The following is a 274,410-nucleotide window of genomic DNA, read 5'->3' on the forward strand; positions in this document are numbered from 1 at the left end:
TGAGTCACTCAGTCGTGTCTGACTCTTTGAGACCCCATCTAGGCCAGAATACTTGGAGTGGGGTAGCCTTTCCCTTCTCCAGGGGATCTTTTCAACCCCAGGATGCAACCCAGGTCTCCCGCATTGCAGGTGGATATTAACCAGCTGAGCCACAAGGGAAGCCCTCACTAGCTAAAACTTTTTCCATACTCTTAAATATTTTTCTATACCAGCATTATTGGATCTTAAGTCCCAAATCACCTCTTCCGGGCCGAGCGCTTATTTCTTTGTGTTTCCACTGCCCCCTCTTCCCACTCACCCCAAACCATCTCATCCAACCATGACAGGTTTCGTGCAAGCCTTGGCATGCACCCTCTTGCCCCACCAGAGCTGCAAGAAGGTGAAGGCTACAATTCGTTGTTCAGTTATTTCCCTGCCCCTCTGAGAGTGTGGCATACGGTAGGCTCAAATGAAAGAATGCCTTCGGTAGGCCTCGTAAACCCAAGGTTCTTGTCTGGAACAATGTCAGGCAACTTTGCTGCTTCTACTGAATGTGGTGATACTGAGAAAATGCGGGTGTTGCGGGAGGCTTATAGCAATGTACTTTGTGTGTTTGCGGACAGCAGGTCAAGGGCCCGGGATGGTCGCGCAAACAGGCATCCGGAACCTAGGCCTTCCCTGGCCCCAGCATCCGCAAAGGCCTATTAATCCTTAATATTCAAATTCCGCCCACTAAACCATCCCCTCGGCGCCCAAGCCGCCTCTTTTCCCCAAATGACGGCCGTTGGCAGCCAATCGGCAGCTAGACGGGGCGTCCGCCCCCTTTTCCCTCGCCGGAACGGACACCGAGTCCCGCCAATTGGGGGCGTCGCCACCGAGGCCCCGCCCCACCCCGGCCAACACATCCAATGGCGCGCCAGCTCGCTGAAGCATCGGGGGCGGGGCGCAGGCGCGCAGGTGCAGCTGTGCGCAAGCCGGCCGGGAGGGCGGGGCGCGACGTCGGCCGTGCGGGGTCTCGGCGTCGGCGGCGCGCGCGCTCCCTCCTCTCAGAGAGAGGGCTGTGGTAAAAGCCGTCCGGAAAATGGCCGCCGCCGCCGCTGCCGCGCCGAGCGGAGGAGGAGGAGGAGGCGAGGAGGAGAGACTGTGAGTGGGACCGCCGCGGCCGCGGGCGGGGACCCTTGCTGGGGGGCGGGGGGTAGGGGCGGGACGTGGCGCGGGAGGGGCCCGCGGGGTCGGGCGACACGGCTGGCGGATGGCGTCCCTCCTCTCTACCCTCCCCCTCCCGCTGGTGACGGCACCCCCCCCCCCCCCGCGGCGACCCGTTACCCGCACTTGCGGGTGACCGTCTTCGGCGCGGCCTCCTCAGGCTGCCTTTGCCTGCTTCCCCCCACCCTCCCGCCTTCGGCGCGCATCCCGGCCCCCCGGCCCCGCGGGCACCCCTGTCGCCGGGGCTTCGCCTGTCGGGGCTGCGCTCGCGTCGTGCCCTTCGCGGGGCTTCGGGCCCGCGGCGCCGTCGCGCGCCCGCGCCCCCGGCCTCTCCCTGGCTCGCGCTTTCCCGTCTCCCTCCCTCGCGCGCCCCTCTCCCGTTACTCGGCCCCCCCCACTGGCGCGCGTGCGCAGTTCTCCTCCCGTCGGGAGAGTGCGCCACAAGGGCTCCTGGGCAGTCGCCCCCATCTCCAGGCTTTGCCTCCCCCTCCTTCTCGCCCATTCCATGACTTTCTGCCCCCCCCACCGTCCCCGCCGCGAGCGAGTTCCTTTCGCATCTAGCAAGAACAAGTAGGTGGGAATTATTGTCCACCCACAAAAGGCACTAGACATTGTGTTCTTGGCCCCAGAGCTCATCAGAAAGAGGCGGTGATAGTTGCCATCAGGAGCCGTGGGGAGGGGACGGGGTGTCCGGCAGCACCCGTAGCGCTTCGATGGGAGCACGCTCCCAGGGCGTTTGCGGGGAGGGGGGGCATGGCCTCAGAATACGAGCGCCCTCCCATCCTTCCCCCCCGCCCGCCCCGCTTCGCCGGCGATCTTCCAGTTACATAAGTGGAGTGGGACTCAGTCTGTGACGGGCTTCCATAGTCCCGGAGCGCGCCCGGCTCAAGATCACCAGTACCAGATGGGGCAAGTTCACCGCATCGCCGGGGTGCCCATCGCTTGGTCCCTGAAAGTTTATTTTCTTTCTAGTTTACTTCTGAGTCACCCATACTGAAACTCAGGTGACTGATTAGTGGTGTGGCAATGTTTTTTGTGGTTTTGCACTGAAGACTTAAGGTCATGGTGAAGAGTTTAAAAGATTGCTTTCACAGAGGAGACCGTTCATGGCCTTGCTAAGTGTGGATTCCAAGGGCGGGGAAGGCTGGCTGTGGAATACACCTCTGTGGCCGTCGCTTCTACTGTGAGTGTGTTCGGTGTGGATTGGTCACAGCCGAAATGGGCTCCACCACAAAATTGATATTCCTGACTCATGGTCAGGCAGATGTGTGCTTCTCGTTTTTCAGGAACAGGAACGGGCTGCAAAGCCATTCAGAGTTGTGTCTCTGTTGTGCCGATCAGTGCCCCAAATTGTGAGATGGTAGCATAGAATTCTGTGGGTGGTTGGTGATCACAGAACCGAACCTACTGGCCTGTGAGGCTGAGTGGCTTAAGACTTGAGGACTCTGGCAAATTTTAGGCATTTTGTTACATTACAAAAATGAAGCATATATCGGCCTTGGTAGCAAAAATCATTATTAACAGGCAGTTGCTATCCAGGAGAAATTTGGGTTCCACCGTCAGAATTTTCATCTGCATCTGAACGATTTCAACTAAGAATGCCATTAACCTCTTGGGTCCTTTGAAATATGCTGAATCTTTATGTTTTTTTAAAATCTGGTTTTTAGTTTTAGGTCTTTTGGGAATTTCCACTAGAGATTTAGGGAAATAGATTTATTTATGGGCTTTGAAGGACTTCTAAATCCTAGTCCTGGAACCTAGGAAAAAATTTGCTTTCATTTTTTACCCGGACGTATCAGAACCTTAAAGGGCACAATCAGTCTCAGAGGTGTAGAGTTGATTGAATAAGTTGCCACAGAACACCCATTCGTGGCATGTCAGCGAGGGGGCTGATCACTAAGGTGCATTCCTGTCTGCACACACAGATACACAAGCCTCACTTAACGAAGATTCCAAGGTTTGTACATCTGAGTCTCAGATGTGACCGGCAAGGGCTCTATTTCGTTTCCCATCATTGTCAGTGCGTTAGCCACCTCGGGTGCCCTTCCAGTGAGCTATTCCATCATATCCCTATCCCACAGCCTCCAGAATATAGTTTGTCTGCAAAGTACCTGGTGGCATCTGAAGTCATGGTGTCCTAACAGCTTGAGGAAACTCTCTATGGCTTTCTTGCCAGTACACACCATACTCATTTTTGTTGTTACAAATTTGCCTGGAATGCTTGCAACCTAGAATCCCAGGTCTTTGTTTCACCTGACAGAGCATGATGCAGTCCAACCATACTCCAACTTTTGTGCTGCTTATGTTGCAAGAGGGTTCGAGTACTGTTTTGCATTTTATTTGCGATTTCCAGCCACAGCCCTTGTTTGCTGGCTGGCCCTGCCTCTTTGTGGCTGAATCTAGTGGGATGGGGAGGCACGCTGTGAAATTTGACAGAAGAATTGGCTAGAGGAGTCCAATATGATGATATCCTCCTCCTGAATACCCCTTCCCCCATGTGGAGACGGAATGAGAACCTTGCTTCTTGAACCTAGAATAAAGAAGAGCCGATGGAAAAGTGTTAGTTCCTTCCTGGAGGGCGGTTTCCACTGTTAATATACCTGCCCGGGATTATTTACATGATAAATGATGTCTCCTGGAACCCGTGATCTTTTGTAAAGGTGAATATCAGTGAAAATCTTTTAACTGGCTAAGAGCAGTTTGTGGCCAGCTTGCCCGAGTTATCTATGAGAAGAATATTATAGAAAGGGTTTGACTTTTGCAGTAACTAGTGTTTCAAGCACAGAGGGGGTAAAACATAGTCCTAGACTGGTGGTTCCAGGGAGCGTGGCAGACACCTGTTTGTTTTCCCCACCCTTTGTTGGTGATGCGCACGCAGACCAGCCTTGTGTGGCTGGCAGACAACCTTTTTTTCTTGGGTAGAGCATTATTACTGCTCCAGTTGGAGGACCTTGTTCTCAGTGCTTCTGTACCAGTGCCTTCCAGTCAAACTGTCATTGTCACCAATGTGCCTTTACCTCAGTTTGGGTAGGATGGATGTAAAGTCTCTTTTCCTTGGACTCACTGACACAAAAGTTGTGCTCTTCTGCATTTACCTGGTCTCTTCTGCCTTTCTTTGGCATGGAGCCCCTTCCTGTTGAAAGCTTGCTTTGTACGCCTTTGCTTAAAATATTTGGTTCTACCTCTTTGATGGTAGGCATGGTGTCGAGGCGGGGGGGGGGGGGGGCAGAGTGAGAGCAGGGCATGGCCACTCCCATATTTAAGAGGCGTTGTGACCATTCTGTTAGAGTAAAGCCTTGGCCTTTTTCACTTCTTCAAGGCACAGTTAACGTTGGTTCTGCTGGTGTGTGAATGTCTTGAGCATAGCTGTTTTGTTATACTGCAGAAGTCTGGACTCTCGGGATCAAGCCTTAGAAAGGCTTTGGTGCGTAAGAGCTGGGGGCACTCTATATACATATATATAGACCTGCAATTCACTGCTGTATTGGGTCTTCACCTAAGTGCTCTCATTTGCTGGCTCTTTTTTTTTCTCCACGAAATCTTGAGTTATCAGAGATCTTAAATTCAGAGCTCGAAGGAACCTTAGTTTAGGTCCCTCAGTTTACAAATAAAAATGCAATTTACCAAGGAAAAAAAAAAGGCAACTGTGAAAAGTTGTGGCTCTTCTAGGGCCTCCCAGCCAGGATGCCGGTTTGATTTTTATTATATAGCTAACTGAGTAATAGCTCAGCTGGTAAAGAATCCACCTGCAGTGCGGGAGACCCTGGTTCGATCCCTGGGTCAGGAAGATCCCCTGGAGAAGGGATAGGCTACCCACTCCAGTATTGACGGGCTTCCCTGGTGGCTCAGATGGTAAAGAATCAGCCTGCAATGTGGGACACCTGGGTTTGATCCCTGAGTTGGGAAGATCCCCTGAAGGAGGGCGTGGCAACCCACTCCAGTGTTCTTTACTGGAGAATCTTCATGGACAGAAGAGCCCAGGAGGCTACAGTCCATGGGGTTGCAAACAGTCGGACACGACAGAGCAACTAAGCCCAGCAAACCTGAGTAATACTGTGACTTTGACTTCTGAGATTTTAGAGCGTTCTATGACTCGACTGTTTAAGGGAATTCTGAGGCCTCACTGCACCTCAATAGATAATTCCAGATACCATCCTGGTAGTTCCAGACCAGCAGTAAAAGACTTGGTTGGTGCTGCACTTCTGAGTTTGATTACATGAGTAATTGTGTGAATAGTCTCTTGTGTGAATAGTCTCTTAAGTTGTACATGCTAGGCTTTTTTTAGTCTAAAGATAAAAGTGCAACTCTTGGGCCGGCAAGATATCAGCAATTAGCTAATATGAGGCGGTTGAGGTTTTAACAAGGAAGTGATGGTTGTCTTGATGAAAAGTATAGTGGCGGAAGACCTTCTTTGAACATGTGTTCAAAGGCAAAAGAGAAAGTATCACACTGTTAACTCAGTTTATTGAACATTTTACTGATCAGAGGCCTAAAAGTGAATGCTCAAAAACAGTCTTGTGTATGTCTGAGGATGGCTTAGGATCTCCCGGGGTACTTGGTTTCTGTTGGTTCCGCCTGTTTTTTTTCTCTCCTGGCTAAAGCCTTTTTATATGATGTCACAGCAGCTTGTTGCAACTTCAGCTGCTTGCAAATGACAGGATACTTTGCCTCTGCATTTCATGTGTTCTTGGGATGACATTTTGATGTTGCGTGTTCTCTGGAATATATCTTCTGTCTCTGGATATTTCTGTATGAGATGTTGCCTGAAATACTTACTGGAGATCGCTTCCTAACTGTACGTTTTAGTGACAGAATGTCCCTCAGAGGTGACAAGACCTGTGATAGTGTCAGTTCTAACACTCATGAATCTTTCCTTTAGCACTGTGTGTTATCTGGCAGTAAATTTCAGTGTATCCTTTGTTTCTAGCTAGGTAAGCTGGGAAATAGCATGGTACTTTGTCTGTATCTTCAAAATGTCCCAAATAGCCCTGGGAAAAAGGTCGTGCAGCACAATGGGGGCTTTCAACTTACGATTTTCTTTGTTTTAGGCTCCATAAAAATACAGACTCACCAGTTCCTGCTTTGATGTGACATGTGACTCCCCAGAATACATCTTGCTTCTGTAGACCAGCTCCAACAAGATTCCATGGTAGCTGGAATGTTAGGGCTCAGGTAAGTAACCTTCCTTTTTTTTTTTTTAGTATATGTCCTGGTTTGGCCATCTGTTTTTAAAAAAAAAAAAAGGAATCAAACAAGATCTACTACTCTTGAACCATTATCAAAGTACCCCAAAGACTAAAGACATACGGTGCCAAACTGTGCCATATAATAAAAAAAAGTCACTTCCCTGAGCCCTGAAAGGTCAGTTGGGTTAAGGCTCCTTGGTAGCCACGGTATGATCCGGGGGCGGGTGTCAGATTAGAGCTGGAACTGGTGACCTGCCCCTTCAGTTCACCTTCAAGCAGGTCAGCTAAGTGGAGCTCTTCACCGGCTGCTCTGGCTCTCACCTAGCAGCCTTCAGCGTAGTGCTCTGTTTGTTCTGGTCTTGGGTAAATGACTTCCTGGTCAACATTAGCGAGTGGTGGTGGTGCATTTGCAGATATGGGAACCCACGTGTGGTCCCCTAGAAGGACGACCTTCTGCAAGCTGTGGCCAGATAGCAGAAAGAAAGAAAAGAAAGTGAAGTCAATCGGTTGTGTCCAACTTTTTGTGACCCCATGGACTGTAGCCCACCAGGCTTCTCCATCCATGGAATTTTCTAGGCAAGAGGACTGGAGTGGGTGGCCATTGCCTTCTCCAGGGGATCTTCCCGGCCCAGGGATCGAACCCAGGTCTCCTGCATTGCAGGCAGACACTTTACTGTCTGAGCCACCAGGGAATTGAGCGTGTGCATGCCACACACCTCCCACAGGGGCAGCAGAGAGCACCCTGAGGCCCTTTGGGCTCTTGAGACTCTAGAGCAGGAGGAAGGCCTTTTGAGAAGCTGGGGAGCTAGCCCCTCTGAGTCTGCCATGCAGGGGTCCTGTCACCCACACATCGGGTGCTTGGGCACCACCACCTGGCCTTTGAATTTGGTCAGATCGAATGGTTCCTTCATTTCTAAACTGGCAGGCTCAATATCTTAAGCTTTTTTGGAGGCCACATCCACATTTGATGTTTTGACATCCGGATTGCAAACATCCCGTGTGGTAAGACTGAACACTCTAATTTGATTTCTCCATTTCTCTTCCAAAGAAAAACACGTGACTTTACACATATGCGGTCCTCAGGATTCCAGCTGACCCCCTCAAATTGTGCACTTAGTTGTATCTCTCTAGCGGCTTCTGATGCTTCAGTTTGAAGCTGTGTGGACATCCATCTTGGCCCATTTCGGGGCTGAGTGAGGGGCAGAGAGTTTGGGTGGAGGAGCAGAAAAGGTGTAGACGGAAGTGAAGAGCATCATGCTGCCTCCAAGTCACAAATTTGGTTCCGCTTCTGATCCTATGACTTAAATTGTCATTCCCATTTACCACTGCGGGGTGTGCTCTGGGCCCTGCTGACAGGACGTTCTTTGTACGCCACGTATTTATGCTGGTGGGAGTCGTGTGGCTGCTGCTTTGTGCGTTGTCTCAGAAACCATGTGGATGAAATGTAATATAGGCAGTGAATGGGTTTCTTCTGATAGATATTAGGCCTGAAGGGGTGATTGATGTTTTTAATAGTCTTTTTCTCTGATTGCACATGGATTTCATAAAACAGACGGTGGCAACTCTGTACAGTTTCTTCTAAACAATGTAGAAAGGAAGAGATGTTTTTAAAAATATCTCTTATTACTTGTGAATTGGAGAGACACAGCCATTTGAGCTTCAAGGGACTTTGAAGTGAGTGTGAGTGTGAAAGGCGCTCAGTTGTGTCTGACTCTTTGTGACCCCATAGAGCATACAGTCCATGGAATTCTCCAGGCCAGAATTCTGGAGTGGGTAGCCTATCCCTTCTGCAGATCTTCCCAACCCAGGAATCGAACCAGGTCTCCTGCATTGCAGGGAGATTCTTCACCAACTGAGCTATCAGGGAGCTTTGAAGGGAATTCTCAAAGGACAGAATGTCTTTAATAGATAAGTACTTGGTCTCTTACTACTTTTCTTTTCCTTTTTAATAAATTATAAAAAACAATACATGCTTTTTTTTTTAAAGAAAAGTCAAACTATTTTAAAGTATATCAGTAAAAAAGCAAATGCTCCCAGTACTCTCCACACCCACTACCCAAAGTAACTGCCGTTAATAGCGTACTGTAGATCCTTCTGATTCTTCTTCTCAGGCTCTGCAAATATGTTCCATTTGTGTTTTTGACAAAATAAGGATTGCATGGTACGTATTTGACATCTACCCATGTGATACGTTTCTCTGCCTCGTTTCTGTTAAATAGAAGAGTGGTTTGGTGCTAATGTACTGTCATGCAGTGTTCCCCTTTTGATTTTCTTGATGGTTCACTATTAAAGATGCTATTGAATTGAATGTCCTCAGGTGCCAGTCCTTTTGAAGAATGGCTGCCTAGACTTGAAGTTGCCGGTGGGTACTTACCACGTCGCCTTCCAAAATGTCTATCCCATTTCCCATGACAATCTTAGCAAGTGCTACTTCCCGTATTTCCCATATCCTCCCAGAATTGGATGTCCTTTTTAAATGTGTGTTTCTTGGGTTATTACTAGGGCTGAACGTCAGTGGTCACTGGCCATTTGTATTTGGTTTTTGTGAATTGCCTGTTGGTGTCTTGCGTTTATTCTTCCATCAGGGTATTTCAAGTCAGTTTATAAGAACTCTTAATATATTAAGGATATTAATTCTCTGTCATCATGCAGAGACTTTTCTTTATTACGTGATATGACGATACTCATCTAGATTTTCTTTCTTCCTAAAAAACTTCATGATGTGCTATATTCATACATACATATTTGATACATGCAAAAGATTCATATAGTTTCATTGTCTTATGTTTTCTGTACAGTATTTGGAATACTTGTTTTTGTATTTAACTTTGGGATGGGATAAGGTCTCGAGTCCAGCTAGCCAGTATGTCATAGCTTTCTGGTCTTCACCTTTATCTTATGCCGACTTCAAGTGAACAGAGCATCTTTTACTTCTTTCTTTCTGAAGTTTTGTCTTTGTGAGGCTCTTGAGGGCAAGCCCATTAGCAGATAATGGTTTATGCATTCATCCAACAAATATTTTTGCTCCTGCTTTGAGCCAGGGGTGGTGCTGGGCCCTGCACGTGCTGCTTTCTTCACTGGCCGTGGGGTACTGGGGAAGGCGACAGAGGTCATGATACCAGCTGCATGACTCCAGTGCCCATTCCAGAAGACTCAAGAAAATAGCGGATCTTCACAAAAGTAGGTTTTAGATAAACTAGGAGGACTCCAGAGGGTGTATATGTGCATGTGTGTGTTTCAAATTCTGACACGGAAGTCGGAGCCATAGGGTAGACTGCAACATAAGCATAGTTTGTTTTCTAACTTGGATAATTGCGGGCTGATTTGTGTCTTGATTTATGATGAGGGCTTTTTGCTGTTAAAATAGTTTTATATTCAACTGCCTTGGTTGTGATGGAATAAAAGTTGGGCACTGATAAAAATGGTAATTTTCTTCTATGATGATTTTGAAGCTTTCTGTAATAGCTGATAAAAATAAAGACAGGGTTTTGGTGAATGTGATCTTTGGGGAACAAGTGTAATTTTTTGTGGCTGGCATCATTTAAATCTAATAAGTACCCTCAAAACTGAAGTGGAATCCTAATTTCTTTTTGACTTAAAGAAATGACATAAGTGACATGTGATTAAGGAAAAGGCTTCTTGTGTAAGGCTGAGGTTTTTTAATGATTACTGTAAATACATATATAACAGTACAGCATTAAAAAGGTGGTATAAAAGGTTACATGGTATAAGATCTCCTTGCCACCCTGTCCTCAGACAACCATTTCTCCCTGAAGGCAACCGTCATTATCAGTTTCTTATAAATCTGTGAGTGTGCGTGTGTAATTTTGAAATTGTGAAATGTTCATAACAGAAAATTTTCTGTTTTAACTATTCAATGTGCAGTTTAGTGACACTGAGTACATTCTCTTTGCTGTGCAGCCATCACCACCGTGTGTGTATCTCCAGAGCCCTTTTATCTTGCAAAACTAAAATGATAACCATTAAATGAGAACTCCCCGCTCTTTCCCCTCCCTCAGCCCCTGGCAATTGCTCATCTACTTTGTCTCCTATGAAATGGACTATTCTAGATACCTCATATTATTATATATTTTTATGTGTTTATATAAACACATATATATTTTATATGTGTTTACGTATATGTCTTATGTGTGTAGTTTTTTACCAAATAGTAAAACACTGTGCGCATTTGCACCGTTTGCTCTTTTTAGTTAATATATTTCGATGCTTGTGTGGTATCAATTTCTGTACAGACATGTCACTCATTTTAAGGGTTGAGGTAGTAGTCCATTATGGATACACCATAGTTTCTTAACTGATTTTCTCTTGATGGATATTTATGTTTCCAGTGTTTTCTATTTCATTGTTGTAGTGAATAGTCTTTTATATTATACCATTTCTCACAGCTAAGTTTATCTGTAGGAGAAATTCGTAAAGCTGGAACTTGCTGGGTCAAAGGATATATGCATTTTAAACTTTGATAGATATTGCTAAATCAAGGATGGCCTTCCAATTGCGTGGTTTTAGAGGGGAAAAAAACTACATTTGAGTAGATAAGCAGAAATTTGTAGAGATTACAGAGCTGTTTATTCGGGTAGGAAGAAATCATTTTCAGCAGTTAGCATGAGAAAGCAAAACTTCAGAAGCTTCCATTTAACGACCTAATGTGAACAGAGGAGCTGAGACGGGACCCTTTATTTGGCAAGAACATCATCCTGTTCTCATTTGTGGATCTTGAAGAAAATGGAGTGTTTTTATTTTGGTACCGTTCTAACTTGCAGCGGCTCCTTGGGACTCAGGGTTGAAGAGCGCCCACAGCTGCTGAACGTTCTCTCTCGTTTGTGTTGTGACATCATAAGGAATACCCTGAAAGTATTCAGGACCATATTGCTGTCGCCTTGTTTCTCAGTGACTGTGGTACTCTTTCTATTGCAGTCCTTTTTTCACTTAGCCTGGACTAATTGAGCATCTGTTATTTGTCAGTTCCTGCCCTAGATGCTAGGACTGTTCATACACTCAGTGATTTTCTGGTTTAAAAGACAACAGGCCAATACACCTTTATTTTACAAGGGGCTAAAGGTGACAATGGCCACTTAGAGTGCACGGAAACATTAGACAGATCCCACCTGGACTCCTGGGTAGCGTCAGGGGAGAGACTTCTTTGAAAAGCGACCCCCACTACCCAGGACCTGAATGATAAGGCACCGTTAGATTCCAGGAGGAGGCACATGCAGAGGAGAGGGTCACGTGTCTGGAGGCTCGGACGGGAGAGAACTCGGAGAGTTCAGGGTGGGAGGATGGGGCGGCGGGGGTCTCAGAGAAGTTGCGCTGGCAGGGATGCTGGTGGCAGAGCAGACCCAGCTGGCCCAGCTGTGCCAAATAGGTTCGGTCTTCCTTCCAGCGGCCTCACTCTGAGAGGGTCCCGAGCCCCAGGAGGTGGTGGCAGGCGCTCCGGCCACCTGGCCTGTCCCCCCAACCCCCGGGTTCTGGAGGCCATCAGACCCCAGGGGCTCCTGTTCCATGTCTCCTCCTCAAACCTTCCTTTCCTCCCTGATCTTGGAGACCGAGAGGTTGTCCATCCCCTGAAGGTGATGAGGCTACTCCCCAGCCAGGCTCTGTGCCGTGTTCCACAGGCCAGTTTATAACCTTCGAAAGTACTTTGCGAATTCCCAGGACGATGCCCTACCGCAGGTGACATTCTGCAGCTAGTGCTTTTTACGCGCCCCTTGGCTTTTGAGCCTGGGCCGTGTTGCTGTGTGCAGCCCTTCATTCATTTAGCTTGTCTCCTTGTGCTGTGGAAACATCTTTACAACTGAAGTCCCACCAGAGCCCTGAGGGAGAATGGAATTGTCGAGAAACAAGGATTGACATCTGGTTTATGTTTACATTCCTCGGCTCTATTAACTGAGAAGATATTTTTATTTCGCTGTTTGTGAAAACTTTCCACAAAAAAAAAGGCATCCATTTTCTAGACTTATTAATAGAGCAGTCCGAAGGTTTTATTTTTAGTTTTGAAAGAAATCAAAGCAGGCTTCTGAGATAGGCACATTTTCCCTCATTTCCATCTCCTTTTCATGTTTTGCTGCTAAGACACCAACTTGAGCACTTTTCAGCATCAGCTGGCTGTCTCCATGTAGATTATTTGTGAAAAATGTAAGCACTTGGGTTTTTCTGGGGTTTCTACTGGTACTTAAGTTTTGACATTTCTTTTAAATCTGTATATATATATTTTAGTAATTTGTTTTTAAAATACAAATTTCTGTGTTTCTAGGGTTTCTGTTTTTATAAACAGCAGAAGGTATTAGTCCATATTAAGTACTAATTTGCTCTAATATTTTCAGCTGTTTTTGGAATTACACTTGGCAAAAAAAAGAGACAAATGTCTGCAGTTGTGACAGTTTGTCTTTTTGTTCTTTTAACTCCAGAATAAATAATTCTAGTGAATTTTTTTCTAGGCTTGTAAGAACACAGGAATAATTCGAGTCATTGTAATAAGTAGTTAGGCAAAATTGAAAGTTTTTTTTTTTCAGTGGTGTGACCCTGTAAGAAACTGTTAATACAGCCTGTGAGCAACTGTGTAAAATCTCTTAACCACTCTTCCAGATTGTTTAAGACAAAAGAAAATGAACAACCAAACAAAAATACTGTTCATTATGCTCTTTATTTTTTAATTTCATAAGTAAAGCATCATTCTAGGAAATTTAGAAAATGCATGTGGAAATTACTCTGGAAATTCCAGCATGCAGAGAAAACTGCTGTTATGGTTTGGTGTGTATCTTTCTAGACTGAGGGTTCTGGCTCAAGTTTGAGAAGTCAGGGGTTCTGTAACCTTGGATGTACACTTGGCCTTTAGTTTTACTAACCTCTCAGTAAAAATTTAATAACAGATATAGGCAGCAGACCATGGTAGTGTTAGGAGTACCTGTGCTTTTGTCACCAATAGAGAGCAAAGATGCTTTCATATCGTATTCCATGCAGTTACAGAGATTTTGAAATATTGCTCGTGTTTATCACAACTCAAACTTAGTTGTCAGACTCACTTCCAGATCTGGCTATTTATGTAGTGGCTTACTAAAGAGGCACATATTACTCTTAATACCAATTCTCAAAGTAAGTTGTTAATCAGTTTCTATGTATTTTATTTTATGCATTTGAAAACATCCTTCTGAGGAGTGGTTCAGAGGGCCAAAGTCCATTATGCCATGCGACTCCAGATATAAGAACAGCCAACATTTGAGTGGTCGCTGTGCCAGGGTAAGAGATCAGGAAAGCCCTAAAACACAGGTGCATTAAAGAGAGAGAGAATGACATGAAAAGTGAGTTTAAATTACTGTATCAAATATTTTTTTATGAACACATTAATATTTTCCAGATCCTGTGCAGAGTGTACTGCAACTACAACTGGCAAATAATAACCTAAAGGTTACCTTTGCTATTGGCATTTTAAATATCCTTCTAGAGTCTTTACACACCTGTGTATATGTGTCTGTGTTTTACTTATTGAATATTTATTTGTGTTTTGGCTGCACTGGGTTTCAGTTGGGGCACATGGGATGTTCAGTCCTCGTAGTAGCATGCAGGATCTTTTAGTTGTAGCATACAGTATCTAGTACCCTGACCAAGGATCGAACCCGGGCCCCTTGCATTGGGAGCATGAGTCTTAGCCACTGGACCACCAGAGAAATTCCTACATGTTGATTGAGATAAATGGGATCATATAATATGTACTGTTGTAACTTGCCTTCTTTCCACACTGATAATGTCGTAGATATCTTTCCATGTCGGTAAAAATACGTATCATCACTTTTCTCTAAAATGAAAATAACTTGTGTTTTCTAATTATAAAAGTAATAACTGTTTTGTGGGGAAAAAATGTTTTTTAGAAAATATGGGAAGAGGAAACGGAAGGATTGTCCATAAAACTGCCATCTACACATAGATAATGTTTTTATGCCATCATTTTTAATGATCACCTGGCATTTTATTGATGCCTCTACCTTGATTTAATTAGGGCTGTTTCCATTATTTCTGTGCGCTGTGTGCTGACCATTCTCCTCTGTGCCTGTGTCTCTAGCTTGCATCTCTAACCTCTCTTTTTTTGTTTTTTGGTTTTTTTTGCTTTTCTTTTCTTAATTAATTGCTTTATTTTAATTGGGAGATAATTACTTTACAATATTGTGATGGTTTTGGGCATCTCTAACCTCTTGAGCCCCACATTGGATGGCCTCTTCAGTCTTTCCCCTGGAGTTGCTCCTAGCCGTCTCAAACTTAACAAGTCCCAAACAGAACTCATGCTCTTTTCCCTCCTTCAATTCTGCTTTGGACATGACTGAGCGACTGAACACCAACAACAATGGATCTGCTTCTCTTCCTAGTTTCTGTTTCATTAAATATCATCAGCATCCACCCAGTTACCAGTCTAAAATTCTAGGAGATGTCCTAAGTTTTCACCTTCCTCTAATCCACCAGCAAGTACTATGGCCCTCCACATTCAAAATGTACCTCACAACCAACCACTTCTCACCACCTCCACTAAGACCTCAGTCCCCACCACAAGTCACTTCTCAGACAGATGCTGTAAGACTTCAGGTCACATATTGAACAGCTTTCTCACCTACACTTGGAAACAGCTACATCCTTCATAGGCCTATTTTTTTTTTTTTACAGTGGTACTTAATTCTAACTGATTAAATTTTTCCGCATACAAGTACTGGGTTCCTTGCTGCTCTGTGTTGAAGGATCTGCAGTTCATCAGGCTGTCATCCAGTCATTCATCCCATGATGGAGTTAGGTATCTATGGTACCTGGGGCAGTGTGGTAGGCAGGCTGTAGGGTGACCGACACAGAGTGGCATCTAGTTTGCATGGAGCTCAAGTGTGACTGGAGAGACAGACTTTAAATAATTTCCAAGTGATTATGTAATTACAGTGGGTTCAGTGTTCTAAAGGAGTTGGAAGAGGGTTCACTGTGATCATGTGTAATGGAGGAATAGCCCAGCCTTGGGAGGGATACGGAGGCCCACCCTAAGGAGGCAGTGCTGAAGTGAGGGACCAAGGGGGCAAAGCCCAGAGTGGAGGAGGGCTTTCCAGGTGGAGAAGAGTACCTATGAAAGCCCCGAGTCTGGCCAGAGCTTCATCAACTGAGATACTTAAGCAGGCTGCGGCAGAGCAGGAGTTGGGGGCTGAGATGCAGGCTGAGAGGCTGACAAGGTGGGTGCAGGATTTTTGATGTTAATGTCATAATAGTAGGAAGCTATTGAAGGGTTAGGCTGTTTGGATTTTGATTTTATAATCAAAGTAGTATAGCCACTAGATAACAGCGTAACCTCGAGGTTATGGTGAAAACAACAGTCTAGCCCTCTCCTCTCCTGTTCCATCACCCAGAAATGCGATGCCAGCTTTACATGGTGTCTCCTTTGAGTTTCTTTGGTTACTGTCAAAACTAAATTGTATATTTATGCATCTTTCTTGATTTGACAATGTTGGGGAGTTATGAAAGAAGACAGCTTATATCACCTCCCTTGTTGGCATTCATATTCACAACAGTGGTTCCTGTTCCATCACCATTAGTCCATAAAACACTTCCCCTTTATGGAAGGGGATATAATAACCCTGGATCAGTATAAATGCTGAATGTTTGCCTTTGATAACTAAATTCCAGAGTAAGGAGATGGTGTAATGATCATCTGAAATGGTGGCAAAATATTTGCTGTTGTATTTTCTATTCTCTTTGATGTCAATACAGACTCATGGAATTTTACTTATTAAATGTTTTACTATGCAGCCAAAGTCACTATTCTTTCTTGATCAAATTATTCCAAATGTGGCCAATGAGATTCCCTTTATGCTGGCACCTGTGTTGTCTTGGCATACCCTTATTAATTAGTCTTTGAGTAATTCTTTGCTTTCTGGGATAAGACATTCCATCCCAATGTGTGCTTTCCTAACCCAGAGCTGGTTCCAAGAGTTCTGGATCCTTTTAGTGGGAAATGGTATTTAGAATCCAAGATTTTGGTGTTAGATGTGCACACTCTTACCGGGGTGCCATTGTATCTATTATCTTTCAGTGGACAAAGCTAGAAAACATACTGAAAAGCTTTCTTACCTCACAAATACATAACGATGTCTACAATGGAAATTAACATTAGCGGGTTTGTCTTCAACTTTATTTTACCCTTATATATCTTTTTCTTACACAAAAAAAGTTCATTCCTAATTAACATTAAAGGTTACTTACTTTATCTTGTAATACACATAAAATAATTAGCAAATTATAATATCATTAGTACTACGAAAATAATAATTATGAATGATGTTTCAGATTTCTTCTTGTCCTTAGGATATATCTCACCAGGATCGTAAAATCAAGATTATTGTGTTCAAAAACCACCTGGAGAATTTGCTTCTAGTAGTAGTGAGGTAGCTCATTTTGGACTACCTCCCACCTCCTTGCAGATAACAGCTAACAACTCAAGACAAAAATAAAAAAACCACTTGTTTTAAGACACTAGAGAGAGACTGAAAACAGGCAGAAACTAGAGGGAAGTCGATACTTGGAAGAAGGAAACTGCATTAGATGAAAAACAGCTATTTACCCATGGGCAGTCCTCCTCAGTGCTTCTGCAGGGAAACAGAGACTTTGATAGAGACCTAGACTCGAGGGTTAAGGAATAAGAGGAATGAAGGCAGAAATTCTGGAAATCAGATTAGCCACAGGCAGTGGGGAAGGTAGGCAAATTCTTAATAGAAACTCTATACTAAACTCCAGCTAAGGCAGAAGGAATGAATAGAGAGTTCAACTGCTGCTCACCACAAGGAAGACTGAAGATCTCTTCAAGCAAATTAGAGCTACCAAGGGAACATTTCATGCAAAGATGGGCACAATAAAAGAAACGGTATGGACTGAGCAGAAGCAGAAGATATTAAGAAGAGGTGGCAAGAATACACAGAAGAACTACACAAAAAAGATCTTCATGACCCAGATAACCACAATGGTGTGATCACTCACCTAGAGCCAGACATCCTGGAGTCTTAAGTCAAGTGGGCCTTAGGAAGCATCAATAAGAACAAAGCTGGTGGAAGTGATGGAATTCCAGCTGAAGTATTTCAAATCCTAAAAGATGATGCTGTGAAAGTGCTGCACTCAATATGCCAGCAAATTTGGAACACTCAGTAGTAGCCTCGGGGCTGAGAAAGGTCAGTTTTCATTCCAATCCCAAAGGCAGTGCCAAAGAATGTTCAAACTACTGCACAGTTGAACTCATCTCACACGCTAGCAAAGTAATGCTGAAAATTCTCCAAGCTAGGCTTCAACAGTATGTGAACTGAGAACTTCCAGATGTTCAAGCTGGATTTAGAAAAGGCAGAGGAACCAAAGATCAAATTGTGAACATCCATTGGATCATAGAAAAAGCAAGAGAATTCGAGAAGAACATCTACTTCTGCTTCATTGATTGCACTAAAGCTTTTCACTGTATAGATCACAACAGACTGTGGAAAATTCTTAAAGTGATGGGAATACCAGACCGCCTGACCTGCCTCCTGAGAAATCTGTATGCAGGTCAAGAAGCAACAGTTAGAACTGGACATGAAACAATGGACTGGTTCCAAATTGGGAAAAGAGGCTGTATATTGTCACCCTGCTTATTTAACTTATATGCAGAGTATATCATGAGAAATGCCAGGCTTGGATGAAACACAAACTGGAATCAAGATTGCCAGGAGAAATATCAATAACTTCAGATATGCAAATGACACCACCCTTATGACAGAAAGTGAAGAGGAACTAAAGAGCCTCTTGATGAAAGTGAAAGAGGAGAGTGAAAAAGCTGACTTAAAACTGAACATTAAACAAACGAAGATCATGGCATCCGGTCCCATCATTTCATGGCAAATAGATGGGGAAACAATGGAAACAGTGACGGATTTTATTTTTGGGGGCTCCAAAATCACTGCAGATGGTGGCTGCAGCCATGAAGTTAAAAGATGCTTTCACCTTGGAGGAAAAGCTATGGTCAACCTAGATAGCATATTAAAAAGCAGAGATATTACTTTGCCAACAGAGGCCCATCTAGTCAAAGCTATGGTTTTCCCAGTATGACTCTGGGAATGATCATGACTCTCACATCCCAGTCATGTATAGATGTGAGAGTTGGACCATAAAGAAAGCTGAGCACCGAAGAATTGATGCTTTTGAACTGTGGTGTTGGAGAAGACTGTTGAGTCCCTTGGACTGCAGGGAGGTCAAACCAGTCAATCCTAATGGAAGTCAGTCCTGAATATTCATTGGAAGCACTGACGCTGTAGCTGAAGTTCCAATACTTTGGCTACCTGATGCGAAGAACTGAGTCATTGGAAAAGACCCTGATGCTGGGAAAGATTGAAGGCAGGAGAAGGGGACAACAGAGGATGAGATGGTTGGGTGGCATCACCAACTCAATGGACATGAGTTTTAGCAAGCTTCGGGAGTTTGTGATGGACAGGGAAGCCTGGCATGCTACAGTCCATGGGGTTGCAAGAGTTGGACACAACTTAGCAACTGAGCTGAACATGCCATACATGAAATTTAATTCAAGATTAATTATGGATCTAAATACAAAGCTTTTATTCTTAGCATACAGAAAGCGGTAATTATTAAAGGGGAAAATGGATACATTGGACTTCATTAAAACTTAAAACTTTTTCTTTTCCAAAGGTAAGATTAAGAAAATGAAAAGACAGAAGTGATTGAGAAATAGTTGACACAAGTTGTAAATAGGAAAGTCGTATATCAGACAAATGACTTATATCCAGAATAAAACTCTTACAATCCAATAATAAAAAAGACAGTCTATTTTTGAAACAGGAAAAGATTTTAGTAAGTACTTCATAAAGGAAGGCATTTGAGTGATGACCAGTTTTCATGTGAAAAAGTACTAACATTAGTCATCAGAGAAATGCAAATTAAAGCCATAATAAAATACCACTACACATCCACTGGAAGGGCCAAAACTGAAAACTGACAACACCTAATGTTGCTGAGGATAGGGGGTGGGGCTGACTGGAAACTGGTGCCAGGGAAACTTTCTGTGACAATGGTAACATCTTTTATCTTGATAGGGTTTGGCTTATACAGGTCCATACACTTGACAGAACTCATCAGATGGTGCACTTAAAATTTGTCATTTCACTGCATGTAAATTTTTCCAAAGAATGAGTTTTCATCTCTAGTTAACGGTATACATGCTAACTTGTTTGGAGATGAAGCATACTGATGAACTTTGAAATGCATCAAAAATAAGATGAATTGATGTGTGGATGAATCATGTCAATAATGGTAGAATCTGGGTGATAGATATATGAGTGTTCTTTGTACAGTTTGTTCAATTTTTCTGTATGTTTCAAATTTTTCTTCATAATGTGTTGGGGAAAAGTCACTTGGAATAATTCTTTTCTGCGTGGTTATGTTACTGATTTGATGTAGTTAGCTTTATTTGTTTTCAGTGTTGTGGTTTGCTTTTTTCTCTTTATTTGTAGAATATAGTCAAACCTAATTTAATTGGGGAATTGCTCCTTTAGCAAATTTCTTCAGTTATGATTGTGGAATAACAGAGTTATGAGTGTCATAATGATTCTTTATGTGTGTGCTAAGTTGCTTCAGTCGTGTCCAACTCGCCAGGCTCCTCTGTCCATGAGATCCTCCAGGCAAGAATACTGGAGTGGGTCACCATTTCCTTCTCCAGGGGATCTTCCCAACCCAGGGATACAACCAACATCTCCTGCGTTGCCAGGTGTGTTCTTTACCACTAGCGCCACCTGGGAAGCCCAAAGTCGCTCAGTTGTGTCTGACTCTCTGTGACCCCATGGACTATCCAGTCCATGGAATTCTCCAGGCCAGAATACTGGAGGGGGTAGCTGTTCCCTTCTCCAGCAGATCTTCCTGAACCAGGGATTGAACTCAAGCCTCCCACATTGCAGGCGGATTCTTTACCGTCCGAGCCACCAGAGAAGCCCAAGAATACTGGAGTAGTTAGACTATCCCTTCTACAGGGGATCTTCCCAACCCAGGAATTGAACTGGGGTCTCCTGCATTGCAGGTGGATTCTTTACCGTCTGAGCCACCAGAGAAGCCCAAGAATACTGGAGTGGATAGCCTATCCCTTCTCTAGCAGATCTTCCCGATCCCTGGAATCGAACCAGGGTCTCCTGCATTGCAGGTGGTTTCTTGACCAACTGAGCTACCAGGGAACGGTATGTGGTGTCCCTGGGTCCTGAGAGGTCCTGGCTAAGTGTGCGCCGGGTCTCCCTGCGTGCTGTTGGGGGCCTGGGGCTCAGACGTCTCTCCACCCTCACCCCCGCTACGAGTCACTGGCTGTCTCCTCCACATCTCCAGGCTCACTGTGGCCCCTGAACCCCAGACTTGTGCATCCAGCACTGACTTGCCATCTCTGGTCGGCTTCCAGCAGGCTTCTCCAGCTGAACCTGTTCAAGCCTGAGCTCCTGAGCTCCTGGTCCCTCAGGCTTGGCCTTTGCCTGGCCTCCACTTCCTAGTAAATAGCAACTCTGTCTTCTTGGTGGTCAGCTCAGAAAGCAAGCACTAGAGCCCTGAGCTGCTCACTCCCCAGCTCTGCTCCTGCCATCCTCCGGCCTCCCATCCACTGCAGCCCCCCGGCCCCTCCAGGTCCCACCCTGCTTGAGGGTCTCAGCCTGGCTCCTCCCTCTGTCAGGAACATTCTTCCCCCAGGAATTCCACGGCTCCCTTTCCGGTCTCCTTCAGGTGGGCTCAGTGGGCTCCTTCCCAGTGCTGCCCTCCCTGAAGCTGGATGCCTGCTTCCACCCAGCCACTTTCCCCTGCCTCACCCTTCCCTTCTCACCATCTCCTATATGCTGTTTGACTCGGTTTCTCCCTGCCTCTCCCCTGGGGTATCTCCAAGGCCTGGAATCAAGCACACATACTGGGTGGATGGGTGGATGAAGTCTGTAGTGGGACCTTGCCCTAAGATTTTGTCTTATACTCAGAGGGGCAGCCTAGAATACAACCTGCTCTGCTGCTGACTCAGTAGCTTTCTCTGTGTCCAAGTGCACCAATATTCTTTATGGTTGAATCAAATCTGCAATCTGGAGCAGAAAGTGCACACAAAGGGCAGATATGTGGAGTTGAAGTTTTTTGGGGGGAGGTTGTTCTTTTTTTAAACTGATTTGGCTACCTTGGGTCTTAGTTGCAGCATCCAGGATCTCTCGCTGCAGCACATGGACTTTCTAGTTGGGGCGTGCGAGCTCAGTACTTGTAGCGTGTGGGCTTAGTTGCTCCAAGGCCTGTGGGATCTTAGGTCAGTGACCAGGGATCAAACTTGCATCATTCCCTGCCTTCCAAGGAGGATTCTTAGCCACTGGCCCACCAGAGAAGTCCTTGGAGTTAGAGTTTAAGACACTTTTGGAGGATTTGCAATTAGCCCAAAACACAGTATACACTGGTGAAAATCTAAATGGCACCCACACTAGTCCCCCACTTTTTTTGTTGTTTGTTTGTTATTTGGGCCATGGCACGTGACTTCCAGGATCTCAGTTCACCGACCTCAGAGTGAACCCGGGCCTATGGCAGTGAAGGTGTGGAGTCCAGATTGCCAGGGAATTCCCAAGTCCTCCATTTTTTGAACAGAAAGGCATGACTTGTTTCATTGTGCTTTACTTTATTAATAGTGTTTCACAGTTTATACGTTTTTTACAAACTGAAAACTTGCGCAACCGTTCTTTTCCCGGCAGCATTTGCTGACTTTGTGTCTCTGTGTTATATTATGATAATTCTCACAGCATTTCAGGCTTTTTCATTATTACTGTATCTGTTATGCTGACTTCTGATCAGTCATCTTTGATGTTACTATTACACGGCTCAGATGACGATTAACATTTTTTAGTAATAAAGTTTTTAAGTAAAATCTGCACATTTTTTGGACATAATGCTCTTGTACAGTTTGATAGACTGCAGTCTAGTGTAAACATAACTTTTATATGCACTGGGAAATGACAAAAACTTGTGTGATTCACTTGATTGTAATACTTGTTTTTTTGTGGTGGTTTGGAACTAAACTCGTAGTTTCCCTGAGGTATGTCTGTACATCCTTTACGAGTGTATAATTTAACAGCACGATTTCCCAGGGCAGCTTTGCAAAACAGGAGAAAGGAATTTTAAAGGCTGTCAGGTGCCTTTGCCATCTGTGGCTTCATATTTGGGTAACAATATTTGTGTTTTGCCAACAGATGTGCAGCTTAAAGTACTCAGGAGGATGGCCTTTGAAGAGGCAGATCCTGCTCCTCCCAGCTGCTGGGCCTGGGGGCCTGACTGCCCCTCACTTGGGCCCCAAGCGACCCCTACAGACATCTGGTGCAGGCCCTGTAGCCAGAAGGGACAACTGTGTCTGGCATGCTGCTTTTCCCAGCAGGTCATGAACTTCTGGAGCAGGGAGCCCACGTGACTCCTCGGGGCTTTCCCCTGCAGAGTCCAACGCCCAGCATGAGTGACCAATGGCACCCTCCCTGGGTCTCCTCAGAGCCGTAAGGGACAGGCTTTCTGGCTCACCGGGCAGCTTTGGGGCACACGTGTGTGTGTGTCCGCTCCCTGGACCTGGTGTCCCAGCTCACTCTGCGGGCTTGGGCTGTTCCTTTACCTGCCCAGTGGCTCTGCTTTGGGAGGGCAGGATGCTCTGGCTAATCGATCTTTCTGAGTTTCAGCAATTCAAACTTTTGTTTTGTTTTTGTTTCGGATTGATTACGACACCCACTACTACGAAGAAAAGAAAAGGAATCTGGTATTGTAGGAGGTGGTATGTGGTATCATTAATTGTTTGATTTTTAAGCTTTTTTTTTTTTTGCAGTGAGTTCTTTGAATAAATAATTCCGAGAGCTTATCACATAGAAGGCATATGTGTTATCCTTGGTACATTCTGAATTATCTGGATTTTTTTTTTGTCTCTTGAATTCACTTACACACAATTCAAAGGCTGCCTTTTTAGCCTACAAAAATAGGAAGAAATAAGCTCAGAATTAATTGGCGTTTTTCAGTGGTTTGAGTTATATTGATTGTGATAACTTGGTGAAAAAGCTGTGTAGCAAGTAAACTTCACATATGATTTATCGTGAATACTTTTTGTTTGTTTGTTTACTTCTAAGTACTCGATACCTTTTTTGTTGTAAAAGAATCTCTTTGAATCTTGGGTTTGAAGCAGGTGAATCCTAGCTTCTACTTAAAAAAGCCTAAAGGTTGAGTTGGAGGCTTGTGGTGTCCTCTTGTGTGCCCTGAGGGAGGCTGTCCATGGCTAATGTTGTGGCTCCATAAGTATCTGGGATCCAGGGCCCCTCAGTCTTTTTCCTCCATCACCCTGTGCAGGTGACTTCCACCCTCAAGTTTGCCTGTGGTCACAAGATGGCAGTTGCAGCTCTAGCCACTGCATCTTGCTTTCCAGGGAAGGAGGAGGAAGGCATGGGGGAAAGGGAAAGGGAACTTGCTGGCACACCCTCCAGCCCCATTCAGTAGTTTCCATTTCCATCTCTGTCCCTCTTTTTTTCCTGAGGAAGAATCAGTAGCAGTTGTTTCTTTCTCACTCATGGGTTTGGATGGGATTCAGATCTGTTCTCAAGCCTATTGTTCCACAGCCCAAGAGGGAGAAGCAACTGCCAGGGATGATCTCTTCTTAAGCCAATGTCAGGAGCCCAGGAGGAGTGAATTGACACCCAAAGGCCTTTTAAAGTCTCTTCCTAATCAAAATGACTATACTACCCAAAGCAGTCTACAAATTTAATGCAATCCCAGCAAACTACCAATGGTATTTTTCACAGAGCTACAATAAAAAGAAAAATCACAATTCATATGAAACACAAAATACCCCAAATAGCCAAAGCAATCTTGAGAAAGAATGGAGCTGGAGGAATCAACCTTCCTAACTTCATACTATACTACAAGGCTACAGTCATGGAGACAGTATGGTACTGGCACAAAAAGAGAAATATAGACCCAGTGGAACAAGATAGAAAGCCCAGAGATACACCCACACACCTATGAACAGCTTATCTTTGACAAAGGAGGTAAGAATATACAGTGGAGAAAAGACAGCCTCTTCAGTAAGTGGTGCTGGGAAAATTGGACATGTAAAAGAATGAAACTGGAACCAACTTCCTAATCAGTTCAGTTCAGTTCAGTCGTTCAGTCGTATCAGACTCTTTGCGACCCCATGAATTGCATCACGCCAGGCCTCTCTGTCCATCACCAACTCCCAGAGTTCATTCAAACTCACGTCCATCCAGTCAGTGATGCCATCCAGCTATCTCATCCTCTGTCGTCCCCTTCTCCTCCTGCCCCCAATCCCTCCCAGCATCAGAGTCTTTTCCAATGAGTCAACTCTTCACATGAGGTGGCCAAAGTACTGGAGTTTCAGCTTTAGCATCAGTCCTTCCAGTGAAAACCCAGGGCTGATCTCCTTTAGAATGGACTGGTTGGATCTCCTTGCAGTCCAAGGGACTTTCAAGAGTCTTCTCCAACACTACAGTTGAAAAGCATCAGTTCTTCGGTGCTCAGCTTTCTTCACAGTCCAACTCTCACATCCACACATGACCACTGGAAAAACCATAGCCTTGACTAAATGGACCTTTGTTGCCGAAGTAATATCTCTGCTTTAAAGTTTCACAAAAATAAACTCAAGATGGATTAAAAACTTAACTGTAAGGGCAGAAACTATAAAGCTCTTAGAGGAAAACATAGGCAGTACACTCATTGACAGAGATACCGCAAGATCCTCTTTGACGCACCTCCTAGAGAATGGAAATAAAAACAAAAATAAACAAATGGGACCTAATTAAACTTAAAACCTCTTGCACAACAAAACTGTAAGCAGGGTAAAAAGACAACCCTCAGAATGTGAGAAAATAATAGCAAATGAAACAGCTGACAAAGGATTAATGTCCAAAATATATAATCAGTTAATACAGCTCAAAATCAGAAAAACAAGCCAATCAAAATATGGGCAGAAGGAGGACTTCCCTTGTGGCCCAGTGGCTAAGACTCCATGCTCCAATGCAGGGGCTCTGGGTTCAATACCTGGTTAGGAAAAAGTGTGAAAGTGTTAGTCACTCAGTTGTGTTTGACTCCTTGTGACCCCATGGACTAGAACCCACCAGACTGCTCTGTCTGTGGGATTCTCCAGGCAAGAATTATGGAGTGGGTTGCCATTTCCTTCTCCAGGGGCTCTTCCCAACCCAGGAATTGAACCCAGGTCTCCTGCATTGTAGGCAAATTCAGCGAAATAGAACCCATATGCCACAACTAAGACCCAGTGCAGACAAATAAATTTTGTTTAAATGGTTAGAAGACCTAAACAGACATTTATCCAAAGAAGACATACAGATGGCCAGTAAACACATGAAAAGATGGTCAACATCACTAATAGAGAAATGCAGATTGAAACTACAATGAGATATCACCTCACACCAGTCAGAATGGCCATCATCCAGAAATGTGTATGAACAATAAATGCTGGAGAGGAAGTGGAGAAATGGGAACCCTCTTGCTCTTTTGGTGGGGATGTAAATCGATAGAGCCACTATGGAGAACAGTACGGAGAGTCCTTGAAAAAAAAAAAACTAGGAATAAATCTACCATATGACCCAGCAATCCAACCACTGGGCATATACCCCAAGAAAACCATAATTGAAAAAGACACATGTACCCCAGTGTTCGTCACAGCACTATTTACAATAGCCAGGACATGGAAGCAACCTAGATGTCCATCAACAGATGAGTGGATAAAGAAGCTGTGGTACATATATACAGTGGAATATTACTCAGCCATGAAAAATTAATGCATTTGCATCAGTTCCGTCCAATAAAGTCGATGAACCTAGAGCCTGAAGTATGTCAGAAAGAGAAAGACAGAGTTTGTATATTAACACATACATATGGAGTCTAGGAAAATGGTGCTAATGAAGTAACTGCAGGGGAGGAATGGAGACGCAGACGTAGAGAACAGACTTGTGAACACAGTAGAAGGAGAGAGTGGGACAAATGGTAAAAGCATCACCATATATGCACTACCATGTGTAAAATAGATAGCTGGTGAGAAGCTACTGTATGACACAGGGCACCCCACCTGACGCTCTGAGATGACCTTGAGGGATAGGTGGGACAGGTGGAGAGGAAGGAGGCTCAAGAGGAGAGTGGGATGTGTAGTATCACAGCTGGTTGTCATATGGCGGAAACCAACACAACCTTGTGATTTGCCTCCAAGTAACAAACATCTGTTTCTGCTTTATTGACTATGTCAAAGCCTTTGACTGTGTGGATCACAATAAACTGTGGAAAATTCTGAAAGAGATGGGAATACCAGACCACCTGACCTGCCTCTTGAGAAACCTATATGCAGGTCAGGAAGCAACAGTTAGAACTGGACATGGAACAATGGACTGGTTCCAGATAGGAAAAGGAGTATGCCAAGGCTGTATATTGTCACCTTACTTATTTAACTTATATGCAGAGTACCTCATGAGAAACGCTGGGCTGGAAGAAGCACAAGCTGGAGTCAAGATTGCCAGGAGAAATATCAATAACCTCAGATATGCAGATGACACCACCCTTATGGCAGAAAGTGAAGAGGAACTAAAAAGCCTCTTGATGAAAGTGAAAGAGGAGAGTGAAAAAGTTGGCTTAAAGCTCAACATTCAGAAAACAAAGATCATGGCATCTGGTCCCATCACTTCATGGGAAATAGATGGGGAAACATTGGAAACAGTGTCAGACTTTATTTGTTGGGGCTCCAAAATCACTGCAGATGGTGATTGCATCCTTGAAATTAAAAGACGCTTACTCCTTGGAAGGAAAGTTATGACCAACTTAGATAGCATATTAAAAAGCAGAGACATTACTTTGCCAACAAAGGTCCATCTAGTCAAGGCTATGGTTTTTCCAGTGGTCATGTATGGATGTGAGAGTTGGACTGTGAAGAAAGCTGAGTGCCGAAGAATTGATGCTTTTCAACTGTGGTGTTGGAGAAGACTTGAGAGTCCCTTGGACTGCAAGGAGATCCAACCAGTCCATTCTGAAGGAGATCAGCCCTGGGATTTCTTTGGAAGGAATGATGCTAAAGCTGAAACTCCAGTACTTTGGCCACCTCATGTGAAGAGTTGATTCATTGGAAAAGACTCTGATGCTGGGAGGGATTGGGGGCAGGAGGAGAAGGGGACGACAGAGGATGAGATAGCTGGATGGCATCACTGACTGGATGGACGTGAGTTTGAATGAACTCTGGGAGTTGGTGATGAACAGGGAGGCCTGGCGTGATACGATTTATGGGGTCGCAAAGAGTCTGACACGACTGAGCGACTGAACTGAACTGAACAAAGAAAAATGAAGTCTCTGCCTCCTGAGTCCCGTCAGTGAAGCCAGGTGTGTGTGAGCACATGCAGAGCCTGTTGGCAGGGAGGCATGCTCTGCTCACAGTCCACTGCGCGAGAGCAGGAGATTCAAACAGACAGCATGTTCTGCTATGTTCTCTTCTCTACCAGGACGCCGTCCCAGCTCTACAAGAAGCGGGGAGATAGCTTTCCTAAGCAGAGCACATGGAGAAGGCAGTAGCAACCCACTCCAGTACTCTTGCCTGGAAAATCCCATGGACTGAGGAGCCTGGTGGGCTGCAGTCCATGGGGTCGCTAAGAGTCGGGCACGACTGAGCAACTTCACTTTCACTTTTCACTTTCCTGCATTGGAGAAGGAAATGGCAACCCACTCCAGTGTTCTTGCCTGGAGAATCCCAGGGACGGCAGAGCCTGGTGGGCTGCCATCTATGGGGTCACACAGAGTCGGACACGACTGAAGTGACTTAGCAGCAGCAGCAGCAGCAGCAGCAGCAGAGTGCAGGTTCCTGTGAGGAGGGCAGACAGAGGACCTGGGTATTGGGGGCCAGCTGGCAGTACCTGCCGCGGGGGACAGATAATTCCTTTCCCTTGGTCTACCGAAGCTCGGGGGTGGCCCTGAGACCCAGCCTTGGCCAAACCCATTCTGCCCTCCAGGACTCTGACTTTTGAATCTTAGTTCCCTGACCAGGGATTGAACCTGGGCATTCAGCAGTGAAAGCCTGGAGTCCTACGCCGTGGACCACCAAGGACCTCAACGTGGCCTCTTGTCTTCGAAGAGATTTGGACTCTCGAAAGACAGTGCGAAAGAAGTCATGGTAACGGCCTGTGCAGCAGGAAGTCAGTGAGTGGTGTCTGATGATGGAGTTGTGGTGCTGCCCAGGGTGGAGGTCCAGACCAGGTGGTCCCCGCAATAACACCTGGGCTGTGTTTTCAGTCAGGCAGCTGCTGCGGGTGGCTGAGTTTTCTAGTCTTCTCTGCATTTCCAGCTTCTGCTGCAGAACTCATTTGAGACTGGAGCTAGCTAGAGGTGGTTTCTGTTGCTTGCAACTGGGACCTTGATGCTTTCACAGTTTTATCTTGAGTAGGCTGGATAAACAGGGGCTTTTGGAGCCATGTCACTTTAGATCCCGGCTCATTCACCTACTAGCTTTCAGGTCCCATTTTCTTCCTCGAGCCTCAGCATTACCTTTATTTAAATGCTGCTTTTGTGACAACAGCTGAGCCTTCAGTGATATTGGATGTAAAGCAGTGACTGGGAAAGTATCCTGGCCTGAGCTTTTTGATGGACTACGTATCATTTGGGCACTGGGTTAACAACCCAGGAGTACTATGAATAGCTCTGTGAATTGTACTATGAACAGGCCCCTCTGGGCAGGGAGTAAGAAAGGTCTGGAAGCCCTGTGGAGGCCCACTGTTAGCAGGGCTCTTGGCAGATCCTGACCTCTGGCAAAGCACAGTGGTACTTGACAACCAGAGGCTGTTTTCTGAACGGAGGGATGAGTGCAATTTCTTGGGATCCTGGTGAGTCGAAAGTCTTTGAAGAAAACAGTTAAGCCACGGCTCACCCTCCAGTGAATCATCCTAGGGTTAATGCCTCCCACTGGCCAGTGGGAGCAGTGATCATCGTGAGTGCCCCGGGACCAACTCTTAAATTTCCTTCTCATTCTAGACTTGAGTGCGACGGCTCTTATTGCTAACTTAGTACCAGTCCACTCATGAGCAAAAACTATGAACAGGAAACTTTTACAGAAGAGAGACAGGTGGCCAATGAAGATAGGAAAAGAGTTCTGCCTTGGTAATAATCAGAGACATGCATGGAAACAAGCACGCTGCCATTTTTACTTACCAGATTTGTAAAGATTCAAAGGCTGGGTAGAAAGAAAAGACCTAGTGCCAGCGAATGTTAGGCTCGGCCCCGCTCTGTTGCTGCACGCCTTGCCTCTGGACATATTTGGATGCACTCTCGAGCAGGCAGCCTATGCACATGGTTCACAACTCAGGAAGTGGGAGCTCTCTGATGGTGCTTGGTCTCTCAGTGTCCGTGCCACCACCTGGGCCCCTCTGCAGGGATTGGCTGTCTCCAGGGGCTTCTTTGTGTCCTTTGAGGTGTTCTGTACACAGACACGTACTTTTAAACCTACGTTGATTTCCGTGCACCTGCTCGGGTCATCGTAGCTAAGGTGTAGTTTTGCCCATTTTGTCTGCATTCCTCAGTTCACTAGCAAGAAGCTGTACTTAGCTTTTCACCAACCTCTGCAACATCCATATTTGTCTCCTTTTTCCTTCTACTGTTGTTTTGTTTCTTCTCTTTTTCCTTAGTAACCTTCTGAGGTTTTTACTGGTCTTTGAAGAAGTGAACTCATGGGCTTTGTTGTCCTGTTGGACTTGTATATCTGCTTTCCAGTCCGTTGAGTGGTGTAAAACTTTATTACTTCTACTTTCTTGCAGTACAGTCTCTGGTTTTCTTTCTCTCACTTCTTAAGTCTAAACTTGGCTCATTGGTTTTCAACTTTTCGAACATAAGCATTTAAAACTGATCCTCAAACAATTTCAGCTGCATTGAGCCAGTTTCAGTGTACCGCATCTCCACTGAAAGTCAGCTTGAAGGGTTTTTTCAAAAATTTCCTTTTAGGATTTCTCTTTGACCCAAAAATCATTTAGAAATGTTTTTTTTTTTTTTTTTTAATTTACAAGTACATGGTTTTGTGGATTTTTTCCTAGTTGCTATTTTTAAAAATTCAGTTCCAGCTAAGTGGCACTATGCTCCAAGACTCTGATCTCTGGGGTGTCCACCTCATGGCTTGTAGAGAAGTGCAGGACCAGATGAGCATGGACTGTTGGTCGGGAACAGAAACCAGAGGAAGCTCGTCTCCTTCATCTCGTCCATTATGAAAGTGTCCTCTCTTCTTACTGTTGTTCTGCTTCCATTCACTACTGGGGAGTGTGTGTCAGTCCAGTTTGCTTATTTTACCTTTATTATTTAAGACCAAATTTTCAGCTTTAGAAACTGTTTTGACTTCCTGGTAAATCGAGCTCTTTGGTGTTACGAAGTGAACCTCTTGGTAATTAGTAGTGCTTTTGCCATGACCATTGCTTCATCTGATAATAATGGTGCTGTGCCACCTGTGTTTTTGGTCAGCACAGCCACTTTAAATTTTCCTCCTTTCTGTGTCTTTATGGATTAGATGTAGCTCATGAAAGTGGAAAATAGCTGGATTTAAAAAATTCATTCTGTTACATCCATTAACATCTGTTTAATTACTGATGCATTTAGATTTGTCTATACCATTTTATTTTGTGCATTCTGTTTTTCCCACATTTCCTGTTTTTTTTTCCTCCTTTTTTGCCTTCCACTGGATTAAGTTGTTTTTTTAAATCATCTTAAAATACACATAACATAAAATTTACCATCTTACCCATTTTTAAACCACTGTACCACCATCTCTTGGAATGAGTTTTAATTGGTGTCATGCAGTGTACACAGTGCCATACTCTGCTTTTTCATTTACCATTTAACAATAAAACATAAGCATCTCCATTGTTATGAACTAAAGTGTATGTGTCCCCCCAAATTTGTATATTGATGCCCTAACCCTTAATGGGAGGATGTTTGGAGTGGGCCTTTGGGAGGTGACTAGGATTAGATGAGATTGTGAGGCTGGGACCCACTGGGATCAGTGCCTTTATAAGACAAGACACCACAGAGCCCACTCTCTGCCGTTTGCCATGAGGTGGACACAGTGAGAAAGCAGCCATCTGCAAGCCAGGAAAAGGGCCCTCAGCAAGGAATCTCCCAGAACCTCGATCTTGGACTTCTGCATCCAGAACTGTGAGCAATAAATTTCTGTTGTTCAAGCCACTCAGTCTATGGTATTTCAAATGGCAGCCTGAGCTGAGATACTCTTGTTAAAAAAAAACAGGGAACATCCCTTGCAAGCTCACTTAGATTCCATCACAAATGTAGCGAATCTTCTTTCTTGGCTCCCTGCCCCTTACCTCTGGACGCTTTGCTGCTTCTCTGTGTGAAGCTTTCCACAAGAGTAGTTTCTGTTTGTAAGCTTCTCATCCCCCTTGGTCAGCTCCTGGGATCACATCTGCACTCAGTCCTTTCACTCCCCACACACACACACACAGAAACTGGGGGTGGGGGGTGGGGTGGTTCCAGACCAGTTACTGTCCGCCTGCCTGACCAGGATCCACTCCTGGAATCTGCAGCAGCCCACGCTGGGCTGGTCCTTAACCTGTGCTCTGCAGGTGAGAACGTACCAGGCTCAGCATGTATCTTAGTAGCTTCTCCATGGCCTGTGAAAATTTGAATTTCCTTCTGGCAGCTCTTCGCTGGCAGAAAGGGGGGTTCAACCAGGTCGTGCCCTTTGGCTCTTATCTCTTCATCCCCTCCTGCTTCCCTGGGCTGTGCAGCCTTTTCTGCCAGTATCCTAGGTGATGATTCAGTTGTCTGTTGCTGTGCGTGTCTCCTATCAGGTGAAGCCACTGAGGGCAAGCTCACCAAGCACAGCCTCCCCTGGTATCCTTGGAGTGGTACGCGTTCCTCTTGTCTGTGCGTGACCTTCGTAGGTCATCAGAGCTCTGAGAAGAAGGCAGTTAGCAGCAAGGGATATAGCTCTTTGTTTTACCCCTCGAGCTGAGACATTTCAATAGAAGATTTTTCTGCATTCCCATATGTACACAGTCAGTCTACCTCAGCCTTCAGGTGCACGTGAAACACTGGAACCGGAAACAGCTTGGGTAGGCTCAAGTGCCCCGGAGTTCTTGTTCCACCAAAGACCCATTTCAGCGGTGTGTTTCTCTCAGCTGCACTAACTTGGTCGTGGGGAGCTGTGTATTCGAGCAGAATAGTCTCTGTGAGTGTAGCCAAGTCTGAGCGCATCTCTGGGAAAGGATCTGAAGTGGAATTGGGTGTTATCAGCACACACCTGTCTCTTAGCTCCAGGAAGCTCTCATCTTCCAGAAGGGGGTCCCACGAACCCTAGAGGCATTTTCAGATATCTGAAGTTAGCTGAGCAAGTTCTCTGGCACCTGAGTGCTGTTCCATCTGTTCCTCCTCAGTGGCAGTCATCTTAGGAGCCTCAGGTCACCTGCAGCTCAGTCCGCAGGTGACCCTTGGGGTTTCAGCTAACATCCCGTTAGGTGGCGAGAGAGAGCACTGAAAATGAGTATGAACGGAATTGAACTTGTTTTTCCTTGTGTGAGAGAAAGGTTCACAGGGTGGGGGGGGTGTGTGTGAGAGAGAGAAAGGCTCACTGTGTGTGAGAGAGAGAGAAAGGCTCACAGGGTGTGTGTATGTGAGAGAGGGAGAGAAAGGCTCACAGGGTGTGTGTGAGAGAGGGAGAGAGAAAGGCTCACGGGGGGGGGGGGTCCATCAAATTTTACCATATGTGTGTAAGAGAGAGAGGCTCATAGTATATGTGTGTGTGAGAAAGGCTTACAGGGTGTGTGTGTGTGTAAGGCTCACAGGGTGTGTGTGTGTGTGTAAGGCTGACAGTGTGTGTGTGTGTGTGTGTGTGTAAGGCTGACGGTGTGTGTGTGTGTAAGGCTAACGGTGCGTGTGTGTGTGTAAGGCTAATGGTGTGTGTGTGTGCAAGGCTGACGGTGGGTGTGTGGGTGTGGGTGTGTGGGTGTGTGTAAGCCTCACAGGGTATGTGTGTGTGTGTATAAGGCTCACGGGGTGTGTGTGTGTGTATAAGGCTCACAGGGTGTGTGTGTGTGTGTAAGCCTCACAGGGTGTGTGTGTGTAAGCCTCACAGGGTATGTGTGTGTGTGTATAAGGCTCACGGGGTGTGTATGTGTGTATAAGGCTCACAGGGGGGGTGTGTGTGTGTGTGTGTATAAGGCTCACAGGGAGTCTGTGGGTGTGTGTAAGGCTCACAGGGTATGTGTGTGTGTGTATAAGGCCCACAGTGGGTGTGTGTGTGTGTGTAAGGCTCACGGTACGTGTGTGTGTATAGGGCTCACGGGGGGTGTGTGTGTGTGTTTAAGGCTCACAGGGAGTCTGTGCGTGTGTGTGTAAGGCTCACAGGGTGTGTGTGTGTGTATATAAGGCTCACGGGGGGGTGTGTGTGTGTGTATAAGGCTCACAGGGAGTCTGTGTGTGTATAAGGCTCACAGGGGTGTGTGTGTGTGTATATAAGGCTCACAGGGGGTGTGTGTATGTGTATAAGGCTCACGGGGGGGTGTGTGTGTGTAAGGCTCACAGCGAGGGTGTGTGTGCATTCAGCAGATTTGACCACGCAAGGCCCTTAGGGCCCTGGCCCTTTTTTTCTCCCTTCCCTTCTCCTCAGCGCACTGCCCGCCCTCCCACCCCCCACCCCAGAAAGAAGGTGGATCAACGGAAGGGGGACAGGTGAGACCCGGGTCATCTGGTCTCTGTTGTGGTGAAAGGCAGCCCCAGTCTGCCGTCTGGGAACAGGCCTCCCTCGCCAGCTCTGCTCCACCCTTTCTCTTTCCCGCCTCTCTGCCCTTGCCTCCCAGCCACCCCGGCCTGGTTCAAGCCTTCCAGCTCTCCCTCGCGTCTCTCCCGGCCCCATGGGCTCCAGTGTCAGACCTCACTCCACTGCTGGAGCATTTTCAGTGACTCCAGTCAGAGTCATCAAATTCCAAAGACGAGGTGGCTCAGATGTGAAGTAAGAAAACCAAACGAAGCCAGTGACTGCACCAGGAGACGGTGCCGGTGGGACCCCTTACAAACACACACACACACACCCTGTGAGCCTTACACACACACACACACACTTTACACACACACTCTGTGAGCCTTACACACTGAATATGTGTCACTGAAAATGCTCTGCTCCACCCAGAGCAGGGTGCCGTCCTCCACGGGTGTCACGGCCCCTCAGCTGACTCCTGCCCCTCCCAGCCGTGAAGAGCTCCCGTGCTGCCCTCCTCCTTTGCCTGCCCCCTTGGGGTCAGATCTCTCCTCTCGAGCTGCAGCTTCCTGCAGCTCCCTCCCCACCAGAGGACAGTGTTGACTGTCCCACCCCACACACCCTTGGCGGGAGGAGGAGCAGAAGTGTGTCCCCTACGGTCATGAGCCAGTCTATGAGGAACATGGGCTGTGATGCTCAAACTCCTCAAGTCCCCATGGCGAGCCTGCTCACCTGCCAGACACCTCCCTCTATTGAGAACTTGGTGCCAGGCTCACGGGCTTTGTCTGGCTGTTCCCGACCATCTCATCCCACAGGTAACTTAAGCAGGCACATAGTGGGCTTCCCTGATGGCTCAGACAGGAAAGAAGCTGCCTGCAGTGCAGGAGAACTGGGTTCAATCCCTGGGTCGGGAAGATCCCCTAGAGGAGGGCATGGCAACCCACTTCAGTATTCTAGCCTGGAGAATTCCATGGACAGAGGAGCCTGGGAGGCTATAGTCCACAGGGCCGCAAAGAGTTGGACATGACTGACTGACAGTAACAGAGGGCCCTCCTGGTGCTTGGCTCTCAACTTTTGATCATCTCTCCTCCAGTGACCTTAGCTACCCACTACCAAGGTCACAGCCTGTACTTTGCCCTGTCCCTGGAGACTGCCCCACCCTTGGAGCACTAGCACACAGCTCCCCTGGTGACAAAGACTTCCTGGAATCTGTCAGTTTTCCCTCCTTTTATGAAACCTGCCCATCATTGTACAAACGTGTTTTCCAGTTTCCCAGCTTCACCGAGCACTCCCACCTTAGCTCCTGCCCAGTTCTCTGTTCCCTCTTTGCCTAAGCTTTTCCCCTTTCCCACCTCCCAGTTTTCTTCTGCCCCTAGTGGATGTTTGCCTACCTGGGCCAGTGGAGATTTCTCCCAACAGGCTTGTTCTCTCCTGGAATCCCCTTCCTGCATCTCTTCAGGGGTCCCACCGGCACCCTCTCCTGGTGCAGAGTCACTGGCTTCGTTTGGTTTTCTTACTTCACATCTGAGCCACCTCATCTTAGGAACTTGATGAGAGACTCTGACTGGAGTCACTGAAAATGCTCTAATGCTTCTTTTTCATAGTTGCCTTTTCAGCTTGAACTGCGGTGGGTACACTACATCTGAAGGTCAAATCTGGCCCACTGCCTTTTTTTGTAAAGAAAATTTTCTTGCAACCCTGCCCTCCTCCTTCCTGTATGCATTGTCTGAGGCTACTCTCCCACTTCACTGGCAAGTTGAGTGCCTCCTGTAAAGCAGAAAATGCTTCCTATGTGGCTCTTGGCAGACAAAAATGCCCTAAGCCCTGCACAGAGGTATGGCCATGTGTTGCTGGCTGGCTCATCAGACCCCCCCTCCCCAAGGGAGCAGGGCCAGCTCCCTGGCCACAGTGGCAGACACAGTGCTAGCCGCCCTGAGCCACCTTGGCAGCAGAATTTGGAATATTGTTCCCAGCTAACTAGATTCAAACCTGTTTCTCCAGCCCTCTGGCCCACCTAATAGGCTTTCATTCCCCCCAGTTTTTGTTACTGGGGTAAAATACACTTGGAAAAAAATTACCGTTGAAGTGTAAAGAAAGAAAGAGAAGTTGCTCAGTCATGCCCAACTCTTTGCGACCCCGTGGTCTATAGCCCACCAGGCTCCTCTGTCCATGGAGTTTTTCAGGCAAGAGTACTGAAGTGGCTGACCATTTCCTTCTCCAGGGGATCTTCCTGACCCAGGGATCAAAGCCGGGTCTCCTGCATTGCAGGCAGATGCTTTACCATCTGAGCCACCATGGAAGCCCCCATTTAAGTGTACAATTCCATGGTATTAGGTATATTCATACTGTACAAACATTACCACCTTCCATCTTCCAGGAGCTGTTTAATCCAGTCCTGTTCTGCATGAATCAGCTAGACTTGGTCTCTGTTGCTTACTACTATTAATCTGGACAGATCCACCTGATTGTCTTTCTTCTCCTGCCTTGCTCCTCTTTGTCTCCTCTGCTGACTCTCTCTCCTCATCATAGGGCCAGATAATGGGAGGGAAATTGTCCATACTCATATCTAAGGGACCCTCACTTGCTCGCTGGCCTCTTCAGACATCCGTGCTGAGAAGACTACCAGATCTCTGTCTGTAGCCTTGAACCCTCAAAGGCGAAATGCCTCAACATGGAAAAAAATACAGAAGCCAGAATCCTGAATCTCCAGTGGTCCACCAGCACACACATGCCCTCCCCTGATGGCACCTAGGCCAACCACAGTGTCCCCTGCTTAGACTCTGCACTACGCCCACAGCAGTCAAGGGGATGACCATGCAGATCCGCAGGAGTGCAGTCTGCAGGCTACCCCCAGCTGCCGGCCCCTTTGGGCTTGGCCTTGGCCCTGGTCTCAGCTGTGAGAGCTTCCTCACCTGGTCAGGCTGATCCCAGGGCCGTGGGTGGGTGAAGGAGGGAGTGGGTACCAAACCCCTGCCCTACCATCACTGCCCAAGGCTCCAGAAAGCTCTGGAGCCTGCATTGCACTTCAACTTCTTCCCCTGCCCCGATCTGCTTGCTCTTCCTTCCGTGCATGGGTGTCAGTCCCTAAGAAACGTGAGTGCACACTGTGTGCACCCCACACTGTGAGTGCACCTGCAGCACCTCGTGTCTCCCTGCCTGCTCATCCTGCCTCACACTCTGTCTTCCATGAACGATGACCCTCTTCAGACTGTTCATCTGATCATGTTTGCTCCTTTGAGAAAAACCCTCTGAGGGCTTCTCATCCCTCACAGAATAAAATGTCATCTATTCCTAGATATGCAGCCTATATCATACCCAGGGCTTAGAAGAGCCATATGCTTGGTTTAATGCTCCACTGCAACCAGCTCCAAAGTCTCCATTTTTGAAGAAGTCCTGCATTCTCATTTGATAACACGTCTTACAAACGAGGTAGCCAGGCCTGCCTCATGTTGAGCTCCTTTTCTCAGCCTTGCTCACTTGCCTCCAGCCCATCATTCTTGCATGTCCTGGAACCTGCCAGATTGTTCCTGGAGTTGGGGCCTTGGCTCTTCCTAGTCCTTAAGCCTGGACGCCTCTTTACATGATCCCTTAAGGCACCTGAAGAATTCTTTACCCTTTATGTTCAGGACATTGACCACCATCCCTCTCACTGATGAGGTGTGTTTTTTTTTAATCACTTTTTTTCGGAAGCATGGTGTGTTCTTTCAGCCTGCAAATGCAGCTCACCTTTGTCTCAAATTAGTTCTCTTATATATCTGTGATGGCGTCTATGTGCCATTTGGGGTTCCCTACTGCAGGGACACGAATTATCCTTATGTTGGATTATCTTTGTCTCTCTTCCAATGCTGTTAGTGTCACTCTAATTGCTTTTGCTTTTATCTCTTTCATCTGCATACAGTGTTTGTCTGATTGGATTTTCAGCTATGCATGTTCTGTTTCTGGCTGTCTTTAAATGTACTTATTAGTTCCTTAATGGCACATCTTGGTCTGCAGTTTGTTTCCCTAGGTTGGGAATTTGCCCTTTCATCTTACTGTGTTTTATCTTCTCATCTTTGAACTCTTATTGCGAACATGTTCTTATAAAATTGTAAGGAATTTCCTTCTCTTCCTTTTGTGTATTCACTCCTTGGTGAAAGTTTGACTTTCCTGAGCCATATCTCCCTCCCTGTCTCTCTTCTCCCCTTTTTTTTTTTTTTTTTTTAGCTTTTGGCCATAAAATGTTTCTAGAAGTACCATGTGTTTTTTTGTCAACTTGGCTCAGGCTTCGACGGCTCCGTCCAGTTCTGTTTGTTGGCTTTGCTGCAGAGGGGAGTTTTGGCTGTCTCCTCCTGGTCCGCTGGCCTGTCTTGGTGCTTTCCCCTCTAGGCTGTCGTGAGCTTGGCTCTTGTGGTCAGAATCAAGTTGCACAACCAGGGGAACTGCAGGCAGGGGGACTCTTCGGCCACATCTGGAGTCACTAGCTTAGGAACAGTGTTCAGTGTTTTATGTCACGGCTCGCTCTAGCCCCTTGAAGAACATACATGCCATTCCTGGAAAGGGGCACCCCAGGCTCCTGCTGGTTCCCTGAGCTGGGTGGCCCCAAGCACAGGCACCTCCTGCAGTGCTGGCCTCTAGACCTGGGACATACGTGTGCTTGTGCCTGGTTCAAACTGTCACCCTGCAGAGACCAGCACGCCCCTATAAAGCAATTCTATTCCAATTCAAAAGGAGTTTTCAAGAGTGAGAGATGCCTCCCCAGTTCCTCCGTTCCAGCTTATTGGAGAGGTCTCGGGGCTCTCATGAGCTTCCTGACATGGCTTCCAGGGGTGGAGCAGCCCTGCGGCTGCTTTGTTCTCTGGAGCCCTTTCCTCAGCTGCCAGGTTGTGGCATGTGCTGCATGCAGTGTTACATCCCTTGCCTTCGCGGAATGAAATCTGCCCTTCCCACTCCTTGCTGTCTGTGTGTTTCCCCATCTTCTCTGGGATCGGGAGAGAGCAGGTACGTGGGAGGTTGGAAGCTGCCGTTTGGACCAGATGCTCTCATCTGCGGTGACTTGATCGTGTCGTGTGGCTGCTGACGCAGGTCCCCGGAAGCACATCCCAGCCCCGCCACCCTCTGTTGTCTTCAGCTCTTCCCAGGTGCGGATTCCAGGCGACTTTCCACTGGCAGGCTGGAAGTCAGTCTTCCATTGTATTTTCTACCCCATTAGTGCTTGTACACAGGGCCACCGCTGACTTACTGATGTGTGTCTTCTCACTTTTTCTCCGGTCCCCAGAGTTGTTTCAGGGAGCAAGATTCAGTCCCTGCCAGTGACCCACAGAAACCCCGCAGCCTGCTGGGGCCCTTGCCCTGCAGGCTTCTCGGCCCTTCTGTCTGCCACGGGCAGACCGTGCTTTTCAGCCAGCCTGGCTCCAGGTCCCCCTGTTGTGACCTTGAAGATTTCCTTGGGCTCTGCTAGTGGGGGTGGGGGTGTCCTGTCCCAGACTGCCCCTCCAGCGGGTCACTCATGGTGCCTCAGCTTTGGATGTCACCCCTTCTTTTTGTCTTTTGTTGCTCCTTTTCTTCAGTGGCTCCTGTGTTGTCATCAGGAAGCAAGGCTGTCAGACCTGCAGCTGCGGGGTGACCTCCACTAGTGAGAGGAAAACAAACGGTATTAAGAGAAAAACTGCAGCAGGCAAGAGCTGTGGGAGCCTATTGCTGGGAACCAGAGAGGCAGGCGCGACCAGAGTGTCTGTGCACACAGGCCATGGGGACCTGAAGCTGGATATATGGCGAGGGGCCCCCAGAGGCCAGCTTTCCCCTGATGAGCATCCGTCTGTTTGTGCGAGGGCTTGACATGAGTAGTCTGTAGCACAGATGTGCACAGGGGCCCAGAAACATGGTGGGAGAGAAGTAGCTAGATATGGAGGCTGGGAAGAGACGAAGTGACGAAAATGTCAGTCATAAGACTTGAGTTCTGGGTTTCCTCTCATTCTTAGCACATTTATCCAGCCCCCTTCAATGACCTACATGGGACCCAATCCTTCCCACCCCAAGCAAGTCACACCACCTTCCAGAGCTCTCCCCTGGCTCCTGGTATCTCCTCTCTGACAACACTCAGCAAAAGCGCTGTGATTTCGTTATTGACTCTTTGCTTTATAAGATTGTTTGTACTGGAAGAAAGAGAAGAAACAGATGCAGGTAGAAAGCATACCTTGTTGCCAGAGCATCCACTACGGAGTGAATGAGGGGGTGACGTGAAACACTTCTCCCCACTCCCAGCGTCTTGGTTGTGACAACTGTGTTCAAAGTTTGCCCCTCCCTGCTGGGCATTCCAGAGTAGAAGCCATTTCTGCCACCCCACTTTATTCCTATGGAGTTCTAGAACATTTTCATCACCCCTAAAGGAAGCCATGTGGAAGACAGCCTGACGTTTCCTCAAAAGGTTACACGTGGAATGCCCGTGTGACCCAGAAATTCCACTCTAGGTATAGACCCAAGAGAATCGAAAATATACACCTGTGTAAAAACTTGTACACAAATATCCACAGCAGCTAAAAGGTAGAAGCAACCCAGATGTCTATCAACAGATGAATGGATGAACACAGCGTGGTGTGTCTATACAGTGGAATGTTATTCAGCATAAAAAGGGAAGAAGTTCTAATACATGCTACAACATGGAAGAACCTTGAACACATGCTGAGTGAAAGAAGCCTGTCACAGAAAGCCATATATTGTATGATTCCATTTATATGAAAAGTCCAAGCAGATCCATAGAGACATAAAGGAGATTAGTGTTTGCCAGGGGCTTGGGAGTAAGGGGCTCTGGGGAAGTACCTGCTTAGTGGGTGTGAGGTTTCCTCCGGGGGGGTGACAGAATGTTCCGAAACTAAATAGTGGTGATGCTTGCACAACATTGTGAATGTACTAAGTGCTGCTAATGGTAAATTTTGTATCATGGGTTTTACCACAATTAAAAAAAAAGATTGATCAAACGCTTTCAGAATATTTAGCCAACAACCTTCAACTTGGCTACATGCCTAGTCATTAAACTTCTAGGACTAAATTCCTTTCTGACTGTCATGGTTACCATGTTCTGGGCTTTGGAGATTTCATTTGGGTCAGCGTGGTCCAGTCCACCATGTGTCCCCATAGGTCCCCACGCTCACCTCTTTCTCTTAAATGGGACAGCAGAGCTACTTGGCAGAGCATTGGAAAACCTGCCATAATGATTTAGGGTAATTGGTGAAGCTGGCTATCATTTTAGTGGGTTCTCACAAAATATAAGGTCAAATTCACATATCATGACATTCACCCATTTAAAGGGTTCAGTGGCATTTAGTACATTTGCAATGTGCATTCTAATGGGAAAGATTGAAGGCAGAAGGAAAAGGGGGTAGCAGAGGATGAGATGGTTAGACAGCATCACCTACTCAATGAACATGAGTTTGAGCAAACTCCAGGAGATAGTGGAGGACAGAGGAGCCTGGCGTGCTATAGTCCATGGGGTCACAAAGAGTCAGGCACGACTTAGGGACTGAACAACAGTAACAAATGTACAACCATTGCTTCTATCTAGTTCCAAAATATTTGTATCACCCCCCCCCCCAAAAAAAAAATCCCTGTGTCCATTAGGAGTCATTCTATATTACTTACTACCTCTGGCCCCTGGCAGTGAATATCCTACTTGTAGTCTCTGGATTTTCCTATTTCTGGATATTTCATATACATGAAATCTCATAATATTTGTCCTTTTGTGTCTGGCTTACTTCACTTAGCATTAACATCTTCAGTTCATGGTGCATCCATGCTGTACCAGGTGTCAGAGTTTCCTTTTTTTTTTTTTTTCCTTTTGGCCACCATGGGGCTTGTGGAATCTTTGTTTCCTGACCAGGGATTGAACTCTGGCTCTTGGCAGTCAGAGCGCCAAGTCCTTCTTGGGACCTTCTGTGATGTGTGCTGTTAGGAACATCGTCATCCATGGGCTCTTGTTTGAGTCTCTGTTTTCAACTCTCCAGGGTTCATACCTTGGAGTGGAATCTCTGGGTCACATGGGAACTCTACGTTTACCTTTTTGAGGAACTAACTGCCTGACTGTTCTCCACAGTGGCAGTGTGTTTTCAAACTTGCTTATCTTTCCCACATGTGGTGGTTTCATGCTGTGACGAGGAGACTTACCGTATGGCACTGACTGCCTTCATTTGGGGAGGGTTCTATCTTTGGGCGGCATGAACTGTGTTTTGTACAGCTTTTCAAAGCATAGTTTCTTGCATCTTCTAAAAACTGGGCTATTAAAGAATACACTGAGTTCAGAACAGGGCCACTGAACTTTAGGTTCCACTGTTGAAGCCTTCAAGCAGAACCCCGTCCCTCTTCCTCCTCTGCAGAGACCTCTGAGACCATCTTGCAGTGCCAGTTTGATTGCTCTCAGATCTTTAAAGGGGCCAAAGCTGGAGACTCACAGTGCTGCTGCCTTGATGATTCGTGCAGAGAAACCTCCTGGATTCTGAGATGCTGTAGCTCGTACTTGACTCTTCGGGACAGAAGCAGCCTCTGCTGAGAGGCCTGTTCTCGCCTCGGGTCCCAGACTATTGACATGGAGAAGTAGCCACCCCCTCATCCTTCCAGTTTGTGGCTTCGTAGTGATGCTTGGGCTCCTGACCGGACTCCACGAGGTGGCTGAAAGGTGGAAATGAAAGGTGCTGACACACGCATCTCCCAACATGGGCCTGATGCAAGCATGACTGAAATTAGGAAACGTCAGGATATCGCTGGGGCTCTGGAAGTGTCCTAGAGCTCACTCTGGGGGAGCCTGATTCCACTTCAAGGGAAGAATACCTTTTCAGCTACAGCCTTCACCTGGTTTTGTGGTCTGTCTGTCTTTAATATGAAATCCTTGGGGGTTGAGTAATCCCACCTGAGTGTCCATGGTCTGATCAGTGCAAGTGCCAAATGTCAGCGATCACACCCGTGGAATTCACAGGAGCCTTGGATCCAAAGAGTGCCTGGTACTGCATACCAAGGCTGCCTCCCGCTTGATTACTGGAGGTTCCTTTCATTAGGAAAATACAGTCAGTTCTTGCCATCAGACCCCTTGGGATACAGTGATTTGGACTGAAGTCAAGATTCCTGCAACTCTTTTTCCTTTGCTAGGTCAAAGCAAGGATTTGATGTAATGTTTTTTGTTTCACGAGCATAATTAGTAAATGATTTTATTTACATAAGAGCCTTCTCTCAGTCTTTATAGATGTTTAAGATTTGTGTAGCTCTTCTGCTTCAATGTGATATGTCATTTCCTCCCCAAATCGTGTGTTTCGGTAATCACACATTGGAAAACAGAAGTTGTTATGGGAAAAACTGGATCAGAGTAGACCATGAGAAATGTGTGTGATTTGGTAATCAGAGCTCACAAAACCAGTAACCATTGTGGTTAAAGAAGCACCAGGGCTCACTGGAGGCTCTAGTGGCATTTGCAAGTGGCATCAATATCAGCTGACTGGTTTTTGCCATGACCCCAGATTGGTGCTTCCTTCCCTGCATTGTACAGGTTAGTTTTTCTGTTGATATTAAAAGCTGGGTCCTGGGCAGGGCTGCCTTTGGCAGTGATTTTTTTTTTTAAACACAGGGAAACATGTCAACACTTTCTTTCACACTCATAACTGTACTATCTAGAGCATAATGCTATTGAAAACGTTGCAGTGCTTTGAGCCACTAAAAGAAGGCACTTCTGCAAGGTTTCCAGCCTTTTCTCTTAATATATCCACGTGAAGTGAAGGCATCCTCTTTAATTGTGAGACAGCTTGGGTGAAACAGCTTTGAAATCTTGGTGTCGGGCAGCACAGTTTCCAGTCATGTTGCTGTCACCTCTGCCTCTGCAGACATGCTGCCCCTGTGCCCCAAGCAGGCACGCCATCACCCTCCTGAGGCCTGAAGGCTGACTCTGCTCCGAGCATCCATTTGGGGCAGTTGGAGCCCTCAAGGACTTCAGCATCACCTCCCCGGCTGCCTTCAGTGAGCCAGTCCAGTGGCCCATGTCTTCAGTCACCAGCCCTTTTTCTGCGCAAGCTGCAACCCATTCTGAAGAGTCCATGCCTGCCACTACGTGGGATGCCCCTCTATTTCCAGGCCTTTCCTCATGGCCTCAGGAGGTGCTGCTATCACCGCTTATCCCTGTCCCCGCTTTTCCCTGTCCCTGGCTCTTCTACTGGTCGGCCATGGAGCGCCTGCTGGAGTCCTCGCCAAACAGGACTCCCTCCCTCCCTTCCTGGCCTCTTTAGCTTGCATATTCCTTAGTCTCTGGCCAGTTTGTGAGTATTGGTCAACCTTTGTAAGCACTGTCTTCTATAGCATCTTCTGGAAGTCGTTCAGTCCGGCAATTTTGGTAGTTTCAGCCAGAGGAGTCTCTGCAGGTCTCTCTGCCTCACTGCAGGGAGCCGATCCGTGGACATGCACCCCCAGCATGACCGTCCTCTGTGGCCACACACTCTCCATCGCTGTAGGCGTCACTCTCGACTTTCCTGGGCCCTCAGTGGCCACTCCAGCACCCTCTCCTGCCAACCCCAAGGTCCAGGCACCCATAGTCGGCATGTCCTGGCTGCCTCCTTGAAGCTGATGGGCAGAGGGTGCCATCTTCCCTTGGCACACGGTTCCTGAGCGAGGGGATGACAGGAAAGAGGACGTGTGTGCTCTCTGGGGCACTGTGGGGAGCAGGAAAGGCCTCTCAGAAGTCGAGAGCCAGGGTGACACACGGGGCTTACCCTGACTCATTGATTCCTCCAGGGAGGGGCTTCCCAGTGGTGGCAGGATAGAGCTGTTGCTGGGGTCACCCAGGCCCACCGGTCTGCCGTGCCCAGAGCACTCATCATCAGCCCTGAAGACCCGCTGTGTCTGGCCTTCCTCTGTGCCTGGGACAGAGGACAGGGTCACCCTTGGCTGCCTCCCCTCATCCGCTCCCCCAAATGGGGAGCACTTGAAGCCTAGAGAGTGAGTCTGGTTCTACCCTGGTGTCCCCATCCAGAACTGAGGCTGGCTTTGGGCAAGGGCCGTCGACGAGCACATGTCATCTCAGATATGACCTCAGACAGGTGACCTTGTCTGCTTATCTCTGCTCTTCTTTTGACCTGTAACATTGAAGAGTTGATCAGGTGGATACCCACAAGTCTCAAATGGATGAACTTAAGAACTAGGTACTCGGTTCTCACGGTCCTCTCTGGGGCAGTGTGTGTGCACACGCATGCACACAGATACAGTCTGATGAAAGGGGGGATGAAGAGAGGGCTGTTTGGTTTCTTTGAAACTGTGTTTTAACAAACCCCGTAACCCTTCTGCTGGGGGGCCTCGAGTATTTGCCTGGCCTCCCTCCTTCAGGTTACCCTGCCACCGAGCAGGCAACTGAGCCAGGGGTAACTCACTTGGATTACCTGTTTGGCACCCTTTTTGCCTCCACTTCACACTCAGCAGAATGGCTTCCAGGCTTCTTTGTGGGCTTTTATTTGTTTTCAGTAGCAGTCAGAAAAAGTACCAAACCACCTCTGTGCCCGTCAGTCCACAGAATTGAAAATCACCATATTTTCATAGCGGCTTCAAGTAATTTCAATTTGAAAGAGCCAGGACGTCATAGATAGTTAAAGGCTGTCTTATTCCCATCATTGGTGCTATTAAAAACTCATTTATCGATTATTTAGGTGAAAGGGCAGGTTTTACGTTATGTCTATGTGATTGTAATAAAAATCTCTCAAAGCCCATGCAATTCATTTAGGCCAAGTTGCAGTCTGGGCACAGGGGTCTCCCTACTTGGTAGCCAAAGAATTCTCTCCTCCCCTCCTTGAGCTTCTTTTTAGTTGTTCCTTTGTGTTGAGGTGGAGACTGCTTATAATGCGGTGTTAGCTGCTCCTGCAGTGCCTCCTCGCAGGGCTGGCTGTCGCTCCACCCTGCTGCTGGCCCAGGTTTCCCTATCCTCAGTTGGTGACACTTTTCCCCACACCGGCCAGCTGTGTTGCTTCACCTCCTGGTCACGTCCCGAGTCCCCACTACCTACACCTGGGACTGTGCCTCAAGAGCCCCTGGAGCAGTCTGCCCTGCCCTGGGCATCGCCCCATGAGGAATTGCCATCCCCTGCCCAGATCATCAAGGTGATGCTGCTGCAGGGCTGCTGTGGCATGGAGTCCAGCAGGCCTCAGAGTCCCCCAGGCCACCTGCTGCCCTCTGGGGTCTCCTGCAGGCCACTCTCCACACAGCAGCTGAAGGAATCCCATCACACCCAGAATCAAACCCGACACAGCTCCATGACCCCTCCTTGAGGCCTCCCTGCTGCCCAAAACCTTCCTCATAAGACCCTTGAGACCCTCCCTCACTTTCTGTCTTTCCCTCCTTTTCCCCCCAACATCGCCAAGCGGGTTTTCTTCTTCTCTGAAATCTAAACAGTTCATGCTTTTGGACCTTCACTTTCCCCAGCACAGGCTGCCCTAGGACCTGAGCCAGCCTGTTTCCCCTCCATGGATGCTAGGCGTGTTCTAGTCTCTTCCCTTCTGTCTTGATTTTCTTTTTGGTTATGTCAACTTTTACATGATTCGGAAAATGAAATTCTGGTCCACACACCTGGCAAGTTCTGGCCCTGTGCCATTCCTCACCTCAGTCCCGCCTACCCCATGTTGGACTAGTTCTGTGCATTTCTGCCCTCTGCTTCCTAAAGTCTCTGTTTCTCCCCTGGAGAATGGCCTACCGTGGACCCCTTCCTGGGGGTCCCACCCTGAGTTTCCCACCCTGGGGTTCAGGTTACCTGACTCTCCGTGGTGCGCACATGTCAGTGTTGGCCCAATAGGTCTCGGGCGGTGGCTGTCTGGCTTGGCTGCAGTCTTGGGCCAGTAAAAAGAATGCTATCACCAATAGCATTGTGCTCAAATGCAGAATGTTGTTTTCTGTTTCTGTGGGTATGTGTTCTTGATAGATTTCTAGAAGGGCTGGCCCTAGACTGCATTGACACCCTTGTTGGTACCTAAGGGGCATTCCTGGGGCACATGCTTCATGCCGAAGCTCACTGTAGTTACAGTATCCACAGATGCACATGAGGGCTCTGAAGAAGCCAGACTTGGCCATCAGGGCCCTGTTTTCCTGTGGCCTGGGACTGTCTGGGTTCCCGACACAGAGCTAAGCCTGGGCTTACCCTCGAGCTCTGCCGGAGACAGCCAGGATAGGTAGGAGGGCGAGGTGTGCCCTTTCCATTCCGCCTTCTCCCTGGGCCCGACCTGTGAGTTCTGGTGCAAACTCACTTTTAGGGACTGAGTCATGTCATTCGAGTCTTGTGGCCAAGGCAGGCCTTGGTGCCTTGGTGGTGGTCTCCAGGGTATGGCCAGCAAGGGAAGTCACTTGGGGTGGGTTGTTGTGAGCCTCACGGGCCCCAGGAGGCTCTGGGGCTGAGATCTGGAACACAGATGAGTCTGGCTCTTTTCCAGGGTGAGTTTCTAAGAGAGGGCTTTGCAGGTGACTGGCTCTGAGCCCACAGTTCTGGTTTCCAGGCCTCCCTGGCCCAGGTGATGCTCTCACCCTGTTGGCCCAGCCACGAGAGCAGCATGGCCAGACTCTAATCCCAGAGTCTGGAGCCTCACAGTAACCACTGTCCAAGGAGATAGGAGGGGGTCCTACCGGGTGGGACCCATGCATACCGGAGGAACTGGTCTGTCAGCATGGAGGAATGGGGAGGCACCCGCCCTGGAATCAGGCACATCCCAGTGCCAAAGCCCCGCGTGGTCAGAGTCTGGTGAGAAAGACTCACCCAGCAGGGAATTGCTCCTCTTCTCACGTGAGAACCCTGGGCAGTAGTGTCTGGTTGCCCCATCCCACTGTTTAGACAATGCCTTTGTGACTCTTCTCTGTCTAGGGTGTTGGTACCCATTGTCAAGATAGGAGGAGACTGAGGCACAGGATGTTGAAGTCACTTGTGCAGATCCATGTTTGGAAATGGCAAAAAAAAAAAAAAAAATCACGATTTGGGCTCAGTGTGGCGTACTCCAAATCTGCAGGTTTTTCCTCAGCACTGCACTCGGCACCACCTCCCCAGGGGCAGTGTTGGGCTCTTCCCATCACCAAGGTGTATTGTACGGTTTTCATTGAACACCCATTTGAGAAAACCCCAAACACAAAAGCTTAAAGTAACACTTATGCTTAAAAACACAAAAACTTAAAGTAACACTCCCTGGGGAAGAGGAGCCCCCTCAATTTTGGTGAGTAGGTCCCTCTCCAGCGGGTGAGAGAGCCTCTCGTCATCCGTCCAACCCAGAGGCCCTAGCTCGTAACGCTGAGAAGCCATCTTGGCAAGCCTGCTAGAGATGGGCCTCAGGGTGACCACAGTGTCGGTAGGGTGCTGTGGGCCATCACTGTCAGCAGCCCCAGGCTCTCAAGTCATCTGTGAAGGGGAAGGGCATTTCAATCTGGGGGACGCTAGTAGGACAGCCCCTCTCCTGGGGCCCTGCCCATGTCAGGGCACCCCAGACCTGCTGGCGCCCACTTTTTTCTGCACACCAGTTTGTTCCCTGTGATACTGACATCCTTGTTTAACACTCAGGGAAGAAAAGTCCGAAGAGCAGGATCTCCAGGGCCTGAAGGACAAACCTTTGAAGTTCAAAAAGGTGAAGAAGGATAAGAAAGAAGACAAAGAGGGCAAGCATGAGCCCCTGCAGCCAGCAGCCCACCACTCTGCCGAGCCAGCAGAGGCCGGCAAAGCAGAGACCTCAGAAGGGTCAGGCTCGGCCCCAGCCGTGCCAGAAGCTTCTGCGTCCCCCAAGCAGCGGCGCTCCATCATTCGTGATCGGGGCCCCATGTACGATGACCCCACTCTGCCGGAAGGTTGGACCCGAAAGCTTAAGCAAAGGAAATCTGGCCGCTCCGCTGGGAAGTATGATGTGTACTTGATCAAGTAAGTGAGGGTGATTCCTGTCTCTCCAGAGCAGGGAAGGCTAGTGGTGGTGGTTGGGGGAGAGTCAGGGATCACCACTAAGAAACTTTTGGGGACCCCTTGGAGTGTTAGCTCCTTGCGGCTCATGGATCAAGAAAGTGTGTGTGCGTAACCCACTTCCGGTCGGGTCTTCAGTAATGACCACTGCTGGTGGGTCCGATCAGGTATGCTTGGAATGACCACCTGGGGAGGTCACTGCTCTGAGGGAGATGTCCATCAGGGCCTTGTCTGGAGGAAGAATAGCACTGGGGACACAGAGTTCTGCCATGCATACTCTGCTGATGATTTCCCAGCAGAGGGGCTGTCCTCAGGACCTGGGAACCTCTTCTTTGTGGGAGAGTCCTTCTGTGCCAATACTTCATGAGCCCTGAGAAATACAAATTCATAGGGTTCAGTCTGTTGCGTGAGGCATGCTGGGAAAGGGGGGCTGTCTGATACAGCCTAGAGAGAGCCCCAGATGGGCTCGGAGTACCTTTCCCACTGTCCCTCTGGCCTTTGTCCAGCTGTGGGCTGGTGGTTGGGTGTTACCTGTTGAAACAGAGTCACTTCCTAGCCAGATATTTAGAGGACAAGTGTGACTACGTTCATTTCACTTGTCCCCCTTAAATGACTCCAGACAGGTTAGCCATTTTGGAATTCACTCGTACAGTCTCATTTAATTCCAGTAACTCAGATAAAGCATCATCCTACTGGCGAATGAGGAAACTGATTCCTGGAGAGTTCAGTCTGGCAGGTAGACAGGGTCCCCGGGCCAGACCCCTTTGGGGGGCTGAGGAGTGCAACTCCCGGGGGCATCCACGTAGCAGCAGGCCACGTGGGCACCTATGGCCATCAGGCGACCCGATTGCTTCCTGTATAAATGGGACCATAGCTCCCTAGTTTTAGCTCATCTCAGCTTCTCTTAAATGTCCCTCTTGGTGAGCTGTATCATCGGGCATGTCAGTTGCAGAACATCTCCTGTCAGAGGGCTCACCATCCACCTTCTCCTGTGCCCCACCTCCAGCATTGCTCTGGAAGCTTCTAACCTTTCTTTGTGTGTCTCCGCTTGTTCCCACAGTCCCCAGGGAAAAGCCTTTCGCTCTAAAGTGGAGTTGATTGCGTACTTCGAAAAGGTAGGCGACACCTCCCTGGACCCTAATGATTTTGACTTCACGGTAACCGGGAGAGGGAGCCCCTCCCGGCGAGAACAGAAACCACCTAAGAAGCCCAAATCTCCCAAAGCTCCAGGAACTGGCAGAGGTCGGGGACGCCCTAAAGGGAGTGGCACCACGAGACCCAAGGCAGCCGCGTCAGAGGGTGTGCAGGTGAAAAGGGTTCTGGAGAAAAGTCCTGGAAAGCTGCTCGTCAAGATGCCTTTCCAAGCTGCGCCGGGCAGCAAGGCAGAAGGGGGTGGGGCCACCACCTCGGCCCAGGTTATGGTCATCAAGCGCCCCGGCCGGAAGCGAAAAGCGGAGGCCGACCCCCAGGCCATTCCCAAGAAACGAGGCCGAAAGCCAGGCAGTGTGGTTGCTGCAGCTGCCGCCGAGGCCAAAAAGAAAGCCGTGAAGGAGTCGTCTATCCGGTCCGTGCAGGAGACCGTGCTCCCCATCAAGAAGCGCAAGACCCGGGAGACGGTGAGCATTGAGGTGAAGGAGGTGGTGAAGCCCCTGCTGGTGTCCACGCTTGGCGAGAAGAGCGGGAAGGGACTGAAGACCTGCAAGAGCCCAGGGCGGAAAAGCAAGGAGAGCAGCCCCAAGGGGCGCAGCGGCAGCGCCTCCTCGCCACCCAAAAAGGAGCACCACCACCACCACCATCACGTGGAGCCCCCAAAGGCCCCCGCGCCTCTGCTCCTGCCCCCGCCCCCACCCCCGCCTGAGCCCCAGAGCTCCGAGGACCCTGCCAGCCCCCCTGAGCCCCAGGACTTGAGCAGCAGCGTCTGCAAAGAGGAGAAGATGCCGAGAGCAGGCTCGCTGGAGAGCGATGGCTGCCCCAAGGAGCCTGCTAAGACTCAGCCCGCGCTCGCCACCGCGGCCCCGGCCACAGAAAAGTACAAACACCGAGGGGAGGGAGAGCGCAAAGACATTGTCTCATCCTCCATGCCAAGGCCAAACAGAGAGGAGCCTGTGGACAGCCGGACGCCCGTGACCGAGAGAGTTAGCTGACTTTACGCAGAGCGGATTGCAAAGCAAACCAACAAGAATAAAGGCAGCTGTTGTCTCTTCTCCTTATGGGTAGGGCTCTGACAAAGCTTCCCGATTAACTGAAATAAAAAATATTTTTTTTTCTTTCAGTAAACTTAGAGTTTCGTGGCTTCAGGGTGGGAGTAGTTGGAGCATTGGGGATGTTTTTTTCTTATCGACAAGCACAGTCAGGTTGAAGACCTAACCAGGGCCAGAAGTAGCTTTGCACTTTTCTAAACTAGGCTCCTTCAACAAGGCTTGCTGCAGATACTACTGACCAGACAAGCTGTTGCCCAGGCTTCTTAGGGTGTGCCTGCACCTCCCTCCCACCCAGTCCCCCTACGTGGTCACTAGGGACAGAGAGCACTTGAGAAGACACTCCTGGTTTGGGGGCCATCGCTACCCCAGTCTCAGCTCTCCTCTCCCCCCACACCCTGCCCAGCCTCGAGCTCCACCACCCCACCCTCCAGCCCCCCTTATGCCCACCCCACGTCGGGACCAGGAGGTCCAGGGCAAAAGAGACAGTTGGATCCTTTCGAGACGGTGGAGACGGCCAGTGGCTCCAGCCCGTGTGATCCCACCCATGGGGGTACACAGACGGCTCCCCACCAGCCCCAATCCCAAATCGACCAGGACATTTCACAGGATGGGGACATAGCACCTGTCGGCCCCGGTTCTGGCCCAGCTAGGAGGGAGGCATCCTTTGAGCCCCCCTGGGTGTCGACTGGCCTGCGCCAGAGGCGACATTGGCCCAGGGCTGGCCTCCAGCGGGTAGCGCTAGACAGAGGCCACCAAGGCCACGTGCTGAGGCCCCAGCAGGCTGGCCCAGACTACAGCTGGCGGAGTGCCACAGGCCAGGTAGAAGGCATCCCTAGCTGCTCAGAGCAGTTGTGGCCGCTAGTTCGAGCCTTAGTAGACAGGGCCAGGGGCCAGGGGGAAGGCAGGGGAAATGTTCTTCCAAAACTTTTCCAATTCTCAACTCCTTTAGGGACAGCTTAGAACTATTTGCACTATTGAGTCTTCATGTTCCCACTTCAAAACAAACCTGCTTTGCGAGCAAGCTAGCGGGCTTGACTTGGTGACCCTTTGTCCCTCAGGCCACTAGACGTGACAGTGTTGACAACTACCTGGATCTGTATATACCTGCGCTTGTTTTCAAGTGGGCTCAGCACATAGGGTTCCCACGAAGCTCCGAAACTCTAAGTGTTTGCTGCAATTTATAAGGACTTCCTGATTGGTTTCTCTCCTCTCCTTTGGTTTCTGTCTCCTTTCATTTCAGCCTTTTTATTTCTCCCCTTCCTCCCTCGTCCTCACTGCTCCCTTCTGTTCCAGGCAGCCTCAGTGCCCAACCGTACTTTGAGCCGACGCTGGTCAGCTCAGGCTCCCAGAACTACCCCCACCCTTGGCCTTCCCGCCGTCCACCCCAGCCTCCCCTGCCACCCATTTCTGAGCCCTGAGGAAGCCCCAGACTCCGCTGAATCCACCCAGCCCTAGTACCCCAGCCTCTCTGAGGGGCATGGGAGAGGCAGGATCTTGCTCTCCCAGGAGTCCCCTCCTTCAGTCAGACCCTGGATCCCAGGTCTCCTCAGCCTTCCCACTCAACGGCAGTGGGTAGGAGAAGTGGACCCAGATTGGGATTGCAGAGCCAAGGGCAGCACAGAGACCCACTGTGGCCTGCCAGCATCACGGAGTGGCCAAGCCCTGACCTTGGCCTGTGCAGGACCCAGCTAGGGTGGGGTAGTCGGGCCAGGCAGCAGGCAAAATGAGTGCAGATACCCCCTGCCACTCCTCTGAGCAGGAGTTCTTCTCTGCTGGGCCCCGTGCGGCCTTTGCTTGCTGGAGGCTGGTAAGGGTGGCTGGTACTTCAGGCTTTTCCCCATCAGCACCAGGGCTGTGGTGTTGGGGCGTCGAGGCTTGGGCTTGTTGCGGGGTGTTCATTTGTCAGTTTCAATTTGAGACCCCGTGCTCTTACCCTCTGTTCAGGAAGTCCTTATCTAGCTGCATATCTTCATCATATTGGTATATCCTTTTCTGTGTTTACAGATATGTCTCTTATATCTAAATCTGTCCAACTGAGAAGTACCTTATCAAAGTAGCAAACGAGACAGCAGTCTTATGCTTCCAGAAACACCCACAAGCACGTCCCACGTTAGCTGCTGCCATGAACTGTCAAGTGCGTGTTGTCTCGTGTATTTCAGTTACTATCCCCCAGCTTTCCTCACTGCAGTGTAACCATGAAGGAGTGAAACATCTTAGAAACCATCTAGCACTTCCTTGCCAGTCCTTTAGTGATCAGGACCCCTAGTTGACAGTTCCAATCAGTAGCTTCAGAAAAAAAAACGAAACTGTGTCTCTCTCTCCCAGAATGGTTAGAAGCAAGGGAATTTGCCCTGTTCTGTTTGTGGAGTTGTAGCTGCCCTTTCTAGCATTTTTGTATCCATTTCTTGATGCTGCAAAAGCAAGTCCCCCAACCAAACCCACTCTGCTGTCCACCTGCTGGGCTTCACTTCTGAGTCCTCCCCCAGGAAGGGATGGGAGTTGGAAGAGGGGGCGTGTTCATTGGGGTCCCTCTTCCTCCAAGGACAAAAGGCTCCTGGCACTCTCAGAGGACCCCTGTCCACATGAGCCCGCTCTCCAGCCCATTTGTCAGGGAGGTGCCATCTGGTTTGCTGGGTCAGGTTTTGAGGCATTAATTACACCAAATCCATAAAATGTGGCTCCTGGGACCGGTCTCCAAAGCTGACCTCCCCAGCAGCTTGGCACCATCTGGTCCTGGGCCAAGGAGAGCTGGGCCTGCCATGCTCACCTCTGACCTGTAACAGTTGATTTTGGAGCTGACCGATGGTGGTGGTCGAGAACACTGTATCTCAAGTGGCGTTTCCTTTCTGCCCAGCCTGACCTGCAGGCCCCTTGCTCCCCAGCTCCTGCCCCTAGAGTTTCAAGGCTGCAGGTGGCACCTTAGGGTTTTCTCCCCCTTTTATCCACATCCCCTCTCCCCCAGATACAGGCATTACGAGCGAGTCACCTTTGGGCAGGGGTGCTGAAGGTCCTGTACCACTTCTGTCCTGGAGACAGGTGGACAGAAGGTTGGAGGGCAGGCCTAGCCTTGGAATTCTCACCAGCTGTGTCCGGCCCAGTTGGGGAGTGTGATGTTGATTCTGTGTGTACTTGAACATTGCGAAGATTCAGGGGGCATCCCTTAGGGACTGTGTCCAGAAGGCAGGAATTGATAAGACAGCTTTCAGATACCCGGGGGGCTAGGTCCGTCACATTGGGTCTCCCCGCCCCGTGCCTGTCACTTGGCTGTCCTAACCTGTGTCGTTGCTGGCGTTGACACCACAGTGAGGCGGGGCCCCTGGGCCACAGCAAGGTCCAGTACACGTCCCTTCTGCACCGTAGTCCTTATCAAAAGGCACAGGAGACCCCCAGAAATGCCCTGCCTCCCCACACTCCCCTCAGCTCCCTGGACGGTGGAAGCCACAGCGGTGTCCTGGGCATGCTGGTCAGTCAGCACCTGGCCTCTCCTGAGCCCCCATGCCGGTGCTAGCAGCAGTCTGCTCAGTGGTGGCATGCCAGCCTAGAGGCCATGAGCAGTGGCAGTGGGACATGGAACAGCACCAGGTTGTCACCTGCCTCCCTGCTTGTCATTGCTGTGACAGCCATCATGAAGGAGGATACTTAAATAGCCACAAGCACGCTGCCATCTTTGGTGGGAGAGCAGTTTCCTTAGCTGACAGGACCTCTGGATTTGAAGTAACTTCTAACAAGCAGCGTGAGCCCAGGAGGGGACAGAGGGTGTAAAGGGAAGCCACCAGGTATGGTAGCCTGGATCTCGTGGAGCCTGGCAGTTGAGCTCTGTGCCCCCTCTCCAGAGTGTTCCTACCAGGCCTGACAAGGCCAGGGGAGGTCACAGGCATCAGCCCTAGCTCAGCACAGCCATCTCTAGCAGGGTCATGGCCTCAAATTGTTTTTCTGATGTGAGTTGCCCGCGTGGGTGGCCCAGACCATCCAGACCTTGGGGAAGTGAGTTCTCTCTAGAGCCCTGTGGGCATCAGCCTACTGACCCCCTGAGTACTGGCCAGTGCCTGGGGAGGGCTAGGGGCACAGGCGTGTTGCCAGGCTCGTAGTGGATTCCCCAATCTCGAGCCGACAGCCCCGCCACGTTGTGTTCCGGGCTCTCAGTTGCTCCCTGCAAGGGCCCCATCTCAGCGCTCTGCTCTACTGGAGGGGTTTGTTGAGTCTGTTTTTGCTTCTTTCTCTTTTTGAAACTGTATCAGTCTTTAGAAAACATAGCTGAATTGTTAGAGCTCGCTAGGATACTGCCTCACCCAGGGTCTAAAGTTCCATGTTCAAGGGGAAAAAGGGAACACTGAAGCCCCTTGTCAACATTGCAGAAGAAAGACCTAGGAAACCTTGAGCAAGAAACTATATCCTGATGTTTCTGGGTGAATAAGAGCAAGCTTTTGCCAAAAAAGGCTGATCTAAGAGGACTTGCAACCTGGCCTGCTGTGTGGCCAGCGTTGCAGGTGAAGGGGAATCCAGCCTGAAACTGCTGGGTCTGCGCCTTGGGGCCCTTGGGTCACTGGAGAGTCTATCTCTCTGTCTCTTCCTCTGTCTCTCCGGTAGCGGTCCCTGCAGGGAGACCTGCCTGTTACGAAGCTACAGGAGCCCAGCTCCGGGTGGGAAAGGTGGGCGCTCAGCAGGAAATTGTAAAGGCACGCAACCTCCTCGCTACCTGACTTCACCTGTTCCTTCTCCTCTGTCATCTCCAGTGAGCCTGCCCCAATTGCCGAGGTGTCAGGAAGAATTAGTTCGAATTAGGGCCCAGGCCACTAAGCAGGAGACGGTGATGTCTCCTCCACAGCATCTGCCTGTGGTGTGGCCTGCCCCCGAGGACAGTCCCTGGCTCTGCGCTCCTTGGGGCCTGGGGCTGAGGGAGGGCAGGGGAGAGGACCCTCATGGAAGGGGCTTCAGCTGGAGGTTTCCAAACATTGGGGAAACTTGCCTTGGCTCTGCCGGCCGCCCCCTCGGTCACCTGTCTCCTCAAGTCCTGCTCAGCGGTGAGAGGAAAAGGCCACGAGGTTTGGCTCCTGCCCACTGGTAGTCCCTCTCCCCACAGTGTCTCTGTGTCAAGTGACAAAGCTATTCTTCCTGGTGACCCTGATTATATCCAGTATCTTCTAGACTATACGAATAGACCTGCTTGGTCTTTTCTCTCCTGGGCTTTTGTTTTGTTCTTTAGTTTTGCTTTTCCCTCTCCTGTCCCTTTTATTTAAATACACTGACTAGACACACAAAGCAGTTGAATTTTTATATATATATATATCTCTGTATATTGCACAGTTATAAACTCATTTTGCTTGTGGCTACACACACACACACACACACACAAAGACCTGTTAAAATTATACCTGTTGCTTAATTACAATATTTCTGATAACCATAGCATAGGACAAGGGAAAATTTTTAAAAACCAAAAAAAAAAAGAAAAAAAAACAAACGGAGAAAACAAAAAACAACAACAACAAAAACGAAAAATCAGTCTGCTGGTCACTCGTGTCCAAGCAGAGCCGTGGTCTTTCCTCGCTTCTTTCAAGGGCTTCCCAGTGCCGAGCGAAGGAGGCAGCTCCTGGATTTCGCACTGTTTTTCCCAAGCTTGTGAGTGGGGCCCCAGGGCACTGGTGTAGACAGGACAGTTCGTTTCAGTGGGTGGATGCAAGCGTGTTCCCTGGCTCTGGCGAAGCCTAGAATGTAGTTGGCACTGCCTGGTCCCCTTTGATCTCTGGGTGGGGCAGCTGGCGTTCATGGGGGTGACCTGCCCCCTGCCGACACCCTCCAGTGACCCAGTCAGAGTGATGGTGTGCAGACAGGCAGCAAGCCTCTCTACTGGTAGGGCTTGTCTCTGCCAAGTCCGGGGGCTGAATGGGAGACAGAAAGCTGTGTCTCAGTTCAGAAAGTGTGAGCTGTACCAGGTAGAACATCAGGGACCCCAGAACCACACATGTGGTCCAGCGGGCCCCCTCCAGGAGGTAGCGAAGACTCCAGAAACGTTCCTTCCTCCCCACCCCCCCCCACCATCCTATGAGTAATTGCATTTGCTTTTGTAATTCTTACCGAGCAATATCTGCTAGAGTTTAGCCGTAAGTTCTTTTTGATCATTTTTTAAGTAAGTAAAAACACCAAAAAAAAAAAAAAGAATAATATCCAGAAACTTGTTCTTCCAAAGCAGAGAGCATTATAATCACCAGGGCCAAAAGCTTCCCTCCCCGCATCATTACTTCTGAGGCCTATGTCCAAAAGAAACCCTTAGAGGCCCTTCAGGTGGCCAGGCACCCCTCAGGCCTCTGGGAGGACCTGGGCCTGGGGGCTGGGCCCCGCCTTCTGTTCAGTATTAGTGGTGGGTCCCTGCCGCTTCTACCCAGCCTGGGCCAGGGGGGCAGAGGAAGCTGCTGCGACCACTGCTGTCCAGCTTCTTGCAGATGGGTGTTGGCGTGTGTCCAGTTCTGCCCGAGATCTGAAGACAGCACCGAGTTAGCCTCAGCCGGTGACCTCTCACCTGGCCTGCCCCAGGCAGCAGGGCCCACCCAGTGTACTGTTCCTGGGTTGCCGGAAGGTAGCATGGCAAAGGCTTGCAGAACTCAAAACCTGCTCCTTCCCTTGCTCCCAAGCCCTCCTTTTCCCTTTGAGTTGTCACTGCTTCAATCAATAACAGCCGCTCCAGAGTCAGTAGTTGATGAATATATGACCAAATATCACCAGGACTGTTACTCGGTGTGCCGAGCCCTCTCCTCGTGCAGGGCTCCTGTACCCGGACACTGTACCGTGTGCTGTGTTTGCGCTCCTCCCCTCCTCCGCCCTCCCCTCGTCTCTCTGGGGTTGTTTCTGTTTGGGTTTGGTTTGGTTTTGAGTTCTCCTTTTGTGTTCCAAACATGAGCTTCTCTCTACTGGTCCTCTTAACTGTGGTGTTGAGGCTTCTATTTGTGTAATTTTCGGTGGGTGAAGGGAATTTTGCAAAGTAAATCTCTTCTGTGTTTGAACTGAAGTCTGTATTGTAACCATGTTTAAAGTAATTGTTCCAGAGACAAATGCTTCTAGACACCTTTTCTTTACCAACAAAAGAATTCAGAGGGAGGGGATGGTAACCAGAAGGAGAGGGGCTGTCCTCTTGCCCCAGGAGGGGGAGAGCCAAAAACAGGACCCCCTGCCCAGATCAGCCAGAAGCCACCCAAAGAAGTGACACCTAGAGCTGACAAAGTGAATAGCTGACGTGCTGCCATTTGTGAAGTCAGAGCAAAACCAGGTTTTGGTCCACTCCCAGATTAATAGCATCAGGATTATCTTTTTAAGGACAGACAAGGTTGACGTTCCTATAAGGGGAGCCAGGAGGGGTGTGAGCGGAACCAACCACACCTCGGTGGGAGAAGGTCAGGGTGGGCCTGCGGGGCAAGGCTCGGCCTGAAGGTGGGCGTCTCCCAGGAGACCTCCACTGTGGCCACAGGTCAGGCGTGTGTGGACATGGCATTATGATTCGGGGGGGACATTACTGTTCGGGGTACCATCATCAAATCCACCCCGCCCCACAGTGCAGGACACTAATGTAACCTCTGGATTCCCCACTTTCCTGGACGAAGAGATGATGATGGGGTGGGGGGGTGCACACCCTTGGCTGTCATCTGATCCCCAGCAAAATTTGGATACAAGAAACCCCCCTTCTCGTTTCATGGCAAAACCCGATCCTCTTGAGTAGCCGTTACCTCCCAGACACTATTGAGGACTGACGAAACAGGGTGGCCACGTGCTCCCTTAGCGCCCGGGGTCCCCCCCCCCTTCGAGGACAGTGCTGACCATTCGGGCATGGGGCTTAGGAATGAGAAGAACCAAGCAGGATCACCGCCCCCTCCTGAGTCGCAGGGACCCTGGTCACCCTGTGCAGAGGGAGCAGGCTCCAGCCCAGGAGGAAAAGGGCTGGAAAAGTGTGTATGGGGTGAGGGGAGTCACCCAGGACAGACTTGGCTGGAGATGATCTCCAAAAGCCCTCTATCGCATTCACCTTCAGTTTTTGTGTTTTGGGACAATTACTTTAGAAAACTTAAGTAGATCGTTTTAAAAACAAAAAAAATATTGATTGCTTTTTTGTAGTGTTCAAAAAAAGGTTCTTTGTGTATAGCCAAATGACTGAAAGCACTGATATATTTAAAAACAAAAGGCAATTTATTAAGGAAATTTGTACCATTTCAGTAAACCTGTCTGAATGTACCTGTATACGTTTCAAAACACCCCCCACTGAATCCCTGTAACCTATTTATTATATAAAGAGTTTGCCTTATAAATTTACATAAAAATGTCCGTTTGTGTCTTTTGTTGTAAAACCAAGTGATTTTTTCATAAGGTTCTTTTACTATTTGAAAAGATGGGCAGCACGCAGTTTTATTTTATTTTTGTAAGTTTTTTAATACGTGTGAAAGCCAAGAATACTCAGCATGCCTTTCTAAGTGACGCGTTCGCACCTTTTGTTGGGAAGTACTGTATCCTGTGCTGTTAGCATTCTCGATAAATCTCTCTGTGAAAGTGACTCCAGGTCTGGGCTTTCATTATCAAGACAGCTCCCAGGACAGCAAGGTGGGGCACTTCCTGGGAACACACAGAAGCCAGCTGCTTTCTGGGCACCCTGGGGAGGACAGGGCACTGGCCGGCACCCCGCACTGGCCTGCCTCAGGGTCCACCTGCCCAGAGGGGAGCTCTGAGCCGGCAGGTGGGAAGGGCCTTCTGCAGGGCAGCATCCTGGCTGTCCCCGATGGGCTGTGGGGCTTTTGGAAACCTCCCAGCTCTGACTCCTCCGGTGCCTCCTACCTGAGACCCTCCTCTGGTGCCTCCTGCCTGAGACCATTCCAAGGTCTCTGCTGACTTGCTCCTGGCTCGGAGGACGCGCTGCCTCCCCCCACCGGCTTCTGATGAGGTGGATTGCTCTCAGGAGCTCGTGGTTTCCCTACAGCTGTCCTTTATCAGGCTGCCGATGGCTTGGAGATGAAAAGAACTGCTTAGAGTTCAGCACCACAGGTACATGTATGTGAACACAGCTACTTGGAGGTGCACTCGAGCGTCCTGGCCTTAAATGGTAAAACAGAGGGTTAACATTCATGGCGTGTGTGTATCCTGAGCATCTCTGAGGTGCCAGGGCTGTCCCGGGAGCTGCAGTCCAGCAGAATTGGAAGTGGGACCAAGTCCCAGTTCACTTAGTGTGTGTGTGCCCACTAGTTCCCTCCACAGCTTGGGAGTCTCGGTAAGAGCTGTCCCTATGGGAAGCCACTGGGGCTCAGGGCATGGCTGGCCTCTTGTGGAGTGGCTGCAGCTTCTGGGAAGAGGCTGCCATGGAGGTGCGTCTCAGGCTGACCTGGTTTCTGCAAACCACTCTTGAAGTCTCTGGATGGACAGCCTGCGGGCGGGGAGGGTGGCAGCCCTCAGGGGTCAGGATCAAGTGGACAAGGGGGTGGCTAGCAAAGACCTGCCTTTCAAGCTGGCGTCCAGCTGGAAAAAACAGAAGAGGAAGGTGCCCTGGCTGCTTGGCGGGAGGCGGGGAGGGGTGTCGGGGAAGCAGATGAGTGCTGAGGCTGAAGGACGTGCCAGGGGACTCCAGGCCAGCTTCCAGCTACCTGAGTATCTGCTGGATGGAGCTGCAAGTGCAAACCCATGAGGGTGGGAGCCCTGGCACATTCTCGGAACCCCAAGGAGTTGTGGCTGGGTTAAGGCTGCTGCCAAGTGCCAAGAGTGAGACAGGTAGGCAGGAAAGCGCCACACGGTGACAACGTCAGAAGCCGTGCTGAAAAGCTGCAATCCCTCAGAGGGCTTCAGGAACCCCGGAAAGGTCTTAAGCAGAAAAATTGGTGTGAAGTGCTTTGTGTCTAAGGAAGACCCCTGAGCTGAGAGGAGGCAGGGAAGCATGTTCGTTTAGGTTCATCTAGGTCAGAGCCCCGTGGGGAAGAGAGGAACTCCAGAGAAGTTCAGAGAGGTAACAGTTTCCTGGTGGCTGCTACTGTGGCTGCTACTGCTACTGCGAATGATGGAGGCATGCCGGAGGCCTGTGGGGAGACGCCAGATAGGCCAAGTATGGCGCTCAGTGAGCTTCAGAGAAAAGGGTGGGAGCTGCCAGAGCCCGCCATCCTCAAGCGTGACAAGAGGGAGGAGGGCAGCCGGAGTGAAGGTCTGTCTCTAAGAGAGTAGTAAACACGTTTTCTGTGCTAGCGGAAGGAGCCAGCGAAGAAGAAAAGAGGGCAGCTGCTGCAAAGACCTAACCACCGCTGGAGCAGGTTCCGGGAGGGCCAAGAAAAGATGGGATCCAGGGCCCAGGGGGTGGGTGGAGATGCTGCGAGCTTCCAGATCGTTCTTCCTGCCCCCAGCCTCACAAGCCAGCTGCAGAGAGTCAGCCGGGAGCCCTGGTGTGACCCACATCTGACCCTGGATGTCTTGACCCCTCTCCACCACTTTCCCCACGAAACAGAAACCTAAAGAGGACCAGCCAGCGGCTCTCCGAAGCCCCGCTTCTAGCCCTTTCTGGAAGGCCTTCGCTGTGTCCATCGTCCCTGGGGCCGAGAAGCGCTCTCCTGCAGCCCTCGGAGCCCTCCTCCTCCGGGAAGCTCACCCGTCCGCCTCGCCGGGCCCCGGGGCGAGGCCTCCGGGAGGCGTGACCGCGCGCGGCGCCCCCGTGTGGCCGGGGCTGGCGGCGGTGGCGGCGGCCCCGGGTGCCGCCCCTTCCGGCCCGCCGGGCGTCGCACGAGGCCGCCTTAAAGGGGAAGTGAGTCAGTGTTCGCGGACCCGGCCGGCCGAGGCCCGCGCCCGCCGCGGCCCGGAGAGGCCCCGGCCCGGCGGCGGCGGCGGCGGCGGCGGCGGCGGCGGCGGCGGCGGCGGCGGCGGCGGCGGCGGCCATGGCCGGGGGGCCGGGCCCAGGAGACCCCGCGGTCCCCGGCGCCCAGCACTTCTTGTACGAGGTGCCGCCCTGGGTCATGTGCCGCTTCTACAAAGTGATGGACGCCCTGGAGCCCGCCGACTGGTGCCAGTTCGGTGGGTGGCCGCAGGCCGGCAGGGGCGGGCCGGGGCGGGCCGGGGAGCCGCGCGGGGCCCGGACGCCGCGGCCTGACGCCCCCCTGCCCCGCAGCCGCCCTGATCGTCCGCGACCAGACCGAGCTGCGGCTGTGCGAGCGCTCCGGGCAGCGCACAGCCAGCGTCCTGTGGCCGTGGATCAACCGCAACGCCCGCGTGGCTGATCTCGTGCGCATCCTCACGCACCTGCAGCTGCTGCGGGCGCGGGACATCATCACTGCTTGTGAGCGCGGCCCCGGAAAACCCCGGAACCCCCAGGACCCTGGGACAGGGGCCGCCCAGGGCTTGCCTCGGAGCTCCTCCCTCCAGCCTGGGCCTAACGTCCTTCCCTCCCCGGCCTCCCAGGGCACCCTCCCGCCCCGCTTCTGCCCGCCAGCACCACCTCCCCGACACCCAGCAGCATCTCCACACCCTCCGAGGCTGCGGTTCCCGGCCACCGGAAGTTGCCGTCTCTGGCCTCCACCTTCCTCTCCCCAGGTAAGAAAACCCGGGTTGGCCTGATGAACCTCAGGAAAGGACCCCCTTGCTCCTGGCCACCCCAATAGATCCTGCCACTGGCCTCTGCCTGCCTTTCACTGGTGTCTTTGCGAAGCTTTTCCAGGCTCCCAGACTCACTCTGACCCCGAGCTCTGCCCTGGACCAAACCCAGCTGCCCACCAGCCACCATTGCCATCTCCAGCCCCCTCATCTACCAAGGTAGGTGGGTCCTGCCCCCCACCCAGAGGTTTGATGCCAGCAAGCAGTGACAGCTGCCTTTGGTCCCCTGGGCCACCCCAGGCAGCCCAGCAAGGGTGGGCTGAGGCAGAGGGGAGGATATGGGACCTCACCTGATACAGGGTCTCTTCCCACAGCCCAGCCCGGAGAGCCCCATGCCCCTCCTGCCGGCGGCCCCCTCCTCTTCGTTCTGCTGGCCCCTCCATGAGATTTGCCAGGGCACCCACGACTTCTCAGAGGAGCTCAAGATCGGGGAGGGCGGCTTTGGCTGTGTGTACCGGGCAGTGATGAGGAACACCGTCTATGCTGTGAAGAGGCTCAAGGAGGTGTGTGGAGCATCCTCGCCAGGGCCCTCAAGGGCTGTTCCCAGACTCGGGCTTTTGTGGTCCTCCCCCACCCCCTTCGCAACCCCACAGGGTTCCTTCAGCCCTCTGATTTCACAGTCCAGGGCCCCCAGGCCCGTGCTCCTTCTGGGCCCAGAACAGGTGGCGGGGGGTGGGGGGCATGAAGTCCGGGCCACAGGAGTCTCACACTGCCAGTCCCCCCTGCCTCATTCTCCCCGAGGGCTGCAGGAGGCTGACCTGGAGTGGACCACAGTGAAGCAGAGCTTCCAGACCGAAGTGCAGCAGCTGTCGCGGTGAGCCTGCAGGCAGGGGCAGGGCCCCACCAGGACCACATGTCCGGGGACCTGGCTCCCCATTGGTCTGCAGCCTGCCAGGCCCAGGCGAGCTGGGAAACCTGGTTAGGGACCATCAGCACCCTACACCACCCCCCAACAATGGCCAGATGGAAGGCGTGCTGGATGCTGGGAGCAGAGCACTGAGACTCCACTGTTTCAAATAGGTTTCGTCACCCCAACATTGTGGACTTTGCCGGCTACTGTGCTCAGAGTGGCTTCTACTGCCTTGTCTATGGCTTCCTGCCCAATGGCTCCCTGGAAGACCGCCTCCACGTCCAGGTAAGCCTTGCCTGGCCTGGCCTGGCACACTGTGTCACTCTTGGCACCTGGTCCAAGCGGGACATGGGGCTGGGGTCCTTGGCCTCAGTGATCGGGACCTCTTCATGCTTGGAAGCCAAGCTCATGGGGCCTCTGAAAGGGGCCCCATCTGCTCCCCTGGGCAAACAGAGTAGCGGAAGGATCTTGGCGGCATTGCCCAGAGGGCAAGAGGCAATGGACAGCCCCTGGGCCCCATCTAGAGAGGCGCCCGCAGGACACAAGGGCTGACCAAGCCCAAGACAGGAGCATCTCTGACCTGACACTTTAGCGGTCAGGGGAAGCATGGATGGGCATCAAAAACGGTGGCTCCACGGTCTCCCCTTTCTTCCTTGTGCCCCTCCAGACACAGGCCTGGCCCCCTCTCTCCTGGCCTCAGCGACTGGACATCCTTCTGGGCACAGCCCGGGCAATTCAGTTCTTACATCAAGATAGCCCCAGCCTCATCCATGGAGATGTCAAGAGGTGAGGCGGGGACACGGCCAGTCCCTGGGGGCCTTTGAGGGTGGCAAGAGCCCTATGGCAAGGGGTGATGCTCCCACACCTCCCGCCAGCAGGGACTGGGGGTGCCTGCTGCCTGGTCCCTAGGAGCCTGGCCCTGAGTGATCCCCCTGAGAACAGGGGACGTCAGGGCTGGGGTCTGAGGGTCACTGAGCACCCAGTGTGGGCCAGGGGTGGACATGGAGGCCAAGGATGGGTTCCACTGGTGAACAGGGCCTCAACTGCAGGATGGGGCTCTGGGGGCCACTTGCTCGGAGCCCCAAGTGGCCAGAACACCATGAGCACGGGCCACAATCCGCCACTGAGGTGCACGTCAGTGGCTCCGGTCTGATTGTCTCAGGACCAGGCAGGGGGCAGTAGGTGCAGGGGTGATGAGTCGCAGAGAGGGCTAAGGCCAGGCTGATGCCACCGCCTTCCGTCCCCAAGTTCCAATGTCCTTCTGGATGAGAGACTGATGCCCAAACTGGGGGACTTCGGCCTGGCCCGTCTCAGCCGGTTTACAGGGGCCAACCCCGGCCAGAGCAGTAGTGTGGCCCGGACTCGGACGGTGCGTGGCACCCTGGCCTACCTGCCTGAGGAGTACGTGAAGACCGGGAGGCTGGCTGTGGACACCGACACCTTCAGCTTTGGCGTGGTGAGCTGCGGGGCCCTCGACTGGCCTGGGGGTGGGGGGCTGCAGCCCTCGGAGAATCCTCCAGCAGGGCTGACCAGCTTCAGATCCCGGGACCCGTCTTCCCCAGCTCGGGCGCCCTGCGCAGCTCCACACCTTCATGTCTGTCGTTTTCCATTCCTCTCCTCCACGTGGGCCCTCCAGACCCCCTGAGCTTGAGTCCCACGTGCAGTTTCTCAGCGGCCCCAGTCTGCAGCCTGCTCTCTCTGCAGGTGCTGCTGGAGACCTTGGCCGGCCAGAGGGCCGTGAGGATGCATGGCGCCCAGCCCAAGTATCTGGTGAGCCTCCTCCCGAGGCAGGTGGGGAGAGAGAGAGGGAGGGAGGAACAATCCGGAACGTGGGGCTGCCAGCCCGGCCTCTGCTGACTCATTGTTGAGAGTAGGCAGGGCCCCAGACAGTTGCATCTGCCTGGCTGGGGACAAACCTCTCTGTCCCCGGCAAGTACCACAGGCCCTTCCAGACCCCACCTAGGTTTGGCGAGGTTGGGGGGGTGGTCAGGGTGGGGGGTTGCAGCCCGATCACAGTGGAAAACAGAATCAGGGGACCTGGGAGAAGCAATGGTTGGGAATCGGACCACGTCCCCCCTCACCCCAGATGCCTTCTCTGGGTTTTGCGGGGCAGGTCTATTCCTCCGCAGACTGACCCAGAGCCCAAAATCCAGCTCCTCTCTGCTTAGTCAGCAGGATCCTTCACACTGTATAAGCCGGTGTGTTGCCCGGGCTCGGGGCTGTTTCCATCCATTCCCGGGTCTCGAAGGGATCTCTGCCAGAGCCGGGCACCAAATAGATCTGCACTCGGGCCCATCGTCGACACCGCAGTGGCGCAGCATGCCAGACCCCACAGGGTGCCTGCCACGGCTTCTCTGGGCAACCACCAAAAAGCTCTTTTAGAACTGTGAGGAGGTGGTGGAACCCCTTTACCCTCGCCATGCTTGGGATGAAGGCCCAGATCCTTGACGTGGTTGCCAGCTTGCTGTCTGTCCTCCAGACCTGGCGGCTCCCTGTTCCTCTGCCTGAGAGGCCACGCCCCGCCCCCCCCCCCCGCCCCCCGACCCCAGGGTCTGCTCCTGGTCCTTCCTGTCTGGTCCTGTCCCTCCCCATCTCCATGGGGCTCTCCCCTCTGAGCCCTGCCCTCTCTGGCTAGTTGCTGTCTTTTGATCAGAGCCCGAGTGTTACTTGCTTGGGCCCCCCCCATCGAAACCCCTGGGGAGGCCTCCCTGCTGTGGTTTCCCCTGGTTTTCGAAGCATATCGACGTCTCTCCCCTCTCAGGAAGTCAGCTCTGTGAAAGCCAGCCCAGGTGCTGGGCGTGTGGCTGGATCCCGGGGGCCCAAGTCAGCGCTGAGCATATGCAGATGAGGGCCGGGGATGGCAGCGCAAGGCACGGCCCACGGGGGCCAGACTCACGTTGCATGTCCCACAGAAAGACTTGGTTGAAGAGGAGGCAGAGGAGGCCGGGGTGACCCTGAAGGGCACCCAGACCGCAGTCCAAGGTGGGCCAGCCGCAGACACGTGGGCCGCCCCAGTTGCCGCCCAGATCTACAAGAAGCACCTGGACCCCAGGCCAGGGCCATGCCCACCAGAACTGGGCCTGGCCCTGGGCCAGCTGGCTTGCTGCTGCCTGCACCGCCGGGCCAAGAGGAGACCCCCGATGACCCAGGTAGTCCTGTGAGCTGGGGGTATGGGAAGTGCTTGAGATGCCAGTCTCCACATGTTGCTCAACTGCCCTTTGGTTTGGCTTGAACCCCCACTGAACCCAGCCAGGTACAGAGAGGGAGGCGATCGGCTTTTTACTGCGCCCCCTTCTGGGTGCCTTGCGCCACTGCATCTGCCTTTTTTGTGTCCCTTCCACCTCTTTGTCTCTCTTTTATTTATTTATTTTAATTGGAGGCTAATTACTTTACAATATTGTGGTGGTTTTTGCCATACATTCAACATGAATCAGCTGTGGGTGTACTTGTGTTCCCCATCCTGAACAACTCCCCCCACCACGTCCCTCCCCATCCTATCCCTCATTTGTCTCTCTTGAGAAAAGAAAGAAGCATCATTGAGGGCATCAAGGCAACAAGGTTTGCTTTCTCAAAGACAAAGAGAAGCTGTTCTCAGTCCTTAGCTTTAGTGACAACGATTCTCTTCTCTGGCCCTGACCTGGAGCTGCCCTGCAGTTCCACCACCCTCTGTGAGGACCTGGACAGGGCCACTCACCCTGAGAGCCCCGGTCCCTCCCTGCAGGTGTACCAGACACTGGAGGAGCTGCAGGTGGTGGTGGCAGGGCCATGCCTGGAGCCAGAGGCTGCCAGCCACAGCCCCCCTTCCCCGCAAGAGAACTCCTACGTGTCCACCAGCGGGAGCGCCCTGAGCCGTGCCAGCCCCTGGCAGCCCCTGGCGGTGCCCTCGGGGGCCCAGGCCCAGGCTACAGACTGGCCGCACAAAGGTGCCAACCAGCCCGTGGAGAGTGACGAGAGCATGTCTGACCTCTCTGCTGCCCTGCACTCCTGGCATCTGAGCCCCAGCTGCCCTGCGGGCCCAGGGGCCCCCAGCTGGGTGCCAGCACCCCTCGGGCAGGCTGCCTGCACCCAGGGGGGTGCCGCCCGAGAGTCGAGCTGCGGGAGCGGCCCGGGTCTCCAGCCTACAGCTGTGGAAGGTACCAGCAGGGGAACCAAAGGCCTCCTTTCCGGGCAAACCCCATCCTCCTGACCCCAGCCTTCTGGGAGGAGAGACCCAGGACCCGCCATGAAGCTCCATCTGTCCTTAGCAAGTTGCAGGCTGCCATCTTGGGTTGGGCTGCTCGCCTGACCCCAGGAAGGTCCAAAGAAGGACCATCCCGGGCCATCTCGTCTCACTGGGCCATGCCCCCAGCTGGCTGAGGATAGGCCAGGAGTAAGGCAGGCCCAGTCCATGACTAGGCTCCAGGCCTTGCCCACAGACAGAGCGCTCAGGACCTCTGTCCTTTGAGAGGGCAGGGAGGGAACTAGGCTGGGGATGGGGAAGGCTCACGAGGCCAGCAATGAGTGTCAGCAGGGAGTTCCCAGAGGCTCAGGGGGTCCTCTCTCCACCCCAGGACCCCTCCTGGGCAGCTCCACATCCTCGCAGCCCCCGCAGATCGTGATCAATCCGGCGCGACGGAAGATGCTGCAGAAGCTGGCATTGTATGAGGACGGGGTCCTAGACAGCCTGCAGCTCCTCTCGTCCAGCTCTCTCCCAGGTACCCTCCAAGAACAGTGGCCTTTGAGAAGTCATGTGCCCTGGGCACAGCCCGGTCCTGTCCTGTCCCACCTCCCTGTCCTGCCAATACTCCCCCTCCCCGTAGTCCAGGATTGCCCGTGCCCGTACTTCCAAAACATACGAATCCCCTGCTGGGCAGGTTCCATTCAAAGAAATGCTGCTGAGGAATGGAAACCACTAAGTCCAGAGAGCGCCCCAGGAGCAAGGGCTAGGGCAGCCCCACTGTCGGCTAACCGACTGGCATTTCCTACCCACTGTGCAGACTCGGGCCAGGACCTGCGGGACAGGCAGGGGCCCGAAGAGAGAGACGAGTTTCGGAGCTGAATCGCCCGCCTGGGCCGATCCCCAAACCTGGAAGTCCAAGTTCTCATGGTCGAAAGTTCTCACGGCCCTCAACCCCTTGGCAGCCCACGGGCATTGGGGGTGGGGGGATTCCATCTGCCTGGAGGAGGGTGTTTGGTGGCCCTGGCACTTTTGGGGTGTGGGCACAGGCTGGGCTTGGAGCCCCCCGCCCTGAGTAGGGCAGGGACATCTTCATGACCTGTCCTCAGTCCAGCATCTGTGGAAGCAGAAGGCCGCTGGCCCTGGAGGGGCCAAGGAGGAGCTAGAGTGGGCACTGCCAGTTGGGCAGGGCATCTGTAGCCCAGGGCTATAGGGCACAGAGCCATCGAGGCAGGGCCCCTCCCAGCCTTGTAACTGGGAAAGACACAGGTCTGGCTGGCCCGTGGTTCAGTCCACAAGCTGGAAGTGGGGGTTCCAAGAGGCCCCGGGGAGTCCCACAGTGCCTCCCACCAGGCCAGTGTCTGCAGGCTGCCCTGGAGGACCAGGAGCTGGTCCGCTACCCAGGCCACCCCTCGGTGCTGTGGACAGTCATGGAGCCAGGCTAGGCTCTCCAGACCACAGGCTCCGCCCCTGGGCACAGCTTGTGGCAGAGGGGTCACGCCCCCCCACTCCAGGTTTGGCTTGGCACACACCTTGTGTCACCCAGACAGTGAGAAGCCCCAAGAAGGCAGGAAGTCGGGAGCCAGGCAGACAGGAAGAAAAAAGACAAGGGGACTCTGAGTTTTCGGAGCAAGTCAGGGTTTGTGTCACTGAGTGTCTCTGAGAGCAGCCCAGGGCTGTAGCAGAGGCTCCAGATGCTTCTGTGTCTGCAGTCGTGAGTCACACTACAGGCCCCACGTAAGCGAGGCATCGGTGGAATCCAAGTTGTCCTGGAGTAATAAAAGCTTACCCTTCCATCTCTGGCTGTACTCGTAGACTTTGTGGCAAAGCCCTGAGCTTGTCCAGGGACTTTGTTCTCAGGGTTCTTGACTGTCCAAACCCAGACACCAGTCTCCCACCCCACCCCCAAATCCTCTGCAGGTACTTGCTTCCTCTCCCAGTAAGCCACCATGCTGGTGACAGGTCACACAACACTACTACCCAGCAGTACTTTCACAGGGTGTTACCTTTTCCCCTATGTTACACATTTTTATTGTAAATGGCATCTTTATTTCCTTTTCTAACTGCTTGTTACTCCTGTATGGAAGCACAGTTGAGTTCTGTCCATTGGCTGTGCTTTCTGTCACCTTGCTTCAATTTACACATTAGCTCTAATAGTTTGGTAAATACCGTGGGATGGTTTATGCACACAACCATCTCATGTGCAAATAAAGACTGATTCACCTCTTCCTTTCCATTCTGTATGCTGTTCTTTTTTTCATTTATTTCTTTATTTTTTTGTTTGGCTATACCGTGCTTAGTTCCCTGACCAGGGATTAAACCCAGGCCCATGGCAGTGAAAGTGCAGAATCCTAAACACCGACCCACCAGGGAATTCCCTTTGTTCTTTTTCTTACCTTGTTACACTAGCTAGGGCTTCTGGTCTGGTATTGAATAGAAGTGGTGAAAGGGGACATCCTTGCCTTGTTCTCAGTATTAGGTGCAGAGTGTTATATTTCACCGTGAAGTATGATGCTACCAATAGAATTGTCATAGGTGTGTTTTGTCAATGTGGTAAACCCCATAAGTTGATTTTCAAATATTAAACCTATTTTATATTTCTTAGATAAAATTAGCACTTGGTCATGATGTTACCCTTTTATATATTGCTAAATTCCATTTGCTAATATCATTTTGAGAATTTTTGCATCTGTTCATGAGGGATACTGATTTGTAGTTATCTTATAATATCTTTACCTGGTTTTGCTATCAGATAGGCTTTCATGCAGAGAAGGCGATGGCACCCCACTCCAGTACTCTTGCCTGGAAAATCCCATGGACAGAGGAGCCTGGTAGGCTGCAGTCCATGGGGTCGCAAAGAGTCGGACACGAGTGAGCGACTTCAGTTTCACTTTTCACTTTCATGAATTGGAGAAGGAAATGGCAACCCACTCCAGTGTTCTTGCCTGGAGAATCCCAGGGACGGGGGAGCCTGGTGGGCTGCTATCTATGGGGTCGCACAGAGTCAGACACGACTGAAGCAACTTAGCAGCAGCATCAGGCTTTCATAAAGTAAGTTGGAAAGTGTTTCCTTCTCCTCCTAGGTTGTTAAAGGGCTCATATATGCTTAAGTGTTACTCCTGTAAATGTTTGATGGAATCACCAGTGAAGTCCTATGCATCTGGAGTTTTCTTTTTTTCTTCTCTTTTTTTTTTTGAGTTTTCTTTGAGGGAAGGGTTTTCATTATAAATCCAGTTTCTTTAATTAGATATCAGGCCCTTTAGATTTTGTTCATGTGTCAGTTTTAGCAGTTGGTGTCTTTCAAGGAATTTGCCCGTTTCATCTAAGTTGACATGAACTTAATAATGCCCCCTTACCCTTTGATGTCTGTAGGATATATAGCAACAGCCCCTCTATCATCCCCAATACTGGTAATTTGTTTGTTTCCTTTTTCTGAATTTATTTTATTTTTAGCTGTGCTGGATCTTCACTGTTGCATACAGGCTTTCTCCAGTTGTGGCGCATGGAAGCTACTATTTGTTGGGGTGCACAGAGGCTTCAGTAGTTACGGCTCATGGGCTGAGTTGCTCTGCGGCATGAGGGATCTTTCTGGACGGGGATTGAAGTCATGTCTCCTGCTTTAGCAGGTGGACTCCCAACCACTGGGCCACCAGGGAAGTCCCATGTCTTTCCGTTTTTTTTTTTTTTTTTTTTTGGATCAGCCTAAATAGAAGCTTATCGATTTTATTGATAATTTCAAAGAAGCAAGTTTGGTTTCACTGATTTTTCTCTATAGTCCATTTTCTCTCTTTTAAGTTCCACTATCATGTCCTTTCTTTTACTTGTTTTGGAGTAATAAATCTTTTGGGGGGTTTAATTTGCTCATCTTTTTTTCCAGCTTCTTAAAGTATAATCCTAAATCAGTGACTTTAAAAGTTTCTTTTTCTAATATAAGCATTTAAGGCTATAAATTCCCTTTGAGAATACTGTTAAGCCGCATCCTACTGATTTAGATATGTTGTTTTCATTGTCATTCAATTCATAATGTTTTCTACTTTTCCTTGTGATTATTTTCTTTAACTAATGTCTTAGAGGTGTATTTAATTTCCAAATATTTCAGGATTTTACAGATACCTGTATGTTTTGTGTTTTTTTAATTCTGTTGTGGTCAGAGAATTTACTCTGTATAGTTGCATTCCTTTGAAAATAATTGAGACTTGCTTCATGACTTAACATATGGTTTAGCTTGATGAATGTTCCATGTCTGTTTGGAAAGAGTGTATATTTGGCAGTTGGGTGGAGTATTCTGTAAGTGTCAGGTCAAGATGGTTGACGGTGTTTGAGTCTCTGGATTGCAGTCTCCAGCTGTAACTCCATCTTTCACCTTTCAGTTCTTTTAGATTTTGCTTCATGTATTTTGACATTCTCATTGGGTACATACACGTTTAGGATAGTGTTCTTTATAAATTGGCTCTTTCAATATCATGAAATGCCCCTCTTTATCTCTGCTAATGTTCTTTCTTTTGATGTCTGCTTTGTCTGGTGTGGATATAAGTGGCTACTCTCAACTTCCTTGCGCTTAATTTGTTCCCTGGTATAGCCTTTTTTTTTCAGTTCTGTGTCTTTGAATTTAAAGTGCACTTATAGACGCATATGGTTCAGTGCCACTTTTTGTTTTGGTTTATCTTTTTTAACCAGTTTCATAATCTCTACCTTTTTAATTGATCTGTTTAGGCCATTTACATGTGATAGTGAGGTTTCAGTCTATCAACTGCTTTTTATTTTCTGTTTGTCACATCTGTCCTTTGTTCCTCTTTTCCTCTGTCCCTAATATCTTTTGATTAATCACGTTTCTTATATTCTATTATTTCTTTCCTGTTGGCTCGTTGCTCTAATAACTGAGACCAGTGGTTCTACTCAGGAGCTGCATCATATCCTGGGCATCATATCCTGGAAAGTACCTCTAGGCAGAAATGCCAGGCTGCTCGTAGCGGTCACGACATTTGTTTTCCTTCTGATCACAGTCTGATACTGCCGTTGTCCAATATCTAAAAATAGTTGTTTCGAATATTTTGTCTAGTTTTCTAGTTGTTCACGATGAGAGGGCTATTCTGGCTGGAATCACAACATTCCCCTCTTTTCTGAGGAATTCTTCAGTCCTAAGATGACCCCATCTTTCTCCTGCAGGATCCATTTGTTCCTCACTCCTGGATCTACTTTCATCAAATATGTTCTAGTAGCTTCCAGTCTTTCTTTTTTTTCCAGTCTCATGTGATTTGATTTTAATTTCTCTTGAAATGCAGTAGGTTAACAATGTTTCAGGTGTACAACAGTGTTTCACTTATACACTATAAATATATCTATCCTTCTCACTTATACACTATAGATATATCTGTTCTTTTTTAGATTCTTTTCCATTATAGGTCAGTCACCACAAGGTATCGAGTAGAATTCCCCATGCTATACAGTAGGTTGGTTAGTAGCTTGAACCATTCCTTTGACGTAGCACCTCTCTCCAAATCATAACCCCAATTTTCTATTCCTCTTTATGGACAAAGTTCTCAAAATAATTGTCTCTTTTCTTACTTTTTTCCCATTTCCTTTTCAAACCCTTCTAATCTGGCTTCGACCTGCCCACTCCACCAAAGTGATGTCCAAGACACCACTGACCATGTTTCTGAATCTTGTGACTCCCTTCTGACTTCATCCTCCAGGCCTCTGGGTGCCACCTCTGCGATGTTGCCTGCTCTCTCCTTTATGCCACCCCTTCACTACCTCCACTCACTCCTTTTCACCCAGATGCCTACCAGACATGTCCTCTTTGATGTCTCACAGGTGCCGTAAACCTAAATGACAAAATAGAACATTGGATTCCCAGCTCACTGATGTTGTTTGGCTATAGACAGCCAGGTGACAGCCACCACTGAGATCTAAGTCAGCACCAGTTATCTATTGTCCCAAATAACCACCTCAAAACAGGCTGAAACGATGACATTTATTTTGCGAACCCGCAACGTGGGCAGGCCTCTGATGGGTACAGCTCAGTGTCAGCTGGAGTAGCCAGAAGGCTGGTTGCTGGGACCACTCAGGCTTCTGCACATGTCTGGTGGTTGACACTGGGGATTTGCCAAGTACCCTGCCGAGGCTGGGACACCTATCTGCGCATACTGCTTCTTCATGGCCACGTGGTTTCTTCCCAACATGGGGGCTTGCTTCTAAGCGTGAGCCCCTCGAGATGGCCTGCTGGAGGCCATATCACTAGTTTGGGTCTGGTTTCCACTGCATCCTCAAGGGGGAAGCAATTACAGTCCAGCTTTTGGTGTGAGGAGTGTCAGAGGATTCATGGATGTGTTGAAAACCAGCACGGGCATTTCCTTACACAAAGAAGACCACTTTGCTGGCTTCAAACACAGAAGGGTCTGCTGTGTCCTTGAACTTCCCAGAAATGGAACCGCGTAGATGGGCCCTGTTGTGGCTAGCTTCTTTCGCTCAGCATGTTGTTCAGAGACGCAGCTGAGCGGTAGCAGCAGACAGGCCTTCATGCCTACATGCTCTTCCATTGAACATGCAGACCACATTTTACCCCTTCTCCCCTTCATGGATGTCTGGGTTGCTTTCAGTCGGGGGCTGGTATAAATAAAGGTGCCGTGAACATTTCTGTCAGTGTCTTGGTGATGGATGCCTGCATTTCTCTTGGATGTTCTATACACTAGGGTTTTAGCCTAGAGGCAGAACCACTATTGGTTACAGATAGGGTTCGGCCTGCCGGGGTGTGTGAGGCTGTAGCTTCTGCCTCTCTTGGACCTCAGGTCAGCAGGCCTGGCTTCTGGAAAGGAGAGACAGCCATTCGTGGGAAAGCAAACCCCAGTGAAGCCTGCATTGGTCTCACCATATCCCCATGGTGCAAACAGCCCACAGACAAGCCAGTGCACAAGGTCACGCACGCAGCAACCCGCAGGCACGCTTCCCACAGTTCTCAACTCCAAACCACAAAGGCACTCCGCCCTCCACCAGCCTTCCTACCCCCTCCTCATCTGCCAGATCGACCCAAATTTCTTGTTACGCCAACCTTGACCTGGGATCACATGTGGAGGGGAATTCTGGGAAATTCAGAAATTTCAGTTCAGCTTGGATGACACAGTATCAGAGCAACCCAGGCACATATACACATGGGATGCATGTGGTCAGCTGTAGCGGGTCCTGCCAGATGTTTTCCAGTGTGGCTACACCAGTTTACCCCCTCTCCCCAAGCAGTTCGTGAGCATTCCAGTTGTTCCACATCCTCACGGATAGTTGGTGTTCTTGCGTGTTTTCATTGTAGTCATTCCAATAGGGCTCTGAAGGGCTATCTCATTGTGGTTTTGGTTTGCATTTCCCTGATGACTCATGGTCAGCGTCCATTCATCTGCTTGTTGGCCATCTGCAGGTCCGCTCCTGGGAAAGGCACACCGCCTGATGAGGCCCTTGTTGATATGCAGGGCTTCTGTGTCCATTCAGAGGATTTGTCTTGGATGACAAGTGTCCCATAGCATCTTCTGCCACTCTGGGCTTTATCTTTTCACGCTCTGAATGACATTTTTTGATGAACAATTCTTAATTTGAATGAAGCCCAACATAGTGATCATTTCCATTTGGGTTAAGAGATCTTTTCTGTTGGTCTGTGCACTGCTTAAGAGATTTTGGCTTCCTCCAGGGTCATAAAGATATTCTCCTTTGACTTCTAGACACTCCATTGTTTTACATTTCATATTTAGGTCCATGTGATACCTCAAGTTGATTTTTGTTTCTGGTGGCAGGTTGACATCAAGCTGTCCTTTTTGTCCCCACATGGACATCCTATCTCTTCCACGTATGTTCAGTCGCTCAGTCATGTCTGACTCTTTGTGACCCCTTGGACTGTCACCCACCAGACTCCTCTGTCCATGGGATTTCCTTCTCCAGGGGATCTTCCTGACCCAGGAATCAGACCCACGTCTCCTGCATCACCTGCTTGGCAGGCAGATTCTTTACTGTGAGCTATTGGGGAAGCCTCCACCAGTAAGTAAAAAGACCATCCTTCCCCAGTAGATCACAGTGGGGACTTTGTCATCAACCTACTGGCCAGCTCTGTTCTCTGTTCATTACACCAGGCTTTCTGCCTTCTTTCTATCAGCACCGTATCAGCTTCATTACTGCTGCCTTAGAGCAAGTGTCTATTTCTGTGAGCGTTGAGCCTTCAGGTTTGTTCTAGATCATCTGGTTTTTCTTCCAAATTGATCTTCCAGTTTTTCTAGGCTCTTTGCATTTCCACATAAATCGTAGAGCAGTTGGAGCTCTCCTCCACTGCTGCTGGGAATGTCAAATGGGTCAGCCACTTTGGAAAATGATTTGGCAGTGTCTTAAAATGTCATCATCCACTTATACGACGATACACTCTTCCCCGGCTAGCATCTGAGAGGAGCAAATTCATCCATCCACACCAAGACTTGTACGTGAGTGTTCACAGCTGCTCTAATCACAACAGCCAGACAGTGGAAACAATCCAAATAGCCATCAGGTGACTGCGTAAACTGTATGTTCATACAACAGAGGAAAACTTAGCGATAAAAAGGAATGAACTATTGGACTCAGAGTAACTACTGAGTGAAAAGAGCCAGACCAAAAAAAGCACACAATTCTAGGAAATGCAAATTTATCTCTCCTGACAAAAAGCTGGTGGGTGGCTGGTTTAGGGATGGGTGGGGATGGAGGTGCAAGAGATGGGAGTCACCAAGAGGGAGGGGAAACTTTTGAGGTGACGGTTTCATAGATAGAACTTTCAGAGGTCTAGGTTTTCGATTATGTGCAGTTGATTTTATGTCAATTCTATCTCAAGATTGCTGTTGTGTTTTTTTTTTTTTTTCAAAATACAATGTGACTCTTTTAAGCAACATATTGTTGGGTTTTTTTTTCTATTTAATCCAGCCTGGCAATCATTGTTTATCCACTGACATTTTAATGTAATTGCCCATATGGTTGTGTGTGTGTTTATTGTGGTTAATATACATGACATAATATTTATCATGTGAACCATTTGTATCCGATTCAGTGGCCCTGGATACATTCACAGTGTTGTGTAACCATCACTACCATTGAAACCCCCCAATTTTCTCATCATTACCAACACAAACCCTGTGCCCACTAACCAGTGACACCCCATTCTCCCTCCTGAGATGCCCATATTGTCCCATCTGCTCTGTGTTCCTTCCTTTCTCCTTTCTCACATTCTTTCAATGTCACTAGTGTCATCCCTCTTGGGTTACCCTGCAGATCAGGTCTGCAGCCCTGCATGTAGCCCTCCCCCAGCACTCCTGGCTTCATAGTGTCTACATGGTTTCACTTATGCTGCATTGACCACATAGATTCCCTTTCTAATGCTCTGTATGCCTTCCTGCTGCTCTGGTCTTCCACCCTGGATCCCTCTATCCCTCCCTTGCTTTATTTCTCAAATGACTTCATCTCTTGGCTGAAAATAGAGTCAAGAAAATAATGAAAGGATAACATCACCACCAGAGCCATTAACGAGTATGAACCATCCTCTGCTGTTCTCTGCTCTTTACTCCTGCAAACATCACCAAATCCCCTCTATGGGCCCCATGACCTAGACGTCAGTGTTTTTTGAATAACACTTTAAATAGCAAATATTCTCTGGATGGACCTCTGCACGCAGGGGAAATGTGGGGCTCCTTGATGTGTTTATCAAGAGGGCTGGGGTAACTATGCTGGGGTCTGTGACAGTCTTTCTTGGCTATAACTCACATACCATAGCATTCACTTGTTCCAAGCTGCAAAAGGAAATGGCATGCCCATCAGCAGTCACTGCCTGTGTTTCCCTGTCCCCCTTCCAGCCCAAGGCTACGCTTAGTCACTCAGTAATGTCCGATTGCGGTCCCATGGACTGTAGCCCGCCAGGTTCCTATGTCCATGGGATTTTCCCAGCAAGAATACTGGAGTGGGTTGCCATGTCCTCCTCCAGGGGATCTTCCCAACCCAGGGATCAAACCAGAGTCTCCTGCATTGCCAGGCAGATTCTTTACCACTAGCTCCACCTGGGAAGCCCCAACCCAAGGCAATTATTAACTTATTTGCTCTCTCTATGGTTTTAGCTATTCTGGACATTTCACATAAATGTGATCTGTTGTGTCTGACTTCTTTCCCTGAGTAGCATGACTTTCAGGTTCAGCCACATTGCAGCCTGTGTCAGACCTCCATTCCTGTTGATGGCTGGATAATATGCCATCGTACAGAGAGAACACACTTTGTTAATCCATTCTTCCATAGATGGAAATGTGGGTTGTTTCCACTTTGGGGTGCCTGTGAATAGTGCCACTATGAACATTTGTGTATGTTTTCCTGTGGTTGTGTTTCATTTCTCTGGGAGTGGAATTGCTAGGTGGTATGGTAACTTACATAGAACATTTTGAGGTTCTATTTCCACAAGGGCTGCACCATTTTACAGCCCTACCAGCAATGTGTGAGGGCCCCAAGTTACTGTCTGTCCTTTTGACGAGCACCATTCTAGTAGGTGTGAAGGGCCAGCTTATTGTAGTTTGCAGGTTTCTACTTCCTTAATGGCTAATGGTGTCGAACACCTTTTCATGTCAGGGGCATTTCCCTTCAGCCTGAAGAACTACCTGCAATATTTCTTACAGGATAGGTAGGCTGGCATTGAGTTCCCCAAACTTTGCCTGAAATGTATTTATTTCACTTTCATCTTTAAAGGGTATTTTTCTGGGTATAGAACTCTAGGTTGGCAACTTTTCCCTTTTGGCACTATTTCAGGTATCATCCTATCACCTTTCATTATTTCTGTTGAAAAGCCCACTGCTGCTGCTGCTGCTAAGTCACTTCAGTCGTGTCTGACTCTGTGTGACCCCATAGACGGCAGCCCACCAGGCTCCCCTGTCCCTGGGATTCTCCAGGCAAGAATACCAGAGTGGGCTGCCATTTCCTTCTGCACAAAAGCCCACTACCAATCTTATTATAATGCTTCTGCAGGGAATGTTTCATTTCATTCTAGCTGCTTCTGATAGTTCTTCTCTGTCTTGGGTTTTCAACAGTTTGACTGTATGAGGCACCTGGTGCCTAGCTATGATTTTCTTTGTATCTATGTTGGTCAATGTTTGTAACATCCTTGAACCTAGGATCTGATGTCTTTTTGTCACTTCTGAAAAGTTCCTGGCCACTATCTCTTCAAATATTGCTTCTGTCCTCTTTCCTCTGTAGCCGCTCGAGTAGGCCTTGTTCTCTGGTGACTACAAATTGTTCTTGAAAAATATACATTTTTACCAACTTCCCAAGGTGTTTCCAGGGAGAGTTAGTTCTGATATACTCTTATCAATTGTGATCAGAATGAAAAGTCACCACAAGTTATTCTTGACATCTCTCATTCCCTCACTCATACTCTCAACACAGCTAGCCAACACATCTTATCTTCTTCCACACTGTATATCTCTCCCCTCTGCCTCCTTTCCTGCCACTTGGGTCTCTTCATAAAACTCAGACATTATAAGGTTGGTCAAGACAGATCTGTGCCCTAGCAAGCCAGAACCAAATCCAAGCAAAGCTATGTCCCTTTGCTTTTCTCTCTTTTGAAGGGATGAACCACACTAAGCTCTCCAGCTAATGCTGGGTGGTGTTTTCGGCTTGCTTGTGCTCTAGGAGCCACCAGTTGCAAAAGGAAGCTTGCTTTACACCATCAGTAGGAGGCTCTGGGATGCCGGGCCACAAGTAGAAGCTGCAGATTCAGTAGTGCCAAAGGAATGGCTGGCAGAGGGCAGGGGACCCATGGTCTCCTAGGGACAGAAGAGACATCACTCTGCTAGTGACAATTTAGAAGAGAGGGTCGACGCATCCTAAAACCTTCATTTTTTTTATCCTCTCACCAGATTGCAGATGTGACATCAGAAATCCTCCCTCACTGTTGTTTTTCTAGAAGAGAATGAAAGTCAGCAGGCACAAACAGTGAATGGAGACCTCCCTCCTGGGCTAGGTTTTCTGCTGAGTCATTGCCTTAATGGCTCCCCGAGATAACTGGCTCCCCGTCTCTTAGCCTGTTTCTAAGGCAACCAGTGAGCAGGCTGGGAGCAAAGCCAACTTGGGATCAGTAGTCCCATTCCTGGCCACCATGTGGTCAGTTTTTTTCCTAGCCAGAACATTTTTAGAGTCCTTTTTTTTTTTTTCAAAAGAACAAACCTTGCCTTTTAAAAATACCTGCTTCTCATGGAGAATCCCAAACAGCCTAGGAGTATAGTTTATGAAGACAAAGCCCTTCTGAATTTCCCTTCCTGCATCATCTCCTCCCCAAGGGCAGAGAGCAACCACGCCAGCCTCCATGGTCTACCAGCTGCTGCTCAAAACGGTGCTCCCCCAGCCCACCCCGCGTCCAGCTGGGTGCCCAAAGGCTGCTCGCAGGTGGACCCCCACTTTTGCTCCTTTGCGGAACTGCGGAGCAGACACTGTCTGGATACGCTGTCAAGTGATGTACGTGGTCCTCTGTTGGGGAGTCACTTAGGTTGTTTCCAGTTCTTCTCTTTGTGCTTTTGCCACTACAAACAATCCTGCTTCCTTGCACGTGTATTTTTACACACTGAGGCAATGGTATTTTTTAGGTGAGACCCTCAGGAGCTGGATCACTAGCTCATTTTCGTAGACATAGCCTACGTGGCCTCCAAGATACCAGGTATTGGCCAAAGTTTCACCTTTGCCAATTCACTGGCGAAAAAGCCTAGCTTGCTTTTTATGTGCATTTCTTTCAGTTTGAGTGGTGTTGGATGTTCTTCATGGGCCCTTTTGAGTTTCTTTCCATGTGAGCGACCTAGTTACAGCTTTTTCTTATTGGGAACAGAGAGTTCTTTCCATATCTAGGATGATCTGTGTTCCAAGTAGTCTATCCTCATTTGGGACACGTTTTTAACTTTGTTCCTGGTACTTGCCATGCGAAACTGTACAAATCTTCACCTGTCAGAACGGCTAGCATCAAAAAGACTACAAATAAATAACAAATGTTGGCAAAGACATGGAGACAATGGAACCCTCATACGCCATTGGTGAAATGGATAAGTTGGTGCAGCCACTATGGAGAACAGTATGGAGGTTCCTTTAAAAAGTAAAAATAGAACTACCACAGGACCCAGCAATTCCATTCCTGGGTAAACGTCAAAATAGTCTCAAAAAGTAGAAAAACCGAATCCAACAAGAACCACACATGATATGAAATGATATGCAAAGTTTGTATTCAGCAAACTGTTCTTACCTTTCACAGAGGCATTCTCACAGTGGGGTGAGCCCAGGGAGTGTAAGAAGGAATGAGACTTGGGGGACCCTGCCTGGCTGAGGCCTGCTGGGGGCTGGGGCCACATTTCCCCCAACCTGTTGCCACCATCTGTCTTTGAACACAATTCTGCCTCTTTGCCTAATTAACTTGGGAACCTAACACAGCCTAAGTTGGGGATACATGTGTGTGTGTGGTCCCTTGCTACCTGTGTGCAGCCACTCGGGATGACCATGGGAGCCCCTTCCCACCTTTTCCCAATTGCAGCTGTTGGCAGCAGACTCCTCAAAGACCACAGGCAAAACCTTTTGACCTGGCAAAGCTGAGCTTACTGGACTCAGTGCAAAGGCGATGAGGAAGGACACCACCTCAACCGAGGAACCTAGAAAAAAGACTCGGAGCCAGGAAAGTGCACAGTGATATCCAGGTGGGAATCTGGGGGCAAGCCAAGGGTATGACATGGTCACTGTGGATTGATTGGTGGACACAGCCTAGGGTTAGGTCTTCACCTAGGGTTGGGTTACAGTCTTACCTTCCTGGACTAAGTTTGTCCTGGAGCCAGAAGCTCATGTACTCTGCTCTGTTCCCAGTTTGACAACGCAGTGGGAAAGGATGCCCAGTCCCAGAATTGTTTGTCTTGGGGACAGGATGGTCTGTTTGTTCCCAGTGTGATGTAACACGGGACTAGGAAAGGATGCTGGTGTCAGATTTCACAAGACCCTTAGGCCCCTGTTGGTGCCCACTCACTCCCCTGTGAGGTCACCAAGACGATTCTTGGTCAAGCCAGGCCAAAATTACTTCGGCCTGCACTAAGAGAGACCACGACCTTGTCAGAGCCTTAGAGACTCCTTAGAAGGGCCAGGTCAGGGGTGAGATGTTTTTAATTAGATTTTTTGAGACTTTTAATGATGGGATCTGATGGGGATGGAGCCAACCTGACTCAGGATTGGTGGACTCTGCTGAGCCAGGGCTTTGAAGGTAACTGCAAGAACAAAGGGCCCTCTGCAGAGCCGGGGCTGTTATGCTCAGCTGGAGGCCGTCACCCTGATGAGGGCTGGTTAAAGAAGGTCATGTTTGGATAAATGGATTTTGAGGAAGCTCCTGAAATCAGCAATAAAGTTATTTACAACTTCTACATCCTAGACAAGAATTTCCTGGCATAGCAGAGGCACCGGGAGCTAAGAGGCTGGGTGACTGTAGTTGTGGTTCTTGCCTGAGCAGGTCAAAAGCTGCTGCAGTGTGGGGGAAGCCGCCTCCCCCGGGACTGAAAGTTACGAGATGGTGGGTGTCAGGTGGGCTTTCTTGCTAACTTCTACCCAAAAGTATGTCCTACTTAGGGACCCCCAACAGCAAGGGCTGTGGGGTCAGCAGGGCTGAGAGGTGAGAAAGGAGGCAAATGCAAGGTGGATGGATTCCTGGATGGATGTGGAGGACAGAGGAGCCTGGCATGCTGCAGTCCATGGGGTCACAAAGAGCCAGACACGACTTGAACAACAAAACAACCCAGATTAATCCTCAAAATTATTCCCCAGAGTGAAGGATCCAGACAGTAACTCATCTAGCCTTTTGGCTTGAGATATATATATCATGAGGAGGGCATGGCAACCCGCTCCAGTGTTCTTGCCTGGAGAATCCCATGGACTGAGGAGCCTGACTGGCTATACAGTCCATAGAGTCGCACGGAGTCAGACACGATGGAAGTGACTTGGCACGCACACATATATATCATATATCAGGTTTTGAAGCTAGCGTCTATCACAAATTTCACTTTCCAACAATGGCTGGAGTGATATCCCCCACACCATTTGCTCTTCCAGAACATTTCCACTCCCTCATCAGAAGGTAGAGTCCCCCTGGCCCTGGGCAGGCCTTTATGACTGCCTTGACTAGATGGAGTCTGGCAGAAGAAATTAGTAACATCCAAGGCGAAGTCCATCTCTTGAGAGGCTCACCCTCACAGGCCCCACACTGTTAGGGAGGTGACCCAGAGGGGCACGTGTGCAGAGGGACTATCCAACACCCACTTGCCCATGTGGCATCTTGGCAAAGATGCCCAGCCCTCAGTGGGCTAGCCCCAGCTGACACCACATAGAACAGAGATGAGCCCTGCCCATGATTTGGACCCACCAGCCAAATGGACCTTTGGTGTTGATTTAAGCCACTGTTCTGGGGTGGATAGTGAACTGGAACACCATCCATTCCAATTCCTGTGTTATTAAGCGAACTGATTTTTTTTTTTTTAACAATTACCACTTTGACCACTTTGAACTGTCCAGGTCAGTGGTATTTTAAGTTCAGATCATTCACACTCATGTGCAGCCATCACCACCATCCATCCCCAGAGCTCTTTCCATCTCTGTGCCCAGGCCCTGGCACCCAGTCTCCTACCTTCTGTGTCTGTGTGCTGGGCTGCTCTGGGGACCCCATACCATAGATAATACACTCTTTGTCCAGTTGTGTCTTGGGTTATTTCACTCAGCATAATGTTTTCAAGGTTTGTCCATGTTGAAATATGTATCAGAATTTCGTTCTTTTTTAAGGCTGAAGGACACTCCACTGTGTGTCTCTACCACACTTTGTCCACTCATCTGTGAACACTGATGTATAAGTACCTGTCCCAATCCCCACTTTCAATTCTTTTGGGTAGAATTGTTTCAAATACCCTTCTGAGATCTTCTGATGTCATGTTTTCCTCCTTGGATGTACTAATATTGCTAATTATAGTAACATCATTTGTAGTTGAATAACCTCTGCACTCTTGGAATGAACTCCACTTGGTTATGGCATTGTGTAGTCAGGTAGTCGCTGAGTCGTGTCCAGCTCTTTGCGACCCCATGGACCGTATCCCGCCAGGCTCCTCTGTCTATGGGATTCTCGAGGCAAGAATACTGGCGTGGGTTGCCATTTCCTTCTCCAGGGGATCTTCCCGACCCAGGGATCGAACCCATGTGTTCTGCATTGGCAGGCAGATTCCTTACTGCTGAACCACCAGGGAAGCCCCGGGTTATGGTATATTCATTTCTTAATCTGCTTTTGGCTTGTCTTAGCTAATCTTTAATTTTTGAACTGTGCACCAATATTTCAGCGCAGAGAATCTGCAGTTTTCTTTGTGGTGTGTTTGTTTTTTGGGGGGTGGGTAGGGATTCTTTGTCAAGTCTGGAAACCAGGTCAGACTGTCAGTCAGGCCAGAAGTGTCCACGGAGCACCCCGCCCCGCTTGGACTCTTGGAACTGAGCCCGGGAGGGAGAACCACGGGGAGTCACCCTGTGTGCCACTCTCAAGAAGGTTCTTTCGGTTTCATTAGACGCACTTGGAAGCTTGTCTTTACTTTCTGGAATACAGTGGCATGACCCGTTTCTGAAAAGCCAGAAAGGATGCATTTGACAACTCTCCCCTTTTGCTGTCTTTCTTCTGGGGACAGTGTCGGAGGTGTCCGCAGCCAAGTTGGCAGAGAGGATGGGCGAGGCCACCGCTCAGAAGCGGAAGACACCCCGCGCTGCCTGGCGGGGTCCGGCGGTTGGGGCCAGCGGGCCGGCGCTCCTCCCTGCGGGCCCCTCCCCGCCTCCGCCCTCTCCCTCCCCGCCTCCGCCCTCCCCCTCCCCCTTCCTTGCACAGCCCCGCCCTCGCCTCCTGCTGAGCCTCGTCGGTCACCGGGAAACGCCTGAGAAGACTTCAAGGACATGGCTGTGCACACACACACCAAGATGACTAACACTAAAAAGACTGGTCATAGCAAGTGTCGGCAAGGGAGTGGAGCCAACAGCGGTGCAAACTTGGCCAGCCACTTTTCTTACGAACTTGAACTTCACCTACCCAGCCCCTCTCAGCCAGCCATTCCCCTTCTAAGTGCAGTGCAAGTCGCTCAGTCGTCTTTGAGACCCCATGGACTGTATAGTCCATGGAATTCTCCAGGCCCGAATACTGGAGTGGGTAGCGGTTCCCTTCTCCAGGGAGTCTTCCCAGTCCAGGGATCAAACCCAGGTCTCCCACATTGCAGGCGGATTCTTTACCAGCTGAGCCACAGGGGAAGCCCAAGAATACTGGAGTGGGTAGCCTATCCCCTCTCCAGTTGATCTTCCTGACCCAGGAATCAAACCGGAGTGTCCTGCATTGCAGGATGATTCTTTACAAACTGAGCTACCAGGGAAGCCCACTCCCCTTCTAGGTGTGTAGCAAAAAGCAAGGAATGCACAAGTCCATACAAAGACTTGTACCTGCATGTCCACTGCAGCTATTCTATGATCCCCCAGCTGGAAACAAACTGAATAAATGGCCATCAACAGAGCTACAGGACCTCCATATCACAGACTGCTGCTCAGTGATAAAAAGGAATGGACATGTTGATACGGGTATGGATGTCACTGCGAGCTTCCTTTCATACCAACATCTAGAACTGCAAAAGGAATCTGGAGAGTTTTGCTTTGGGGCTGAGTTTGATGGCGCCTCCGCTGTGTGTGTGGAAAGTTCCAGTGGTTACACTTAGTATGTTTTGGCTCAATAAAAATAATGTAGATACGTAAGCTCATAAAGTTGTAAATTTTACTTTAAATACCACTTTCACTTTTAGCCACCAGTTTTATTATTTCCTTCTTTCTATTACTGTAGTTCTAAGTCTTTTTCTTTTTGGCTGCACCAGGCATCTTGGGAGATCTTAGTTCCTGGACCAGGCAGCCTCCAGACAGAGTCCTGGTTCCTACTCAAAGAAATATGCATAACAATATCTTTGAGCCCCCACCCAGGTGGAGGATGGTAACTTCAGACTGAAAAGATTCTGGGGGGTGGGGGGGTGCACAGCTCTATTGCCTCACCACCAACCAATCAAAAAGGGTCACAAACCCTGCAACCCTCACCCCAAATGTTGCCTTCTGTTTCTGGGGACCAGAGATGACCATCCTGTTAGGTCTCCTGTTTGGCCCCTGTCTATTTCATCTCTGAGAGGGGCCAACAGTTTCAAACTAAATTGCTGTTATTACAAGGGTGAATGCTGGTTTCAGGCCAAAAATACCTTGACTTAGATCTGGTAGAGAGAGACTTCTGCTCTGCTAGGCAGGCCTACAGCCATGCACAGCAGGAAGAAGTTACAGAAGAAAGAGACCTCCGCCCCAATTCCCAAGAAGTATCTTGAGTATGGAGTCTCTCAGTGGGGAATTGTTAGGGGAAGCACACTGATTGAAACCGCCCACCCTGGCCAGGCACCATAGTAAACATTTGCAGGAGTTGTTTTATGACAGGAGATTCTGATAAGGAATAGGGAACTAATAAGCCACTACCAACCGGAAGAGTTTGGGAAAGGTCGAAAGGAGACACCACGTGTCCATCCACTTCCCAGAATCCCTCTCGCTAGCATCCATCTTGGCTGAGCGGTGCGTGCACCACCAGGAAAGACTCTGAATTAGAATGATTGGCCAAAGACCACCCAGAAACTAATCCCATCACCATAAAACCCGAGACTGCGAGCCATGTGGCAGAGCACTTCTCCTGGGTTCCCTTACTCTACTGCTCTCCACCCGGGTGCCCTTTCCCAATAAAATCTCTTGCTTTGTCAGCACATGTGTCTCCTCGGACAATTCATTTCTGAGTGTTAGACAAGAGCCCGGTTTCGGGCCCTGGAAGGGGTCTGCCTTCCTGCAACACCTTCAAGGAAAGCCCATGGAAACCTCCCTGTAAGGTGCTAGATGTGTCTATTTCTCCATGGAGTTCTGTCCATTTGTGCTTTATATATTTTGAAACTATTTTAACATCTTCATAAAATGTTGTAGGTTTGTCTGATATTAATATAACTACACCCGCTCCCTCTTGGTTCTTAGGTGCCAAGTAGATCTTGTTTTTCTCCTTCCCTCACATGTGATCTTTCCACAGACATATGTTTTAGGTGAGTGTCTATTAAACAGCATATGCCTGGAAGTTGTGGTTTGGATGCAGTGTGACAATGTCTGTAATCTCTGACAGTCCCACTATCTGAAGTCCTCTCAGAGTTGACATCTGTTGTTTGTTGTGTCGGCCACCACAGAAGCAACCCCCCCTCCCCAGCCCTGTGGGGCTGGCTCAGCTCATTGTGGATGTCACACTCAGCTCTCCCACCTGTTTGGGTTGTACACTATGAAGAACAATCTGGAAAGAAAGCCCATCTGAACGGCAAGGACAAAGAGTTGCAAATGATAAACATTTCAGATGGCTGCCTGGCAAGGTCAGAGTGCTCTCCAGAAAAGCTGAGGTGCCCCATGACACAGTAGAGCGCTGATTAGAGGGCTTTGAAATTAAGCATGTATGTTCAAACCACAATAGACCCTGTATCACGCCCACTAGGAGGCTTACAGTCAAAAATCATTTAAAAAAAAATCAGTAACAAGTGGTGGTGAGGATGTTAAGAAATCGAAAACTTTGTGCACTGTGGTAGGAATGGTGTGTCCAGTCCTCCAACAATTCAACAGAAAATCAGCCCCTGTCCCAGCACAGCCCTGTGAATGTACTAAAAACATTGAAACATACACATTAACAGTGTGAATTGGGGCATTCTCTGGTGGTCCAGGGGTTAAGACTCCACACTTCCAATGCAGCAGGGGGGGGTCTCAGGTTCGATCCCTGGTCACAGAACTAGGATCCCACAAGCCACATGGCCCCCCCAAAAAAAAGTTATCAAAAGTAACATGAAAGAACATGAATTATATGGTAGGTCATTCAGATCTGAATTTTTCAATGTATTTTCCAAACGAAATTTGGCTCCCAAGCCATGGTAGCAAGGGCTCCAGTTACAAAGACCAACGTAGCAGCCAAGAGCAGGGCAAGCCTCACCTTCGCCACTTCCTTCCCCCTCGGACCTGAAGGTCGTTCACCTCCTCTAAACTTACTGTTCTTGATAGTAAGGCCTCCATCCTCCCTGGAATGATATGTGTTTCCTCATGTACAATGCCACCGAGAGATGCAGCCCTGGTCGGGAAGGGTGGCCAGGACACCACCCGGTTCTATGCATACACTTTCCTGATCTGCTGGGTTTGTTGGTTTTCTTAAGATTTATTTATTATTTTTGGCTGCACTGGGTCTTTGTTGCTGCATAGGCTTTCTCTGATTGCAGTGTGGTGGCTTCTCTTGTTGTGGGTCATAAACTCTACAGTGTTTGGGCTCCAGAAGTTTCAGCTCACAGGCTTAGTTGCTCCGTGGCACGTGGGATCTTCCCTGACCAGGGATGAAACCCATGTTCCCTGCGTTGCTAGGCAGATTCTGAACAACTGGATTTGCTGGGAAGCCTGTGACCTGCTTTTATGTGACCTTGTCCAGTGCTCATATGAGAGGTGAAACTGAGGCACAGAAGGCTGACAAAATGTATGCAAGGTGTCCCAGCTCCTGAACTGCAGACGTCAATGTGGATTTTGAAACTGTAATTAAGTACCGATAACATCAAATTTGGGCTTCTCTGGTGGCTTCCCTGGTACCTTCCCTGGTAAGGAATCCATCTGCCAATACAGGAGACCCAGGTTTGATCCCTGAGTTTGGAAGATTCCCTGGAGAAACGCAATGGCAACCCACTCTGGTATTCTGGCCTGGGAAATCCTATGGACAGAGGAGTCTGATGAGCTACAGTCCATGGGGTCGCAAAGACTCCGACAGACTTAGCAACTAAACAACAACAAACATCAAATGTAGCATCTTGACCATTTTTAAGGGTCCAGGTTGGCGGCACTAAGTATGTTCATGTGGGTGTGTGTCCATTCCCAGAACTGCCCATCTTCCCCAATGGAAACTCTGTCCTTATTAGACTCTAACTCCCCCTCCCCAGCCTCTGCCCCCTCCCCTTCCTCCTCTCTCCGTCTAGGGTCTGATGACTCTAGGCGCCTCATACAAGTGGAGTCATACTGTGTCTGGCTTATCTCACTGACCATCACACCTTGTTGGTCCAGTGGTGTTGTAGCGGCTGTTTTTTGAAGGCTGAACCACACTCCTTTATGGGGCTGGACCATATTCTGTTCATCCAGGCATGCATCAGTGGACACTTGGGTTATTTTAAATGTTTCAGTTATTGCGAATAAGGCTGCTGTGAACACAGGGGGACAAGTATTGCTTCAAGGCCCTGCTTTCCCTTACAGTGGGGAGATCCCCTTCAAGTAGGATTCCGGGATCCTATGGTAGTTGTATGTTTGATTTTTCTGGGCAACTTCAATTTTAAGCCAGGAAAGGCAAGCAAGAAAGCAGTGCAGTTCTAGTTGGCTGCCATCCGCGTAGCAGACAGCAACCCTTCTCCCAGCACCATGTGCTGGTGATGCTTGGCGCACAGAGACTCTGGCAGGCAGTCATTTCAGCAACCACTGTGGCTGGAGCACAGGCATGCTGCATGCAGGCAGATCCTCTAGCGATGTGCTCACACATAGGCAGGGAGTCCCAGAGAGCAGCACCAAAGGAGGAACTCCCCGGCTGGGTACCCAGGAGCCCCGGGGGCAAACGTCCACAGATTGGGTCCTGCAGCTGGTGGGAGATGGCTCTGGACCACGTGGTGCATCTAGAGAAGTTTAGAGCATGTGACAGTGGGCAGTGGGCATGGCTGCTCATCTCCCTCCACCCCCAGGAAAGGTCTCAGAATGTGCCAGGGAGTGGGTTACACCAAACTCCTGAGGGCGGCTGCCTCTGGGGTGAGAGGGTAGGGTAGGGTCAGGACCCTGATGTGATCTGTGAGGCTGCACGGGATGGCCGAGATAGTGGCAGTGCAAACCCCATGGAAGATGCCCCAAGTGGAAGGCGGGCAGGGCCGAGAAAGATGAGGCAGAGGGAAAACCAGAAGTCAGCGGTTCTGAAGTACAATGGAGGGCAAGGATCCAAGTGAAAAGCAGGAAATGGAAGAAAATACTAGAAATGCATGAAAATGGTTAGAAGGACCCTGGGCCCCATCATTCAGCCCAGGCGGCGGCGGGCAGCCTCCAGGTCACTTAGAAGAAAGGCATCCACGGCTCGAGGGGCACGTGGATCTGCAAACACCAGGAACCTAAGCACCGCTGATAAGGGGCTAGTTACGTGGCTGTCTGGGGGCTTGCTTGGGAACTGGAATTGCCTCATTTCTATTTACCCAAAGATTTCCCCTCATGGAGGCCTTCATAGGCGAGAGGGAAATGCTTACCTGTGGGATGGGGCCAATTTTAAGTGCCGAGAGACAAAACCTCCTTTGTCCTCCAACCTTTGATGAAATGCATTTCGCGAGGTTTGGGCATTTCCTCTCGGCCATGTATTGTGACTGTGAATGGCTTTGGTCAAGTTCAGTTCGGTGAACTTCCTGTGAACAGTGATGACAGCTGCACTGTTTGGTTTCTGAATGTACATTTCAACTATTTTAATTTTTATTCTGAATACTTTTAGAATACATGTTTATAAGGCAAAATATCTGAAGTAGCTATTGGAGATGTTAAGATTTGACAAAGGTATCTGATATGTGCACAAGAACCCCAAAAGCTACAAAGAAAAAGACAGACATATAGAAATCCATGATTAGGGAAAACCTGCAACCACCTTCAAGAGGCCCACAAAAGCAAAAGACAAATGAGAGTAAGAAAACATGTATCATCCATATGACAGGTGAATGACTAATATAAAACAAGCTTCTGCAAACTTTTGGAAGAAAAAGTCCAAACTGAGGAAAGGATATAAACAATTTATGGAAGAACAAATCCTAATTTTCAATAGAAAGCATAAGCACAAGTTGTGCACAAGTGTGCGTGTGTGTGCGTGCATGTGTGTGCATGTGTGTGCGTGTGTGTGCGCGTGTGCGTGTGTGTGTGTGTGTGTGTGTGTGTGTGTAGAGGGGCATGAGTTAAAGTCACAGCAAGATCTTGCCTCGCCCCCATCAGATTGGCACAAAATGAAAAAGCCTGCGACACCTTGCCTGTGGCTGGGGACCCTGGGAGGCCTCTCTGACCACCGTCAAAGACATAGTATTTTTGTGGGAAATACAAGTGTCAGTGGGAAAGGCAACGCGAGTGTCCTCTGAGTTGCCCCCTGAGGCTGACCCAGAGGAAGGCAAGCTCTAGGGCACAAATGCAGGAGGTCAGGTGAGGGCAGCACGCATAGATGTGGCTGCAGCCATGCCCAGCACTGACTGGGAAAGACAGGTGGGGGGGCGGGGGGTGGTGAGTCCGATGTCGGGGCCACTACAACCCTCGTCTTCCCTGCTGTGAGCCTGGATACCTGCGTGATCAGAACGAAACCGTTACCACTACTTTTGGCAGGGGCAGGAAGGGGCCAGGTGGCCACGCCACGGTCACCGCCTCCTGGGAGAGGTGAGGCCGCACCGTGGACGAGGCTTTGGGCCTGGAGGCTGGCCACCTGCCTTTCTGATGCTCAGTGATGAAATTTGCAGCCCAGTCGAACATCTAAGAGTTTCAGTTTCTGCAGAACGAGGGGGTTGGCACAGATGCTTTCTGAGATCCCACCCAGCTAGGGAACCTGCCAACCACTGGCCTCTCTGTTGTCCTCTGGCATCTCAGACAGGGCTGGGGCTGGGCTGGGACCAGCCCCCAAAGGCAGGACTCACCAGGGCTGGAGGGGATACAGGAAGCTGCGTGGCTGATGCTGGCCACCCTTTGAGAAACGCTGATCAAATACACAGGCCAGAGAAGGAAGGTTCCAGGCCTCTGGCTTTGGTTGGATTGGCTCAATGCGGGGTCATCTGATTTGGCAAATGAAGTCAGAACACCCTATTAAACCTGAATCTGAGATAAGCAATGAACATTTTCTTAGTATAACCATGTGTTGTGTGACACTGGAGACACAGTGGTCCTGAAATATCATTTGTCATCCTGTATTTCATTGGACCATGTTAGGTGGGAGGCCTGCCAGGAGGCAGTGGCTTTGGGCTTCTGAGGGTTTCAGCCCCCCTGAAGTGTCCCTTCCACACGAGTCTCTGCTTTGGGCGGAGTGCACCCTGCCCAGGGTCTCCCCACTCACTCTCCCCACCTGCATACATTGGCATGTGTAGTTCTCCTGGTCTCAGTGTGCCACTTGTTTCCTGTGGGGACCCAGCTTGACACAGGAGTGGAACGACACCCAGAAGGTCCTCAGGTTATTTATTAAATGGGAATTAGTAAAAAAAAAAAAAAAAGAATAAGAATAAAAAACAACTAAATACGTTACGGTACTTGCGGCTCAAAGGTATGGAATCAATGAGGCTATGCAAAGCCCCATTCTCAGGGGACTCACTGTCAAGGAAGGAAACGGCAACTCTGAGAGAGATGGCAGAGCAGAGGAGAGTCAGAGCGCCCTCCCCCACCCCAATCAGACCCTGGTCCTCCCCCGGCCCTCCACCCTCCCACCTCCATCTCTAACCAAGCCATCCGAGAAATCACATGTTCCCCTCTGGCCTCTTCAAGGAGATGTCCTGGCCACTGTGCTCTTGCAGGACATACAGAGCCTTCGAGATAATCGTTGCAGAACAAAGTTGCTTCCTGAGGCAAATGCTGCCCAGTAGGCCCCGCCTCGGGCCCCATTCCTGGGGAGAGGGGCAGAGGTGACGGTTCTCGGCTGGATCCTTCAGGTAATGACTTGGTTGAGACCCACCACCCACTGGGGATGTGCCAGCTGGGACAGAACATCCAGCACCAGGTATCTGGTTTCAAAAGGACCTCGGTAGTCATGGCAACGGTCCACCGGCCAACCCTTGAGGCTCTAGGGACACTCAGGGGACACTGAACAGATGCACGTGGGCTGGCCATCACAAGGAGCCATTTGGCAGGGACAGGGTATCCTCTCCTCTCCACCTTCATCTTTAAAGACCAGATGCCTTTCAGGTGACAGGGGAATGAAACCAGTGTCTAAGGAACATGTTAACAAGCAGGAGAGAGTGCAGAGAGAGTTGGTCTCCACAGGGCAAGCCCAAAGCAGAGTCCTCAGCATCTGTCAGGGTCGCCCACCCCTGGGTAGGCCCGCTCGTTCAGACATCCTCATCTGCACGAAAAGCGTGTTTCAGGGTTCAGTTCAGTTCAGTTCAGTCGCTCAGTTGTGTCCGACTCTTTGTGACCCCATGAATCACAGCACATTAGGCCTCCCTGTCCATCACCAACTCCTGGAGTTCACTCAGACTCACGTCCATCGAGTCCGTGATGCCATCCAGCCATCTCATCCTTTGTCGTCCCCTTCTCCTCCTGTCCCTCCCAGCATCAGAGTCTTTTCCAATGAGTCAACTCTCCACATGAGGTGGCCAAAGTACTGGAGTTTCAGCTTTAGCATCATTCCTTCCAAAGAAATCCCAGGGCTGATCTCCTTCAGAATGGACTGGTTGGATCTCCTTGCAGTCCAAGGGACTCTCAAGAGTCTTCTCCAACACCACAGTTCAAAAGCATCAATTCTTTGGTGCTCAGCCTTCTTCACAGTCCAACTCTCACATCCATACATGACCATGGGAAAAACCATAGCCTTGACTAGACAAACCTTAGTTGGCAAAGTAATAAAAGAGGCCAACTCCAGGGCCCGTGAACCTGAGATCCCATCAAGGGAATCATGGTTCCTAAAGGCCCCGGGTTTACCCATGGGTGACAGACACTTGACACTTCAGTAACCCTAGCTGCTAAGGACATCTGAGCCATCCCCTGGCTCTCAGGGAAGAGCCACCAAACAACATTCTGTTGAGAACTCAACTTTTGTGTTTCTTGTGGGTGTTTCTTCATCTAGACGCACCCTGCCTTGTTCCACAGAGGATCTGAAGGGGTGTGGCTTCCATGTGACCTGCTGTCAGCCTGGCAGTCAGATGTCACGGTGAATTAGTGCTCTGGCCTTTGGATTTCCCCATCAGTCTGCTAGGTGTGTGTTTAATATGACTCTGTCTCCTTGAAGCCAGCTACCTCTGGGGACACTCACTGGTAACCCCACTGCCTTGCCCAGCACACTGGGCAGAAGCTTGCCCTTCCCCCCAGTCCCCCGCCCATGCTTGGAGCCAACATCCCAAAGCAGACAACCATTCTCTGGCCAACTGTGAGTGTGATGGATTTCTTGGGGGTCACTTCCCCCCAACACTTTATTTTGAGTAGTTTCAAACCACAGAAAAATTACAAGACTAGTACAATGACCCCCACATCCCCAGCCCCTAGATATTTGCTCTAAGCCTTTGAAAGTAAGTTGCAGAGAGCATAACATTTCACAAAATTGAATACTCATGTTCATAATACTGAAGCCTATAACTTCGAAGGCAGGGACAGTCTTCCGTGTCATCACCTTATGTCATCACACCAAGGACACTGAGCACTGATGACAGAATGCCATCAGTTAGTGCATGTAGACGCTGGGGAGAGGGTTGGCGGTCATAAGCCCCTTCTTCCCACACTTGAACGCATCTTCTCTGCAGGTGGGCACCTTCAGCAGGTATGTAAGCTGGTCAGGAACAGGAAGGCAAAGTGGAACTGAAGCACGTCACAGACTTTGGACCAGAAGTGCCCTGTGAGCTGCTGGAAGAGATGCCACTGTGCGAGCTCATGGTCACATAGCTTGAGGACCACAAAGCCCAGGCAGGAGAGCACGCCCAGAGCCAAGTACATTCCCGAGGAAGAGTTGCCGTGGTGCACCTGGGTGCGCAGGGCCTGGCCCACGGCAGCTGCAATGTGCAGGCCCAGCGCCAGCTCAAACCCACGGGGGTGCAGCAGGGCCAGGCTGTAACTGCACAGGGAGAGGCCCTCGACAGCCAGGAGGAGCCAGGGCTTCCAGCCCCCGTCCAGGCAGAGGCACCAGGCCACCGGCCACGCGAAGATGGGTAAGGTGAGCCACTGGTCCAGCACAGCGCTGGGCCGTGTCTGCATCCCAGTGCGCAGCCACTGGACCGGGCCATAGACCAGGGCCATGCCTGCGAAGACGTCCTTCAGGTAGCGAGCCCTCCACTTCTCTGCAGGGCCTCCTGGGGCACGGGCCTGGCTCCGCAGCCAGTACACCCCCAGGAACACATAGGCCATGTTAACAAGGGAGTTGAAGGGCATGGCCAGAAAGGCAGGGAGGCTGGTGACCGGGGCTTCCGCATAGTGCTCATAGCCCACTTGGACAGAGACACCTTCGAAAATACCAGTGTGGACAGTGGCCACGCAGAAGCAGCTGGCCAGGGCCACATGGAAGAGGGCCTGCCCCGACTCAGGCTTCATCTGGAACCTTAGGTGTGGCCCCAGGATGGGGAGCTCCACAAAGCAGCTGCCTCGGCTATTATTTCAGAATTCGGATAAACGGTTTCTTTTTTTCTTTTTTGCAAAACACTCCTCAGCCTCCCAGCTGAGCCAGCAGGAAGAAGTCCCCGTGATTTCCGACGCAGATGCTGCGACCTTGCCCCAGTGGAGGTAGCAGCTCCGAGGAAGGCAGCGGTTCTGCTGATTGGTTGGCACCAGTGGAGGCCCGTTCTGCCTTCTTCCTTTGTGGTTACAAAAAGAGTGTGGGTAGAAAGAAAACCATCCAAAAAAGCGCCTCCATCTTCCCAATTCTCAGCCTCAGGCTCTGCCAAAGTTTTTATCATGACCCTCTCTCCTGACACCTATGCTGTTCTTCTTTCATCTCTGTATTATAAAAAATCCTGCTCCTCGTCTCCGCTCCCCTAGAACCACTGCATTTAGAGACTTAAATCTTTCCTAGGTCTGTTGTTAAAACTCAGGATATGCTTGGAGTTTTCCAAGCCAGTCCCAAAGCCCTTTGAACTAAATTCCCAGTTAAATTAGAGACATTAGCTGTGGGCCAGATTCTGGAATCTAAGGCAAGGGAATGGTGGGGCGGGTTGGGGATGGGCAGAGAGGAAGGGCTCAGCTGCTTTGTGGGTGTGAGGCCAGGCAGCAGAGGCAGCCATCCCCCTAGGACTGCCAACCTGAGTCACCCCCTCCTCTGCCCTCCCCTGAAGTGCCACACCTTCCAAAATTACCTTCTCTCCTTGGCTCACAGGAAAACCTTCCATTTCCTGAAGTCACGGAAGCAGACAGATAATTTAAAAACAATGTGGACTTTTCATGGATTGTCAACTGTTCTGGGGCCAGCTGTGGTGTGAGTGGGCCTCATTGCCAAGAAATGTATTAATATTAACAAGAGAAGAGGTTCGGTGCCCTGAAGATGACTCAAAGCCAAGCTGGCAGGCAAGCACACGGGCGTGGGGATGAGAAGAACTGTCTGTGGTCAAATCCAAGCTCCCCCACCTACTAACCCTGTGATCTTGGGCCTTAACCCTTCCAGGCCTCAGTTTGCATACCTGTAGAATGGGGATGTACATCCTAGCAGAGTTGTTGTGTGACCTACATGAGTTCTTAGGTATGCAGACCACTGTTTATTTTTGAGGCCCCTTGTCCCCTCCTGCAGTTTAGGCCCTGAAAGGGCAGGGCCCAGTCTGATCCTGGCCCCTCCCTCCCATGCTTAGCAAAGACCTGCTAATTTTGGTTCAAGCACAAAGTTAGCATCTCTCCTCTGTTGTCATCCTGTTTGCCATTTCATTGCTCTGACTGACCCTAGGGCCCACCTGTAAGATCCAGGAAATGGCTGGCTGGGCCTCATGGTGACCCTCTCAATCCCCTCCCGCCTCCAGGGAGCCTGTTGTTAAGGGGAGCAGCATTTCCCCGAAGGAAGTGAAGCCCTTGTCCTGACCCTCATCTCAGCCTGTGCCACTGTCGTGTACCTCCCGTTGCAGCCTCTGGTGAAGGAAGAGTCTTTTAAGTTAGAGGCTGTCCCTCCTCCAGGGTTCCCACTTCCAGGCTTGCCACCGCTCACGTGGTCTGCACACAGCAGCCCCCAGCAGCCCCCTTGAGGACTGCCCCTGTTTAACACCCTTCAGTGGCTGGTTCTCTGCTCACACGTGATCATGCCCCAGCCTTTTGGCCAGACACCAAAGTGCCATGCTCATGCAGTCCTGTGAGTTCCCAGGCATAGTCTGTCTTCCTGCCCTCCTCTGCCTGGTCTGCTGAAGCCCTCAAATCAGCTATCACTTCCTCTCCAGCACCAGCACTTCCCCACTCAGCTCCGAGTCCAGCGGGGACACCAGCTGAGGCCTCACCTGGTGTCTCCAGGTCCTTCCCTGACCCCACCCAGGGTCTGACTCCCTGATGTGAAGAGCCAGGCTTCCGGGGCCCCAGGCCGCCAGTGCTAGCCTGACCCTCCTGTCTACCAGCCAAGCATGGAGAAGAGCTGCGGACAGGCAGTCTGACACTGTCCACTTGCTAAAGGAGGAGATCCAGGAAGGGTGTAGAAAGGGACTCCTCTCTGGCCACTGGGCAGAGGTTGCTCGAGCCCTTGCGCAAGCTGAAAGCGACATGTTACCTAACTAACTTCCCAAGTCCACTAGAAAGACCAAGGCAGGTCTCATATGGCCTAAGTCCTAAGCTGCTGTGACCCTTGTGATGTGACTCTCAAAGTTCTTCCCAGTTTCCCCTGCTTGGCACATGAAGGTCTGAGGGCTCACCAGCATCACCCTTTCCCCTGCTCTGGTTCTGGGCTTGCTGCGGGGGGAAGTCCTGCAAAACCCGACAATCCCCAGGCTAAGGGGTTAAGATGTGTTCCTTAAACTCTTCTGCTTTCTCAGTCTGTATGCAAAAGCTACCGTCGCCTGTCACAGTGGTGGCTTCTTTAACCTGTATCCCTTATAACAACTGTTTGTTGTGCCCGGGACTATCCTGACCACCATTGTTCCCTTTCTGCAGGTAAGGCGATGCCAGTCTGAAGGCTCTACCATGGGACACCAGCAGGAGAGCTCAATCTACGCCACCTGGATGCCAAAGGAGCTACCATAGCAATTCTTGAACTCTGAGAACAGAATCCCAGCATGTGGGCAAGGCTGCTGAGAACCCGCAGCTCAGTTTCCTTATTTGAGAGGGGAAGGACTTGGCCAGAGAGGTGACATGAATGGCCAAGGTCACTTAGGGCAGTTGGTGGCACAGAAACACAGGTGAGGGTTCTTGTCCCTTGACTGTCACAGGACTCTTTGGCCTCTCCTCAAACAAATGCTTCCAAATCCATAAACTAAAACAGAATTAAAACACAAACTTAATATGTTCAAAGATAGTTATTAAAATATTTCTTATAATGTATGATATAGTAATAAGTGTGCTTCCTTACTAACATGTTAAATTACATGATCTATGGGCAGGTTGAATAACTACAGTAATTTCAAATGAGTTATTCTGTAGTAACTTGCAGTTTAGTTAACTTTCAGGATATCTAAAAGAAAAGCTATATAATCTCAAATGATGTCATTTCCCTTGGTGACACAATCACCAGGTTAACGCTCTGTGCTTTGTTACCTACACTTTAGTTGCGGGAAAGGCCAAATTTTGGCTAGAGGCTAATGAATGTAAAGATCAAATAAACATGAGAGAAACTGGAAAAACCGTCTGTTGTCATTCTAAGATCCTGGACAGCAGCGCATTGCAGCCTGCATCGTCTGGGCGTGAGCTTGGAGCAGCGACCAGACAGGCTCCTGCAAGATTTGGAACATCAGGATGATGTACCCACCTCTCAAGATTGTCGTGAGAACTTACAGTATTGGCGCGAAAAAGCCAGCGATCACCATCCGGGTATTTTGCCTGTCTTGCTTTGCTGGGGGAAATTCAAATCTTGAAAAAGGGCGGACCCTAAAGGTGGTTGTGCGCCTGCGCGAGGGGCTGGGCCCAGAGCTCTGGGAAGCAGGCGGGGCGGGGTGACGCGAGGTGACGCGGGGCGACACGGACCTTTCCCGCGCCCGCCCGCTCGCCTCAAACACCGCCAGCCCGGCCGCTCGCCCGGCGGGCAAAGGGGCAGGGGCCGGCCCGACGCGCGACAGCTCGGCTAGTTTCTTTGGGGCGCCGGCGGGGTCTCGGCGGCGCCACCACCTGGGGGCGGGGCGTGAGGCCTGGGAGCCTGGGAGGGCTCCGCCCCCGGCGTCGCGCGCCAGGCCGCGTTATCGCTCACGCTCGCCCCGCCCCCGGCTCCCCCGTGGCGGGCTTCGGGCTGCTTCCACGGAGCCAGCTGCGCGTGAGGAGAGGGAAAATGTCCGCTTCCTGATCCGAAGCCTGATTTTAGTGTCTCCTGTCAGCCACTCTCTGCAACCTGTGCCCTGTCCCCACTGCTAGTTAAAACGATTCCTCTGGCGAGTGTCCCGTCAGCGACCCGGGGGGCAGTTCCAAAGGGGGCGGGGCCAACCGCGTCTGAGGCATCCTCATCCGGGCATTCCCCAGATGCCGCAGCCGCCATCTTTGTTTTGTGCTGAAAGTCGCTATTGACGCCCGCGGACGGCCGGGCGAGGGGAAGTGGCAAGATGGCGGCTCCCAGGACGGAGGCGTGGAGGCGCGCTTCGGCAGCAACAAAGCTGGGCGCGCCTGTGCCTGACCCGAGCGAAGCCTGACCTCAGGCCGAGCGTGCAGCGGCCCCGGTCTCTTGCCGCGAAGCAGCGCGGAGTTCCTTTAACGGGCCTCGGACGGGAGGAGAATCCTGCGAGGGCGGGGTGGGGGGGGTGAAAAACAGTGACGTATCCGACTCCGCCCCCTCGCCCGACCACCGCTGCCGCCATGTTTAGTTGTTACTTCTTCACACAAGATGGCGGCTCCCAGGGAGGAGGCATGAGCGCCCTGCCGTTACCGCTCCTCCTGCCGTACAGTTGCCACTTCGGGGCCTAACTCTGCCTTTTTGAAGCGGCTCCTGTGGAAAGGAGTCATAAAGAGGAAAGCGAGGATCGGACGCTGCCTTGCGTTTGGTTTGCAGTGGAAGAACTGACCCGGGAGGAAGAGAATAGGGGGGAAGGGGGAGCTAGTCTCAAGATGGCGGCTCCCAGGGCGGCAGGCGCAGCCTAAGCAGCAGAGGCGGACTAAGGGTAGACTCTCGAGACCTCACGAGCCATACGGGGCTAGTCTCTGAGCAGCCCTCAAAAACTCAAGCTCGTTTCACTGGCCTCTGGCGCGCCTCTATTCCTTACGAGTGTCGAGGCTGTTAAGGGAGCGGCCTCTACCCTAAGCGCTGGGCGGGGAAGCGGGACGGTCTCAAGATGGCGGCTCCCACAATTGTGGTCTGAGCGCCGGCGGGGCTGAGACAACCGCTGCGCTTGTGGCTCCTTTCCACCCGCCCCGGAAGCCGGCCAGTACAGGGGACTCGGGGGGTGTGGGAACCGGGCCGGGGCTCCGCCATTTCCGGCAGGGGAGGGCTACGACTGAGGAAGGGAGGAGAGAGAGGCGGCTCAAGATGGCGGCTCCCAGGGCCTCCCGCTCGAGCTTGTAAGTGGGAGCTCCCAGGCAAGTAGTCAGGGCGGCGGGACTCGACGGCCTCCACCTTCTCGGGTCCAGGCGCTTGACAGTTTCAAGAGGCTCTCGACAAGACGCGGTAAGCGAGAAGAAGGGGAAGAGGAGAAGGGAAGGAGAAAATAGTTAAGATGGCGGCCTCCATGGAGCCGTCCACCGCTGTGTGAGGATCAGTTTCTCAGTGAGAGCCACCTTAGACGAAGAGGGGTGTGTGTGAGCGGAATTGGGGGGCTCCCTTCCCACTTGGCGACTTTTCTCCACCGCGCCCTTTCCCGGAACTATGGCTTCGGCCGTGTCACCCGCCAACTCGCCAGCAGTGCTCTTACAGCCTCGCTGGAAGCGAGTGGTGGGCTGGTCGGGTCCAGTGCCCCGGCCCCGCCACGGCCACCGGGCTGTGGCTATCAAGGAGCTCATCGTGGTGTTTGGCGGCGGCAACGAGGGGATAGTGGACGAGCTGCACGTGTACAACACGGGTGAGTGCAAAGCCCGCTGGGTCCTTGGATCTTTCCCTCCCTCCATCTCCTCCCTCTCCCTCCTTTCCTCTTCTCCCTCCTCCTTCCCTCCTCCCTTTTTCTCCCTCCTTCCTCTCCTCCCTTCCCCGGCTGCCTTCTTCCCCCCTCCTCCCATTCCTTCCTCCAGCCGCACGGGACTCCCCTCCGAGACCCCTTGCTCTGCATGGCTTGTCTGTTCTGCCCTGCTCTTGTCCCCATCCTGACACCCCTGCTTTTCCTGTCTCCAAAGGGGGTGCCTTTCAGTATTGGAGAGGAACCCTCTAGGCCGGCTGGTGAGGGAGCGGGGGCGGCGCCCGCGGTGGTGACTTCAGATAAGACACCGTTACCCCCGCCAACTAGGCGGGCGGATGCGTCCCTTTGGCGCAGAGTCCCACCCCCCCACCCCATTCCTGCTAGGCTCTTCCTCATCTCTGGTGCGCTCTGGGGAGCAGTGACAACTTTTCGATGACAGATGAGGTGGCCGTCTCGAGAAAAGGGGCAGAGTTGAGCGGCCTCAATCCTGCCCCAGGGACGGGGTGGACCGGTGGTGTGCCACGCTGGGGAACTGTCGTCCTGGGGCCCCACAAATCCGACGACGCTGCCGTTCCCCACTTGCAGCGTCGACTCCTGCAGTGTTTCCCTTCCCATGGCCCGTGGTCTGGATCTGGGGCCTTTGGCTGGAAGAGAGAAGGATTAGTTGCAGTTATCCCACAGTGGACCGAGGAGGTTACTCTGCCCATTCCCAGGCCGCCCCTAAACCCGAGGCTGGGTTCTTCAGGAGGAGTGAGGTGCAGTCGCCTTGGGTCTGTTGTCTGGTACCCCTGCTCAGTCTCTAGAGCTTCGCGGCATCCTCCTGTGGCTCCCTCCCCCATGGTGGCCAGTTGGTACACCTGGTGCCTTCGTGGGCCCCAGCTGCCTGTTGAATGGAGGCTGGCCTGGGGAGAGGGACTGAGCGTTCTTACTGGGTGCAATGGGCCTGGGCGCGTTTCGTTCCAGAGCCTGAGCGGCGGAGGTGGAGCTGCTGCAAACCCCCTCCTGGCTCATAGTGTGCTTTTAGGAAGCTCTTCTCTGCAGTTCCAGGTCGCTTTGGGGTCAGCCGCAGCCAGGGGCTGGCTTCTAACCCTTTCCCCCCACGCCAGCTCATCTGCCAAATGCCTTTTGCCCCCAAGCCGTCCTGTCCCAGGGTTCTGGCGGGCCGGGGTCCTTGGGTCTGGGCACCCCGTGTCCCCCCACCCACCCCCCCTGCCTCTGCCCCCAGCTCCGTGGTTGCTCTGAGCTAGGCTGTTGGTCCGTGCGCTGAGGGTTGGAGCCGAGCTTTCTCTCAGTTGAGTGCTCCCGGCCCGCGCCTCCCCTGAAGCACAGAGTTCAATATGCTTGCGTCTTATAAGTGGTTGATCCTACAAAGTTGACTTTCCGAGGCTGGTGGGTTGCCGGTGACCCTTCACATTCTTGGTCGGAGCACCTGTTGCTTCTGGGGAGGCTGGGCTGTCTGCTGGAGCTTGGTGCCAGCTTGGACAGCTGCGGCGGCAGCGATTAGCCCAGTAAGGGAAGGCTGAGGGGCAGGGTTGTTTTTAGAGAGGCCAGTGTGCTCAGCAGAACCTCCTCAACCCCTTGGACCACCTTCCTTCTGGGAAGGCCTGGAGCAGGTTCCTTGGCAGGGAATGCCAATTTTAGAAAGTAGGCCAGGGGCCTAATTACCATCGGCTCCAAAGGCCGCTGCTTCCTGGGGCCTCCGTGTCAACATGTGTTGACCATTTCGGCATTCACTTGTTCCCCTTCTGGAAGAGTACGTTGTGTAGTAGTGGGAGCCAGCCTTCCAAAGGGCCACAGCCCTGGATTCCTCCAGGGTACCAATTCGGAAAGTGCCCCACGAACTCCCTTGGCGACTTCTCACTGCTAGTAGACGCTGCTCCCCGGTTCTCACCGCATGTTAGTGTTTCCTGTTTGACGGAGCCTCGAGCTTCTGCTGTTTCAGAGAGCTGGGCTTGGTGTGGCCTATCTCCCACCAGCCGAGGCACAGATGCCCAGCATCCTTCTTAGGGCATCTTTAGTGCTGCCTTGACAGCTGGCCTTCTGCTTACCTTGTGTCTTGTGTCTTAAATGAGGTCAGAGCATATTCTCTAGCTTCTCCTTCTGTAATAGGAATGCTCAGAGAGACTCATCGTTCAGAGAGAGTTCCCCGTTGCTAAGACAAAAGACCCTAGGGGGCACGTGCCTGCTTTGCCATCTCAGGCAGCTCAGAGATCGGGGGTGACAGGGCTAGGGGTGGCAGGTGTGCACTGAACTGGAAGGGGGTGCATGAGGAAGTGTGTGTCCTTCCTCCCCAGTGGCCGTGAAACACTTCCCCGGCTTTTGGGAGACCCATCTTTGACCTCAGGGAAGTTTCTGGCAACACCAAAGTGGATCACCCAGGGGCCCTGGCCCTGACACAGTGGGGAGGCTGTGGCTGTTGGGCGAAGCAGCGGTCGAGGCGGGTCTGCCTCAGTGGTTCTCCAACGTCCTCAGCTGATGACGCCAGTTCTCCAATGTCCTCAGCTGATGACGCCGGAAGGAGCCTTGGAAAGCGGCTAGTGAAACTTCCTTGTTTTTGCACACGTGGACCCTGGGGTCTCAGGCGGGACGTGCTGGGTCCAGGGTCACCCTGTTGGCTGTCTCGGCCTTCGGTTTGGTTATCAGGCGCAGGCCCCCGCTTTGGGGACACCTCCCGGGCGTGCTCTCCCTGGAGCTAATTGGTTACTAAGTTGAGCTTATCTCCAACCTGTTCACCCTCTGTTCTGGGCCTTTCGCATTCTCACAGGCACTTCCTGCCTGACCCCACCGGTTTCACTTGTTGGGAAGTCCTGTTCAGCCTTCAAGGCTCTGGGTCCCGCGTCACCTCTTCTGAGAATCATCTCCCCCACTCCGTGCCTCCTAGCACCTGCCACCGCCTCCACCATGCAGGAAGCGGGGCGGGGGGGGTTGGGGGCGCTGGGCCACCTCTTCCGGGGTATAGGCGTCTCTTCCTAGCCCCACTCCCAGCCGAGAGTGGTGACAAGCCAGAACTGAGGGGGGAGGAGGGTCCCGCAGGGGTCGTGCACCACCCACCCCCCTAGATAAGCGAGTGAGGGGTGATAGGATTAGGGGACAGCTGCCATCTCAGGGCAGAACCAGGCTTCGGCCCAGAAACTGTGCTGCCTGACAGCCTTCTCCTGCCTGGAGTGTTCTAGATCGAGGTCAGCCCCTCCTGGGTGCTGCAGAATGAGCTCTTGGGATGTCACCAGTCCCTCTCGCCCAGTCCTTGAATCAGGTGGCAGGTGACCTGACACCTGTGGGCCCGTCCCTTTCCCGTGTAGCCTCCCCTGGCCCTCAGGGAGGCACCTGGCGGTCCCTTTTACTCAGGGACAGGGTTCTCGTCTCATGTGTTTGTTTGACCCTGTGACCTCTGGTCAGTTACTTCTCCTTTCGGTCTCTGTTCCTGTGTCTAGTTTTTAAAAGTTTGGTGGCTCAGATGGTCAAGCATCTGCCTGCCATGCAGGAGACCCGGGTTCGATCCCTGGGTTGGGAAGATTCCCCCGGAGAAGGAAATGGCAACCTACTCTAGTACCCTTGCCTGGAAAATCCCATGGATAGAGGAGCCTGGCAGGCTACAGTCCATGGGGTCACAAAGAGTCGGACGCTACTGAGCGACTTTACTTTCTTTTCTTTCCCGTGTCCATGGAGGGAGGTTCAGAGATCTGTGTCAGCATTTATCCTGGGAACTTGGATGTAGCTCCTTCGGGCACTGCATGAGCCATCTCCCCCCAGTGTGTGTAGGGCTGAGGGCTCAAGCCTGGAAAGCTGCTGCTCTTCTCGGTTTGTTTTTGCACCTCGAGAAAGGGTAAGGTGGACCTCCGGACTCTGGAGCCAGGGTGCACGTTGCAGGCAGGGGAGACGGAGGGGAGTGCTGGGCATCCCTGAGGCCTAGTGACTCCCCTGAACCGAGGGTGGGACCCATGGCCTGTTCCAAGGATGTGTCCACCTGGGAAGTGGCCAGCCAGGGTGCCTTTATGCCGGGAGGTGGAATGTGCTTTGGGGTGTGGGGGCAGGCCTCTCCCCCCTTGAGGGTGACGCCATGGGAGTCCGGTTACCCAGCATGGAGAGGGTGGTAGGGACCGGTCCCTGTCATGCTCTGGGAGGGGCTCCATTGGCGCTCAGGTCCTTGTCCTGTCCACTGTCTCCTCAGTCCCGATTTGCTCGCCCATGTTTGACCAAAACTGATGGAGGGGCGTGGAGTCAGGTTTGCAGCTGGCTGCTGGTTTGAAGTGTCTGGTGAGAGTTCAGTGTGTGTTTCAGGAGATAGCCCTTCAAATAACACAGGACAGGAGGAGTCCCTCCAAAAAGGGCAGCGTTTTCTCCGTGACTTTGCCAGGAAGCCCCAGCAAGGCAGGCAAGGGACTGGTTGCCTGGGAGGGACGGGGTGCCAGGCGGAGCAAGGGCAGTTGAGGAGCTCCACCCTGGCTTGAGGCGGCAGACTTGAGGTGGCTTCCAGGGCTGGGAGGCTGCCCGCCACCGCCTCTGCCTGTGTTCTGGAGGAGGGAGCTGTGGACCGTCGCCGGGGAAACTGCAGCAGAGCTCAAGCGTGCCCCCACAGCTTTCCTCGGCCTGTACTCGGATTGCTGCCCCTGGCCTGCAGCATTCGCTCTTTCAGCCACTGAGATGTGCAGCCAGCTGTGGGCCTCCGGGAGGGTAGCTTGGGTGTTAGATGTTTCTTTCCAAGTCCCCATAGAGGGGCGGGAGGTGGTCCCATCCCCAGAAGTTGACGGATTCTCTTGTCAGTGACTTCCTGCCTATTAAGATGACCGTGATGAGAAGCAGGGTGACTTTGGGGTGGTCTCTGAGGCCAGAGGGTTTGGAAAATGGCTTAGAGGGTTAGCAGTTGGATGCTCAAAGGAAGAAGTCCCACATCCTTGGAAAAAGAGGCGCTGTCTTAGCCTGTCCTTTCTTGGACTGTATTTGAAGGTTGGTGGGTTTAGGGAGGCAGAGGGGCAGTGGTTTTGGTTCTGGTGGCTCCCAGGGTGTTCTGACTTCTGCTAACTTTTGTCCTCCAGCGACCAACCAGTGGTTCATCCCGGCTGTGAGAGGGGACATCCCTCCTGGGTGTGCAGCCTATGGCTTCGTGTGCGATGGGACACGCCTGCTCGTGTTCGGAGGGATGGTGGAATACGGGAAGTACAGCAACGACCTCTACGAGCTCCAGGTAGTGTCCTGCTTGTCAGAGCGGGGGCAGGCCCTGCGCCACCCAGACCTTCTTACTCCAGTCAGGTGCCCCCTCCCACCCCCAGCAGCCCCTCTGTATATGACAAACGACCCAGCTCACCCTCGAGTTAATCACTGAGCCTTGATTTTGCAGGCAAGCCGGTGGGAATGGAAGAGACTGAAAGCAAAGACACCCAAAAATGGGCCTCCTCCGTGTCCTCGGCTCGGGCACAGCTTCTCCCTTGTGGGCAACAAATGTTACCTGTTTGGGGGTCTGGCCAATGATAGCGAGGACCCCAAGAACAACATTCCGAGGTGAGGCTTTGTCCTGTTCATGTGGAATCCCATGAAGGCCGGGGTGTTCGCCCACACAGCAGTCAGTTTTGCAGTACCAGGTCCCTTTCATTTGTGAAACAGGAGAGTGGGCCTAGACGCCATCTAAAGAGCTTTCCAGAGCTGAGGGGTCTAACCCCCAGGAGGCCTCGTGGGAGGACAGTTGGTTCCTCCAACCTTGCCTTGTGCTGGTTCCTGCTCCTCAGACCCAGTTTAGAGCTGGTCCTTCTCAGTGCTTACAGGCTTCGTGATGGGTATTTTCCAAGGGCCTTTCTAGAGTCTGCAGGTAGTCCCGAGCTGGTGCTCCCTTTTCACCTCAGAGGTCCTCATGTCATGTCCAGCTTTGTGCAGGGCAGCCAAGCACACCCCGTCTTGCTGCTCCCCTTCCACTCGCACCCCTCCTCAAGGGTGAGGACAGAGGTAGAAGGATTTGGAGTCCGTGTAGCCTTAGCCCTGCTTTGCCTCCCCAGGAGTCTGCCATTCCCCTGTCAAAGTGGGTGGCCTGCCCTAACCGGACATTTTTATTCAGGTACCTGAATGACTTATACATCCTGGAACTGCGGCCGGGCTCTGGAGTGGTAGCCTGGGACATTCCCATCACTTATGGTGTCCTGCCCCCACCCCGAGAGTCTCACACTGCAGTGGTCTACACCGAGAAAGACAACAAGAAGTCCAAACTGGTGATCTATGGAGGGATGAGTGGCTGCAGGCTGGGGGACCTCTGGACCCTGGATATCGGTACGACATGGGTGTGGCTGCCCCTGTGGTCTAGGAGTGCAGTTGGTCTGCGGGGCAGCTGGCGTGGGGTGTTGTGGTGGGGCTCTCACAGAGGAGGCATGTCCTGCCTAGCACCCTACTTGTGACTGGGTCAGGATAGGACCTATCTGGGGCTGTTCTCTTTGCCCTTAGCTTGCAGTGTTTAAGAAAGAGCAAGGCTCTGTTGGCCGAGTCTGTCTGCTAGCTTGCAGTAGAGTAAGGGGAGAAGAAATGGCCTTTCTAGAATGACATTGTGTGGGTAAGGTAGCACAAGTCCCTGTCAACTCGTCAGTGGTCATGGTGTGCTGGGAGCAGGGCCCCCTGGTCTGTCCCAGCCAGAGGGGTTGCCCAGACGCGGTGAGAACCCTGGGGGCTATATGGGCAGGTCGACAGGCAAGGAATCAGGAGTTTAGGCTTTTCACCTGGAAAAGGTGGCCAACTGCACAACTATAGAGGGTTAGGTGGTCCTGTAGCATTACATCAGCGTTCCAAAGAGAGTGTATTGGGCACAGAATTTCTAGTAGCCCTGGGTCTGTAGATGACAGAGCTGACGGTGGGTGAGTGCCTCTTGAGGAGTGGGAGGTGCTATGGCGCATCTGGAGGGTATGGCGACGGCTCCTACCCCCAGCCCCAGCCCTGGTTCATAGCAGGTGCTCGGGAAAGACCACTTGGGAAGTGCCAGAGCCTGGTGATCAGGGGGGTCTCTCAAGGCCTGTTGGGAGGCCAGGAGTGTAGTTCTTATGCTGTGTTAATAGCTGCTTTCCAGAGCCTTCCCCACATCTGGGACACAGCCTCTGGGTCAGAGGGCATGTGTCCCACCTGGTGTGAGTAACCTTCTCTTCCCACCCCTCCACACAGAGACTTTGACGTGGAATAAGCCCAGTCTCAGTGGGGTGGCACCTCTTCCTCGAAGTCTCCACTCGGCCACTACCATAGGAAACAAGTAAGTAGCCAGCCGTGGCTTTTTTCTCTTTGTAGCCCCCATCTCCCACCCCCATGGGCTCACAATTTTGTTCCAGCAATCCCTGAGGCCTGAGGAGACCTCTCTTTGGCTGGGCTGGCGTTCAGCAGCCTTGTCTTCCCCTTATGACCCTGGGGGACCAGGAAAAAAAAAAAGGGTAGAGGGACACAGATTGTTCTAGATCCTCTGCAGCAGCAGCTGAGTGTCTTTGTCAATGCCAAGGTCCCAAAGTGAACGTAAGGATGATGGGGACAGAGTGGAGCTTTGGGTGAGCTACACCAAAGCTCCGTGCGCTGGAGGTGACACAGTTCTTGTGAGGGCTGAGCCACCGAGGCAGAGAGGGCTACGTTCAGAGCTTTGTGCGTCCTGGGGAGAGCTAGAGGACCCAGTGTGTTCAGGACATTCTGGATGGAAGAGGTGGCCTCGAGCTTGGCACCTCGTCCACAATCGTCTCCTACTCTTCCCTCCCTCGTCCCAGAATGTACGTGTTTGGTGGCTGGGTGCCTCTCGTCATGGATGACGTCAAAGTGGCCACACACGAGAAGGAGTGGAAGTGTACCAACACCCTGGCTTGTCTCAACCTGGGTATGGCCTCCTCGGGCTCAGCGCGGCCTGCAGAGGGCTGCGGGAGGCCGGCCCACCTCGGCCTGCGGGCTGTGTTGGGGGCGCAGGGGGCCAAGCTGCTTCTAGGCCGTGCCTCTAGAACTCTGCGAGGCGTAGCCAGTGGTCTAAGCGCCCTGAGGGACGCTCCTTGGCGTGTTTTGAATAGGCTATTCCTCACCGGCGTAACCACGCAGTGCCTCCCTCTCGTCTCCTGTTGGTGGTTTCTCACCCACCCTGCAGGGACCGTGCCATAGATGTGAGCGTTGCCTATAGGTTCCTTAAAAACGGAGCACACAGGATGGCGGCCTGCTCTACGCAGCGCAGTGCCTGGCCCTTGTGTTTCCTCTGTCCCGGAGACCATCCCATCCCCGCAGGGCGAGTGGCTCATTCTTTTGAATTGCGCTCGTGGTGTCAAAACTTGCACCGACGCTGCTCCGTGAGTATCCTCGCACCGTTCTTGCCACGTGCAGGTGTATCCGAAGGGGAACAACCTAGAGGTAGCCTTGCCGGCAGGGGGATGTTACCGGACATGCAGATGTCTGTAGCGGTATTCACCAGGCCGGCAAAAGCATACGCTCTTCACCAAGCCCCGTAGGTGCTTGACTTCCCATGGGCCAGCCCCAGGTCCCCTCCCCTGGCTCACCCTCAACCCTGGCTGCAGCGAAAGGAACATCAAGCTGCCAGGCACCTTCTGGGTTAAGTTTGCCTTTCTGTTATCTTGAGTGAGGGTATGTATTTTTCTTTTCTGAGATCTTCTGTCACGTTTTCCATAACTTGCGTTCCTCTTTGCCCATCTCTTTCTGGAGGCTTTTGTGTTGCTCCATGTGCAAGAAGGGGAACCTTTGACTGTCTTTCATGTAGTTTTCCCAGTTTATAGTTCATGGTTTCTAATTTTGTACGGTCTTTTTGCCATACGGAATTGTATTTTTTTGTTTGTTTTTGTCTTCATCTTACTTTAGTAATCTTGGATGACTTCCTGGTTTTAATTCCCCATCCCTGACAGCAAAAGGCCAAAGAGCCCCTGAGGGTTGTCGGTTCCTCTGTCCCCCGCTGACCTTCACATCCTGTCCTCCTCAGATACCATGGCTTGGGAGACCATCCTGATGGATACGCTGGAAGACAATATTCCCAGGGCCCGTGCCGGCCACTGTGCAGTAGCCATCAATACCCGCCTTTACATTTGGAGTGGGCGTGACGGCTACCGAAAGGCCTGGAACAACCAGGTCTGCTGCAAGGACCTCTGGTACCTGGAAACGGGTAAGGCTAACTGGATGAGAGCTGCCACACCCGCCCCTGAAGTGTCTGCCTCTCCCTCCTCACTAGTGATGCTCTCTTACAGAAAAGCCGCCACCTCCAGCCCGGGTACAGCTGGTGCGAGCCAACACTAACTCCCTGGAGGTGAGCTGGGGGGCCGTGGCGACAGCCGACAGTTACCTTCTGCAGCTCCAGAAATATGACATTCCTGCCACGGCTGCCACTGCCACCTCCCCCACACCCAATCCAGTCCCGTCTGTGCCTGCCAATCCTCCCAAGAGCCCTGCCCCAGCAGCAGCCGCACCTGCCGTGCAGCCGCTGACCCAAGTAGGCATCACGCTCCTGCCCCAGGCTGCTGCCGCGCCCCCGACCACCACCACCATCCAGGTCTTGCCGACGGTGCCTGGCAGCTCAATCTCCGTGCCCGCCGCAGCCAGGACTCAAGGTGAGCCGGGCGCTCGAGGGCAGGAACTGGCTCACCCGGAGGTGGCATGCCTGAGCGGGGGCTGCTAGACCGCACGCCTGGAGGCCGTTAGTGCAGACCGGAGGCTGAGTGCTGCTGCGGGTGCCTGGTCCTGACCCGCGGAGACTGTCCCCGAGCAGTACTGGAAGGGCGGGAGCTGAAGCCCAAGCAGATCCCGGAAGTCGCTTACTTCGGCCCCTTCTCTGAGCAGGTGTCCCGGCTGTGCTGAAAGTGACCGGTCCTCAGGCTACCACGGGAACCCCATTGGTCACCATGCGACCTGCCAGCCAGGCTGGGAAAGCCCCCGTGACTGTGACCTCCCTTCCCGCAGGCGTGCGGATGGTTGTGCCTACACAGAGTGCCCAGGGGACGGTAAGGAGCCAGGGCAGGGCGCGGTGGGACTTTGCTGATAGTGGCGCACTGGAGGGGTTTGACTCCCACCCTGTGCTAACACCTTTCATCCAAGGCCTGGAAAGTGCTGATGAGGCAACCTCTCATCACTAACTTCAGAATTAGTAAGCTGACAGCTCAGAATGGTCTCCTCACCATATGATCTCAAGGGCATTTTAAATGTGTATTTTCTGAGGGGAGAAGCTAGCCAGCTGGGGTTTGACACGGGCCTGGTCTATGGTGGGAGTCCAGGTCTGGGGTCAGTAGAGCAGTGCTTGGCCGTCCTCAAAGCCAAGAGGTGCTGCTCCAGGAAGCAGGGATTGGGGCCACCTCAGGTCTGGCGCTCCCTGTGGGCTTAATCTCCTTTGTCCCTTGCAGGTCATTGGCAGCAGCCCACAGATGAGTGGCATGGCTGCATTGGCAGCCGCGGCTGCTGCCACCCAGAAGATCCCTCCTTCCTCGGCACCCACAGTCCTGAGTGTCCCGGCTGGCACTACCATCGTCAAAACCGTGGCCGTGACGCCAGGCACCACCACGCTCCCAGCCACTGTGAAGGTGGCCTCCTCACCAGTCATGGTGAGCATCCCTTGGGGCTGGTTCTGAGCCCACAGCCTTGGGGCCAGGGGCTTCTGGGCACTGTCATTAGACAGTGGTCACTGCTTCTGGCCTTTGGACCAACCATAGAGGATGGGGGTCCGTGGTTGGTGCTTAGTGGTGGCTGGGGAATAAACTGGCAGCCATGGGGGTGTGGCAGCCTTGTGGCCAGACCTGTGGCCCAGTGACCTCCCTTGTTTCGCTAAAGGAGAGGTGAACGAAACTGAGCTTGGACATACACAAATGCACAGGGGCCAGCTCTCCGCCCCCCCACCCCCACCCACCACTCTTCTTTGTGATCTCCAGGTGAGCAACCCAGCCACTCGCATGCTGAAGACTGCAGCTGCCCAGGTGGGGACCTCCGTCTCTTCTGCCGCCAACACATCTACCCGTCCCATCATCACTGTACACAAGTCCGGGACCGTGACAGTGGCCCAGCAAGCCCAGGTGGTGACCACAGTGGTGGGTGGAGTCACCAAGACCATCACCCTGGTGAAGAGCCCCATCTCGGTCCCAGGAGGCAGTGCTCTGGTGAGTGACCAGCACCAGGAGCATCCAGCCCAGTCCATGCCCTTGACCGGTCTCTGGATCACTTATTTTGGTGCACTGTCATTTCGTTTTTAGATTTCCAATCTGGGCAAAGTGATGTCAGTGGTCCAGACCAAACCGGTTCAGACTTCGGCAGTCACAGGCCAGGCATCTACAGGCCCGGTGACTCAGATTATCCAGGTGAGCTCATGGACCCTAGACTGGGACCCTGCCTAGACAAGATCCCATGAGTTTGAGTGGCTCAGAAGGTCCTGTTGCTTGGTTGTCACTTGCAGTCTTCAGAATAGTCCAAGCTGTTTGGGCTAGCAGTGAATCTGGCCAGACCAGACTCACCATTAAACTTGCAGTTCTTTTAAAAAATGACAGATACATACGTGTATCACTGACTGACTCTGTTAGACACCTGAAGCTAACACAGTATCATAGAGCAACCAGACTTCATTTAAAATTCAACAACGACAACAAAGCCACACTTTGTATCCCGGCAGTGATGCCCATTCATCTCAGCCTTTCCCCATGCATTTTCCCCTTACAGACCAAAGGACCCCTGCCAGCCGGGACCATCCTGAAGCTGGTGACGTCTGCAGATGGCAAGCCCACTACCATCATCACAACCACACAGGCCAGCGGGGCAGGGACTAAGCCTACCATCCTGGGCATCAGCAGTGTGTCCCCCAGCACCACCAAGCCCGGCACCACCACTATCATTAAGACCATCCCCATGTCGGCCATCATCACACAGGCGGGCGCCACGGGTAGGGGCCTTCCCCGGTGTGCTGGGGAGAAAGCAGGTGAGGGGGTAGCCAGTGTGCAACATCTTTCCGTTGAGGTTTTTCACTCTGCACTGCCCTCTCTTTGCCTCTTAAGATTTTCCCTCTCTGCTGTGCCCTCTCTTTGCCTCTTGTATAAGATTTTCCCGTCTGCTCTGCCCTTGCCTCTTGTTTACGATTTGTCAGGAGGTAGCGAGGGTATGGCTACAGTTTGTACGTCTTTGTTTTAATTGAGGGGTAACAGGCATAACTGTTTGAAAAGAGGGCCCGAGAGAAGCGGGCCTGGGTGGGAGGCCAGCACTGTTGCCTGGCCCTTCCTGAAGCCAGGATGCCCCCCTCTCCTCTAGGTGTGACTAGCAGTGCCGGCATCAAGTCGCCCATCACCATTATCACCACCAAGGTGATGACTTCTGGAACTGGAGCCCCCGCCAAAATCATCACGGCTGTTCCCAAAATCGCTACAGGCCACGGGCAGCAAGGAGTGACCCAGGTGAGGTGTGCCTGGCCCTATCCTCCCCGAGGGTCCAGCCTGGGACCGCAGCAGGCCACGTGGGGCCTGGGAGGGGCAGCACAGGGTCTGCTCTGGCCAGCCCCCGAGTGACACGGGGGCCCTTTTCTCTGGTTTTCCAGGTGGTGCTGAAGGGTGCACCTGGCCAGCCAGGTACCATCCTGCGCACCGTGCCTATGGGGGGTGTCCGCCTGGTTACCCCCGTTACTGTCTCTGCTGTCAAGCCGGCCGTCACCACACTGGTTGTCAAGGGCACCACAGGTACGGAGGCCTCGGGGTACGGGGCCGCGAGGGCAGGGTCGGGGTGTGCCCCGGTCCCACTCACCTGGGAAGAACAGCCGCATTAGCTGCTGACCTCCTCCCATACCCGCCCGACCCTCCCCTTCCCCACCTCCAGGCGTCACGACCCTGGGCACGGTGACAGGCACCGTCTCTACCAGCCTGGCCGGAGCCGGGGGCCATAGCACCAGCGCCTCACTGGCCACGCCCATCACCACATTGGGCACCATCGCCACCCTCTCAAGTCAGGTGATCAACCCCACTGCCATCACTGTGTCGGCGGCGCAGACGACGCTAACGGCGGCCGCTGGGCTCACCACGCCCACCATCACCATGCAGGTAGGGCAGTCGGAGCTGCAGTGTGCCGCCAGGCCCTTGGTTTTCCTCCTGCATGTGGCACCTGTAGGTGCATAATTGCGATTGTTAGTCACTGCCTGCAAGTCTGTCGGGTTTAGACGACATATCTCAGCCGTGTTTAGCATTTGAGCACTAGGTTCTTGCATCTTGAGCTGAATTTCTGGTGAAGTGGTGAAGCTGGCCTTGGCACAGCACAGGGTCAGCCAGGTTTCCCCCTACCCCCGCTTGACCAAGGGCTTGCCCCAGCCTAGGCCCTGCTCCTCCACCTCTTCCTGGTTCCTTTTTTCTGGTCCCTGAGCCAGTCAGTGTCTTGGAATGAGGGTGAGCAGGTCCTAGATTTGCCAGGGTTTTTGCTTTAGGTTCTAAGTCGCTGGTCCCAGGGGGTACTGCAGGTAGGTGGCAGGGGCAGACACGGGAGGATGGGCAGCAGCACTAACTCCCTGTGTGCCCTCTCCCCAGCCTGTCTCCCAGCCTACTCAGGTGACTCTGATAACGGCACCCAGCGGGGTGGAGGCCCAGCCTGTGCACGACCTCCCAGTGTCCATTCTGGCCTCCCCTACTACAGAACAGCCCACGGCCACGGTCACCATCGCTGATTCGGGCCAGGGTGACGTGCAGCCCGGCACCGTGACCCTGGTGTGCTCCAACCCGCCATGCGAGACCCATGAGACGGGCACCACCAACACAGCCACCACCACCGTCGTCGCTAATCTCGGGGGGCACCCCCAGCCCACCCAAGTGCAGTTCGTCTGCGACAGACAGGAGGCCACTGCTGCTCTCGTGACCTCCACGGTGGGCCAGCCGAATGGCAGTGTCGTTCGTGTCTGCTCCAACCCGCCGTGTGAAACTCACGAGACTGGCACCACCAGCACAGCCACCACCGCCATGTCTGGCATCGGAGGTGGGCCGCGGCGAGACATCCGGCTCGCCTGCGCGGCCACCACCATTCCCACCGTGGTCCGGGTCAGCGTGACTGCCGGGGCGTCAGAGGGAGCCCAGGTTTCCATCAAGCCTGCGTGTCAAACCCGTCAGACCAGCGCGACCAGCACCACCATGACTGTGATGGCCACCGGGGCCCCGTGCTCAGCCGGCCCGCTCCTCAGACCAAGTGTGGCCCTCGAGGCCGCTGGCCGCGGTGCCACTCTCTTACAGCTGGGGCCGCTGAGTGCCCAGGTCAGGCCCGGTGGCGAGGAAAGGTCCCTTGCCGGCCTGGGCCCGCTGGTGTCCATGGGGCGCCAGGTGGAGGTGCATCACACGCACACGACCAACACAGCCACTGTGGCCCGCTCTGCCATGGGTGCCGGGGAGCCCCATGAGCTGCTGGGGGCCCCCACACTTGTGTACGAGAGTTCAGCCAGTGCCTCTGTGACTGCCGCGGCCTTGGAAGCACTGCTGTGCCCCTCGGCCACCGTGACCCAGGTCTGCTCCAACCCCCCGTGTGAGACCCACGAGACGGGCACCACCCACACACCCACCACAGCCACATCCGGAGGGGCTGCAGGCCAGCCAGAGGGCGGGCAGCAGCCTCCTGCCAGCCGGCCCTGTGAGACGCACCAGACCGCTTCCACTGGCACGACCATGTCTGTCAGCTTGGGCGCCCTGCTCCCGGATGCCGCCCCCTCCCACAGGACCCTGGAGTCCAGCCTGGAGGTGGCAGTGCCACCCACAGTCGCCCCTCAGGCCAGCGCTTCGTTGCTCACTCCTTTCCCAACGCAAAGGGTGTGCTCCAACCCGCCCTGTGAGACGCACGAGACAGGCACTACGCACACAGCCACCACTGTCACCTCCAACATGAGTTCCAACCAAGGTAGGTGGAGGCAACCAGCCAGGTCCCCACAGGCTCCCGGGCCCAGGGCTCACCAAGAGGCCCGCAGTTCAGTTCTGTGGAGCCCAGTTGCCCGGTACGGGCAGGTCTTCCAGGCAACCGTGTTTCCTGGTGGCAGAGTTGGGTGATAGCCCTGCTGGAAGAGGGCCTGTCACCCTACTCTCTGCTTGCCCCACCAGACCCCCCACCGCCTGCTGGTGACCAGGGAGAGGTGGAGAGCACCCAGGGAGACAGTGTGAATATCGCCAGTTCCAGTCCCATCACGACAACAGTGTCCTCCACGCTGACACGGGCCGTGACCACCGTGACGCAGTCCACGCCAGTCCCAGGCCCTTCGGTGCCGGTAAGAGCCAAGGAGGGTCCCTGTGACCTGGCGCGCCTGGGCCCATGTTCCTGAACTGGACACCAGGTGGTGCTGTTGCTCCAGGCATGCGCCGCTCCCGGCTCCTTTTCCAGACCATAAAAGGGCAGTTTCTCGCAGGGCAGGGCACAGGAGGCCCCAGTCCTTGGTGGGTGTCCTTTGGGTGATTTTATCGTTGTAGTTGGTTCCTGTGGCTCATCACTAGGCTATGGTGTGGCACAGCAGGAGTTGGGCCCCTTTCGTGAGACCAAGGGGTCTCTCTGGGGATGGGTTAAAATGGGCTGGCAGGTCGGAGGTCTCGTCTTCTCTTGCCATGTGCCCTGCTGCTCAGTGACCTACTGTTCCTGTCTGTCAGGCAGGGTTGTGGCCACCCATTGAGAATGTAGATCCCGGCCCATAGGGAGAGATGAAGGCCTGCCTGGTTTCGGTCTTCCTCTCCTCCCCTCTGACGGGGGCTTCTCTCCCTTTCTAGAAGATCTCATCTGTGACTGAGACTGCCCCAGGGGCTCTGACCACCGAAGTCCCCATCCCGGCCACGATTACAGTGACCATAGCCAACACAGAAACTTCTGACATGCCCTTCTCTGCTGTTGACATCCTGCAGCCCCCAGAGGAGCTCCAGGCCTCTCCAGGGCCGCGCCAGCAGCTTCCGCCACGGCAGCTCCTGCAGCCTGCCTCCGCGCCCCTGGTGGGGGACTCCGCCGAGGTCCTGTCAGCCTCCCAGAGTCCTGAGCTCCAGGCCGCCGTGGATCTGAGCAGTACAGGGGACCCGTCTTCAGGCCAGGAGCCTGCCAGCTCGGCTGTGGTGGCCACCGTGGTGGTCCAGCCACCGCCACCCACCCAGTCCGAAGTAGACCAGTTGTCCCTCCCCCAAGAGCTGATGGCCGAGGCCCAAGCGGGCACCACCACCCTCATGGTGACAGGGCTCACCCCAGAGGAGCTGGCAGTGACTGCTGCTGCTGAAGCAGCCGCACAGGCTGCAGCCACAGAGGAGGCCCAGGCCCTGGCCATCCAGGCCGTGCTCCAGGCCGCACAGCAGGCTGTCATGGGTAGGTGCTGCACATAGGCCAGCTGGCTCAGCGGGCTGTCCTCGCTTGAGGCCAGGGGTAGCCCTGAGGGAGGGACAGGCTGCTCAGGGGTAATGAACCACGCTTCGGGTGCCTCCCTCCGGCAGCTTGAGCAAAGGGAACTTGTTTGCCACCAAAATGGCACAGTATGGCCTAACTGGGATGGGGGCTGACTTTGGTACGCAGGCAGGAGGCAGGTCTCACCAGGGGGAGGGCAGAGGAGAGGTCTGGGGGACAGGCTCTGAGAGCTGGCATTCACGGATCCTGCCTGTCGCTCTGAGAGAGTGGTGGTGGGAAGCCGGGCTGGCATCCCTCTTGAGTCGTCTTCTGCCCTTGGAGCAGGCACTGGGGAGCCTATGGATACTTCAGAGGCGGCCGCGGCAGTGACGCAGGCAGAGCTGAGCCACCTGTCAGCTGAGGGCCAGGAAGGCCAGGCGACCACTATCCCCATTGTGCTAACGCAACAGGAGCTGGCCGCCCTGGTCCAGCAGCAGCAGCTCCAGGAGGCACAGGCCCAGCAGCAGCAGCACCACCTGCCCACGGAAGCTTTGGCCCCTGCCGACAGCCTCAATGACCCGACCATCGAGAGCAACTGCCTCAATGAGCTGGCCGGGGCTGTGCCCAGCACCGTGGGCCTATTGCCCCCCACGGCCACCGAGAGTACGTGGGGCCCTGCCTGGCCATGGGCGGGTTGGCCTACAGCTTTGCTCCCCTAGGGAAGTCAGTTGACTGGGGAAGAAAGTCTTGTGAGTGGGGTCCCAGGTCCCTTGGGGTAGAAACAGGCTCGGTTGTGTAGCCTGAGGCAGGGGCTCCTGTGCAGAAGCTCTGGAGCCTTTCCTGCTGACACCTTGTTTTACTTCCCAGGCCTGGCCCCGTCCAACACATTTGTGGCCCCCCAGCCGGTCGTCGTGGCCAGCCCCGCGAAGCTGCAGGCCGCGGCCACCCTGACAGAAGTGGCCAACGGCATTGAGTCCCTGGGTGTGGTGAGTCTGGAGTGACGAGGTGAAGCGGGCTAATGGATCCGGACTCTGAGGGTGTCCTGATCTCTTCTCCCTCTCTGCCTGCCAGAAGCCAGACCTGCCACCGCCACCTAGCAAAGCCCCTGTAAAGAAGGAGAACCAGTGGTTTGACGTGGGGGTTATTAAGGGCACCAATGTGATGGTGACACACTATTTCCTGCCACCCGAAGACGCTGTCCCGACTGATGTATGTATCCCTGGGGGCCAGCACCCTCAGGTGGGCAGGGGCTTGTGAATCTCCTAAGGGGTGCGCTCTCCGTCTCAGGGCTGACCCCTCCTCACCCTATCCCCCTTGCAGCCTTTGAAGCAGGGGCAAAGCTCAGCCCTGGCCCCCTGGTCATGACAGGGCTGCCATGGCTGCCCTTTGCCTACCCCATTGTCCCCATGGTGGAAAAGTGCTCCACTGACTCCGGCAGCCCTGTCAGTGGTGGGATTCATGTCACTCTGATCTCTCCTGTTCGTCTGATCTGTCCCTGTAGGATGACTCGGGCACCATGCCCGACTACAACCAGCTAAAGAAGCAGGAGCTGCAGCCAGGCACTGCCTATAAGTTCCGCGTTGCCGGGATCAATGCCTGTGGCCGGGGGCCCTTCAGTGAGATCTCAGCCTTTAAAACATGTCTGCCTGGCTTCCCGGGGGCCCCGTGTGCCATTAAAATCAGCAAAGTGAGTCTTGTGAGATCAGCCTCTGTCCTTAGCTAAGCCCGTGCTTGTGGGGCTTTTTTCTTTGCTGGGCTGGGCGCGGGTGATTTGGGAGGGGCCCCTGAGATGTAGGCAGAGTCCGGTGGGTCTGGGCTGAAGCTTCTGGTTCTCTCCATCTCTGACACTGCGTGAGCCATGACTAACATGCTCATTTACCTAATCCTCTAATGCCTAAACTCCCTGACGAGGTCTGGGCCTGTGGTTCTTTCCATTTTTCTGATGGGGAGACTGAGGCACCAAGAGGCTAAATGACAAGCCATTTGTTAGGTGACAGAACAGGTCTAGGAAAGTGTTTGGAGTCCTGGTTCATTTTGCCATTGTGTCAGGCTGCCTTCCTGGTGGGGGCAGACGAAGCCATCTCTTTGGAGCTCCTTGAGCTCTGTTGTGAAATAGGTTTGTTGTGTTGGGAGGGGGATGAAGAAGGAGCTGTCAGTTCTGAAAGCTTTGACTCGGTCTAGGTTCTCTGTTCTCCGATGGGCAGGGGAGGAATAAGTCACAGAGGCCGAAGACGGCCCTCTTGGTCTCTGCTTCCTCTGTTCCAGAGTCCAGACGGTGCTCACCTCACCTGGGAGCCGCCCTCTGTGACCTCCGGCAAGATCATCGAGTACTCAGTTTACCTGGCCATCCAGAGCGCACAGGCCGGCGGCGAGACCAAGAGCTCGACCCCAGCGCAGCTGGCCTTCATGCGGGTGTACTGCGGGCCCAGCCCCTCCTGCCTCGTGCAGTCCTCCAGCCTCTCCAACGCCCACATCGACTACACCACCAAGCCCGCCATCATCTTCCGCATCGCCGCCCGCAACGAGAAGGGCTATGGCCCAGCCACCCAAGTCAGGTGGTTGCAAGGTGGGTGTGTGTGGGGCTCCCTTTGGGGAGGGAGAGCTCTTGCCAGCTGCTGGCCTGGTGAGCTTGACCCTCTGGGGTGGGTGGATTTCTCACCCACTGTGGAGAAAGCTCCTTGGGGGACTGTTGGAGGGCGGTGGGCATGGGAAGGGCCAACAGGACCTGCAGCCAGAGGTGGGGGGTGGGTGCCCAGGCTTCGGGCTGCTCTGTCAGTCGGGGTGACAACAGCAGAGGCCTCTAAGCTGTGTCCAGAATGGCCCTGGGGGTTGGCGTGCAGGTGGCCGGGACCCTGGGGCACACGCCCACGGGAGGGGCCGGCACACTTGGTGCCTGGCTGCGCTGTGCTGGGTGGCGTCAGGGCTGCCCGCCCACTCTCCCCTCTTTGCTTTTAGAAACCAGTAAAGACAGCTCTGGCGCCAAGCCGGCCAGCAAGCGGCCCATGTCGTCTCCAGAAATGTAAGCAGAGGGTGCCTTTCCAAGAGCCTTCTGGGGCCGGGAGTAGGCGGACCCCGAGAGCAAGGAGCAGTGGGGATAGCCGGGCCCTGCTTCTCCAGAAACGTGGGGGGCCGCCCAGCCTAGGGGGCAGCCGGAGCCCTGGCCGAGTCCCACTCGCTTCGCCACGCAGACCCACGCTGACCCTGTCTTTTTTTGCCTTTGCCTCTCATCTTCCAAGGAAATCCGCGCCAAAGAAATCGAAGGCAGACGGTCAGTGAGAGGCAGCTGCCCGGCGCCTGGCTTCTTCTCCAGCCTCCCCTCTGCTTCAGGACCGCCGCCTGCCCCGCCCCGCCCACCCCACCCGCCTGGCGCGCACTCCACCCTCACGAGCCAGCAGCTGCCCTCCTCCCCCCTTCCTCTCTCTGTTTTTACAAGAATCTTGAGAAAGCACATTTTACCATGGCTGCGGGGATGGGGGGCGGGGGGTGGGGAGCGGAAGGCAGATGCTAAAGAGCAAGTGAGGGAGCGGGTGCACCCCCTTCCTCCAGGGAGCCCTCGAGCGAGAGACCTAAATGCACCGGAGCAGACGGAAAGCCCACCTCCTCCAAAGTCTGCACACCTCTCGCTGTTGCCCTTGGCTCCAGGGATCAGCCAAGGCCCGAGGAGTTGGTGGGGGGAGCTTGTAGAAGCACCCCTGGCCCCCTTCCCCACCTCTAGTCTCAGAGTCTTGGGGGGCACGCCCCCCCCCTCCGAACCGGGTATCTGTCTGGTTCTGTTTTCTTTTGTGACCTTAGCATTTCTTGCCACGTGACGCCCGCCTGCCCTTTTGGTTTATCCAACCCTGCCCTGCCTGGCAGTCCCATGGGAAGCTGACATGTTTTCTCAGAGGCCTTCGTTCTCCCATCCCATCCTCCCTCCCCTCCTCTTACCGTTCAGAGAAGAAAAAGTGAACGAAAAAGCGAGGGGCGGAGAAGGAGCCCCGTGGTGGCCTGAGCAGTGTTCTGTGAAAACCTCCCGACGCCCACCTGGGGCCTCGAGGAGCCCTCCCACCGAGCCCGGCTTCGGCCTCTCTGGGGTCGAGGTTAGGGGCCACATCACCAACTGCTGCATTTGTTGTATTTTTTTTAAGTTGAAATGGATGAAGTTAACAGTTTTATTGTAATTTTAGTCTTAGCGTGTGGGGTTTTGTCCCTTTTTTTGTTGTTATTATTAGTTGTGTACAGAATGTGTATCTTTTTCTGTTTTTTTTTTTTCTTTTTTAACCTTTTATCCTTGGCGAAGCCTTGGCAGGGATCTCTCTGGACGAAAAAGTGAGGGGTGGCCAGGGCAGGAGGAGTATGGCATTTTCCCTGTGGGCCTGGTGTCTGCTGCCCAGTGCGATTTTCTTTCTGGCCCCTGCCGTGTGCCCTGCTGCCTGTCCCCAGGTCTCTGGGATGACGGAGGGTGAGCGGTCAAATCTTGCCCCCCTCGTGGCCCATGGCTCCAACACTTGGGCTTGAGAGTCCTCTAGAACCCAGAGTCAGACTTCCTGAGGACGATGGTGCAAAGGCGTGGGCACGACCCGATACCCAGCCCTGGGTCTGTGGCCCTCTCCACGACCCCCAGGCTCCCTCCCTGGCATGAGTGCTTAGAGCATCCAACACACAGCTGCCACTTCCCGCGGCCACCTTCTGGGCAAGGATGGCACACATTGGACAGGAACCCAGCCTCTGAGGCTGCCTGGGACGACAAGTCATGTGGTACCATCAATGCTACGAAGTTGGGCTCTGGGCTCTGCTGGGAGAGGCTAGTCCAGTGCCAGCTCTGCCCCATGTCCAAGGTTTTTAGCAAGGAGTGAGACTTGCGAGCAAGTCGCACCGAAGGATTTGAACCGAACAGCCGATGTCTTCAAAGCCCCTTCCTCTGCCCTGGAGATGCAGCTGGGGCTGGGAAGACCCCAGCCTCTGCAGACCCCTGCCCCTAGCCCCCACCCTCTGGGGCCTCTGTTGTATTATAGTATATTTCGCTGTGGAAAACGTCACGTTTAGTCACCTTGGAGCCCACCGCCTGATCCCATTGTCTTCCCCCCCAGCCCGATTCCTGAGCGCCCTCTGATCTCTCTGTTTCTGGAAACAGTACACCCATTCATTATTGTAGAGTAACCCTTGTGACTCAATATTACCATAGTGCGATGTCGTTTTGTGCTATTTTGAACAATTAAAAGACTTTTTGAAATAACGACCTGCTGTGTCCGCTGTGTCCGGGACTCTCATGGGAGGAGGCAGGAAGCTGGGCCGCCCTGCAGGGCTCACAAACCACCCTCCGTCCAGGAGATTTTTGCTCCCAGAATTGTGCTTCCCATCGCCTCTTGACAACTCAAAAGTTGTGCTATGAGCTGTGGCCTTGGCAGTGAGCTGGTCTAGGACTGGGTTGCCCCTGGAAGATCCCACGATGGCAGCCAGAATGCAGGGCGCAGGCCAAAGGGGCTCACTGAACAGCTGGTGCTGACTCCCTGTGTGGAGGCCATGTCACCTCCCTCCTCTCACTAGAGGACAGGGGACAACCACCACACTCCTTGGATTGAGAGCTCACAGCCCCCAGGACAGACCAGCATCACCGGAGGGATGCCCCTGTGGTCAGGGGATGCTGCTGGAGTAACTCCCAGCCTGGCTTTTTGTGCACATGGGCCAGGGTCCCCAACTAAACAATCGCACTGTTGGGTTGTGGTGCCAAGGCTAAGATGGTGGTGTACCCAGGGGCAGGCAGGAAGCATCAGTCCTCAGTGCCAACCAGGACAAAGGGCCAAAAAAACCAAGTGGGGTGGCCAGGGTGTCTGGCCACCTTGGTGCCAGACGGTACAGAGAGGACCCGTGAGGGTACTGCCCCGCTGACACGGATGGGTCTTGGACACTCCTTTGGTACCAAAATCCAGCAGGTAGGGATGGAAAGTGGTCGACGCAGTTTGGGAAAAAAACGAGACAGAATTCAAGTTTTCAAGATGGGACTGGGGGACTCAAGACCTCAGATCAAGCGCCCTGTTCCTCGGAGCCACATCACATTTATTTAGTGTCTTGGCAAACAGAACTTACTGTTGGGCTCCAATGAAGTCAGCCTCCTGACTTCATGTCTCCCATTTTATGGATTACCTTAAACTATCTCTGTTATTTTCTTGTACAAGGGGCATCACCTAACTGGAGGTCACAGACCCACATATGCCTCGGGAAAACATCTTGGCGTGTGCACAAGCAGCCTTCTGAACTTGCGCTGACTCAGCATTTCAAGGTCCACACTGTTTCTCCTTAGCTTAGCAGGGCATGACGACCCCAACTTACCAACCCAATGTACTTTTATTTGGATTATGCTGTATTGCTATATTTTATTCTTTGCCCATGGGGTTTTCCTCATGACTTAGAGCAACAGGCGGCTACTAACCCCTGCACCTCTCCACTCAGGGCACACCATGGCACCTCACCCCAGCACATGCTCCTCTGTTGGAATCATGGAGTCTTGTGAGTATGGGGTCCTGTCAGTCCCTTGCCATGCCAACTCTGACCTGACTCAGAGCCCAGGCACCTCATGTCTTTGGGGGGCCCGTGGGGGGTGGTGGTGGCAGGCAGAGGCCCAGGCACATGTCCTTCAGGCTACAGCAGCGGGGGCAATGTCCAGGGGTGGGAGGACGTGGGCCAACTGTGGGGCGGAGAGTCCACCTGAGGGACTCCAGAGAGAAGTCACGGGGTGAGGAGCACCGCCCGCTTTTACCTCAGGGTTGGCCCATGACTCGACGGCCGTGTCTGAGGCAGGAACCTCAGAACCTTCCCCGGAGCAAGGCTAATCTTTGGCTAGGCATGTTACAGGAAGGCAGGGGAAGGCTGGGTGGAAGGGACACGCCAGGAATAATGACAGGCATCTGCAGCTGAGTGGCTGATACCAAGCCGGCTGGGCCCCCAGCCGGGAAACCACCCCCCAAGCATGAGGTTATATGGGGGACACACAGCGGCTGCAGGGCGCACTTACCTGCAGGGCGCCCACAGTCTCGTCGGGACAAGCACACAGCATGCCAGGCTCCTGTCCCTGGGCTGTACGGATGAGGCAGAGGCCCAGTTACATCTTTGGCAAACAGGGCGCCCCCCCCCCGAAGCCCAAGCTTCCCCAAGCCCCCAATGGGAGCTCAGGGTCCCGGAAACGGTCCCTCTACATAATTCTTCCATTGGCTGGGCAAGAAGAGGAAGTTTGACCCGCCTTCTTCGGAGCACCCAACGTAATCTGACAGTCCAGAAAAGCAGACTGGGTGCTGGAAGACCTGGGGAACTCCGACTCTGAGGACCTTGCTCTTCACTTGCACAGTTCCCGCCTGACTGTCGAGTGGCATCTCTGGGGTGAAGAGGTCAGGGGCTGTGGAGCGGATTCCAAAGAGAGAGGACTTGGCCGCCCTGTGGTGTCACAGGTCAGCGGGGCCTCAGCGTTCAGCCATTTTCCAGCTATCTCTTCTCTTGGACTTCCCTGGTGGTTCAGATGGTAAAGAGTTTGCCTGCGATGCTGGAGACCTGGGTTCGATCCCTGGGTTGGGAAGATCCCCTGGAGAAGGGAATGGCAACCCACTCCAGTGCTCTGGCCTGGAGATTCCCATAGACGTAGGAGCCTGGCAGGCTAGAGTCCATGGGGTCCCCAAGAGTCAGAAGCGACTTCACTGTCACTTTTTCTTCTCCTGGACACCTGGGCTCATGCTCTGCCCTACCCTTCCCTGCCCCGGGGGGGGGAGGGGGGCCCTCAGGCGGGGAGACGTGGCTGGAGGAGGGAAGACAGCCCTGAGTTCACTCTTTCCTCCCCCCTTCTACCCCAATCCCAGAACGTCCTGCCAACTCACCCAGCACTTCCCACCAGGAGGGCATTGAATGGAGGGCGCCCAGCAGCGGAGCTCCAGCGGCCTCAGCCTCCCTGCCGGAGTGGGGGGTGGGGTCCGCCCGGGGGCGTGACCTGAGGGTGGGCGTGGCAGTGAGCCAGCCAAGCCCCGCCCCCGCTGCAGGCTCGGCCCCCGGGCCGGGCGGAACCTGGGGGGTAGAGGTGGGTGGTGCTAGGCTGGGTCAGCTGAGTGACAGTCACGCGACAGCACTCCGCTCCGTGTGGCTTCCTGGAAGACAAGGAGTGATGAGCCGGGGTCTCCGAGTGTGGCAGGCCAGTGCTCGGCGGCCCGGGGAAGGGGCGCGGGCTGGGGGTGGTCGGTGTTGTCCTGGAAAAGGCCGTCCAGGATGGGGGGCAGGGACGAGGGGTTCAGTCCCGGGGCCCATCTTGGTCAGGAGGGCAGACCTGCCCCGGGGGGGGGGGTTCCCGAGGCTCCGAGTCAGGCAGCCCTAGGGGGCCACTCGAGCCTGGGGTGACCTGCAGCCCCGGGGAGTCCACCTACGGGACGGGCACCCGAGAAGACGGGACGCCCTCTGGGGGAGCCGTGTCTCCAAGTCTCTCTCCACAGGACATGGAGAAGGAGCAAGAGAAGCTGCGGGCCTGGAAGGAGCGCGTGGCGCGCGAGCTGGATCGCGTGGTGGCTTTCTGGCTGGATCATTCCCACGACCAGGAGCAGGGGTGCGCGCCTCGCCTTTCTGGGGGCCTTGGACTGGGTTTTTCTCTCCTCTGGAGCCCCTGCACCTCACTCTGGGCTGACTGCCATCTGTGGGGCACCACCCCCAGCCCCTAGGCCCCCTCACCAGCCCCCTACCGCGAACTCGGCTAACGCCAGCGTGTCCCGCAGGGGCTTCTTCACGTGCCTTGGCCGCGACGGGCGGGTGTACGATGACCTCAAGTACGTCTGGCTGCAGGGGAGGCAGGTATGGACGAGGCGTGCCACGGGGCGCCCGGGACTGGAACCGGCGCCCTGGGTCCTGCCTGAGTTCGCACACCGGGCAGGGATCGCGGCTCACCGCCCTCCTTCCCAAGGCCCTGAGGACGGCGGCCCCCAACTTGAGCCACGACCCCTCCGCTCCCTCACCCCCCACCTAGGTGTGGATGTACTGTCGCTTGTACCGCCAGTTTGAGCGCTTCCGCCGCCCGGAGCTTTTGAATGCAGCTAAAGCAGGTGCCCTCCCCTCCCAGTCCCCGTCTCCCCAGAAGCCACTCCCGGTGATCCCGGTAGCCGCGCGGTGCTCCCAGTTGCCTGCTTGCCAGCCGGCTCTGGAAGCCCCCCAAGGACGCCGGGTGCCCACCGATGGGGAGGTAGGCGCCGGCTGGGGCACCCCCAGCGCGCCTTCCAGCGTGACACCTTCCTGACCACCAGGTGGCGAGTTTTTGCTGCGTTATGCCCAAGTGGCACCTCCTGCAAAGAAATGTGCCTTTGTGCTGACCAGGGACGGCCGCCCAGTCAAGGTGCAGCGGACCATCTTCAGCGAGTGTTTTTACACCATGGCCATGAATGAGCTGTGGAGGGTGACTGGGGATGCGCGGTACCAGGTGCGGGGGAGGATGGGCACACTGTACATCTCCGTGCCCTCACTTTCGCTGGCTCCTGGTACCTGGGTGCAGGCCAGATCTGTCCTTAACATCAGTCCTTTCTCTGGGCCCGCAGGGCCCGGGGCTGCCAGTCACACCCACTGTTACTGCTGTTATTGTCACTATGTGTCCTCCCTCCCCTAGAGGCCCTCCCCCAACAACCCCCACAGGGGCCCTGGGCACCATTCAGTTCAGTTAAGTCACTCAGTTGTGTCCAACTCTTTGCAACCCCATGGACTGCAGCACGCCAGGCCTCCCTGTCCATCACCAACTTCCAGAGTTTACTCAAACTCATGTCCGAGTCAGTGATGCCATCCAACCACCCCCTCCTGTGTCGTCCCCCTCTCCTCCCACCTTCAATTTTTCCCAGCATCAGGGTATTTTCCGATGGGTCAGTTCTTCGCATCAGGTGGCCAAAAGTACTGGAGTTTCAGCTTCAGGATCAGTCCTTCTAATGAATATTCAGGACTGATTTTCTTTAGGATGGGCACCGAGATGTTACCAAACCAGACTTGGGCCCATGTGCGGTGAAGGCAATCCACTGACACCAGGTGGTGGGGAAGGAAAGTGCAGCATTTATTCCAAAGGGACAGGGTAGGTCCTACTCAAAACACCTTTCAGAGAAGGGTTTAGGGCAAAATCAAGGAGGAGGTCACAGAGCTTAGGAACATTCTTCTGATTGGCTGGTGGTGAGATAACCAGGAGGGAGTTACATGATCTACTTTCTGGTTCCAATGGTCTGGGCTCTATGTGCCAGTGGGCAGCATGTACTTAAGTTCTTCCCCATGGTGGGTGTTTTAGTTATGTGCAAAACAGCTCGAGGATACAACTCAGGATTTTATTTATGGCTCTTGGGGAAGACTTTAGTCTAAACTTATTGTTTTGTCTTGCTTATCTGTTTTCCTTTGTTTCTGCATTTCCTCACTTATTTGATTAAATGTGCTCCTTGGAACTTGGAAAGGCCTAGGAGGCTAACGCTTTTCAACAAACAAGAGGTGGGGGACCCTGGGGGATCAATTGCCCTCGCCCATCCCGGCTCTGCAGGGTCTTGCTCAGAGGGACCAGCCCTGCCCTGGCTGGGAGGGTGCTCCTCCCTGGCCCCCTCATCATTCAAAGCTGACCTCACTGCCTGGGCACGGTCTGTAGCCCCCAGCCTGGGAGCCCTAGCACCCAGCCCAGGGCCAGGCCTTGGCAGGAGTGTCCTAGGAGCTCAGCCCAAGGGACCTGGGTGGACCAGACTAGATGGGGTGCAGCCTCAGCTTGGGTCTCCCCTTACCACCCCCACTCCCAGAACGAAGCCATGGAGATGATGGATCAGATCGTGAGCTGGGTGCGGGAGGACCCCTCTGGGCTGGGCCGGCCCCAGCTCCCTGGGGCCCCGGCCTCGGAGTCCATGGCGGTGCCCATGATGCTGCTCAACCTGGTGGAGCAGCTCGGGGAGGCGGACGAGGAGTTGGCAGGCATCTCCGCGGAGCTGGGGGACTGGTGCGCTCAGAGGATTCTGCAACATGTGCAGGTGGGGGCAGGAGGCAGATGCCGACTGCCAGACCAGTCCTGGGGGGCTGGGGCACAGAGTGACCCCCATTCCCCACCCCCAGGCCCACACCCACCCCCAAGCTTAGTCATCTCCAATTCTTTGTGACCCTATGGACTATAGCCCGCCAGGCTCCTTGGTCCATGGGGATTCTCCCAGGCCAGAATACTGGAGTGGGTTGCTATACCCTCCTCCAGGGGATCTTCCCCACCCAGGGATCGAACCCAGGTCTGCTGTGCTTTGCAGGCAGATTCTTTACCATCTGAGCCACCAGGGAAGCCCACTCATGAGCTGGGGGTCAATTTTACAGATGGGGAGATACAGGGAGGTGTGGCCCAGAACCCTTGGAAAGGGTGGGGGAGGCCCCCGGGGAGCCAGGTTGGGGTGAGGGCAGGAGGGTGGGGTCCAGACACCCAGGCCCATCAGGGAGCACGAAACCCAGACCCAGCTTCCTCCCAGGCCTCTGGACAGCCAGGTCGGCCCAATCTTAGTCCCCCCCGTTCAGTGTCTTCTGGGGCCCAGGCCCAAAGCAAGTTCCAGACCCTTGGGAGTGAATCAGCTCCTCCTCAAAATCCCCTTGCCCACTCCCGCCAGCCCACCCAAGCCTGCAGATGAGGAGGGAGGGGCTGGAGGGGGTTGCTGAGTGCTGAACCCCCTTCTGCACCTCCCTCTGCAGAGGGGTGGGCAGGCTGTGCTGGAGAACGTGTCAGAGGATGGTGAGGAACTCTCAGGCTGCTTGGGGAGACACCAGAACCCAGGTGAGGGGTGGGGTGGGCTTCAGATGTGGGGACTGCCTGCCTCCCTCCACACTGGGCACTGAGGACCAGGCAGAGAAGCAGGGATGGGCCTGCCATGCTGGGGGGCATGGCTCAGAGCAGGCCCCACTGCTGGCAAGAGAGGAAGGGAGTCAGCACAGAGTGCAGGGGGCTGGAGCCCCCTACCTGAGGGAGACCACACTACCTGCCTTACCCTGAGCCCTCACCAGGCCACGCGCTGGAGGCTGGCTGGTTCCTGCTCCGTTATGCCATCCGGAGAGGTGATGCCAAACTTCAAGCCCACGTGATTGACAAGTTCCTACTGTTGCCTTTCCACTCTGGATGGGACCCTGAGCATGGTGGCCTCTTCTACTTCCAGGATGCTGATGGCCTCTGCCCCACCCAGGTGGGAATGTGCCCAGGGCTGTCCTCAACCCATTTCACAGAGTGGGGGGCCCAGGGAGACCCCAGTGGTCCTCAAGCTCACGCACACAAGGAGACACGTGTCCCTCTGTCTTGGAAAGGCTCACTGGGTGATTCTAAGTCATCAGCAGCGGGGGCAGATTTGGTCCCTTACGCCTGTGTGATTATACCTTGATCCCACTGAGGTCCACAGAAGGTGGCTGAGTTGACTGTCCAAGGGGCTCTAGACAGACCGATGAGACAGCCAGGGTTTGGATTCCAGGGCTTAAGGGGAGCCTGGCCCAGCCCTGCCCTTCTGGCTCAAGAAGCTAGTGCCAATCTGCCAGGCAGTCAAGGCCTCCATAGACGTCCATGTCACAATGAAGCTCCAAGTGCCTGGGCCAGATGGAGTCTTAGCCAGGGCCTGAATGATGGGGGTGACCTTCCTGCTGAGAGGGGTGGTGGAGGGTGGGACACAGGCTTCCAGATGCCTCCTCTCTGCTCCCAGCTGGAGTGGGCCATGAAGCTCTGGTGGCCACACAGTGAAGCCATGATCGCCTTCCTCATGGGCTATAGTGAGACTGGGGACCCTGCCTTGCTGCGCATCTTCTACCAGGTGGCCGAGTACACCTTCCACCGGGTAAGTTCTGCTTCCTGGTCTCAGCAAAGGTGTGGAGACTGCAGACTGGGCGGGGAGGGCAAGTCTTCTTGCACATCCCCCGCTTGCCCCTCAGCAGACATGGAGGTCCCAGCCCCAGTACCCTCTGTTGTCAACAGAGCAGCCCCTTCCCCACTGGAGCTCACATTTTGCTGGCAGTGACTGACCATAAACAAGTAAACAAGCAAACGGAGATGGGGATGAGAGCTCTGGGAAATACAGCAAAGTCAGGGGGCTGCAGGCGGGGCTGATGGGAAGGAAAAAAGCTAGAAGGGGTGCTCAGCAAAGAGGGGTCAACCTGACTCCGGGGTTCACAGGTGCTGGGGCTTTGGAAGGGGAGGCCATAGGGCCCCGGGCCAAGGCAGGGAGGTGGCGCGGTGGCTGTCATCCTGGCCAGTGAGTGGGGGCCTGACCCGGGGTGGAAGATGCAACAGGAGCAGGGCTCAGAGTCTGGTTGAGTGGGAGGAGTCTGGACTGGCCACAAGTGTTTGGGTGTCATAAGGATATAGATGATATATACTGCGAGCCACAAGGCAAGGTGAGCTTTGAGGACAGAAAGAAAAGAGAAGAGGGAATAGAAGGGCCCAGCAAAGGAGACAAGAATCAGTTGTGAGGCAGGAGGGGAGCCAGGGACCCCCCTCCACTAGAGGCCCGAGTGCAATGAGTGGAGTGATGACCTGTGCCAGCCATGGCTGAGAGGCACCTTGGGGGTTGAGCCTGAATGAAGGAAAATTCCCAATGTGTTTCGAAAGCCACAACTCTCTCCATCAGTAAACCCCAGTACAGGAGGGATTACAACAGGGGGTCTTACTTGGTGGTCTGTGGGTTTTGCAACCTGGGAGAAAATTCTGTCTTTCTTTAGGCTGACCTCTAACTGAAATCCAGTATTCGCTTCCATCATGAATGAAAGCACAGTGGCATTAGCAGTGTCTGACTTCGTCACCAGTAGACATCCCAAATGTGTTCACGTTATATTGTAGTTCTAGGGGCATCTCCCAGTATCGCACACACTCATCATTACTTCCAAACACAACAGTCACAAGATAATGTTAATATTGAATGCATTCAAAAGAACCTGTGTTTGAGGCCATTGGTGTTAACTGCATAAAGTGAAATTTAAGGAATAAATTGTCAAGAAAGAGAGATGGCCATCAAACAATCAGGAAACTTATAAACAGATCAGTCATTATGCATTGATCATCATAACAGAAGACAGGAAATTCAGACATCCACAGAAACAGTTCAATCTGTCCATGTCAGATCAAATAGTTGAATAATGTGAGGACATGAGCAGTGTCACTGCAAAGATAGAATGAATAGATATAGAACTAGTGTTACCTGCTATGAAGAGGAGTAGACCTATTCACAAGTCGACATTTAAAAAGACATTTTGATAGTGGACTTCAGTGTCACTGACTTCTTCCACAGTCCTTCTGAGAAGGGATTCCACTCAGGTCTCTATCTGGGGAGGAAAGAGAAGGGTCTAGACCAGGGCTCCGGAGTCTACCTTGGAGCATCTGCAAGGAACTGTGGGCAAGAGAGAAGAAAGGAATTTGGAATGGGTCAACACAGCTGCTGGGCAGGGTCAGGCTTCAAGGGGCTCCAAGGGAGAGGGAGATGTGTTTGGGACCTGTGACAAGCAAGGCTGGAGTCCGTTCAGTGCTAGATATCTACAATCTCATCAACTGGAAGACAGGCCTGTGAAGCAGAGAACAGGAACTCAAAAGGAATCATCTGTTACAAAGTTACATGACCTGCCAGCGCTGCCTGTCACTGCCTTGTTATTGCAGTTTCGCGATCCAGAGTACGGGGAATGGTTTGGCTACTTAAACCGAGACGGGAAGGTCGCCCTCACTATCAAGGGGGGTCCTTTCAAAGGTGAGTGGGGGACAGGGCGAGGCCTCAGGGGCTCAGGGCACTTCGCTGTCCCTAGCCCTCCCAACCCGTTGTCCCGCCTCTCCCCGTAGGCTGCTTCCACGTGCCGCGGTGCCTGGCCATGTGCGAGGAGATGCTGAACGACCTGCTGAGTCGCCTCGCTCCGGCCTCGGCCCTCAGCGCCCGGTCTCCGCCCGCTGGTCCCGCCCGCCCAGGCGCAGAATAAAACGAAGCCCGTTACACTGTCTGTGTGTGTGAGCTTCTGTGGGGTCGCGGGAGGTGGGGAGCGCCCGCCGCCTTCGGCTGAAGAGCACCTGCTCACCCGGCCAGTGACCCACCCGGAGCGCTGGAACCTCCCACCTCGCCAAGAGGCCCGCCCCGCGCCCGGGCTTGCCCAGCCATTGGCCCGCCCCGCGTAGAGACCCCGCCCCGCCCTTGGAGCTCCCTGCGCATTAGCCGAGCACCCAGGAGGGTGGGTCCGGCAGCGCGCCACTTCCGTCCGGTGGACGGGCCAGGCGCGCGCCGCCTCTTCCGCCACCGCCCCCGCGATCCCGGACCTAGCTCCAGCCCTAGCCGTGGCCTGGCAGCCCCGGTGTCGCTCTGAAGCGCGGCGGCAGCTGACTGCGCGTTCACGACCCGCTGGGAGCTGCGAGTCCCGCCGCCGTTATGAACATCCGCAATGCGAGGGTGAGGAGCCGGGGCCGGAGATGGTCCGCGCCGCGTGGGAGCGAGGCCCAGTGGCCGCGTGCGCATGCTCCCGAGGGGCCCGGCCGAGCCCCAGGGCCGGCCGCCTGGAGCGCCTGCGGCCGCCCGGCACAAAGCAGTGAAGGCTACCGTTCCCGTGGGGTTGGCCCTCCCCACAGATGAGGCCAGGGGTTCAAAGCCGGGGCTGCGAACCCCTTCTTTCGGGGATGTCGGGGCTCTGTGGGATGGTGTTGGGGAGCTTCCTAGCGCTCACGTCCGTTCCTGGAACAGTCAAGTTTTTGCCCGGCGGCCCTGGGCCAGGGCTGTGCAGAGACAGATAGTCCCAGCTCCCGCCCAGGTCTGGGGGTGGGGATGGGGGGTCGGTGAGTAGACAACGAGCAGCGCCTCAACAGAACCGAGGCCTACTTAGAGCAGCCCCAGGCTTGACCGCGTTCCACTGCCCTCCTCCCTCGCAGCCAGAGGACCTGATGAACATGCAACATTGTAACCTCCTGTGCCTGCCTGAGAACTACCAGATGAAATACTATTTCTACCATGGCCTCTCCTGGCCCCAGGTGGGCGGCTGTTGAATTTGGGGACTGGGTCAAGGAAGTCCCACCCTGAGTTGGCTGAGACCATGAAGAGTCCGAGGGGGGCGCCTGGGTGAAGGAGGCCCTGGGTGTTGGCTTCATCTGGGGTGGCTGGGGGTGGAAAGGAGATGCCTGAAGATGGGAGATGAACAGGGCCAACCTAGGAGCAGAATTACCACCTGTCTGCCCACCTCTTCCTGGCTAAGAACGAGGGGCTTGGGAAAACAAGGCCACCTTGCCTGGAGGTCAGGAGCTGTCACTGAACTCCACCCTGGGCTGCTGTCCATCATGGCCAGGGTGAGAGACGCGGTGGGGCCAGATGTCCACTAAGGGCTCCTCCAGGTCTGATAGAAACTTGTTTTCTGCCTCCTCTTTCCTCCTGTCTTATAGCTCTCGTACATCGCTGAGGATGAGAATGGGAAGATCGTGGGGTACGTCCTGGCCAAAATGTGAGTCACCAGAGGCAGAGAGACAAGACTGGTGCCTGACCTGCGGGTTGGGGAGGAGGGACACTAACATTTGCACATGCCTGATGGAGGCTGCCTGGGTTGGTTTTTTTTTTTTTTCTTTTTTTCTTTTTGAAGTGAATAGACTGTTCTTTAGTTCAGTTTGAGCTTTAGAGGAAATGTGAGTTTAAAATACACACCCCTCTCACATAACTCCTTCCCTGTCTTCCCTGGTTGCCTCTCTTACTAATATCTCCTGGTACATCTGTTACAATATTACTACATCATTATTAAAGTCCATAGTTCACAGTAAGTTTCATTCTTGGAGTCATATGGACAAATGTATAACATGTGTTCACTACTATAGTATCACACAGAGTAGTCTTACTGCCTGCCGAGTTTTCCGTACTCCACCTGTTCATCCCTCCTCTCTCCCCAGGGAACCACTGATCTCTTTACTGTCTCCATAGTTTTACCTTTTCCAGAACATCCCATGATTAGAATCATACAGTGTGTGGGCTTCCCAGGTGGCTCAGTGGTAAAGAATCTGCCTGCCAGTGCAAGAGACACAGGTTCAATCCCTGGGTGGGGAAGATCCCCTGGAGGAGGAAATGGCAACCCACTCCAGTACTCTTGCCTGGAGAATCTCCATGGACAAAGGAGCCTGGCGGGCTACTGTCCATGGGGTCGCAAAGAGTCAGACATGACTGACTGCATACGTACCTCAACATACAGTGTAGCCATTTCAGACTGCCTCTCAGTTATATGAATTGAAGTTTCCTCCATGTCTTTTCCTGGCTTGATAACTCCCTTCTTTTTAGCACTGAATAGTGTTCCATTGATACTGCACATGTTTTTTGTCTGCTGTCTAGGGTCTGGAGAGCCCTGACTCTCTCCCCTACCCTGGGTCTGGGAGCACTGTGAGGTTCGCTCCTAGCCTCTTTCTTCTTGATCTAGGGAAGAAGACCCAGACGACGTGCCCCATGGACATATCACCTCGCTGGTGCGTAGGACCTCCCCCCAGGCTCTGGTGGGTGTGGAAGTTAGTTGGAGCCGCCTCTGAGGTCCCACTTTTCTGCCCCTAGGCTGTTAAGCGTTCCCACCGGCGTCTTGGCCTGGCTCAAAAGCTGATGGACCAGGCCTCCCGAGCCATGATCGAGAACTTCAATGCCAAATATGTCTCCCTGCACGTCAGGAAGAGGTGGAAGCCGGGGTCAAAGGAAGGGGGGTGGGGGCTACTGTCTTGATACGGGTCCTGGGCTGCCTTGGCTTTTGGAGAAGACTCCAGAGGTGGGATTCGTGGGGAGGGGGGCTGGGAGGATGGGCAGGGCCTGGACGTGTTGTCCCTGTCTGGCCTGGTCTGTAGAGCTCAGCACTGCCTTGTTCCCCTACAGTAACCGGGCAGCTTTGCACCTCTATTCCAACACGCTCAACTTTCAGTAAGTAAATCTAGATGTTTCTAATGGGACAGTCCCCAGGTCTGGCTTGCCCAGGTGTCTGAGATGGGCTGAGCTACCTTCTAGGCATGAGGGTGGGCAGCAGCTGGAGCTAGGGACAGGCTTTGGCCTCCACTCGGAGACAGTGACACCCACCTGCCACCGTCTGTTTGAGATGTGTTGTGGGCCTAGAGGACATTTAGTGTTTCTTGCTGGGCAGAAGAGGACTACGTGCTGCTGGTGGGGGCCAGGTGAAGGGCAGCATGGTGAAGGGATTCAGAAGTAGAGACAAGGACCCAGGACAGGAACAGGACTGAGAGTGACCAGGCACCTAGAAGCATCTCAGCAGAACCAGAAGAAAGGGTAAACCTAAGCATATTGGCGCAGGAAGGGTGCAGCAGAGGGGTCTAGAGCCCTGGGTGTCCTAGTGGGTGAGAGCAGTCCGCTCAGTGTGCCCAGCACAGGACACAGAGAGCCTGGCCAGGAACTGCCCTGCCCAGGGCGTTGTGGTGAAAGCTGCTGGGATGGGCTGTTTGTGGAGAGCCCACTGAGACAGCCTTAGCTTCAGCTTGCTTAAGGAAGGGAAGGACCTACGGGCTGGGCATCTGAGGATCTTTGACCTGGATGCAGACGCCCCTGCTGGTTGACAGTTCCTGGGTCTGAAGGCTGGCAGGGCCTTTCTGGGCCATCCAAGAACACCAAGAACAGAGGCCACAGCACCACCCCCCGCCATTTCCAACTGTTCGGCATGGGAGCCAGCCAGCCATGCATGCCCAGGAAATGACAGGGAACCGGGCAAGGAGGGGGAGGGTACTGCCACATGCAGGGCCCGCAGTTCCCAGGAAACCACAGAAACAGATCCTTGGGAGCCAGGTTAGAGATGAGGTGGGGGGTGGCAGAATGCCAAGGGTGGGAGGGAGTCCAGCTTACTGTCGGAGAAAGCAGACAGAAGGCCACGTCAGAAATGTTTCCAAAGGGCCTCTGGGGGGCACTGACACCCCGTCCCACTGGCAGGTGGCACCAGAGGGTGGAGGAGAATTGCCCCCAACTCAGTTTCTTCTCCTCCTCTCCACCCCCCCACCCCCAGGATCAGTGAAGTGGAACCCAAATACTACGCTGATGGGGAAGATGCATACGCCATGAAGCGGGACCTCACCCAGATGGCCGATGAGGTGAGTCCAGTGGTGCCAAGTCCACCGGCCCCAAGCAGGCTGAGTAGGGTGGCCTGAGGGAGGTGGAGATGTCCTGGTCCTCTTCACCTCAGCTGACAGGTGGGGAGCCAGACCTTGGCAGGGCTCTAAAGGAGGCTCTCATTGGGCCAAGGCTCCATTTTCTGAGGAGAAGCCTATCCTGACCAGAGGCAGCTGTGACAGGACAGTCTGGACATGCTGAGGCGTGGGGCTGGGGATGGCTGCAGCCAGCTCCAAGGCTGAGGAGACAGGGTTCTGCCCAAGGCTCCATGGGGGCCGGGGCCATTCAGAGGGCTCCACAGCAGCCGTGTGAGGGTGTGTGAACACCTCCACTTCACTGCAGAGGAAACAGGCCCAGAGGGGGCAGTTGCCGGGACTAGCCCTGGGTCTCCCAATGCAGTCCCGTGTTTTCTGCCCTGCCTGCTCCCCCAACAAGGGACCAGAAATGGGCAGTGGGAGTGGGCCCTCATGGTCTAGAGACTTAGGCCCTGTCTCCTTCCTCCCGCCTCTCCCGGGCTTCTGGTGGCAGCTGAGGCGGCACCTGGAGCTGAAGGAGAAGGGCAGGCATGTGGTGCTGGGCTCCATCGAGAACAAGATGGAAGGCAAGGGCAACTCGCTTCCAAGCTCAGGGGAGGCCTGTCGTGAGGAAAAGGGCCTGGTTGCGGAGGACAGCGGTGGCGACAGCAAGGACCTAAGCGAGGTCAGCGAGACCACAGAGAGCACTGATGTTAAGGACAGCTCAGAGGCCTCTGACTCGGCTTCCTAGAGCCCGCACCTGCTCCCCTCCCTGTCCTGGCCTGCCCATCCCATCCTCACAGCAAGAGGTTTCACAATAAACTTCACCCAGTGGCCTTGGGGAGTTCACGTGTGCGAGTGTGCACCTTTTGGGTGATGTGTGGATGCCCTGCTCCGGCTCTTGTGTTCCTCTGGATGTGGACCTCACAGCCTTTTGGCACAGTGCGTCCTGCAAGCCCTCCTAGAAGGGAAGAGCTTTGTCAGGGCTTTGGAGAAGTCTGATGGCTTGGAGCTGTCTTTGGGTCTCGGGTGGTTGGGGAAAGAAACCCTGGAGTTCTGGAAGCCTTCTGAGCCTTGCTGTGCTGCTGCCCTGCCACGCTCCAGATGTGGGAGTCCAGCTGCTCATTGACCTTATCTACCATCTCAGTAGTGGCCCAACCAGCTCCCTAGTTCCCCAAGCCCTGGCAAGTGTCCTTGATTCCTCCCTCCCCTGCAAACTAACAGATCCACCAATTCTGTGCGTTTGATCACCGTGATACCCCTTGAATCTCCTTCCTAACGGTTTTAGATTCACAGAGGTGGGCAGATAGTACAGGGTTTCCATGGATGCACGCCTCACCCCTCCAGTTTCAACTATTAATAACATTTTGACCTTTTTTCTTTTTATTTTAATTGGAGGGTAATTAGTTCATTATTAATAACTTTGTATTCTTACATTTGACCCAATACTGATACATTATTAACTATAGTCCTGCTGCTGCTAAGTCGCTTCAGCCGTGTCCGACTCTGTGCGATCCCATAGACGGCAGCCCACCAGGCTCCGCGGCCCCCGGGATTCTCCAGGCAAGAACACTGGAGTGGGTTGCCATTTCCTTCTCCAATGCATGAAAGTGAAATGTGGAAGTGAAGTTGCTCAGTCGTGTCCGACTCTAGTCCAGGGTTTATATTTCCTGCGTTGTACACTCTGGGTTTTGACAAATAACATCATGTCATTTCATGCAGAATAGAAGCCTAAAATTTGCTCTAGTACCTTTCATCCCTACCATTCTCTCCGACTGCATCACCATTGTTTGCTGCCCCTCCTCCCTGGGCGGGCTGCCTGGGCTGCCCACCTCCCAGCGGAGCTCAACACTCCTTAGCTGTCACTACCTTATACCCCTGCTACCGCAGATGGCACATTGCTCTCCTGCTACGCTGAATAATTCGCTACCAAGGGTTGGAGCTCCTGTCTCTCTCTGGCTGGCGCCTGCCACGTGATCAACAGGCAGCCGGGTAGGCGGAGACCAGTGGGCGGGTCGGGAATTGGAAAACGCGCCTGCGCGGGCCGGTGCGCCGCCGCCGGCTCCTGGGCCCGCGAAGGGAAGGGAGGCCGTGTTCTGATTGACTCAAATTTCTGCCTCGCCCCACCTTCCGCGCCCGGCGTCAGTTCCTTTAGATTCACCCACGGAGCCGGCTTCGTTCCCAGGCTCTGATTGGTCCGGCGGCGGCTGGGCCGGGCTCCGCTCGGAGGGCGGGGCGGGGCGAGCGGCGGAGCATGCGCACTACCTCGACCGCGCCCCGGTGCAGGCTGGCGGGAGCCGGGGGAGGCTCTCACGGCCGCTTGCGGGCCTTTTACTTCCTGCCTCGTCCGACCCGCGCTCTGCCCCTCCTCCAGCGCCCTGCGGCCCAGGGGGAAGGTTGAAGCTCGGCCGCCCTTAGGCGGTCGGGTTTCCTGAGCGGAGGCGGGAGCTGCGGCGAGGGCGGAGGGCAAAGAGGGAAGCCGCAGGCCCGGGTGACCCTTGGGGCCCAGCACTTCCTCCGCCTCTGCAGGGCTCGCCTCTGGAGCAGCCCCTTCAGGGCCATCGTGCCGACCTGAGGCCAGAAGGCTGGGGGTGGAAAAGCAGGAACGCCTGCCCTGTAGCCTTGGGACTGTGGGTTCCGGGGACGTTTTCCCTGGCATGAGCCTATACACCGAGGTGCACAACCTGACATGGGCACCTGGTAACAGCCTCGGCACCGATCTCATCCTCTGGTCCATTCTCCGCGTAGCAGACCTGACCCCGCCTCCGCCCGGACCAAGTATTCACTCGCCAACCGGTTTAGCAAGCTCTCGCAGATTTGGTCCTGCACAGATCTGGTCCTGCCCTTCTGAGCAGTTTAGATCCTCCGAAGTGGAGAAATAGAGCTGAGGATAGAGCAGGCAGTACGGCCTTAAATGCCAAAGAAAAGTTTGGCCAGTACTAGTGACCATCACTTCATGGGAAATAGATGGGGAAACAGTGTCAGACTTTATTTTTGGGGGCTCCAAAATCACTGCAGATGGTGACTGCACCCATGAAATTAAAAGACGCTTACTCCTTGGAAGGAAAGTTATGACCCACCTAGACAGCATATTCAAAAGCAGAGACATTACTTTGCCAACAAAGGTCCGTCTAGTCAAGGCTATGGTTTTTCCATTGGTCATGTATGGATGTAAGAGTTGGACTGTGAAGAAAGCTGAGCGCCGAAGAATTGATGCTTTTGAACTGTGGTGTTGGAGAAGACTCTTGCAAGTCCCTTGGACTTCAAGGAGATCCAACCAGTCCATCCTAAAGGAGACCAGTCCTGGGTGTTCATTGGAAGGACTGATGCTGAGGCTGAAACTCCAATACTTTGGCCACCTCATGCGAAGAGTTGACTCCTTGGAAAAGACCCTGATGCTGGGAGGGATTAGGGGCAGGAGGAGAAGGGGACGACAGAGGATGAGATGGCTGGATAGCATCACTGACTCGGTGCGCATGAGTTTGGGTGAACTCTGGGAGTTGGTGATGGACAGGGAGGCCTGGCATGCTGCGATTCATGGGTTCACAAAGAGTTGGACACGACTGAGCGATGGAACTGAAATGAGTGACTCAAAAGTTTTACACCAGTGGCTGAATGGGGCATCATGTGGGTATTTCTGGAGTGGTAAAGCAAAAGGACAGAAGGAGAGTAGGGGCTGAGGCCAGTTCAGCAGCCGTTTCTTGTGAGCTTGAGCCCTGTGCCTGGCTCTGCTGAATGGGGGAGGGGCTTTGGGGAACCAGTCAGGGCCCAGATAGAGGGAAAGGGGCAAGATGTGTTCCATCTAGCTCCCAGGTCCAAAAGCCCCAGTCCCCGGTACACACACTTTACCTTAGAGAAGGGCCTAGACACGGGGGTGGGGGGCAGGGAGCTGAGAAGGTATGTTTTCCCCTTCTGGGCAAGAGAACTGTGCACAGTTGAAAGCCAGGAAGTACCTGTGCAAAGTCCTCTCCCTTGCAGAGCTGCAGGTCAAGGTCACATGTGCTCACATTTGCACAGAGCCTGACTTTGACTTCCATGCAAACACATGCCTGGACCCCTTGCACAAGTGCCCAGAGGTTCCCCTTGCCTGGGTACCACCCCAAAGCTTAAATACCTTTGCCACCCTTGTCACCATCTGTGTACCCCAGGGATTTCTCTAACACGGTTGTCTACTCCACCTTGTCTACCTGCTAACTGCATCCTGCCTTAGTATACCAGAGGAAAACTGTTGCCCTCTGACTTTGAGTTGCTAGAGAGACGTGAAGCATCCCTAGATAAGAGAAGCCGCAAGCTGCCCCCCGGGCTCAGTAAGGCCCTGTTCTAAGGGTGCAGGAAGAGAGCTACCCCTCCCCAGCCCCCCAGGCTTAAGACAGAGCAGGTGTGAGGTGCAGGGGAAAGGAGACAGAAGAGTGTCTTCCGGTAGCAGGAAGTGGTAACCACCTATGGAGAAACAAGGCTGGTTCCTCTCTATGGGGCTGAACAGAAGGGGAACCTTAGCCTAGCCCTGCCCTCTGTCCCTGCCTCCACCCCACCATGCGGCCTGGAGGGACCAAGGGCAGGTTCTGGTCTCCCCTGCTGATCTTCCTTGCCCCCTGGCTCTCCTAGTGTTGGGAAGGGTGGGCCCCATCGGATGTCCTGGAGGTTTGGGGAAGGCAGCTGACCCAGGGGAGCCTGGCGGTCAGGAGCAGCTATGGCATTGCTGAACACTGGCATTGATGGCTGATGGCCACGATGTGAGGGGTGCAGTCTGGCAACGGGGACCACAAAGCCCTCTGGAGTTTGGGAGGGAGTGGCAGCCAGAGGGTGCCAGCTTGTCGGGCACGTTGAGGCTCTCACAGCGACCCTGGCTGCTTGGCAGCTGAACCTGGGGCACAAGGCTGCCTGGGGGCGTGCCCCATGTGCCCGGAGTTGGGGTGGGGGGACGGCAAGGTCCAGCCACAGTGAGAACCACAGCGGCCCGAGACCCTCGTGGGCAGTGCCAGGCCTGGGGCGCCCCGCCCCAGGAGCCGCGTTGGGGGCGGGACGGGGCAGGGCGGGGCCGGCGCAGGGTGCTGGCTGCCGGCCCGCAGGTCCCTGCGCCTGGCCCGCTCACGGCCGCGTGGGAGCAGCCGGGCTCAACAGTGCGGCCACCCAGTGGCCATGGCCACTCATGGGAAGCTACGCCGAGAGCGAGGGCCGCAGGCTGACTATGAGGCGCAGGTCAAAGGTGAGAGGGCACTGGGCGCTCCTGGCCCTTTTCCCCCCCGGAGACCCTAAAGGTCGTGGGAGAGCTTGCAATGTGCTGGCTGCTGGCCCGGGGCTCGAGGCCCACCCCTAGCAACCTCCGGAGCGGGCTGGGGGAGGGAACCTGAGCCCCCTGCCCGCCTCCTCACGCCCCTTCGGCCTCAACCGCCACTGGTCCTGCTTCCTTCCTCCTTCGCTCCATTCCTGTCCTAGTAGCTCTGCTCTCCTAGGTTCTCCCTGCCCCTCAGGAGCCCGAGGAGGAAAGGGGGGCACCTGGTTTCCCTCAAAAAGTGGCATTCTAGCCACCAGAAGGTGGAACACCTTGACTTTGCTGAAGGGGGCTGGGTAAGGGGGTCCGGGGGCTTCAGTGGGTGGATTAGTGATGGCTTTACCCTAAGACCACTCCAGTCCTATAGCCCAGCCCTGGTTGCCCTTTTTTGGGCCTTGAGGTGGTTCCGAATTGAAGGCCACTCTGAGTCCAGCTGGCACAGCGAATGGTGAACTGCAGAGCAGACCTGTTTGTGTTCTGATAAACACTCTGTGCAAGTCGCATGCAAATGAGCCTTGCAAACTCTTAGTCAACAGCTTGTCTCCGGGTCTTATTCAGGGTGTGGTGGCTCTTGCAAAGGGAAGAAAGCCACATCCAAGCACCAGCAGTTTCCTGGTATCTCAATCATTTGATTTTACTGATGAAGGAGACGCAGCTCAGAGTGTGCTCATGGTCACAGCACCATAGGTCCTAGGAGGTGTAAGAAAATCAACCTCGAATGTCCTTCCAGTCCAGAGGTGGAGAGTCCAATGTAATTCTGCGATGCAAGCAATTTGCACTAAAGTGTGCATGAGTCCTTACCATCTGGTAAAGGTGGGCTGCTGTCCAGACCCAGCTTGATGTGACTGTGCATGGCGAGACAGCTCTCCAGGCCTTGCTGCATCATCCCTCAGATGGAGAGAGCGATCCCAGCCTGTATCCCCCAAACGTCATGAGGCTGAAGAACTTTGGAAACCCTTCAGTCGGCAGATATGTGTCAGTTCATTCACACCAAAAAGATTGGGCTTTGAGCAAGGCTGTCTTTAGATGTTCGTCGCCTGCTGTGGGCGTCTAATGACTTGAGCTTCTGTTTCCCATCTCCTCCGCCCTCCAGCCCCCGCCAAAGAAACTTCCTACTATGCTACAAAAAGAGGATCAGTATCTCAACACCCAAAATTCTGAAAGGTCAGCACAGTCATGGTTTGGGAGGCTGTCTTTTCTGCTTTGCTTGTCAGCAGAAGTGAGACTGAATGCCTCGCTCACAGGAAGTGTTGTTGGGGCCCAGTCCCAGCTCTGCAATGCAAGCAGACATGGATTCCATCCTTTTGACAGATGTTTTGTACACATCGGTTCCCTGCCAGGCCCTGAAGATACAGCGAGGAGCACACGAGAAGCCATCCTTGCTCTCATACAGCTCACAGTGGAGGAGACATATAGTAAACAACTTATCACACAACTTGTTTCAATTATGATGAAAACCACTGTAAAGGAAAAGCGCAGATGTCCAAAAAGGGCATGGGAAGAGGGCCAGACCTAGTTTATGGGGAGGCAGGAAGGGTTCCCTGATGAGTACACCTCAGCTAAGATCTGAGAGCTGGATGCTGCTGCGGCCTAGAGCCTGGGGACTTAGGTAGGTGCCAGCTGTGCTCAGACCCTGCCGACTCACGTCTGCTTGATACCAGGTCTGCTGGATCTCAGCCAAGGCTTGGTTGCACTGAAGAAGAAATGAACATTTTGGTGTGCTGGCCCGTCGAGCACTACTCACTTATGATAGGTCCCCAGGGAACTTTGTTCCAGGAGGGCAAGCAGATGCCAGTGGACAGCGAGGCAAGCCAGGACACCTCAGCTCTTTCTTGGAATGAAATGAAATTGACATTTATCTGAAAAAATGTTACCGTGATTCAGTGAATAGTCTCATGATCGAAAGTGGCTGAGAGCCCACTCCAGCTGGCCCATGGAGTTGAGTCAGCCCCTGGGCCCAGGCCTCAGACAGTGTAAGGAGATGGTGTCAGTTTCACCATCAGGAAGCAGTCCCGCCCACCCGGGCTTCCATTAACCCAGCTTGACTCTTCCGTGGAAAGAGAGTGCTCCCATTCAGTGTTTGCAGTGAAAGCATGGGCTTGGTGGCCCCCAGGCCTATCACTGACCTAGTCCCAGCAGTGGAGGGGGGTGAAGGGGCCACAGCTGGGGTGCCTGGAGCCAGGGAGACAGACCCAGGGGCTGAGAGTAGGAAAGGGACCTTCTCCAATGGGAAATGAGAGGAGGAGACGGGAGTGCTGGGCAGGCAGGACCCATGGAGACTGCCGCAGGCCCCACAGACCCCCCTGGGATGGCACTGATGGGACAGAAGTCCCAAGTGTACCAGTACTGAGTCCTTACCCACAGCCACCCTGGATCCTGCCACTTCCTGCCTCCTCTCATTCTGGCTCCTGGTCGAAACCCCCAATTTTCTATTGCCTGGATGGGTGCAGTAGTGGCCACTGGGGCTGGGCACTTTTCCTTTGTCACCTGACCCCTGCCCAGGCTCTGAGGGCCCAAGTGGGCCCTGAGAGCAAAGCAGGACCCTTTGGCTCCACTGCTGTGGCTGCCCTCTCTCTTGCCGTCTTCCCCCTGCCACCCTCCACTGGCGCGGCTCTCTTCAGCCATGCTGCCTGCAACACCCTTCACAGTGCCATCTGCCTGAACATTCTTCCCCTGGATGTCTCCATGGCCCCTCTGTCACTTCCTTCAGCTCTGTGTTCCAAAGCTGCTTGTTCTTGACCACCTTCCTCTAAAAGAACCCCTCCCTGATGCCACCTCCTGCTCTGCGTTGTTGCCCCTTGTTCCCCCGCTGTTCCCCCCACCCACGCTGTTCCTATCCCAGCTCCAGGAGGGCAGGAAGTGTGTCTCTGAGTCTAGACCCACTAGGTGTATAATCAACATTCTGCTGAATGAAGACATCAGTTAATGCCCTCTCCCCACCCCTGGCATCTGGATGGCTGTTAGTAGAGGGGTGACCCACTTGCCAGAAGCCAAGATACAGGGCTTCTCTCCCTGGGATGCCCAGGGCTTGCCAGTGGCTTACTCAAGCTTGTCATTCTCATTGAGGTGGTTCTTTGCTTTGGGTCTCTGTGGGGAAAGCAGCATTGCCAAATCAAGCCAGCGATAAGATGTCACAAGCCAGCAGTGTGAGGACCCTGGGTGTGGCTCTCTGCTGAGAGGTGGTGTTGGGGTGCCCTGGAGTTGGGTCATCGGGAGTTAGTACTGGGAACAGAAATCAGCCCCGTTGCCTCAGTTCTGTCACCGGTCAGCCCCCACTGGCCGGCCTGGCCCTTGCAGTGAGGCCGCCCTTTCTCCTGGGGGCCGAGGCCCGGGTTTCCAGCTCCCGAGGCTGCAAGTTTTTGGCAAGAATGCCGTGGCCGCCCCAGCCCTGCGCAGCCCCGCGTGTCCCTGAGTTTATCGAGGAGGCTGCCCTGCCTGGAGTCCTGGGCACCCCAGCGGCCGGAAGTGGCAGGGGAAGCCACTGGGGGCTTTCCAGGAAGCAGGGAATCATGGGAAGGCCACATGACTGGTGCCTGGCAGGGATGGGCCCCACTCCGTCTCGGCCCTGGCCCATGGTCCCAGGAATGGCCTTTCTGTTCCTCGGGCCCTGGCCCACCTGGCTGGTTCCCCTTAGCTTCCACTAGGAGGTCCATTTCCTCAGGCCCGCCCGGAGCCCAGCTGGACTGCCGAGCCCGGAACTGGCCCCTCTCCCCCCGGGGCCAGCATCACCTCCCCAGACTCAGGGGGCCCACAGCCCCAGCCTCAGCTGCCCTCCCACCCTGCAGAGATGCGCTGGCAGCTGGGCGAGCAACTGCGCTGCCTGGAGCTGCAGGGTGAGCTGCGGCGGGAGCTGCTGCAGGAGCTGGCTGAGTTCATGCGGCGCCGTGCTGAGGTTGAGCTCGAGTACTCCCGAGGCCTTGACAAGCTGGTGGAGCGCTTCTCCGGCCGCGGAGGCCGCCTCGGGGGCAGCAGTCGGGAGCACCAGAGCTTCCGGTGGGTCCTGGGGCCTGGCAGCTGGGATGGCCAAGGTGGGGGGAGGGGAGGCTCGATGCCCGCTCCTGGTCGGTCTGAGCCCCCATCTCCACCCCTCCACCCCCAGGAAGGAGCCGTCCCTGCTGTCACCCTTGCACTGCTGGGCTGTGTTGTTGCAGCAGACTCGGCAGCAGAGCCGGGAGAGCACGGCCCTCAGCGAGGTGCTGGGCGGGCCCCTGGCCCAGCGCCTGAGCTACATTGCTGAGGATGTGGGGCGCCTGGTCAAGAAGGCAAGACCCCTGCCCTGAGCCTGGGAGGCGGGCAGACCCCAGGATCCAGCGAGGGCAGCCCGTGGGTGCTCAAAGCCCAAGTGTCAAGGACGGGAAGGCCCTGGAGGCCGGGGGGAGCCAGTGGGAGCCTGGAGTGCTGAGCTGAGGGCTGGCGGGATGGACGTGGGTGTTGCCCTGGGGCAGGGTGGCACTCAGCTCGCCTCCTCCCCAGAGTAAGGATCTGGAGCAACAGCTGCAAGAGGAACTCCTGGAGGTGGTGTCAGAGCTTCAGATGGTGAGAGCCCACGATTACAGGGAGGCCGTCACCTCACCTCTCCTGGGGCCAGGCTCAGGGAGGAGGATCAGGTGCCTGGGAGAGACCTGGGTTTTGGGGATCTCAAGCCGGGCCCTTTCTCCCTGCCCCGGGTGCTGAGGGCTTGGGTCAAGTGCTCAAGGCCCAAGTCCCAGACGGGCTGGGAGGAGGACGGGGCGGGCTGACTGTGGCCATGGCCTTGAGCAGGGCTGCCTAGCCTCGGGCCTCCCTGCAGGCCAAGAAGACCTATCAGGTCTACCACACAGAGAGCCTGAGTGCTGAGGCCAAACTCCGTGAAGCAGAGCGGCAGGAGGAGAAGCGGGCAGGCCGAAGCGCCACTGCCACCACCACCAGCACCGAGTCCGGGCCCCTCCGCAAGGGTTCCATCAAGAAGGGAGGGCGGCTGGTGGAGAAGGTGGGCCTGGGGGGAACCTGTCTGTGTCCAAAGGCTCTGGCTCCTGGCCTTTGTCCTTTCATGTCCTCGACCCTCACTGGGCCCTGCAGGGAGGTGGTGTGTGGATCAGGAAAGCAGGGCTGGCTCTGGCCAGAGCGGGGAGGTGCCGGTGGGGGGGGGCTCCCGGGTCTCAGTTGGTAGACACAGGGGGCAGGAGAACGGTCTCTAGGTCTGGGACAGCCCACATACTCCCCTCCCTGCAAACCCAGCTGGCAAAATAGTGATCCCAAGCCTGGGGTTCCTTCCTCCCACCCATCCTCACCTCATACAGTGCTGGGAGATCTCAGAGGAGTGAGGGGACACGTTGGATGGGGGGCTGAGTGATCAGCGGGGAGGACACGTGTTCTAGGTGGTCCCTGAAGGAAGGATGGGGAAGTGGAGGCTGGCAGGGTTTAGGAATGAAGAACCTTTCAACTTCTGGGCTACATAGTTTGAGGGGCCCAGTGGGATAGTGGGAGAGCTGTCCAAATGGGGAAGAGAGGGGTGGGAAGTATGTGTCGAGGGTGGTGGGTACACGGGAGGCAGGGTTGGGGGATTCGGCCATGTAGATGACCTGGGGGCTCATGTGATCCTGAGCAGCGTCATGCCAAGTTCTTGGAGCACAAACTCAAGTGCACAAAGGCTCGCAATGAGTACCTGCTAAGCCTGGCCAGTGTCAACGCCGCCGTCAGCAACTACTACCTGCGAGATGTCATGGACCTGATGGATGTGAGTGCAGGGTGTGGGGAGGGATCCTGGGGGGTCCGGGTGCCTGTGCCCCGAGCCCTCCCAAGCCGTGTCCTCGCTTGTCCCCCAGTGTTGTGACACAGGATTCCACCTGGCCCTGGGCCAAGTGCTCCGGAGCTACACGGCTGCAGAGAGCCGCATCCAAGCCTCCCAGATGCAGGGCCTGGGCAGCCTGGAGGAGGCTGTGGATGCCCTGGATCCCGTAGGTGACAAGGCCAAGGTGCTAGAGGTGCATGCCATCGCCTTCTGTCCCCCACTGCGTTTCGACTACCAGCCCCACGAGGGGGATGAGGTGAGGGTCTCTGCCCAGCCTTCAGGAAAATGGTTCTTTGTGTTCTTATCTTCACTGTGATGGCAGCTGAGTGGAATGGATTTCCTTCCCTTTGCCGAGACACCAAACCTCTTGAATGCCACTTCTCAGAAGTGGCCTCAAGGCAAATGGGGAGTTTCTGCACTTGCACTGAAGCAAGCAGACCTCCCCAACCCACTTATGTGGTACGGCTAGTGAACACAGCATCCCCCACAAGGGCAAACATAGCCAGCATGGCAGCAATTTTGAGGCCAGCTTGTTGGTGGTAGACAGCTGCCCGTATACTGTTCTTTTGGTGATTCTGTGTGCTTTAGACATTTCACAATGCAAACTTGGGAGGGAAAGAAACCATGCAAACACTAGCATATAACTAGGCATCTTCTTTTTTGGTCACACCGTGTGGCATGGGGGACACTAATTCCCTAACCAGGAATAGAACCTGTGCCCCCTGCAGTGGACCTCTAGGGAATTCCTCACTAGGGTACCTTTTTATGCATTTCTGAGCTGTACTCTCCTTTACCAGTTTATCCTCATGAGCATGGACTGGGATTACACTGGATTGTGCATGGACTGGGGTTCCACTGACCTTTTTCTTTTTTTTGCTTATTTCATTTGTATTTTGACCGAAGTCATATCTGATAAAGTCAAAGGTTACTCAAGGCGTTCAAGGGCACACCGCCCTTCTGTGACCCACCCTTCCTGTTCCTGATTCCCACTCCCCAGATGCAGCCACTTCCCAGTCTTCTAGCTGCTGCTGCAGACAATGCATCAGGTGCTGCTTGTGCTTTGCAGCTTGCCAGAGGCCCTACAATCCCCTTCCATGGACGATTAGGGCTCCACCCCACATCACCACCATCTGTCTCCACCGCACCAGGCAATCTTTTCTCTTCAGAGCCCTGCTGTGGAGCCATGCAGTCCCAGCTTGTAGGCCTTGATTGACTTCTAGGCCGGCACAGTCCAGGACCTTTCTTTCCCCATTGTCCTGAGCATCCCTGCATTAGACCCTCTGCATCCCAGATCGTGTGTCTTCCTCTGTTTTGGTTTATTACATTGTTTTCACGGACATCTTCCCCCATACTTTCCTGACTTAGACTGTCTGGAAAAAAATGCCTGTATTCTGTTCTTGAAATTGGTTGATAGTTTACCTGGGTGTAGAAGTCAAGGTTGAAAAGCGTTTTCTTTTTGGAATGTTCAAAGTATCCCTCCAAGCTTTCAGTAGTATTGTGGGTGAGAAGTTCAGCCGCTGTTCAGATTTCTGCACTGTTGTCTGTCACCTGTAATTTTTCTCGTTGAAGCTTTTAGGATAGGCCCTTTCCCTCATGTACAATTTTATAATGATATGCCTTGGGGATCCTTTTGTCTTCATGGTGCTGGGCCACCCATGGGCTTTGTCGGTACAGAAACTTAAGTCTTAAGGTTTTGAGCTCATATTGTTCCTTTGGTAATTTCCGTCCCTTAATTTAATTTGTGCTTGCTTTCAAGAATTCTTGTAATTGGATATTGAACCTCATGGGTTGTCTAATTTCGTTATCTTTTATCTTTCCTATTTCTCATCACTACAACTTTTATGTTTATTAATACTATTTAGGTATATTTAAAAACTTTATTTGGCTGCATTGTGTCTTTAGTTGTGGCATGAAAGAGCTTTCTCTACTTGTGGCATGTGGACTCCAGAGCTCGAGGACTCAGCACTGCGGTGCATAGCATACATGTGAGATCTTAGTTCCCAGACCAGGGATTGAACCCAAATCCTCTGTGTTGGAAGGCAGATTCTTAACCACTGGGCCACCAGGGAAGTCCCATCACTATGCCTTTTAATTCTGTTCTGTTAGAGATCTTTTTGACTTATCTCTGCCCACCCCTTTTTAATTTTTCTTAAAAATTTACTTTCATAAGTTTTTTTAAACAGTTTTGGTTTGTTTTATATGTTCTTATTTAAAATAGCCCTTTGTTCTTGTTTCATGGATACAGTATATTCTCAAATTTTTCTGAAATGTTTATCATTTTTCTTGATATTCCCGTGTCCCCTACATTTTTTCTGTTTTCTTGCATTGATCTCTGTCTTCCACTTAATTTTTTTAGATTTTTTTGGACCATTTTTAAAGTCTTTATGGAATTTGTTAGAGTATTGCTTGTTTTGTATTTTGTTTGTTGGCCTTGAGGCATGTGGGATCTTAGCCCCCTGACCAGGGATCGAACCTGCATCCTGTGCATTGGAAGGCAAAGTCTTAATCACTGGACCACCATGGAAGTCCCTATATCTTCTACTTTAGAGCTGTCCCTCAAATTGCTGCCAGTTCTTGGCTGTCAGTTCCTATTCCCGAGGAGGCACTGAGAGATAGATTAGGTATTTGGTGTGTGTGAGAAGAGCTTGTCAACAGTGGTTTTCCCCACAGGGTGGCTGGGTAGAGACTTGGAATGTTTTGTGATGCTCGCCTTCAGCACGGGGAACTGGAGGTGTCTCAGCTGCTGGAAAGAACTTCAAGGACTTGGGGGAGGGGCTCGGCTCTCACTTGGATGCTGTCAAGAGGCAGGGGTGCCTCTGATTCTGTGTCTTAATAAATCTTCTCAAGAAGATGGGGTGAAAGTGAGTAGAAAGAGGCTAGAGCAGTCATTAGCGAGGAGGGAAATGCAGTGGGAGGTTTGGTAATTTTTGTGGCTTGGACAAAGTTCTTGTTTTGGTTCATGCTCGGACATGCTGATGATGTGATCTTGTTTTTATCTTTAGCCACCATGGCCAGAGAGTGGCTTTGTGTGATGCTGATGCTCTGTGACGTTCCTTATGTCTGACAGGTTCATGCCGAGGCACAGATGGTGGTGGCTGCTGTGCCTGCTCATCAGGACTAGTCTCTGATTTATCCTTTCCAAAGAGTCAGTTTCTCGTGATCTGCCTATTATGTGGGCTTGAGGGGGGTGGGTCTTCTCACGTCAGCGTTTCCTAGAGCCTGGATAGAAATTTTATAATTGTGGGCAAACATACATGGGACTTACCATTTGGACCTTCACATGGTTGGGCAGCCATCCCCACCAGCCATCCCCCCAACATTTTCCATCTTCCTCAATGGAAACTCTGTCCCTGTTAGACGTTTTAACTCCCCATTCACCCTCCCCTAGCCCGAGGCCCCCACCATCTGATTTTCTGTCTCTATGAACTTGACTGCTCTGCTGCTGCTGCTGCTGCTGCTGCTGCTGCTGCTGCTGCGTCACTTCAGTCGTGTCCGACTCTGTGTGACACCATAGATGGCAGCCCACCAGGCTCCCCCATCCCTGGGATTCTCTAGGCAAGAATACTGGAGTGGGTTGCCGTTTCCTTCTCCAATGCATGGAAGTGAAAAGTCAGAGTGAAGTTGCTCAGTTGTGTCTGACTCTTAGCGACCCCATGGACTGCAGCCCACCAGGCTCCACCATCCATGGGATTTTCCAGGCAAGAGTACTGGAGTGGGGTGCCATTGCCTTCTCCATGACTGCTCTAGACACCTCATATAAGTAGAATCTTATACTATTTGTCCTTTTTTTTTTTTAACAAAAGGCTTATTTCACTGAGTATAATGTCCTCAGGGTTCACCAGTGTTGAAACATGTATGAAAATTTCCTCCCTTTTTACTGCTGAATAATATTCTACTCTATGGAGACACCACCCTTTGCTTATCCACCCATCAGCTGCTGGACACTTGGGGTGCTTCCACCTTTGGGCTATTATGAGCAGCGCTGCAAGGACATCCATGCATAAGTCTCAGTGCTCATGAGTGTATGCTGCCTTCCTCTCAGAAGGGGTCCATGCTTCAGATCTGGCTGGACCGGGTGTCAAGGCTGGTGACCCTCTGCAGTAGCCCCCAAGGCAGTGAAAATCAGCCCCAGAAACCTCTGAGCCTGCTGCACAGCCCACCCTGGTGTCTCAGGTGTGGCCCTAACTGCCCCCCTACCCAATGCTGCACCCTGCAGGTTGCTGAGATTCGGGTTGAGATGGAGCTGCGGGATGAGATTCTGCCCAGAGCCCAGAATATCCAGAGCCGCCTGGACCGCCAGACCATCGAGACAGAGGAGGTACAGGATGGCCTGGCCCAGGTGTGGGGACAGGGACCTGGACACACGGAGCTGGATGGCCATGATCTCCCTTTCCCCTTCCTTCTGACTCGACCTCCCTGTTCTTCATCTCTCCCCCACTTCTTTCTGCCCGGGTGCCATCCCCTCCCAAGGTGAATAAGACGCTGAAGGCCACAGTGCAGGCCCTGCTGGAGGTGGTGGCATCGGAAGACAGCGACATGCTCGACTCCTTCCAGGCCAGCCTGTCCACCGAGTCCCTCAAGTCCACCAGCTCGGACCCGGGGGTTCGGCAGGCTGGCCGGCGGCGGGGCCAGCAGCAGGAGACCGAGACCTTCTACATCACGGTGGGGAGGTGGTGCTGGACCAGGAGGGCGGGTGGGTGGTGGGGGCCAGGGAGGGCCGGGGCTAGGACTAAAGCCTTGGGCTCTTCTGGGGGTTTGGCAGAAACTCCAGGAGTACCTGAGTGGACGGAGTATCCTTGCCAAGCTGCAGGCTAAGCATGAGAAACTGCAGGACGCCATCCAGCGAGGTGAGGCCTCTGCTTCGCCACCCCCAGGGCCGGGAGCAGCCCAGCCATGGTGTGGCTCTCCTCCTGCAGCCTCTCCCTGGCCAGAGAGGGTGCTGGGCACACAGGAAGGAAGCCAGCTAGGGTCCTGGCCCCCATCCTGCTCTTTGTCCTGTGGCCGCCCTCACCTGTAGGCTGCCCTGCTCCTCTGCCATGTGCTGAGAAACTTCCTGGCCCAAGAGGCACACCAACCCTTTCTCCTTCCCAGGTGACAAGGAAGACCGGGAGGTGACTTGGTGAGTCCTTTGAGAGGGACCAGTTTGTCCTGAGGACCCATCCTTGTTCATGGGTCCCCTCTGCTTGTTCCTCGGTGGCCTTAGTTTCCTACTTATTTTGCCCAGAGGGTTCTGGAATAACTTGCGAGCCCCAGCGTCCAGTTGGGCTGGGCTGAGGGGTCCAGGCAGCCTAGTGTCCAGGCCTGCTCCCCTCAGAGGCAGCTCCTGTTCACCGCGACAGGACCCAGTACACACAGAGAAAACTCCAGAAGAGCCGCGCCCCCCGCCCCAGCTCCCAGTATAACCAGAAACTCTTCGGGGGAGACATAGAGAAGTTTATCCAGGTACTTGCCTTACCCTTCAACCGAGTGCAGGCCCCTTCCTGCTTCAGCTGTGCCTCCAGCCCTGGGGCCCCCGTGAACCCAAATGAGTTACCACGAACTGAGGACTTACCAGGAGCATGGGTACCTGCAGGCTCCACTTCTGGGATGCTTGCTAGAGAGGGAAGTCAGGAAAGCACCAGAGATCAGAAAAGGAGAAATGACACTATTGTTTGCAGTGATGTGATTCAGTCTCTCACCGTTCAGAAGAATCGGCAGGTTATTTAAGTGAACAAACCCGAGGTTCATGATGTTGCTTGATTCGAGGTCAGCAGAGAGAGTTGGGTGGCATTTCCACTCCATAGCAGGAAACAGATAAAATGTCAGGCACAGCACCAGGGATCAGACACCGCCCCCCCCCAACCTGCACCGGGCGTACACCTCCCTAGCCTTGTTGCCGACCACAGAATGCATTAAGACAAAATGAAAACAAGTGAGTGACAAGGTGGGCTGCGCCATATCCACCATGGAGGGCACTCTGTCCTTGTCCGCAGAGCTCAGGCCAGCCCGTGCCCCTGGTGGTGGAGAGCTGTGTCCGCTTCATTAACCTCAATGGTGAGTGAGATCTGGGCCCTCCCACCCCTGGCCTGTCCCTGCCCCCTGCAAGATTTGAGGGGCTGGGGTGGGGAGGAGGCTTGGTGCCCACCAGTTTTCATCCTCCCACAGGCCTGCAGCATGAGGGCATCTTTCGGGTGTCGGGCGCCCAGCCTCAGATCTCGGAGATCCGTGATGCTTTTGAGAGAGGTGGGGACCAGCGAGGTGGGGTCAGGGGTGGGGAGGCTAGGAGAGCCGGTGTCACAGGCCTCTCTCCTCGCCCCCTCCCAGGAGAGGACCCACTGGTGGAGGGCTGCACTCCCCATGACCTGGACTCGGTGGCGGGCGTGCTGAAACTCTACTTCCGGAGCTTGCAGCCCCCCATATTCCCACCAGACCTGTTTGGAGAGCTGCTGGCTTCTGCAGGTGAGCCAGGAGCCTGGGGGTGGGGTGGGGGTGGGGGACTCCCCACTCCCTAGTGGCTACCTTGCCCAGGCTCACGGCTTCTCCCTGGGGTGATGGCCTTGTCTGCAGAGCTGGAGGCCGTGGCAGAGCGGGTGGAGCACGTGGCTGGCCTCCTGGCCCGGCTGCCTGGACCCGTGCTGGTGGTCTTGCGGTACCTCTTCACCTTCCTCAACCAGTGAGTGCTTCTAGGGGTCGGGGGGGAGCTCGGGGGCAGCCCAGGTTGGGGTGCGGGGATGCCGAGCCAGGAGCTCTGTGCCTATGACCTGTCTGTACCCCCAGCCTGGCCCAGTACAGTGACGAGAACATGATGGACCCCTACAACCTGGCTGTGTGCTTTGGGCCGACGCTGCTGCCCGTCCCTGCTGGGCAGGACCCAGTGGCTTTGCAAGGCCGTGTCAACCAGCTGGTGCAGACCCTCATCATCCAGCCTGCACGGGTCTTCCCGGCCCCGGCCCAGCTGCCCGGCCCCATCTATGAGAAGTGCATGGCACCGCCTTCTGCCAGCTGCTTGGGGTAGGCTCTTGGCACCGCCAGGAGAGAGAGGCTGGCTGCAGGGGGCACCCTGAGGATGCTCAGCCACCTCGCTCTTCTCTGGACTACAGGGATGCCCAGTTGGAGGGCCCGACGGGGGACAACGAGTTGGAGCTGGAGCCAGGGACCTCAGCCCAGGAGGAGGGTGAGGGTGGGGAAGGACAGCCCCACAGGGTCCCTGGCCAGGGCGTCCATGCCACCCCCCCCCCCCACCTCACTTGCATCTCTTCTCCCCAGACCTGGAGGGTGTCGTGGAGGCCGTGGCTTGCTTTGCCTACACAGGCCGCACGGCCCAGGAGCTGACCTTCCAGCGCGGGGACATCTTGCGGCTGCATGAGCGGGCCTCGGGCGACTGGTGGCGGGGCGAGCATGCGGGGGTGCGGGGGCTCATCCCCCACAAGTACATCACTCTGCCTGTGGGGTGAGTTTGGAGGCTCTCCTTCCAGCCCCCCGTCCACCCCCAGGCTTCCAGCCCTTCCCACATGCCGAGTCCCAGGTTCTGCGGGCCTAGGCTGTGCCTTGCTGATCACTGCTGACCCGCACCATGCCCTCTGCCCTGCAGACCCCAAACCCAGAGTGAGCATTCCAAGTGTCTTGTCTTTCCATCTCCAGAGCGGAGAAGCTCGTGGTGGGCCAGGGGCTGCTGGCCACCGGGGACCTGCTGAGCAGCTCAGAGGGGCTCCCCATGGTGGAGCTTGTCCAGAGGTGAGCAGAAGCAGGGAAGATCCTTTCTGGGCCTTGCTTGCCCATCCCAGGCTGAAGGCAGGATGGCCAAGGACCAGTTTTACTGTTTCTTTCCCTTTCCCGTGCACTGGACTGGGAGAAGCCCCTGCCTGGGAGCTCGGGGCCTCCCCAGGGCCCCCTCTAAGCTCCCTGTCTGTGCCCTGCAGGCCGGAGCCATGCACCCCACCCGAGATCCCTCTTGGTATCCCTGGGAGTCACTCCGGGTACCGACGGCCCTGCATGGTCCCAGCATCCCCGGAACGACACGTGGAGGTGGATAAGGTGAGCGCTGGGGATGGTCACATTGCGAGAGGGGTGCACCTCCCCGGAGGTAGGTTCTCTGCTTCCCCTTACAAGCCACTCTTCCTGCCTGAGATTCAAGTCTGACCCCCCTGATCGCAGACACACTGGCTGAACCCAGCCTAGAGAGGGGCAGGCTGGTAAGGGGGTGAGCTTGGTAGGGAGGGACTGGCCTAGAGGCAAGGTAGTGGGAGACCTGGGGGAGAGCAGTCACACATTTACACCTCACGTTTGGTTCCTGAGTGGGAAGCGGCACATGGGACAGGCTTCAAGGCTGGTATCTAGAGCCAGGCTAGGTGACAGGTGGTAACATGGCAGGTGCTTTGTGAGCCAGAGAAGATGAAAGGGGCAGATGGAAAAGTGGCTGAGGGAAGTGGTGAACTTGGGAGCCCGGCGGGGTCATGGTTCTTACAGGGGGGCAGAGAGCAGGTGCCAGATGGGGCCCTGGCATGGGGTGCAGCCTGGGGAGACCCAGCTGCCTGCTGTGCCCACTGGCCCCAGCGCACCCCTCCATAGGCTCCTGGTGGGCACTGCCAGAAGCCCTGGGGGACAGTGCAAGCCTGGGGACAATGTGAGCCTGGGGACAGAGAGTAAGAGAGCCTGCCATGTCCTAGGTGTGGCCTGGTGAGCAGGCCTGGGCACCAGGAACAGAGGGGTGATTGGGGACACACATGTGTGGTAGCTGGGGGAGCATGGGCCAAGTGTGGGGGGCAGGGCATCCATGAGACCCCAGGGCAGGTGGCCGGTAGACTGGGCCAGGCGGGCTGTGGGGGAGCCCTGGCCTGGGACTTTGGGGCCCACTGGGGCCCCCCAAGCCAGGGGGTGGTGGCTGTGATCTCTGCCAGGGAGAGAGTGGGGAGAAGATGGGTACCCAGGGCCCAGCTGGAGGAGCTCCCATTTGAAGGCTGAGCTAATCACTGTAGTCCACAGAGGCAGTGGCTGAGGACTTTGTTTCAGGGGGCAGAGGAGTTCAGGGGATTAGCAGGCCTGACTCCTGGGTCAGGTCACTGTCCTGGGGGCAGGGGACCGACTGGGCAGGTGGGGCCCACTTGTGCCAGCATCCTGCCTTTTTCTCCTCTCCGCCAGGCTGTGGCACAGACCATGGACTCTGTGTTTAAGGAGCTCTTGGGGAAGACCGCCCTCCGTCAGGGCCTTGGACCGGATGCCAACAACTCCCCAAGCCCCGGGCCTCGCAGCCCGAAACCTCCAGGCTGTGGGCGCCTGGGCAAGAACAAAGGCTTCTCGCGGGGCCCTGGTGCCCCAGCCTCACCCTCGACCTCCCATCCCCAGGGCCTAGACTCACCCTTCAAGTCCCACTGAAGGGCCCCCTCATCCTCTGCAGGCCCTGCCCCAGCCCAGGGCAAAACCGGCCAGGCGCCCCCAACCCTTTGCTTCTCCCTGGCCCTATCCAGCATACCTGCTCGTGACCCTCTGCAGAGAGGAGGAAGTGGCCGCTCCAGCTCACCCCTGCCTTCCCTGCTCTGGCTTGGGCCCCTCTGGGAGGCCGCCGCGGAGGGAGGCAGGGGGCAGGCCCCTCCTGGCCCTGGGTGTGAGGGCTCGTGGCTGGTTGTCACCCTTGGCAGCCAGTAGGTGGCGGGTGCCTTTGCTCAGCTGAGGGCGCCAGCCTGGTGGGGGTTGACAGGCGTTGGCAACCATTCATAAAATCCTGTGCATTGACTCCCAGATGCAAGCCAGTTCTCTGGCTGGCTGGGAGGGGAGAGGGTAGTTGGAAGGTGGGTACAGGCCCAGCCTCTTGGCACCCCCAGCACTCGAGGCCAGCTTCTGGGGCTTCTTGGCACAGGGCTGTGTGGCTTGGGGACCTGCATCTTGGAAGTCCTGTCTCCTGTGTGGTAGGTTCCAGATCCATGCACGTGTCTGTGGGTGCAGGAGGGGCCTGAGAATCTCTCTGTGCTTCCCCTACATTTAATGCAATTAAACATGCATGAATTTTTAAAAATACCATCCTTGTAGAGAAGGGGGACAAAAAGAAGCAAATATAGAAAAATATGGGAAACCTATTGAAAATGTGTTCATTTCTCCAGTACCCCAGTATCCAAAGAGACTCACCAGGTGGAAAATGAGCCAGAGTTTTTATGAGGGCAAGGTCAGAAGGGAGGGCCAAGGGGGACAAGATGGCGGGGGGGCAAGGATGGCCCCTGGTCCAACCTCCTTTTCTGCCCCTTGGGCCCCCGGGACCTCCACTGGCTGGCTGCATGTCTCGGCCAGGCCCCCGTGGAGCCAGTTTGTAGGCAGTCAGCTGAGTTCTGTGGAGCCTCTAGAAGGAAAGCAGCACCCCCACCCCCGCTGCTGCCCCGATTTCTCAGGAGGGGGTGTCCTTGGCCAGAAAGGAGCTGGCTGTGGCGCATGACTCCTCTTGGGGCCCCCGGCTGGGTGGGGCGCGCCTCTGGGTGCAGCAGAGCAGGCTTCGCAGCTCGGAGGAGACGCTGCTGCTGAAGGAGGCGTAGATCCAGGGGTTGGTACAGCTGTTGAGGCTGGCCAGCAGCATGAGCAACACGAAGGGAGGCCCTGTGTGGGGCGGGAATCAGGGCTGGGGCTGAGGGGGCCTCGAGGTCGGCGCACCTGGGCTCGAAGGCCACGCTGGCTGGGTTGAGGGGTGGAGAGGGGTGAAAGTGCACATGCACCAAGATTGGGTGGGCCCCCACAGCCCCAGCCACTGCCACACACCTTCCCGCGGTGCCTCTGGGTCCCACGCGGCCCACAGCTGCACAAGGAAGAAGGGCGCCCAGCACAGCACGTACACTATGACGATCACCAGCGTCATCCTCACGGTCTTGGCCACGGCCGCCGACACCCTGGCTCCCTCAGCAGGACCGCCCGGCCGGCACTCTCGGCGGGGTCCGCTGGCCCTCGGCACCGGCCCTGGCCCCAGGCTGGCATGAATCTCCCGGAAGATGAGCACCTGACAGGCAGCGATACCCAGGGCAGGAGCCACAAACACCATCAGGGCGATCCAGGTGACGTAGGCACGGAGGCCCCAGGGCTCAGCAAAGCGGGCCCAGCAGTCAAGGACCCCGCTGCCATCCACGTCACGCTGGGCAAAGATGAAGAGCTGGGGCAGGCTGAGGAGCAGCGAGAAGGCCCAGGCCAGCAGCACCGGCCGGTTCCAGTGAGTGCCACCCGCGTGGCGGTGTGCCAGCATGGGGCGGCAGATGGCACGGTGGCGGTCCAGCGTCATGGCCAGGATCATGTAGGAGGAGGCATACATGCCCACCATCTGCAGGTACTTGACTGCCCGGCACAGGGCATCGGGCCCACGGAAGCGGTCGGTGGCGTCCCAGGCCAGCTGGGGCAGCACTTGGAACAGAGCTACGGCCAGGTCAGCCAGGCACAGGTGGCCGATGAAGACGTGCATGGGTGCCCAGCGGCCCCGCCGGCCCCGCCGCACCAGGGCCCCCAAAACCAGGCCGTTGCTCAGGGCCACGGCCACGAAGACGGTGGAGAGCAGGGCCAGCTCTGCCTGAGCTAGCAGCGGGTCCCGGGCAGTCCACAGCTCCCCTTTGCTGCCGTTGCCTGCTGGGGTAGGTTGAGAGAGGTGCCGGGGCACAGCTGGGCAGAGGTGGGGGCAGAGGGCCAAGTCAGTGAGTCTATTCTGCCCAGGCACCAGGCCGCTGTCAACCTGGGCCCTCTGTTTCCCTCCAGCCTCCTCCTTCCTGGCTCCTGGCCTTCCAGCACAACACACGTCATCCAGCACCGTCCCCCCACCACACACTGCCTCAAACTGCATGTGGTGGGGAGGAAAGGGCAGCCCCAGGCCCAGGTGAACCAGAGGGCTGGCTCTTTCCAGTGAGGGAGGCGGGCTGAGTTGGGGACGCCGAGGGATGGGAAGCTTACCTGAGGTGGTGGATGCCATGAACATGGCAGGACGTGCAGGAGTCCTGAGCGCCTGGGGGAGACGATGTTGTGAGCTCAGCCTCCCACCCGAGGGGCCAGCCGTGCTGCCCAGAGTCTCTGGATAGGGGTCCTTAGAGCCTTGGCCGGGGTGGGGGGGTGGGGGCCTGTGTGTGTGACTCTGTGTGTGTGTCTGTGAGACTGTGTGTGTGAATCGTGTGTGTGTGTGAGAGAGACACTGTGTGTGTGTGTGAGACTGTGTGTATGTGTGTGTGTTCATTCCCATGGCTGGGTCCTGGGGGGTATGTCTTAGCCTAATCGACGTTGGTGAGGTCTGGCCACTGAGGCAGACTCAGACCTTGTCCCCCATGACTGGGCGGGGGAAGATAGCGCCAGGGGTCATCAGACAGATGGACAAACCCAGCTTAAGACCCATCCAGGCAGCCCATGAGAAGCGAGGCAGACATACAGACCCCCCACAACCTCCTGCCCTGACAGAGGCCCAGAGAGGGAACCGTTGGAGGGCTGGGGGCAGGGTAGGAGGGCTGCTACATCCCCCTTACCTGGCTAGACTCCTGGGCTCCTGGGCAGCTGGGCGGCAGCAGGCGTAAAGGTGGCCCCAGAGCTCAGATCAGCTTTCCATGGGCGGCCCCGCCCCAGCCAGTCCTCTGGGAGTGACCAGCTCAGGAGGGGACTTCCTCCCCCACCTCCATGAGCCTCCTGGCCTCTGGTACCGGGAAGTAGGCTCCTGGCCTCCTCTGCTTCCCTTCCCGGCCCGCCCGAGCCATCCCAGGTCAGTCCCTGGGGCCCCAGGCTGCCCCTGAGAAGGCCCGAGACCTTCTGAGCTGGGCCTGGCTACCCTCCAATACCGCCCCCGCCCCCACCACACACACACACCGCCTTATGACAATGTCGGGTCTGCGGAGCTCTGGGCCATCCCGGAGTTCACTGTGTCTATTTTCAAAGTGGGGTAGCTGTGACCAGAGACGCACTGGCTCAGCGCCACACAGCTTTCTCGTGGCAAAGCCTGACTCCCCTCTGCCAGGACAGGCTCCTCTGGCCCCTCTCCGGGCCTAGGCGAAGCACCCGAGGCTCCTACTAGGCAGAGGGAGGGCTTGTCCCCAGCCAGTGAAGGCCCCTCCCGTCCTCAATTAAGCCTCCCGGAGATGAGGGCCGGAGATGAGGGGTGGGAAGGCGGTGGAGTGAGGTCCTGCCAGCTCCCTCCCCTGAGGTTCTATGGGAGCCCGGACTCCCCCTACCACCTCGCAGCTACCTGTCCGTCTCTGTACCCCACATCCCATCTCCCCCTCCTTGTGCTTCCTCAGCCTCCAGGACCCCCTCCCCTCCAGCCCATCATTTCCCCCCCTCGCCAGCCCTCTCGTGCCACAGGCCCGGCCTCCCTCAGTCCAGGCTGGCCCAGCCCAGCCCCAGGAAGTGGCCTGCGCACTGCACCGCGCGGAGCCTGACTCCAGGCTGATGTTGGCTCTGTCTTCCTGTTTGTCCGTGTTCCTTGTTGACCTGCGAGGTTAGAGACCAAAACGGCCTCTCCCAAACAGGCCCGGGTACAGCCCAGGCCAGGCCTCCTCCTCCTGGCCGGACTCTGGCAGCACCAGTAGGGGGACATTAGGATGGGGGTCCACCCGACCTTATGCACCACACACACCACACACCACATGCCACAAACACCACACACCCACACACACCCACACCACACACCGCGCACAGTACACAGCACATACCCACACAGCACATACATACACCCCCCCACACACACACACCACACAAACCACACTCACACACATCCACACCACATACCCACACCACAAACCCACAGCACACAGAACACACCTACCCACACCACACACCCACACACAGCACACAGGACACACAGTACACAGCACACACCCACACATACCACACACCACACACATCCACACCACATACCCACACCACACTCCCATACCATGCACCCACACACAGCACACAACACACACATTACACAGCAGCACATGCCCACACACAGCACACACCCACACCACACACCCACACACAGCATATCACACGCATCATGTTCAGTATTCATACAGCACACAGTAAACACACACTGCTTGTACACATGCTCCCCTGCCACACCCCCGCAGTACACATGGGTATTTATAATGGTTTTTCCTATTTGAGAGTCGGTTGTAGAATACCAGCACCGCACGTCTGAACACATCAGCCATACCTCCTAACAACAAGAGCATCCTTACTTTCTGCCTGTAACCACATGAGTTTTATTAACCCAGAGGCATAGAAAAAACTTTTCAGCTGCCATCTGGATCTACTAAAAAGGTAGAAAGTGGAGTTCCCAGGTAAGATTATAGAACAGATTTTTCGAAGGAAAACTGTAAGCCACTGGGAAAAATTCACATCACATCACACTCATGGACATGAGTTTGAGCAAATCCCAGGAGAGAGTGGAAGGTAGAGGAGCCTGGCGTGCTGCAGTCCATGGGGTCACAGAGTTGGACACAGCTTAGTGACTGAAACAACACACCACCACTCAGTATGTCTTTCTTCTTGCCTTGTGTCCCTGTGTGCCTCACAGGACCCCAGTCCCCAGGACTCCCCCATCGGCCTAGGAATCTGAGGTACCTGCTTTGCCACTCCCCCGCTGTGTGACTCTGGAGGGCTGTGACCAGCTCTCTGTGACTCAGCTTGCCCCTATGTAAAATGGGAATCCAGTGACTGAAAGTTGAGCCCTGGCTCTAGGACGGGCAGAGACTTGAGCCAGCTGGTGATGAAGTGCCAACCTCATCATCTCCTTACAGGGTTCTCTGCCCAGACCCAAACGGGGCCCCACAGGGCTGGATTCCGGCGGCGAGCTGGCGCAGGGCCGGGGACCATCTCTGCTCCCCATGTTCCTTGTTTCCTGTTGTCAAGAGTCCAGGGAAAGTCACAGGGAAGGCCCCTCCCTCCAGCTTTCTCTGGGTTCCAAGAAGCAAGGGGAGGGATTTGTGTCTACACCAAGGCCAGGGTGTAAAGGGAAGCAAGTGCTGGGGACCTCTGGAAGGGACAGAGAGACCCCGAGGCCAGTGGCTATGACTGGAGAGAGACTCCAGGTGCTCTGCAGGTGCTCTGCCCCTTGAGAGCCTGGGCCGAGTCCTGCTGCCTGCAGCAGAGACCTATGAGAGAGAGACGCCCCAGCAGGCCCCTGCCCCAGCCACCAAGAAAGACTTAGCCATGGAGCTATGCTGATTAGCCTCAGGTGGCCTCAGGCATGGGGCAGAGCTGAGTAGACACCCTCCCCATCCCCTCAAGCCCCTTCCCCAGCACAGCCCCCTCTGCCCTGCCCAGGACTGCATTTGCAGAAAGGTTCTATGTGTGGCCAAGGAGCATGCCCTGAGCTCCCCTGACCCAGTGTCTGAGCAGAAGGCCACAGAAGGCCGCCCCCAGGTACTGGGTGCCAGGGCGGAGGTCAGAGAAGAGGTCAGGGGGACAGGACCCAGATCCTGGGAAGTGCAGTCCTGTGCCAAGTGGTGTGCAGGCAGGCAAAAGGTGATGGTGGTGGTTTTTCAGTTGCTCACTCATGTCCGACTATTTGCCACCCCCTGGACTGCAGCATGCCAGGCCTCCCTGTCAATCACCAATTCCGGGAGCCTGCTCAAACTCATGTCCATCGAATCAGTGATGCCATCCAACCATCTCATCCTCTGTCCTCCCCATCTCCTCCTGCCTTCAATCTTTCCCAGCATCAGGGTCTTTTCCAATGAGCTGACTCTTTGCATCAGGTGGCCAAAGTATTGGAGCTTCAGTATCAGTCCTTCCAATGAATATTCAGAACTGATTTCCTTTAGGATTGACTGGTTGGATCTCCTTGCAGTCCAGGGGACTGTCAAGAGTCTTCCCCAACACCACAGTTCAAAAGCATCCATTCTTTGGCGCTCAGCTTTCTTTATGGTCCAACTCTCACTTTCATATGTGACAATTAGAAAAACCATAGCTTTGGCTAGATGCACCTTTGCTGGTAAAATGATGTCTCTGCTTTTTAACGTGCTGTCTAGGTTGGTCATAGCTTTTCTTCCAAGGTGCAAGTGTCTTTTAATTTCATGGCTACAGTCACCATCTGCAGTGATTTTGGAGCCCAGCAGGAATGGAGACCAAAGGCATTTCTCAGGCCTTGGGAAAGACCCTGGAAGGCTATTTTAGGCATGAGCAAGAAAGAGGAGCCAGCCCAGGACACAAGGAAAGAGTGACAAAAAGCCTGGAGAAAAACCAGGGGAGCAGATGTTCCTGAGGTTAGGAGGGGAGATAGGTACTGTGAGGGAAGGAAAGACAGGAGCCAAGCCAAGGGGAAGCCAGACCTCGGGTCAACTGGAAAAAAATGCACACCTCAAAAGTGAAGTATGTTTTATTCGGCCGACTTTTGGAGGAGTGCATCCCGGGGCACCAGCCTCTCGGAAAGCTCTGAGGGACGGTCCCCAACAGGTAAGGGAAGAGCCAGGATGTATGGGAGTTTTTGCAACTAAAACCGGGTCATGGGAACATCAAAAGATTAGCATCGGCTAAAGAAAGCTAGACAACTCAAGTGACTGCATCCAGTACTTTTCTGTGTGTGGCAAGATGCAGAGGTGCAGGTGACATTCTTTGTCTACACCAGACATGGAGAGAGGGCCTGTAACTGGGCATCCCCCCAGGAGCAGGCATTGCAGACTGCAGCTCCTGCCTGGTAGTGGGAGGAATGCGTAATGTCCCAGCGAGTGAACCAGTATGACAGGGACGAAGCAGGGCCAGGAGTCAGGCTGAGGACACAGATGCCCTGAATCCAAACATGCGGATGTGCTTTTGGGCAAGTGTGTGCTGGGACAATGGAAAGATAGGGTGATCACTCGCCTGAGGTCTGAATGAAAGTGAGCAGGGATTTTGAAAGTGAGACAAGCCCCGTTTGTCCATTGGAGGAGGGTGGGCAATGGAACTTGATGGCTTAGGAGCCCTGTAGGCTCTGAGCTCTCTCCAGGTCCTGGATGAATTTTCAAACATTAAGTCATGAGGTCTTCCCTGGTGGCTCAGGGGTAAAGAATCCACCTGCCCATGCAGGAGACACGCTTTCCATCCCTGATTCGTGAAGATCCCACATGCCTCAGAGCACTTAATACTGTGCGCCACAACTAGTGATCCCGTGTTCTAAAACCCGTGCTCTGCAACAAGAGAAGCCACCACCATGAGAAGCCTGTGCACCCCAACTAGAGAAAAGCCCGTGCAGCAATGAAGACCCAGCACAGCCATAAATACATAAATAAATGCATAATTTTTAAAAATTAATTAAATAATCATTTCGGTCTTACCTCTGCTGGTGGGACCTGCACCCTCGACACTGAAAGCACCGAGTCCTACCCACTCAATGGCCAGGGAATTCCCCAGGAATGACTCTGTAAAATCAGCTCTATTGAAGGATGATTAGCATACAGTAAAATTCATGACTTGCTTCACGAGATCTGACACATAATACAGTTGTGTAAGTGAAAGTGAGAGTTGCTCAGTTGTGTCTGACTCTTTGCAACCCCATGAACTCGTCCGTGGAATTCTCCAGGCCAGAATACTGGAGTGGGTAGCCTTTCCCTTCTCCAGGGGATCTTCCTAACTCAGGGATCAAACCCAGGTCTCCCACATTGTGGGCAGATTCTTTACCAGCTGAGCCGCAAGGGAAGTCTAATACAGTCGTGTAAGCACCGCTATAATTATGATACGGAACTGTTGCGTCACTACAGAAAGCTTCCTCATGGCTCTTTGCGGTCTCCTTCCCCTACCCAGAGCCTGGCATTTTCCTATCCCTATATCTGTGTCTTCCCTAGAACTGTCCACACGTAGAATCCAAGCATGTGCAATATTTCATGTCTGGCTTTTTTCACTCAACAGGATGCCTTTGAGTTCATCTCTATGGCTGTTTGTATCAGGACTTTGTTCTTTCTTGCTAAGAAGCATTCTGTTGTCCAGATGGATCACAAGCAGCTTATTCCATTAATGGTTGATAGACAGGTAGGTTGTTTCCAGTTCGGGGCTTTCATGAATAAGGTGACTCTGAGCCCTTAAGTGCAAGCCTTTCCATGCTTTAGCTTCTCTAGCAGGCAGCCTTAGCCCTGGGACAGCCAGCTCCTGTGATAAATAGGTTTCATTTGATAAGAAAGCAGCAGATTGTTTTCTACATGCCTCGGATTGGTTTGCATTCCCACAAGCACAGTTCCATTTGCTCTCCATCTTCACCAGCCCTTGCTATGATTGGTCATTTTTCTTTAGCCTCTTTCAATTTTAACCATTTCAGTGATATTTTATTCAGGTTTTATTTTGCATTTTCTTTTGACTGATGATGGTGAGAATCTTTTTATATACTTACTTGCCAGTTGTCTATATTCTTTGGTGAAGAATATAGAATATAGAATTCTTTGGTTCAATCTTTGGCACTTTTTAAAAGTTTTCTCTCATTTTCTTTCCATTTTGTGTGTATTTTGGTTACAAGTCCTCCAACAGAAAGGTTTTGCAAATAGTTTCTCCCGCCCTGTGGCAAATGGTTTTCTAAGTTTGACAAAGTCTAATTTTATATTTTTTTTTTCTATCATGGTTTGGGTTTTTGTGTCCTCTTCAAAAGTTCTTTGAATAATTCACTGTCGCAGAGATATTCTTCTATGAGTTCTTCTAGGTGTATATTTCTAGCTCCTAGAGTTAAGTCTATGATTCATTTCAAGTTAAATCTTGTGCATAGTATGAGGTAAAAGTCTGGGTTCCTCGTTTCTGTGTGGATACAAATTTGTGCTAGAACCAGTGGTTCAGAAGACTGTCCTTTTCATCTTGAATTACCTTGCACCTTTCCTGAAAATTGATCACATGCGTGTAGGTCTTATTTTTTCTGGACTCGCAATTCTATTCCTTTGATTTCTATGCCTATCCTTATACCTTAAACCAAGGCTGGCTACACTGCCTATTTTTAAAAAATTATGTATGTCTTTATTTATTGTGTGGCTGTGCTGGATTTTGATTGCTGCTTGGGCTTTTTTCTAGTTGCAGAGAATGGGGGCTACTTTCCAGTTGCTGTTCATAGTCTTCTCATCGTGGTCATTTCTCTAGTTGGGGAGCACGGGCTCTAGGGTACGAGGGCTTCAGTAGTTGCAGGTCCAGGCTCTAGACTACAGGCTCAATAGATATGGCAGAAGTGTTTAGGTGCTCCTAGACAAGCATGATCCTCCTGAACCAGGGATCGAACGCGTATCTCCTGCATTGGCAGGCAGACTCTACCACTGAGCCACTAGGGAAACCCAAGGCTATGCTATCTTGACTCCTCTAGAGTGATAGTAATTTATTTTTTTGGATCATACTGGACAGCTTGTGAGGATCTTACTTCCCTGATAAAGGATCAAACCCGTGCCCTCTGTGGTGAAAGCTCAGAGTCCTAACCCCTGGACTGCCAGAAAATTCCCTATTGTAAGTCTTGAAATCAGATTGCATAAATCTTGTAAATTTGTTCTTTCTCAAAATCTTTTTGGCTAGTGTAGGTAATTTGCATTTCCATGTAAAATTTAAAATCAGCTTGTCTGTTTCTACCAAAAAATTAAAAAAGCCTGCCAGGATTTTAATTGCTATTACATTGAATCTGTAGATAAATCTGGGGAGAATTGGCATCGTAACAGTAACAAGTCTTTCAACCCAAGAATGTGGTGTTTCTTTCCATTTATTTAAGTTTCTTTAGTTTCTCTCAGCAATATTTTGTCGTTTTTGATATACAGGTTTTACACATATGTTAAGTTATCCCTAAGTGTTCACATTTTTGATGCTATTGTAAATGGTAGTTTTAAACTTCAATTTCTGATTGCTGTTAGTTTATAAAAATACTAATGATTTTTGGATATTAACTGTTTATCCTGCAACTTTGCTAAACACTTATTGGTTCTACTGGTTTTTGCAGATTTCTTAGAACTTTTTCTTACATAGCCATTCATGTTCTTTCTGAATCAAGACAGTCTTACTTTTTTTTTTTTTCTCCTGATCTGTATGCCTTTTATTCCCTTTTCGTGCCTTACTGCACTTGTTAGGGCCTCCAGTGCAGTGAAGGGTGAAAGTGATAAGAGCAAACAGCCTTGCCTTGTTCCTGATCATAAGGGAAAAGCAATCTGTCACCATTAAATATGACAGTAACTGTGGGTTTTTCATAGACACTTTATCATGCTGAGGCAGTTTTCCTCTCTTCCTAGTTTACTGAAAGTTTTTTTTATCATGAGTGGGTGTGGAATTGTATCAAATGTTTTCTTGCAGCTATTGAGATGATCACGTGATTTTTTTTTAATTGTTGCTTTGTTAATATGGTCAATTACACTGACTGATTTTCAGCTGTTGAAGCAAACTGTCTCCTTTTTTGGCCATGATGTGTTATCTTTTTACATATTGCTAGATACGATTTGCTAAATTGTAAAAAAAAAATTTTGCCTCACAGCTTGTAGGATCTTAGTTCCCTGACCTAGGACCTTGGCAGTGAGAGCATGAGTCCTAACCACTGAAATGCCAGGGAATTCCCTGAGTTGCTAAAATTTTGATTAGTACTTTTACATCATGTGTGTTCATGAGTGATACTGCTCTGTAGTTTGCTCTTCATGTAATGTTTTCCGTTTTGGTATAAAGATAATGCTTACCTTGTAAACTGAGTTAGGAAGTGTTCCCTCCTCTCCGATTTTCTGGAAGAGTTCATGGTGAATTGGTGTTATTTCTTCCATAACATTTGGTACAATTTGCCAGGGAAGCCATACAAGCTTGGAGTTTTCTTTGTGAGAATGATTTTTGCTACAAACTCAACTCCTTTACGGAGAAGGCAATGGCACCCCACTCCAGTACTCTTGCCTGGAAAATCCCATGGACGGAGGAGCCTGGTAGGCTGCAGTCCATGGGGTCGCTGAGAGTTGGACACGACTCAGTGACTTCACTTTCACTTTTCACTTTCATGCATTGGAGAAGGAAATGGCAACCCACTCCAGTGTTCTTGCTTGGAGAATCCCAGGGATGGCGGAGCCTGGTGGGCTGCCGTCTATGGGGTCACACAGAGTCGGACACAACTGAAGCAACTTAGCAGTAGCAACTCCTTTAATGACTATAGGGTTAGTCAGGTTATTTATTTCTTTTTTAATGAAATTTGATAGTTTGTATATTTCATAGAATTCCTCCATTTCATCTAATTATTGCCATATGTTTTATACAACATTCCCTTAATATCTTTTTAATGTTTATAAGATCTGCATTGATGGCCCCTCCTTCATTTTTGATATTGGTAATTTATATCTTGTCTCCATTTTTCCTGAGCGGACTGGCTAGAGGTTTATCAATTTCATTAATCTTTTCAAAGATAAGCTTTTGGTTTCATATATTTACTATATTATTTTTCTGTTTTCTAGTTTATTTATTTCTGATCTTTATTATTTTCTCCCTTTTACCCAATTTTTATTTAGTTTACTCTCATTGCTAGAGGGAATGCTGCCCAATTTATCAGTTGCCTAATAAAGCCAATTAGATCTTCAAATTCACTTTCTGAATTTTTTAATAGTATACACATAGATCAATGAAAAAAATTAAAAACCTAAGACTATATCTATGTGAAATGTTATATGTAATTTATATACATACATTTATTATAAAGATAGTATTATAAATCAGTTGGTAAAAGACGAATTATTGAATGAAGGATACTGGGGAAACTGGAAAGTGATCAGAAAAAATATTTATTTGGGTCACTACCTCACCCTTTACAGCAAAAGAAATTCCAGACAGAGGAAAGGTTGGAATGTGACAGCAAGGAGATCAAATGAGTCAATCCTACTGGAAATCAATCCCGAATATTCACTGGAAGGACTGTTGCTGAAGCTGAAACTCCAATACTTTGCCCACCTGATATGAAGAGCTGACTCATTAAAAAAGACCCTGATGCTGGGAAAAATTGAAGGCAGGAGGACAAGTGTGCCATTGAGGATAAGATGGTTGGATGGCATCACTGACTCAATGGACATGGGTTTGAGCAAACTCCAGGAGATACTGGAGGACAGGGAAGCCTGGAGTGCTTTAATCCATGGGATTGCAAACAGTCAGATACTGAACAATACTAGAAGAAAACATGGGAGAATTTTTCTCTCTTGCTGTGGATAAGCCATCCTCATTATAGTAAAACAAACACACAGATAGATAAAACAAGAAGCTATAAAAGAAAATACAAATAAATTCTAGGTTTCCCCCCAGTTTTATTGACTTGAAATTGTAAATATTTAGGTATACTGAGTGATATTTTGATGTACATATTCATCACCCCATCAGTTCCCTTTTTAAATTTTTTTTGGTGGTGGTGAGAGCCCTTGAGATCTACTCTCTTAGCAGAGTTCAAGTATACTATCATGCCATACATTAGGTCTCCAGAACTTATTGAACTTATAACTGAAAATGTGTACCCTTTTCCAACATCTTCCCATTTCAGCTGGCTCACAATCTTTAGTACTCACTCACCATTCTCTGTTACTACGTGTTCCACTTTTTGGATTCTATGTATAAGTGAGATCATTTGTCTCTCTGTATTATTTCACTTAAATTCATTAAGTCCAACTATTTAACAATTTTTCAAAATTCCTGTACAGAAAATAAGTCATAAGAGAAAGAACAAAATTGATTTGGGACTTTTCTCCTTTTCTAATATAAATAGTTAATGTTGCACATTTTCCTCTAATCACTTATTTAATTGAATTCCCAATTTATGATATGTGATGTCTTTAGTTTTATTCAATTACAAATATTTTCTACTTTAACTTGTGATTTCTCCTTCAATCCATGGGTTACTTAGAAGCATATATTTTTTTTCATTTCCAAATAGAAATTTCCTTGTGATCAGAAATCCTGCTTTGTGTGATTTCTATCTTGTGTGACTTATTGAGGCTTGCTCTATTGCCCAGCAAGTTGTCTCTGTGGGTGAATGTTACATATGTATTTGAGAAGAATGTGTATACTCTTGTTGTCAGGTGTAGTCGTCCATAAATATCAGTTAGGTCACTCTGGTTGATAGTGTTGTTCAAATCTTCTTTAGCTTAACGATTTTTTTTTTTTACTATTTATTTTGTCAGTTACTGAGAAAGGAATAGGAAAGTCTCCAACTATGTTTTTAAATTTGTCTATTTTCAGATCAGTTTGGTGCTGTCAATTTTTTTTTTCCATGTACTTGGGAACTCTGTTATAGGGTGCTTACATATTTAAAATGATTATATCTTCTTGATGATTTGTCCTTTTTCCATTATGAAATATTCCTCTTTACCTCAGGTAATATTCCTTGTCTACTCTATCTGATGTTAATGTAGCCATACTGACTTTTTTACATTCATTGTTTTGCATGGTGTATCTTTTCCTGTCCTTTTACTTGCAACTTCTCTGTGTCTTTGTGCATGTAAATAGCACAGAGCTATTTTATCTAGCCTGATGTTCCCTGCCTTTTAACTGGTGTTTGTGGCAGATTGTGTTTTTCAAAGGTAGCCGCAACAATATTTTCCATCCCACATGCTCTTCTGGAACCTTTCCATTTTCCCATCAAGAGGTGGGATTTAATCCTCTCCCTATAATCTGGGCAGACTTGTGACTTATTTCTAATCAAGATGATATGTTAAAAGTGGTGCTACTTGATTTCCAAGGCTAGATCAGGAAAGGCAATGCAGCCTTTAGCTACCACGTGATCAGTCCAAGTACCCTGAAGCTGCCATGCTATGAAGAGGCCCAAGGTAGCCCTTGACGGAGAAACCACATGAAAATGCTCTGAGACGACAAGAAGATGGAAAGAAAGGTACCTGACCAGCTCTAAGCTGCCGCAGCTGAAGCCACTGTCTAATGACAACCGTGTGAAAGACCTTCAGTCAGAACTGCCCAGTTGAGCCCTTATCACATCTTTTTCTGAAAAAAAAAAAAAACAAAAAAAAACCAAAACTGTGGAATCACTGGATAATATGATCCTCCTTTGTTTAGCTTTTCGAGGAATGCCTATCCCATTTACTTGACTCACAGAAACCATTCACAATAAGAAAATGATTTTAACTATTTAAAAACACTAGAGGAGGGAGGTGGGAGGGGGGTTCAGGATAGGGAACACATGTACACCCATGGCTGATTCATGTCAATGTATGGCAAAAACCACCACAATATTGTAAAGTAATTAGCCTCCAATTAAAATAAATAAATTAATTAAAAAAATAGAAACACTAAATTTTGGAACGATTTGTTACACAACAGCAGTAACAGGAATAGTTTTAGTATATTTGGTCCATTGATATTTTACCAAAATTATTGATATCTTTGGGTCGATCATCTCAATGTTTGATTTCTATTTGTTCCATCCTTTTTTCTTCTTTTTCTCCTTCTCTCCCCCCTTCTTCGGGGGGAGAGGACAAACTGGATTTTGTCAGTATTTCATCTTATTTACTGCCTTGGTAGTTCTTAATATTTGGTGTTATTTTAAAAATTGTTGCTCTAGAGACTACCATTTGTTTCTTTGGTTTAGCACACTCTACCCTCAAAAAAATAATTCTACTACTTTATAAACAATGTAAGACTGTTACAGCAGTATTCCAATTCCTTCAGTCCCAACTTTTGTGTTCTGGTTGTTATATAATTATTTTCACACACAACATACAAAAAGATAACTCTACCTTCCATTGTTATTATTTTTACTTCAAAGAGTAAAATAGTCATATTTTAACTCTTTCTGGTCTTTTTCATTCCTTTCTTCAGTCTGATATAATTTATCTTCCATTTGGGGATGCAACTTTATTTTGTCCTAATTTGTGTAGGATATATTCGCTGGATATGGAATCCCAGATTAATTTTTTTTTCTTTTTTCCCTAGCATTTGAAGGTGTTGTTTCATTACTCTCTGGCCTCCATTTGTTTTTAGATTAGGAGTCTGCTATCACTCTTAGTATTCCTCTGGATATAGTATGTCTTTTCTTCTCTGACTGCTTTCAAGGTTTTAAAGAAATTTTGTTTTTTAGCAGTTTGACTATGAAGTGCCTAGGGGGTATTGGAATTATGATAAATACATTATTATGTTAAAGTCTCTGTCTGGTAATTATAACCTCTAGGCCATCTATGAGTCTGGTTTCATTATTTCTTTTCTTTTGATGATGGATCCTATTTCCTTGCTTTTCTACATGTATCTTTTTTAAAAAGAAATGAATGCCAGACATTGTATGTAATAGAACAGTAGGGAGTATAATAAATAACATTTATGCCCTATATCCTGAGAAAACCATAATTCAAAAGGACTCATGCTCCCCAGTGTTCATTGTAGCACTATTGACAATAGCCAGGACATAGAAGGGCTTCTCTGGTGGCTCAGATGGTAAAGAACCTGCCTGCAATGCAGGAGACCCAGGTTTGATCTCTGAGTCAGGAAGATGCCCTGGAGAAGGGAATGGCTACCTACTCCAATACTCTTGCCTGGAGAATTCCATGGACAGAGGAGCCTGGCAGGACATAGAGACAATCTAAATGTTTATTGAGAGATGAATGGATAAAGAAGATGTAGTACATATATACAATGGAATATTTGCCATAAAAAGGAACAATGTTGGGTCATTTGTGGAGATGTGGATGGACCTAGAGTCTGTCATACAGAGTGAGGTAAGTCTGAAAGAGAAAAACAAATATCATATATTAACACATATATATGGAATCTAGAAAAATGCTATGATGAACCTATTTGCAAGGGACAGGTAGAGACACAGATGTAGACATGTGGACACAGGGGGAGATGGGGAGGGTGAGATGAATTGGAAGATGGGGATTAACATATATACACTACCATGTAGAAAGAGACATCTAGCGGGAGGCCTCTGTACAACACAGGAAGCTCAGCTCACTGCTCTGTGATGACCTAAAGGGGTGGGATGGGGGTGGGGTAGGACGGAGGTCCTAGAGGGAGGGGATTTATGCACACATATAGCTGACAGAATGGAAACCACAATTACTAAAAACTAACCTGATCACTTGGATCACAACCTTGTCTAACTCAATGAAACTATGAGCCATGTCATGTAAGGCCACCCAAGATGGATGGGTCATGGTGGAGAGTTCTGACAAAATATGCTACACTGGAGAAGGGAATGGCAAACTGCTTCAATATTCTTGCCTTGAGAACCCCATGCACAGTATGAAAAGGCAAAAAGATAGGACACTAAAAGATGAACACCCCAGGTCAGTACGTGCCCAATATGCTACTGGAGATCAGTGGAGAAATAACTCCAGAAAGCATGAGAGGCTGAGCCAAAGAGAAAACAACACCCAGCTGTGGATGTGACTGGTGATGGAAGTAAAGTTCCATGCTGTAAAGAGCAATATTGCATAGGAACCTGGAATGATAGGTCCATGAATTAAAGTAAATTGGAAGTGGTCAAACAGGAGATGGCAAGAGTGAACATCGACATTTTAGGAATCAGTGAACTAAAATGGACCAGAATGGGTGAATTTAATTCAGATGACCATTGTATTTACTACTGTGGGCAAGAATCCCTTAGAAGAGATGCATAGCCCTCATAGTCAACAAAAGAGTCCAAAACGCAATACTTGGATGCAATCCCCAAAACGACAGAATGATCTCTGTTCTTTTCCAAGGCAACCCATTCACTATCACGGTAATCCAAGTCTATGCCCCAACCAGTAACGCTGAAGAAGCTGAAGTTGAACGGTTCTATGAAGATATACAATACCTTCTAGAATTAACACACCAAAAAAGATATCCTTTTCATCATAGGGGACTGGAATGCAAAAGGAGGAAGTCAAGAGATACTTGGAGTAACAGGCAAGTTTGGCCTTGGAGTACAAAATGAAGCAGGACAAAGGCTAACAGAGTTTTGCAAAGAGAACGCACTGGTCATAGCAAACACTGTCTTCCAACAACACAAAAGATGACTCTACACATTGACATCACCAGATGATCAACACCCAAATCACATTGATTATATTCTTTGCAGCCGAAGATGGAGAAGCTCTATACAGTCAGCAAAAACAAGACTGGGAGCTGACTGTGGCTCATATCATAAACTCTTTATTGCAAAATCCAGATGTAAATTGAAGAAAGTAGGGAAAACCACTAGACCATTCAAAAAGAAAGTAAAGAAGTAAGTGAAGTCACTCAGTCGAGTCTGACTCTTTGCAACCCCATGAACTGTAGCATGCCAGGCTCCTCTGTCCATGGAATTTTCCAGACAAGGATACTGGAGTGGGTTGCCATTTCCTCCTCCAGGGGATCTTCCCTACCCAGGGATTGAACCAGAGTCTCCCGCACTGCAGGCAGCCTCTTTACTGTCTGAGCCACCAGGGAAGTAGGTATGACCTAAATCAAATCCCTTACAATTATACAGTGGAAGTGACAAATAGATTCAAGGGATTAGATCTGATAGACAGAGTGCCTGAAGAACTATGGACAGTTTGCAACATTGTGCAGGAGGCAGTGATCAAGACCATCCCCAAGAAAAAGAAATGGAAAAAGGCAAAATGGTTGTCTGAGGAGGTCTTACAAATAGCTGAGAATAGAAGAGAAACAAAAGGCAAAGGAAAAAAGGAAAGATATAAACGCAGAGTTCCAAAGAATAGCAAGGAGAGATAAGAAAGGCTTCCTAAGTGAGCAATGTAAAGAAATAGAGAACAATAGACTGGGAAGGACTAGAGATCTCTTCAGAAAAATTAGAGATACCAAGGAGATATCATGCAAAGATGGGCACAGTAAAGGACAGAAATGATATGGGCCTAACAGAAGCAGAAGATATTAAAAAGAGGTGGCAAGAATACACAGAAGAACTATACAAAAAAAGATCTTGATGACCCAGATAACCACAATGGTGTAATCATTCACCTAGAGCCAGACATCCTGGAGTGTGAAGTCAAGTGGGCCTTAGAAAGCATCACTAAGAACAAAGCTAGTGGAGGTCATGGAATTCCAGCTGAGCTATTTCAAATTCTAAAAGATGATGCTGTGAAAGTGCTCCACTCAATCTGCCAGCAAATTTGGAACACTCAGCAATGGCCACAGGAATGCAAAAGGTCAGTTTTCATCCCAATCCCAAAGAAAGGCAATGCCAAAAAATGTTCAAACTACCGCACAATTGTACTCATCTCACATGCTAGCAAAGTAATGCTCAAAATTCTCCAAGCCAGGCTTCAACAGTACGTGAACTGAAAACTTCGAGATGTTCAAGATGGATTTACAAAAAGCAGAGGAACCAGAGATCAGATTGCCAACATCTGCTGGACTATAGAAAAAGCAAGAGAATTCCAGAAAAACATCTGCTTCTACTTTATTGACTATGCCAAAGCCTTTGACTATGTGGATCACAATAAACTGTGGGAAATTCTTCAAGAAATGGGAATACCAGACCACCTTACCTGCCTCCTAAGAAGTCTGTATGCAGGTCAAGAAGAAACAGAACCAGACATGGGACAATGGACTTGTTCAAAATTAGGAAAAGAGTACATCAAGGCTATATATTGTCACCCTGCTTATTTAACTTATATGCAGAGTACACCATGAGAAATGCCAGACTGGATGAAGCACAAATTGGAATCAAGATTGCAGGGAGAAATATCAATAACCTTAGATATGCAAATGGCATCACCCTTATGGCAGAAAGTGAAGAGGAACTAAAGAGCCTCTTGATAAAAGTGAAAGTGAGTGAGTGAAGTCGCTCAGTCGTGTCCGACTCTTTGCGACCCCATGGACTGTAGCTTACAAGGCTCCTCTGTCCATGGGGTTTTCCAGGCAATAGTACTGGAGTAGATTGCCATTTCCTTCTCCAGGGGATCTTCCCAACCCAGGGATTGAACCCAGGTCTCCCACATTGTAGACAGATGCTTTACTATCTGAGCCACCAGGGAAGTCAAAAGTGAAAGAGGAGAGTGAAAAAGCTGGCTTAAAACTCAGTATTCCAAAAAGGAAGATCATGGCATCCGGTCCCATCACTTCATGGCAAATAGATGGGGAAACAATGAAAACAGTGACAGACTTTATTTTTTTGGGCTCCAAAATCACTGCAGATGGTGACTGCAGCCATGAAATTAAAAGATGCTTGCTCCTTGGAAGAAAAGCTATGACAAATCTAGACAGCATATTAAAAAGCAGAGACATTACTTTGCCAACAAAGGTCTGTCTAGTCAAAGCTATAGTTTTTCCAGCAGTCCTGTATGGATGTGAGAGTTGGACCATAAAGAAAGCTGAATGCTGAAGAACTGATGCTTTTGAACAGTGGTGTTGGGGAAGACTCTTGACAGTCCCTTGGACTACAAGGAGATCCAACCAGTCAATCCTAAAGGAAATCAGTTCGGAATATTCATTGGAAGCTGAAGCTCCTATACTTTGGCCACCTGATGCGAAGAACTGACTCATTGGAAAAGACCCTGATGCTGGGAAAGACTGAAGGCAGGAGGAGAAGGGGATGACAGAGGATAAGATGGTTGGATGGCATCATTAGCACAATGGACATGAGTTTGAGCAAGCTCCGGGAGTTGATGAAGGACAGAGAAGCCTGGCATGCTGCAGTCCATGGGGTCACAAGGGGTTGGATATGACTGAGCGACTGAACTGAACTGAAGAGCTGATTTACTTTGTTGTACAGCAGAAACTAACACAGCATTGTAAAGCAATTATACTCCAATTATAAAACAAAGCAGAAACATATTTATGTCCCCCAAAAGACATACCTCCTCTTCTGTTAGACTATTTGTGTGTGTGTGTGTGTGTGTGTGTGTTGGATGTTGGTTCTGAATCAATTTGCTCTGTAGTTGAGCTACATCTGCGATTTCTTGTTGCTTTAGGTAGATTCTGTTCTCCGTGATCTTCAGAGATTTCAAGTACTCCCCTGGTGGTCCAGTGGTTAAGACTCCGAGCTGCCAGTGCCTCAGGGCATGGCCAAAAAGAAAATAAAAATGATTTCAAGGTAGGATCAGAGCCTTCTCTGTAGCAGGACTTGTGATCTGAGACTCCAGTAGGTCCATGAACATGTGCTTCCAGTCTTCTGCCATAGCAGCCTTCTGCTTTGGGTTTTTATTCACCCTAAGTCTCAGTGGGAGACTTAGGCGATGGCCTGGAAGGTGTCTCTCAGTCCTCCTTATCCTGACTTAGGACCTCAACATCCTTGTCCCTTCGACCTGGGGAGACTCTCTCTTAGCTCTTTTGTCCCTTCCCAGCCACCAATTAGCACTGGAAGGTCTGGAGTGTGGTTTCCCTCAGCCCAGCTGCCCTGTCTGCCAACTTTGTTGGTGAAGGCCATGGCAAAGGGTTGGTGGGTGAATGCAAACTCTATGTCTAAGGTTCCTAGGAATTCAAACTGTCACGTCATCCCATACTCAACGTTTAAAAAATTTATCAAAAGTTCCTTTGTTTTCTGCTCACACTAGTGTCTGGCAGCTTCCTTCTCCTCCTGCTGCAGCTGCTGTCCAGGATAAAAGCAGCGATGGGCCTTTTCCTGGGAAGGACTTGTCATTTTCCAGATTTTGGCCCACTTTTGTTGTTGTGATTTCAGATCCCTGATAGGCTTCAAAGAAAAAAAAAACCTATGACTCTGTTCCCAGACAGCAGCAAAATAGCCATTTATTGACTTTGGAATTTCTGCAACTGCAGAAAGCTCTCTTTGGTTCTCTGAATGTTCCTTTTTTTTTTTTTTTTTGAATATTTTTTTGAATTATTTTTGAATGTTCCTTTTTATGGCTTCTATTCTTCTCTCATGGATATTCATCTTATTATCTCCTTGAGGAAGTTAAGGAGTTTTTAAGAAAATATTTCTTATCCCTCACAATCCTGTTTCCCATCAGTTGTTTTCCTCTTCGTTTTGATCTTTATTTGTCATGCTTTCATGTTGGAGGCATTCTCAGATGTTTAGTGAGCCTTGGTTGTTGTCTCATATTCAAGGATGGGATACTAAAGAGCTTATTGCAAGAGGCAGGCTTGTCAATATGAGCCTCATGGTAGGGTGAAGTACCTGGGCTGTTTTTGAGGGGAATCCCAATGTTACCCTCTGGGGTCCCTTCCTTGTGGAATGTTCAAATGGTCCAAAGAAAGACCTTTAGTCTTATAGCTGTGGCTGGTTGTCAGCACTTGAAGAACTGAGTCAGTGAGAAGGCCCAGACGACCCCATGTTCAGTAAGTAAATAAACAGTCTCCTCGTTTTCAACATGGTAACTGCTCAGCTGTTCCTGGTGTTTTCTAATTGAGACACTCATGCTTTCATCATCCCCAAAGAATAAAGTTATTTTCCTTCTGGGATGGACAATGGCATCCAACTGCCTCTTGTACAGTTTCATTCCCCTCCCCACCCCCATTTCTACTGAGTTCTAAGCCTTGCGTGAGCTCTGCTCTGTGAATTCAGCTGGTGCTCAGTCGTCCCCATTCCCTTGGCTTTCTTGGACCTGCTACAGTGGTTACTGCTCTGCTATCATAACTTTGTTGCTGCTATTTTATCTATTATTTTTGTCCTTGGGAATTTTTGCTTTTAAAAAATCATTTACTGTCATTGTCATGGAGCTTCACGGGGGGTGGGGAGAGAAAGTAAATGCATGTATTTAATATGTCCCCTTTGTTTCCAAGTTGACAGTATGTGGAAAAAGTCTGGAGGAGCCAATGAATGGAAACAGAGGGAGGTTGGCAGGGGGTGTGTGACAGGGCTATGGTGCCCACCGGCCAGTTTGTTTGGAGCCCGTGAGTTCCTAGTGATCTGTCTACACACTGGCTTGGTTTCATCCAGCAGTGTTCTCCACAGCCTGTTGGTGGGGAGTAAAGTCAAATAGGCAATTCTGTTCAAAACCTGGGGGTTTCTAGGGAAAACAAGAGACTAGGTGACTTAGGTATGGTTAGACTGGACAGGCCCAGCAAGATGCCTCCAAAGACATAGCTCCCTGCTGTGGGAGCATCTCCAGCCAGTGATTTACACGTAGCTGCTGTTTTTGTCAACTCTCTTCCTGGCTTGTAGATGGTTGTCTTCTCACTGAGTTCTCACATAGCAGAGAGAGAGAGGGCACAGGGACAGGTGACTGTGGGGTCTGATGTGTCTTCTTATAAGGACACTAATCCTGTCAGATCAGGGCCCCACTTCTATGACCTCATTCAAACTTAATTATTTTCTCAGAGGCCCCGTCTCCAAATATAGTCACATGGGAGGCTGGGGCTTCAACATATGAATTGTGGGGGGAGGGGGACACAAAATTCAATCTATAGCAGATGACCAGACTATATATCAAATAGCCTGCCCCAACTTTAGCCTTAGCTGCTTGGATTAGGAGCAAGCACTGGCCAAGAACAACCAGTCTATATAGACTAGTTACTTGCCTATCAGGTTACCTGGGATGAAGGCTCTTCCCAAATAAGGATAGTGAGGATTTGGGCCAATAAGCTCCTTTCTTGTAGGTACTTGAACTGCAATGAGATTAGAAGCCAAAAGACACGCAGAGGAAAGGTCACATGTGACTTTCATGAGGCAGTCGAAGCTAATGGGGAGCAGAAACTAAGATTAGGGAGAAGCAAAGGGATGAAGAAAAGACAGCCACAGAGCAGAGGTGATATTGTTGGCTGGTGGTGGTAGGAGCTGCAGGTGCTGAGTCACCATAATAGCAGCTCAGGGATGGGAGGCTGAGCATATAGATCAGAAAACCTGGTCCACAGAGCTGCTCAAATATCTGGTTCAGATTCCCCAAAGCTCAGGTGTCGGGTTGTGCCTGGGGAGCTGTCCATATGTCTGAAGTCAACCTTGTCATGGTTAATTTTATGTGTCAACTTGACTAGGCAACGGGATGCCCAGACATGTGGTCAAACATCATTCTGGGCATGTTGGTGAGGGTGTTTGTGCATGAGATCCATATTTGAATAAGTAGATTGAGTGAAGTTGATTGCCCTCCATAAGGTGAGTGGACCTTATCCAATCAATTGAAGATCAGAATAGAACAAAGAGGCTGAGCGAGGGAGACTCTCTGGCCAGACTGCAGGAGCTGGGACATGGGTGTTTTCCTGCACATGGGCTGGAATTTACACAGTCAGGCCTCCAGCTTGTCAACTGTAGATTTTGGAACTTCTCAGGCTCCACACTTTCAGGAACCAATTCCTTCTAATAAATCTCTTTACACACACACACACACACACACACACGCACACACTCACACACATCCTATTGGTTCTGTTTCTCTAGAAAACCTCTGACTGACACAATGGCCTTCCTCATTCTTACAGGCACCCTCCCTCAAGGCAGAAATTTGAGTGTAAAGAGATCCGCTGTTGAGCTGAGATGGGATATGGAAGCGAGAAAAAAGTCAAATGGGATCCGATAGATTGGGTGCAGGGGTCAAGGGACTGGAAAACTTGGAGCTCAGCTCAAATGTAGGGGTGGTAGAAGGGTGGGAACTAGAGAACAAGAAGAGAAGATTGAAGGTTATGCCCAGAGAGGTGGCATTTGGAACTTAACACCTCAGAGCAATTCTGTGGGTGGTGACGAGGCACAACTGTGTGAGGGAGAGGCTGAGGTGAGGCCAAGAAGGTCAAGGAACTGAGAGGTGGGGATGTAGTATGGGTGAAGGGCAGGTTGGCAGAGTGATAGCACAAGAGGGAGCAGAGGGTGGCCAGGCCCGATGAGGAGAACCTCAAACAACATGGCGTCTGACTTTCAGACAGAGCAACCCTAGAAGACAATGGGAAGCAAGAAGCAGTACTTTTTATGACCTGCTCCCCAAAGTTGCCTGTTATCCCTTCTGTCTCTCTATTCATTAGAAATGAGTCACCAAGTCTGGCCCACACCTGAGAGGACGCACCTCTTGAAGAGATGAGCATCAAAGAGCTTGTAGCCACAGGTTAAAATCGCCAGACTAAATTTAGACTTTGTTAAGGAGGCATGTTGAAATGGGAACTACAGTGCTTCTAAACAAATAAGAGGAGAGAATGAAAAAAGAGCACATTCAGTCTGTCTAAAAGATGGCCCAGAGCTGAGGGAATGGCTGGGACAGTAGCTGGCGCTCAGCTTTCAGGCCCATCTCTCTTTTTTTTTTTTCAGTTCAGTGCAGTTCAGTCGCTCAGTCGTGTCCGACTCTTTGCAATCCCATGGACTGCAGCACGACAGGCCTCCCTGTCCATCGCCAACTCCCGGAGCTTGCTCAAACTCATGTCCATTGAGTTGGTGATGCCATCCAACCATCTCATCCTCTGGCATCCCCTTCTCCTCCCGCCCTCAATCTTTCCCAACAACAGGGTCTTTTCCAATGAGTCAGTTCTTCGCATCAGGTGGCCAAAGTATTGGAGTTTCAGCCTCAGCATCAGTCCTTCCAATGAATATTCAGGGCTGATTTCCCTTGGGTTTGATCTCCTTGCAGTCCAAGGGACTCTCAAGAGTCTTCCCCAACACCATGGTTCAAAAGCATCCATTCTTCAGCGCTCAGCTTTCTTTATAGTCCAACTCTCACATCCATACATGACTACTGGAAAAACCATTGCTTTGACTAGACAGACCTTTGTTGGCAAAGTAATGTCTCTGGTTTTAAATATGCTGTCTAGGTTGGTCATGGCTTTTCTTCCAAGGAGCAAGCGTCTTTTAGTTTCATTTCCCTTGTGGCTCAGCTGGTAAAGAATCCACCTGCAATGTGGGAAACCTGGGTTGGGAAGATCCCCTGGAGAATACCCATTCCAGTATTCTGGCCTGGAGAATTCCATGGACTGTGTATAGTCCATGGGGTGGCAAAGACTCAGACACGACTGAGCAACTTTAACTTTCTTTTTTTAAAAGTAATTTATATTGGAGTATTGTTGACTTGGGGCTTACCTGGTGGCTCAGAGGTAAAGAATCTGCCTGCCAATGCTTTCCCTGGGACTCGCTCTCCCCACAGTCCTCTCTTATTCCTCCATTTCTGCATATGGCAGTCATACAGAAGCAAGTGCAAATCCCAGCTCTTCCATTCACCTTCTGGGTGATCTTGTGTCAGTCACATGACCAGTGTGAAGCTCAGTTTCTTCATCTGGGAAATGGGAGCAATACTGGTGCTGATGTAGAGTGATGTGCTGAAGAGCAGGTGGGTGAATGCAAGCAAATTGCTCCATATAGCACCACTGGTTGCATGACTGCCCCCATGCCCCTTGGGCCCCTCTCTTGGAGAGGGGGGTAACTTGTGGACACAGTGAGCTAAAGAGACAAAGACACTCTTCCCAGCCTTGCTTCCTGGACACGTTCCTTGAGTTGGTTGATGTGGTTCACAGTTGACCTCACTGGTTGGCATGAAAAGTAAATGTGCCAAGACTCAACATGTGCTGAGAACAGTGGCAGGTCTGAGACAATGGTCAGTAAATGGGATGTAGTGGAATAATAGTAATGAATATAGTATGAGAAATGGAGACTGAGCCCATGACTTTGTGCTTAGCAGGAGCACACGAAATGGCTCTATCCCCTTCTTACTTCAGTGTGGTCATTCTCATCCCAGGGATTAGCATGGAACCCTAGGGTCCTTAATTGGAGCTGGCTGAAGAGTTTGGGAACTTGGGGGTGGCAGGGGAGGGAGAGAGGATGCTGAGTGAAGGCACAGGCCAGGCCTATCAGAGGTCAGATCAGAGCCGGCAGGAAGCCAAGCCTATCAGAGATCAGATCAGAGTTGGCAGGAAGCCAACCGCAGCTCAGTGCCTCATGGAAAATACCCCCTCTTGGGTGCCCATGCCTGCCCTCTGCCCAGCTTCCTCCACGCCCAGCTCCCAGCCTACTGGCCTAGCGCCCCAGCCAGCCCCAGCCTCCTCACAGCTCCTGAAGGGGCTGGACGGGTGGCACAAAGGCCCAGCCAGCTCTCCTGCCCTGGGTCTGTTGGAATCGAAGGGTAGGGGGGCCACTGGCCGCCCTGGGACACACCCTGCCCCCGGCTCCCTTGGTTCTCCCTGCGCCAGCCCCCTGCTTCACTCAAGATCCTGAAGACACCTTGCAACCTTGCATCCAGACCTTCCCTGGGGGCACGTGGGACCACTCAAAGCCTCTCCTTCCAGGGATTGTGAGATGGGATGGTGAATGGAGGCCTCCTCTCACAAGGGCCTCTTGCACGACTCAGAGGGCCTTAGGAGGCCGAGCTGAGGGACCGAGTATGCTTCACTGGGCCACAGGCATGCCCATAAAAATACCATGGCCACCAGGGCCGCAATCTGCCATCTGGGCCCTAGGCCTTCCTTGCCCTGCGGCTGGGCTCGGCTGGCTCCGGAATAGCTCTGCCCTCCTCGTGGCCTCGGAGGTCACGACCGCCAGCCCTGGTAGGGGGCGCTGGGGAGGGGATGATCCCCGGGGGCCCTCCAGAGAGGGGGAGGCCTGGGCCACCAGGAGAGGTCGGGATGAGGCCATTCCCCAGGACAAAGAAATCAGACGCCAGGAAAAGGGATGGAGAGCGGGGGTGGGGGGCAGTTCTGGGGATGGGTGATGGCAGCTCGACGGGGAACCTTCTCAGCCACTTCCGTACACCCCTCCTTCCCCGGGCTCTGCGCTGTTCAGGAGCGAGCGCCCAGCTGTGCCTCCCTGGCGGGCTGAGATCAGGCCTGAGCGGACAGAGCTCCTAGGAGTGGTTCCAGGAAGAGCTGAGAAACTCGGGAATCCTGCCGGAGGTGGGGGGCGAGGAGCCGTCCAAACATCGCTTGGCCAGGGCGCCGCCGAGCCCGCTTGGCGCATGGGTGCCCGCCGCTCGCCAGCGCCCTCGAAGGCCGGGTGGAGTCTCGGGGGCATCTGTTTCTTCCCTCCCCCAGCTCCCCGATTCCTCTCTCCGCCGCCCGGCACCACGCCCCGGGGGGCACCCCAGCCCGGAGACTCCTGCCCGGCCCCTGCGGAGCGGATGCCCGGCTGCGGAGCGCCGCCGGGCCAGGGACTCCAGGGCTACGGGCGCGGGTCCGGCGGGACCCGGCGGCCGGGATGCCACTGAGCTCCGGAGGGGGGTCACCGGGGTTCCCCGGCTCGCGCTGGCCTCGGTCGCCGGGTCCCGCTGGGACGAGGGGCACGACCGGGCGGGGCGGGCGGCGGGAAGGTGATCTCACTCCCCCCGCCCCCACGTCCCCCGCCCCCACGTCCCCCGCCCTCCCCGCGCGCACGCCCGCCCCGCCCCGCCCCTGCCCCCGCCCCGCCGCGGCGGCCGCCGCAGCATCAGCATCGCAGTCTCGCTCGGGCGGCGCGTCCGAGGCCGGCGCGTGCGGAGGCTGGGCGGGCAGCCCGAGCGGTGGCCTCAGCGCAGGTAAGGCGGCCAGGCCAGCCCTTGCGCACGGGCCGCGCGGGCAGCGCCCCGAGCCTCCTGTTCCAGCCCTGCCCTGGGGGGTTGGAAGGGTGGGCGGGTGGGCGAGAGCGGGGAGCCCCACCCGGACCAGCCCGAGACCACCAGCGGAGCGGCCAGAGCCCCACCCAGGCCAGGCGGTCGGCTCCGGGCCTCCGCGGAGCTCAGCGGGGCAGGGAAGAAGCATCCCTGACAGGTGAAGACTACCTGGGCGGCGCCCCCAGTGCCGTCTCTCCGGGGGGAGTCGGGCAGGGTCGGTGCCGGCCGATGAGGGTCCGAAGTTGGCGCGTCTCCCCGGGTGTGCGTGCGCGGGTGAGAAGGCGAGAGGGGTGGGACCCAGGGACCCCCACATAGGCGTCCCCATCAGCCGCTGTGGGGTGTGGCCCTGGGCGTGGCTGCCCCCTTCCCCCGTTCAGGATCCTGTTTGGTGGAACATTCAGCTGCCCGGTGTGCTTGGGGGGCAGGTTGGACTCGGCCGCCCCTGCAGTGGTGGGGGGGGAGGGGAGGGAACTGGGCTGGGCGCTGCCCAGCTCTCCGCCCCAAGGTAGGAGAGGGGGGCTTTGTTCTCCTGCTTTCTAAACCTCAACCTGACCTCCCCAGGGTTCCCCTCACACCTTGTGCCAGGACCAGAGTCTCCTGCCCTGGAGCCCGCAGGTTCTTCGGGCTCTCGGGACCCAAACAGGAAACTCCGAGTGAGGTGGGCCTGGGTACCCACTAGGGTGCCGCTGGGCACATGGATGTAGACTGTAGCCCATCAGGTAGGAGGGTTGCAGGAAGCAGGGATCGTGACTCGGCCCTGCCCACTGCAGGGCTTGCACCCATGGCTGTCTTCCTTCTGGCTGTCTGGTTATGGGAGGAGACGGCAATTCCTCTTGCCCCTTCCTAGGGTCAATTTTGGGAGACTCTTGGTTGGCAGGCCCAGGGCCATCCGGTCCCCCCAAGAAGTGGGGGGGACTGACACCCCCTTCCAAGGAGTTACCCTACTCCAGTTAACTCCACCCAGAGAGCAGGGGCTTCTGGGCAACTCGGTGCCATCTCTGCTGACTCACATGGCCCTGAGGGTGAATAAGCCAGTCACCCTTCCCTCCCATGAAGTGCCCCTGAGTCCCACATTTCTGGTCCCCTGTTGGGTGGCTGGGGTGAGGTGGGGGCCTCTTGCCTCTGACCAACGCCTTGCTGCAGGTGATGGGGCTCAGCCCGGCCTGGCCAATCACAGGACCTCCATGCAACACCCACAGGTGCACCCATGGGCTCCTTAGCTCTCATGGGGGGCTCTTGGCTAATCTATGGCCAGATGGCAAGTCCTTATCAGTGCTGAGGCTGCGACACCCCTCCGCCTGATGTTTGTCTTTGCTACATCCTTTCTTTTCATGTGTGTTTCTCTTTCTCTTCACGTGTGTGTGTGTGATCCCCAAAGTAATACATCTTATTGTTGTAGGCTCGAAATATACAAAAAAAATAGAACAAAAGAAATTAGGGATCTTTGGGGATCTGATCACAGAGAGACCCCCGCTCAGCACACCCCAGCCTCAGTCTCCCTGCTTGGCTACAAACCACTCCCAAAAGGCTCCTCCCCCAGCACCCAGCCCCCTGCCACCGGGCAGTTGGGAGCTCCTCCCAGCTCAGGAGCTCTGGGGCCCACGGGGCACACATTCATTCATGGGGCAGCATGCCCTGCCGGGTGCCTGCCTGAGCCAGCCTTAGGGCCGCCCATGGAAAAGACAGGGACATACTGGACCCGCACCTTCTTTGTCTCCAGATGGGTTTTCTGTTTTTCTTTGTGACTCCCCGCAGGGTAAGAGGAGGCAAGAACTGAGGCAGGGCCTTGTCCCAGGGCCTACTCCAGTGGGCAGACATGCCCAGGCTGTGTGCCCCCGTCAGCCTCTTCCTGTGCTGGGATGGGTAGCTTCCATGGCATGCACTTGGGCGAGGCCAGCTGGGGAGGCGCCCCTGTGCCACACCCGCCATTCCATGGCCCAGCAATGCAGGCCCCTCTGCCCTTTCCCTTCTGAATCTCGGCGTTCTTGGCTGTCACATGGGGTGTGGACCCCTTCATCTGCAAGGTCCCTTTCAAGGCAGACGGTCCCTGGTGCCCCTCTCAATGGACAGAATGTCTCCTGGGGCACTCTCTGTCCAGGGGGCAAGCAGCCTTGCCGTACCTGGCCTGGCGAGCTGGGGCAAAGGTGCGATGGAAGCCTTTCTCCAACCCCTTCTTGGGGGTGAAACAGGAGTGGGTGGGAGCAGCTTCCCAGGGGGTGCCCTGGGTTGAGCAGGGGCCTGTTCTGGGAGAGAATAGAATAACGGGGCCCTCTTCCCTCTTCCACCAGGCCCCCCCACATGGCATCAGTGGCCATCCAGAGCGCTGCCCACCCAGGGCTCTGCCCCACCCTGGGATGTGGACCGTGAGGGAGAGAGAGGATCTGAATCCCCACTCTAGGGTCCCAGGTGGGCTGCTGGCTTGGCCCTGTCTCTCCTCCCCTAATTAAGAAGGCTGGGTTGAGGTCCCTGGGTGGGGCCTTACCTCCCCCCAGTCTTTCTCCCTCCTGCTAGCTCTTAACCTGGCCATTCCTAGATGCCCCCCCTACCCTGCTCTCAGCTTCTTTATACCCTCGCCCCCCCACCTGTCAGCTTCCTCCTCCCTCTGCTCACTTCCTGCCCCCTCACTGTGGCGGTGGGCATGCCACTGTCCCCCTCCCTTCAGTCCCCAGATGCCCTTGTCCCTTGTTTCCCCATTTCCCCTTTTGTCTGTCTCCCCTCTCAGCGCGACCACCTCCCAGCCCAGTCCACTGAGTTGGGCCCCGGCCTCCCATGGAGCTTTGTCTGACCTGCAGGGTGGCTGGGGCGGGGGTGGGGGAGTGCCTGGTGGCCACCAACCGAAGACTGGGGGCAATCAGCAAAGGCCGGCCCACCTTCTCCCCAGACATCAACAGGATCTTTGTGACTTCCTAGAGACTGTAGTCTGCAAGCGGGAGGGGCCAGAGGGTGGTGAGTTCCTCTGCAGGGGGAGGGTCTGGATGGACTGCTGGTCTTTCCAGAAGCTTTTCTTTGTCCAGTGCCCCCACCCGATGCCTGGGCCTACACCTCCACCCCCCCACTGTGTTCTCCCCAGGTCACAGAGCTGGGGGAGGGGGTCACAGACCCAGCCTCTCCCCTGCCATGGGGCAGCCCCTGGCAGCCTCTGGCCCTCAACCTAGTGGGGCCAACTGGGATGACCTCAGGTTGAGAGGAGCAGGAGGGCTGTGATGTCCTAGGCCTGGCCCTTCCTGCCCTTCTGGTGTGTCCCAGGAGCCAGGCTTTGCTCAGAAGTGTTCAAAGCCAGGCGGGTGGCTGGTCTGGAGGTTTGCACCGGGCAGCTTTGTATGTGTGTGTGTGTGTGTGTGTGTGTGTGCGCGCACGTGCGTGTGCGGCTTCCCCATATTCCTGTTTGCATGCGTGGGCATTAGCCATCTCATTGCACGTGTGCAATCGTGTGTGTGTGCGTGTGCTTGAGAGAGTGTGTGCACACAGATTGTCCTGTACCCGCGTGGATCCTGTGCTAGGAAGAGGCAGGGCTGTTGCTGGTGGAGGCCGTGTGTGTTTCCCTGCGGGCTGAGGAGGCTTCCTCCTGGGGGGCGGGGTGCCCTCTGGCCCCTCCCCTGGCCGCCTGCATTCATGCCTTAGGAATGCTGAAGCCCAGGGGACAACAGAGCCTCCATTGTCCATCTCCAGGCTTCCGGTGCCCCCTCTGCCCTTTAACCCTTTGGAACAGGGAGCCCCGAGGCAACCAGAGGGGCCCCGGCTGTGTCTGAGCTGTTTCCAGGAGGCCCCTTCTTGCTTGGGCCAGGTGTCCCGGGGCCAGCGTGGCTGTGCAGCTTGGGGTGGGCCTTGGGCTGGGCCCCTCCTGCCTCTCCCATTGGCTGGGCACCTTTCCTCTCCCACAGGGCCTGCCGCCTTCTCTCCTTTGGGGTCCTAGAGCGGATATATGTCGCCCCCTCTTGCCCAGTCCCCGAAGCTCCCAGCCCCCTCTGGTGCCAGGTTCATTTCTCAGGATGGGGGCTTGTGATCTTATTCTGAGCCCACTTTCCAGACCCAGAGGGAGGACTTAGAGGGGATGAGGGGGCCCCATTTTTAGGCCATGGGCATCAGTTTTCCCAACTAGTCACACACCCTGGGAACCTCCCTGCTGCCCAGGAAGGGAGTCCATGCTGCCCCTAAGCTGTATCTGGAGAGAGGGTCCCTCTAGGTAGCCAGGTCTTTGTGAGGGGGGCCCTGGAGCCTTTGGTTTACAGAAAGGGGTCAGAGTATCCCAAGGTTCTGCATGGCCAGGGAGAGAGGAGCCGGAAACCAAAAGCCGTCTGCCTTCTCTTGTGCAGAGTCCTGGGGGGGGGGGGCGGGGGAGGGGGTTGAGGTGTAGGGTGGTTTCTGCTTTGTGCTGAGATGGGATGTGGCTCGCCTTCTACTTCCGCGTGGCCCGCTCCCAAGAGTTCCCTCCCAGTTGCCCACGTTTGCCTGCCATCTGCCTAGCAAATAGGCCCTTCCCCAGGGGGCAGGCCGGCTTGGAGCGCATCCCTGTCCAGGCCCCTGACCCTCTGCGAATGCAGGCAGGTGCATGCACAAGGATGCCTGAGATGCCCAGAGGCAAGCTGACCCCCCCGGAGTCGTCTTTGGGGGCCTCCACGCCATCTAGAACCCCATACATGGTGAGCATGGAGCTCCAGTTCTCTGAGCCTCAGTTTCCTTAATGTATACAATGGAGATAATGATAGTACTGCTCTCCCAGGGTCATTTTCAGGATTCAATGAGTAATGCATGTAAGGGTATTTAGAGGCATCCCTGGCTTGCGGGACGTGCTGGCCATGAATTCAGTTAATAAAATAGGAAAGAGGGAAATGTCTGACTGCCGTTGGGGAGATTCCCCCCCCTTCCTTTCTCAGTGGAGACCATCCGCTCTCCCCTCTCTCCCACAAAGAGTTAACCTTTGCCCCACCCCTTCCTTACCGTGTAAGGAGAATGGTCCATTACAGGTGAGCTGGTGTTGCCTTGGAGACCGCTGCCTTGAAGGGGCTGAGGGTGTGCTCTCCCTGAGAGTGGGGCGAGGCTGGGAGCACCAAGGACTCAGCAGCTTCCTCTAAGACTTCCGGCCACCCCCACACCCCCACCCCCCGCCTCAGTACCTGTGGGGGCTCCCACTCAGGAGCCTCTTTTCTGTAGTATCTAAATTACCCATTAGGCTGCGGCAAGCTTTCCTCCCTTCTTCCCCCATCTTTGCCAGTGGAGCGAGCTGGCTCCATCTCCATGGAAACCCGCCAGCAATAGCCTGGTGGGGAGGGCGAGGAGGAGCCTTAAAGAAACACAGTGCCTGGGGTGGAGGTGACACCCACCCCACCCCATTTGTATACCCACCGACAGCCTGGAAGATTCCCCACCAGCCCTGCTGAGCAGACAGCCCAGGTGGAGGTGCCCCCAAGCGCCCCTTCAGGCCTACCAGATCATGGCCCTGGCACTGCCACTCTGAACTATCTTATATACCCAGGCTGAGCCCCCAGCCCTGCCCCCTGCTCGGAACAGACCGGCGGGGGCACCTTCCTGTGCAGGAGCATTTCTGTCCGATGGGAAGGGGCCGGGAGGAGGCCAGCCAGGAGGTTCCCAGGGTATATGCAAGGAGAAAAGCAGCCCTCCCAGATCTCAGCCTGGCTTCACAACCTCCTAAGTGTGCCCCCCCACTGCCCCACCCTATCCCCATTTAGAGGATGGAGGCCAGAGGAGAGGACTGGCCTGAGGATTCAGGGTGTGGCTGGGGTGGGGCTCCTCCAGGGTCTCACTGAGGTACTCCCTGCTGGCTCTTGGAGCCTGCCACACCCTTTCTCCCTCCCCACCTGCCCTCACCTCTTGAGTTTGCTGGAGGCCTCAGGGAGGAGGGGTACTCAGCCCGCCCTGGTCTCTCCTCCCCCAGCGTGCGGGCATTCACTGTTGAGCTGGCCCATGGACACACAGGCACCCCCTCTGCCCTGGGGCGGCTCGCTGTGTGCAGCAGAAATCTTGGAGTGAGGTCCTCTGAGTGTTTGTCCCTCCTCCCTTGTGGGACTCCCCACCGGCTTCCTAAGGGTCTGCCAGCAGCATCTTGTTTCGTCTGTAACCGCCCCCCATCCTATGGCCACAAGTGGCCAGGGCCCTGCTGCTTTGTATCTGTTGCAGGCTTTGTCTCTGCCTTCTGTTGGTCTCTCCACCGTCCAGTCTGACCTCCGAGCCCAAGAAGCCCCATTCCTGTGATTCGGATCCATCTCCTCTCCCTCCCTGGCCCTTTCCTGGCACACCCCTGTCTACAAGGATGTGGAAGAGGTGTCCCTGGGCTTGCACACACTCACACACACACACTCGAGCACAGGCGCACATACACACCCCTCACTCATCTTGCTCTTTCGGCCATTTCTCATCAGTTGCTTTTTGCTTTTTGTCTCGTCCTTTGTGCTCCTCGCCCTTCTCTCCCTTTCCCCGCTGCCCAGGTCTCTGTTTCTGGGTTTCTCCACATGGGTTACTGTGGTGGTCCAGCATCTGTCTTTGTCCCCCATTCCCTGCCCCCCGACCCTCCCAGCCCTCCTGCTCTGTCTCTCCTGTTCCCTCCTGCCTCTTTCTCACCCTGTCTGTCACCCTTCAGTCTTCCCCAGCCTGCCCCCACAGCGGCCTCCCCGCCGCTCCCCCCCCCCCCCCCCCCCCCGCCTTTGCAGACGTGGCCTTGGCTCCATCTGTACACCAGCTTGTGGAACACTCCCCCGCCTCCTTTGCCCCTGGAGGTGCTGATGGGGGGTGAGGGGCCTGCTGTGCTGACAACCTGAGCTGCTTGCTCTTAATTGCCTGAGGAATGGGGAGAGATCAGAGACCCAGCCGCAGCTGTCAGGAGCCTCCCCACCTTCTGGCTCCTGCCCGGGCTCTGAGGGCCTGGGAAGGTGGTGAGCTGGGTGGCAAAGACCAGGAGACTAAAAGAGTTTGAATGTGAGACTGCGGGGTGTCAGGATGGGGCAGTAAGTGGAGCCCACAGGGATTGGGGCTATCCTGTATCCCCTGCATATCCACCAGGGTACACATGCCAGACCTCATTCTGGGGATAAGCAGCCATCCTCTTTCCAGCAAAAGGGAGTGCTCCAGCCTCACAGGCCAGAAGGACGGCCTTGGAGATTCTTGCTTGTCTCCCTCCCCTCCCCCTCTGAAGACCAGAGCACTCAGAGCTCCCAAGGCAGTTGTTTGATCGCCTGCCCTCTGATCTGAGTCTCCTACTGCTTCCTACAGGCCTTGAAGCTGAGGCCAGGGTCGCGTGAGGCCCACTCACCTTGCGTTGACTTGGTGGACCTCTTCCTTTCTGGGACCCAGCTTGGCTCTTGTCCTCGGGAAGTGACCAGGCCGTTGCCACTTCCTTACTCTCCTGGTCACTCTCTTGGCCATCAGCCTGTCCATGTTGACCCACCCGGGTGCTTCCTTCCCCACCTCCCCCTCCAGCTTTGGGTCTGGGAGTCTGAGAGCTCTAGGCTGGCAGCTATTCTCTACTGTCCATTTTGCCTGCTGGGTCCCAGGGCAGTCTGCTGAATTCACCACACTTCTTGGGTCACCTTCCACAAAACCAAGCTGTGGCTTCTGGCTGCCTCCTGATTGACTGAGTCTGGATGTCTTGGCATAGCATTCCAGGCCTCCACACCCACCACTCTGGCCTTCTGGATGAGGCTGGTCCCCATTTTGATCAGGTCCTGGCTGGGAGAGAGCTTGCCTGGGATGGACTTGGTGAGCTCAGGCATGACATCCAAGCTCCATCCCCCAAGCTCTCAGTCACTTTTACTATTGTCTCTTTCTCACACCTCTTCCTGTTCAGGGGTCACAACTCTGTCTTCTTGGGAGTGTCTCTTCTTCTCGTCATTGGCAGAGAAGCACCCTCCACTGGGCCCTTGGTCACTGGGGCTTCTTGCATGCAGAAGTGGCCTGTGCATATAGCTGGCAGACTTGGGCTTGGGGTGGACACATCTATCAGTTGAGCCCTGAAAACTCAGAAAAAAAATCCAGAAGGGGGGCCTGCCAGATACTCTAGATGTAAGAAATGCTGTCCCAGAGCTTTCCCTGAGCCCTGCTCTGAGCCTGGCTTGAAGCATCTGGAAGGGGGGAGGCCACAGTTGCCTCTGTTAACCGCCTAGGAGCCTGAGGGACAGCTGAGAGGTACTTTCCTCCTTGACTCCCTCCTGCCACTTCTTGAGGGCAGGCTTCCTTTCCCCTTCTTTCTTCTTTTTTCCCTCAACCTGTTCAATGAAATGCAGCCTTCTTGGTTCCCTTCCCTTCTTGCCCTGGTCCCACTTCCCGAGTCTCCCTGTCCCCTACAAGTTTTTTAGGCCTGAACAGCACCCAGGGATCAGTTGGTTCCAAAACCCCCAGCAATGAGACTGTGACAAGGGTTCTTCTCTACATATGTGTGCATGCATGCTGTGTGTGCACACAGAGATAGCAGACAGGAGTCATCCCCCAGAGACACAGGTGCACAGGAGCACACGCCCACACTTCTGTGTGCCTGCAGTCATACACACACCCACTCATGAGTGCCTCCTGGTTCCAGAGAAGAGAGACATGTCCTCCTGTGTGTACGCACACAGTCACACAGCTACTGCACACCCACATCCACACTCATGCTCACAGGCACCTTCTTATGGGCCCTTGAGTCACACATCAGGAGGATGGGCACAGAGCAGCCTGTGGCATGCCCAAGGGAGCGGATGGGGCAACAAGTTGGTGGTGCCCAGAGAGGCAGCTGGTGGAGGAGGCACGGCCAGTAGGAAGGGAATGAAAGGCGAACTGGAGGCCCAGCCTCTGCTGGTCTCGTCCAGGTTTTCTTCTCCAAAATGGGGGGGTAGGGGGAGGGAAGAGTGGAGGGGGCGGGGCCGGGGGCGGGGCCAGGAGCCCAGGCTCGCCCAGATGTTAGTCACTAACATCGTCTGTTCTCTCTCCTCCTTTACCTTGCCCTTCCCCTTCTTCCCTCTCGCAGTGCCCTCACCTGCCCTCACCCCCGGCTCCCTCCCTCAGCCACCCACCAGCCACCCTTCCCTCCGGCCGGAGCTTGAGCCAAGCCCGGCGGCTTTGCCGCGCCGGTTCGGCGCCGCCGGGAAGATGGCCGTGGCGCTGCGGTACTTGTGGCCTCTCCTCCTCTGCAGCCCTTGCGTGCTCATCCAGATCCCTGAGGAATGTGAGTAATCGGAGGGCGCCGCGGCGCCTCCCTTCCCCGCCGCGCTGGGCTTTTCTTTATTTTCTGCCTCCTCACCTTCTCTGGGTTCCAGACCCCCTGCCCTTCACTTCCTGGGGGCCTGGAGTGCGCAAGAGGTACCCGGACTTTGGATCCCCTGGAAAGGACAGGGTGGAAGACTTGGGCTGTCTCAGTACCACAGACAGGGACCAGAGACGCGGGAGGGTGGGTGCTGTTTCAGCACCACGGACAGCAGGCCTGGCTCCTGACCCGCCCCTTCGGGCCTCAGTGCCGGCCCCACCCCGCCAAGGATGGGGCAAGCATGAGAATGTCCTCAGCTAGCTAGACCAAGCCTCGCTCTGGCTTCTGACGGGTAATCCTATCTGGGGCCCTTGGTAGCCCTTTCTGTGAACTGAGACAGGAAAAGACCCCTTGAGAAGATCCAACAGCCTTCTGGATCCTTAAAATGTGATGTGTAGTTACTTAGTGGGGGGTTTCTGGGGAGGGTGGCTACAGGGCTGTGACCGAACGCGAGTGTTTGTGTATGATTTTGAGCTGGACGGACTGTGTAATTTGTCTGGATATATTTTTAGATGTGTGTGGTGTGATACATTGACTAAGTGGGGATATTCCTGAGTGTGTGATTTTGATGTCCTGTGTAGGTAAGTTTGTGAGTCACTCTAACCACTACTTACTGGTCACATTTGTGAAGCTCTGTAGGTATTTGATTGTTGACATTGGATTGTACTAGTGAGTAATATGGGCCTGTGAGTACCTGTCCGTGTGTGGACCGTATGTTACTATGATGGTATTTTCTCCTGAGTGTGAGCAGGAGATATAAACACACTACTATAAGCGGCTTTGGGGCTTGTGTGAGGGACAGTTGACATGGTAGCATTTGTGTATCTTAAATCTGCTCCTTGTTCACTCCAGTCCCTTCCCCCCTCACCTTTCCACCTTTGTCTCTGAGCCTGCACCTGTTGGAGGCCAGCATCACTGAGAGATGAGCTGTGCGCTGAGGCTGGGGGAGACTGTCCAAGCTAGGAATGGGTCAGGGGCTGAGGGAGGTGACCATGACTGGCCTCTGACACTGAGGGGTCCTGAGGGTTTGCAGGAGGTGGGGAGGGTCTGATGGGAAGAAAGGTTGGGGCTGTCTCCTTAGATATGCACATGGAGCTCTGTGCAGTCACACCCAAAACCCTACCCTAGCTGCAGAGGCACACGGACCAGCCACCTATATCCAGCCAGGCACAGAGACCCCCCCAAGAGGACCCACGGGGGCACACAGGCACACACAAGTGAGAGGTTGAGATACAAAGGAACACAGCCATCCGCACAAACACAGGAGCGGGTAGGCCACACAGAGTCGTACAGTAAACGCAGGCAGGCACTCACAGCCTTCTGAGATACTCTGGCCAGACACGTCCGTATAGAGGCACATGGGCGGATACTCACAATGTCACTGCAGCACTGCCTGGGGCGTGCCCACATGTGCTCAGACTCATACTTTGGCACATTCCCACACATGTGCTCATCCGCTTCCCTCTTCATCTCCCCCCAGTGGTTTTCAGGCCTTACCCTGCTACACCTGTGTGCAGAGGGGCGTCAGAGACCCACGGCAGGTCTAAGGGGGCCCTGGGCACCGGCTGGCACTTGTTATTGACCCTGATGCAACATGACAAGCAGCCTGGTGCCTCCAGGTTGGGAGCTCTGCTCCAGCTCTCTCCCTCCCCGGCCACTCCAGGCCCCTTTGTCTCCTTCCCCGCTTGCCCCATCCTGTGGTCCCTCTCACTGTCTCTGCCTCTTGGGCTTCCTTCACTGGCCCCTCCCCAGCGCAGAACCTTCTCTGCAGTGTCCCCAGGGAGCCCCGTCCTCTCTCCTGGGGCCCCCTACCCTGAGGTCTTCCACAGAAACAAAAGCTTTCAGAGGCAGCCTATTGCTGTCAGCCACCCCAGCCAGTGCTCTGCTGAAGCCTGCTGGCACTGGGGGCAGAAGCCCCGGCGTCAGCTCCAGGGAACTCGGCAGCAGGCTGGGAGGAAGGAAGGGGAGAAATTGAGGCCTGGCATCAGGCCGGCAGGCCCTGGAAACTCAGATTCAGCAGGGCCTTGGGGAGGATTTGGAAGGGAGGGGGCCGCTGGGCCCAGGTAATTGAAAACACTGAGCTGTGCTAATTGGATTAGGAGGGATATGAGCTCGAGCAGGGGAGTGTTCCCTGGCTGCTGTAGGCGGGCTGTCTGCCTCTCTGGCTTCCGAGGTGTCCTGGGTGGAGGGCGGGGAGTCAGTTCTGCAGGCCCTGCCAGGAGGAGGCAAGGATCTGGCCACAGCGCAGTCTTTGTTAAAGTCACGGATTTCTTTCTCCCTGCCCATTAGAGCTGAGGCCTACTGGCCTTGGCCATTGCCCCACCCCAGGACTGGCGATCAGGCTGTGTCCTGGAGATCTTGACGTGCCATAGCTGTAGCGTGGCGTGTGTCCCCTTCTTACACCCTCTCCCAGCCTCCCCCTCCCCCAGGGTTGTCTGTACTACTTTCGGCCCAAGCCATGGGGCGACTTGTCAGCCTTTCTCTCATTCTGTCCCTTGCTGCATGGATCTCTCAGATGAAGGACACCATGGTAAGTTGAGGGGAGGGTGGAAGTGTTTCCCAGGAGGCCCTGTATGCCTTGTGCATCATGCAGGCTGCAGCCTTTGCTGGTTCCTGGGTCCTGCGGCACCTGGTGGGGGGGCGGCTTTGTTCTGTCTTCAGCAGGTGGGTTTTCTCCCTGGCTTTCCACCTGTCTCTGGTGGTCCACCCTTCCCTCTGGTCCTCCTCTCTCCCCATGAGGGGTTTGCCCTGGTTGGTGCCCCTGTCTCTCTTTTCTTTCTTGCACATGCTTTGTCTTTCTGTTTGGCTTCTTCTCTCTCTTCTGATTGCTTTCTCTGTGATTTTTGGTGCCATATTCTCTCTGTTCTGGTCCCTTCCACCTTTGCCCAGCTGCTTTGGGCTCAACTTGCTCCTCCCCACCCCACAACCCCATGGCCATGCGGCCTGTCAGGCTCCAGACCTGGCTTCTGTCCCCACGGGACAAGGGTGAGGGCCAAAGTGCTCACCATGTCTGTCCCCCCTCCTGCCCCAGTGATGGAACCCCCCATCATCACGGAGCAATCTCCCCGGCGTGTGGTCGTCTTCCCCACAGATGACGTCAGCCTCAAGTGTGAGGCCAGCGGCAAACCTGAAGTGCAGTGAGTGACCGTCACCCTCTAAGCCCTGGAGCTGACCACTGACTTGACCCCCCAGCCCTCGTGGTCCCCAGGGCCTTCCCCCTCCTGGGCATCCCTCACCAGCCAGGGTCATCGCCCTGGCCCAGCCCCTGGCCTGGCTGCCTGGCTTCAGGCCTCCTCTGAGCCTTTTTCTGCCCCGCAGGTTTCGCTGGACTCGGGATGGCATCCTCTTCAAACCCAAAGAGGAACTGGGCATGATCGTGAACCAGGCCCCCCATTCTGGCTCCTTCAGCATCACAGGCAACAGCAGCAACTTCGCCCAGAGCTTCCAGGGCATCTATCGCTGCTTTGCCAGCAACAAGCTGGGCACCGCCATGTCTCACGAGATCCAGCTCATGGCCGAGGGTGCGAGGCTCTGCGGGGACCAGGGAGGGTCTGGGGCATGTGAGCGGGTCCCCAAAACCGATCTGCCGAGCGCGTGTGAGGCTCCAACCTGAGAGCTGAGCTCTCTCAGCTGGTTGTTAAGAGTACCAAGGGACCGGGCACCCTACTGGCCTGCAGCCACCTCTTCCCTCCTCACCCTGTTCTTTTGCCATTTTTTTCTGGTCAGCTCCATCCCCCCTTCCCTCTCTTCCGTGCTTTTCCCTTCTTGGCCTTGGGGCTTGCTGCCTGAGGGGTGCCCTGGGAGGGCTTGTTGACTGAATGAGGGCAGGACTGAGCCTGTCTGAGCCTGGGCTTCAGTTTCTACCCCATCCATCCCTCAGTTGCTGTCTACTCTCCACTGCCCTCCAGTCATCTCCTCCCATGTCCCCTCCATCACTGTGTCTCCTCTCCCCTCCGTTGTGCACCTCTCACCTGACCTCTCTGGCTTCCCTTCTTACTGCTGTCTGCCTCTGTCTTTATGTGTGTCGCCCTCTCCCTGGGGTTTTTCCCCTGCAGCATTGCATCCTCCTCCATGAGCTTTCTGCCTCCTGAGCTTGCACTTGTCTCTTCTCCTCTGCCCCTCCAGTTACCTTGGGAACCGTTGCCATGGTTTCTGTGTCAGGATGATGGAAGGGGCTATGACTCCAGCATCCTACCACGGCTCCCCTCCCCCCATCACTGCACCTCAGCCTTCTCCCACCCGCCCTCATCCCTTCCTCCTGGTGGGAGCTAAGAGTTGTAGTGAGTTAACCCTTCATGGCCATCTGGCCTCCAGCCCATCCTCTCATCTTCATGCTGTACTGGTCTCAGCCTTGAGCCCAGAGAGGATCCAGAGTCTCTGCCTCCCTCATGTCCTGGCTCGCCAACCTGTGCCCTTGGGTAGCCCTCCTCTTCTCCCCCTGCCCTGCCTTCACCAGAAAGAGACTGGAGAATCCACAGGGCCAGCCTCTCTGTCCCTTCCAGGTACCCCCAAGTGGCCAAAGGAGACAGTGAAACCTGTTGAGGTCGAGGAAGGGGAGTCGGTGATTCTCCCTTGCCACCCGCCCCCCAGTGCAGAGCCGCTCCGGATCTACTGGATGAACAGCAGTGGGTGCCCATGAGGGGCTGCCTCCAGGGGCAAGGGACGGGTCAGTGGGTGTATATTCCCGGGGGAAGGCTCCTGACCTCTGACCTCTGCCTCCTTCCTTCCTGCCCTTCCTGGCCCACAGAGATCTTGCACATCAAACAGGATGAGCGGGTGACTATGGGCCAGAATGGCAACCTCTACTTTGCCAACGTGCTCACCTCGGACAACCACTCAGACTACATCTGTCATGCCCACTTCCCTGGCACCCGAACCATCATTCAGAAGGAACCCATTGATCTCCGGGTCAAAGCCAGTGAGTCCCAAAGGCTCTGATACACTGCCCTACTCTTCTCCTACCCTCATAGCACATCCCATCAGTCTTCTTCAAAGACAGCGTGGCCCACACACCTTCCCCGGGTGGTGAGGGCAGAGATGGGGCCCTCTCTTTAAGAAAACGAGGATGGAGAAGGAAGTGGCAACCCACTCCAGTATTCTTGCCTGGAAAAGTCCATGGACAGAGGAGCCTGGTGGGCTGCAGTCTATGGGGTTACATGACTGAGCATGTGTGCATGAGGGTGGAGGAGGATGGGTTGGTAGCAATAAACTGGTAGAACTAAAAAAAAAAGAGAGAGAAGATGAAACTGAGGCTCGGAGGGCTCTCTGGGGTGTCCAGAGTCACCCAGCCTGGGAACTTAGTGGGTCGGGGTGGGGGGAAGAGTGCGCCATGTTGCCCGCCCTGTCTCCTCACAGCCAACAGCATGATGGACAGAAAACCACACCTGCTCTTCCCCACCAATTCCAGCAGCCACCTGGTGGCCCTGCAGGGGCAGCCCTTGGTGTTGGAGTGCATTGCAGAGGGCTTGTGAGTCTGGGTCCCCTGGGAGGAGGGGCAGGGGTGGAGCCTCTGCTTTGGGGAGGGGCATGGGTGGAGCCTCTGCCGTGGGGCGGGGCTGAGCGGCCCGGTCCTCTCTCCCCTCTGCTGTCTCCCTTGGCCTCTGTGCTCGGTGGCCCCGGGCAGCCCCACGCCCACCATCAAGTGGCTGCGCCCAAGCGGCCCTATGCCAGCCGACCGGGTCACCTACCAGAACCACAACAAGACGCTGCAGTTGCTGAACGTGGGCGAGGAGGATGACGGCGAGTACCGCTGCCTGGCTGAGAACTCGCTGGGCAGTGACCGCCACGCCTACTATGTCACCGTGGAGGGTATGGCGCCACTGCTGGCATTCAGACAGCCAGAATGCTATGCCCATGGTCACAGGGGGTGAGGGTGGGCAGAGTCAGGGCCGGCCCGAGAGCTGGCCACCTGCTGTGAGCTTAGATCGGTTCTCCCCTTCCTGGCAGCTGCACCATACTGGCTACACAAGCCCCAGAGCCATCTGTACGGGCCAGGGGAGACTGCCCGCCTGGACTGTCAAGTGCAGGGCAGGCCCCAACCAGAGGTCACCTGGAGAATCAATGGGATCCCTGTGGAGGGTAAGCAGGGCTTTGGGCAGGGACGGGGAGGGAGGCTGGGGGGCCCTGGAGATAGTAACTCACTGCCCCACCCTGGGCCCATGGCCCACCTGCCATCTGCTCAGAGCTGGGCAAGGACCAGAAGTACCGGATCCACCATGGAGCCCTGGTCCTGAGCAACCTGCAGCCCAGTGACACTATGGTGACCCAGTGTGAGGCCCGCAACCGCCACGGGCTCCTGCTGGCCAATGCCTACATCTATGTTGTGGGTGAGTGTCAGCCACCTTGCCTTATAGCCCCCTGGTCTGTCCCTGCAGCCCTGCCCCAGGCAAGGCCACCAGGCCGACTCAGCCACCAGCTGGTCTGTGTGCTGTGGCTGCCCTGCTCCTGTCTGGAGCCTTCCCCACGTCTCCCGCCCATCCTGCCAACAACGGGGCAGGGTCTTGCTGGTATTTCCAGACAAAAAAGCAGCCTCCGAGCGTGGTCCCCGAGCAGAGGCTCACCCTGGCCAAGATGCTTCTGTCCCCAAGCTTTGGGGAAGGTGGGCTTGGGGAGACCCACAGAGCTTTCAGGAAAAGGCAGGCTGTCAGTGGGTTGGGGGGAGCCTCACATAATTGATAGGACATGGGAGACTGAGACAAGAGGCCGAGAGAGGCTCAGCCTGGCAGGGGCCACAGGGAAGCAAGGTGGGCAGGGCGCACGGGGGCCTGGTGGAGTCACTGTCAGCTTCCAGAGGCTGCCAGCTCTCCTGGGAGAAGCTGCCCTCGTGATCCCTGTGTCTGCCCGCTGACTGCATGTGGGCGCTCGCCCGAACTCAGGGCCCTGAGTTCGGCCCTGTCTCCCATGACTGCTCCTCGCTCAGAGCTGCCAGCCAAGATCCTGACCCCAGACAATGAGACATACATGGCAGTCCAGGGCAGCACCGCCTACCTTCTGTGCAAGGCCTTCGGAGCCCCTGTGCCCAGCGTCCAGTGGTGCGTGCCCTGACCCTGGTGGCAGGGGGTGGGGGGGCACCTGGAAGCCATCTTCCAGCCCAGGCAACCAAGGAGGGCCAGGGGTCCCAGCCCACTGGGGTCTGAGCAAGGCCCGCCTTGCTTGTGCCAGGCTGGACAGGGAAGGAAAGACAGTGCTGCAGGACGAGCGCTTCTTCCCCTACACCAACGGGACCCTGGGCATCCGAGACCTCCAGGCCAATGACACTGGGCACTACTTCTGCCAGGCTGCCAACGACCAAAGCAACGTGACCATTGTGGCTAACCTGCAGGTCAAAGGTCCGATGCCCCTCCCTGCTGCTGCTGATTGTGGCCAGCAGCCCCTCCCTGAGGGAGGGTCAGGGTCCCTGGGGGACCCTGGAGTGACCTTCCCCTTCTTGTCCTCATCCCCAGATGCCACTCGGATCATGCAGGGGCCCCGCAGCACAATAGAGAAGAGAGGCTCCCGAGTGATGTTCACGTGCCAGGCCTCCTTTGACCCCTCCCTGCAGCACAGCACCACCTGGCGCAGGGATGCTCTCGACCTGCAGGAGCTGGGGGACAGTGACAAGTGCGGGCCCAGCCCCAACCTGGGCTTGGTGGAGGGAGGGGGCGGGGCGGGGGAAGCAGGATGCCCAGACCTCCTGGCCTCATACGTGGGGGTGGGGACATGACCCGCTGTTGAGCAGAAGAACCTGGCAGGAAAGGGAGGAGGGAGGAGTGGCATGCGGGGGGCAGGCAGGGAGTTGTGGGTCCCCTGGTGGGGCTAGAAGGACAAGTGTGCCCCCACCCCCACCCCCCACCAGGTACTTCATAGAAGATGAGCGCCTGGTCATCCACAGCCTGGACTACAGCGACCAGGGCAACTACAGCTGTGTGGCCAGCACCAAGCTGGACATGGTGGAGAGCCAGGCAGAGCTGCTGGTGGTGGGTGAGTCCCCAGAGGGTATCCGCCTCGTGGCGCAGAGGCAAGGGAGATGGAAGAGCCCAGGCAGCTGTCGCAGGGGGAGCGGGCCAGCTGCATCGTGAGCAGGCCCGAGATCCAGCTCCTGTGCCCCCCAGGGAGCCCTGGACCCGTGCCCCAGCTGGAGCTGTCTGATCGCCACCTGCTGAAGCAGAGCCAGGTGCGCCTGTCTTGGAGCCCGGCTGATGACCACAACGCCCCCATTGAAAGTAAGAAGACAGCAGCATGGCACTCCATTCGCCCTCCCTTCTGGTTCCTTGTCCCTTCCTCCAGGAGAGCCAGACTTTGCATGCCCCCCTGCCCCACTCGCCACCCACCGATGACTCCACTGCTCGTTCACTTCTTGGCAGAGTATGACATTGAATTTGAGGACAAGGAGATGGCACCCGAGAAGTGGTACAGCCTGGGCAAGGTGCCCGGGAACCAGACCTCCACCACCCTCAAGCTGTCGCCTTATGTTCACTATACCTTTCGAGTCACTGCCATCAACAAATACGGCCCTGGGGAGCCCAGCCCGGACTCTGAGACTGTGGTCACGCCGGAGGCAGGTGAGCGCCAGGGAAAGTCAGGAAAAGGGATGGTGCCCAAGCTCCCTTGCTGCCAGGGGTTTCCCTGGGGCGGCGACTGCCTCCTGACATCCAGGGTCATAATAGGTCATTTCTTTCTTGGTCTTCGGCCTTTGTGGCCTTGGTGGGTGCCCACAGCGTTGATGTGTGCACATTACTTTGCAGCCCCGGAGAAGAATCCTGTGGACGTGAAGGGGGAAGGAAACGAGACCAACAACATGATCATCACTTGGAAGGTGAGGGCCCTGGGCCGAGCGCACCCCTGGACCTCAGATCAGGACTTGGGTTTGCGACTCCCCAAACAAACTGGCTGTCCTAAGGACCAGGGACCTTGACTACCCAACTTCTTTTCCATTCTCCCCCTCCAGCCGCTGCGGTGGATGGACTGGAATGCCCCCCAGGTTCAGTATCGAGTGCAGTGGCGCCCCCAGAAGATGCAGGGGGCCTGGCAGGAACAGATCGTCAGTGACCCTTTCCTGGTGGTGTCCAATACATCTACCTTTGTGCCGTATGAGATCAAAGTCCAGACCGTCAACAGCCAGGGCAAGGGCCCCGAGCCCCAGATCACCATCGGCTACTCTGGAGAGGACTGTGAGTATCGGGCTGGCCCCGCCCATACCCGGGGGGTGGGGTGGAGCCCACATGTGCCTCCCTGGCCCACTCTCTGCCCCCCACTCAGGGATCCAGCCCGGTGCCAGCTCCTGCCTCTTAATATAGTACATTCCCTAAGAGTAAGGCTATTTGCTTACGTAACCAAAGAGCTGTCTTGCAAATCCAGAAAGACACTGACCATCCATAAGTTGGCATCTATAACTTAACTGTCTGTTTGATGGCAGCCAATACCCGCAGTGTGGGGCCCAGGACTGTCTTTCCCACAGTCCGTGGTCCAAGTCAGGATCTCCCGCATGGCGTCCACTTATCCTGCTTCTTCCCTTGCCTCGAATCTAGAACATAACCAAATGTTCAGTTTTATATGCAGTCAAGATCTTTTCTAGTTCTTCCTTCACATAGTTACTATTTTCTCTCTCTTCGTGGAGAGACCCTGAGACCATGCGAATGCCCTTGCTCATTAAACTGCCCACCTGTTACATCACATCCAAATCCATCTTCCTGCTCTGGGTGGGCAGAGTCCTGGGCTGGCCTCATCCATGTCACCGGCCCTTTGCAGACCCCCAGGCAATCCCTCTGCTGGAACCCGTCAAGGCCCTCAATTCAAGCACTGTGCTGGTCAGGTGGCAGTCTGTGGACCCAGCCCAGGTCAAAGGCCACCTCCGGGGATACAATGTAAGAGTCCATCACGTGGGGGCTGGGGAGATCCCTGGGGTGACGGGTGGGGCAACCAGGAGTGACAGGACTGGGGCTGGGTTTCTGCCAGCTGCTCCCTTGGGAGGGCTGTGGGGAACACGCGCCCCCCCCCACTCCACCCCACCCCAACCCAGGTCACTGCCAGACGCTTTCTGTCCTTCTGGGGTCTCCCGTCCACCTGCAGGTGACATACTGGTGGGAAGGCAGTCAGAGGAAGCACAGCAAGAGGCATGTCCACAAAGGCCATGTGGTGGTGCCCGCCAATACCACCAGCGCCATCCTGGGAGGCCTGCAGCCCTACAGCTCCTACCGGGTGGAGGTTCAGGCCTTTAATGGGAGGGGACTGGGGCCCGCCAGTGGGATGACCTTCAACACCCCTGAGGGAGGTGAGCTCTGTGCCCTGCACCCCTGCCTCCACACCCCCCGGCCCTTCCCACCTGGGGTGACTGGGGCGAGGACTTGCCACTGGTCTCTGTGCCCCGCAGTGCCTGGACACCCTGAGGCGTTGCACCTGGAGTGCCAGTCGGATACCAGCCTGCTGCTGCACTGGCAGCCTCCACTCAGCCATAACGGCGTGCTCACAGGCTACGTGCTCTCCTACCAACCTCGTACGTGTGTCGTGGACCCAGCCGGGGGGTGGAGGGAAGAGCCTGGGAGTGGGCCGCACCGGGGACCGAAGCCCACCGCTCACCTGTCCTCACAGTGAATGATGGGAGCAAGGAGCAGTTGTCCTTTGACCTCCCGGATCCTGAGCTGCGGACACACAACCTGACCAACCTCAGCCCCCGCCTGCGGTACCGATTCCAGCTGCAGGCCACCACGAGGGAGGGCCCGGGGGAGGCGATCATACGAGAAGGAGGCACCATGGCCTTGTCCGGTGAGCTGGCGTGGGCTCTGAGCAGGCGGCGAGGGCAGGCTAGAGGAGGGCCTCCAGGTCCCATGACCCTTCTTCTCTCCATCACCAGGGACGCCGGACTTTGGCAACATCTCCGCCATGGCTGGCGAGAATTACAGTGTGGTCTCCTGGGTCCCCAAAGAGGGCCAGTGCAACTTCGGGTTCCAGATCTGGTTCAAAGCCCTGGGGGGTGAGCCTCAAAAGGGGGTTTAGGGCCCAGAGGGGCTGGGGCTGGCATGGACCCAGGGTGCTGCCAGGCCCTCCCTGCTCAGTCGGGTTGCCCTCGCCCCCTACAGACGAGAAGCTGGTGACTCGTCTCCCGCCGCAGTACGTCAGCTACAATCAGAGCTCCTACACACAGTGGGACCTGCAGCCTGACACCGACTATGAGATCCAGCTGCTCAAGGAGCAGGTGCTCCTGCACCAGATGGCAGTGAAGACCAATGGCACCGGTGCGGGGGCCATGGGCAGGCCTAGTCAGCTTCCCTCCATCCCTGGGCTGCCCATGGCCCTGCCAGAACCTCTGTGCCCCTAGGCCTGTAATGGAGAAAAGTCCAAGTCCCTGAAAAGAGCCCTTTTTTTTCATATCCTCCACTGGTCCTGTTGCCAGGGAAGCCATTTCTACCGAAGGTCTTCCTCCCTGTTCCCCCAGAGGGACCCTGACTTTCCCCTCCCCCATCAGCTCGCCCCTCTCCCGGGCTGTCTGAAGTCCTCGGACGTCCTCAGCTGCTCCTGTGCAGTCCCTGGCGTGGGGGGGGGGCCCTGACAGGGGGGTCCCTGGTGTGAGGGATCTCTGGAATGGGGGTCCGTGACATGGGGTGTCCCTGGCATGCGGGGTTGGCAGGGTTGGGGGTTGGCAGCAGATGGAGCCAGAGGCTCGGAGGGAGGTCCTTGCCCAAGGCTGGAGACTGACAGGGCGAGCTCGGGTCCTGTGACTGCAGTGCCCCTGGGGGCCCCCCGCATTCAACCCTGGACTTGGCCTCAGTCTCCTGCCCCCTCTCCCCTCCCCAGGCCGAGTGAGGCTGCCTCCCGCTGGCTTTGCCACCGAGGGCTGGTTCATTGGCTTCATCAGTGCCATCGTTGTCCTGCTTCTCATCTTACTCATCCTGTGCTTCATTAAGCGCAGCAAGGGTGGCAAGTACTCGGGTACATCCTGGCCATGGCCCCACCCCCTTGGTCCCTGAGCCCGGGCAGGACAACATGGGCACACTGCGGGTGGCGGGCAGGTAGCCCAAGGGGAGCTGTCGGTGTTGAGCATGTGAAGGACCGGGCCCATGTGCCTGGGGCCAGGCTGGGTGATGGGGCGGGGTGAGCAGCTGGGCCCGCTCTGTGTCTGCAGTGAAGGACAAGGAGGACACCCAGGTGGACTCAGAGGCCCGGCCCATGAAGGACGAAACCTTCGGCGAGTACAGGTGAGCTGGGGGTGGAGCCCATGTCCCTGGGCCGCCCAGCTGTGCACTTTGCGTGCGTGATTTCATCTCTCTGTCTCTCCTTTGTGCTGCGGGGGTGATGGCAGGTCCCTGGAGAGGTAAGGCTGGGCTGTCATGAGTTGGGGGCAGGGACCCTCCTGTGGGTGCTTTGTGCCAGGCCTGTGCACTCCCCATGCCTCCTGATCCTATAGTTCCCTGGTTCAGGGACCAGCCAACAATGCTGATACTCAGCTCCCAAACTTCCCTGTCCCTGTCTCCGGGGATGGGCTGGACTGGCACCCCTCCTCAGCCCGTCCAGAGATGGGAGCCCCCACACCCCCACGGTGCAGGCATGTAAGCTGCATGTGTCCAGAGTGAGGGCCTTGTCCCCAGTGTGCTCAGAACACACAGAAGTGGGGCAAACCTGGGCCTCCCATCTCAGGCCAGCGGCTGCCTGCTCCTGCTGGCTACCGTTGGGCCACCTCCCATGGTCCCCGCCCTCCCCTTGCAGTGACAACGAGGAGAAGGCCTTTGGTAGCAGCCAGCCATCACTCAATGGAGACATCAAACCCCTGGGCAGCGATGACAGCCTGGCGGACTACGGAGGCAGCGTGGACGTCCAGTTCAATGAGGATGGCTCCTTCATTGGCCAGTACAGTGGCAAGAAGGAGAAGGAGGCGGCAGGGGGCAATGACAGCTCCGGGGCCACATCCCCCGTCAACCCCATCGGGACCCTGGAGTAGCAGGGTCTGGCCAGGCCAGGCAGAGCACCGCCCAGGGCCAAACCACGGGGCTATCAGAGATCACCATGATGGCCCAGCCTGAGGCCTGTGCTGGGTCTCTGACCCTGAGACTGAGGCCCGTCCTTCTCTCCAGTGAGTTTGGGGGCCAAGAAGGGGATCTTGCTGCCTCAATGCCCCCTTCTGACTCCCCAGTCCCCACTTGATTGCCAAAACCCAGCTGCTCCGCTTCTTGGGCACACATTGCTTTTTCACTCCAACCCGGGGGCCACTCACACGCCAGGAGCCTTCAGGTGCTGCCTCGCCGGCCTTTGGGCAGGTCGAAGCTGTAGTCGGGGCGAGGAGGCAGGCACGGCTATGGAGGGGGTCTCCCAAGGACCAGGGTTGGCACCTTCAGCCCCTGCCGCTCGTTGGCCAGTCGGACTGGGACAGGGGACCGAAGTCGGTGTCCCCACTGTCTCCCCTATCTTCTCGGCCATCTCTGCTCCAGCTGGGATGGGAACTGAACAAGCTGGCCATGGGTACGGAGGGGGCCATCTGAACAGACCAGAGTCCTCCCCCACTGCCTGTGTCAACTTGGCTCACCCAACCCTGCAGCTGGCTTTCAGGAGTTCCAGACACATGCTGCCTTCGGTGTCCACCATACAACATCCAAGTGGGCTCCGCTGTCCCTGCCCAGGCCCACCTCCTTCCCCGGCCCCAGGACCCCTTAGCAACCCACCCCCCGAACCCCAGTCTGAACTTGTTCAGCCCCTTGCTCAGCGATCCCCCCAGCTACCCCCCCCCCCGCCTTGGAAATGTAAATACACCGCGACTTTGCAAGTTTGTGCCCTCGCCCTTTCCCCATATGCCACTAGTGTGTAGGCAGATGTCTGAGTCTGTAGGTGGTTTCTAGGTTTTCTAGCAATTAGCTTTGATGATCCCATCCCAGGAAAAAAGAAAAATAGATAAAAAAAGGAAAGATCAGTTCTCCCAGCAGCCACCATCACCCTGAATGCCTTTGCTTGGTCTGTCGATGAGCCCTTTACAAAAAACAAAAGTATATATATATATGTACATAAATATCAGAATTATAAAAGGCAAATAAAAACCTGGAAACAAAGAGGCGCTCTTGTCATTTTACCCAGCACTGAGTCCCACACTGCGGTTCCACCTGGCCTGTTCCCCTTACCCTGCTGGCCTTCCAGGGGCAATCTGGGCTCTCAACCACAGTTGGGCACCTTGTTCCTGCAGCTTTAGGCTCCAGGGGTAGAGCGCCCTGGGCTGCCTGGCCCTCTCAGGCAGTAACCCCCCCCCGCAAATGAGTGACAGAAACCTCAAATAGACCCGCTGGGACAGACGGCCAGCCAGTCCTGCGGATCTGTGTTGGTTTGCCCAACTCCCATATTCAGCGGAGGTCTTGGTGTCTGTCCTCTTTAGCTGAGTCACTACAAAACACCAGTAGAAGGCATCTTTGCCCCGGTTCTCGCCATCAAATCGTCCCCCTCCACCCCAGCCCCAGCCAAGAACCCTCAGTGAGGTGAGCTGAAATCGGAGGTCACCCTCCCTCTCCACATAGGTACCAGGTCCCACCCCAGTGACTCATCAAGGATTGTTCTCCTGCTGTATCTTCCTTGTCTTTTCTGTATCTCTCATTTTGGCTGCTGATGATTAGTTCCGGGGGCAAACATGCAGTAACCACCTTTCATCCCTAAAAACACCAGCTAGCAACACCACACACCTCTGCGGCTCTTGCCCTGCTATTCTGTTCCTATTGATGGATCATCCCTCAAGACTTGTCTACCCTAATCATCCCCTCTTAAATCTCCACCTAAAACAGCATCTGCTTCTTGGCCCCAGAACATGTCTTCTTGTTCTTACATAACAATAGAATGTCTTCACTCAGCTGAAGATGCATTTCCCAGACTCCTTTGCACCTAGGTGGGGCCACTGGGACGGAAGCGCAGGGCTGTGCCCTGAAAGAAGCAAAGTGTGTCTTTCCCTGCCTGGCTCCATCTCCTGGCCAGCCTGGGAGAGTGGAAGTTGGCTGTTGACGATGACAGAGCAGCAACATAGAAAGCCCAGGGTCCTGATGAGATGCAGCTGCCATGTCAACCCTGGGCTGCCTTTCTAGAAGGTTAAAAAAAAAATTACAGACTTTGTTTTCTAGAACAAGTTTAGGTTTACAGAAACATTGAGTGGCAAGTAGAGAATTTCAGTGTAGTTTTCAGTTCCTCACCAGTTTCCCTCTTTATTCCCCTCTTCCATCTCTTACAACTGATGATCCAATAGTGATTTGTTATCATTAACTGAAGTCCACAGCTGCCATTAGCATTCACTTTTGGTGGTATGTGTTCTGTGGATTTGGACAAATGTACGGTATCATACAGAGTAATTTCACTGCCCTAACATCCCCCCAAAATGTTGTCACTGGGACTTAGCATGCATGACATAAAATGTTCACTTGAAGTTGACACTTTTGAATCCACCACTCACAACACTGGCAACACAGAAAGCCCTATATGCCCCTACCCACTACTTGTTCCAGACACAGCCCCGCTTATGGCATCTTCCGTCCCATGCTCTGCTGGGGAATGGTGCGGACGTACCACAGTTTACACATCTATGTGCCTATTGGTGGACAAAGGGTTGTTTCCAAGCTCTGGCTGTTCCAGGTAAAGTGGATCTATGCAGTCCTTTCTTGGAGGCGCATGCCCCAGGACGAGTGTGACTAGGCCAGGTATTAAGCTCTTGTCTCTTGAGTGCCAACCGACTTTGCTCTCCTCTGTGTCTTGACGCTAGAGCGGAGACTGCAAATCCCATTCCTGCTTGGCTAGCTGGCCCCATCCTAAGCTCTGCTCTCAGAGGCTGTTAGAGGGAGACTGTGAGGCCCGAGGAGGAAGAAAGGGTGTGCTTTCATGGAAGCATCACCCTCACAAGTCCTTCTTCACCCCTCCTCTGGCCTTGAAGACAAGAGGGACTGTGCTTTGTTGCATCCCCAAACCGAGGCACCAATGCCAGGTGACAAATGCCCCTCTTCTTGGGGCCCCCCTTGGGGCTCTTTTCTGAGCTTGGAGACCTCAGCATTGGCTAGGCTCTGCCCCTACCTGGACACTGAGTGTCACCTCTCAGGGCTCCCATCAATGTGGCTAAGTTTGAGGAGTTGCAATCCTGCTTTTCGTTCCAGCCTTAGGGGCTATATGAGTTTGTGGGGGCGGCTGTGACCAAGGACTACAAGCTGAGGGGCTTCAACAGCAGAAATGTGTTGTCTCCCAGCTATGGAGGCTGGATGTGCAGGATCGAGGAGTTGGCAAGGCCATATTCCTTCTGTGGCTCAACTGGTAAAGAATCCACCTGCAATGCAGGAGACCTGGGTTCGATCCCTAGGTTGGGAAGATCCCCTGGAGAAGGGAAAGGCTACCCATTCCAGTATTCTGGCCTGGAGAGTTCCATGGACTGTATAGTCCATGGGGTCGCAAAGAGTCAGACGCGACCAAGTGACTTTTTATTTATTATTATTATTCCCTCTCAGGAAGCCAGGGAATGACCTGCCTTTGCTTCTGCTTCCTGATTGGTTGGATCTAGACTGATGGAGAAACTGGTAACAAGGGTGGCATCAGGAATCTCATCTTCTGGCTTGAAGGTACCGTTTGCTCCTCACCACTCAGGGCTCCATCTCTCACATGAGAAACCCAAAGAGGCTGGCAATTAAGTTGACACTGGGATTCTTCAACCTGCAAGATGAAATGCTGTGCTTGACTTGCAGCACGTTTCAGCTCCAAGGCTACAAAAAGTAAGAAAACTTTTAGGGCTGTCGTGGAAGCCCTCTGATGCTTTGCAAGGGGATACCCATTTTCCACGAGACCCGTTGCCATTAGACCCGTGAGGAGGGCCCAGTCTCAGCATTCTCTGGGGGTGTGGGCACAGGGAAGACCCAAGAGGAAACAGCTGTAACCCCAAAAGAATAGTAAGATTTTTGCTAGTTATTACTGACAGACATCTGGGAGCATTTGTGTGAGACTGGATTCTAAGGATGTTATACCAAGAGGGTGGAATGTAATGTTGGGTTAGATATAATTTATTGAGCTAGGTGCATTTACTGGAGAGTCTATATTCATGTTAACCCATGTAGCTGGCAGGGATTTGAACCGACTACTTGGTTGGATGTCTTCAACTTGGACTCCACTGTGGCCAAAGTTCGATGAGATCAAGATGCCAGCACAACCTTGGCTGCTGCGGGGGCAGGAGCACAAAGATGTAATTGCTAGTGGGAATTGCAGGTATTTGTGCCTTGATTTGAAAGTTATGGTTGGGATGACATGGCTCATATCCCCATTTATCTGTTTGAGTCTGCGCAGAAGGTAGATGGATGTTGGAGAAAGACTACAGACTGATTTCAACTTCATCAGGCGGTGACTCCAATGATAGCTGCTGTTTCAGATAGTTTCTTTCCTGAAGCAGTCAGCACACAACCCCTGGTCCCTGCTATGAAGCTATTGGCCTATTGACTATTTTACTCCATACCAATATGCAAAGGGATTCCCTGCTGTCTCAGACGGTAAAGCATCGGCCCCGTAATGCGGGAGACCCGAGTTCGATCCCTTGGTCAGAAAGATCCCCTGGAGAAGGAAATGGCAACCCACTCCAGTACTCTTGCCTAGAAAATTCCATGGATGGAGGAGCCTGGTGGGCTACAGTCCGTGGGGTCACAAAGAGTTGGACATGACTGAGCAACTTCACTTTCTTTCTTTTCTTTTCTAATACAAGAAGTCCATCAGAAGCATTTTGTTTTTACTTGGCAGGGCCAATAGCACACTTAAGGGTCAAGTCACCTCTCCTCCTCTCTGACATAATGTACTGCTCAGAGACTCGGACTATCTCACCATTTCTCACAAAATCTACTGGTCCACTGCACTGATGACATCATCCTGATTTAATCTGATGAGCAAGAAGCACAGAGTACTAGAGATGCTTTGTAAGACATATATAGACCAGAAAGTGGGAGATTTACTCCATTAAAATCTAAGGATGTAAAACTTCACTGAAGTTTCTGGAAGCTCAGTGCTGTACAGAATGTAAAGTTACCCTCTTCAAGGTGAAAGACAGGTGCACCTACATCAACCACCTCTAAAAATGTCTGGTTGTACTCTTTGGGATCATGGAATATATATCACAGGCAAGTGTGTCATGTTGACCCATCAACTGTGTAACTTGTGAGGCTGCCTATTTTGTGTGGGGATCCGGGCAGGAGATAACTCTTCAGTGAATCTGGGCTGCTCTCTCACTTCCAACTGGGCCTATGACCCAGCAGATCCAATAATGCTCAAAATGTCTGTGGGAATTGGTGAGGCTGTGTGGAGTCTCTGGCCAGCACTGATAGGGGATCAATGTGCAGAGCTCTAGGGTTTTATAGAAAGGCCAGGCCCTCTTCTTTCTAATAACCATTCTCCTCTGGAGAGGCAGCAAAGGAAAATTCTCCAAGTAGGCAGAGCTTGGAGCGGCACAGCTAATTTTTCACAAATTTTTTCCCAACTTTATTGAGAGATCATTGTGTAAGTTGAAGGTGTACAGCATGATTTGGTACACATATGTGTTGCAAAATGTTGACCACAATAAAGTTAGTGAACACATTCTCCACCTCATAGAATTTTCATTTTGTTGTTGTGGTGGTGAGAACATTTAAAATCTACTCATAGCAACTTTCAAGTGTGCACTACAGTAGTATTAACTCTAGCCACCGTGCTTTACCTTAGATCCGAGAACTTATTCATCTTCTAACCAGAAGTCTGTGCCCTTGATCACCAGGTCTTCTTTTACCTCAACCCCTGAAAACCACCATCCTTTCTATTCTATCTCTTCAGCTTTTTTTGAGTCTACACAGAAATGAAATTACACAGTATTTGTCTTTATCTGATTTATTTCACTGAGCATAGTGCCCTCAAGGTATACCCACATTGTCCCAAGTGGCAAGATTTCATTCTTTTACATAGCTGAGAGTAATATTCCATTATATATATATATATATATATAATATACTACATCTTCTTTATCCATCCATCCACCGAAGAACACTCAGCTTGTCTCCATGTCTTGGTTATTGTGAGTAATGCTGCTGTGACATGGATGTGCAGAAAACTCATCATGATAGTGATTTGATTTCCTTCCAATATATACCCAGAAATGGAGTTGCTGGATCCTGTGGCAATTCTATCTTTTTTTAATTATTTTTTAAAAAACTTTTGGCCACATCATGGGGCTTTTGTGATCGCTCAGATGGTAGAGAATCTGCCTGCAATGCAGGATACCCAGGTTCGATCCTAGGTTGAAAAGATTCCCTGGAGAAGGGAATGGCAACCCACTCCAGTATTCTTGCCTGGAGAATTCCAAGGACAGAGGAGACTGGAGGGTTATAGTCCATGGAGTCGCAAAGAGTTGGACATGACTGAGCACTTAACGTCGCTGTCACTGGGGCATTCAGGATCATAGTTCCCCAACCAAGCTTAGAGCGTTAATCACTGGACCACAAGGGAAGTCCTGGCAACTCTATTTTTAATTTCTGGAGGAACTTCCTTGCTGTTTTCCAAAGTAGTTGCACCAATTTACATTCCCACCAACAGTACAGAAGTCTTCCCTTTTCTCCACATCTTCGCTAACACTTGTTATCACTTGTCTCTTTGGTGATGGCCTTTATGACAGGCATGAGGTGATCTTTCATGTTGGCTTTGATTTGGATTTCTCTGATGATTAGTGATGTGCATCTTTCCATGAACCTGTTGGCTATCTGGATATCTTTGGGAAAATGTCTATTAGGGTCCTTTGCCCATACCGAAATCGAATTAAATTTTCTGCTTCCTCTCCCTCCCTTTTATTACTTTATATAGCAATCCTTTTGATACATAACTTTACAATTTAGTCTATGGATCACAGATTATTCAAGTGGGACTATGACATTTAGAGGAGAAATTAACATTATCAGCACCGTGGCTGTCATCAGAGATGATTAAAAAGGCTTTTGGGGGGATTTCCTGGCAGTCCAGTGGTTAGAGTTTGGCACTCTCACTGCTGGAGCCCAGGTTCAATCACTGGCCAGGGAACTCAGATTCAAAAAAAAAAAAAGGCTCTTGGGGATTGGCCTCTCTCTTCCTTGGGGAGAGGGTGGAGCATATTTTTAGGGAGGATGCTGGCATTTGGTCCGGCAGAAACATACAGTCATCACCATCGCTGATGGAAGTTCAAATACATGTAGAAGGGTTTGGGCTGAGACTGAGAAGCTGAAAGGCAGACAAACCCAGAGCTCGGCCACACTGGGCTTTCAACACTTCCTCCTCTTCTGACTGTCTGTCTGTTGGCTTCCACCAGTAGGCGCCCTAGAGGAAGACTGAAAGGTTGGAGTCCTGTCTGCTTTTGGTTCCTCCGGCTGACCTGACCCTTCCCCCAAGCCTTGGCAACAGCCACTTGGCAACAGCTTGGTGGCACCCTCTCCTTGGGCTCTGATTTCCAGCTCTTCAGGGCTCCTTCTCTGAGCTTTGAGGCCTGTATCCAAGCTCTTTCTTGAGTTCTTCCAGCCTTGAAGGTGGCACAGGCTCCCTGTGGCTATTGCCTCCTGCTGCCTGCTTAATCAATTCTCTGTATTACATCCTAAATTAAACCCCCAATGCCAAGAAGCCTCAAAAGAAGATGCTCAAGCCCAGCGATTATCAGAGAAAACGTAAATCACATGAGAACAACAGTGAGATACCATTTCTACCCATTAGACTGGCAAACACACACAAGCACAGATAATATGAAATAAATGCTGGCAGAGATATAGGGCTACAGGAGCCTTTGTGTACTACTGCTGGAAATACAGACTGGCACGGTCATTGTGGAGAAGAATTTGTCAGTATCTAGTTCAATTAAGCATGTACACACTTGGCCTAAGACCCTATAATACTGTGTCACCTATGATCCAAGATATATGCTGTCATGTGAGACAAAGTTTGCTGTAGCTTTATTTTTGGTGACAGGGAGGGGCAGGTAGGACACTAGGGAGCACTGTGGGCCCAGGGGTTGGGACTCTGCTTTTGCTGGGTTCAGTCCCTGGTGGGAGAACTAAGATCCCACAGGCTATAGGGCACAAGCAAAACAACAAAAAACCAAAAAACAACCAAACAAACAAGATTTACATGTAGACCCAGTGTCATAAAGAGAGCCTCCAAGCATAATGCTGAGTGACTTCTGTGGCCAGCAAGGACAGAGTAAGCCATCTGAACCCCAGATTTCACTGAGAACAACTAGGCAAGCTCAACAACGTATGAAAACATTTGCTGGAAAACGTGCAGGGGATAACAGGTAGTGAAGACTCATGAGGCCAAGGTATGGAAGAGGGAGCAAAGTGAGAGAGACATGAGCTCAGCATTTAAGGAGGTTTATCCTCTAAGGCCATCTGCTTGGGTCCCGCAGGGTCAGAGAAGCTGAGCAGAGCTGTGGACAGACTTACAGGGCAGAGGGTCCAAACCTGGAGTTCAGGGCCCACCAAAGGTCTAAGAGTGAGTGTAAGGTGGAACTAGAATAGCCCTTGAAAAGATTACAGTCCTGTCACCTAAGGGACTATACTCAAGATCTGAGCTATTTCAATCCCCAGAAACTGGATTAAGGAAATCCGGGATTTCTCATGTACCAGCTGTCCACCAGATGCGACTATAGATTGTCTCTGGAGGAAAGCGTGGAGTCCTAACCGCAGGACCACCAGGGAATTCCCTATTTGTAGATTTGTTGATGAAGGCCATTCTGACCTATGTGAGATGACACGTTGTCCCAGTTTTGATTTGCATCTCTCTAAAAGATTCTTTAACTAGGGCTACAACTTTCCAAGATATTTGCTGGAACTGGCTCCGGATGAAAGATCAAAGAGGAATTTCGAAAATACAGCATCACTTGCTTCCTTTTAGATCAAAGAGCAAAATGAATATCTTGATTGTGTGACAATTCCTTTAAAAACCCTTCCTCCACTCTTGACAATATATCGTTGCTCTCTACGATGAGCTTTATTAACAAAAAACGTTAAAATAGTCGATATATACATTGTGCCCAGCAGGTAAATTGGCAATCTGACTTAATTCAACAAGATAAACCAGAAGCAAGATAATTTACCAAATTAAAGCCCTTTAAATATTAGTGTGTATGATATTCACTCCATGATGCAAGGGGCAGCGTTTTGTCCTTACTGGAATGGACAGTCAGTGTGGCCTCCTCTGCCCATGGAATTGACTGATGTCACTCTCCAGCGTGAAGCAGCTGGCTTGGTGGGTAGGAGAGTGGCAGGCCCTCTTTCAGACTCAGTTGTCATGCCAGCTGGGTAGCGACACCTCTGAGGCAGGGCCAGGGTCTCCAGAAGGCTGTGTACACAAGGCTGTGTACGTTCTGACTCAGCGTTCGGTGTACGGAGCTGTTTCTCTTGCAGCCAGGATTTGTGGGTACAGGCAACAGGGGCTGGAAATGGGAGTGGCTTTGCTTCCTAATCCCTTGACTTCGTGCTCTGCTGGGCACAGAAAGTTAACCATCAGAGCCACCAACAATAGATGAGAGCTCCGATCTCTCCACAGCCTCTCCACCAATTGTTTTTATCCTGGCCATTCCAGTGAGTGTATAGTGATATCTCATTCTGGTTTTCAGTGGTGTTTCCTGGGACTTCCCTGTTGGTCCAGTGGCCAAGACTCCACACTCCCAATGCAAGGGATCTGCGTTCGATCCCTGGTTGGGGAACTATATCCCACATGCTGCAGCTAAAGACTCTGCATGCCACAACTAAGACCCGGTGCAGCCAAAGAAATAAAAATTCTGTTGCCTGAGGGATAAATATGATGTATTGTTTTTCATATGTTTATTATCCACTCATGTTTTCTTTGGTAAACTGCCAATTTAAATCTTTTGTCCGTTTTTTATATTGTGATTTCACAAATAGGTAGTGACATTGATCCAGCCAAGATATTGAAGGAGGAAACAGACAGAACAGGCTCCATCTTGAAAGCAGGACTCCATCTTGGGCCGGACTGTGGACTTTGAGCTATATGCCCAGTATCTATGGAAACAACATACCAACTGGAAAATCAAGTCCCTGGAAGGAAGAGCCCCAGCGCTCGTACATAGACTTTCCATTGCCTAAAAGAATACCCTAATTATCTGTGTAACCAAATAGAATCATAATTCTATTATGCTTATTGGGGTATGACCACAGGCCTATTGATAATTGTCCACTGTTAACTACCTGAGCTTAAGGCATATGAATCATGGGTTAACTTTGATTGTATCTTTCTTTTCCTTTGTTCAGACTAATTTCAGGGAATTTGGGGAGGTAGGTTTGGGCACATACACTTAGGGTATATAAGGTTTTCACAGAAACTGATCGGGGTCCTTGGCTAAGAGGAGACTTGGCCCTGCGGATGTAATAAACTGCACTCCACTATCTGCATGTTCTTCTGAGTGAGTTTGTTTCCCGAAATGCGTGGCTACAACACTACCTTTCCATCACCTCGAGATTCCCTCCTGTCCTTTTTATAATCACACCCCCTTTCCTCTGCCTCCAGCCCTTCCATATTCCTTGGTAATCAAGATCTCTTTGGTTTTGTTTTTAGCTGTGCAGCATGTAGAATCTTATTGCCTTAACTAGGAACCCACTCTCACTGCAGTAGACAGCCGGGATCTTAACCAATGGCCTGCCAGGGAAGTCCCAGGATTGCTTTTCAATGCTGAGCACAGTCCTCTGGAGATTCTTCCAAATTATTGAGCGTATCACTAGTTCCTTCCTTTGTATTTCTGAGGGCTCCATAGTGTAGATGGACCACAGTTCTTTAACTATCCATTATTGAAAGACATTGGAGTTCTTCACAATTCTGGGCTATTACAAAGGAGCTACATACTGCTATAAACATTCATGTACAGATTTTTGTGTGTAACTGAATCTATGTTCTCTAGGATAAATGCCCAGGACTACAATTGCTAGGTCATACAGTAGTTGCACGTTTACTTTTATAAGAAACCTGCCAAACTGTTCTCCATAGAGGCTGTACCATTTTGCATTCCCTCAGCACACAGGAGTGATTCAGTTCTCTGTACCCTCACTGACATTTGGTGTTGTCACAATTTTTTATTTTACTATTCTGACAGGCATGTAGTGATAATCTCATTATGATTTTAGTTTGCCTTCTCCTAGTGGACAAGGATGTTGAACATCTTTTCATGAGCTTAGTGGCCATCAGTGTACCCTCTTTGGTGAAAGATCTTTTCATGTCTTTTGCCCATTTTCTAATTGGATTGATTTACTGTTGGGTTTTGAGTTCTTTATATATTTAAGATACTAATCCTTTCTCAGATACGTGGTTTGTAAGTATTTTCTCCCTGTCAGTATTTGGTCTTTTACTTAACAGAGTCTGTTAAGCTCTCACTTAACAGAGTCTTTCAGAAAGCAAAAGCTTTTAAATTCTAATGAAGCCTGATTTATTAATGTTTTCTTGTATGGATGGGCTTCCCAGGTGGCACGGATCATTCTTTTGGTGTCAAATTAAGAACTCTTAGCCTAGCCGGAGGTCCCAAAGGTTTTCTCTTTTTTTTCCCCTTGAAAGTTTTACATTTATGTCCATGATCCATTTTGAGTTAATTTTGAGAATATAGTGTGAAGCTTAGAGACTTAGGTCAAGGTTTATTTTATTTTTTTTAAAACTACTCTGAACTCTTAAATTTTGTTTGTTTGTTTTGGCTGTGTTGGGTTTTAGTTGCATCATGCGGGATCTTTTGTTGCATCATAACGGACTCCCTAGTTGTGGTGCTTGGGCTTAGTTGCCCAGTGGCATGTGGGATCTCAGTTTCCTGACCAGGGATCAAACCTGTGCCCCCTGCAGTGGAAGCAGAGAGTCTTAACCACTGGACTGCCAGGAAAGTCCCTAAATGATATTGCATTGTAAATTTTGGTGTCCACATGTTTATATTTAGTATATAGAAATACAACTGATTTTTGCAGTATTCTGCAGCCTCATTAAATTTCCTGTATTAATTCCAGGAGCTTCTTGGTACACTCTTTGAGATTTTACACGTAGACAACTATGTCACCTACAAATTGGGATGGCTGTATTTCTTCCTTTCTGATCTGTATGCCTTTTATTTCCTTTTCTTGCCTTAATGCACTAGCTAGGATTTCTAGCACTATCTTGAATAAGGGTAGTGAGAGCAAACATCCTTGCTTTGTTCCCTCTAGATCTTAAGGGAAAAACAGTGTTTCATCTTTAAGTATAATGTTAGCTGTAGGATTTTTGTTGTTGCTCAGTCGCTCAGTCGCTCAGTCGTGTCTGACTCTTTGCAATCCCACAGACTGCAGCACGCCAGGCTTCCCTGTCCTTCACCATCTACTGGAGGTGATTTTTGTAGATGCTCTTAATCAAATTCAGGAAATTCCTCCTCTATTCCTATTTTTTCTGAGAGTTCTGAATCATGAATAGGTGCTGAATTTTGCCAGATGCTTTTTCTGTACCCATTAACATAATCATGTGACTTTTTCTTCTTTAGGCTGTTAATATGAACTGCACTGACTAATTTTCAAATATTGGACCAGCCTGCATCTCCAGAATAAGATTCTCCTTGGCCATGATATATGTCTTTCTGTATTTTGCTGAATTCCATTCACCAATATTTTGTGAAGCTTTTTTTGTATCTAGGTTCTTGAGGAATATGGGTTTGTGGTTTTTTCTTTTAAAATTTTCTTTGCCTGGTTTTGGTGTCAGGGTAATACTAGCCTCATAAAATAAAGAAGTACTTCCTCCTCTTCTGTTTTCTGAAAGAGATTGTGAAGAATGGATATTAATTCTTCTTTAAATGTTTGCCAGAATTCTCCACTGAGACCATCTGTGACTAGAAGTTTCTATTTGGAGGAAATTTTTTTTTGAAAGAGGTCCCTCTCAGAAAGTGAGAGCAGCCCTGGGGTATGGGGTTGTTAGAGGGTTGGTTTTTGTTTTTTTGGTTTTTTTTTTTGCTTTTATTTATTTATTCATATTTATTTGGCTATACTGGGTCTTTGCTGCAACATTTACGATCTTTATTTGTGGCATGTGGGATCGAATTCCATGATCAAGGATTGAACTTAATGCTGCACTGGGAGCACAGAGTCTTAGCCACTGGACCACCAGGGGAGATTTTAAATCATCAATTCAATTTCCTTAATAGTTATAGAATTATCCAAAGTATTTATTTTATATTGAATGAGCCTTGGTAGTTTGTGGGTTTGGTCTTGTTTTGCTGAGCCAGGTCTTAGTTGTGGCACGTGGGATCTAGTTCCCCAATCAGGGATAGAACCCTGGTCCCTGAATGGGGATGGTGGAGTAGAGTCTTGGCTACTGGACTACCAGGGGTGTCCCAGGAATTTGTGTTTTTGAAGAATTGGTCCATTTCCATTTCTTTTTTTGATTTTAATTTTTGGCCTTGCGGCACATCTTAGACGATCTTAGTTCCCTGACCAGGGATCAAACCAGGGCCCCCTGGTGGAGGTGCAGAGTCCTAACCACTGGACCACCGGGGAAGTCCCTGTCCATTTCCATTTCTATTTAAATTGTCACATTCAGGTAAGTTACTGGTAGAATTCCTGATCCTTTTGATGCCTAAAGGGTGTGGGGTGATATCCCCCATTTCATTTCTGATACTCATCATTTGTTTCTTCTCCCTTTTTTCTCTGTCAATCTTCTAAAGGTTTGTCAATCATACCGATCTTTTCTTTCATTAATTTTTTCATTGGTTTTTCTGCTTCCCCTGTCCTTGATTTCTGGTCCCAAGTGTATTGTTTCCTGCCTTTGGCTTGCTTTCGGTTCATTTTGTGTTTCTACTTTCTGGAGGTGGGAGTTCAGGTTATTGATTAGATACTTCTCTTCTCTGAGGTATGCATTTAGTGCTATAAATTTCCCTCACAGCACTGCTTTAGCTGTGTCCCACACATTTTGCTATGCTGTATTTTCATTTTCATTTTGCTGACAAATGTCTGTCTAGTCAAAGCTATGGTTTTTCCAGTAGTCATGTATGGATGTGAGAATTGGACCGTAAAGAAGGCTGAGCACCAAAGAATTGATGCTTTCGAACTGTGGTGCTGGAGAAGACTCTTAAGAGTCCCTTGGACTGCAAGGAGATCAAACCAGTCCATTGTAAAGGAAATCAACCCTGAATAGTCATTGGAAGGACTGATGCTGAAGCTGAAGCTCCAATCCTTTGGCCACTTGATGTGAAGAGCCAATTCACTGGTAAAGACCCTGGTGCTGGGAAAGATTGAGGGCAAAGGGAGAAGGAAGTGGCAGAGGATGAGATGGTTAGATAGCATAACTGAGTCAATGGACATGAATTTGAGCAAACACTGGGAGACAGTGAAGGACACAGAAGCCTGGCATGCTGCGGTCCGTGGATTCTCAGAGTCACACAGAACTGAGTGACTGAACAACAACCACAACAGACCAGTGATCAGTGACAAGGCCCTGGCCCTTTGACTTTGCAGAAAAGAATTCCCACAAAGATGGAAAGCAGTGAAACAAGTAAAGAATTTATTAGGAGGAAGAGAGTATAATACATGTAGATAGACACACTGAAAAGGAAGAGATAAATTTTACATAACCTCTTGCTCACCTGCCTCTGTAACTCAGCTTGCTCCTTGCAAAGTCTAGATCACATAGGTCATGCAGGCTCAGAAAGTGGGGATTTACAATAGTAGGAACTGGAGATTATCTCACTCACCCTTGTCCTGCTCTTTGTAACTGCCAGGCCCTTGCAAACCTGCTTAATCATACCTGTCTGTGTAAAGGTCAGACATCCCCCTCCCCATCTTGATTGCTGTTCCCTCGTGTGTGAAACCCCTTAGTTTAAACCAGCCTATTAACAGCCAGTGTTGCCCACTACAGTCTTGTCTATAAAAACTCTGTAACCCCTTTGGTAGGGGGCTCAGAGCTTGGAGTGTTAACTCCTCTGGGCCCGCCAGCATAATAAACCTGAATTCTCCAACTCTCTGAGTGTGGTGCTTGGTTTCTCCAGTACTGGTTTCTGCAACAACACAGGTGCACTCAGAGAGAGTCTCACCTTCGTGGTAGTTTAAATCACCTTTATGGGTCATTTCTTCTGGATTTCCTTTGGCCAATCATCTTGATTTGCCTGGTTCTGAGTCGGTATTTGGCTTATCTCAAGATCCTCCCACGTGTGTGTGCATCTTTCAACCAAGATGGAATCCAGTGAAGAGGACTGTAAATAGCCTTGGCAACACTCCACTTTTGACCTCCAAGGAGCCTTCTAGTTGGGAAGGTGTCCTTGACTTTGAGACTGAGAAATCTGTGGTCTCTTCTCCCTTATCTCGAGAGGCTCAGCCTCCTCTCTCAATTATCGTTATTGATATTTTAGAGTTTCTGTCCACAGGGAATGAACTCAAATTGCTCACCCTGGAGACGGGGGACATCTATGTCTTGGTTCACTATGACTATTGATTTGGAGTGATGCAAGAAAAAAATGGCCCAAGGGACTGGTTTGTCCTAAGACTGGAAACAAATCTGGCCGTGGATTTCAAACACTGGAGGTTCCACCTGTGCCCTTGAATTGGTGCCTCCTAAGACTTGGATGCTAGATGATGGCCATGAGTGTGTTTGTATTTCATATCTGAGACATGGTATTTGAGAAGATAGAACAATTACAGAAGAGCCTCAGTTATTGAAGAAGGAATTCATAGGGCCTGGACTCCATCTTAGGCCTGTTCACGCTGATCATGCTCGGCCACCTTTCCAATGGACTCTGAACTCTGTATTTAGTGCCTATGAAAACAACAACAGAAGGATAAGACCCCCTCCAATCAGGGGAACCTTGAAGATCGTATCTAGGTTACTCATCGCCTAAGAAAAAACATACACTAATCACCCCTTCCTCCAGACAGGCCATAAATTTCTCTGTATCAATCGGAGTGTAACCTCGGGTTTATTGATTATTGGCTGTTTGTTTGAGCACATGAGTACATAGCACGTGAATGATGGGGTTATTGGGATTGTATTTTCCTTCGTTTATGTAAGTCTCAAGGAATTTGGAGTGGTGTGTTCAGACACGTACACATGGGGTATAAAAGATTTTCACAAATGCTGGTCGGGGTCCTTGACTAAGAGGAGACTCTGCCTTGGGCCTGATGGTGTAATAAACTGCACTCCACTATCTGCATTGTCCTTCTGAGTGAGTCTGTTTCCCGGAACACGTGGCTACAACATTATCATACAAATGTGATGTTACTTACATATTTGATGAAAATTTAGGAGAAATGTATTGGGCTTTACAAGAACACTCTTAATTAAACATTTAAATTATACAACCCCAGAGTTAAGCTACTCTAGACTTGGATTGGACAAGACTTTGTAAGGAACTTCAAAATAACACTCAAATAGTTAACTATTTGAAAGCTTGGGTAATAGAGAGGTCACAACAGCTAGCAAAATTAATGAAGACAGGGAAAAAATGTGCATTGCTTCCCGAGAATCTGATTTAACCCTTCCCCATTGGTATATTTAAAGCTTCTTATCTTTCAAGGCAAATATCAGGCTGCATTGTGAAATTCATCCTATTGTAATTCTGATCATTGTTTTGCTTTGCATTTTCCTTGCTGGCTTTTCAGGCATCGGCAATTTGCCCCTCGCCCAGAAAAAGTTAAAAGGGCAGTGGAGATAATGAAGTATTGTAATGTGATGATTTCTTAATAACACAAGGAGGTGGTCCTTGGAAATATTCAAATGAAGAGTAGGAGCCTTCCATCTCCCTGGAGAAGACAAGGTGAGAGACTCCCCCTCCTGGACCTTTTCTTTCAGAATTTCCTCCTCATTCCTTTTAAATGTATGCAAATCCTCTCATGACTCAGGAATGTCCCCCCTCTCCAGGGCCGGGGAGCATTGTTTTGCATTGTAATCAAGCTGCAGCCCCTGCAGACCTCCTGGCTTCCTGGGAGAGGTCTCACTATAGCCAACTGGACTCCAAATGGCCAAAGCTACTGGTTAGGGGTGCGGGGGCGGGGGGTGTCCCCCACCCCTTTGGAGAAGCTCCCGGAGTCAGCATCCCTCAGGTGGAGTGCCTGGGTTTGCACAAATTATTCTGAGTTTTATCTTTTCTGCCATCGTGGCCAGGTATTCCCAGTTGGGAGATTTTGTTTTCAGTTCTGTGTCTCCAACACACTTAACAGCCATGGAGAAAGGACACATTTCCTTTAGTGGAGATGTGTTCCTTAAATATCTATCTGGAGGAAAAAGAAAACACTTCTTTCCTCAAGTGTTACCATTAGGCAGAAAAGGGAAAAGTCATCAACGCGCTGAGTCTTTTTCCTCTGTGCAAGTGCCTCCCTGCGCCAGGGCCGGGTGCGGGGGCTGGAAGACTGTACCAACCTTAAGTCTCACTGTGGCATGCCAAGTGGTTCCTATGCCACCTGTCATCTGAGCCCAAACCTCTGTGTCTTATCAGTGCTTCACAAATGCAACAGGCCTTTGTCTAAAAGGTAGAAAAGCTTCCTGTTCTGGTCACTTCTTAGGGTCTTCCTTGAATTGTGTAGGTGGCCAGGTTCCTGTAAAAGGTTACTTGCGTTTCTCTTGTGAATGTGTCTTGTGTTAGTTTCACTTCCGGGCCCAGCCGGAGACCCAAAGATGGTAAAGGAGCATTTACTCTCCATGTCCCTTTGGGGCACCCCTGCTTCCCCCAAACAGAGATGCATGTGCAAAGGCTTCTCCAGCAGTGGTGGGAAAGCGGGGGTTGCTGAGGGGACTTGGAAAGAAGGAGGTACCCAAGGCAGAAAGGAAAGGAAGGGGCAATGGGTGAAGGGTCCAAGCGAGAGACCGCACACCAGCCCCTCCCCCAGGAACTCAAAAGGTGCATTTCCTCTGGGAAGCTATGGTGATCAGGCCCGGAGAATTTCCACTGGCCCCCTTACAATTTAAAAATGGTCAAGCCCTGATAGGGATAAGTCAACGCTTCCGCCCTCAGAGGGACTTGCATTTCAATGCCCTTGAGTTCCTAGAGGAGTGGAGAGCCTTCCAAGTGTGCGAACCCACAACGGCCCCTCCCCACTGGAGAGGCCTTTATTCCTGGAGGCCATTGTGAGCAGACCTGACGAATTTCTCAGGACTTCCCTTAAAACTTAAAAGTGCCCCAAGACCCAAGCTTGGAGAAGCAAATGTCCTGCCGGCAAAAGGACTTGCATCTCAATGCTGTGTCCTTTGAAAGGAAAAAAGGACTTTAGCCAGCTTCCTGGAGTTCTTCAAAACAAAGATCTGGAAAACCAACCTGGATCTCAGGATTAGACCCTACAGAGCATCTGCAACCTGGAAGTCTTTTTTACCCCTCTTTTAAGAAAAAATAAATAAATCTTGACCACCGCTGGACACCGCGGACAAAAATCAATTCCAGTTGTTCTGGAAATCTAAAAGCAAAAGGCAAAATAGCAAAACTTGTAGAAGATGACAGGAGAACACTTTCATGATGTTTGCAGTTGAGAAAGACTTTCTTAAGTGGGATAAAAAAAAGTACTAATTTGTAGGAGATGTTGATAAATGAGTGTTTTCTGAGCTCCCAGAGCACTGGGTTAGTTTGATATTCTCTGTTCCGTGCTCCCACCCACCCCCCGCCCCCATCTCCCCTCAGAGTGGCTTCTGGCCTCTCCTTTCTGTTGCCCCCACCTCCAAGCTCCTGCTTTATGGGGGGGCAGGTAGGATCACCCTGAGAGGATGAGCCCCTCAGCTAAAGAAGTGCACTTTGTTTGGGGTGTTTTCTGAGATGTCCTGCCCTTGGCTGCTTTGTTATGTTCTTCATCCTTAAATGATATGTATCCCCTGCGTGGCTTCCCTTCAGTCTCCTCCCGAAGTCCCCCAGGTCCTATAGCTCTTGCTGTTGGTAGAGACATTGGGTTACCGTCACAGAGTCAGCTCCTAACATGGATAGAGTGCTCTGATCTCAGGATGGGGCGGCCTCACTGTGAACTCTGAATGCCAGTGCTAACTGCCTTGGGGCTGAGATCTGTCTCTTGCGGCTTTTTTGGCAATTTAATTTTAACATCTTTCCCCAATTTTCCCAATTTATGCATTCTTTTTGTCTCTTAGTTTTGTTGAATTTTTTTTTTTTTGGGGTGGAGGGGGAGTTCCATGCAACTTATTGCCTTTGTGACATCACTGGAAGAGTCAAAACACTGTCTCACTTCCTTGCACTTTCTTAAAAAAATTATTTTATTGAAATATAGCTGATGTACAATATTGTGTTAATTCCCTTCTCTGATTGTCAACCTGATGAGAAGAACTGACTCATTTGAAAAGACCCTGATGTTGGGAAAGATTGAAGGCGGGAGGAGAAGGGGATGACAGAGGAGGAGATGGTTGGATGGCATCACCAACACAATGGGCATGAGTTTGGGTAAACTCCGGAGTTGGTGATGGACAGGGCGGCCTGGCGTGCTGCAGTCCATGGGGTTGCAAAGAGTCGGACATGACTGGAGAGACTAAACTGATACTGATACTGATTGTGTTAATTGCCACTGTACAGCAAAGTGACTCAATTATATGCATATATGTTCTTTCTCATATTGTTTTCCATTATGGTTTATCACAAGATATTGAACATAGCTCCCTGTACTATGTAGTAGGACCTTGTTTCTTAGCCATTCTATAGAAAATAGTTTGCCTCTGTGAATCCCAAACTTCCAATCCTTTCCTCCCCCATCCCCTCTCCTCCTTGGCAATCACAGGTCTGATCTCTATGTCTGTCAGTCTGTTTCTTAGATGTTTGTGTCATATTTTAGATTCCACATATCAGTGATATCATGTGGTGTTTGTCCTCCTTCTTCTGACTTACTTCAGTGTATAATAATCCCTATCTCATATTCTTTGTTTTTTTAAGAGTTGTCCAGGCTGTTCTTTTATTTAGTTTTTTTTTTCCAGATTTTATTTTATTTTACTTTAAAATACTGTATTGGTTTTGCCATACATCAACATGAACCCATCACGGGTGTACAGGTGTTCCCAATCCTGAACCCCCCTCCCACCTCCCTCCCAATACCATCTCTCTAAAATATTTATTTGGACATGGTATCTTCCATCATCATTGTAGCATGCAAGAACTTTTTTTTCAGTTGAGGCATGTGGGATCTAGTTTCCTGATCAGGGATGGAACCTGGGTCCTACACATTGGGAACATGGAGTCTTAAGCCACTGGACCACCAAGCAAGTTCCCAGGTCAATCTTTTCTTATGTCTATTGTTCTTAAGGAAAAGATTCCTCTAAGGTGAGCCAAGCTCAGTGGCTCATTTTAACTTAGAGCAACTATTTGCTGCTTTTCGAGTTTCAGCCATCTAACAGGATTCTCCTAAGTCAGCTCTCATTCCAGCTGCTGCTGCTAAGTCGCTTCAGTCGTGTCCGACTCTGTGCGACCCCATAGACGGCAGCCCACCAGGCTCTGCCATCCCTGGGATTCTCCAGGCAAGAACACTGGAGTGGGTTGCCATTTCCTTCTCCAGAGCATGAAACTGAAAAGTGAAAGTGAAGTCGCTCAGTTGTGTCCAACTCTGTGCGACCCCACAGACGGCAGCCCACCAGGCTCCTCTGTCCATGGGATTTTCCAGGCAAGAATACTGGAGTGGGGTCCCATTGCCTTCTTTGCTCATTCCAGTAGTGCTCTGCATACCTGCTTGGGAAGCTCCGAGGGAAGCAGATGAAATTAATTAGGATACAGCCTATCAAAGCCAGGGCAAGTATTTTACCAGCTGTGTACCTTCTCACAACCATGGCAAAGGCCACAGAAGAAATATTTTTACCGCTTAGAGTTCCATAGTCACTGTCCTTTTTGACTCACTCCTCCTCTCTTCAGCTCTCTGTCCTGACAGTCTCAGCCAGTCCACCATGTTTGTTCTCCCAGAGGCATAAGGATTTCTTTTTAGCTTATTTTTGTGGTTTACCCAACTAACCGGGAAATCAGGCCTGTTGGGACAGAAGGTAAAATCAAGTAAACAGTCCTCTGAATGTCTGGGAAATGGCTGCTGGGTCTTCAACTTCAGGAGACACTTGGGTCAGCTGTGCTCTTCTACGCGGGGTCCTCCTCATCCATCACCACGTTGTCGCTGGTTCATATTCTTTTTTAAAGGAATGAGTTTGATCAAATGAGTAATTAGCACCTACTGATATGATCAAGCTGGTTCCTCTAACTTGCTAAGTAATAATTTCTACGAAAAGATTTTGTCACGTTGAATTACCTTTGTATTTTTGGACTAGACCCTACTTGGTCATACATAATATCCTGATCTTTTGTTACACTGAGGGAATCCACACAGTTATTTTTTCCATTTGCTTATAAAAAAAATATAGGCATTATCTTTTTTGACTTCAGGTTAGGGAAGGACTTCTTAAGACCAACGATAAAAGGCATTAATCAGTTACAAATTTTGGTATATTTAACTGTGCTAGAATTGGGGACTTCTGTTTAAAAGACTCAAGAAAGTGAAAAGGTAGGCCATAGACTGAGAAAATATGTGTAACATTTGTAACTGACAAAAGATTAGTATCTAGAACATAGAAACAATTCTTACAAATTAGTGGATGGGTAAACAAGGGAAACAGCAACTGACTTTATTTTCTTGGGCTCCAAAATCACTGCAGATGGTGACTGCAGCCATGAAATTTAAAGACACTTGCTCCTTCTGTTGTAGCTAAGCATTCTGGGAAACAAACTCACTCAGAAGGACAATGCAGATAGTGGAGTGCAGTTTATTACACCCGCAGGCCAAAGGAAGTGTCTCCTCTCAGCCAAGGATCCCAACCAGTTTTTGTGAAAACCTTATATACCCTAAGTGCCCAAACCCACATCCCCAATTTCCCTGAAACTAGTCTGAACAAAGGAAAAGAAAGAAATACAGTTAACTGGTGATTCATTTGCCTTAAGCCTAGGTAGTTAACAGTGGACAATTATCAATAGGCCTGTGGTCATACCCCAATAAGCATAATAGAATTATGATTCTGTTTGGTTACACAGATAATTAGGGTATTCTTTTAGGGAGAGTCTAGGTACGAGCCCTGGGGTTCTTCCTTTCAGGGTCCTGATTTTCCAGTTGGTATGTTGTTTCCATAGATACTGGGCATATAGCTCAAAGTCCACAGTCTGGCCCAAGATGGAGTCCTGCTTTCAAGATGGAGCCTGTTCTATCTGTTTCCTCCTTCACTTGGAAGAAAAGTTATGACCAACCTAGATGGCATATTAAAAAGCAGAGATATTACTTTGCCGACAAAGGTCCATCTAGTCAAAGCTATGGCTTTCCCAGTAGTCATGTATAGATGTGAGAGTTGGACTATAAAGAAAGCTGAGCATCAAAGAATTTATGCTTTTGAACTGTGGTATTGGAGAAGACTCTTGAGAGTCCCTTGGACTGCAAGGAGATCAAACTAGTCAATCCTTAATAAAATCAATCATGAATACTCATTTGAAGGACTGATGCTGAAGCTGAAGCTCCGATACTTTGGCCACCTGATGCGAAGAACTGACTCACTGGAAAAGACCCTGATGCTGGGAAAGATTGAAGGCAGGAGGAGAAGAGGACGACAAAGGATGAGATGGCTGGATGGCATCACCAACTCGATGGACATGAGTTTGAGCAAGCTCCAGGAATTGGTGATGGACAGGGAAGCCTGGTGTGCCGCTGTCCATGGGGTCACAAAGAGTCAGACGCGACTGAGCAACTGAACAACAACAAATCAGTAGGCAAATGGAAAAAAAAAAAACCACTACAAAAAAGGGCAAAAATCAAAACCAGGTGCAACATAAAAGAGAAAATGCAAATGGCCAGGAAACCTGGGAAGGAAAAATTTGCCTCACCAGTGTTAATGAAAATAATCAATAAGCAATCTATAATAGAATAGAAAAGAGTTTTAACTGAGCCAAAGTGAGGACTCTGTGGTGACACAAGGATGAAAAAGCAGATGAAACCAAGGAGGGCCTTGGAATGCAGGAACAGAAAAACTACACCTTTATCGTCCTTCCCTCCCCCATGTAATTTCAGGTCCTCCTGAGCAGGATAACCTGTCTCCACTCCTACCCCATAGGGAGAAGGTATTTGCCTTACTCTTCCCTCCACCCTTCCATTGTGGCTCAGCTGGTAAAGAATCTGTCTGCAATGTGGGAGACCTGGGTTCGATCCCTGGGTTGGGAAGATCCCCGGGAGAAGGGAAAGGCTACCCACTCCAGAATTCTGGCCTGGGAAATCCCATAGATTACAGTCCATGGGGTCGCAGAGAGTGAGACACAACTGAGTGACTTTCACTTCACTTCCTTCCACCCAGTATACATGCCTCATACAATCAGCAAATGACCCACAAGACCCTTATCCCACTTCTTGTACCCGGGGTATAAAAATGTGAGTTGAACTATAAAGACAGTTGAGCACCGAAGAATACATGCTTTTGAACTGTGGTGTTGGAGAAGACTCTTGAGAGTTCCTTGGACTGCAAGGAGATCCAACCAGTCCATCCTAAAGGAGATCAGTCCTGAGTGTTCATTGGAGGGACTGATGCTGAAGCTGAAACTCCAATACTTTGGTCACCTAATGTGAAGAGCTGACTCATTTGAAAAGATCCTGATGCTGGGAAAGATTGAAGGCAGGAGGAGAAGGGGACGACAGAGGATGAGATGGTTGGATGGCATCACCGACTCAATGGACATGAGTTTGAGTAAACTCTGGGAGTTAGTGAGGGACAGGGAGGCCTGGAGTGCTGCAGTCCATGGGGTCGCAAAGAGTTGGACACAACTGAGCGACTGACCTGAACTGAAGGACCCCTGTTCAACATCAGTTCTCCCTTGAGCTGGCCCGCTATTCTAACAGCGTCTCCCACTCTAATAACCTTTATTTCTCTCTCACTCTGCCTCATGTCTGGAAATTCTTTTCCAATCCGTGACCAGAACATGACAGACTCTAGCCTGAAAGACAGCTTCTCAGAGTCAGTCAGAGCCTGAAAATGTGCTCTGGAGATGCATGGTGTTCAGAGCTGTTCCATAACTTGTCAGAACAAAGAACATCAAACAAGTCAAGGATACATTCCTTTAAGTTTTAAAAAAACACAACAAAACAACAACAACAACAACAAACAGACCAGCATGTATATGATGAGTCAACAAGGCCTTGGCACCTGGGAAGGGAGCCTTTTCATCCAAGCAGCCCCAGGAAGGGGGGCGTTTCATTTTTATTTTTATCATGGACATTCTTTACTTCTGGTCAATGTGTCCTTTTCTTTCATAATTAAAACAGATGTACAGTCTATGCTCAATAAGCCACAAACAGGCTTAAATTCGAGTTAAGTCATGCATAAGCCAGAATGCCTTCCCCAGACCTCAGTGCGTGAACATTTCTACCATAATTAGTAATCAGGAAAATGCAGGATCATAGTGAGAGAGCATTTCCACCCACCAGTCTGGCAGACATGAAGTCTGAAAAAGCCCAGTGGTTAACATGGCAAATTTTGTGTTATAGATATTTTTTCCCAATTTTAAAAAGCATGAGAATGATAAATCCATCTGTGGCCTATTGTCGCCATGGGGCATTGGAGCGGTGGGGTCAGGATGGTATATGGCCCTGTGCCAGGATTGGGTGGTGGCTTTATAGGTGTTAATGAGCTTTATTCTTTAAACAAACAAAATGAAAATTGGCCTTGAGTGGACCTGTCTGACAGATAGTGAGTAATCCAATTCTCTGCATCTGCATTAAAAAAAAAAAAAAAACCTAGAAAAGCAAATACCCATGTTCCCATGATCCAGGACTTGTTCTCAAAATGAACATGAGAAGCCCCTTGGGTCCACCATTTGCTTCCTCTATGTCATCAACAGGGTTTTCAGTTTCGTTACATGGAATAGCAAGAATAGTCTCTGACAACTACTGTCAAGTGATCTTTGACAAAAGAGCAAAGGCAATTCAATAGAGAATGAATAATCTTTTCAACAAATGGTGCTGGAACAACTGGATGTCCATATGCCAGGAAAAAATAACCTAGACACAGACTTTATGTCTTTCAAAAAATTAACTCAAAATGAGTAACGTGGAATGTGAAACTAAAAAATCCGAAAGATGATGACCTAGAGGAAAATCTAGGTGACTTTGCATTTGGTGATGACTTCTTTGGCTACACCACCAAAGGCACGAGCCATGAAAAACACAAAGGGAAACCCAAAGAATTAGGAGAGTACAACCTCTTCATTCTAGGATTCAGGCAGGAGGTAGATGCCCCCGTACCAACCTCCTGTAAACCAATTGGAGATTCATTCCCTGTGGACCAAAACTCCAAGATGAGAAGAACAGGACAATTAAAGGAGGAGACTAGGCCCTGTCCAGACCACATTTCTCATTCTAGAAGTCAGGAGACCTCTCCGACCATGCATGCGCAGAAAGGCTCCTTAGAGGTCAAAGTTGGGGAGTGATGTCAAGGGATGCTCTACCCACAGGCCTCTGGGATAGACTCCATCTTGGCTAAGAGATGTGTGTGGACACATGGGAATATCCTGAGCTGTGTGGACTGTGAACCAGGCAAATCAAAATGATTGGCCAAAGGAATGCCCCATATAAGTGATTTAAACTACCACGAGGGTGTGACTCGGGGAGTCTCCCTCTGAGTCTGCCCATGTGTCTACCCACACATATTATTGTCTTCTTTTCCTTTTCCTAAACACTTCACTTGCTCCAATACTGTCTTTGTGGGAATTCTTTTTTTTCTATATATATTTATTTATTTATTTATTTATTTATTTATTTATTTATTTATTGGCTGTGCTGGGTTTTGTTGTGGTGCACAGGCTTCTTTAGTTGTGGCATGCAGACTTAGTTGCCTTGTGGCACGTGGGATTTTAGTTCCCTGAGCAGGGATTGAACTCATGTCTCCTGCATTGGAAGGCATATTCTTAACCACTGAACCACCAGAGAAGTCCCTGTGGGAATTCTTTCCTGCAAAGCCAAAGGGACAGGGCCTTTGTCACTGACCACTGGTCTAGTGGCTAGGATCTGGTGCTTTTTCCACCTGAACCTGGCCTCAATCTCTTGTTGGGAACCCAAGTTTCACTCCAAGCTGTTGCAGGCCGGGGCCACCCACCCGAGATCACCCACCCGAGATCAAGATGACAGATGACAAAGAGGCCAGGCTCTCGAGAGATGAGAAGCTGGACAGTTTCTTGGTTGTGCTCTGGCCCCTGCTTCCCTGGGAGCTCCCTTCTGGGGACGCCAGTGGGTAAAGTCATGAGTGACTACTCGGAAACAGGGCTTACCATTGGGACACCCAGCAGGGCAGGCGTGAGGAAATATAGAGTCACGATAGCACCAGTCCAGATCAGAACCTGGGCCAGAGTCACCTTGGTATTTAATGGCCATGGGGCTTACAGTGGTGATACACCCACCTTGTCTGTCTCTTGTCTGTTGCAACCTGGCTGCCTGCCATACCTGTCTCCCTCCTGCTCTGCTAGGGTGTCCCTCCCCGTCCTCCTCTTTGCTGAGCTCAGATCAAAGCCCCTGCTCCCAGATCCATCTTCTGGCTCCCATGTTCTTCTCCCACACTCTCAGGTTTCGTACATTTGCTTTTTTTTTTTTTTTTTTGATTGCTGGAAGACATGGACCGGAAGACATGGACCAGAAGACATGGACTCGACCTTCAGCAAGAAAAGGGATTTATTTGGCATGAGGCTGGGTAGATCACCCAATGAGCAGGATGTCTCATCTTAAGCAAGTCTCGAGATGCGCAGCTGTCACTTATTTTGAGAGTGGTCCAGAGTATGAAAGGGTCCTGCAGAAGGTCAGAGCTGCAGACCAAGCTGCTAGGCCACTAGAGCTAGAAGATGCAGCCAGTCTAAAGGCTCAAGGGGATCTGTCCATGGTAGATAGCGATGGCAGGACAGAGTTTGGGGGAAGGCCTCAGTAGAAGGATCCCAGCACATATCCATAAAGGTCTGGAGCAAGGCCATATCTTCCATGGCAGAGCTATTCACCACTGAAAAAGCAGCTGCTGTCATGCTACTGGGCTGTGGTCCAGACTTCGAGCATGATCCCAGGATATCAAGTGCCTATGTGACTGGTGATGCCCATCATGACCTGAATATTGGCAGACCCACTGAGCCCTGCAGCCAGGTGGGCATGACAGCAATCCAGCAGAGAGGGCACCTTCCCGACCAGGTCCACCTGGGGCCCAAGGCCCAAGTCAGGTACATGGACAGGTAGTCAAGACCCCAGGTCACCTGCCTGCATCATACAGTACCCTGTTCCAGCTCACACCTGTGGGCTTCTGGGCAGAGGTTCCCTATGACGGACCTATGCAGGAGATACACTCAGACCTGGCTCCTGGGTGTGTCACCGTGGTGAGGTGAGTACTCCAGGTGGGCAGGACACTTGGCTGTCCCCTTGGTAGAGAGATCTATGGCCTGAGATAAAGATGTCATGGAAAACAAGTTGACTGATTGGTCCGGGACCCAGGGGGAATAAGACTGGGTCAGTAGAAACGGTTCTGCACCCAGTTCCAATGTGTGGTATAGAGGTCTTCCCCAGTTCAGATCAGTTCAGTTCAGTCGCTCAGTTGTGTGCGACTCTTTGCGACCCCATGAATCGCAGCACGCCAGGCCTCCCTGTCCATCACCAACTCTCGGAGTTCACTCAAACTCACGTCCATTGAGTCAGTGATGCCATCCAACCATCTCATCCTCTGTCATCCCCTTCTCCTCCTGCCCTCAATCTTTCCCAGCATCAGGGCCTTTTCAAAATGAGTCAGCTCTTCACATCAGGTGGCCAAAGGATTGGAGTTTCAGCTTTAAAATCAGTCCTTCCAGTGAATATTCAGGATTGATCTCCTTTAGGATGGACGGGTTGGATCTCCTTGCAGTCCAAGGGACTCTCATGAGTCTTCTCCAGCATCACATTTCAAAAGCATCCATTCTTCGGCACTCAACTTTCTTTTTAGTCCAACTCTCACATCCATACATGACCACTAGAAAAACCATAGCCTTGACTAGGTCTTCCCGAGCACCAAGCAATTCTCACACACCGGCTGGTGTAATTCAACGCAACGGCAACACACTTCAAGTCTCCCTGGGGATAGCATCAGATCCCACAGGTTAAGGGCTCAGTCCCACAAGACTGCCCCTCACCACTTCAGATGCCAAGCACAAGCCAGGTTGTCATCTGTGCTTTTGACCAACTAGCTACATAGATGAGAGGTTCCCCTGACCCCTTCTGAGGGTTCCATTAATTTGGCAGAAGGACTCCCAGGACTCAAAGCAATATTTCCCTTACTAGACCACCAGCTTCTTATAAAAGGATATAATGGAGGACCTGGCAGATGGGTGTGATGTGCCAGGTGCCACTCTCACAGCACGCCTGTTGTGTTCACCAACACAGACGCTCTCGAAACCCCATCCTGCTGAGTTTTTATGAAGGCTTCCTCACACAGGCATTATTGATGAAAGCTTAGGCCCTCTTGGGCTAGAGGTCCTGACTTCTGGGCCCAGGGCATTGCTTCTATCAGAGCTCATGGGAAGGGCTCTGTAGAAACCTGCCATCTGGCTAACGTGGACTCCTCATAATCAGGGATCATCTGGCCAAGAAAAGACTGCTTGCTGTATTGGCAGGGCAGTTGATCCTGAGAACTTCAGGAGCTAGCACTGCTGCTCTCCAACGACAGTAAGAAGTATGTCCGTGACACACAGATTCACTAGGGGTTCAAGCCCTGGTCAGGGAACTAGATCCTGCATGGGGCAACTGAGTTTGCAGGCCACAACTAAAGATCCCACACATGGCAATGAAGATCCTGCAAGCCGGCAACACACACCTGGTGCAGCCAAATAAATAAATCTTTAAAAAATATTAATAGACAAGCAATTTAATAAACTTGATTGATAAACAAAATAAGCAACTGCACAATGGTGGCCTAATAAGGAGAAAACCATTAAACGCTCAGAGCTGTGGTGGGTAAAGGTCTGGTTTAGTCCTCCAGGAGAATCACCTAGACCAGTGGAGATGCTTTCTGAGGGGGAGAAAGATCTAGAATGGGTGATGGAGGAGGATATAGTCTCTGGCAAAATGGACACAAAGCGCTCCCATTGGAGTCTGCCCTCATGTTCGAGACACTCATGGTCCTCTGGATTGTGACTTTTGTCTCTCCTCCCACCAAGAGGCAGAGTCCATTTTGGCAGGCTGAGAAGCTGGACTTGCTGATGTGTAGTGGGTAGAGCCACATCCTCCAAAAAAGTTCAAGTTCCTTAAAAAAGTTAAAAAAAAACATACAGACATTAAAAAAAAAAAAAAAGTTCAGGTTCCAGTCCCTGGTACCTGTGAACGGGACCTTCTTTGGAATTAGTCTTTGCAGATGTTACTGAGTTAAGAGGGGGTCACGCTGGATTTGGGTGGGCTGTAACTCCAAAGACTGGGGTCCTGAATTTGTATTGATTTCTTTATTTTGCTGCTCAGCAGTGAAAGTGCAAAGTCCCAACCACTGGACTGCCAGAGTGTCCTTAGAAAGAAGGAAAGTTGGACCCAGACACAGGAGACGCATGAGGAAGAAGGTCATGTGAAGACAGAGGCAAAAACTGGAGCCATGCAGCTACAAGGCAAGGAAGAGCAAAAATGGCTAAGAACCCCCAAGCAGCTAAGAAGAGGCACAGGAGGACACCCCCCTCCCAGAGCCTTTGGAGGGAGCATGGCCCTGCCAACACCTTCATTTTGGACTTGAAGCCTCTAGAACTATGGAGAAAATACATTTCTGTTTTTGCTGTTTGAAGCCACCAAACTTGTGGTCCTTTGTGGTATGGCAGTCTCCTCTTGGGGCTTCCCTGGTGGCTCAGGTGGTAAAGAATCCACCTGCAATACAGGAGACTGGGTTCGATCCCTGGATTGGGAAGATCCCCTGGAGAAGAGAAAGGCTACCCACTCCGGTATTCTGGCCTGGAGAATTCCATACACTAAGTCCATGGGGTCGCAAAGAGTCGGACATGACTGAGCTACTTTCACCTTCACCTTCACCAGTCTCCTCCTGGGGTCTGGGGTAGACAGTTATATCCAGCCAGCCCCTAGCAGGGTCAAGTCCCAGTAGCTTCAAGTGCCAGCCAGCTTGAGGACATACCCTGACATCGGTTCTCATTCCCCTGAGACCACTTTCTGACATATGCAACCTACACACCAGCCCTATCTCCAGGGGCATATACATCCACATCTCATTTCCAGATTCTAGGCAGGCCCAGCATATTCCTGACTCCTGTTCTCTAAACCAGGAGTCAGGGAGGAAAGAAGGGCTATGGAGGGGCCTCTGCCAATGGCTGCGGTGTAATTAAACAGCCCTGTGTGGTTATCGATTCCATCACTTGCCAAAGCCTGGCAACGAAGAAGGCAACAATTGAATCAAGTTATCTCTGCAGCCAGAGGGCTTGGACTCTGCAGTTCTCCCTGGCACCCCATGGGAACCCGGCCATCCATCCAAGGCGGCTTTCCAGGCCAAGGCCTTCTCTCTCCAGGCTAGTCCAAGGAAGCCAGGGCAGGTTGTGGGAGAGATGAGGAAGAAATGGAAGGAACGTGAAAGTGGCACGCTGGGCGCAGGCGGGGGCAGAGAGAGACGCAGGTAGGTAGGTAATCCGGTGCGCCCGGGGCCCAGGCATCCCAAACCACTCGGTTGGCTCTCCCGGAGACCCACCCAACCTCACGCTTTTCTCTATTAAAAAAAAAAATGTTTTCGCTTTTAAAATTTTAACAAAGGTATACGTTTACAACGACAGCGAGAAAACGGCTGAGTTGAAGGAGAGAAGCGATCGTTAAAGGGAAGCCGGAGAGATGGATGCTGCGCGGAGGATGTGGGAAAGCGGCTGAAATCGTGATCCCCCCTCCCCCAGTCCCGAGGCCGCGAGCTCGTGGGGGATCCCGGGAGGCGCTCCTCCACCCTGGACACTGGTATCCCGGGCTGGTCCAGCGCAGTGGGCATATCCAGGGCCAGGTGCTCCGGGCCGGATGCTGGCGATCGCAGGGAACCGTGGAACCTGGGACCCCCCCCCCCGCCCCCCAGGGACTCCGGGCAAGGCCCGCCCCTGGCTTTCCGCGCTGGCTCCCGCAGCCTCCAGCCTCGCGCTCGCCCACCCAGCCCCGCTCCCCTCGCTCCCGCGCGCGTGCGCCCGCTCCCCACTGCCGCCGCGGGCGCGCGCGCGCCGTGTCCGTCGTCCCAGGCGGGAGCCGGAGACCGCGGGGCGGGCGGCTGGCTGGAGAGCGTGCGCCCGGAGCGCCTGGAGCGCGGCCCATCCAGGCGGGAGCGCGGGCGGGGCGGGGCGGGGCGGGGCGGGGCGGGGCGGGGCAGGGTCGGGTGGGGGAGCCCTGGCTGCGAGCGGGGTGGCCGCCGCTACCCCGAGTCGGCGGGCCCGGACGCGGCGCGAGGGCCGGGCTCCCGGGGCGGGTGGCCATGGGTGGGAGCCGGAGGCGGCTGCGGGAGCCACGGAGCCCGCGGGCTGGGAGGGTTTCGGCCCGCGGCCCCTGACGGCCCCCAGCGGCCTGGCGCGCCCCCGCGCCTTCGCGGGGGGGGGGCGGTAGCCAAGCAACGCCCGGCGCGCCCGCCCATCCCCCGCTACCCTTTTTTTTTTTTTTTCCTGGCGGGGTGCGAGGGAGCATGCCCGCGCCGGGCCGCGGACAGCTAAGGGTTAACCGGAGGGGCGTGGAGCTGCCCCCACCCCGGGGGCGTGCCCCCCTCCCCCGCTAGGCGGCCCGCCCCCGAGCTAGGCTATGGCCCCCGGCCCCGGCCCGGGGCCCGAGGTCCCGCGATCGGGTCAGTGAAAGGCATTTTCCCGTGGCCGCCTCCTCCCCTCGGTGGCCGGCACCATGGGATGTAATATGTGCGTGGTCCAGAAGCCGGAGGAGCAGTACAAAGTGATGCTGCAGGTAGGGCTGCCCGGCCGCGGGGGCGAGGGGCGGGGGGGCGTCACCTGGGGGGGAGGGCCCGATGGAGGGGCCGGAGGGCCCGGAGTGGAGAAGGTTACGGAAGCATTTTCGTCCTCCGTCTCTGGGGCGGCGGGTGTTGGTGTCCGTGGGAACCAGGCACAGATGTGGGGGCGGATGGGAGTCCCTGCGTGGGGATCGGGGTATGGGACGCATCCCTGAGGCGCTCGATTGATTGCGAGGCGAGCCCTGGATCCCAATCGGTCCGGGTCGGGAAGTTGGGCTGAGCCCGGGTCCTCTGCGCGAGCACCCAGGAACCCGGAGCCGGGCAACGCGTTGCCGCCGGCGCCGGCGCGGGACGGGGGTTGCATAGCAACGGCCTGTGTTTCCCTGATCTCGCTGGCCCCGCTGGCCCCGGGGCTGGGGAAGGGAGGTGGGCACTCACGGAGCGCCGGGAGGCGGGGGCAAATCGCGGTCCCCTTGGGCCAGGGGTACCGGGGCCCCAGGACCCCGCCGACACCCAGCCGGCGCGATCAGGTACCTCCCCCAGCAACCCCTCTCCGCTCCGGCCCTGCCCAAGCCAACGGTGGGCTCCCAGGCCTTCGGGGCCTCGGGTGAGCGGCCGTCGCCGGGTTTGCTAGAAGGGCAGCCCGCGGCCGTCGGTTCCCGGCCCGCCCTGTGCCCCGCAGGGCCTTTGGGCGGTGGGTGGGGGTGTGGACCGGGCAGTGCTCGACGCCCAGAGAGATGAGAGACTCCAGGTCGCGCTCTCGGACCCGGAGCCGTGCTCCTTTGCCTGTGCGTGGCGTGACTTCGTGAGTGCGTGCTTGTGCCCCGTCTGTGTGTGCGCGGAGACTCCTGCCACCCCGTGTGTGTGTACTTTCTCTGTGAGCCCTGAGAACCGTCTAGAGACGTGTCCTGGATGGCTTGCTCTGAGACGTCCCCCGGGCTCTGTGGAGGGAGTTCAAGGTCAGAGGTGGGGGAGGATCTGGACCCAGGGGCAGACCGGGCGCACCCAGGTATACGTTTCTACTCTGGGTTTGTTGGTCCGGACCGGGCGCACGTGCAGGTCGAAGAGGTGCTGGCTGGGAGAAGGCGGTCTCCTTAGAAAAGTCGGGGAACCTGCAGGCATTGGCGGTGGCGCGGGGGAGACGGGGGAGGACGCGGGAGCGCTGAGTGTGTGGTGGGAGTGTAGGTCCTTGGGCCCACGGGGGTAGAAGCTGGCGGCGGGCCGGACGCGGAATCTTGCACCAGCCTGGTGGCGCTCCTCCCCGCCTGTCCCAGGCCGGTCTCTGTGGACGCGCAGGCCTTCTGCTTTCCTGGCTCGTGGCTCTCCGCCTTCTTTCTGCTTCAGCCCCCCCTACCCGCCCCGCCTCCCCCCTACACAGCCCCGTGGTTAGTTTCATCTGTCCTTCCAGGTGTTTGGAAATCTTGGCTTGGCTATTACCATTTCCCCTCCTGCAATCGGGTTCGAGAATGACCCAGGTTGGGATCACTAGAGGAGGCCGTAGGGTGGAATCTCAGGGGTCGCCCCCCCACCCCACAACCCCAGCCCCGTGCTTGGTTTCATCTCTCCTTCCGGCTGTTTGGAAATTTTGGTCTGGTTATTTCTATTTCCTCCTCATGCAGTCCGGTTGGGGGATGACCCAGGTTGGGGTCACTAGACCAGTCGGTCCTGTGGAATCCCAGTGGTCTGCACCAAGGCTGAGGGGAGGGAAGTTGGGGGGGGGGTAGGTGGTTGGTCGATGAGGCCATGCCATCCCATCTTCACGGTTGCCTTTTCTTGCAATCATTCCATCAAACGGCAAGCAAATTCAAAGCTCTTGAGTTGGCTCTTGATGGTAGTAGCACTTCATTAAGGGCCAACCCCATGGGGATGTGTGGAAAGTGGAAGGCAACCTGCCCCACGCTGCAGGCCTGAGTTGAGCCAGCCAAGCTTGGGAGAGGATGCTGCTGTGATCTTCTGGATTCCCCAGGGCAGGAGTGGGCGTCCTCAGGTCTGGCTGGGTCAGCCTTCAGGGAGGCTCCCTGTTGGAGGAAGGCTTGAGGTGAACCTGGACAGGGAAATCCTGGGCCAGGGTTTTCTCCTGGAGGGAGACCCCCAAGCCCTAAGTGACCAGCTCCCCCAGGAGATGGGTCCTTTTCCTTTACTAGTCTTTGCAAGCCCTCACCGACCAGGCCCTGGGGACGTTGATCCCTTTTAAAGCTCCCACAGAAGTTTGGACAGAATCGGAGACTGGTTGTGGTTTGATTTTTACCTTTTACATCTTTACATTGATCTTTTAATTTTTACTGCGCTATAGTTGATTTATATTATTGTGTTTCTGCTGTACAGCAAAGTGAATTACTTATACTTACGTCTACTCTTTTTTAGATTCTATTTCCATATAGATCATTACAGAGTACAGAGTGGAGTGCCCTGTGTTACACAGTATGGGTGCATTTTTTTTTTAGAAAAGAAACTGTCCTTTCAAAGGAAAATCAAAGAGAATTTGAATTGTAAAAAATCTAGAGAGGAGGGAAAGCAATTAGCTATCCCAGATGAGCTATCAGGGAGCGTCTCCTGGCTTGAACCTCTTTTCAGAGGGAAGAAAGTTTTTGTCCAGAAGACCAGCTTCCAGGACCCCAGCTTACCCGCCTCTTAAATTCTGGTGCTTCCCAGTTTCAGAGATGCTTCTCCATGGCTTGTCCATACGTTCCTGTGGCCCCAGCATCTTACCAAAATAAGGAACCCCACCAGGACACAGAGCAGCCCAGACACGCACAGACACTTACACCACTTGCCATGTGGCTTCCTTATGCCCTGAGGCTCTTTCCTAGGTCCCCAGAGGCCTCTGACTCCCAGGTTAAGAAGTCTCAAGTCTCTATTCTAGCCTTGATTTCAGACCCTTTTCTCCAAATGATTCACAGGTATTTTAAAAAAATGCACACATACAGAGCTATATTGATGTATAATCCACATACCCTTGCAACATGTACAGTTGAGTGGTTTTTAGTATATTCAGAATTGTGCAACCATCACCAATTCCAGACCATTTTCATCACTTTAAAAAGAAACATTAAACCCATTAGCAGTCATGACCCCATTCGTGCCAGTAGCTCCTAGGCTCTGGCAACCACTAGTCTACTTGTCTTTATGGACTTGCCTGTTCCAGACATTTCATTTCAATGGAACCAGTTTCATTTTAGGAACTGTATGATACCTGATCTTTTGTTATCCAGCTTTTTTATCATGTTTTTAAGGTTCTTCCACATTGTAGCATGTTCTCGGTTCGAAATTTCTTTTTATTACTCAATAATATTCCATTGTGTGGCTATATACCACATAATATTTATCATCACCCAGTGATGGACATCTGACTTACTGCCACCTTTTGGCTAGTGTGAACAGTCATCCTGTGCACATGAGTGTACAAATACCTGTTTGAGTCCCTGCTTGCAATTCTTTCGGGTAAATACCCAGAAATGCATTTGCTGGATCATATGGTAATTATGATTATTATTTTGAGAACTGCTGAACTCTTTTCCACAAAGCCTACATCATTTTACATTCTCACCAGCAGTGTAAGAGGATCCTAATTTCTTCACAGCCTCTCCAACACACGTTTTAGATTAGAGCCAACCTATTATGCTAAATGCTTTTCAAATGCATTTCCTGATGAGTATCCTTCCTGTACTATTGAGTATTTGCTTATCTTTTCTGGAGAAATGTCTATCTTTATGCCTTCACCACAGCTTTTACTAGAGCTTTGTAAATAAATTTTGAAGTGTGGGTCTTCCAACTTTGTACTCTTCAAGATTGTTGTGTCTGTTCCGGGTCACCTGGATTTCCATATGAATTTTCGAATCAGTTTGTCACTTTCTGAAAAGCCAGCTGTGATTTTGTAGGAATTGGGTTGAATTCATATTGACTATTGCATTGAATAGATATTGAAATTGTATTGAGTATTACATTGAATTTGGGGGAGTATTACCCATGAACATGGGATGTCTTTTTATCCCACTTGTGAAATCTTAGTTCCCTGACTAGGGATTGAACCTGGGCCCTTGGCAGTGAAAGCACAGAGTCCAAACCACTGGACCACTGGGGAATTCCCCAGGTTTTCAATTACTTTTGCCAATGTTTTGTACTTTCATTAAATGTATTCCTGAATACTTTATTCTTTATGATGCTATTGTAAGAGTTGTTTTCTTAATTTCCTTTTCATTTTTCTTATTGCCACTGTATAGAAATACAATTCAGTTTTTTGTATTGATCATGTATCTTGCAACCTTATTAAACCCATTTATTAGCCGGAATAGTTGTTTTGAGTGGATTCCTCAGGATTTCCTATATATAAGTAGAGATAGTTTTCCTTCCTTTCCAATCTGTATGCCTTTCATTTCTTTTTTTGGTGGAGCCTTGCAGTTCCTGGATCAACTAGGGATCGAACCCCTACCCTGTGGAGTGGAAGCACCGAGTCTTAACCACTGGATGAGTCTTAACCACTGGACGGCCAAGGAAGTCCCGTCTCTTGCCTTTCTTTTTCTTGCCTACTTGCTCTGGCTAGCACCTCCAGTGTAATGTTGAATGGAAGTGGCCAGTGGGCATTCTTGCGTTGTTCCTGATCTAAGTGGGGAGGCTTCCAGTCTTTGTCCCATGAGTATGAAGTTAGCTGCGGGTTTGTCATAGATGTTCTTTACCAGGTGGAGGAAATTCCCTTCTATTCCTAGTTTGAGTGTTTTTATCATGGAGGGTTGTTAAAGTTTGTTGAATGGTTTTTCTGTAGCCACTGAGATGATCCTGTGGTTTTTGGCCCTGGGTTCTTCTGATGTGGTCTATCACAGGTATGTCAGAAGTGCAGCCTGTCAGAACCCCAGTTCCATTTCTGTTGTCTCAGTCTTGTCTTCCAATGATATTTAACCAGCTGTGGATGCTGGGGGCCTGGGGGCATAGGGAGAGCTTGGAAAATCTGGAAATGACCCTTAGTGGGGGGCTGGGTCGTGCAGGTTGTTAGGAAGAGGAAGAAGCCAGGTCACAAAGGGTAGAAAGGACGATAGTCTGGTCACCATACACTGAGACACCAAAGCGCCTTCAAGAGCCATTCCTGGTGTCCCTGCTTGCTGGGCCTGTGTCCTTCTCTCTGTCTGACACCATGACCCTTTGTCCTGGATCTGTCTGAGCCATTGATAGAAAATTCTAGAAAGGCAAACTATAGTGACAGAAAGCAGATGGTGGTAGTGCGGGGGGGCCCTGGTGGCCTGAAAGGGAAAGTGTTAAGTCACTCAGTTGTATCTGACTCTTTGACACGCCATGGACTGCAGCCCCGGCAAGGTCTTCTGTCCACAGAATCTTCCAGGTAAGAATACTGGGAGTGGGTTGCCATCTCCTTCTCCAGGGGATCTTCCTGACCCAGGAATTGAACCTGGGTCTCATACATTGCAGCCAGTAGGGAAGACCTGCTGCTGCTGCTGCTAAGTCACTTCAGTCGTGTCCGACTCTGTGCGACCCCATGGACTGCAGCCTACCAGGCTCCTCCATCCATGGGATTTTCCAGGCAAGAGTACTGGAGTGGGGTGCCATTGCCTTTTCCGAGGGAAGGCCTAGTGGTTAGGATTTGGAGCTTTGACTGTGGTGGCCCAGGTTCAGTCCCTGGTCAGGGGACTGAGATGCTGCAAGCTGGCCTCAAAAACAAACAAACAAACCAAAAGCAGGTGAGGGGCAGGCAGGTCAGTATTTGCAGGGATGGTGGAAGGGGTGGAAGGACCCTTTTGGGTATGATGGAGATGGTCACTCTGTTGGTTGTGGCGATGACTTTACAGATGTACACATGCCCCTGATATCAAAACTTTTCAAACTGTATGCTCTAAATACGTGCAGCTGATCATATGGCAGTTATACTCCGGTAAGGCTTTAAAAAGAAGGCAAAAGGAGAAGCGGGCGGCAGAGGATGAGATGGCTGGATGGCATCACTGACTCAATTTAACATGAGTTTGAGCCAACTCCAGGAGATAGTAGAGGACAGACAAGCCTGGCGGGCTGCAGTCCATAGGGTTGAAAGTCAGACACGACTTAGCAACTGGACAACAACACATACGCTTACCAAAAGCACTTCTCTTACCAAAAGCACTTCTCTTACCAAAAGCACTTGGGAGCGCTTAGCTCAGCAGGGGCCCCTGGTAGGGCCAAGTAAGTCTTTCTTACCTTCTCCTTCAGGGCCCCTTCCAGGGAATACAATGTGTGGAGGTACTGAATGGCTCCCTGACTTGGTTCCTCAGCTTCTACATGTGCCACATGGGAATACAGAGGGCCTGCCTCCTGGCATCACTGCCATTGAGAAATCAGCAGGGCATTTGGTCCCCTGGAATCTCATCTGGGTGGGCAAAGGGTTGTGGACATCTGATCAGGCACTAAGGAGTGGAAAGTGGATGGAGAAGGCCTTCCTCATGGACCTGTCACAATGTCCAGTGACAGAAGAATGTCTGATAGTATTGTGAGAGTTTTCCTAACAGGAAAGAAGGGGGAGGGACTTACCTGGCCCTCCCGGCAGTTAAGACTCCGCCTTCCAAGGCAGTGTGTTCGGGACCAGAGTCCCTGGTCCCGGAACTAAGATCCCACAGGGTGGGGTACAAAACCAGACGGGCCTTGAGTTGTGAAGTAGAACGTATGAGATGAATCAGGCACTGGACAGATACTGAGATGGAGGTACAGAGTCCTTCTGCACATGAGCCATGCCAAAAGAAGAAAGACCCAGAAGCTGGGGTTCAGAGCTGGAAATAAAGGGAATCTTTTCATTTTGCATTGATCACTGAGGAAGGCTTCATTTGAATGAAAAGAATATTTCAGTCTTTATGAAGAATATTATTTGGATTACTGCAAGACATGGCCTTTGCCTTTGGGCCAACCAGGTTAGCCCAGAGGTACGTAGGTGGGAGGAGGTTTTCCTTTGTCATCCACGGGTGCCTGGGAAGCTGTGAGCACACAACCAAGGATGACCTTAGGGAGTGCTTTGCTTTGCTTGTCCATCGTGACTTCAGTGGGGCATCCCTCACTCCCAGCCTCTCTCCAGGCAGGGCTTGAGAGGTGCCTGAGAGGCCTGCTCATCCCTGGAAAAGCAGGAGGTTCAGGGCTGCTGGGTCAGATTTCAGCTTGCCCCTGGCTGGGCACCACCCACCCTTTGGGGAGGGCTTGGGTGGAGGAGAGACCCTGTGAAGCCCTTGCCTGTGGTCTGAATCCCTTTCAGGTGCCTGCAAGTTCCGGTTCCTCAAAGGGGCGCTCTGGGCCAGCACGACTACCCTGAGGCCCTTGTTAAAATGCAGAATCTGCTTCAGCAGGTCCAGGGTGGAGCCTGGTATTACTCACATGCTCCCAGGGGATGGATATCCGTGCTGCTGGTCTTAGCCTACACTCTGAGCAGTGAGGACCTCGAGCGGGACTTTGGATCAATCCGTGAACCCACAAATTCCATCAGTATCACCTAGCAAGTGAGTTTATTACAAATAAAAGGGAGGAGGCCTCAGCTCATATCTATCAAATCAATTTCCAGGGATGATTGTCCATGTGGGGCCCCCAAGGGACATAATCTGCTCTTCCAGGCTACGTGCAGCTAACTGAGCCTCTTCACATCACCCACATCCTTACCAATAACCCACAGGTAGCTCACATGGGAACCCAGATACACACACCATCCCAATACTAAAGGATCCGTTGAGATGAAGACTTCCTGCATGCTTCATTCTCTCCGATCCTGCCCCTGGGTAGAAAGGGTGGGTAGAGTTTTAGGGGTGGATGGTATAGCTTGTCCAGGCAGCCTCAACTGGGTCAGTCACATGTTGGCATGTAGTGCTGTTTCCCTGCTAGAATTCTAACAAATGAAGGCATTTTGCAGCCACCAGTGCAATTCATCCAGTTGAACTGATCCAGCTGGGGAGCATCCTTGGGTGGTCAAACCATGAGATGAAAGTTGTTGAGGAAAAGAGTCCCTGGGTCTCAAGATATCACCCAGATGACTTGTGCTTTAGGAAGGGAGAAGGCAGCTTTACCAGGGAGAGACTGAGTGATCAAACTGAGGTTCCCTCACACTGCATGGGGAGGGACACAGCCTGCCCTGGGTGGCCGCTCTCCTCAGAAGGCCTAAGCTGAATCTAACCAACAAGAAAGGAGGCGAATCCAGACCCTGGGACTTGCTGTGAGGCCAGTGCCCTGGACTCTTCCAAGAGGTCAGTGTCATGAAAGTTATTTTTCAGTGCATGGGTTGTTGTAGATTACAGGAGACTGGAGACCTAAGAGACTTCCCAGGTGCCCCTAGTGGTAAAAGAACCTACCTGCCAGGGTAGGAGACATAAGAGACATGGGTTTGATCACTGGGTCAGGACGATCCCTTGAAGAAAGGCATGGCAACCCGCTCCAGTATTCTTGTTTGGAAAATCCCATGGACAGAGGAGCTTGACGGGTTCATGGGGTGGCAAAGAGTCAGACACAATTGAGCAGTGGAAGAGGAAGTGACAAATAGATTCAAGGGATTAGATCTGATAGACAGAGTGTCTGAAGAACTATGGACGGAGGTTTGTAATGTACAGGAGGCAATGATCAAAACCATCCCCAAGAAAAAGAAATGCAAAAAGGCAAAATGGTTGTCTGAGGAGGCCTTACAAATAGCTGAGAAAAGAAGAGAAGCAAATGGCAAAGGAGAAAAGGAAAGATATATCCACCTGAATGCAGAGTTCCAAAGAATAGCAAGGAGAGCTAAGAAAGCCTTCCTCGGTGGTCAATGCAAAGAAATAGAGGAAAACAATAGAATGGGAAAGACTAGAAATCTCTATGAAAATTAGAGATACCAAGGAAAAATTTCATGCAAAGATGGGCACAATAAAAGACAGACATGGTATGGACCTAACAGAAAGTGGAAAGTGAAAGTTGCTCAGTGTGTCTGACTCTTTGTGACCCCGTGGCTATATGGAATTCCATGGCTCCATGGAATTCTTCAGGCCAGAATACTGGAGTGGGTAGCCTTTCCCTTCTCTAAGGGATCGTCCCAACCCAGGGATTGAACCCAGGTCTCCTGCATTGCAGGCAGATTCTTTACCAGTTGAGCCACAAGGAAAGCCCAAGAATACTGGAGTGGGTAGCCTATCTCTTCTCCAGCAGATCTTCCTGACCCTGGCATCGAACCAGTCTCCTGCCTTGCAGGCGGATTCTTTACCAACTGAGCTATGAGGGAAGGACCTAATAGAAGCAGAAGATATTAAGAAGAGGTGGCAAGAATACATAGAAGAACTATACAAAAAAGATCTTAATGACCCAGATAACCACAATGGTGTGATCACTCACTTACGGACTTCCCTGGTGGCTCAGAGGGTAAAGCGTCTGTCTACAATGTGGGAGACCTGGGTTCAAGCCCTGGGTTGGGAAGATCCCCTGGAGAAGGAAATGGCAATCCACTCCAGTACTATTGCCTGGAAAATCCCACGGACAGAGGAGCCTGGCATGCTGCAGTCTATGGGGTCGCAAAGAGTTGGACATGACTGAGCAACTTCACTTCACTCACTTAGAGCCAGACATCCTGGAGTGAGAGGTCAAGTGGGCCTTAAGAAGCATTATTAAGAACAACGCTAATGGAGGTGGTGGAATTCTAGGTGGAATTTTAGGAATTCAAATCCTAAAAGATGATGCTGTGAAAGTGTTGCACTCAACATGCCAGCAAATTTGGAACACTCAGCAGTGGCCACAGAACTAGTCCATTGTTCATTCCAATCCTAAAGAAAAGCAATGTCAGAGAATGTTCAAACTACTGCACAATTGCACTTGTCTCACACATTAGCAAAATAATGTTCAAAATTCTCCAAGCCAGGCCTCAACAGTATTTGAACCATGAACTTCCAGATGTTTAGCTGGATTTAGAAAAGGCAGAGGAACCAGAGAACAAATTGCCAACATCCGTTGGATCATAGAAAAGCCAAGAGAGGTCCAGAAAAGCACCTATTTCTGCTTCATTGACTACTCTAAAGCCTTGGACTGTGTGGATCACAACAAACTGTGGAAAATTCTTCAAGAGATGGGAATACCAGACCACCTTACCTGCCTCCTGAGAAATCTGTATGCAGGTGAAGAAGGAACAGTTAGAACCGGACATGGAACAACGCACTGGTTCCAAATTGGGAAAGGAGTATGACAAGGCTGTATATTGTCACCCTGCTTATTTAACATGCAGAGTTCATCATGAGAAATGCTGGGCTGGATGAAGCACAAGCTGGAATCAAGATTGCCGGGAGAAATATCAATAACCTCAGATATGCAGATGACACCACCCTATGGCAGAAAGCAAAGAGCTAAAGAGCCTCTTGATGAAAGTGAAAGGTGAGTGAAAAAGCAGGCTTAAAACTCAACATTCAAAAAACGAAAATCATCGTATCAATCCCGTCACTTCATGGCAAATAGATGGGGAAACAATGGAAAACAGTGAGAGACGATTTTGAACTGTGGTGTTGGAGAAGACTCTTGAGAGTCCCTTGGACTGCAAGGAGATCAAACCAGTCCATCCTAAAGGAAATCAGTCCTGAATATTTATTGGAAGGACTGATGCTATAAAGAAGGCTGAGGACACTGAAGAATTGGTGCTTTTGAACTGTGGTGCTGGAAAAGACTCGAGTTCGCTGGACAGCAAGGAGATCAAACCAGTAAAGGAAATCAACCCTGAATATTCATTGGAAGGACTGATGCTGAAGCTGAAACTCCAATAGTTTGGCCACCTGATGTGAGGACCTGACTCATTGGAAAAGACCCTGATGCTGGGGAAGATTGCAGGCAGGGGGAGAGGGATGACAGAGGATGAGATGGTTGGATGGCATCACTGACTTGATGGATATGAGTTTGAGCGTTGGTGATGGACAGGGAGGTATTGCAGTCCATGGGATCTCAAAGTGTCAGACACACTGAGTGAACTGAACTGGACTGAACTGAGTGACCAACGCTTTCACTTTCAGAGAACTAAGAACCAGGTGTGTGATCCTTGATTGGGTCCTGGATCTGGGGGAAAAAAAAGGTTATAAGAGCATTAACAGTATAATTGGAGCGATGATTGCGTCAGTGTTCAATCCCTGAGCACATTAGGGTGTCGATTTCCCAGGAGGGGAAGCTTGGTGCAGCTTTTTGCTTGGGAATGTGTGTGTTGAGACAGGAGGGAGCAGGTGCGTTGGATCTGAGTAAGCGGCATGCAGACGTCCCTGGGCAGATGCCATGGACCGATGTGCTGATGGCCCTGTGAGTTGACAATTTTCCAGCTCCAGAGATGGGAAGGCATGAATGAGGACTTCTTTCTGGGCCCCTGAAAAGAGCCTGCACTGCTCTGGGCATCTCCTTTCTGGGTCCCGCGGAGCCAGACACCCAGCTGCATCCACGGTGTTCCTGGACACTGGCGACAGCAGAGCTGAGCTAGCCAGTGGGACTGGGCGCCAGGGCAGAGGCTAACTTTGGTTTCTGTTCTGCCTGGCCTCGGTTTCCCTAATCTGCAGATTGGGGTTGGGAGAGGCAATCCAGCCGTGGGCGCCCGTCGAATTATGGCGTTAACCCCCTCCTCCTCTCCTGACCCTGGCTGAAAGGGGCGTTCCCCAGACCTTCCAGGGGCCTGCGGGGCCTGTGGGACCCCCAGTCATCCGGGCCAGGGTTCTTTTCTCTGACTACCCTCTTCGCCCGGCTCAGAGATTCTCAAATCAGAGCATCTGGGACGGATGCTGAGGGCCTTCCACCTGAAGCCCCCAGCCCCCTAGAGCCGGGCCGGAGATCCACCAAGGTTGGGGGCGGGGGCGGGGGACCGGAGGGGTAGGGGCAGTCGATCGGGCCACGAAGCGCGGGAGAGACCCGGCCTGAGCGCGGGGGACCGGGCCGGCTGGGCGGCCCAGCCTCGCTCGCGTCGCCGCAGCGGCGCGCTCTTTGTCTGCGGCTCGGTGCCCGGGGGGCGGGGCGAGCGCGCCCGGGCCCCGCCCTCTGCTGCCTCGGCCCCGCCCCCTCCCGGGCCGCCGCCGCCTCGCCGCGGGCGGAGGGTGGGGCAGTGCCTCCGGCTTAGCTGATCAGGCCCCTCCTTGATCCCGACTGCGTCGCCGAGCTATCTGCGTTGCTGTTCCCTGACCCCTTGCTCCTGTGTCCTCTTGTTGCCCTCATATCCCCACCATGTCCCACCGGAAACCGATGTCCCTTCTGCTGCTCCACCGCCATTTGCCTCCCTCTTGCCCCCTGCCCCCCACCACGTGTTTCCCTCGATTCTCGCCCCCCCCCATATACTCCCTACCTTTTCCAGGTCTGTCCCTCACTGTTTTTTGGCATTGAAAAAATTTTCGTCTTCTGAACCTACCTTTCCCAACAAGCATTCAAATGCTCTCATGCATCTGTCCTGGTAGAAACCAAACCTAGGGCTCTCCCACACCCTCAAGCCCCTTCCACCCCATTCTCTGCAAAAGCTTCCAAAGGCTGAGTCTATACAGGCCGGCTGGGTGCCGCTCTCCCCGACTGCCCTCTTTTAACCAACCTAGAGGGTCCTTCTGCATCCTGATCCCATCCAACCTCCCCTCCTTGGTACACTGTCTTGCCCAGCTTCCCTTCTTCACTTTCCTTCTCTCTGGGTGATTAAGCTCTGTATCTTTATCTGCAACTGCTCAATGTCAAGGTGCCTTTGGGTCCTCCATGGGCCTCTTATCTCTGCCTTCACTCAATCCCTGGCTTATATACCTCCATCTCAGCATTTATACACTTCCCTGGTAGCTCAGATGGTAAAGTGTCTGCCTACAATGCAGGAGACCTGGGTTCGATCACTGAGTCAGGAAGATCTCCTGGAGAAAGAAATGGCCATCCACTCCAGTACTCTTGCCTGGAAAATCCCATGGACAGAGGAACCTGGTAGGCTATAGTCCATGGGGTCGCAAAGAATCGGACATGACTGAGTGACTTTACTTCAGCATTTTAAGTCAACAGTCAATCCCTACTTGAATTCAACAACAATGGTCATATGACACTTGGTTTGGTGGCTTAGTTGGAGATGCATGTAGGTGGAGTAGGGGATATCTGCAAGTCTCAGGAACTTCAAAGCAGAGATCAAGATTTGCATTGGGGCTTCCCTGGGGGCTCAGTGGTGAAGAATCTGCCTGCCAGTGCAGGAGTCGTGGTTCAAGCCCTGGTCTGGGAAGATCCCACATGCTGTGCAGCAACTGAGCCCATGTGCCAAGAGAAGCCACCTCAATGAGAAGCCTGTGCATGGCAATTCGAGAGTAGCACTGGCTTGCTGCAACTGGAGAAAAGCTCTCACAACAACAAAGACCCAGCACAGCCAAAAATTAACAAATTAAAAAACTTATTTTTTAAAAAATGATCTGCATTGAGTAAAACCAGTTCCCCAAGTCCTACCTCTCCCCGCATCTCTGTGAGGGTGCCTGTGGTCTCTGTGGGTTCAGGGAGCAGTTTTAATTTTTTATTGTGGGCGACGATGTATGTCATAAAGTTTCCCATTAGTGACATTTGAGTACTTTCAATGTGGTGTCATTGTCACCACCACCTAGTTCCAGAACATGGTGGTCACTCCCAAAGGGAACTTCCTACCATTATGCAGGCTCTCCCCATTCTCTCTTTGCACTCCTTGACTTTCTGTCCCGATGGGTTTGCCTATTCTGGAATCATACAGCATGTGGCCTTCTGTGCCTGCCTTCTTTCACTTGGCTGGGCTGCTGGGCTCTATTCATCCATGTTGTATTATTAGCATGTATCAGGACTTAGCTCCTTTATATGGTGGAATGATCTGCCGGGTGGATGTTCCCCCATTATGCTTATCCATCTGCTGGTGGACATGGAGGAGGCTTCCAAATTCTGCCTATTTAGAAAAATGCTGCTGGGAATTTCCCTAGCATTGCAGTGGTTAGGACTCAGTGCTTTCACTGCTGGGGCCCAGGTTCAATCCCTAGTCATGGAACTAAGATCCCCACAAGCTGCGCCACGAGGCCAAAAAACAAAAAAATAGTGCTGATATGAGCATTTGTGTACAAGCTTTTGTTAGGGTGCCTGTTTTCCATTCTTGTGGTTACACTGGATTATATGGCAGCTCTAGAGAGTTTTCCACATCCACTGTTCTCCATTGACATTCCTGCAGCTTCACGCCCTCCCTTACCGCCCTCCTTCTAATCCCTCTGATTCCCAGAGAAGCCCTGTGGAGACAGCACAGCAGGACCTTGTGCCTGGAATCCTTGTCCTCACCCCCTGGGGCCCCACTCAGTGCGGGAGCGGTGGGCAGTGACCCAGGCACCCAGACTCTCTCCCCTGGTTCAGCCTCTGATGCCTGAACCGGGGGGTGAGGGGGGACCTCCCCTTCCTTGCTAATTTCCCTAACACCCTGGATTGTTAGAAGGGTATTCCCCTGCCCACCATGACTGTCTACCACTTAGCCTTTGGAGCTTGGGTTGGGCCAGTCCCTGCGCCAGCTTTATGCCAACTGCGTCTCCTCTCCCCTATTCCTCCCACCCTCACCCCTTTCCCAGCTGCCGGTTGTCAGAGGGGTCCCACCCCAGGGCCTGGCTTACTTTGAGGGGCTGGGGTAGGCAGGGCCCCCCTCTGAAGGCAGACTTGGGGGCCTGCTGTCTTCTCCCCCCTCTCTGACTGGTGCCTCGTGGGTCAGTGTGCTCCCACCCCTGGGGCACAGACATGGGGCTGGGGGAGCGCGGGGCCCATTCCTTGGCCGCCCACAGAAAACCCCTTCTGCAAATGCAGCCCTAGAGCCGGTGGTGGGGTGCACATGGGGGAAATAAATGGAGGGTGGGAGGGAGCCTGCTCAGTCCTGCCCTAGGCCTGAGACTAATTGACAGCCCCATGACAAGGCCCTTCTCTAGCCTTCCAGAACCAGCTTCCTGGTGTTCCCTGGGGTGGGCACTGTGATCCACTCAGGGGATCCAAGGTCCTGGGAGCTGCCCCTTCTGTTTTAGGGACACCTGGGCAAGAGCGTGCCTCCCCTGCGCTTCCCCAGCTCAGATCTGGATGTGAAGTCTGATGTGACTTCATCACCACTGCTCCCAAGGGGCCTGAGCAGAAAGGCTGCACCCCTCCCCCTGCCCCGGGCCAGGGCTGCCCAGGGGCCTGGGGCCTCAGGAAAAAACTCAGAGCAGGGCACAGGCTAGATTGTTCTTGTCTGTTTTCTCTAGGTAGCTAAGTAATGTTTACGGGAGAAAATGCTATAAAGAACAAAGGACGAAAGTCAGCTAGAAATACTAGCTTCCAGAGATAACCAGCCACTGCTGGGAGAGTCGCTCAGTTGTGTCCCACTCTTTGTGACCCCATGGACTATACAGTCCATGGAATTCTCCAGGTCAGAATACTGGAGTGGGTAGCCTTTCCCTTCTCCCGGGGATCTTCCTAACCCAGGGATCCAACCCAGGTCTCCCACCTTGCAGGCAGATTCTTTACCAGCTGAGCCACCAGGGAAGCCCAAGAACACTGGAGCGGGTAGCCTTTCCCTTCTCCAGGGGATCTTCCCGACCCAGGGATCAAACCCAGGTCTCCCGCAGTGCAGGCAGATTCTTTACCAACTGAGCTATGAGGAAAGCCCCAACGCTGACATTCTTCCATTTTCATGAATTTCCTTCCAGTCTTTAAAGAAAGGATTGTGTAATAATACTGACGCAGGTACCAATGAATATATATATCAGGGGCGCCCATTCCAAATAGTTTTCACAGCCCCGTTCACTCTCCAAGCTGCATACTTGTGGCACTATGATGCGCCTGTGGACTCATACCTCCCTTCCCACCTGTACCCCATCAGCTCTCGAAACTGGGCTCACACTGAGCTCTCCCAGCAGGTGCTTGATAGTTTATTATGAGACTTGTCCAGCAATGCTATCTTTTTGAAGTCCATAAACAGTTTTTCAAAAAACAATTTAGCCATGGTATATAAAGTTGGGAAGAAAGCAAATTCTCAGATCTTCATTTCCCTGGAACAATGTTTCTATATATTACTTTGCAGTCTTTTACCTTAAACATACATTTTACATGATAGTCATCAGAATTCATGTCATTTTGTATCTTTTTTGAGAAACGCTTGTTAGAAAACTCTGGTAGGGCAGCTGTACATTTCCATGAGGCAGATACTTGTACTAAAGACTACTGTAAAGTTTTTGGCATTAGAAATAATGCTGGTACCTCCATACATTAAATATAGAATGACCATATGGCCCCAAATATTTGAAAGCAGGGTCTTGAACCCTTGGAGACAAATGTTCACCGTAGTGTGATTCACAATTGCCAAAATGTAGAAACAAACCAACGTGTGTTGAGGGATGACCGATTTATTCACTCAGTGCAGTTTTCTGGAACAGGCTGCAGTATTACCCATAAAAGAAATGAAGTACTGATGTCTGCTGTCATATGGGTGGACCTAGAAAACATTTTGTGGAAAACTGCCAGACATACTGGACCACCTGTTCTAGAATTCCACTTAGGAAATGTCTAGAGGCAGTTGCAAGAAAGAAAGATTGGTGAGTGCCAGGGCGGGGTGAATTTGGAGAGAATGGGTAGGGGGTCTCCTTTTAGGGGCTGAAAATGTCCTGGAATTATATAGATGTGATGGTTACATGACCGTTCAGAGGCATGAAATGCCACTGAGTTGTACACCTGAAATGGTTAAAATGGTAAATTTGACGTTTGCTGTATTTTCGCACAATATAAAAAATAATGAATGCTGCTCTGTTCTGAATATCCTTATCATTCATGTAATATAAATTCTGATCATTTTAGGATCTATTATTTATAAGAAATATACTGGATAAAAGGATATGATGAACATTAGCAAGGTTCCTTGTAGTTATCAAGATTCCTCCAGCAAGTTAACCATCTTGTGTTCGGGGGTGAAACAGCTCAGGCCCACACAGAGCGCCCCCGACTGGGGATTGCTTCTGGGTCTAAGCAGGAGCCGGGTGCCCCAGCTCTGCCTGGGAGACAGACATGGGTACAGCGCTGAGGGCCACTTGGAGCACTTCTCCTCAGCCAGGGTTGTGCCATCGGTCCTTGGGCCCGCTGACACGCACCCTGAGCCTTTGACATCCCACGCTGGGAGGCAAGGCCCACGGGTAGCCTCCAGAACCTGATGGAAGGCGAGTCACCCTGAAACCGTCTGCTTGGCATTCTCCCTGGGAGGGGGTGGTTGCCAGGCCTGGCGTGACTCTTGGGCTTGGAAGGGGCACAACAGGGCATTTCGCTTTAAGTGAATGTAGGTGTCCGCGAAGCAAGAAAGAAGGGCGTTGGAGGGAGAGAAGGCGCCACAGAGGCCCAGCAAATGAAAAAGCTTGGCTGGAGTGCCAAGACCATCTCCACCCCGTCCACAGCTGCCACCCCGGAATCCCCTCCAATTCAGCCAAAGCCCCACCTTCTCCCCCCATCCCAGGGGTACCCACCATCCACACACCCCCAGCCCCTACTATATATACTCTGTTCCCTGCCCCTCACCAGCTGGAGATACCAACCGTGGTGGGCATGTCTGGGTGAATGGATAGTCGTGCCACGTTCTGCTCTGAGTGCTTTTTGGCTGGTCCTGGAAAATGGGCACTAAGAGACATCCACCTGACAGATGAGGAAACGGGGGAGGCTAAAGGATTCACCCAGGACACAACACCTGGGCCAGAAACCTCTGCGCCCCAAGTCTCACCCCTTCCACATCCTAATAGGTGACGGCAGCTGTCCATCCACGTGGATGTGTTCTGGATTGTTTCTCGAGTATTGCGTGTGTACTGCCATCCAACCTTGAGGTGGGCCTTGTGGGTCTTAGTGTTCTTCCCATCCCTGACCCATCCCTCCCCTCCCCTGTCCAGGGGGATTCAGGTTTGTCACCCAGAGGTACATTTCCTCCTATCTGTGATGTTCATAAGCATGTGTATTGCCACAAACCACATGTACAAATATACCACAATTTTTGGATCCATTCTACCAATGGCAGATCTGCACTCTTTCTGGTATTTACATCCCAGTGTTCTGAAGGGGCATCTCCTCAACCCTCCTCAAAAGGGTTCAGGGTCCCTTTTCCTAGAATCCCTGCTTCCCTATTGAGTTCTGGATTTTTCCAGTGTCCTGTTTAGTTCAGTTCAGTTCAGTCCAGTCGCTCAGTCCTGTCTGACTCTCTGTGATCCCATGGACTGTAGCACGCCAGGCCTTCCTGTCCATCACCAGCTCCTGGAGTTTACCCAGACTCATGTCCATCAAGTCAGTGATACCAATCTAACCATCTCATCCTCTGTCATCCCCTTCTCCCGCCTTCAATCTTCCCCAGCATCAGGGTCTTTTCCAATGAGTCAGCTCTTTGCATCAAGTGGTCAAAGTTTTGGAGTTTCAGCTTCAACATCAGTCCTTCCAATGAATATTCAGGACTGATTTCCTTTAGGATTGACTGCTTGGATCTTGCAGTCCAAGGGACTGTCAAGAGTCTTTTCCAACACCACAGTTCAAAAGCATCCATTCTTTGGCACTCAGCTTTCTTTATAGTCCGACTCTCACATCCATACACGACTCCTGGAAAAACCATATCCTTGACTAGACGGACCTTTGTTGGCATTGTTCTGTAGGAGTTCTTTATTCTGGATAATCTGGTGTCCGTTCTGTGCCTGTCCTAACTGTATTTATGATGTCTTTTGTTATCCAGAAGTCTTATAGTTTAACACAGTCAGAGTGATACCTTTTTCCATTCTTGTTCGCCCATGTTTTATTTTCAGGCGATTCCCTTGCTGTCTGGTGGTTAGGCCTGGGTACTTTCGCTGCCATGGCTCACATTCAGTCCCTGGTCTGATCCCTGGTCAGGGAACTAATATTCCACAAGTCGTGAGGCCTGGCCAAAAGAGAAAGAAAAAATTGCTTCTCTATGTCAGCACCATAAAACCACTTTTCTCACTCATCCAAGCTAGTTTTAAAGCTCAGTCCATTTAGGACTTGGGTCCATTTTGAATTGGCTTGGTCTGGGTTTGGAGCAGTGGCAGCCAGCCAAGGAGGTGGGGCGTGCCTCTGGCGGGTGTAGACTGTGATCTTACCTTGTGGGGGACTCTGATGGGCTGGCTTCGGTTCACACCTGTCCAGACAGGAGCAGGGACATTTGAATGGTGGCTTGGCCCGTGCACACACCTTTCTCTTTTTCATGGCTGAAGGATGAGGGAGCATGAGAAGTGCAGAATACTCCTTTGATCCTTGCCCTGAATGTCGCCATCTTGTCCGTAGCCCTCACCCTCCTTGGGAGGGGCTCGCATCTTACTTGTCCTGCCCTGTTCCTGCCCTTTATTAGCTCTGGGGGCTCAACAGGATGGCTGAGGAGGAGAGGAGGTTGAAGGCGCCCCAGGCACTCGTGGCAGGAGCGGCCCCGGAATTCTAAGCCTCTGCACCCAGAGCTCTGCTTCTGCCCAGTACCACATGGGTCAAGGATCAGATGGCTGCAGGGTTGTCACAGGGGTGGCCTGGATCTGCGCGTATGTGCCCATCCCTCTCTTGACATCCCAGCCCACCCAGGTCTCTCCTCCCACTGCCTGGACCCGTTTTCCGTAGCAAAGTTGTGGCTGGGTACCGTTTCCAGGGAGAAGTACATCCTTGTTTCTCAGCATCACCTGAGCATCCCACTGCACACCATGAAAATGTGAAATACGCCTCCTTCCGAAAATCCTCAGCGCAACAGCTCCACACGTCCCCTTCTGGACTTAAGGGCAATGGGGCATCAGTTAATGTTCTGAAAAACCCTGGTTGGGAGTGTTTGTCGATTTCCGTGGTGTGAATATTCCCACCATGACCACCACCCCGGCATCACTGATCTCTGGGTTGGGAAGAGACGCACAGCCACCCACCATCCTGTGGGGTGTCCTTCCAGACACACTAGACTGAAGGAACCCTAAGGGGCTAGATAACTGGAAAATATAGTAGTTAGAAAGCCATGAGTTTGGAGGATTCATGGCCTTTGTTTTTAAGATCATTCATTTAGTTGTACGCTTGTACCATTGAGAGGTCGATACTGGATGTGCATTAATGGATGCCTCAAACATTCCCTGACCCTTTTGGCTCTGCTAAGGGCTTCAAGGCCAGTCTGCCCATTCCCTTGGCCCCCAGCCTTAGCCAGACCGGCCTTCACACACCCCCTCACATACACAACAGCTGGTCCTTTTCTCCCATGCACCTCCCTTCCCTCCTCCGTTTATAACTGCAACCTCCCTGGCTCTCTTGATCCTCTAGGGCTGTGCTGATCACATTCTACAACTAATATCTGTTTCCTTGATACTCTTTGATCCAATAATTCCTCTTCTGGAAATGTTCTCTATCACCGCCTAGATTATACAAAGACATACATAGATAATAGGTACAGAATGTACAAATAAAAGGTGTCTCTGCAACCTTCTTTCTGATTGAGAACCATTAGTTATAGACCAAACCAACACAGAGTGGATGGTCCATGCATAGGCTGCCTGTAGTCACAAAGTGGGAAATGACCAAGGAGGAGATATGCCAACAATCACAGCTTTTACATCCCTGAGACGGTGGGTGATTTCTGTTTTCTTCTTTAGGATTAAGTCTTTTTCAAATGTTCTACAGTAAAGTTATTTATTCGATAATTAGACGAACCTGATTAAAAAATCTTTCCCGACTATGGAAAGATTGGGGAGAGAGGGAAAAATTTCCTGAAATTGCTGTCTACAAAGGACATACCCAGGTAGCTACAAGATGACTATCTGGGTTCCATGACTCAGAGGAGCCACCGGCTGTCCAGGGGTCCTTAGGACTCTGTACTTTCCTGGAACGACACTCAGGGGCTGGGCTGTTCTTGACAGCCCTGAAACCATGAATTTGCAACTATACTGGCCATCTTGGTGAAAACCCTCATTCCTGGAGATGCCCAACTTGGGGGAACACGGTCACAATTGAAGACTGGGAAAACCGTGGTCTTATCAGGGCAACTTCCTCAGCCCCTCTCTTGGGCTCGGGTGTGTGGCATCCTTTTCTCTGTGGCAAGCCTTGGCTGCCTTGAGGATGGAGATCCAGTCCTTCAAGCCTCTTTGTTCTTCATGGCCCTGGCATCTGAACCCGTTTGTGGACTGACTTCTGTTGCAGAAGGCAGTCAAGGTCTCCCTCCCAACTCGGATGCTCGAAGGAGCAGGAGGGTGGCCCAGTAGGACTCTAGGCGAGGCTCCCCAGCCCTCGAGGTGTGGCCCTGCCATCCCCAGATGGCTCAGTGCGGTGGTGGAGGGGGCCGGGGTCAGCAGGGCCCCGGCGTGTCCTCACCGGGGCATGTCTCTGCCACAGGTGAACGGGAAGGAGCTCTCCAAGCTGTCTCAGGAGCAGACCCTGGAGGCCCTGCGTGCCTCCAAGGAGCCCCTGGTGATCCAGGTGCTGAGACGCAGTCCCCGCCTCCGGGGGGATGGCTCCTGCCACGACTTGCAGCTGGTGGACAGTGGCACTCAGACGGACATCACCTTCGAGCATATTATGGCACTGGGCAAGCTGCGCCCACCCACCCCGCCCATGGTCATCCTGGAACCGTTCGTCCCATCTGAGCTGTGAGTCGCCCTCAGGAGGGCCCCAGGCCTTGCCTCCAGAGAGGGCACGCCACCCCGGGTGGCCATCCCAGGCTACCCAGAGCTGCTATGTTGTTGTAGCTCTGGGCATGGCGGGGAAACCCCGACTGGGTGCCCTCTATGGCAGAAAGCAGGCTCCTTGGCCTGCAGAACTGACTGTTACACCCCAGGGCTCAGGAATCTCTGGGCTTCTAGCCTCTGGCTGGAGGCCAGCTGGTTTTGGGCCCGGGGGGTCTGACACGCAGGCTCCCCATTGTATCTACCCCCAGGGCCATGGGAGGATCATCCTGGGACCTTGTTGCCAGAAGGTTGGGGTCCTCAGCTATTCCTCCTCCATTCTCTCTTCTCTGCCAGCATCACCCCTCGAATCTTCTTGCATCTTTGTCTGTTCCATTCCTCTTCCTGCTTTCAGCTTTCTCCATCCCTTCGACTTTATTCTTTGGCCCGCTTGGAAGAAGGGCCTCTCCTCCGGGCCTGATGGCTCATGACCGTGTGAGCGCTGACTCGTCTCACTAGAGTCTTCCGGGCAGCAGGGAGGTGGTCCTGTGGTCCCCTCCTCTGCAGAGAGGCAGACCCAGGGATGGCAGTGGCCAGGCTTCGCCTCGGGGCCAGGAGGGCTGCCTCTGGATGGAGGCTGGGTCCTGCTCCGCTGCCCAGCCATCCTCCAGGGCCTGGATAACTCTTGGGGGCACTGCGTGAGTGGGTCCAGTGCCAGCTGAGAGGGGTGCCTGCTGACTGGCATGGTGAGAGGCATCGAGCTGGGGGTCAGGACAGGATGGTCCAGGGCAGGGTGAGGAGAGCTTAGGCACACCTGGGTCCTCGGTGCAGATGACCTCGCAATCCTGTTCAAGACATATTCCTGGTCTCTGCCTGGGTGTGTGTAGCACAGGAGGAGGGGTATAGAAGAGGTAGCTGGGCTGCCATCTGATGCCCTGCTTCTCCTGGGCAGCCCCCCCATCAGTCATGAGTATTATGACCCAGCGGAGTTCATGGAGGGCGGCCCGCAAGAGGCAGACCGGATGGATGAGCTGGAGTACGAGGTGAGACGGGCGGCCAGCCCTGGGATAGCTGTTGGCCGCCCAGCTCGGGCCTGGCTCGCGCTGCCCCCAGGTGGCCAGACCTCACAGTCCTGTCCTGTGCGTGGCTTTTTACTCGGGCCCAAGGGCCAAGTTGGGCTGAGTTGGGCAGGGCACGTGTGAGATCCCTTGCTTGGTCTGTGTTGCTGAGTCTGTGTCTCGTGCCTGTGTCTATCCCATGAGTCCCATGTGTCCTCTGTGTGTGTGTGTCCTGGGTGTTTCCTGGGGTAGGGGAGACCACGGGACCTGTGTGCCGTTTGGGATGGTAAGAGAGAGCCTTGGGAGCCCAACTAATGTGACACAGTCCTGGGGTCAGGGCTGAGCTGAGGCTGCCCCCTCCCACCCCCCGACCCCCCCGTGGCTTCTCATTGTCTGTTTCTTCATCCCCCACTGCAGGAGGTAGAGCTGTATAAAAGTAGCCACCGGGACAAGCTGGGCCTGATGGTCTGCTACCGCACAGATGAGGAGGAGGACCTGGGCATCTACGTGGGAGAGGTATGAAGCTGGGAGGGGCAGGAGTCTTCTTGAGGGCTCCACACAGCCTCCCTGTGCAGTGGCCTCGCTGTGCAGCAGCACCCAGGAGGGCCCAGGGCCCCCTGGGGCTCTAAGGCTGCCCAGGAGGAGCCCCCTTAGCACCACAGGGAGGCTGCCGGTCAGTGAGGCCAGGGCAGCCCATGGCTTCCGTGTGTGTGTGCAGTCAGCTGGTCCTCCCCACAGGCCCCAGTCTTGTAGTGAAAGAGCCCTTCCCAGCAATCACAGGGATCCTTCTCCTCACCTGTCTGCTGTGCTCAGAAAGTCAGCCCCCTGTTCGCTTGTGGGGTTGCCCCGAGGCAAGACTGCCCCTTCCTACCAAATGGGCACCTTAGTGGAGGGGGCCAAGGCCCCATTGATGCTCGTGCCTTGCAGGTGAATCCCAACAGCATTGCAGCCAAAGATGGCCGGATCCGTGAGGGAGACCGTATCATCCAGGTGAGGTTGGGGGACAGGCTCTCCCACTAAGAGCCTAGACTGAGGCCGGGCAACCCCCCACCCCCGTGCCTGAAACCAGGCTAGGACTCACCTCCCTGCTGTACAACCACGCCCCTGGCTCCTGTGTGCCCATGGGACCTGTTGGCATGGCAGGCCCCTTGTTAGCCTGTCCCTCTGTGCCCCCGACGTGAGCAGGTCTCCCACTCCACGTGTGTCTCTGAGCACACGTGCTCTTGGGTGGGCCAGGTGGTCTCTGTCCATGGCATCTTCCACTTGCCTCTATCTTGCCAGACTCCAAGAGCCCGTCCTGGCCTAGGGCACTTGCTTTGCAGCTCTGGGGGAGGGGGACCCCTGTAGCTCAACTGGGGCCTGCCCCTGAGCCAGCCCCAGGATCTCCGCTGATGGTCCCTGGCCTGCTGCAGATAAACGGCGTGGATGTCCAGAATCGGGAGGAAGCGGTGGCCATCCTAAGTCAGGAGGAGAACACCAACATCTCTCTGCTGGTGGCCCGGCCCGAGAGCCAGGTGGGTGTGTGCTCACTCAGGTGTCCTGGGCCCCTGACCCTGGGTTAGGGTTCAGGCTTTCTAGCACTGATGAGGGGCGGGGGGGTGTGATTCCAGGGCCCATTGCCCTCTCTGGCCTCTGATGAAAGAGGGGGGCTCTGGGGTGGTCCTTGAGGCCATGGGGACAGCACAGGCCTGTCTCTGCAGCTGGCAAAGCGCTGGAAGGACAGCGACCGGGACGACTTCCTGGATGACTTTGGCTCTGAGAATGAGGACGACCTGCGGGCGAGGAAGCTGAAATCCCCCCCGGCCCAGCAGGTGAGGAAGGGGGGCCGGGTGGGGAAGCGGGTGCCGGAGGGCAGAAGGAGGAGGGGCTTGGGGGGGGGCTGTAGGAGATGGAGCAGACCCTAAAGAAGCCCTTGTAATCCCCACCCCCTGGTGACATCCCCCCCAACCCCACCCTCCCACCCGATGGGGCCCTCACTGAGCGGGACTCCTCTTGCCGCCCCAGCTTGGACACGAAGAGGAAAAAGGGGCCCCCGAGGTGGGCCCAGGCCTGCACAACAGCCAGGAGCTGGACAGTGGGGTGGGCCGGACAGATGAGAGCACCCGCAATGAGGAGAGCTCCGAGCACGACCTGCTGGGGGACGAGCCCCTGAGCACTGCCAACACACCTGGGCCCTTGCGCAAATTTGGCCTGCAAGGGGATGCCCTACAGAGCCGTGACTTCCACTTTAGCATGGACTCCCTGCTGGCCGAGGGCGCAGGGCTGGGCGGCGGTGACGTGCCAGGCCTCACAGATGAGGAGTACGAGCGCTACCGTGAGCTGTTGGAGATCAAATGTCACCTGGAGAATGGCAACCCACTGGGCCTGCCTTTCCCCCGGGCTGCGGCCAGCCACGGTGCCCTGGATGTCAACCGCAATGAGAGTGCCGGCCATGAGCTGGCAGTGCTGGAGGAGGAGCTGCGGCACCTGGAGTTCAAGTGCCGCAACATCTTGCGGGCGCAAAAGATGCAGCAGCTGCGGGAGCGCTGCATGAAGGCCTGGCTGCTGGAGGAGGAGAGCCTGTACGACCTGGCGGCTGGCGAGCCCAAGAAGCACGAGCTGTCTGACATCTCCGAGCTGCCGGAGAAGTCAGACAAGGACAGCACCAGCGCCTACAACACGGGCGAGAGCTGCCGCAGCACCCCACTACTGGCCGAGCCCCTGCCTGAGAGCCCCCTGCGGCGGGCAGCCGCAGCGGTGGGCAACTCCAACCTCAACCGGACCTCCTCGGGAGCCCTTGGCGTCACCCAGCCCAAGGCTGCTGCCCCCCCTCCCCCGGGGAGCCCCGCCAAGTTCCGATCCCTCTCCCGGGATCCCGACGTGGGCCGGAGACAGCACTCGGCTGAAGAGCGGGTCCGCCACGGCCCCAAGACAGGGGTGGCCCTGGAGCGTGTGGGCCCTGAAGGCAGCCCCTACCTGTCGCGGCGCCACCGCAGCCCGGGCCAGGAGGGCGAGCACTACCACAGCTGCCTGCAGCTGGCTGCCCCACGCGGCCTTGAAGATCTGGGCCCCGGCCCCTTGAGTGTGGCCGCCGGCCCCCGGGTGGGTGGGGGGGCCGCGGCTGTGGCCCCCGAAGCGCCCCGCATGGAGTGGAAGGTCAAGGTGCGCAGTGATGGGACCCGCTACGTGGCCAAGCGACCGGTGCGTGACCGCCTCCTGAAAGCCCGGGCCCTGAAGATCCGCGAGGAGCGCAGTGGCATGACGACCGATGATGATGCGGTGAGCGAGATGAAGATGGGCCGCTACTGGAGCAAGGAAGAGCGGAAGCAGCACCTGATCCGGGCCCGGGAGCAGCGGAAGCGGCGCGAGTTCATGATGCAGAGCCGGCTGGAGTGCCTGCGGGAGCAGCAGAACGGAGACAGCAAGGCTGAGCTCAACATCATCGCCCTGAGCCACCGCAAGACCATGAAGAAACGAAACAAGAAGATCCTGGACAACTGGATCACCATCCAGGAGATGCTGGCCCATGGCACGCGTTCGGCTGACGGCAAGCGGGTCTACAACCCTCTGCTCTCGGTCACCACCGTGTGAGCACCCTCTGTGCTCCCGGGCGCGGTCTAGCGACCTGGCCAGATCCCTGTCTCCCGCCCTTGCTTAGCATCTAGCCTGTGTCTGTGTGAGCGTGGGACTTTGCTACCCAGACAGAAGCCCCCGCAGAGAAGGGATGCCTCTCCTCATCAGCAACTTCCTTCTCCCCAAGGAGAGTGACCACATCCACAGTTGGCCTGGGGACAGACCTGTATCTGCCTCCCTTCAGCCGTAAGGGGTGTGTGTGTGTGTGTGTGTGTGTGTGAGAGACATGAACCCAGGCACATGTACGCACACACACATGTACTTCCCTATAGAGTGGCTACTTGGGGACAGGGAAGTCTGCTGAAAAGGAGAGGCAAAGAAGACTGTCCTAAGCACAAGAGAATGTCCATTATTTGTAGACAGAGGCAACCCTGATTTTTTGTGGCTCTTTCCCTTTTCTGTGCTTGCTAATTGTTTTGGTTTGTTTCTTTTGTTTTGTGGACCTGCTCTGGAGCCTGGCAGCTCCTTCAGGCAGCCTGACCAAGGTGGAATCCCCAAGTGATGGCTGGGAAGGAGGGGGTGGGGGGAAGAAGGGACGGGAGGGGGGCGGTTTTGGGGTGGGAGGGAAGGTGGGGAGATGAAGGCAAGAAGGGGAAGCAGCTTTGCAGGGGGCCTCCTGTCCGAGGTGTGGGGACAGGGAGTGTAGGTGTGGCTTGCCAGGCTCACCCTCCTTCCCTGGTGGCCGTGGGGACGGAAGGGGCAGTCTCCATCCAAGACATCAGCGAGCCCAGGCTGTGTCAGACGCCCCTGGAGCTTGCCTTCTCTCCTGAGTGGCAGGAGGGGTCCAAAAAGAAGCCAAGTCCCCTGAGTTGCAGCAGAAGACCCTGGTGACGAGACCCATATGGAGCTAGGGAGCACCCAGGCACTGAGCAACAGGCAGGTGCTGCCAGCTGGGCGGACTGGGGAGCAGATGCCCTTGCACCTCACTTTGCCAGTCTGGACGGGGCCCCCCTCAGGGACCTGTGTATCAGTAAGAGCTGGCCTCAGGACCCTTCTGCAGTTAAGAGGGCCTCAGATGGGAGGCAGACAGGCTACCCATCCCTACCCCCTGCTGACGTCATAAGAATAAAGCAAGCTGCCTTTTGAGGGTGACTCCTGGTCTCCTGGTATTCATTCTCCAGCAATGGGGGCTGGTTTGGGGCTTGGTGGGTCACGGGGAAGCTGAGAAACAGGGAAGTGTCCTGCAGTCAGCCTCCAGAATGCTGGGAGGAGGAGGGACAGAGCGCCAGGATCATTTCCAAGGTCTGGCTCAGTCACAGGGATGGTACCCAGGTGCAGGAAGCAAGGCAGAGACTGGGCTCAGGATGGCAATGGCCTGGCGCTGGCATGCACCTGAGGCCAACGCCCTAGCTGTGGTCGGGTCCTAGAGAAGTGGTTCATGGAGAGCCTTACAGGGCAGTGGGCTGCGGTATTCTGGAAGGCAACGGCTAGCACTCATGAGATATGTCTTCTGACCTGGGCTGGTGGGAATTCCCAGAGGGTCCATCCAGCACAGCAGTCCTGCTCAGTGCCAGGAACCCTGCTAAGTCTAGCAATTCCAAGGACCATGTGTGTGATGAGCCCTTGAGCTTGGTGTCCTGAACAGACACAGGACAGGACATTGCCAGCACCTTAAGTGCGTGGGGAATACATTTAAACATTTTCTTGGAAGAGCAATAGACTCCTCTAATTTGCCAAGATTGGTGTGAGCAAGAAATCTGAGCCCATTGAAGCAGAGTGCCCTGCTGAATGAACAGCTGGGAGGGAAAACCCAGCATAGCACATGGAACACCAGTGGCTTCTTCATGAAAAGGGCAAACAGCTGACACCCTAGGCCTCTGGAGCTGGGGGCTAGGCATGGCAACTCTTGGGACATGAGAGGTCCCCACAAGAATGGGGTGCCCAGGGCCCAACCTGTCACAGAAAACTGGCTAGAGCAGGTGACTAAGGGCACTCACTTTGATGGCTCTAGAAGCATGTCATTCTTGCTCTGAGGTGGGGTGCTAGATGCCCAGGGCTCCCAGGATGGGGTCCAGGACAGGCCTGTAACCTTGGGTCCCCATGTGAGAGCTTAGCTCTCATTGGCTGTGGCAGACATGACATCACAATGCCCTGGACCAGCGACTTCACATTGGGGTCTCACTCTCTCAGGGCAAAGGGGTGATGAAGCCTGCATCTTAAAGTCCCAGGGTGGCCAACTGCTACTATGCCTTTTTAGGAGCAGTGCTCAGCTAGCAGGCACCTGTGTGGAATACAGAAAGCCCCTCAGCCAGGATGCCCTCGCCCCTTCCGGTCTTAGGGGCACTCAACTGTGTCCTGGAACCTCCCCAGTCACACCCTGCCCAGCTGAGGGTGGGGGCAAGGAGCAGCTGGAACCCCAGAGGAGACCCCCTACCCACTCAGGTAGGTTTTGAGTCTACCTTGGTGGCTCAGACGATAAAGCCTACAATGAGGGAGACCTGGGTTCAATCCCTGGGTCGGGAAGATCTCCTGGAGAAGGAAATGGTAACCCACTCCAGTATTCTTGCCTGGAAAACTCCATGGACAGAAGCCTGGTAGGCTATAGTCCATGGGGTCGCAAAGAGTTGGACACTGAGTGACTTCACTTTCACTTTCCCTTTTGGTGCAGCCTCCCTGGAGGCTTGTTATTCATTCTCTCTGGTAACAGGTGATGGGAGCCAGGTGCTTTGCTGGCTGATTCCAAAACAATCTCTCACTGATCCCCGTGTGCAGCGGGGAAGGACTCTAGGCACTCCCCCCTCACCCACCAGCAGCAGGAGGGAAACCGGGCTAAAGGGAGGGCTGTGGGTTGACTCAGAGCATGGAGCCTGCACAGGAATGCCTGCCAGGTGCTGGGGGTGAGGGTGAGGGCGGCTGCTAGGAAGCAAGGTGCAAGGCCAGGCTGGAAAGGGCTGACAATGGACTCCTTGGAAGCTCAGGGGTCTGTCTCTGCCTTTCTCTGGGCCCCACCTTATGCCATGAGACAGGAGCATCCTGAGGGTAACTGGCTGGAGCAGAGAGCCTGCAAGGACTATCCCCCAGAGAGCTACTGGAACTTGATTCAACAGCATCAGCTCCATAGGGGTACCTGCAACACCCCCCAGGAAAAACACATGAAGTACTGGGGTGTAGCTCATGCCCCGAGTTCCAAAGCCCAGGAACCCTTCCAAAGGCCAGAAGGGCTGAGCCTGCAAATGCTACTAACTCCTGAGTTCAGGCAAGCTTCTCACACCACTGTCCCTGGGACCCTGCCCTCACAGTAGCAGGTGGTCAGAAGGCCCTTTGCTAGGTGGGGCCCAGGCAGGCTGGGTGAGGGCAGGCAGACAAGGCCACACTTGCAGAAGACGGGTGGGAGGGAAACCACAAAGGCAACCCTGAGAGATGCTGGGCACTGAGCATTCGGTCCCAAAAGCCATCTGGGGGCTAAGAACGGAGTAGTAGTGATGGCCAAGGAATGAAGCAGAACACACGAGGAGAGGACCTCCAGACCTGTGCCATCCACCCGGATGGACGGATGCTGGGCACCCAGCTATGCCCACGTGCGTGACCCAGCTCCAGTGCTTGGGATAGCCAATAGCTCTTTATTCAAAGAAGCAAGGGTGGGGGGCAGGCACCACCCTCAGGCTTGGATGTGGCTCTTGGCACTGAAGGCCAGGTAGTAGATCACTAGTCCGATGGCTGCAGCCAGGACTTCGGTGGAGACCCAGGGCCCGTTCCAGGTACCCTGCAAGAAAGGAGACCATGGTCATTCCCACAGGGACAGACGGGAGAGGGCCAGCCACTCCAGGGGGCACAAAGACACGCCAGCCACCTTGGCACAGCCCCCAGTGCCCCCTCAAAGGCGAGGCTGGCCGTGTGCACCACCCCTTCCCCTGGGCTGAGCCAGTCCCCTCCTCCAGCTTACCCGATGGTCCACGCTGACCGTGAATAGAGGTGGGATGACAGAAACGTCCTCGTTGTTTCTCTGAGCCTGCGAGGGAGGTGCTGGGGTCAGGGGGCTCTGCTGGGTGGGCAGGTTGGGGCAGAACCCTGCCCAGAGTTGTGGGAGAAGAGAGGTGGGCAAAGGAAAGAGGGCATGGGGCTAGCTGGGGTGGGCTGTCAGGCAGTAAGGTGACTACCCACCCATCCTGCTTTGAGTTAGGGAGGGGGATGGGGACCGCAGGAGAGAGACAACTGTGGCTGTGGGCTGCACCCTCCCTCCAACAGGCCTAGGGGGCTTTGGGGACACTCACCTTCCTCAGGAGGCTATAGGACTCCTCATCAAAGAACCGGACCTCATAGGTGCCTGCGTGGGCGCTCTTGTGATCTAGGCTCCAGGACACCTGGGTGGGGTGCATTTGGCAAGGGGTGGATACAATGGACGTGCTGCTGCTACCAGCGCAGAGTCCAAGAACCTCAGCTCGGCTGGCCAAGCCGCCCAGGGCTTCAGGCTATGCCTGCAAGCAGGTGACCTCCCCTGAAAGTGACGACCACAGCCTCCCTTACCTGACCTCCCCTGAAAGTGATGACCACAGCCTCCCTTACCTGATAACGTCCCACGTCCTGGCCCCGGGTGACAGGAAATTGTTTTCCACTGACGTCAGCATAGAGAGCCATGTTCTGGGGGAGGGAATAAAAAGAGAGTCACCTTCTCCCCTCTCGGGCCGTCTGTGAGGTTCTGCTATGCCCACGCCTGGGGTAAGCAGGGTGCCAGGCAGAGTCAGGGACTGCACTGGGTCTGGTAGGGGCACCAAGTGAGAACCATGGGGACCAGTCTCTCCATGTTGGTCTTGCTCCTTGGGGACCACACCTCCCTTCTGGCCTGGCCTCCCTAATCCCCAGCAAGCCTGTTAGCTGAACAGGGGTAGGATGACTGAAGTGTTCTTTTTTCTCGAGTCTGGAAGCAAGTACTGGGATCAGGGGCGCCCAAGGAGCTGCCTAAGGAAGGTGGTACCTAAGAAGGCCCAACTTCCATCTTTCTTTGGGCCTTCAGGTTGCAGGGACCCAGGCCAAGACTGCTCAGTTTTTAAGTCACCAAACACCCATGTAGGTGCACGTTTCAGCCAAGAGCAACCAGAAAGGGGATACAGGAGCCCTGGGGCTGAGCCTGGCTTTCTCCCTTCCCACGAGCACGCTTTCCAGACACAGCAAAGTGTCTACCTACACTGCTCTGTGGGGGAGAAGTAGACCTGTCCGGTGAGCTGGATGTTCTTTAATCACCTATGCCCTGTTCTCGCCTTCAGCCGGGCGGCGAAACCCTGATGCTCACTGTCCTCGTGGAGCCCTGGGTTTGAACTCATCTGGTGCTACCGAGGGCCCAAAGGCTCAGGCTCCCTGCCCACCTCTGAGCCTTCGCCCTCTTGGCTAAAGCCCTGCTGCCTCACCTGGACCCTGTTCTTGCAAGTCAAGGAGATCTCCACGATGAAGACAGTCTCGGTAGAAATGACAGCATCCGAGGTGGTATAGTAGGAAGGAGTGATCTGGGGCTCCACACAGGCCTCTGCTGCAGGGAGGAGGCAGAGAGGGAGGGATAAGGCCTGGCTTTTGCTCACTGAGTTGCAGGGCAGAAGGGACCATCCTACCCCACTTCCCAGAGCTCATTCACGAAAGACACAACGGGCCCTTTGGACCCTGCCAGGTGGAGTCTGGAAGACGGATCCAAATGACGAATCAGAAGTGCAGGGGCCAAGAGGGGTGGGGTGGCCTTTAAGGAAGGCAGAGAAAGGGGGATGGGAAGACTTTGTGCGTGTGGAACCTCGATGTCAGGACAAAAGAACAGGTGAGCATGTTGAGGGGTGGGGAGTACACTGTGTGAATTCACTGCACAACTCGACTCTGTGCCTGGACCTATAGACAGAAAAGCCATGCAATGGTTTAGAGACACAGCCTGCCCTGGAACACCCCAAAAGCTCAGGGCCAGGCTGACCTCAATTCAGAGCCGCAAGGCCCTAGCTAGTTGACTGAAGGTGTGCTCTGCAGACATAAAAGCACAAAAACTTATGCAGGCTTCCCACATGAAGGGTCTCTGCCCCAGTTGACAGAAAGCCAAGACTGGCCCCAGCGGTTCTGGAGGAAAGGAAATGGGCTATCTGGGTCCAGAAGCACAACTTCTCCTCCTGCTGCGCTGAAAGGACACACCCTCACCATCACTACACTGCTAGAGGCCACAGGGAAGGAAAGGTGCCACCTAAACCACCAGGCGCCAACTGCTCTAACGCATGCAGGGCAGGGCCATGACTTGGGCTGAGGCTTAGGACTGAACCAGTGGGAGGAAGATGCCTGGGAACGTCGGTGGGAAGTGGCTCTCAGGAGCCACGTTCCCCAGATGCTTCCACACTTTGCCAAGTTTGACCTTCCTCCAAACAAGGGAAAGCACAGTTTCACAGTCAGGTTTGTCCTTTCCAGGCATCACTGCCTACAGGATGGGTAGTTCCTGAGGAGCCAGTGACCAGGGTGCAGGTGGGGTGGCCAATGAGGCTGGTGCAACACTCCCAGCTTCAGGGGCGCTGGCTTGAAGTAGGGCAGATAAAGTGAAAGTGCTCAAAGTGATCCTAACCCAGTCCAGATCCCCAGGCCCATTGTGGGCTCCTGGAAGGACCTCCTGCTAAACACACTTCTGGACCCCAGTGTCAGTCAGAACTCAGCCCAGCCACTGTTAACAACCTCTCAAGAATGTGAAGCCATCTGACTCTGCTGAAAAACTCTATACGGATCCAACAAGGCCTTAGGGGACACAAACCAAGCGTCTGATCTAGACACTCATCTTTCCCTCTTCAGGTCCCTTCTAACTCGTCCGCACTCTGGGCCCCTCTGCCTGGACCGTCTCTGCTTCACTCGGAGCCCCATTCCTAGGGAGGCCTGACCCCACATCGGGTCAGGTGGTTCCTCTCCACCGGCTCAGTTTCTCGCTCCGATCGCCCTAAAATGCAGAGCTTTGCTCCTGTCCAACCCCACCCCCCTACCCCCAGATCCGGGGCTCTAGGAGTGGCGGCAGGGACGAGTGTCACTTTCCCTGCTGGAGCTGGGGCCAGGCGCACAGAAAGGCTCTGGGAGTCTTCCTCACTGGAGCAGACGGGGCACAGATCAGGCTGTTTCTTCCAGCAGCTCAGCTGCTAGGTGAACGTGTGTGGTGCACGAGAGCGTGGTGGCCTCGGCCGCCGCGACCAGAGACCACCTGCCTCTCGAAGGGAGAAGGCCCAGACCCCCGCTCTGCCCGCATCCGTCCTCCCCCGACGCACCACCAGTCGTGGGTGAGAGACTCGCCAGAAAAGAACTCCGGCCAGGCCGCTACCTGAGCAGCAGGAGAGACCGGACAGCAGCAGTAGCGCCAGGGCGCCGAGAGATGCCAGCGCCGCCATCGCCTGTTCTCTGCCAAGGAAAAAAGAGAACAGTTAGCTTGAACACGAGGAGTAGACGAGGAAGCGCGACGCGTCAGCAGCCACCGCAGCCAATCGGGCGCCGGCGGGCTGGGCGGGCCTGTGATGTCGCCGGCGATACTGACGTGTCTCCTCCCCAGACCAGGCGCCCAGCCGGCCGCCCCCCAAAGATGGCGGCGGCGGCGCCTCTGGCGCCGGAAAAAGGCGTGGGAAACGGGCGCGGCCGTGTGCGTGCGTACTGCCGGGACCACGCCCCCTCCCGAGACGTCGCGCTCCGCCGAGCTCTCGCGAGAACGACAGCTGCGTGTCGGAACCTGCGGCTGCCTTCACGTTCTGTCATGGCGCTGAAGGTGGCGACGGCCGCGGGCGGCGCTGTGAAGGCAGCGCTCAGGCCGGCCCTCCTCTGGCGTCCTTGGGAGGTGAGAGGGAGGAGCGGCCCAAGGGGACAGCCGCCGCGCTCACTAAGAGGTGTTAGCACCTCGGCGAGATTAGGCGGGCTGCCGCCACGCTCGGACCGTTCTGGAGCCCGATTGGCTGCGGACCTCGCAGGGAGGGGAGAGTGTCGCGGCCTGGGGTTGATTGGCCACCTCCGCTGTCAGTGAAGGGGTTAGCTGAAGTTGACCCTGGTCTGGCGCTCCAGGAGTCTGCATGTGGTGGCGGGGGAGCTCCCGGCGAGCGGGTGGCAGTGTCACTTCCCAGTGTCCTTGTGGGAACCCTCGTGAGGCGGTTGCGTGTCCGGCCCGCCTTGCTCTTGTGCTCTTGGGAATCCATTCCCGGCCGCCCGTCCTCCTCGGGTTTCCCTCCTATGAACCGCTTTGCCACCTCTCCCAGTGGAGGTGGCCTGTCGGACTTTTCGGTGCCCCAGGGGCTTTCCCCAGCCTGCAGGCGCTGGGAATGGGAAGGAGCTAGGATTCCTGAAGCTGGCGGCGGGTCGGGAGGCCGCGAGGGCTTTGCTTCCGTCGTTCTCCGTTTAGGATCTTGCTTATTCGGGTCTGATTCCTCTCGTGACACATTTCCATGAGGATAGTGTAGTCCCTAGGTGGGTGGGAAGTCTGAATCGTCATCAAGTCTGGACTGTCCCGAAGGGATGAAAGGTCTGACCTCTCTCTCTGGGCTCCAGTTTCCCCTCACTGTCAAAGGATCCACCCACCTCTGACCTTCCAGAACTCAGTGACTTTGCTGACACTCCTTGCGGTCACATCTCCTGGCATGCTTCCCCGCTCTGAGCCCTTGGGAAGGCTGGCCTGTCGCAGCTTCTGCCTTATTAAATTCTGTGTAAAATGCTGACTTCTCCCACTTGCTGGCAAGAGGCTTTCCAAAGGTCCCTGGCCTCTAGGCTCTTGCAGGATCCTGGTGGAGACATTTGTCTCCTTGCTGACTTCGCCTGTGTGTGTGCTTGTGTCCATATTGGGGCGGGAATGAGGAGACTGAAAGGCTGCTAGGTGGGCAGTGCCTTGCCCCGAGATTTGTTGTCTTGGATATGGGAACCTTTAGAGATGAAGCCCGGATCTTTGGTCCCAGTTAGTGGGACCTTGTGGGAAAACATGCAGACACCATTGATACTTGATCCAACAGAAACATGCTGAAGAGAGAAACTTCACTAAGGTGCAGCACGGGAGCCCTTTGGTTGAACCACATACCATTCTGGACTGCTTTCTGTGGTACTATCAAAGGACAAGGGTAACAGTCCAACTTCCTGTTTGATGAACAAGCTGGAGACCAATGCATGTATCACATCTTGCCTTGTCTTGGGGTCCTTAGAATGGGTAGGTTCACAGAATCTTTGTAACTCTCTGAAGGAAGGGGCCTGACTCTGTCCAGAGCAAGGTCAGGGAAGTTGCTATTCCGAGAGCTCTACAGGTCTTTGGCCAAAGCTGGATGGAATATGTAGCATTGGGACCAGATGAAGGAGAGGTTCAGCCCTGGTGGTAGTCAGGGGACCCATGGTCTGGTGGGGGGTCCTTGCACTGAAATAGACCCAGGCCCGGTGTGAGTGGTGGCTCACCATTGTGGCCAGGTTACCTGCCCTGTGCCTGTGGGCCTCAGAGAGCTGGAACCCAGGAGGAATTAGTTGGCAGCCATAGGGGCCAGCCCAGCATCTCCTCATTGGTCACCAGCCTTGCACACTGGCCTGAGGGGCTGCTGAGGTGAAGGGGAGCCCTCATCCCTCAGCTCAGGACTGAACAGCTTGCGTACCTCTTTTTGCTTAATGCTTCCAGTGGTCCGATAAAGTAGGCACTTCTGTTCCATGGATTTCAGGTAAAGGGGAAGAAGCTTAGCAAGGTTAAGCTGTTTGTCACCAGGAGTAGTGGACGGAGGCTTTGGACTGAGGTCTCCCTAGCCTCAGAACCTGCCATATCTTTCTTCATCTTCTGATGTGTTCCGTTCAGTCCAGAAATGTGTTTTGTGTCCCAGCTCTGGACCAGGCATTCTCCTGGGTCCTGGGGTGATAGCAGGAGATCAGACAGACGCAGCGTCCACTCTCTGGGGCTTAAGGGTTGGAGAAGGAGTGAGGCAGCTGTAACCTGGGGAGATGGGGATTGGGAGGAAGG

The 274,410-nt window shown here is 52.6% G+C and overlaps 12 protein-coding genes and 2 long non-coding RNA genes across 38 annotated transcripts in view; 10 read left to right on the forward strand and 4 right to left on the reverse strand.

Moving 5' to 3' along the window:
• The first annotated feature begins 940 nt into the window (after window positions 1–940).
• MECP2 (methyl-CpG binding protein 2) lies at window positions 941–51,313 on the forward strand. Of its 2 annotated transcripts, XM_070291898.1 has the most exons (4): window positions 947–1,122; window positions 6,234–6,357; window positions 48,650–49,000; window positions 50,097–51,313. In XM_070291898.1, the coding sequence occupies exons 2-4, from the start codon at window positions 6,332–6,334 to the stop codon at window positions 51,178–51,180; spliced, it is 1,461 nt and encodes a 486-aa protein (XP_070147999.1). In that variant the 5' UTR covers window positions 947–1,122; window positions 6,234–6,331; the 3' UTR covers window positions 51,181–51,313. The 2 variants fall into 2 exon arrangements, with proteins under 2 accessions (XP_070147998.1, XP_070147999.1); XM_070291897.1 differs by lacking the exon at window positions 6,234–6,357 and having other exon boundaries at window positions 941–1,122.
• A 10,687-nt stretch (window positions 51,314–62,000) lies between these two features.
• Window positions 62,001–70,071, forward strand: IRAK1 (interleukin 1 receptor associated kinase 1). 2 transcript variants are annotated; one of them, XM_070291896.1, is made up of 14 exons: window positions 62,001–62,253; window positions 62,348–62,515; window positions 62,638–62,769; window positions 62,885–62,988; window positions 63,144–63,332; window positions 63,579–63,643; window positions 63,850–63,964; window positions 64,347–64,465; window positions 64,928–65,135; window positions 65,384–65,449; window positions 66,592–66,828; window positions 67,401–67,812; window positions 68,230–68,373; window positions 68,656–70,071. In XM_070291896.1, the coding sequence occupies exons 1-14, from the start codon at window positions 62,118–62,120 to the stop codon at window positions 68,715–68,717; spliced, it is 2,157 nt and encodes a 718-aa protein (XP_070147997.1). In that variant the 5' UTR covers window positions 62,001–62,117; the 3' UTR covers window positions 68,718–70,071. The 2 variants fall into 2 exon arrangements, with proteins under 2 accessions (XP_070147997.1, XP_070147996.1); XM_070291895.1 differs by having other exon boundaries at window positions 62,091–62,253; window positions 68,230–70,071.
• An 11,301-nt stretch (window positions 70,072–81,372) lies between these two features.
• On the forward strand, window positions 81,373–85,634 carry LOC138931113 (uncharacterized). Its single transcript, XR_011446410.1, has 2 exons — window positions 81,373–81,532; window positions 84,527–85,634. It is a non-coding gene; the product is annotated as an uncharacterized lncRNA (long non-coding RNA).
• Window positions 85,635–94,048: 8,414 nt separating this feature from the next.
• TMEM187 (transmembrane protein 187) lies at window positions 94,049–100,106 on the reverse strand. 6 transcript variants are annotated; one of them, XM_070290457.1, is made up of 3 exons: window positions 96,698–96,798; window positions 95,957–95,992; window positions 94,049–95,458 (listed from the first exon to the last, which is right to left on the reverse strand). In XM_070290457.1, exon 3 carries the CDS (start codon window positions 95,196–95,198, stop codon window positions 94,428–94,430), a length of 771 nt encoding a protein of 256 aa, XP_070146558.1. In that variant the 5' UTR covers window positions 95,199–95,458; window positions 95,957–95,992; window positions 96,698–96,798; the 3' UTR covers window positions 94,049–94,427. The 6 variants fall into 6 exon arrangements, with proteins under 6 accessions (XP_070146558.1, XP_070146557.1, XP_070146553.1 ...); XM_070290456.1 differs by lacking the exons at window positions 95,957–95,992; window positions 96,698–96,798 and adding an exon at window positions 98,553–100,106 and having other exon boundaries at window positions 94,049–95,454; XM_070290452.1 differs by lacking the exons at window positions 95,957–95,992; window positions 96,698–96,798 and adding an exon at window positions 98,527–100,065.
• HCFC1 (host cell factor C1) lies at window positions 99,578–122,267 on the forward strand. Of its 10 annotated transcripts, none has more exons than XM_070290439.1 (26): window positions 99,578–100,753; window positions 105,838–105,986; window positions 106,140–106,300; window positions 106,848–107,056; window positions 107,933–108,017; window positions 108,514–108,620; window positions 109,716–109,895; window positions 109,978–110,337; window positions 110,567–110,727; window positions 111,124–111,321; window positions 111,646–111,870; window positions 111,964–112,068; window positions 112,424–112,679; window positions 113,006–113,148; window positions 113,289–113,427; window positions 113,564–113,784; window positions 114,262–115,609; window positions 115,807–115,970; window positions 116,461–117,037; window positions 117,395–117,715; window positions 117,920–118,038; window positions 118,124–118,261; window positions 118,554–118,739; window positions 119,318–119,618; window positions 120,008–120,071; window positions 120,289–122,267. In XM_070290439.1, exons 1-26 carry the CDS (start codon window positions 100,561–100,563, stop codon window positions 120,326–120,328), a joined length of 6,150 nt encoding a protein of 2,049 aa, XP_070146540.1. In that variant the 5' UTR covers window positions 99,578–100,560; the 3' UTR covers window positions 120,329–122,267. The 10 variants fall into 10 exon arrangements, with proteins under 10 accessions (XP_070146540.1, XP_070146541.1, XP_070146542.1 ...); XM_070290440.1 differs by having other exon boundaries at window positions 117,398–117,715; XM_070290441.1 differs by having other exon boundaries at window positions 116,464–117,037.
• On the reverse strand, window positions 121,241–124,977 carry LOC138930367 (uncharacterized). Its single transcript, XR_011446172.1, has 2 exons — window positions 124,894–124,977; window positions 121,241–124,105 (listed from the first exon to the last, which is right to left on the reverse strand). It is a non-coding gene; the product is annotated as an uncharacterized lncRNA (long non-coding RNA).
• RENBP (renin binding protein) lies at window positions 123,729–131,977 on the forward strand. 3 transcript variants are annotated; one of them, XM_070290450.1, is made up of 13 exons: window positions 123,729–123,872; window positions 124,374–124,544; window positions 124,876–125,201; window positions 125,497–125,606; window positions 125,773–125,848; window positions 126,021–126,096; window positions 126,295–126,467; window positions 127,798–128,022; window positions 128,717–128,798; window positions 129,026–129,201; window positions 129,706–129,837; window positions 131,646–131,733; window positions 131,823–131,977. In XM_070290450.1, exons 3-13 carry the CDS (start codon window positions 125,175–125,177, stop codon window positions 131,954–131,956), a joined length of 1,299 nt encoding a protein of 432 aa, XP_070146551.1. In that variant the 5' UTR covers window positions 123,729–123,872; window positions 124,374–124,544; window positions 124,876–125,174; the 3' UTR covers window positions 131,957–131,977. The 3 variants fall into 3 exon arrangements, with proteins under 3 accessions (XP_070146551.1, XP_070146552.1, XP_070146550.1); XM_070290451.1 differs by having other exon boundaries at window positions 123,803–123,872; window positions 124,374–124,473; XM_070290449.1 differs by lacking the exon at window positions 123,729–123,872 and having other exon boundaries at window positions 124,108–124,473.
• A 63-nt stretch (window positions 131,978–132,040) lies between these two features.
• Window positions 132,041–136,935, forward strand: NAA10 (N-alpha-acetyltransferase 10, NatA catalytic subunit). Its single transcript, XM_070290458.1, has 8 exons — window positions 132,041–132,417; window positions 132,891–132,989; window positions 133,395–133,453; window positions 134,408–134,453; window positions 134,536–134,651; window positions 134,845–134,889; window positions 135,974–136,058; window positions 136,606–136,935. Exons 1-8 carry the CDS (start codon window positions 132,397–132,399, stop codon window positions 136,840–136,842), a joined length of 708 nt encoding a protein of 235 aa, XP_070146559.1. The 5' UTR covers window positions 132,041–132,396; the 3' UTR covers window positions 136,843–136,935.
• Window positions 136,936–141,115: 4,180 nt separating this feature from the next.
• On the forward strand, window positions 141,116–157,182 carry ARHGAP4 (Rho GTPase activating protein 4). Its single transcript, XM_070291899.1, has 22 exons — window positions 141,116–141,297; window positions 145,149–145,356; window positions 145,463–145,625; window positions 145,837–145,899; window positions 146,153–146,332; window positions 146,951–147,079; window positions 147,168–147,389; window positions 151,350–151,451; window positions 151,604–151,795; window positions 151,896–151,980; window positions 152,225–152,252; window positions 152,473–152,575; window positions 153,106–153,166; window positions 153,278–153,355; window positions 153,437–153,571; window positions 153,680–153,785; window positions 153,890–154,123; window positions 154,213–154,286; window positions 154,379–154,562; window positions 154,754–154,846; window positions 155,032–155,146; window positions 156,251–157,182. The coding sequence occupies exons 1-22, from the start codon at window positions 141,231–141,233 to the stop codon at window positions 156,482–156,484; spliced, it is 2,856 nt and encodes a 951-aa protein (XP_070148000.1). The 5' UTR covers window positions 141,116–141,230; the 3' UTR covers window positions 156,485–157,182.
• Window positions 157,183–157,235: 53 nt separating this feature from the next.
• AVPR2 (arginine vasopressin receptor 2) lies at window positions 157,236–160,516 on the reverse strand. 4 transcript variants are annotated; one of them, XM_070291902.1, is made up of 4 exons: window positions 159,577–160,516; window positions 159,017–159,068; window positions 157,850–158,731; window positions 157,236–157,690 (listed from the first exon to the last, which is right to left on the reverse strand). In XM_070291902.1, the coding sequence occupies exons 2-4, from the start codon at window positions 159,039–159,041 to the stop codon at window positions 157,485–157,487; spliced, it is 1,113 nt and encodes a 370-aa protein (XP_070148003.1). In that variant the 5' UTR covers window positions 159,042–159,068; window positions 159,577–160,516; the 3' UTR covers window positions 157,236–157,484. The 4 variants fall into 4 exon arrangements, with proteins under 4 accessions (XP_070148003.1, XP_070148004.1, XP_070148002.1 ...); XM_070291903.1 differs by having other exon boundaries at window positions 157,850–158,698; window positions 159,577–160,360; XM_070291901.1 differs by lacking the exon at window positions 159,577–160,516 and having other exon boundaries at window positions 157,850–158,698; window positions 159,017–159,382.
• Window positions 160,517–184,157: 23,641 nt separating this feature from the next.
• On the forward strand, window positions 184,158–207,558 carry L1CAM (L1 cell adhesion molecule). 2 transcript variants are annotated; one of them, XM_070291905.1, is made up of 27 exons: window positions 184,158–184,245; window positions 193,274–193,471; window positions 196,581–196,686; window positions 196,868–197,070; window positions 198,052–198,174; window positions 198,297–198,467; window positions 198,905–199,016; window positions 199,173–199,357; window positions 199,496–199,627; window positions 199,732–199,875; window positions 200,469–200,580; window positions 200,711–200,877; window positions 200,992–201,148; window positions 201,384–201,508; window positions 201,640–201,750; window positions 201,892–202,089; window positions 202,273–202,343; window positions 202,476–202,698; window positions 203,276–203,391; window positions 203,597–203,798; window positions 203,898–204,020; window positions 204,116–204,289; window positions 204,378–204,497; window positions 204,604–204,759; window positions 205,319–205,453; window positions 205,647–205,719; window positions 206,228–207,558. In XM_070291905.1, exons 2-27 carry the CDS (start codon window positions 193,396–193,398, stop codon window positions 206,457–206,459), a joined length of 3,747 nt encoding a protein of 1,248 aa, XP_070148006.1. In that variant the 5' UTR covers window positions 184,158–184,245; window positions 193,274–193,395; the 3' UTR covers window positions 206,460–207,558. The 2 variants fall into 2 exon arrangements, with proteins under 2 accessions (XP_070148006.1, XP_070148005.1); XM_070291904.1 differs by lacking the exons at window positions 184,158–184,245; window positions 193,274–193,471 and having other exon boundaries at window positions 195,969–196,686.
• A 30,207-nt stretch (window positions 207,559–237,765) lies between these two features.
• PDZD4 (PDZ domain containing 4) lies at window positions 237,766–265,616 on the forward strand. Of its 2 annotated transcripts, none has more exons than XM_070290459.1 (8): window positions 237,766–238,332; window positions 259,586–259,839; window positions 260,807–260,897; window positions 261,330–261,428; window positions 261,840–261,902; window positions 262,325–262,426; window positions 262,613–262,723; window positions 262,917–265,616. In XM_070290459.1, the coding sequence occupies exons 1-8, from the start codon at window positions 238,273–238,275 to the stop codon at window positions 264,480–264,482; spliced, it is 2,346 nt and encodes a 781-aa protein (XP_070146560.1). In that variant the 5' UTR covers window positions 237,766–238,272; the 3' UTR covers window positions 264,483–265,616. The 2 variants fall into 2 exon arrangements, with proteins under 2 accessions (XP_070146560.1, XP_070146561.1); XM_070290460.1 differs by lacking the exon at window positions 237,766–238,332 and adding an exon at window positions 238,751–238,866.
• Window positions 265,617–268,064: 2,448 nt separating this feature from the next.
• Window positions 268,065–273,012, reverse strand: SSR4 (signal sequence receptor subunit 4). The gene is made up of 6 exons (XM_070290465.1): window positions 271,774–273,012; window positions 269,867–269,985; window positions 269,028–269,102; window positions 268,736–268,825; window positions 268,408–268,473; window positions 268,065–268,227 (listed from the first exon to the last, which is right to left on the reverse strand). Exons 1-6 carry the CDS (start codon window positions 271,838–271,840, stop codon window positions 268,123–268,125), a joined length of 522 nt encoding a protein of 173 aa, XP_070146566.1. The 5' UTR covers window positions 271,841–273,012; the 3' UTR covers window positions 268,065–268,122.
• Window positions 271,945–274,410, forward strand: part of IDH3G (isocitrate dehydrogenase (NAD(+)) 3 non-catalytic subunit gamma) — an 8,742-nt gene continuing 6,276 nt past the window's right edge. Inside the window, exon 1 of one of the 2 annotated variants that reach the window (XM_070290464.1) lies at window positions 271,945–272,277. In XM_070290464.1, coding sequence (XP_070146565.1) covers window positions 272,029–272,277 — 249 coding nt within the window. In that variant the 5' untranslated portion in view covers window positions 271,945–272,028. The remainder of the gene's footprint in view (window positions 272,278–274,410) is intronic. The other variant, XM_070290463.1, reaches the window with a different exon arrangement.

This window comes from Ovis canadensis, chromosome X, assembly GCF_042477335.2.
Source record: "Ovis canadensis isolate MfBH-ARS-UI-01 breed Bighorn chromosome X, ARS-UI_OviCan_v2, whole genome shotgun sequence".
NCBI classification, from domain to species: domain Eukaryota; kingdom Metazoa; phylum Chordata; class Mammalia; order Artiodactyla; family Bovidae; genus Ovis; species Ovis canadensis.

Bases quoted from the DNA above. Each gene is read 5' to 3' on its own strand.
- MECP2 (XM_070291897.1), top strand. From the start codon at position 1,061: ATGGCCGCCGCCGCCGCTGCCGCGCCGAGCGGAGGAGGAGGAGGAGGC. The intron at 1,123-48,649 runs GTGAGTGGGACC...TTTAACACTCAG, and splicing joins GGAGGCGAGGAGGAGAGACT to GGAAGAAAAGTCCGAAGAGC. The intron at 49,001-50,096 runs GTAAGTGAGGGT...TTGTTCCCACAG, and splicing joins TATGATGTGTACTTGATCAA to TCCCCAGGGAAAAGCCTTTC.
- RENBP (XM_070290450.1), top strand. From the start codon at position 125,175: ATGAGCCGGGGTCTCCGAGTGTGGCAG. The intron at 125,202-125,496 runs GCCAGTGCTCGG...CTCTCTCCACAG, and splicing joins GGGGTCTCCGAGTGTGGCAG to GACATGGAGAAGGAGCAAGA. The intron at 128,023-128,716 runs GTGGGGGCAGGA...CTCCCTCTGCAG, and splicing joins GGATTCTGCAACATGTGCAG to AGGGGTGGGCAGGCTGTGCT.
- IRAK1 (XM_070291895.1), top strand. From the start codon at position 62,118: ATGGCCGGGGGGCCGGGCCCAGGAGACCCCGCGGTCCCCGGCGCCCAG. The intron at 62,989-63,143 runs GTAGGTGGGTCC...CTCTTCCCACAG, and splicing joins CAGCCCCCTCATCTACCAAG to CCCAGCCCGGAGAGCCCCAT. The intron at 64,466-64,927 runs GTGAGGCGGGGA...TCCGTCCCCAAG, and splicing joins ATCCATGGAGATGTCAAGAG to TTCCAATGTCCTTCTGGATG.
- ARHGAP4 (XM_070291899.1), top strand. From the start codon at position 141,231: ATGGCCACTCATGGGAAGCTACGCCGAGAGCGAGGGCCGCAGGCTGAC. The intron at 145,626-145,836 runs GCAAGACCCCTG...CCTCCTCCCCAG, and splicing joins TGGGGCGCCTGGTCAAGAAG to AGTAAGGATCTGGAGCAACA. The intron at 151,981-152,224 runs GTGAGGCCTCTG...TCTCCTTCCCAG, and splicing joins GCAGGACGCCATCCAGCGAG to GTGACAAGGAAGACCGGGAG.
- NAA10 (XM_070290458.1), top strand. From the start codon at position 132,397: ATGAACATCCGCAATGCGAGG. The intron at 132,990-133,394 runs GTGGGCGGCTGT...CCTGTCTTATAG, and splicing joins ATGGCCTCTCCTGGCCCCAG to CTCTCGTACATCGCTGAGGA. The intron at 134,454-134,535 runs GTGCGTAGGACC...TTCTGCCCCTAG, and splicing joins ATGGACATATCACCTCGCTG to GCTGTTAAGCGTTCCCACCG.
- SSR4 (XM_070290465.1), bottom strand. From the start codon at position 271,840: ATGGCGGCGCTGGCATCTCTCGGCGCCCTGGCGCTACTGCTGCTGTCC. The intron at 269,986-271,773 runs GTAGCGGCCTGG...TCCTCCCTGCAG, and splicing joins CGGTCTCTCCTGCTGCTCAG to CAGAGGCCTGTGTGGAGCCC. The intron at 269,103-269,866 runs GTGAGGCAGCAG...TCCCTCCCCCAG, and splicing joins CTTGCAAGAACAGGGTCCAG to AACATGGCTCTCTATGCTGA.
- TMEM187 (XM_070290456.1), bottom strand. From the start codon at position 95,198: ATGAAGCCTGAGTCGGGGCAGGCCCTCTTCCATGTGGCCCTGGCCAGC.
- AVPR2 (XM_070291900.1), bottom strand. From the start codon at position 159,299: ATGGGAATGAACACACACACATACACACAGTCTCACACACACACACAG. The intron at 158,732-159,016 runs GTAAGCTTCCCA...ACCTCTGCCCAG, and splicing joins CATGGCATCCACCACCTCAG to CTGTGCCCCGGCACCTCTCT. The intron at 157,691-157,849 runs GTGTGTGGCAGT...CGCCCCACACAG, and splicing joins CCCAGAGGCACCGCGGGAAG to GGCCTCCCTTCGTGTTGCTC.
- L1CAM (XM_070291904.1), top strand. From the start codon at position 196,052: ATGGATCTCTCAGATGAAGGACACCATGGTAAGTTGAGGGGAGGGTGG. The intron at 198,468-198,904 runs GTGAGTCCCAAA...GTCTCCTCACAG, and splicing joins TGATCTCCGGGTCAAAGCCA to CCAACAGCATGATGGACAGA. The intron at 199,876-200,468 runs GTGAGTGTCAGC...CTCCTCGCTCAG, and splicing joins TGCCTACATCTATGTTGTGG to AGCTGCCAGCCAAGATCCTG.
- HCFC1 (XM_070290439.1), top strand. From the start codon at position 100,561: ATGGCTTCGGCCGTGTCACCCGCCAACTCGCCAGCAGTGCTCTTACAG. The intron at 118,262-118,553 runs GTATGTATCCCT...CTGTCCCTGTAG, and splicing joins AAGACGCTGTCCCGACTGAT to GATGACTCGGGCACCATGCC. The intron at 119,619-120,007 runs GTGGGTGTGTGT...CTTTGCTTTTAG, and splicing joins CCAAGTCAGGTGGTTGCAAG to AAACCAGTAAAGACAGCTCT.
- PDZD4 (XM_070290459.1), top strand. From the start codon at position 238,273: ATGGGATGTAATATGTGCGTGGTCCAGAAGCCGGAGGAGCAGTACAAA. The intron at 238,333-259,585 runs GTAGGGCTGCCC...TCTCTGCCACAG, and splicing joins AGTACAAAGTGATGCTGCAG to GTGAACGGGAAGGAGCTCTC. The intron at 261,903-262,324 runs GTGAGGTTGGGG...GGCCTGCTGCAG, and splicing joins AGGGAGACCGTATCATCCAG to ATAAACGGCGTGGATGTCCA.